Here is a 201914-nt window from a genome sequence, read left to right as displayed (position 1 = left end):
CCATGTATTGGTGGGATGGTGAATATCTCCAGACAGTATCCCTGTGACTACTGCAGGAGATCACCACAAGCATAAGACCTGAGTCTCTCTATCATTGAAATGATGTAGCATTGAATAGTTAAATATAATGCACTTCAGACTTAACTCTTTTTTAATGACAAAAATCTCTGGTGAATCTGCTTAAAGACAATCAGAAATATCCAGTGAATAAATAGTGTTTTATAGGAACATTTCTAAAACCTATTTGCACACATCTGCCATCTTGCTTTTTGTGCCATTATGGCATCTAAATATTCATAAAAAATGGTGACAGAAAAGTTAGACTTCACACACAACAGAATAGGAGCCCCAAATACCACAGCTGGTTTCTCAGGAGGCTGTAGCCTGACAGATGTGCTGCTGGTTGGGGTCTTGCAGCCATGAGCAAGCTCTCCAACAGCCTAGTGTGGTTTTCAGCTGCAATAACTGCCTGCCTTCAAAGCTCTGCTGTGGCATTCATGTCCTAGTCATGCATGCCCTATGAGTCCACAAGGCTGGTGACCTCAAGAAAGATGAAGGATAGTAGCTGCTAGCCCTGCAGCCCCGTGCCCAGGAGAGAGGACAATTTCAAGAAGGCTATTTCCTTTCAGAAGGCTCTGAAGCTTGCCCATGTGTGTGCAGAAAGAAGCGCAAAGAACTCCCCAAACCAGGGTGAAGGCCAGGACTTGGTCAATACATGGGTGTTAGATGGTGACATGCTGCTGTTTCTTCAGGTTTTTCTTTGCATTAGGCAGTTGCTACCATGGTGCTGACTCAAGTTCCACAGTTGTGTTCTGCAGTTGCTTTAAATAGTAATCTCAAAAGCTCTAAAATTTTGTAAAGTCAGGATCAACTGAAAAACTGAAAATTCACATCACTATCAGGTTTTGTTTATGTGTGAGTAATGGGAATTTAGCTTTTTAAGCCGTCATTACAGTTGCATTAGCAGAAGGTTATGTGCAACTATTTCATCTGGCAGCACTTAGAGACTCACAAATAGAAAACATGATAGAAGAAGATGTAGTTTAGCTTGCTGAAAAGCAATGCTGTCCTTCCTCCATTCTCTTGTCCAGATTTCCAACACAACAGGAACACAATGACCACATTATTGAGGCCTTTTGGAATAAAGATGCTAAATGGGTTTCAGTCTGGCAATGCAAACACTATTTGCCTCATCTTGTTTACATTTTTATGCTGTCATACAATAAAGATCACATCTAGGTACACACAAGCACCTGCTGCCTATTTGCTTATGTGCTGGTAACAGCACTCAAGCTTGGTTTCAGCAGATTTTTCTCCCTCTGAGCAAAATAAATACTTAGAAGACTGACTGCTGCTGCTCTCTGCCAGCACATGAGTTCCTGAACCTTCACTCCACGTGGACTATGGGGCTGCTTTTCTCTGCAGAGGCCCTCCTTCTCCACCCAGATCTGCCAGGACACAGATCCTGGAGATCTCACCTCTCTCATCATGTTGCCTCCATCATACTGAGGTTTTAACCATTAAACATAACCATTTAAAATTACCAAACAGGACAGTTTTAAAATAAGGTTATGAATGCTAAATTACCAACCCCGGGAGTGCTTCTTGCCTAGAATTCCTTTTCCTGTGATCTCCACGAGGGCAGGGATGCTTGTGAGCTTGTGGCCACAGCCTGGACAGCTTTTCCTCTGCTGTCTCTTCTAGTTCAGTGTTCTTTAGTGGCAAAGTATAAATCCAGAGTCATCCATGTAGTAATTATACTGCCCATAAAGTGTAATACCACTCAGTGTTTCTTAGGAGGTATGGCACATCTTACACTTTCCACTTCCAACCCAGGGCAAAAAGATTTTCTTTGTACTGTGAAAAACACAATGGCCCCACACTGTGAGACAAGGAGAGCTGGGATATTGTTGGATATAAATATTTTAGTGATGTTCTTTGGCTCTGCTTTTGGGTGGGTTGCAGAACAGTTTTTGAGGCAGGGATTGTTGCTTGTGTTAAGGTTTGTGAAGGTTGTAGGAAGGAAACAAGGACAATACAGAGAAAAATACTCAGATGAGCTTTGCAGAGAATGAAATTACCTCTGTTTAGTTTCTGTGCAAGAAGTACAAAGGTCTGTTTCTGGCATCATTGTACAAGTAGAGGTATATGTGCTGTAAGTGTTGTATGTACATGCATGTTTTTATATATATATATATATACACACACACACACATATATATAGTTTTGAATTATTCTTCAAAGCTTTTCTCAGGGAATAAGGACTTACAAAAATCAAGCAGCTGGAAATTAAAAGAAAGGAAAGTAATCCAGGCTATCACAAATCCCAAATCTCATTTATGGCCTCCTCTAAAACAGGCCAATTGAATATGTGATCCTTGTAATAAACAGATGTACTTTATTGTACTGTCAGATTATCTCATGGGAAAGATACCAGAATCTTAAAAGTAATCATAATGTGGTTATCAGTCAGAAACTGTATTGATTTATTTTTTAAATGAAACTGTAACTGGGAAGGTACAATATTTGGTTTTAAAAGATGACAATTTTACTGACTTGTGTGGGCTGAGAATAAAAAAAAAGAAAAAAAGCCAGCTGATGGAAGTCTGCAGATCTGATTGAAGAATCAAACTGAAAATTATTCCTGCATGAGCTGAAGCATAGACAAATAGCCCAGTTTGCTATGTTTATGATGGCTGTTAGTAATCTGGGATCAGAGATGAGGCAGGGATTAATAATTTTTTATTGCTGTTTAGGGAAATTTTAGATGGAGCCATTGTGATCCTTTTCTGGTTAAATCTTCATCAGGGAGTGAGAAATTACTCTCTAGATAGTGAATAAAGAAGAAGGAACTTCTTGCAGATGGGTTGTGTGTATTGATTGGGAATTGGTACCTCTAGAGCTAATGTGTTTATGGTCCAGAGTACAGGCAGAGAATAATTCATTAGCTGTTTCTTCAGGTCACAAAGGCTGAAGTAAAATGTTTGGAAAAGAGCATGTATATCACTGAGAGAAATATGCAATTCTGCAACACACTTCAATGGAGGCCACAGAAAAATAAACAGATATGCAACTGCTGCTGGAAGAAGTGTACCAGTGGAAACTCATTTCAGAAACTTAAAGTATAGACATTTCATAGAGGATTTTTCTTTTCTGTGACAATAAGAAATGAAGGGAAAGCAGAAACTGTAGAATTAAGGACATGGAGAGCACAACAATGATTTGACTTGGGTCCAGCAGAGCAGCCTATGACTATTACTTTCCTGAGGTGTAGCGTGCCTCTAGGAGCTGCTGTCCAGCCTCATGTGCCACAAGTTGCATATCACTGTCGAGACTGTGTCCGGGTTTCTTTAAGCCCATCTTTCTCTCAAGGCTTCTCAGAATATGGATTTAATCTTTACTATCTTGAATCTACTAACTCCTGCAACTGGAGTGGTACTGCAAAACATTGATGGAAAATACTGCCTCCAACTACTCATGAAATTGCAACACACAGACCCACTAACAGCCTGTTTCACCTCTGAATTTAATTAGTTTTACTAGCTCTGATGCAAGGCAGTATCAAAATCAGTCTTCTATTATCACATAGTCTGTCTGCTTCTCTCTGCAGGACTAAACACACACCAAAAGCCATGAGCAGCCTCACTGGGATACTGAAGAAATTTTTATTTATGAACAAGCTAAAGGGCAAAAAAATAAGACAAACCCTTTCCTCTTACAATCACAGGCTGCTTCTTTTAATTAAAATAACAAACCAAAATGAAGTCATGCCTTTTAAAATGAGCTTCCCAGAAGCAAACAAGTGCACACAAGGCATAAAGGTTAATAAAAGGGGTATGCTAATGATGAACAGCAAAACTTTTGATACTTCTGGGTGCTTTGAATTATATCTTTTTTTACTCTTTCAAGTACAAAAATCTGCAGTCCAGGGAAAGAATGAAATACTGAGGCTTATTTCCATGGTGATCTTTTCAAACTTCATGTTAGAAATACAAATTCAAAAATTTGTAAAAATACCTATGCAAATAATAAGCAGGTGAGCATTAAATCAGCCACCTGCTCTGCCTCTGCATCAGGAATGGCATGGGCAGCATGTGCTCAGGGGTGTGAAGCAGGGGTACGTTGGCACCAGCACCAGCAGGTGGTGACCCCTAGAGATTTCCCCACATTTCCACACTCCATCTGCACCTGTTGGTCAGCAGATCATCCTTGATTTCAATGTTACAGGATCTAGCACTTCCTACACTAAACCACTCTGTTTTCAGCAGTGGAACATATACTGGGCTTTCAGAAGTTTTATGTATTTGTAGTAAGAGTAAACAAGGGGTGGGCCTGAAATGTTGACACACGGGCGTGCTTGCTTCCTTGATTTATGTGTCCCTGGCACCTGAAAAGCATTACAAAAGCATTGGCACAGGGAGACTGATACATAAAGAGCAACTTTCATTTGCAAAACCTCACCTTCCAAAGCAAATATCACCTTAACTAAAACAGTAATTTTTTTTTCCAAGAGAACAGTGCTGTCATAATTGCATTTGACAAGACTCACCAGTTTTACAGGTGTTATTTAGCAACACAGTGTTTGCCAACACAACAGTCTCTTTATTTCAAAGATGAAACAGCTTTGAAATGGCAAATGAAGTTTGGTGAATGTTGGCAACTACTTTGAGAGTGAATTATTACCAGGAACACTTTTTTTTTTGCTACACAATTACTCTGTTTTCTATGAGAACTCCTGCTGACCCAGCTCAGGGACAGAAGACACAGTGATACCACATCCATAAGCTAAGGCAAAGCCTCAGTGAAATATTAATACACATCTCCAGCTGTCACCTAAGTACTAACTGATTTAAAATAAACTTATTCCTTGCAGACCGAGCATTTGGCAAGCTGAACTGAGATGTTTAGATTGCTTGATTGATTTGTATTCCTGTGATAGTCTTGTATCTGTTCAGTTCTGCCTCTATTTCATGCCAGGGATAGGTATTTGGGCTCCAGAGTTTTCCTTCCGTATGTTGTGTGTACAACAGTTGGCACTGCAGTTTGGTTGGTTGCTTGGAGACAGCTGCACAGATGTACAGTGGCATAAATCACACCTGACTCTGTTGCTAAGGAAATAAGACCATCTCCTTTAGGCCTTGTAATAAGACAGGCAAACGTAATTCGTATTCAGGATATGTAAATATTGCTTTAATTTAACAAAAGTGAAAAGGAAACTACATAATGCACATCTGTAACAGCTTTTGTGGTGAGCAAATACTGCATTTTCTTTCTTCTGGAGGTGATTAGTGGCAGCACAGGATTAGAACACATTGTGTGATGAAAAAGAATAGGCACAATCTGGATTTGGGGCATAAAAACTCCATAAACTTTTTTGAGGGCTTTTGAATTTGCAGAGCAGTGTGCCTGCTGCCCATCCATCCAGCTTCAAAGAAAATGACAAGGAATTTTCTATTCTAATAAAAGCTTTACTGTAGGAATGAAAATTTAACTTGAGAAACTACGTTTTCCTTCAGGAACACCACCAAAGAAATTAATTTGTAAAGCTAGTGAAAAATCACGGGTGTGTATTTCAGTTGTCTGGGACAAAATGCTCTTTAGGTAAGGGTTAGCTGAGAAACTGCATTTGCAGAACAATGAAGAAACATGTTTCTATCTCTCTCAGTTTTCCCTCAGGCTTCTTTCCTGAGAGGAAACTGGGAAGCAGCATGAGCATGAAAGCTGGTTGGATGGACCTGTTGCTCCTGCTGGTCTGTCAGAACAGCAGGAAGGAGTATGGCAACCTCAAATCTGAATTATAGTCTCCCCTTGGTGAAAGCAGTGTGCAAATAGCTCTCTTTCTATAAGCAATGCCACAATATGCAGCGCTTGGTACTTTGCTCTTTTTCAAACATGACAAACTATCTTATCTTCTATCCTTTGCAAACCCCGTGTAAATCCCTAACCAACAAAATTCTTCACTATAGGGAAACAAATCCTTGGAAATTTTACTCCTGAGAGGTATTAAGAAGTTTAGAGGTACCTAAACATGTAGTCTGTTACCAGCATGGCCACTGATTTGCAGATCTCATAATTATTTCTCTGTGTTCCATTTATTTATTTTGATTTATACAAGCAATAGAGGAAGAACCTATCCCTGTCCCTAAGCATTCTTCGTAACTTTTGTTCCAAGCTTTATCAGACAAAGCACAAGCAACAATATTTATTCCTTCTTATGAATCTTTTAAAGACCTTGGATTAAATGTCCACTATTATTCTCCTGATAAGTATTGCCTTCAAGATTCAGGGAACAGATCTGGGCTTTGGAGGCTTCACTAGGATATCTTTCTTTAAGGGAAAGAAAAAATGTCAAACAAAACATTTTCTTTCCCCAGTAATTCCTTTCGTCTGACGCTGGGCAAAGTTAAATGGCATGAAGGGGTAGTCCTGGTGATGGTTACTGGAGGATCAGGTGGGTCATGGGTCCTGCAGCTTTCCTCACCATGGGAGGCTTGGGAGTTGTGAGAGCCACTGAGGTGAAGCGTAGAAACACCAGAGTGAAAGCTTGCCCAGGATTTCACATGCACATGTAACCACTCAAATACTTGCACACTAATTATTCCTTCAGGCTACCAGTTTGTACTGCATTAGAGAGTAGAGGGCCCTGTTAGCAAGTTGCTGTGAGCAACATCTGAGCTAGATGAAGAATTTAATACTGTAGTAAAGAAAGGGAATTGAAGGGAGAGTGAAATATGGAAATAGTGAGGATCATTGCAGTACACAGTGTTGCCAAAGCATCTCTCCAGCCATTGCAAGGTGTTTACCAGGTGCTGTATAGTAGCTGGATGATGAGAAGAATGTAAAAGAAATTACAGTTCTCTCTCTCTTATCACTCACTGACACAGCCAGTTTTAGTAGAGAGATTAATTGCCTTTTCATGCTTATATTTCTAAATATTTTATTCATGTATGTACAAGAAATGCCAGAATTTCCATTGGTACCTAGTGAGACTTCTTTTTGGTTTTTTTTACCCCCAAGGATTGGGTGCACAGTAAAAGGAAATTCAAATTATACCAATGTACTTTCATGAGGACATTTCCCCACCTCCCCCCACACCCACACCCCCACCCTCCCCAAAGGTATTATTCCACGGTTGGCAAATTGCTTATCCACTACTGGCACACATAGGGCTTCTGAAATACTTTGCTCTTATGTTTTTTTCCTAATTATCCTTCTTAATTGTCTTAGAGCACCTCTCCATGCATCAGAAAGAAGGTGGCATTTCAAACTGCTCTCAGCTGAATTTCTCTAACTCACTGCAAGTTGCTTAAACGACTTCTCCCAAGAAAAGAATTTCCAGAATATTTCTAGAACATAATGAGTACACTGGAGAACAGTGGTGGTGGTGACTGATAGATACTTTTCTCTCAGTGTTGAAATTCCTCCAGCATGAGCTATGAATCATGTTTCAGCTGGACTTCCAACGTCAAGTGAGCATGCATGAAGTACCTTTCTCAAAATGGCTTTGTTCTTCCTGGAGGCAGCAGGATTTCGAAGTACTTAATTTTACTTCTGGGATGCTTTTAATTTGGAAGAATAATGATATCTGTCTCAACACAGGTCAAGAAAATGTTCATCCGAGAGCCCAAGTTTTTTGCCAGGGAAGAAGAATGGTGCAGAAGGTCAGTGCATACTTCTGACTTTCATTTGCAATATGAGAAGTAGGTCCTGCTTTTCCTCCTCCTTCCACAATGCTCTGGCTGTTTAGCCAACAGCATTAAGTGCAAATTTCTTGCAACATTCCAGGGAAAGCCAAAACAGCACTTGAGAAGGTTGGCTCCCTTATGTTTGGCATTGAGCCTCCTATTGACTTCAAAGGTGTGAGGATTTTACCCACTGTGTCTCCTCAGTCTGTGTGTATGATTTGAGCTGTTTATCATCTAGAGTATTCTCAAACCTCTTGCTGTCTCTTCCCTTCCAGTAGTGGAAAACTGTTCCAAAAATTAAATGCTAAAAATGGGACCAAGTCTTGCTGTTTTTTCACTTCACATGGCTAGTGAAACAACACATCAACATCCCTGATTTTCAGATGGCATATGTGTAAAGCAACAGCAAAGACACATTGTTGGTCTATCCTTACAGTGTAGCTGCTGTTGAATATGCCATATTATTTCCACACAGAGATTTCCAACAAAATACTTATTTCCTAAATCAGTGTACATTTGCTTCCATTCATAAATATGTATTGACTGGTTTTGATGTGCTTACATATGGACATTTGCATATATCCTGTTGATTTACATAGAACTGGATCTCACCATATTTCAGAAAGAAACTTGTTAAAAGGCTACTTTAAAATCTTCAGATTTAGCTTAGCACTTAAAATTACCCTAATTAAGCCTACACAAACACTTTGCTATGATCTGCTGCTGTGCTCTGCTCAGAAAGATCTTTTCATCTGTCTGGACAGAGATGAAACCAAAGACTTTTTTTTAACCTCTTCAGCTTCTTCCTCCTCTCCAAATCTGTCTGGGCCTCCACCATTCCACAATGCCTTTACTGGCACTGGGGACTGCCCTGCCAGCAGCTATCAACACAACCCAGCTATGCCCTGGCTCTCCATACCCAGGCTCTATGTCAGCCCTAGCACCCAAAGTGCTTTCTCTGCACTGCAGGCCACTGAAAACAACATTCCTGGCACCATCCTACCAGCCACCTCCCAAGGCTGCTTTGGATTCATCCTCAGGTGTGTGGGCTTCACAAAATTGTAAATACCACAAGGAAAAGAGTATTTCAGTGAAGTTAGAATACATAGAATATACATAGAATAAACCAGGTTGGAAGAGACCTTCAAGATCACCACGTCCAACCCATCAACCAATCCAACACCACCTAAACAACTATCCCACGGCACCAAGCACCCCATCAAGTCTCCTCCTGAAAACCTCCAGTGATGGCAACTCCACCACCTCCCCGGGCAGCCCATTCCAATGGGCAATCACTCTTTCTGTATAGAACTTTTTCCTAACATCTAGCCTGAACCTCCCCTGGTGCAGCCTGAGACTGTGTCCTCTTGTTCTGGTACTGGCTGCCTGGGAGAAGAGACCAACATCCGTCTGTCTACAACCTCCCTTCAGGTAGTTGTAGAGAGTAATAAGGTCACCCCTGAGTCTCCTCTTCTCCAGGCTAAGCAACCCCAGCTCCCTCAGCCTCTCCTCGTAGGGCTTGTGTTCCAAACCCCTCACCAACTTTGTTGCTCTTCTCTGGACTCGTTCCAGCAAGTCAACCTCCTTCCTAAACTGAGGGGCCCAGAACTGGACACAGTACTCGAGGTGCGGCCTAACCAGTGCAGTGTACAGGGGCAGAATGACCTGCCTGTGTGCAGTTTTGCATTTTGTTGGCCGTGGAAGCTGCCACTGACCTCCACAGGGTCTTCAGACAACACAAGGAAGAACAGATGCTGCACAATCACGCTCTAACCTACTCAGTCCCTGTGAAAATACATTGAAAGCAGCTGGTTTGCAGAAAGGACATGGGCTATTTACAACTGAACAGGACTGCTTTTTCCTATTGCCCCCAAAAAATCATCTTGAGAGTATCTGAGAAGAAAAAAAAAAAATAATGGAAAGATCAGGCATATACTAAGATAAAGTGATGGTATGCTGAGTTCAGGGTGGGGGTCAAAGAAAAGAGCTGCCCAGCTGTTATGGGAGGCACTGGGGCTTTGTTTTGATGTTTAAGTGGCACTTAGGATTTACAAGTGACACTTTAAATTTAGACTCCACACTCGATGAGACATCTTTCCCCCCTAAAGAAAAATCAACCAACCAAAAAAAGTTGATCTCTAGTCCTTGCAGTAGGTGTTAAGGGGCTAAGGCATGAGCAGCCATGCTTCCACCCCCAGTGACGGTCCCGTTCATGAAAGTATGAGTGCTGTCTTTCTCTCAGGCTATTCATCCCAAATGTCCCCATTATTCCCATTGCTGTCCTGCTGGGATCTGTCTTCCCTTTGCCCTATTTAATTGATGGCAAAAAGGAATGTTTGATTTTAATTTGCCCAACATATATTTTTCATCAGGGCTACGGATGTCAGGAAAAAACAATCAGATTTTAGTGTCACAAAATTACCTCTGGGAGTCATCTATTTCAACCCTCCTACTCAAGCAGATTCACCTGGAGCAAGGTTACACAGAGATGCATCTGGGTGGGTTTTGAGCATCTCCAGAGAAAGAGACTCCATAACCTCTCTTCACAGCCTGTTCTGGGCACCCTCAATTTTATATATTTTTTAAAATTATGCTGAGATGGAATTCCCTGTGTTCTAATTTGTGCTTGTTGCCACTTGCCCTATCACTGGTCACCACTGAAAGGAGACTAGCCCCTTGGCTCTTCACACTTGCCCCTTAAATATTGATAAGCTTCGAGAAGATCCCCTCTTGGTCCTCTTCTCCTGGCCAAATAGCCCCAGGTCTCTCATAAGAGAGATGTTCCACACACCTCACAATCTCTGTAGCACTCTGTTGGACTCTCTCCAGCAATTCCTTGTCCTTCCTGAACTGAGGAGCCCATAACTGGACACAATGCTCCAGATGTGGCTTCATTAAATCAGAGGAAAGAGGGAGGAGAACCTTCCTCAGCCTTGCTGGTCATGTTTACTCCAGGATACCATTTGCCTTCTTAGCCACAAGAGCACACTGTTTGCTCATGGTAAACTTGTCCACCTGCACTTCCAGGTCCTTCCATGCAGAGCTGTTTTCCAGCAGATCAACCCCAAACCTGTACTGGTGCATGGGGTTATTCCTCCCCAGGTACACGACTATACTTGCCCTCGTTGAACCCCTTTGCCCAACTCTTCAGCCTGTTCAGGTCTCACTGATGGCAGCACAGCCTTCTGGAGTGTCATCACCCCTCCCAGTTTTGTATCAACAGCAAACTTGCTGGAGGTACATGCTGTTCCCTCAAGCAGGTCACTGACGAAGATGTTGAACAAGGTTGGACCCAGTTTTTACACCTGGGGAAAGGTGAAGCTCAAGAAAAAGAAACAAGACTTTAAGTGCTTGATTCCAAAGAGCAGGTTTTGAAACTCTGCTGCACTACTCCCATACATAGGTGCTTCAGTGGAACAAGGTCTTACTCTGATTTCCAAGCTATTGCATCCAGGCAAAAAAAGATTTTAAAATGGGTAAGATAGGAAAATACTGTTAAGCTGTGAGAAGCACTGTATTAAAGATGCAATCTGCATGAGCTGCTGGAAGCATGCCACACTTGCAGCATGTTGGACTCTTCTACCTGGTCAAGAGCAGTGGCAGGAGTCTGTTCCAAACCAGACTGAACCTTTGGCCCTTTGACTTTGCACACAGGCAGAAGTTCCTGATAGCCTTTTAAACCCTGTTCCTTGCCAAGAGAATTTGGCAGGTATTTTACAGCCTAGTGTATAAAATACGTAACTTTATATTGCAAAAATAATGACTTTTAATATTAAGGGGGTTGTATGTTTATTAGGAGGTCCTCATATCTCTAATTTGCTCAGTGTTATATGGACCTTTACACTTTCAAACTTAATTATCTCTATAACCCAGAGCTGGACTGCATTAAATGAAATTGTTTTTAACAGCTTCACTTTCTCTTAGGAAGTTGCAAAGCACAGCACCTGGGCCCCAAAGCTGTGGGCAGAAAATTCTTTCAGAAAACTGGCTGGTGTTTGATTTCCAAGCTCTAGCTAACAGTATTTACAGCCTTTTGAAATGTTTCTGTGCTGTCAGGCAATTAAGGTCTTAGGTGCACAATTTAGTTTGCCAGCTAAGTCAGGGTGGAGGAGAGAGAAGCAGAGCCAGCTCCACAGAAAGAGGATGCAGCTGGATAGCAGAGGGATAGATGTTCTCTGAAGGAAAGGTGAGATGAGCTCCTCTACCTCATTGCCCCAGAGGATGGAAGTTCAGGGGAAGAGATAAGCTTGAGACGTTGGTGTTTAACATCCTGATACGGTTACTTTTGGATATCAATTTTCTTCATGCCCTTAGAGGATTCTTCTCCTCTCTTTGTTCCTATGCACTTTTCCCATTGTCATTCTATTTCTCTCTGGTGGGAAGAGAAAATAACCCTGGTTTCAGGGTGAGAAGTTTTATACTGTTGCACTGGACTACCTGTGAGCAATACTGTGTAGCATTCCATGATATCACAAGGTGGAGTGGAGTACGCCGTGGAAATGCTGACTTCCCACAGTTAGTTGTCATGTGTTTCTCTGCTGACCTCTTCCTCTACAGAAGCCAGAGTCACCACGCCTTTCTTTAGGGTTGAGATGTCCTGCATCTTGTACTTACCCGACCTCCAAATGCCAAGCTGGAACAATTTCACTGCTCACACCGATCATGGGGGGTGTGTAATTAAAAAGGAACATTACTTCTCATGCCCCCAGCAGACAATGACTGCAGCCTGAAAACTGCAGCCTGTGAAATGCGGCTAGCATACTGATTCAGTGTGCTAAAATCTCATTAGTCCTGCTGACTATTTTCAACACCTTTTGGGAGTGCTTCATTACCATGCAAACAGCAAGAGCCTGTTGGGAAAACCTTATTCAGGAGGCAGAAACATATCATTCATGAAACATGACTCAAATTGCCTAGAGTGGAACTGACCGCTGTTAACTCTCTGCAGCTCCTGTTGGAAAGTCTGTGTCATCCATCATCCAGTCTGTGTAAAAAGAGAAAGAGCCTTTCATTTCCAGTGGCTGTGCATATTAGCATGGTGGATGCATCAACTATTAACCAACCACTAGTTTTCCATTCAGGGTATCCAAATACCACTGAATTCAGTGGAGTATTTTCATTACCTTCACTGATTTTGGACTATTCTCCAACATGCACCAAAAAGAAAACAACACCACAAAAGCTTACATTAATTGCTTAAGCTGTATTCATACATGCATTTGCTTTCAGTGAAGAAATGCAAAGGACAGAATGGTGCATATGTGCTCCTCAGTCATAGCCAAGATAAGATGGTACTGGGTGGTTGGACTTGATGATCTCAAAGGTCTTTTCCAACCTGGTTCTATTCTATTCTATTCTATTCTATTCTATTCTATTCTATTCTATTCTATTCTATTCTATCAACTGCAAGATATTCTTAATATCTGGATGGTAAAGAAACATTTGTAAAATCTGATTCCCTTTTTATAGCACTTAATTTACCATACTTTAACAAATTAAAAAGTACTTTATTACTTATTTAGAAGTGCCATTTGTCTCTTCTCCCTCAACTGCTAAGTACCCTTCCTGGAAGGTCTGAACTGCATCTTAAACCACTGACACACACAAAATGGTTGCATCTTCTGTTTCTTGTGGTCCACTGTAAAACCAGTAAGGATAATCCACTTCTTATTGCCTCATCCATATTGTTCCACCTTCTTTCACTGATTTTTCTGTGCATGGGTTTTCTTTTCTTAACACTATGTGATAACATAATAAATATTGTCAGCAAATACATATATACTTTTTTCTTGACTTGATTATGTCCTGCATTATCAGTTTTTAACCCTGCCTGGATCTATGCTAGCTACAGCCCCAGGGGTTGGAACTCTTCATCCATACAATCTGAATTCTTCTGGAGTTTGTTATCTATTATCATATTGCTTTCTAGTGAAGATTGTAGTCAGACTAAATTTTCTGTTCGAGGGCAAAATTTCTATTCATATGAAGGGCTGTTTTCTGACAAAACTAAGTAATGTATGGGACTACCTGACTGTTTGAAAACTTCTTTCTTTGCTGCTGGAAATGTAATAAGTTAGCAGAGGAGAGGTTGGTTTGGGGCTTTCATTTTTTTATTTTAATTTTTTTTTTTTTTAACAAAAGGTAGATATTTTCATACGGACAAAGTCTTTTGTGACCATGTTAACAGTAGATTGGGTGGCTACCTGGATTATGATCAGCACTAGAACTTGGTTTTGTATTATCTGTGGTAACTAGCTCATTTAGCTTTTACATAGAATACATAGAATACATAGAATAAACCAGGTTGGAAGAGACCTTCAAGATCATTGCATCCAACCCATTAACCAATCCAACACCACCTAAACAACTAACCCATGGCACCAAGCATCCCATCAAGTCTCCTCCTGAACACATTCAATGATGGTGACTACACCACCTCCCCAGGCAGCCCTTTCCAATGGGCAATCACTCTGTATAGAACTTCTTCCTAACATCCAACCTAAAACCTCCCCTGGCGCAGCCTGAGACTGTGTCCTCTTGTTCTGGTACTGCTTGCCTGGGAGAAGAGACCAACATCCGTCTGTCTACAACCTCCCTTCAGGTAGTTGTAGAGAGTAATAAGGTCACCCCTGAGTCTTCTATTCTCCAGGCTATGCAACCCCAGCTCCCTCAGTCTCTCCTCGTAGGGCTTATGTTCCAAACCCCTCACCAACTTTGTTGCTCTTCTCTGGACTCGTTCCAGCAAGTCAACCTCCTTCCTAAACTGAGGAACCCAGAAGTGGACACAGGACTCGAGGTGTGGCCTAACCAGTGCAGTGTACAGGGGCAGAATCACCTCCTTGCTCCTGCTGGCCACACTGTTCCTGATGCAGGCCAGGATGCCATTGGCCCTCTTGGCTGCCTGGGCACACTGCAGGCTCATGTTCAGCCTACCATCGACCAGCACTCCCAGGTCCCTCTCTGCCTGGCTGCTCTCCAGCCACTCTGACCCCAGCCTGTAGCTCTGCATGGGGTTGCTGTGGCCAATGTGCAGAACCCGGCACTTGGATGTGTTCAATCTCATGCTGTTGGACTCTGCCCATCTGCCCAGCCTGTCGAGGTCCCTCTGCAGAGCCTCTCTACCCTCCAGCAGATCAACTCCTGCCCCCAGCTTACTACCCAGTTTACTACTACTACCACTACTTGCCCCCCAGTTTACTACTTTGAGAATGTGCTGAGACTCAAGTGCTGGAATCAAGCTTTCTTACCAAACTAAACACAGGGTCTTCAAGTCACAGAGACAATTTTTTGTAAAAAGAATGTTTATGAGCTTTGACAGAAAACTTTTAAACACTGTTGTGTCTGTTTAGGAGTAAAAATAAAGCAAAATAAATACATAGATATATATATATAGATATAAATATAAAATACACATAAATACATATGCATATAAATCAAAACAAATAACAATAAAAAGCAACCCCTCTCACACTTTTGCTTGTACCAAAGTTGTGTACTTTGCTGTGGTTTTATAGTACTAGCTAGAATATAAGGCTTTTCCTGTTCTGCTATAGCTACTCTCCATAATGCCAGTAGAGTCTCTGCAGGAGTGCCGACAAAATCAAACTCACTTGTTCTTAGCCAGGTAACAAAGTAGCCAGTGATGTGTTTTTAGCAAGTATCAGAGTCACGCAGGGTGACTCTGCAAGGCAAAGGTAGAGAAGAAACAAAATTAAACAGCGTCTCTTCCACAAAATTGAGAAACTCTCTTCAGAAAGGAGTAGTTCCAGTGAAACTCATTTCCACCTGACCACTAGATACAAATATTATCATTCATCTTTTAGTGGCTTTATCTCAAGTTTCGAGACTTTGGTCAAACTGTCTTGCCATTTACTTTTTGTTTGGTTTTGTTGGGGTTTTTTTGGGGCCGTGGGGGATTGTTGGTTTTGGGTTTTTTGTGGCTTGGTTTTGGGTTTGGTTTGTTTGTTTGATGTTTGTTTTTGCATTAAGACACAGATACTCCCTTAGGCCTTCCGTACATGACTGCAATTTCTCTGCTTTGGTTATAAAGTATATTATGTCTTTATATTAACCCATCAAGTTCACAGTCTCTGTAGTTCACAGTAACAGAGAGCAGCAATAAAATTAACATCCTGATGATAGTCAGCTGTCTAGAGCAAATACAGCTCCTTCTCTGATTCAGTATCAGTCCAAAGCAAGGATGTGCAGATCTTCTTAGGAGACAACAACAAATCAGAGTGAAGAATAAACCACACTTCCTTTTGGTTGAAAATCAGAAAAGAGGAAAAGACTACTTACCCTATTTCTACAAGTCATTCCCCACCACCCCTCCTCCCCACCCCCCTGAATTTCTGTAAGTTATTTTGACAGGATGAATACTACTAAATACATTGCTTAATGAATGCAACAATGCATTGCTTAAATAGATTGCTTAAATGAATGACAACAAAAATGCTTGTTTCATCTTAAATTCACTCATATGGTCATTTAAAAAAACGATCTCTTCTCATTCAGTCAATCTACTTACTTTGACTCTAGGGTTTTACGTGTTTGTCTTACAGATTAAAATGACTGCTTACACCTGTTAGCCATGAAGAACAATGAAGCTGAGAATAACGTGAGTCCACTTCATACTCAGGTAACAAGCAGTTAATTGGGAACTCAGGTGAAGATGACTGGAAGGGCTTTGCTGCCCAGATGTGACTGATAGCATCATTTGAATCCATCAAAGCAGCCAGGATTTGTTCTGGGAAAAACAAACAAACAAACAAACATACAAAAACATAACAACAACAACCCCACAACCAACCACAACAAAAAACCACCAACATCTTTTAATAGAAATGGACATCAAGAAGGAGGAAGAAAACAACCTCACAAGTAAAGTGCACTGAAAAACTTCAAATATTTAAACTATGGTAATTCTTCTGTTCAAAGGTTCATTTTGAATTATTTAACAGGTTTAGAGTAGCATGTAAATAAATGAGACATAATAGGAAAATTACAGAGATACAATGCCCCATTAAGCCATTTTTCTTTTATCTTTCAGAGCAGAATGTACTTTATGTAATTTAGAGAAAAAGATCCTGATACTCCTTTGTTATTCATACAATTAAAATAGATGCCAAGGGCATATGAAAAGGCAAAGTATCTGACTGTTAAAATGACAAAGTATAATAGTGAATATTTACCATTAAAATGCTAATTTTCACGAGAATAAAAACAGCAGAAAGCCTTTTTTAACAAAGAAATTAATTGTGAGTTTTGAAATTACATTCCTACTGGCTAAATTACTCTGTTTTTCTGTTCCACAGAAGCAGAGGAGTCACTATTCATCCACCCTGTTATAGCTGCAGACTGGAGAGAATACAATATCTGATGAACAGATAGTACAATTTCAATTTTCCTTCTCTTCATGGCATCTTCAGTGAGCTCAGCATAGCTGTGAATAAAAGAGCAAAGATGATATTTTTCAGTATCTTGGCACTGCCTTTCATTTTCCATTGTGATTGGTCTCTCTTAAGCTTTTAATGTATTTGATTCCTGGAATCCACTTTCTTTGACAGTTCAGAATTGTTATGTGCAGAAGATCTCAGTAATTTGACCAAAAATCTGATTTGGGGTTTTTCACTCTTTTGAAATCAGAAGTTTGTATGGATGCTCTCGTTTTGGTTTACAGGCTCTTCATTAAACTCTTCTCAAGCAGATACACAGTTTCAAAGCACTGAAAAGCTCCAAACCCCCACTTTTTTCCTTTTAAGTCAAAGCTGCCACATACAGTGCTCTTTGAATGTCTGTAGAAATGTTTCCTACTTTCTGCCCTCTCCCATCCCATTTCCCTCCAAATTACCTAAACCTTGGTTCCCACAATTTCAGAGATACCTAGTGTCACATTTTATGCCTACTATTTTGGCAGTTATCACTCGTTAGAAACAGAAGCAAAACTCTTCAAACGTGATTAGCGTGAAACGTGTTAGAGAAGACTGGATTTTACAAAGCAGAGTATCCATGGTTTGAAAATCCAGACTATGAAAAATCTAACCTGTTTTTGAGCATTAAAAAGAAGACACAAAAGCTCTAATTATGGCAAAAGCCAACCGGGGAGGGACATTTACAATTCTCCAGTAAAGCAGAAAGCATTACTAAGAGACCTGACACAACATCATCCAGTTTAGGCATTATTTTACATAATAACATATTTTAAAATGCAAAAGGTTTTGCAGGTATTTGTTTTATTTTGAGCTACACCCAAGGCCTTAGAGCTTGGATGAGAACAACAGTATTAACTTGTTTAACCTTTCTAAAAGCTGTACACTTCAGTTTTATCTCAGAGAAAAGAGAACACATAAGTACAGTAGGTAAAAATTCAGCAGCAGTTTTCCAGGAAACCTGTGCAATCCAGTAATAACTTTACCACTTAAACTATTTGATCCTATCATGTTGATAAAAACATTCATTAAGCCTTTCCAGGGTGCTCTTTAGAAATCTTGGTTATATTTTTTATTATAATTTCTTTCCATCCTTTGAAGATGATCTACAGTAACATCTTCCATGTTTTGGTCATTAGTGGGTTTTATGCCTTTGTATTCAAAATGTGGATTCATCTTTCGTCTTTATTTCTTTTTCTCTCTTTCCTGCCCTTTCCCCCCCGCCCCCCCCCCCCCCCATGTTTACTAACATCAGTGACTTTGGGAGTGACAGATTCTCACCCTAATGGCAGGAAATAAAGCCGCAAAACTTAAATCTGTGTCAGTGACTTCTAACTCAGTCCCCTTTTCAAGTACTACTCCCAGAGATCAACCATCTGTTCACATTTCCCCAGTTGAATCCCACCTTAAGAACTACCTCTGTTGCAAAAAGTGAATCAGCAAAATGTCCTTTATTTAAATATCTCAGAAATATTCACTCATTTGCCAAGAAATTTTTCTGTTATGTTTTGGCTCAAGGAAGAGTTTTATTTCAAACTCACTCTGGAAATCTGGGACAGAAAAGAGGTTACTATTAATTGTTCCTTGCATTCTTACTTCCAGGTCCAGCTGTTACAGAAAAGGTTGAGTGAGAACACAAACTACTGGGCCACAGCTCACCCTCCCAGGAGCTCAAAGTGAACTGATAACTGATCTTGGCTCGGGCATGGTTCTCTCCAGGCACTACTTTTGACAGCTCTACCAGGTGAATTTCCACATGCTTATCAACAACTTCGATAGAAAACAAATGCTCACTCTGAAGCTGAAAGATTAGGCTTGTAGCAGCACTTCAAGATGGCTCACTGAGCTTTAGCACATTCATTCATTCATTGATCTGGAGGCAGTAACATTAATATTTTGCTAATGCCAACATTAAAGATGTTTCTATAAAGACAGGTTGAGAATGAAAGGTAATACTTTGGATCATCTTTAAAGGACAATTAAAAAATTACTGCCAAAGAAATTACTGGTCTCCAAGGGGTGTTCAAGTAATGAACTGCCCCCTTTCCCCCCCTCCTTTTTTTTTGTTTTTATTTCACATAACCCATTGCAAAAGGAAACATTTGTACCAGAGGCAGACATGCCAGCCTCTGAAGTCAGCCGCAAATGTCCCAAGCGAGAAGGGGTTCAACAAGCTATCAGCCAAAGTCTTGGCAAAGTCTCAGGGGTAGGTAAGGAAGCAAAAATCCAGCCAGTGTTCCTGAACGCCGTCCCAGGGCCTCCCCGACCATGGTCCAGCTCTCAGATGGGCTCTGCTGCCTCCGCTCGGTTTGAGGGCCGGCAATGGGGCTAAGTCGACAGGCTGGAGAGGCACATGCTGTGTACGAGGGGCCAGTGGAGATGTGCTTCCCTCTCGAGGCCTGAGCTGTAACCCTTCTCCAAAACCCCCGGGCAGTGATGCCGTTCAGCCCCACCAGTACACGCCGCTGGGTGACGACACCCCCGCCGGCGGCAGCCCCGAAGGATTTTATAGGACCCAGTGATGCACCCCACGGACGCGGCCAAGAGCAGCGCCCAAGCTCGGCGGGGCGGGGGAAGCCGGCCGAGGGCAGCACCCGGGCTCGGCGGGGCGTGGGGAGGCGGTAACGGGCGGGCGGGGCTGGGCCGTGCTGGGCCGGGGCCGGGCCGGCTGGAGCGAGCGGCAGCGGCGGGAGCGAGCGAGCGAGCGAGCGCTGGGGCACGGCGGCGGTAGTGGCGGCATGGCTTCGTCGCAAGGGAAGAACGAGGTGCGGTTCGCCGACTGGATGGCAGCTTTGCCCAGCAGCATCCACCGCACCCCGCTCACCAACCTGGCCATCCCAGGTATGTGCTCCCATCTGCGCTCCCAGCGTGCTGGGGTGCGCCGGAGAGGAGAGCGGAGATTTTAGCGCGGTTCGCTTCTCCACGCTGCTGAGGAGGCGGCGAGCCCCGAGCTGTGCTGCCCCGGCTCTCCAGACACCTCATCGTGCTCCCGGGCGCTGCGTCACATGTGAACGAGCGGGGCAGATGCTTGGAGAGGTGCCCGCAGGAGGCTTTTGCGGCCCCAAACTGTAACGAACTTAAATGAGACAGGTTGTTAGAATGCGCAGGCTGGATCTGTTATGTGCGTGGAAGAGTTACGTGTGTCTGTAGTGCTTCACTGGACCTCACGTACGACCAACATGTCATGGATTGCCTGTTAGCTCGTAAACTTGGGTCGCGAGGTGGAGTCTGAGGTGGGGGGGAGCCAGGGAACGATGCAGGGCTGTCGTAGGGCCAGACAGACTGCACCACGGTGCGACTGCATTTCTTGTCGCTTTCAGAAATCATTCGATCTCAATGGTAATGTAAGTAAGATGAGAAATGGCACATCATGGTGGCCTGTGAACTCTTATACGCTCCCTGCCCCTTTTTTTTTTTTTTTTTTTTTTTACGTATTAATTGTAACAGTAGACATGGACAAAATACATGTCGGAAGCTAAAACAGCACAGCAACCAGATGATTCGTGCTTTGAGGGAGTACCTCGTGTTGCCAGACGTCTTCACCAGCATCCCATCCGCGCTTCAGATATCTAACAGGAATGAGATTTGAGAAATGCTCTGTAATGTCTCCTAAGCTCCTTACGAGCATGTTCACTTCTTCAGAGTTTTTGTAGCTTGTGTAAGAGCAATTTTTATAGCACTAGTCAAAAGATACTTTTAAGACAATGTACTTGCGACAGCTATGTGCTAGGATGTGTTTTCTGTAGTTTCATTTAAACAGAGGTGTGCTCTTTTAAAATCGTGTGCCTCTTAGTTTCTTCCAGTTTACACAAGCTTTGTCTGGTATTTTACTTGCTCTGCCTTTTTTTTTTCCCGCTATTGGCTGAATATATTCTGTATAAAACTATCCTTCTGAGGCATAGGAATTTAGCATCTGTAACGGTGATGCCAAATTATTTTAGTACTGTAAAAGCTTTTTGTGTTGCTAACTTTACATCAACTGACAAGCTGTGGAATGTTCTCGGAAAATGCAGGCTAGGGTGAGAAATTAGTCTGTTTGCAATTAGTTGGGCCTTTACCGTTAAATACATCGTTTCAGAGACTTTTGTGTGGTTTTGAGGGGATCACGATCAACCTCACTTGCTTCTAGATGCAAGACATTGCCTTTGATATCAATTACCTTTAACTGGCTTCCTTGACTGAGGCGTCTTGAGGCTGTTACTGCTGCATCAGTCTCACCTCTCAAAAAGCTCACTTTTTCAGAGCTTCTTTGTGAAATATATGAGTTTTTCACAGTGGACATTTTTCATAGCTTTAAGAGTAATAATACAAGCTTTCACACTTAGTTAACATATTAAAATTAAAAGAAAACCAAATCCCATAAGGACCTACAGTGGGTTGTAAGTGAAGGTTAATCCCCACACAGCATTAAGCAGTGGGCAAATTTTGCATCCTCCGGGTGCATGGACAGACCCTTTACATTGCAGAAGAGTTTTGTTCATGCAGTAGCCATGAACACAGTCTCTTTTTTTTTTTTCCTTTCCTTTTTTTTTTTTTCTTTGAAATTAGCAGCAAAACTTCTGTGACTTGAGTAATACAGTGCTAAGACCTTTAAAGTTTGCCCTTCTGTCATTGTAAATTGACACAAACTTACAAAATGTGAGTTTTGGTAATGAAAGCCTTATGGAAAGGGATGTGGGGCAATATATTTCATATAAATTTGTCAGTTAGGGAGCCTGGTACACCAGCTGTGTCTATCAGTGCAGTTTAAACATTATCTTTTAATAGTAGATTTATTATTATATCAAACATACAATGTGGTAATTACAATAGTAGTACAAAGGCAAACACAGGACTGCTTTCATCCTTTAAGAAGAAATAACCTTTTAGATGTTCATAATGTTTGTTTGGAAGTGTCATCCCAATATGACCATAGCAAAAAATTAATGTTGTGCTTGCGCAATAGCTGCCAACATAAAACTGCTGTTGAAGTAGTTAAAAAGGGGAATGTTTAGATTCCAGAACATGCTGTTTCGAACCTTCTTAGTTTTAACTTATGAATTTTTAACTGTTTTAGAATCTAAGATTTCATTGGTGATGTAGTCATGGAGTTACTGCTATTATTTTATTGCTTTCTTCTTACTGCTATTATTTACATTGCTTTCTGCCTTTCCCTTCCCCCCTCTTACCAAGAGAAGCTAACAGTACCTTTTAATTTTTGTTCCAGCAGGACGTAGACTTCCCTTGCACAGTAAGGATACTGGTCTTAACCTTAATTCAGCAGGATAAAAATTGTTTCCAGAGGCAGAGTAGCAGTCCCATGCTAATGTTGAAGAAAACAATTAGCTTGTGACAGTGGATTCCCCCACACTGGGCAGTTTTAAAATACAGCTTGACAAGGTGCTGGGCAATGTCATTTAAACTACGCTATCACCTAGAAAAGTTGGACAGTATGATCCTTGAGGTCCCTTCCAACTTGTCATTTGGTGATATTAGAACGAGTTTTCCCAATGAATGCATTATCACTTAACCAACACAGAAGATGTTTCACTACTCAGGGGGTAAAATGTTTTCATTTTATTAAAAGTCATCGGTACACTGCTCATTGTTTAAAAGGAGTGCTTGAAACTGAGATGATGCACTGTGTTGTTTTTGCATAGACATGCATGTAATATTTTAAGTGTTGCAAAGGGAAGTGCAAGGGCTGTGGTATGATTTTACCTAATACTGTTGAAAGGATGATATTTTCATATCATGTTGTAAAACATGGTGGATCACGCATATTTTAGAGGTTTTTTAATTGGACAGTTGTGAAGCTTATGCAGGCACAAATTTACACTATTTATCACCACTTATTTTGTTGGTATTGCAGTAAATATATTTACTGATTTCATTCTCTGTGGTTCAAGACCGGGAATCCAGTAGGTGAGGGACAGGTCTCTAATCAAACCTGTGCCAGCACTGTCAATTAGAAACTTCTCTATTTGTATTTCTTCCAAAGAGGAGGATAGAGCGTTACACCATGATGTTTTTTCTTCTATTGTGCTATGTCTGTGTTCTGTTGCACTGCAATGGCAGGTTTTCCTCACGTGAAGGATGCCCGTAGCAAATAACAGTACATACTATTTGAAAATGAAGTAATCTCTTAGTTTCTAGAAAATTTCATTCATATTTAGTATTCTCTTGCTATGACAATTAGAACAATGAAATGATACATTCTTAGTGTATATCCCAGCCTTCTTAGTATTTTCAGTCTCCTAATGTTTGTAAGCTGCCTCTTACATTAAAAGATGTCTTTGCCTAAACTTGCAACAGTCTGGCTAAGAAAAATGTGGAGGATTGTGGATTGCTTTTATTGCTGTTGTTGTTAGGATGGACGTCTTTTGGTAGTGGTAAAGTGTAGGGTTTTTTCCCCATGCCTGTGCATCTTTGACCAGAATAAGTATTTATTTTTTTTTAGATAGTGAACATTTAGAGACCCAAAATCTTTGTGGCCCCAAGTTGCAGCTAAAAAGTGGGGTGTAGAGAGCCCATGTGTTTTGCTGTGTTGATGCCACCGCTTTCATCTGGGTTGAGGAATGTGCTATGTGCAATACAGTTAAATAGACATCAGTAGGCAGCATTTCCTTATGAATTGACCCACTTACTGGTCAATTATCTTTCTGTTGGCAGTCTGTAAATATGTATTTTGTTTTATATCAGTCTGAGTTTTTGTACAAATAGTGTGTAATACATGTTCTTTGCTCCCTGAAGGTAATATTCCAAGCCTATGAGAAGTTTGTAAGAACAATTTCAGATAGAAAAATGTGTTTTCCTCCCCAAATAACTAATTGCTCCACCAAAATCCTTGCTAGCTTGAATCTGCCATATGAGTAGTCCTGATCTGTGCTAGGGACACGTCTGTCCTTCATATAGTGTAAATGAAATATTCTGAATGAATGTAAGACCCCGAATAACCCTTGGATACTTAATTCTGAGAGTTGTAACTCTTCCAGCTTTTGTTTCATATAATTCTCTGCTTTCTTTGAGCAGATGAAACCATTGGCCTCACGATGTTCTCTTGTCACTGAATGTTCCACTGGGTGCAACACAATTCTCAGAGAAAGTTATTTTTCACAGTGTACCATCTTGGCAGCTGTGTATGCTTAATGTAGTTAGCTGCTTAAGAGGAATACACAGGGCCTGACTGGCTTCTCTTGCCAGTCTTTTTTTTTTTTCCCCCCCTTGGTATTTTGACCTGTAAAGTTTGTTGCCCATCATACAGAAAGCAATTGCTAGACACAGCAGAGCTAAAGTTGGCTCGTTTTAAATAAGAAGCTGTTTGCAGGTGGAGTATTTTACGCTATCTATCTTTTGGAAGAGGCTCTGAAACTTGAATTTTGTATTTTGACTTTTGTATTTCGCAGTATCACCATGGTTTGAAAAGAAAGAGCATGACCTCATAGAAAATCAGTGTACAAAAAGGGAGGATGTGTGCTAGTGTCAAAGATTTATTAAGAGAAGGGAAAAGCATGCATGTTACTGTAGTTGGAGTGTTTTAAATGGAGACGTGTTGTAACAGCTTTGTTTCAGATGCTTTAGTATTACTATCTTCTGTTTTAATACCTTGTGAATCTTCAAGTCACTACTTCCAGGGCAGACACTACTCATTCTTAGCCGCACAGGGACATTATTTCATCTTAAAAATGGCTCGGAACAGTTCCGTGTTGTTTACATAGATACATAACAGTTTCAGTCTTTTAAGTGTTATGGGATATTCTGTAATCTTGAGCTTGAATAACCTGTGCATTGAATGTTCTTCAAGTGAAGAGGGATTGTCTGCATGAAGTTTTAATTTTTGGACCTGTTTCGTCCTTTTCTGTCTACTAGCGGTCAACAGAGCACCTCTGCTTCAGCTGTTACTGTCTGATTCTGTACAAAAGTAGCTCCACCTAGAACCATAAGCTAATGATGCAAGTAAACTTATAATGCAGGTTACTTACTAGTTTTTTGGCATATACATAGAGCATCTGGAAGATACTCACCAGGCAGAGTATCTGGTGCACCATGTACTCTTATTTCAGTGCCCTGCTGCCTGAAATAAGTACCTACATGTTTTATTTTCTGCTCAGAAACAAAGGTCTCTTCTCCCAGGCAGCCAGGACCAGAACAAGAGGACACAGTCTCAGGCTGCGCCAGGGGAGGTTCAGGTTGGATGTTAGGAAAAAGTTCTATACAGAGAGAGTGATTGCCCATTGGAATGGGCTGCCTGGGGAGGTGGTGGAGTCGCCATCATTGGAGGTTTTCAGGAGAAGACTTGATGGGGTGCTTGGTGCCATGGGTTAGTTGCTTGGGCGGTGTTGGATTGGTTGATGGGTTGGACACGATGATCTTGCAGGTCTCTTCCAACCTGGTTTATTCTATGTATTCTATGTATCTGTGTAACTGACCTTACTAACTTTTATAGGATGATTCTTTTCTTCCTTATTGATGGTGGCCTTTTGACATCATTTTTATCCACAAAATGCCTCTTCTCTGATCCTGCACATGCTAATGTGTCATTTCCAACCGTTCCAGAAATATTTGTCTGTTAGTTTCCTGTGACATTCGCCATTAATTTCCCCTGCTGTGATATGTTATTCTATTATGCATGAAATGATGCTGTTTGGTTTTCTCACACTGTCATGAAAATAAAACAGCTCAAGCCCTTCAGTTGCTTCTGCCACAAGAAATAATTTGAAACTGGTTTTGCTTGGTTTCCAAACAGGAACTATTTATTTAATCCAGCAATTGCTGTCCATGCTGTCTCCTGAGGCTTAGTTCTGGTAGTGCTGTCTTCTTCTCTGACTTGACTTGCATTGTGCCACCACGGCAGGTATGGCAGAGGAAACAGCTTTATTGCCATCTGGAATTATTCCTCCCTTTTCAACTCACTGAATTTCTGTTTCATTTCATCTCTTGGCTGAAAATACCTCAACTGTTTTGTACATCCAAACTCCCTTTGCCTTCTGATGATTTTTAACTGTGTGCTTTGTGTTTGTGTTGGGCTCTGTAACTTTCTGCAGTTCTTATTATAGTGCGGCTTGTACTATACTACTCACACAAAATGATACTTGTTCTGAATATGCTTGGACACACTCAAATGTGCAAGTAGTTAAAAATGCTGGTGCAAAGTGTGGAGACTGCGCTTCAGGCCCTCCCCTCTTAGAGGGCCATGTAGTTGCTCTTGCTGCTCTGCACGTAGATATTAATTAACATTTTAGCAACTTCATTTGAAAATGATTGTATATCTTTTAGAAATAGTTTTCAGGTTGTTGTTAAGAGATGAATCCACTTGTATTCTATCCTGTCCGTAGTGATTAGAGAAGCTGGGTATGGTGGGACTTATCTCTATGCCAATTTAATATTTAATACCATGATTGTAGGCCCAACACCAGATGCTCAAACAGCCTGTCTAATACAGCATGTCCAGCTGCATTCAAAGGAAGCAGTTAGGTGCACAAATGTGGTTTACTTACATGCAACATACACTAACTCCTTAAGACTGATGGAGACAAATATCCTAAACTGCACAACAGCTCTAAAGCTCTAAAATACGATTATGATTACAGGCATAAAATCTCCTGGGCAGTAAATCAGATGTAACTGAGATCTAGCCAATACTGTGACTCTTACCCAAACTCCATCCCTTTTTAGGGGGAGCAAGGAGGGCAGACTCTGGCACTGAAATTCTTGTCCCTGCTGTAAATAGAAAAAAGGGGCAATATTTGTTGCCTCCTTTCTACTGTTACATAGAATGCAGAGGGTGGGACTGTAGTCAAGCCATTGTTCCTTTATCATTTCCAGGAGCAGGTTAGCCATTTTGCTTGTGATAAGTAGACAAATGAGCCTTTGGGCTCACTCAGTATAAGAACAGGTCTCCAATGATTCCACATTATTTTCCCAGTGATGGGACAGCATAGATCACCCAATCTCCACCCAGTCCATGTGCCTTTCTCAGTCACTGTGTGTTTCTAAGTAATAGTATTTTTGTGCTTTTCCACTGTTTTGTGCTTTAAACACAGATTTAGTAAAAAGGTTTGTGGTTAATATTTCTTCTCTTCAAAGGGCAACCATTTCCAGGGAGAATACCTTCCATGTCCATTTTATCCTTTCTTCATAGTAGGCACAGGTTATAGGTACTTAATTTGTGTGCTTATACAGTCCTTAGAGTAGAACTCATAGGACACTACAAAGAATATAATGTGCAAGAAAGATGATTAAAAGTGTGAAAACTTTTGCAAAATCGAATGCCTTTTTTATTTATTTGTTTGACCTACTGTAGCATACCTTGGTTTAATCACACCTTTTCTTTTGAGCAGCTGTATGGTATCAGCTAGTATCTGTACAGAAAGTTGGAAGTGTTGTAGTAGATCAATGTAAGCAAATGGCACGGAACACTTCTTTTCCTTTTTCAAGTAACCTGCCAGAAATGGGAATCACTAATGATGTCAGAGATGCCCATCTACAGAAAGGAGGATCTGAGGCACTGCAAGCCTGTCAGTCTGACCTTGGCAGCAGTGAAGGTTATGGAGCAAGATCATCCTGAGTATCTTCACATATACAGGGCAGCCAGGTGATCAGGCCCAGACAGCATGGATTTATGAAAGGCAGATTCTGCTTGACTAACCTGTTCTCCTTATATGACAAGGTGACCCACTTAGTGGATGAGGGAAAGGCTGTCGGTGTTTGTCTTCCTGGACTAGAGTCAAACCTTTCACACCATTTCCCATGACATTCCCTTGGAGAAACTGGCTGCTCATGGCTTGGCTGGCTGGGTGGATGATTTGGTGGGTAAAAAAAACATGGCTGGATGGCTGGGCCCAAGGAATGATGGTCAGTGGAGTTCAATCCAGTTGGCAGCTGTCCACAAGTGGTGTTCCTCAGAGCTTGGTATGGGGGCCAGTTTTGTTCAATATCTTTATCAGTGATGCCGGGGGATTGAGTGCACGCTCAGCAAGTCTGCAGATGACAGATGGGTGGAAGTGTTGATCTGATTAAGGATTTATATTGGATATTAGAAGAAAGTTCTTCACTGAAGGGGTTATCAAGCACTGGAATGTGCTTCCCAGAGGCAGTTGAATTGCCATCCCTGAAGATGTTTAAAAGATGCATTTATGTGGTGCTAAGGGACATGGTTTAGCACCAGACTTGGTCGAGTCAGATAATGTTTTGAGTAGATGATCTTAAAAGTCTTCTCCAAACAAAATCATTCTGTGATTCTACGATTCTATGACAGCGGCTGGAAGGCTGCCTAGTGAAAAAGGATCTGGGATTATTGGTGGACAGGTGGTTGAATATGAGTCAGCAGTGCACCTAGGTAGCCAAGAAGATGGACAGTATCCTGGCTTGTACCAGAAACAGTTTGGCCAAGGAAAGGCCTAGGAAAGTGGTCATGCCGCTGCACTCAGCACTGGTGGTGTTGCACCTTGAATACTGTTCAGTTTTGGGGCCCTCACTATGTGAAGGGCATTGAGCTGCTGAAGCATGTCTAAAGAAGGGTAATAAAGCTGGTGACTGATCTTAGAGCAGAAATCTTCTGAGGAGTGGCTGAGGAAACTGGTGTTGTTTAGTCCTGAGAAAAGGAAGTTCAGCTACCTGAAAAGAGGTTGTAGTGAGTTGGGTATTGGTCTCTTTTCCCAAGCAACAAGTAAGTAGGATGAGAGGAAACAGCCTGAAGTTGCTCCAGGGGAAGTTTAAGTCGGATACCTGGAAAATTTTCACCAAAAGGGTTGTCAAGCATTGGAATATGTGCTGCCTTGGGAAGTGGTTGAGTCACCATGCCTGGAAGTGTTTAAAAGAAACATAGATGTGGTGCTTAGAGATATGGTTTGGTGGTGAGCTTGGCAGTGTAATGTTAGTGATTAGACTCAGTGCTCTTAAAGGTCTTTTTCCAACCTAAATGATTTTATCATTCTGTATTTTATTTTAATATAATTATGCTTCTGATAGAAACCTGTACCAGTGCTGCATATTTTTGCACAACTAGCTACATGAAGTCATATTTCAGGTTCTTATGATAAGGCTTCCATTTCCTTACTGGATATTAATAAGTAGCAAAGAAATAACTTGTGCTGTGAAGTGGTTGGTTAATCTAAAGTTCTGAAATTTTTTTTTTCCCTACCATTGGCAACATGGAAGAACAGCTAAACATCAACAAAAAATAAATTGCCGTTTATTATACTAGTAGTAACCCTTAAATTCTCATATGTCTAAAATACTTAAGGCAAAGCTGAAAATCTTTTTTCCCTTGTGGATTAATGCCTGATAGATGGAGACTAAATGCTGAAGTTGCTGAATGCTGCCAGCTCCTTTAGAAGCTGAGAGTTCTCAGTTTTCTATCATCTCAGGTCCAAGTATCCAAAGAGCATCTTCACTGTGTGATGTTCCTACTGTGGTAAAAATTGTAACTACTGAAAGGCTGTTTTTCCTGAGGTGAAATGAAATACATCGTTTCCTGTGTTTGGAAGTATAGAGTTGGTCTTTTTTTCCTGCCTATCTTTAAACCATCCCAAAGTTTTCACCATGATCTAATTAAAAACAAATAATTAGAATGATTTTCTTGTGATTTCCCACCTTTTAAAGGCTCTCTGCTCACAAAAAATGAAGTTTAATCTTTGCTTCATCTTGACCTGGCTAGCTTGCATACCTCATGCATAAATACTTCTTCTTAATGTTTCAACTATGAAATAAAATATTTCAGAATAGCTAGAAAAAGAGAAAGGGAAGGAAGGAAAAAATAGATGGTGTTAATTGTGGTTCCAGACGTCAGTTTTCTCTCTGTGTGTCAGACTGTTTCAGACGATTGTAGATTTATGATGTACTTCTATGAAGGCAAAGGCCTGTCCACACATTTGATTGGGTAATAAGTTTTGCCTTTGATTAAAAAAAAAAAAAAGGCACTAATCTGACCTGGCCTATAAATAAATTCTGTAGGTTCAGTGTTTTTTACACAAGAAAACACACTGATGAATGGTATTCTTTTTTTTTGCTTTACCATGTTGTGCTATCAGTCACAATGTATTCGTGTTTTGGTAAAGATATATATGTGTGTGTGTATATGTACAAATGTTATTAAACATTTGATATGTATTTATACTTCGGCAGCTGTGCAACTTGGGTTTTAAGTACAAAGGGGGACTAAACCAGGACATCAGTGAGGGAAGGAAAAATGAAGAGTGTATGAAGTACCTGTAGTGCCAGGCAATCAGACTTAGGTTCTCAAAATGTATTAGTTTGTTGTTTTTCTAAATCCTCTTGTTAAAACTTGTATTCTTCAAAAAATACATGCTTCAAGCTACTGAAGATGATCACACCAAAGTGAAATTATATTGACACATCTTCTGAAACGGTGATTAGAATTTCTGAGGTTCAGGTTGGATGTTAGGAAAAAGTTCTATGCAGAGAGAGTGATTGCCCATTGGAATGGGCTGCCTGGGGAGGTGGTGGAATCGCCGTCATTGGACGTTTTCAGGACAAGACTTGATGAGGTGCTTGGTGCCATGGGTTAGTTGTTTAGGTGGTGTTGGATTGGTTTATGGGTTGGATGCGATGATCTTGAAGGTCTCTTCCAACCTGGTTTATTCTATGTATTCAGAAATCTCTGCCATGATTTTTTTATTTGTAGATTAGGGCTGCTAATCTCAAGAAGACTACTGAACCTGAGACTGACTATGTTCTTAGGAGGACAGCTGGATTCGAAAGTGGACTAGAAACTCTAGGTTGTGGAACATTTCACTGACCTCTCGGCAGTGCTCTGGGAGAGAAGCTCTTTGTTTCACACTGCAAAGCTCACACAAGCTTTTGGTGAAGTGCTCCTTTCTGGCCATGTGAATACTGCCTGTAGGTTAGTTTGTCAGAAGAGATGTTTCAGTAGTAGCGGTCATCTTCCTTCTTTCATTTGAAGCCCTTAAATTTTCAAGACTGTTCCAAACGTGTAGATAATGTTCACAAATAAGTTTAGGAAGGACATCAAGACACTTGGAGATGTCCAGAGAAGGGCAACAAGGCTGGTGAGAGGCCTTGAGCACAAGCCCTATGAGGGGAGGCCAAGGGAGCTGGGATTGCTTAGCCTGGAGGAGAGGAGGCTCAGGGGAAACCTCATTGCTCTCTACAACTACCTGAAGGGTGGCTGTAGCCAAGAAGGGGTTTGTCTCTTCTCTCTAGTGACTAGCACCAGAATAAGAGGACACAGTCTCAAGCTGCACCAGGGGAAGTTTAGGCTCGAGGTGAGGAGAAAGCTCTTCAGTGAGAGAGTCGTTCACCATTGGAATGGGCTGCCCAGGGAGGTGGTGGAGTCACTGTCCCTGGAGGTGTTCAAGAGGGGATTGGACGTGGCACTTGGTGCCATGGTTTAATAGTCATGAGGTCTGTGGTGACAGGTTGGACTTGATGATCTTTGAGGTCTCTTCCAACCTTGGTGATACTGTGAAATACTGTCTCAGAAGCCATACAGGCTGGGGAGGACATGCTACTTGTGTATCGTGTGCAGATGCATGTTCCCATCATGTGATACAAGAATGTCTTTTGAATTGGCTCCCTCAGACTTGAAATGTCTGCTTTGATATCTTAAAACTGGCTTATCTGTATATGGCAGATCAGAGGATCACATTGAAGCTACTGTAGATAGCATCTGTTAGTTGCATTTTCCATTGTTGGAAAGCAAGGAGGACTACCTTGGTGCTTTGTATTGCACTGCAGTATTTGTGAATTAGGTTAAGGGAGGGTGGTTCTATTTCTCCTACTCTGATTTGATTCCTGAATCGCTGGCATTGGTGTTGTTTGAATTGAGTTTTCTTCCACCAGTCAAGTCTGCCTTCTGCCTGTGACCGTGACATGAAGGAGGAGGATGTTGACTGGAAGTTCCCCTGAAGGCAAATATTTAACTTGGACGTTGAATAGTGGATGCTGTGTTTTGTCTGCATTCATCTCCATATTCTCACTGCACTAACAAAAGTTTATTTAGGGGGTTCCATCTTTGGATCCCCAAACCTCTTCATAGTAGGTGCACACTAGAATTAGTTTTTCTTACTGTCTTTGTGTAATGGACACACGAGTCAGCAATGCACGTTTTTGGTCAACAGACTGCATGCTTAAATTTACAACTCTGGAAGTGTGAGTCCAAGTCTGGAATTTTCTGGTTTGATCAGTGTACTTTTTTTTTTAAATGTTGTTTGTTTGTTTTAAAATGCTTTAACTTTTCTTCCAGTTCATCTAGTTCTCTCACCATCTTCAGGGTGCAGGCTTTTCCAGTGGCGTGGATATACTTGGTTTTGATGAACTTTAATCTTCATTAAGCATTGCTTCTCATGTGAAATTGACAGTATTAGAGGTTGCCTCAAAGAATCCTTCCTGGGATTGGGATGGGGACCATATGTATTTTGACCTGGTCATGCTGCAAGGCTTATATAGTAGTGCAGGGTCTTGCTGCAAGAGGAAGCTGGACTCATGCCATTAGACATTGTTATTTAGTTCATGTGCCTAGTGAGTGTTTTGAGAAACACAAATTGACAATAAATAAGGGAAAATCAAACCAGCTTCAGTAATTTTTGGATGTAGCTGTCTTAAAGAGGAAGCAAGCCAAGGAACACTGTGAAAGAACATAACAGTGTATGCATACATGAATGCTGCTGCTTCTAGTGTGCAAGAGGCAGGAATCCCTTTAGAAATCATAGTATGGAATATGGAGAAATGGGGATTTCTGAGATCAGTTTTAATGAACTGTCTCTTCTGGCTGTAAATTCTGTGATTATTGAACTGATAAAACCAGGTACTGCCATGTCTGGGAGTTCGGGATGATGCAGTGGTGGTACGGCAGAGAAATTGCTTTTATGACATTATGTATTTGTCCTTGATTCATTCTCCATCTCTGGAGGGATCAGAACATGTGACTGAAGGTTTGCCTGGCTGGGCCACCTTATGATTTCAGTTCCTAGCTGTTTGTTAGTGTACTTTTGCCACCACAAAATTCTTAAAGCTTCCTTTGTGGCTGCATCCTTTACAAACCCAGAAATAATCTCTGCTATTTAGCAGGGGAGCCCTGTCAATATATATACAAATAAACATAATGAGAATTACACTGAGACAGGGTTACATGTGTGGGAGATGGAAGGGTGGAGATCTAAAGCCAGGGAAAGAAGTGCTATGCTGAAGAAGATCAAAGGTGCATTTAATTTAATGCCCTGATTCTAGCACCTTCTCTGGTACTTCTCTGTTGTTTTCTCTGGCCTGTATCAGTGAAAGGGCTTAAGGATGAGGTGACCATAAAGCAGTACTCTGTACTCCTCTGGTATGTGGATTTATTCAGCAAAAGGTTGCATCCATATTGTTACGTTGTATAATCCCTGAGAATGCTTTTCCACAGAGTTTCAAGGGAGAGCTGAATTCCTTGGTCTGTAAAGGAGGCTGAAGTAGGGTCTTACCCTATTCTTCTTGGCCGCTGGAGATTTGGTGGCTTGTTCAGCTGTGGGAAGAGGGCATAAGAGGGTTTCTGACTCTAGGCCAGTGATAGGAGAATGTGATGAAAAGTTTGGGTCATGGCTTCTGGGACTGCTTAGGTTTTTGACAGCAGAGGCTGCACTAGGGGCAACAGGTGTAGCCTGCATGCCTCCTTCTCAGCTAAGCTGGGACATTTGTCTCATTTGTGGTCTCTTTGGGTTTGTGAATATCACCCCATATTGTAGAGAACTAGGGGCATGGCTGAAGGACATCCTCTTCATTCTCTCAATGCTTAGTAGTTTCTGGCTATTTGAAATCCATATAAATCAACATTTCTCTGCTCTGGAGGAAATACACATCTTTCTAAAGTCCATGAATTATGCCAGCCGCTCTAGAGGAACTAAAGGTGTGTGGTGGCCTCTTTCCAGCCCTGCCTGCTTCTCAAGTAAGACTTCAGGCATCAATAAACCATCAGTGTAATTTTCAGAACAGATTTTTATCTTTCTTTGGCATTGCTTTCCCAGATGTGCCAAGAGAGATAAAGTTTCTTAATCTATAAAGCACCTTTCTAGACCATGAATTGGCCTGAATTTTATCAGAGAGAGAGGAGGTAATGGGCTTTTTGTTGTGATTTTGAAGTTTCAACAGTAGATGTTTTTGTATTCAGAAGTGCCAAAAAACAAATTTAGTGCCTGAAAGCAACTTTCCAAGACAAGAGAGAGATAATGCCTTTCCCTTTTGAAATTTCCATTGTCTACAACAGCATGCCATTCCTGAAATACAGACTCCAAGAAGCTAAATGCAGTCCCTTTTACGTCACGCTTTCCTTCAGGTGTCAGAGAGGTTGTGGAGTCTCTCTGGAGACTTTCAAAATCCACCTGGGTGCACTCCTGTATAGTCTACCCTAGGTAATCCTGCTTTGGCAGGGGGATCGGGCTAGATGATCTATAGGAGTCCCTTCCAACTGCTAACATTCTATGATTCTATGATTAATTTCAACTCTGTTTTAAGTGAAAGATACAGGCCAGAAATACTTTGTTAGATAATACATAAAGCTAATTGAAATATGGAGAAGTATTCTTCTAACATGGAAGTCAGGGGAGGGCCATGAATGTGATCAGGGGGTTGGACCACCTCTGCTACGAGGACAGGCTGAGGGAGCTGGGGTTGTTCAGCCTGTAGAAGAGGAAGCTCCAGGGAGACCTAATAGCCTTCCAGTACCTGAAGGAAGCCTACAGGAAGGATGGGGAGAGACTGTACAAAGGTCCTATGTTGACAGGACAAGGGGCAATGGCTTCAAACTAAAGAACAGCAGATTTAGATTGGATATCAGGAAGAAGCTCTTCATTGTGAAGGTGGTGGAATACTGGAACAGATTGTCCAGGGAGGTAATTGAGGCCCCTTCCCTGGAGATACAGAAGGGAAGGCTCGAGGACACCCTGGGCATCCTGGTCTAGTTGGGGATGTCCCTGCTGACTGCAGGAAGGTCAGACTAGATGACCTTTGGAGGTCCCTGGACTGTTCTATGATTCTAGTTTAAAAGTAAGTGCAATTAGGCTTTCAATCATGTCTCTCTGTCTTAGATGATAATTTTTGAGCACTATTTAAAGGGAGGAGGCAAAGTAATGTGTTTTCAAAGCGCCCACAAACTTAGAGATAAACCAGGAGAAATCCAGGAGGGAGAGAAGGAAACGTTGTACCTGAAGTAAGTTTTTTCTGTGAGTTCAACCCAGTTCCCAGTTAAGTTTGGGACAGTTTATTGAATAATTGAATTCACCACCTGCCAGGAGAAAATTTGACATTAGTTTGAGTTGGCCTGGTTTTGCACTGCCCTGTATCATTCTGTAATAGCAAATCTGTATAAAATGTCACTAATCAGAACAGTAATGTATTTTTACTTTGTGCACTATGTAGTGTGGAACTGAGTCTGTCTTGGTTAGCTCTTGATGAGTAAATGGCTCTGAGCAACTGAAGAAAGGAATGCTAATTAGATGATGAGTTTAAATATGGCCCTCTAAAATAACCGGTGCAACTAATTTGTCAGAAAGCTGAGTACCAGATTATGCTGCTTCCAGTCTTTAAGTGAACCATTATTAAATAGCTACATGAAAAGAAAAAACATCTCTCAGAAATGAAAAAAAAAAAAATAAAATCCAAGCTTTACAATTCAGCCTTGTAAAAAAAAAGTCCATTGTCTTTGATTATGACCTAAATATTAATTAGGGAACAACTAGAGAAAAGCAGGATTTGGGATTTTGCCTGTTGTATTTCAGTGTCCACTGACAGACACACTGTGATGACTCATAGTGCTAGATCACTTTAATGCCCTTAGTTTATTGCTGCAGTCAGTTAAGGAGGGTGCATAAGTGGAGTGTGTAATCTTATATTTTTATTTTTCTTTCAGTGTGCTACTGAAATGCCACTAAGTAGTGTTTTGGTCTGTGTTACAATGATACTGGAACCAGCTGGCCTTTCACAGGCTTGGCCTTTTTTGTTTTAAAACTAAGAAAATACATGAGGCTTTCAAATTTGTTTACTTTTACTTATGGTAGTATGTTTTAATTTAGGGAGCAGTATTTCAAAACCGAGTTAGCTTATTTTCAAAGTCATAACATACCTTGTAAGATGTTTGTATAATGGAAATCTGGAGAACACCTGGGACCTGTAAAGGTTGTAATTCCTGTTTTTCGTCTGCCAGCTCAAATGTATTGATCTGTTCTTGTAATTATTGTGGAACTGAGATGCACCTAGAAACCAAAAAGTATTCTTGGGGGGAAAAAAAAAGGTTTGAAAATGTCCATAGCGTATCAGTCTGTTTTCTGAAGGCCTGTAGCACCAAGGCTCTTCATAACACTTTTGCACAGCTTCTTGCAAAAGACTGATCCTCCTGCTTTGATCTGTTGTGGTGGTTTGAAAGGAAAGGCTCTGCTTTCCCTCCCCCACTGAGAAAGAGACCACGGCTAAACCCAGTCAGAGAAATGAGAGTATATTTTACAAGGAAACAGATTATATGTAACACAACAAAAACAGGTATTTTACAATATATATACAGGAATATACAGCAAATGAACTCAACCAGAAACCAGACCCCCCACAGAGGGGGCTTCCCCCTGTGCCCCCCTTCACCCCCTACCTCCCTTCTCCCCCAAAGAGGTAGAAGAAGAGATGAGGATGGTTAGCAGGACAGGGAAAGAAGCGGACAGGCCTGTTACAGGGAGTGAGTTAGTTCTTATCTCTTGGCAAGAAGCCCAGAAGCAGATCCAGCCGAAAGGGACAGCGAAGGAAGGAAGACTGAGAGAAAGTTCCCAGCTCCCCTGTGTCCAATCTCACCTCCCACCTCCTTGGCCAATGAAATTCGTTTAGACTACCAAAATATTTTATAAACATTTAGCCAGTGTGCCCAGTGTGCACAGCGTCAAACGGTCACATCTGTGATCTTGGTTGGATTATCACGGCGTATTACTAACCGTAGGGTAGTTTAAAACACACCAAAACAGCCTAAGGTGCAAGAGGAGAACAGAAGAGCAGCTGTCAGAAACACTGTGTGGTTCTGTATATTGCATTAGAGGTATGAATTTATGGACTGCATGCTGAGAAGAGCAGTAGAATTGGAGACCCTTGAGACACTAGAGTGCAAGTGGCTGGACTAGGTGACTTTAGCGGTCCAGCAGAATTGTGCAGCAGATGCATCTCTCTATCAGTGTGGAACCACTGGTGACTTGGTATGGCTGATCAAGAACAGCTTCTGACTTACAGCTTTTGCTAATGCTTCCAGAGAGAGATGTGAGATCAGGTTCATTAAAGTGGACTTAAAGCCAAAGACATGTATGTAAAGCTTGTCTGAAAGAAGTGCTCCAAGCATGGAAAATGTGTACATCATTTAAACACCTGCATAGCCTCTGTACTAAACACTGACTGTAAAAGATTTATATTCTGTATTATGACAAAATGCTTTCCACATTCCATGGACCAGAAAACTAAATGGCTTACCTAAAATGGGGGAAACTGAGGCAAGAGTAGGAAATAAACCCAGGTTTTGTAGATCTTAATGTAGTTACTCATGCATTTTTCCTAGTAGTAGTGTAATTTAGAATTGTTGTATTCTGCTCTCACAGTTGTCCTGGGATAGAAGTGATTTTCTTTCTAGTAGCTGGTAGGATGCTGTGGTTTTGATTTAGTATGAGAACAATGTTGATAACACACTGATATTGCAGTTGTTGCTAAGTAGTGGTTATCCTAAGTATGGGCTCTTCAGTTTCCCGTGCTCTGCCAGCATGGGAGGTGCACAAGAAGCTGGGAGGCAGCATGGTTGGGATAGCTAACCCAAACTAGCCAAAGGGATGTTCTATACTATAGAATGTCATGATTAGTATATGAACTCAATGAAGATGGTTGGCAGGAGATGAAATCTTGGTTTCCTAGGATTTTATTTCTCCTCTTTCTGTTACATTCCTTTTCGCTACTACTACTATTATGATGATATTTTATTTCAATTATTAAACTCAACACACAAGTTTTACTTAGTTTTTTCCCCCCCAATTCACCTCCCTGTACCACTGGGGGAGACTGAAGAGAGGAGTGAGGGAGCAGCTGCATGATGCTTACTTAAATTAGGATATGGAACTGCTGAGGGCCTAAAATGATGTTTGCCAGTAGGCCTGAACCTGCTGTTAGATTCTTCTCGCTGCTCTCTGTGGCAGTGAATTCATGCTGACTTCAGAGAAGTAAGCTTCAAGTAATTTATTTCAAGTAATTTATTTTGAGGATAATATGATAAATTGCTTTGGCAAAATCACAGGTTAAAATTTGTTTATTGTTGTCCTGTTGTATATAGTATTTACTAAAACCAAGAAAATAAAATCTTGGTAGTAGTGTTTGCATGCAACGAATATGAGTAGCTTTCAGGTGGAGACAGCACTGAATTGGTCAAACTGGATTCTGAGCAGGGTGCTTTTTCACTGCTGCTGGGTTTGGCTTCTGTTTCATATTTTCCATTAATAATCTCAATGAGACCACGCTCATTATGGAAATATGTGAGTAGTAACAATTGAAAGAAGCACACGAGGAAGACCATATTGCAGCACAGTGAAATGAGCATTGTTTGGATAATAATGAACTCATAGACTGAGGCTGAACTGTAGGATTATTCAAAATGCAGTTGTGTTTTCAGAAGAGGAATCTAAAATGTGGTATTTCAGGAAAAGACCTGGAGGAGTAGCAGTGGCTGAGATTTTGACAGATGAGGTAGCTGGGGAGAAATCATCACTGCAGTTTTCAGCCACATGCGGAGAAGCACAAGGTGTAGCATGAAGTGGTAGTGTCACTTGGCCACAAATGAAGGATGTTACTCATCGTTACTGAGATAGTGTATCAATGTGAGGAGTACTGAGGCACCAGGGTAAAACTCTGAAAGTGGGGCTGAGATCAGTAAGAGGTGACAACAAGGGGAGAATGTATCAGCAGCGGAAATCTTTACTGCATGATTCAAAGAAATGAGTTATGATTCCTGTGAGCTCCTTTAAACATGAACTAGAAGAGTGCCTCACTGTAAAACAAAATTAGCATGCCTGACCTCAGAAACCTGCTCTTCCAATCCTTCAATTAGAATAGAATACATAGAATAAACCAGGTTGGAAGAGACCTTCAAGATCATCGCATCCAACCCATCAACCAATCCAACACCACCCAAACAACTAACCCACAGCACCAAGCACCCCATCAAGTCTTCTCCTGAAAACCTCCAGTGATGGCGACTCCACCACCTCCACAGGCAGCCCATTCCAATGGGCAATCACTCTTTCTGTATAGAACTTTTTCCTAACATCCAGCCTGAACCTCCCCTGGCGCAGCCTGAGACTGTGTCCTCTTGTTCTGGTACTGGCTGCCTGGGAGAAGAGACCAACATCCGTCTGTCTACAACCCCCCTTCAGGTAGTTGTAGAGAGTAATAAGGTCACCCCTGAGTCTCCTCTTCTCCAGGCTAAGCAACCCCAGCTCCCTCAGCCTCTCCTCGTAGGGCTTATGTTCCAAACCCCTCACCAACTTTGTTGCTCTTCTCTGGACTCGTTCCAGCAAGTCAACATCCTTCCTAAACTGAGGGGCCCACAACTGGACACAGTACTCGAGGTGCGGCCTAACCAGTGCAGTGTACAGGGGCAGAATGACCTCCCTGCTCCTGCTGGCCACACTGTTCCTGATGCAGGCCAGGATGCCATTGGCCCTCCTGGCTGCCTGGGCACAGTGCAGGCTCATGTTCAGTCTACTGCCAACCAGCACCCCCAGGTCCCTCTCAGCCTGACTGCTCTCCAGCCACTCTGACCCCAGCCTGTAGCTCTGCATGGGGTTGCTGTGGCCAATGTGCAGAACCCGGCACTTGGATGTGTTAAATCTCATGCCGTTGGACTCTGCCCATCTGCCCAGCCTGTCAAGGTCCCTCTGCAGAGCCTCTCCACCCTCCAGCAGATCAACTCCTGCCCCCAGCTTGGTGTCATCAGCAAATTTACTGATGATGGACTCAATGTCCTCGTCCAGATCATCAATAAAGATGTTAAAGAGCATGGGGCCCAGTACTGATCCTTGGGGCACACCACTAGTGACTGGCTGCCAGCTGGATGTGGCACCATTCATTACCACTCTCTGGGCTCGGCCCTCCAGCCAGTTCCTAACCCATCGCAGTGTGCTCCCATCCAAGCCATGGGCTGACAGCTTGGCCAGGAGTTTGCTGTGGGGGACGGTGTCAAAGGCCTTGCTGAGGTCCAGGTGGACTACATCCACAGCCTGCCCCACATCCACCAGGCGAGTCACCTGATCATAGAAGGAGATCAGGTTGGTCAGGCAGGACCTGCCCTTCCTAAACCCATGCTGGCTGGTCCTGATCCCTTGGCCATCCTGTAAGTGTTGTGTGATTGCACTCAGGATGACCTGCTCCATAATCTTTCCTGGCACTGAGGTCAGGCTGACAGGCCTGTAATTCCCTGGCTCATCCAACCGGCCCTTCTTGTGGATGGGTACCACGTTGGCCAGCTTCCAGTCATCTGGGATCTCTCCAGTGAGCCAGGACTGATGAAAAATCATGGAGAGCATTCAGGAAATCCAAATTGAAATCTGTGGTGTGGTTTTTTGTTGGTTTTTTTTGTGTGTGTGTGTTTTGGTTTGGTTTGGTTTTGGGGTGGTGGTTGTTGTTGTTTTGTTTGTTTGTTTGTTTTCCGACCAGTCTCAAGTGTAGGAATGACAAATTACAATAGCTCATGTGAAAACTTGAGGGCTCCTGCAGGAACAAAGTTATGCAGTCTTGTTGAAGATTGGCACATCTTCACCATCACCTATAGCTGTCTTGAAATCTCTCTCTTCTTCAGCAGCTTTAGCCATTCAGCTTCTGGGGGAGGTTATGCTGCAGGTGAATAATGTTAGATAGGTTCCACCAAGCGCCGGTCATTAGCTGTGCAGGGGACTTTGTGCTGCAGGTTGGCAGTACATCAGTGATGGTTTACTCATGAAGAAACCTGTGAAATTCTTGTAGAAACTTCTTCAGAGATAAAAAATGTTCATCCATGCCTCACTAATTTCTTTTGAGTTGAGATCAACTTCTGGTAAAATATATCTAGAAGTAGTTTAGAGAGGAGCAATTAAGATGCTTTTATAGTTCTTCCTCAGGGACAAGTTTGGAGGGATACTGTAAACTCAGAGTTTACTGCTGGTGCAGACTGTGGGTGAGTTACTGGAATGATAGAATCACAGGGTTTGGGTTGGAAAGGATATTAAAAATCATTTAGTTCAAGCACCTCTGCCATGGGCAGGCACACCTCTACTGGACCAAGTTGCTCAAGGCCTCATCCAGCCTGGCTTTGAGCACATCCAAGGCTGGAGTCTGAACAACTCTGGGCAGCCTGTTCCTTCCTCAGCAACTTCATGGGGCAGAAATTCTTCCTAATCTCTAATCTTAATCTGTTTTCTTCCACTTTGAAGCCATTACCTGTTGTTCTGTCACTACATGCCTTTGTTAAAAGTCCCTTTCCAGCTATCCTGTAGGCCCCCTTCAAATACTGGGGACTGCGATAAGATCTCCTCAGAGCCTTTTCTCTTTCAGGATGAATAACCATACTGCCTGCTGCTGGTCACCTCCTCATTTTTCATGCCCCTTAGCAGAGTTTCCAGGAGGATCTGCTCTGTGATCTTGCTGTGTACAGAGGTGAGACTGACTAGCTAGTAGTTCCCTGGGTCTTCCTTTTTTCCCTTTTTGTGAATGGGGGTTGTGTTTCGTCTTTTCCAGTCAGTGAGAACTTCACCAGATTGCCATTCAAATATGATGAAAAGTGGCTCAACAAATTCATCTGCTGGCTTTCTCAGGACTCACAGATGGAATTGCTACTTCATAAAAATTGCTGCTGCTAATACCTTGATAAATTTGGTTTTGTCATGAAATGTAAAAGGTCTGGAAGAGTGAATTTTCCTGCATGCCTCGTCCTGCTTTCTGAGCTTTTCTCTGTGAGTGGCATCTCTACTTCTGTCAAAATGAAGTGCTTCTTTGCAGTGAAGTTTTGTAGCTCTGTCAGATAAAGTCCTAAGAACTGTGACCATGGAGCCCCTTTCTGTGTGGTTGTGTGTGTCAGAACCAAACCAATTAAGTGCAGCCTGATGGTTTGGCAGAAATCGCTCCTCATCAAGAAGCAAAATTTGAATTCTTGTACCAGTGAGGTGGTTTTTTTATGAACAAGCCCAATGGTAGGCCTACTTCTACCTTAAGAAACAACCATAGCTGGGCCTTTCCTAGTCATGGATGTAATTCTGGTGACAATTCACACCTTAATACTTTGCTGGAATTAAAACACGTTCTGTCTTAAAAGAAAATCGAAAGCAGGGAGGATATAATTAAATATATTAATTAAATGCAATATTACTCTCCAAGGTACAGTAATACTTTTAAGATTGGCTGTCCCAGGGCAGTTCTCTGACACCCATGCTGCCTGTAGCATACTTTCCATCAGTCTTGAACTGGGCAGGCTGAACCATTATTTTTAGCTACTGCCCACATTGTTCTTACTGCTCTGCCAGTATTTTGGCTTTAACCTCATGGATGAACCTCTACAATATCCAGGCAGAGTGAAAATCTGATCTCTTTGTGTGATTCTGGAGTAGAATTTGTGTCCTGTGTTGAAGAAATACCTCTGATGAAGGTAAGCCAGAGTTTTGGTAATGTGGAAAAAATAACTAGTGACTCCTTTCTGAAGCTTAGAAAGAATTCCTATTAGTTTTACTTTACACAGTTTCTGAATGTGTGTGTTTAAAATGCTGAAATGCCTAGCAGGAGGCCTGGTCTCTTCCAACCTTGGTGATTCTGTGATTCTGTGAAATTACCCTCTTGTCCTTTAGACAGTGATGCTCATTTTCTGAGCTGTTGCTAAACCTGCAGAGTGGAACGAAAAACTAAGCCAAACCCTGCACAGCTATCATGGTATATGTTCCTCCGTTCATACAGGTTGAAGAGCCTTTTCATACTTAATACAGTCATCTTTTTACTCTCATGAAGATGTTCTGACTTTCAGAGAGTATTTGAGGTTCAGGTATTACTGAATGGCAGTATTACTCTGTATAGAAGTGTGGTTTTGGCTGTGCTGTGCTCCATATACAAAATTCTCTAGTTGTCTAAGAAGGTGTTGCTGCGTATGTTGGAACAGGATTTCAAAGCCACAGGAAAAGCAAATGGTGAGGACTTGCTTACCTGAGCTAAAGGAAACAGATTGGAAGCTGCTGGTATCAGGAGAAGCAGATGAAATCTTTGTTGCTTCTGTGCATTTTAGTCTCAGTATCCTTGGGGGTTGGTTGAAGATTGTGTCCCATAAATTATTCCATGAGCTGCCCTTTTAAAGCTTTTAATGACACATTTTATTCTGACACTAGAAATTATGAAATCCTGAGGAGATAATTTGCTACCATGAGGAGGGTTGATGTTAGAGGCCTTGAGAGATTCATATTTTTGGTGGAACAGGCTCTTTCTGCAGGATATGAAAATGTTTTTGAGTCTGAGTAAAGAATATGAGCAATGTTTTTACAAGATGGCTCTCCAGTAGGAACATAACTATCATGGTATGCTCTGAGGGTAGTCAAGAAGTGAAATCTGAATGTCAGTTTTACTCTGTATATATTGAACTCAGAATTAGATGTGTGTTTCTGTCAATGAGACTGCTGGCACAATGGATAGATCGAGAAGTGAGGTCTGATAGTGTGAGATTAGAGTTCTTTCCAGAAAAAAACTACTCCATGTCAGCATGAGGTTTTGGGGATCTCTGTAGAATGTATTGAATTAAATTATTATGTGGCTTGAATCAATTTTTTTCTGTGCTATGCAGCAGTCAAGCAGAGATAACCATTACCTGTCGTGGTTTTAGAGGTCTGTAAGGAAACTGATCACCCAAGACTGACATTGGCAGGTTTTGAGTGTGTTCCGTATTATCAGGAAAGGAACTTGGAAATTAACAGATGCCTTTCCTCATTATCAGGTGACAAAAGCTTATGAAAAAGGATCACTTAAGAACAAAGGGGTCCAGGATGATTGGACCTACTTCAAACATGAACTCTTGAAGGCACAGGTACAGGCTGTGCCCACGTGCTGAAAGATGAGCCAACAGGGAAGGCAACCAGCCTGGATGGGCAAGGAGCTCATGAAGGAATTAAGGGGAAAAAAGAGGGTGTATCACCTTTGGAAAGGGAGGGAGGCAACTTGTGATACATTTAAGGATGTTGTTAGATCATGTAGGAGGAAAATTAGAGAGGCAAAAGCCCAGTTAGAACTTAAGCTGGCACTGGTGAGACCACACCTTGAGCACTGTGTCCAGTTCTAGGCTGTTCAATTTAAGAAGGACATTGAGAACTTGGACATGTCCAATGACACTGGTGAGAGGACTCAAGCACAAGCCCTGTGAGGAGAGGCTGAGTGAGCTGGGGTTGTTTACGCTGGAGAAGAGGCTCAGGGGAGACCTTACTGCTCTCTACAACTACCTGAAAGAAGGTTGTAGACGGGATTGGTCTCTTCTCTCAGGCAACCAGCAGCAGATCAAGAGGACATAGTGTGAAGCTGTGCCAGGGGAGGTTTAGGCTTGAGGTGAGGAGAAAGTTCTTCACAGAAGGAGTAATTGGCCATTGGAATGTGCTGGTCAGAGAGGTGGTGGAGTCACCGTACCTGACAGTGGATGTGGCCCTTGAAGCCATGGTTTAGTTGTCAAGAATGTTAGGTATTAGGTAATAGGTTGGACTTGATGATCTCTGAGGTCTTTTCCAATCTGGTTGATTCTATGATACTTTATTTTGGATGTAAAAATAGACATTTTTGTATTCAAAAATAACAAGTTTTACTCAGACAAGAAGATGACCTTTAAAAGTCTTCTTCAACCCCAAACATTCTATGCTTCTGTACCAAGTCATGAGCCCATTAAAATGTTTAATTCAGTAATGGCAAGATATGTTGCAACTAAAGGATTTGTTTCTGAACAAGATGTTGTGTTTACAGGACCATACATAAATAGTTATACTGTCTCCTCATTGCCCTGCACTCCAGTAGTGACTGTATGCAGAGCTGTAGAGTAGAGCAAGAACACAGGCATGCAGATCTGCTTTCTTTGTATACTCTTAGAATTTCCAGCCAGTAGAATGACATGAAGTTTGATTTTGTTTCACTGCAATACTTGTGCATCTTTTAAATCTTTGGATGTAGAGATGTGTAAGTTTTCAATACCATAAAAAATATTCAGCACATTCTACTCAGAAAATCTCTAAGGTCAAAGTACCTTTTTATTCTGTGAGTTTTCCCCCCTTTTTTGAGAGTTTTCTAACTTTTGCCTGGGTAATTTTGCAAGTAGGACACTTCTTGTAAAGGATTAATATTCAGCGAGCTGAATGCCCCTGTACAAAATGCTGTAATTCACCCAAACTACACATACTAAGCTCCTGTTCTAAAGCTGGTTTTAGAAATGCACAAAACTCTTGTTGAAAGTTTCCCTTTCTGTATTGTTTCTTTGGTGAGTGTAGGCTTGTATCAGAAGTAAGACTTGCAGGATGGAAACTCTTGGTAAAAAGCCAGGATGAACTGAAAATACTTGAGAACCAAGTAGTTTTCTGCTTTCAGAGTTTTAAATACACCTCTCTTGTAAAGCTAGCTGTTGCAGGCTGGTTTTGTTGAACAGTCAGTATCAAGTTCTAATATGATTTAGGGGTGAATCTGTGGATATTGTCTGTTAGTTCTCTTGGGTGTTTCTGTTCTGTAAACAAAACATGCAAGATTGGTTTAATCTAAAATAATACCTTGCAGGCATTCTTGAGCAATAGCGTGTCTAGGCTTCAAGTGATAGATGACCACATGTGAAAAATCATCTCTTAGTGATTTAATGAACAGAAAGCAGTTTATGAAATTGACAGCATGTCTTGTTAGTTTAGGCCTAACAAAAGTAATCCTGGAAAGAGTGGTTGTATCTCTGCTTTGCAGAGGATTCTGAAGTCTCTATCAGAAACCATGCCATTTTCACTGTTAATATAAAATAAAATATAAAAAAATTTAAAAAAAATTAAAGCCTGCAAGAGGCAGAGGCTACTCCTGACAGGGTTATGAAGGAATATTTCACTACAGTGGCAATTTTGCTGTCTACTTCAGGAGGAATTTTACCTGGATGACTAAATGACTGGGTTACTTGTACTTGCCCTGAAGCACTCAGTCTTTTTTCTTTTTATCTCCTAGGAGATAAAGTTTGCGGTTTAGGATCCAGAAAATGGCAGTGATAGCTGAAAATACTCGCTTAGACAACATGCAGAGAATAGAATAGAATAGAATAGACCAGGCTGGAAGAGACCTTCAAGATCACCTTTGATGGGGTGCTTGGTGCCATGGGTTAGTTGTTTAAGTGGGTTGGACTGGCTGATGGGTTGGACGCGATGATCTTGAAGGTCTTTTCCAACCTGGTTTATTCTATGTATTCTATGTATCATCATGTCCAACCTATTATCCAAACCACCTAATCAACTAAACCATGCAACCCAGCAGCCTATCAAGTCTCTTCCTGAACACCTCCAGTGAGGGTGACTCTACCACCTCCCCGGGCAGCCCATTCCAATGGGCAATCACTGTGTAGAACTGCTTCCTAATCTCCAGCCTAAACCTCCCCTGGCACAGCTTGAGACTGTGTCCTCTTGTTCTGGTGCTGGTTGCCTGGGAGAAGAGACCTACCTCTGCCTGTCTACAACCTCCCTTCAGGTAGTTATAGAGAGCAATAAGGTCTCCCCTGAGCATGCTCTTCTCCAGGCTAAGCAACCACAGCTCCCTCAGTCTCTCCACATAGGGCTTGTGCTCCAAACCCCTCACCAACTTTATTGCCCTTCTCTGGACACATTCCAGCAAGACAACATCCTTCTTAAACTGAGGGGCCCAGAAGTGGACACAGTACTCGAGGTGCGGCCTAACCAGTGCAGTGTACAGGGGCAGAATGACCTCCCTGCTCCTGCTGGCCACACTGTTCCTGATGCAGGCCAGGATGCCATTGGCCCTCCTGGCTGCCTGGGCACACTGCAGGCTCATGTTCAGCCTACCGTCAACCAGTGCCCCCAGGTCCCTCTCTGCCTGGCTGCTCTCCAGCCACTCTGACCCCAGCCTGTAGCTCTGCATGGGGTTGTTGTGGCCAATGTGCAGAACCCGGCACTTGGATGTGTTCAATCTCATGCCGTTGGATTCTTCTCATCTGTCCAGCCTGTCGAGGTCCCTCTGCAGAGCCTCTCAACCCTCCAGCAGATCAACTCCTGCCCCCAGCTTGGTGTCATCTGCAAATTTACTGATGATGGACTCGATGCCCTCATCCAGATCATCAATAAAGATGTTAAAGAGCATGGGGCCCAGCACTGATCCCTGGGGCACACCACTGGTGACTGGCTGCCAGCTGGATGTGGCACCATTCACCACCACTCTCTGGGCTCGGCCCTCCAGCCAGTTCCTAACCCAGTGCAGTGTGCTCCCATCCAAGCCATGGGCTGATACAGTATTGCTCTCCAGACTGAACAAGCGGCAACAATTGTGGCACAGTTAATCAAGGGTGTTTAATAATGGCTACAACAATTATAACTTTTTTTTTTTAAATTAATTTCTTCCTTCATAGTCATTAGACTTACTTAATTGACTTATAGAGGAGATAGTGCAGTACCATTGACTTGTAGAATTTTTGCTTTCCTTATTCTTCATGTCTTTTTGACACGATGTAACTTTTCATCTTCAGTATTTTTTAATCAAACCATTCTTTTCCAGTACTGGAATTAGTTATTTTGGTTTTAATTTTCATCTTTTCCTTTTGACAAAAAAAAGTGTTTGGCGGGGTTTTTCCTCTGGATCAGAGTAAGATCTCAATAATGAATATTTTAGAATTAATTAATAAACACAGACTGTCTTGGGGTAGCTTGGGGTAGACAGAGCAGGGTGTTGCAATGAAAAACATGTAGTTTTCACTAAGACTTGTATTCAGTTTTTCTCATTAGGGTGTAATCCTTCCAGTGTCCGAGTTTCTTTAGAGCATTGTTCTTCTCAAGATGTTCTATAAAGACTCAGATTCTGAAAACTTACTCCTCAAAACATGGAAGTCAGAATAGTAATAGAGTACAATGTGGCTGTGGTTCTTGTTCTGTAGGTTAAAAACATTGGGGTTGTTGTAAATTGAAATCACTTCGTGAATGCAGTGACCCAATAAACTTCCATGAACACTCACATGACTTTTCTTATGAGTAGCAAATATGTGTATAACACTAATCTGAGGGAATTTACTTACCACTAGTCATAGGAGAATAAAATGATGAATCTGATTCATAAATAAGCTGCAAAATGCAGACGGTATTATTAGCCCCAGCCAAATTCACTGTTTCAAAGCAAACTGAATGTGATCCCCTCAACCTGTGTAGATAGGTTTACACTGAGGGTGCTGAGACACTGGAACTGATTGCCCAGGGAGGTTGTGTATGCCCCCTCCCTGGAGATGTTCAAGGCCGGGCTGGATGAGGGCTTGAGCGACCTGATCTAGTGGGACATGCAAGGAGGATTGGAACTAGGTGATCTTGAAGGTCTTGCCCAACCTATACAATTCTTCTATGAATCTCTGTGTTTGGAATGTGTGTAAGGACTAGAAGCATGAACAGTTGAGCTACAAGATAATGAAAAAAAACCCAAACCCACCTATAAGCCACATAAAGGCAGTGAGCCTTTTACACAGGTGATCAGCAGAAGTTAATGAAAATGTGTGAAAATACTTTCTTAATTCCATGTTTACAATACAGGTGATGAACTCCCAAGATGCAAATGGGACACATGGGTCCCATGGGACTGGATAGGATCCATCCTAGGGTGCTGAGAGAGCTGGCAGATGAGCTGGCCAAGCTGCTCTCCATCATTTTTCACCAGTCTTGGCTCACTGGAGAGGTCCCAGATGACTGGAAGCTGGCCAACGTGATGCCCATCCACAAGAAGGGCCAGAAGGAGGAACCAGGGAATTCCAGACCTGTCAGCCTGACCTCAGTGCCAGGCAAGATGACCTCATCTTGAGGGCAATCACAGCGCACCTGCAGGATGGCCAAGGGATCAGGCCCAGCCAGCATGGATTTAGGAAGGGCAGGTCCTGCCTGACCAACCTGATCTCCTTCTATGACCAGGTGACCCGACTGGTGGATGTGGGGCAGGCTGTGGATGTAGTCTACCTGGATCTCAGCAAGGCCTTTGACACTGTCCCCCACAGCAAACTCCTGGCCAAGCTGTCAGCCCATGGCTTGGATGGGAGCACACTGCAATGGGTTAGGAACTGGCTGGAGGGCTGAGCCCAGAGAGTGGTGGTGAATGGTGCCATATCGAGCTGGCAGCCAGTCACTAGTGGTGTGCCCCAGGGATCAGTGCTGGGCTCCATCCTGTTTAATACCTTTATTGATGATCTGGACGAGGGCATTGAGTCCATCATCAGTAAATTTGCTGACGACACCAAGCTGGGGGCAGGAGTTGATCTGCTGGAGGGTAGAGAGGCTCTGCAGAGGGACCTCGACAGGCTGGGCAGATGGGCAGAGTCCAACGGCATGAGATTGAACACATCCAAGTGCTGGGTTCTGCACATTGGCCACAACAACCCCATGCAGAGCTACAGGCTGGGGTCAGAGTGGCTGGAGAGCAGTCAGGCAGAAAGGGACCTGGGGGCACTGGTTGGCAGTAGGCTGAACATGAGACAGTTGTGTACCCAAGCAGCCAAGAAGGCCAATGGCATCCTGGCCTGCATCAGGAACAGTGTGGCCAGCAGGAGCAGGGAAGTCATTGTGCACCTGGACTCAGCACTGGTTAGGCCACACCTTGAGTCTAGTTCTGGGCCCCTCAGTTTAGGAAAAATGTTGAGTTGCTGGAATGTGTCCAGAAAAGGGCAATAAAGCTGGTGAGGGGTTTGGAGCACAAGCCTTATGAGGCTCGGCTGAGGGAGCTGGGGTTGCTTAGCCTGGAGAAGAGGAGGCTCAGGGGAGACCTTATTGCTGTCTAGAACTCCCTGAAGAGAGGTTGTAGCCAGGTGTGGGTTGTTCTCTTCTCCCAGGCAACCTGCAGCAGAACAAGAGGACACAGTCTCAAGCTGTGCCAGGGGAGGTTTAGGCTGGATGTTAGGAAGCAGTTCTTCATAGAAAGAGTGATTTGCCATTGGAATGGGTTGTCCAGGGAGGTAGTGGAGTCACCCTCACTGGAGGTGTTCAGGAAGAGAATGTATGGGGTCCTTGGTGCCATGATTTAGTTGATAAGATAGTGTTGGATGATACATTGGACTTGATTATCTCAAAGGTTTCTTCCAACCTGGTTTATTCTATTCTATTCTATTTGAAAAAATAACTGTATGTATTTTTCAAGCTTTCAGGTGCTTAATGTAATGTTGAATGCAAATTTTTGTGTGGTATTTAACATACTTAACATTTGTACATATGCCAGTTTGGGATTTCTGCTGTCACTTGCCTGGGTAATACATATATGAGTTTGCTTTCATGGGAACTGGTTAAAGTTTAAAATTGGATTTTCAAATGCATCTGCAAGGGAATTCTCACTTGAACATATAAATCATCTTGTGATCATGATGATTACATTAAGAACTGAGAAGTGTCTCAACAAAGATGAGATCATCCTGAGCTACCCACCTGATGTGTCATCTGTACCCAGGGGCTGTGGTGGACAATGGACGGCAAAGAGGGGCAGAGGCCACTTGACTCCAATTCCTGCAGGCACGAATCCCCCTGGAATGTGATGAGGGTGTGGGCCAGGTAGAACTTCAATGAATGATCCAGGAGCAGAATAAAATCCTTGAGCTATGCCAGCTTAGTCAGAGCAGGGTGGACTTTACCTGGGACATTCCAGGCTGGAGGCAGCAGCCCAGGAATGTCTCTCCCCCCTACCCCAAAGGACCATGGGCTGGCAATTACCTCTCCCTCCCTCTTTCTCCATTCTCTCTCCCCCTTTTCTTTCTTTGTTTTGTTTGCTTCATTCTCTCTCTTTAATAAATAGTCTTATCATCTAGTTTGTGTCAAAAGAACTGTGTCTCCTTCCTGCCTTCGGGATTGAGACACCTGGAATTGCCCTTTGGAATGGGCTGCCTGAGGAGGTGGTGGGGTCGCCGTCTCTGGGGGTGTTCAGGGCGAGGCTTGACAGGATGCTTGGTTGCATGGTTTAGTTGATTGGGTGGTGTTGGATGATAGGTTGGACATGATGATCTCGAAGGTCTCTTCCAACCTGGTTTATTCTATTCTATGTCCCTTAATTTTGAATTCATGAAACTATACTCTGGACAAATCAGAATTAGGTCAGTGCTGGGAGTTTTACATGTGTTGGCCTAAGCTGTGGACTATTTGAACCTTAAATAAATCCACGTGGGCTCCCCTGAGGACAGCAAGTGGGGTTTTTTTGTGTGTGTTTTCAAGTTATTTCGAAATTTGCCCCATTTTAAGTTGCACAGCGTCCAGGGCATCTAATGCCTTAGTATGCTGAAGTTCTACACGGGAGAATTTTGGTAAAATCCTTAATTATTTTCAAAAAACAACCTCCAAACCAAAAAAATGCCAAGGTAAAGGACCACATTTGCTATTGCACTGGTGCTGGGCTTTTTTCATGGGTGAGGGCAGAGGTCTCAAGAACTAAAAAAACTATTCTGGACCATTTCCTGATTGTTTTTAAGTCTATGTGTTTGAAGACAAACCGAAAACTTTTCCTCCTCAGGAAACCAGATTACTCCTTCAAAACATGAAGAACTAGATTTCACATGAAGTAATTAATTAGTTAGTAGATAAAGTAATTTGAATGTGCACTAATAATTTCATTGACTCCAGTGTATGTATGTGTGTTCATACATGCAAACCTATGTTTTTTTTGTCTGTTCATTCAGGTGACAGTTCCCTGCTGAGGGTTCATGATGGATGAGGTTAGAACTTCACAAGCTGCACAAAATACATGGGACAAATCAAGTGACAGATAAACAAGATAGAAAAGGAGAACTTGTGTAGAAAGTTCTTATGTCTGTGTAGGCAACCCTCAAAAACTGAACAGCTGGTTTTCACAGTAAACGTTGCCACTATCCTCTGCAGTTCTGTTCTCTGTGTGAGAACTACAGCAGGTGGTATGGAAGCAGTGAAGCAGCAATACTTGTTTAGCTCTGACAGGAACTTGTGTGGGAACTCACAGAGGAGATACACAAGTTGTGTCTGCTCAGTCAGATGCTTTGTAGTAATGGTTGCTATACTGTTTGACAAAGAGTGTGTTTGCCATGTCAAATTATTTCCCCCAACAGCTGTTCATGATCTCTCTGGTTTGTCTGGAAAAAGATGATGGAAGTACTCCTCTCTGTGTGTGAGAGCTGCAGCCCACCTTCCCATTGCAGGTGACTATTAGGCACTTGTAGCACCCCTGTGCTGCTTTGATCTTGCATATTTGAAACATTGCACTTAAGCTTAGAAACCCAGAACAGCACAGGTCATTACATTGGAATGGGCTGCCTGGGGAGGTGGTGGAGTCGCCATCACTGGAGGTTTTCAGGAGGAGACTTGATAGGGTGCTTGGTGCCGTGGGTTAGTTGTTTGGGTGGTGTTTGATTGGTTGATGGGTTGGAAGCGGTGATCTTGAAGGTCTCTTCCAACCTGGTTTATTCTATGTATTCTATGTATTCTATGTAGGTCAAGTGCCGTCTTTGTGCCTTGAAGCCTTCTCAGTAGCTCAAGCATGCCTTTGGCAAAGCTCTGTATGTGGACATTGGTATAGAGTGGGCTTCTTCAGGACTCTGACCGTTAACAAAAGCTTCTCTTGAGCACGTCTATTTCACCTGTAGATTAAAACATGGGTGATACGAAGTAAAACAAATGCCTATATACAAAACCTCCTCCATATTTCCTTGTCTCTGCTGCAAATCTGCACTATATAGAAGGTCGTTACGACTGTTTCTATTTCTGTCCATTTGCACAGGTTTTTCATCTGGTCTTGTGTATTTCCTGCTGATAAAAATGACCTGCTCTATTGCATTCTCTCTCCCTTTCTTTTATTTAAAGGTTTTCCATTTTCCATTGATGAGCTGTGATTTTCAATATCTTTTTGCTCCCAGCCCTGTCTCCATCCACAGCAGCTGAATGTTTGGTACAGTGATTAGGAATCATTAGCAGGATAGTCATCTTCTGCCAGGAGTCGTCATTGCCAAGGATCAGTAATTTCTTTCTCTGGACAGACACAGAGCTATTTCACCTTCCTTCTTAAGAAAAGAGATTTGGAGTAAAGGTTAAAAGCAATTCAGAGAGCTGCTACAGTGAGATGGGAGTTTGTAGAAAGATGCAGTCAGATTGCCCCTGTTTAGCTGGTGCTGCAATTTGTTTCCAGTTCTAATGTTTTTCTGCTGGGTTTAAAGTGCTTCGGAAGTGGTGATGGATGTGGAGAGATCAGTCACCTCTCCAGGGAAAATGGCATAAAGAAAATGTGCCTGATCAGAAATCACAAATAATATATATGAACCACATTTTCAAGCTGAAATGGAAGCTGTCTCTTAACTGTATGTTATCACCAGTTGGACTGAAGGACGAGTTTCACTCTGATGCTGCTTTTGAAAGAAAGGTTTTACATCTGTAGAATGAAGAAAATAGACAGGGGACCCTTGCTTGCTAGGATTCATTAGAGGTAAGAAAGTCTTTCAAAGTGTGGAATACAGATGTAGAGTTGGAGGGTTTAGGTGAACTCCATGTCCTTCTACTTTTTTTCATTTAGATACTTGTCAGTCTTCCCAGCTTTGCTGTGATTGTTCTGTAGGACACTGCTAGATGCATGCTAAGGATGTTCTTTCCTGAATGGAACCTAATAGGGCTTTGAAATATTGATGAATAAAAGGTTAATTTTTAATTCTGCATCCATCTGAACTAACAGAAATTCAATGTGCTTTTGTAGGAGACTTTCTGCTATTATATGGTCTAGTGTGTCTGCACATTCAGTAAGCACAGAGCTTCAGGACTTTACTTTCCCAGAGGCCAAGGTGTTAGGCTTAATTAATGGAAATGATTTGGTGTGCTTCTAATTATAGTTATGGGCCCAAGTTCTGCTTTTGCATATTCTTTGACTGTTGTCACGTGCCACTTCCATGAACTAATCCAACCATAATGTATTCAAGAGCCCATGAAATGGATCATATATTAAGAAATCAATATTGATCCCATCTGAACAATGATATTTTGTAAGCACAGATATAAAACTTAGAGGTGTGTATTTATGTCTTCCTTCTTTGTGGTGGGTCACTGACTTGCTATGGTGTCCATCTTGAATGCCTTCATTTGTGCTTGTGTCTTGGAAGACCCGAACCGTCTAAAGTCATGGACCTCTTACTCCTCTCCTCATTTGTATTCTGCTTTTCTGATGGTTTCACTGAGTTAGAATTAATGAATTTCTGTTATGTCTTTATGTGGAAATACAGAAGGATAATCACAAACTCTGATTTTCATTAGTGGGGCAGAGTTTAGGACTAAGTAGAATGGAAAAGAAATACTAATCCATGGTTCTCGTAAGTGGTACTGTCTGAGGCAAAACCCAACACGGTGCTCAGATTGCATTGCCTGTTTGAGCACAGATTGCATAAGCAATGGCCATTCAGTAGGTGTGGCTGTAAAGTGAAGCAGATAATGGTAAATCATCAAAATACCTGCTTCAGTAGGTGTTATCAAAAGATTCTTTCTGTTTGTGTATTTGCCATTGCAGTATTTATGTAAGACCATCTCTTGCATCATGAGTTTAGCTACTCCACTGCAAGGCAAGATAAAACGTGGACTGTTTAACTTTTAACTCTTGCCTCCTTAATGTTTTGTTGTGTTGTGTGTTTTTTTTTGTCCCGGCAAAACCGGGGAGATGATTGCTGATGTATGCATGGTAATAAAGCTTGTCAGAGCCAGCCAGAACTCTTCTGAATTCGCATTTAATTTATTCACAGCACAGCATGCAGCAGAGCTGATGGCTCCAAGTTAATGTGCTGCACTTGAATGAGATAACAGTTTGCCTCCCAGGTTTTAAGGTTTATGGTAGTTTTATTTGTCAACCTAGCCAAAGCCAGAGTGATAAGGAATCACAGCTCTACACTGAAATATTTTATTTACTTAGGTGATGCTTTTGCCAGAAGAGAAATAGGTGAGGTAATTAAATAGTGCTGCATTTATTTTAGAGCAGAAGTGTGGTTTGGAGCTTGCAGTTAACCATATGTCCTTGTCAGTGTACTGGCTCGTGGGTCTTTCCTAGTCAAAAACATTCTATTCACAATTTTTCTGTACTTGTGGAATTAAATTTCCAGCTGTCTTTGAAAATCAATCCCTTCTTATTTCCTTTAGAGGTATGTATTACTGGGGAGGAGGTGCAGGGAAAGAAATGCAGGAACTTAGTACTATCAAATGCAGACATTTCACTATGACAGAGATGCAGTCTGCCATTAAGCAACAGATTATGTGGCTTCACTCGCATTTTGAAATGCAGTTCATACCAACTGAGTCTTTGCATTACAACTTAGTCTTTTAACAGCAGCAGTTCCTCCTCCTTAACCAATTACCAACTCCATAATGAAAAGAAGATGAACCCTAGTCAAGAAAAGTGAGGTTAGGATGCATCACTAATGAGACCATTTCCCTTTCAAGATGGAACATGTGGGGGTTGAAAGGCACCTAAGAGCATTACCCCTGCCAATGTCTGTCAAGTGCTAGCCCTCGCAGGTTTGTTGTCCAAGCCAGGTCCCCCCAGGGGTGGGCAGAGAGGAACACTGTGTGTAGACACAGTATCCCTTATAGCAATCTTGCACTCTGAACTGCTTGAGTCAATATAAGTGTCCTCTGAGAGGTTTGCATTGATTTCTCGGAAGCCAGTTAAAATACTTTTAAAGTCTCACTTATGCCACTGTGGTGGATGTAGCAGTGGCACCTTAACACTTGGACTTGGTCTTTCTCTAATCTAAACAATTCTATGCAGAAACATTGCTTCTGTACACAAAAGAGTGATTGGAAAAGAGTCTTTGAGATGGAACTAAGATCTTTTATGTGTGTTAACCTTTAATGTCTAAAACTTGCTGGAGTGAAGGTCAGACTGACCTTTCACTTCACCGTAGTACCTTGCATTATGTTTTCTGCAGACTAAAAGCCTGCTAACTGTGCAGCCTTTTGCAGCAGGAATGCAGCCATTTTAAGAAACCACACAGTTTTCTGTCAGTTTTATGCACCTATTTTTGTGACACAAACATTTTTCTGAGTACAAATGCATAAATAATCATTAGAACATAATAGATTTATGGGGAAATGTCATAACAGGCTTCAGTTGAAATGTACCTGGTGTTTGTTACAGTCTCGTCTTGTTTCATTGCTGCTCACAGAAGGTTGAGGAGGCAGAGGGATGGAAAGTGAGTGTATAGGAAGGGATGTGCCACTGAGCATAACTGGGTTTGGGAACAGAGACAACCAAATTTGTGCCCACTGAGAGGCTTCAGAAAAAGACATATAGGGGCTATATTTAGAAACGTTAAACTATGTTTGGCAATTGAGTCAGGTAATGTAATCCACAGAAGGCACAGGACTGAACTGAGCTACTATGCTTTCTTTCAACCAAATTTAAAAATAATAAATATAAAAAATGGATTTCTCCTGCTGTACAGGCTGAAAGAAGCATGTAGGTAAAATGTCAGCACATTTGCTATGCGTAGTTTTTTTTATTTACAGACATGCTTCCTTTCCCTTGGGCCATGACTTGCCTGTTAATGTATGAGCCTTCTCTGGATGCCAGTAGCACAGCAAAAGGAAATGCCCTGTACATGTGCAGGGAGAGGTTGTGGACATGACTGGTGGGGAAGGGGCTTCGCCATTGAGAAAGTGCTACTTCTATACTGAGATAATTCACATGGCGTCCGGGGTCTCGTTCTCATCTTAAGGATGAAGCCTTAGATATTAGACCATTTTGAGATTAATAGTTATTTACTTGGTGGAGAAAAAGGTAAATTACAGCCATGGATTGCCATGTTCCATCTCCTGTATCAGTAAGAGTGGGCAGCTGAGTTGGTTACCTGTTGATCAGGAGTTAGTGGAATTGTCTGAGTTAAGAAATGTAGGCTTCACAAAAATATTAAAAACGCAAACAGTTTAGGTTCGTATTAGCCTCTTGCTGTTCAGGAAAGCCTTTTTAAGGACTTTACTCTGGATTTGTGTCAAGGATGTACAATCTGACATCGTTGTCTACAGATCATGGAAGGAGGGGCTGGCTACTCGGGAGGAGTATAAGACATGTCAGAGGATGGAGGGAGACAGCTAGGAAAGCTAAGGCCTCCTTGGAATTCAACCTTGCAAGGGGTTCAAGCACAACAGAAAGTGCTTCTTCAAATACATTGGAAGAAAAACTAACACTAGAGGCAGTGTAGGCTCACTGATGGATGAGGTGGGCACCTGAGTGAGAGAGGATACAAAGAAGGCAGAGTTACTGAATGCCTTCTTTGTCTCCATCTGTACTGCTGGAGCCTGCCCTCAGGAGCGTCAGACCCCTGAGAGAGAGGAAGACATGACAAAGGAGGAGTTTTCCTTGATTGATGAGGACTGGGTTGACGAGGTCTGTTAGGGAATAGTTAAGTCATCTGGACATCCGTAAATCCATGGATCCTGATGGCATGCACCTGTGGGTACTCAGGAAGCTGGCAAAGGTCATTGCCAGACCAGTCTCCACCATGTTTGGTAAGTGATGTCAAACAGGAGAGGTGCCTGGGGACTTGAGGAAGGCAAATGTCACTCCAGTCTTCAAAAAGGGTAAGAAAGAGGACCCAGGTAACTACAGACCACTCAGCCTCACTTCCATCCCCAGAAAGGTAATGAAACAACTTATCCTTGGGGTTGTCCTTAGGCATATCAAGGACAAGAGGTTCATTAGGAGCAGTCAGTATGATTTTACCAAGGGGTTAGTCATGTTTGACCAACCTGATAGCCTTTCATAAACAGGTGGATAGATGATGGTAGAGCAGTGGATGTGTTTTAGGTTGATTTTGGTAAAGCATTAGACACTGTCTTCCACAGCATCCTTGCAGCTAAGCAGTGTGGTCTGGATGATTAGGTGGTTGAAGGAGAGAAGTCAGAGAGTAGTGGTCAATGGGACGGAGTCTAGTTGGAGGTCTGTATCTAGTGGAGTCCCTCAGGGATAAGTACTGGGAGCAGTGCTGCTCAGCATATTCATAAACAACCTAGATGAGGGCTCTTTCAGCCCATAACATTCTGTGATTCTGTTGTCATTTTTCATTATGCTTCCATAGGGTTTCTAGGTCAATTTGTTGCTGGTGGTAGGTAGGTAGGAGCAGGGGTCATTGATAGGGCTTTAAACAAGGTGAGAAGGGGGTTGGGAATTCAGTGTTGCTAGGGAAAGAATTAGGGCAAATAGTAAACCATCTGCCCTGAACTTTAGGAGGGCTAAATTTGTCCTATTCAAAGATCTACTTACAACTGTCCTGTGGGTTAGGGCTCTAGATCGTAAGGGGTCCAAGAGAGCTGGTTAATATTTGAACACCACCTCCTCCAAGCTCAAGAGAAATGTATACCCTTGAAAAAAAAAACTAGTGGAGGAGATAGGAAACCCACACGGATAAGCAAGGAGCTGCTAGAAAAACTGAAATGGAAGAGGGAAGTATACAGTAACTGAACAAAGGGTCTGGGCAGTTGGGAGGGTTATAGAAATACTATCAAAGCATGTTGAGATGCAACAAAGGTGACCAAAGCTCTCTTGGAACTAAACCTGGCTAGGAAAGTGAAAGATAAGAAGGGCTTCTTTAAATATATCAGTAGCAAAAGGAAGAATAGGGAAAAAGTGGGTCCATTGTTCAGTGTGGCGGGAGACACGGTGACAGATGGTACAGAGATGGCAGAATTTCTGAATGACTCCTTTGCCTTAGTCTTTACTGCTAAGACCAGCCCTCAGGAATCTCAGACCCTGGATGTCCATTTATACTCCAAATTCAGTATCTTTCAATATTGTGGTAGTTTCCTTACAGCTACAATAGTCCCAGGCATATAGAAAAGATGGTATCTTCTGAGGACTGGCAGCTATAATTGGAAAAAGTTGGGTAAACCTTCATATACAGAAACCTTTCTCCAGGCCTGAGATGCAAGCAGCAGACTTCAAGTACAAAAATACAACCTGACATTAATGCTAGTGACATCTAAGAATAAACACAGTCTGTGTAGCTCATTCTGTGAAACATGACTGTATATTACATGGAGTCTAGCCTGGGTTGTGCTGAGTGTATCCCAAAGGATACTTTCCCTTGGGCATTCAAGGACTGACCATCTGGGCACTGTTCTCATGTTGTGGGGAGAGAGATATGAACATGGTTTGTGCAATTTTAATTTGTCCAACACAAAGTATTATGTGGGGATATTCTGGTTTTCCCCATAGGATGTCCTGTAGGTTACAGAGAGGGCTCAGGTAGGGTTTCTGGTAGTTCTTTCTGGAGTCTGTATGGCAACATACCTTCCGCTCTACACCGCTTGTGTAGAGCAGATATAGAGAACAGTGAATCTCCCCATGGGTATTGTAGGCATCCTTGATTTTTGTCCTTGTCCACACAAGGGTCTCTATTCATAACAGCAAACACAGACTGCTTGCCCCTGGTTTCAGAGCCCATCTTGCCTCTGCCCAGTGGGTGTGTGCTGGGAGCTGTGGATGATTGGTTCTTGCCTGTAGCAGTGGCCCTTTCTCTTGAATATGAGTCAGCATTTCCCACAGCACCATAACATTTTCTCTTATACTTTTTTACTTTCTTGTGTCTCTGTCAGGGAGAAACACTCTTTCATAATGAAAGTCGTATTTCAGTTTTGTCCTAAAATTGATGCAAAAAAATGAAGCACTTAACAAACAGTTGAACTCTGACCTTTTTCATGTTGTTAGTTACTTTCTTCATGTTGTTTTCAGCTTTCCTCTTGATTTTTGTTTCTACTTCATATATTTCTTTTTATTCTTATATAGTTAGATCCTTGCAGAGATGCAGACAGTGATGTGTCTTTGCAGAAGTTTCTCTTACTTGTAAATTGAGTGAGGCAGCTGTGCTCCTTCATGAGGACTTTGTCACACTATTCCAAGACACTTTTCATTGTTGTAATTCTACCTCAGTGAGACAAAAAAGAAATGGAGATGTTGTTGAATATGAGGAAATGCATTTATAAATATTTGTGTTTTCACTGTGTAAAAAAAATGAAAGCAAAATGAGCATTTTTGGTGTTCAATTAAAGATATCGCAGGCCTGCATTTTGCAGACTTCTTGCACTCTCAACTGTTTTCACCCTCCCTCCCACAACACAAACTCCTTATCATCATAGAATCATACAATGGCTTGAATTTGGAGGGATCCTCATGCTCACCTAGTTGTAGGCCCCCTGTCATGGGCAGGGACACCTTGCACTAGATCACGTTGCTCAAAGGCTCACCCAGCCTGGTCTTAAGCACTTCCAGGGATGATGTGTCCACAACCTTCCTGGACAGCCTGTTCCAGTGTCTCACCTACCTCACTGTAAACTTATCTACATAGGTTGAGGGGGTCAGGTAGCTTAGTTCAGTTTACTTTGAAACAGTGAATTTGTAAGGAACTAATAATGTTGTCTGCACCCTCTGTAGGCTTTTTTTTTTTTTTTTTGCCCAGCTAATAGTTTCAAGGAGCTCTCTATTCATCCATGCAGGCCTCCTGGCATTCTTGCCCACCTTTCTCTTTGCTGGGATGCATTGCTCTTGGGCTCAGAAGAGGTGATCCTTGAATACTAACCAGCCAGGACCTAAGCAGGTCCTGGAAGAATTGTAATCATCTCTCCTGGAGTCTGGGCTAGAGATGATGATGAATTCAACCATTTCATAACCACTGCAGCCAAAGTTTCCCTTGAGCTTCACATTACTCACTAGTCCTTCCTCATTCCTGAGAAAAAAGTTCAGCATAGCACCCTCTTCCCTGGTTCCCCTACCTCTTGGAGAAGAAAATTATTATCAGTTAATTCCAGGAACCTCCTAGACTGCTGATGCCTTGTTTGTATTGTTCCTCAAAAAAATATTGGGGTGGTTGAAGTCTTCCATGCAGATCAGGGTTTGTGAACATGAAGCTGTTCCTATCTGTCTACAGAGGGCCTCATCCACTTGGTCATCCTGATCAGGTGGTCTGTAGCAGACCCCCACTATAACATCATCTGCCCCTGCCCTTCCCTTTGACTCCAACCCATAAGCTCGCAGACACTTCCTCATCCTTTCCCAGGTAGAGTTCCATGAACTCCCATCTGGTCATTGATGTAGAGGGCAACACTCGCTCCTCTTCTCCCCTGCCTGCCTTTCCTGTATTTGTCTTCCTTTAGGTCTCCTGTATTTAAAGAGCATCTTTTATCTATGATACACCAGTTTTCTTCATGAGGATACATTTTCTTCATTTAATCTCAGATCCCTTAATCATACTGCTTCTTCTGGACTGTGTGGCATAACTGTCTGGAGTAACTGAGGAGCTTCAGGTCTTGCTGATGTTCTCTTCAATGTAGATGGACAGTAAGTTCTTTTAAGGTATGACTTTCAGCCTCTCAAGACCTTAACTTTCTCATTGGTAACATAGGCATAATATTCCTTCCTTTTAAAGACACATTCATTAATAGTGGATTTGTGTTTGCTGGGATTCATCTCACCTAAATTTGTCTGCCGGGACTGACTTGTTTGTCTCTTTGAAAGAGCGTATCAAAAGAATCATCTCTACTTGTGAATTATCTTAATTTATGTTCGATACATATAACTGGACAAGTTAAGTACACACTAGAGGTCCCTCTATCTAATCCCTGCAGTAATTTAGAAGAGCAGGGACCTTACCAACGTCTGGAAATAACTGAGGAATGGGTGACAAGATGAAGGTGCCAGTCTGTGGTTCCCAGTGATAGGACAAGGAATAATGAGTACAAGCTAGAACACAGGAGGTCAAACCTCAGCGTATGACGCTTCTTTACCAAGAGGGTGATAGAGCACTGGAACAGACTGCCCAGAGAGATTGTGGAGCCTTCTTCTCTGGAGACTTTTGAAACCTGTGTGGTTGTGTTCCTGTGTGGCCCATTCTAAGTGATCCTGCTTTGACAAGGGGGTTAGACTCAGAAGTCCAACCCGTAACACTCTGTGATCGTGTAATTTAGGTGAGAAGCTTAATGTTAAACAACTACAATAGTGCAGACTGGTTGAGGTGATAAACATGGACCATAGGTATTCATCTGTGTGATGAAATTAAATGCCTAATGCATTGCTGCTCCTGCAAACAACACATGTTCAGCTGGGTGCAGTTTTAATGCTATAATTTTTCCCACAATTTTTTAACAACATCACCCATACTGAGATTCTTGAACTCTCTATTTCTGGATATCACTATGCATTTGCAGGAGTGAAAACATACAAGTATTTCTTTCCTTTGGCTTGGTTTCAAATAGGGTGACATCACTGTTATCAAACTGCTTGTATTTATACTTTAATTCAGTAAACAGCGATTACTAAGGTTCCTTTTCCAGCCAGAATGTCAATGAGAATTGCATACTCCACAGAGTACTGTACAAATCAACATCACTGATGTAGTAATTATTCTAAGCATCTTTCTTTTATGATACTCAAAAGAAAAAGGATGACTTGTTGCTGAGTTTTCAGACTCTTAATTCTCTCCCTAGATATATGTGCTCTGCTGACATCTCTTTCCCCTCCAGATGTGTATTGTTTCCCTGCTGCTTATACCCAGATGGGGGAGCATCCTGTCTTAGTTATTGAGCTGCCACAATAGTGGGCAGGAAGGATCCAAAGAGTCTTTGTGTCTGTGAACAGGTGATTTGAATATTTAGAGGATCTAGCAAATAGACAAACAAAAGGTCACATACCAGCAAAACTGTTTACTGGTGGCAGGAGGGTGGGGACTGCTGTTCTGCTTCCTCCTACACTGAGGGGCAGATTCTGCCTCCAGTGCAGCTGTTCTTTCTGTGCAGGATGTATAAGCTTTTGGGTAACGTGCTTGTGTGCAACCACCAAATAGTTCATGCAGCAGACAGGGATGAACTCCAGCACAAATGGGTTTCTATGCATCTCCTATTCCTCTTTACTGACCATTTATATGTGGAATCAGTATACAAATCTGTGCTTGGTACCTGCATTCACACTTGCTATCCTTGAACACTTCTTTTACTGACCAAAATGTAAATGCCCTTGCATGCCTCTTTGTTGTTGCCTGATTGGTGATCTTCAAAGGAGGTTCACTTGTGGACAAAGGAAACAGCGTTTCATGTGGATTTGTACCTCTGCATGGAGAGAGAAATGTTAAGAGAAATAAGGCCTTTTGTCTTTTGCTTGGGGATCAAATTCTGGCTTTTTTTTTTTTTAAATATATATATATATAAATTTTTTTTAATCTTTGGGCAGATAAGCATCTGGAGTGAAAAGTGCTTGAAGTGCACTGCAGCAAATAAGTAAGTTGTTGTATTGCAAGTATGTGCTCTGACAAAAAACAAAGCTTTCGTTGTCAAGATTTTGTGCCGATTGTTCCTTTAGCTTTCATTCACCTGCACCAGGCCAGGTTTGCATTTTATTCTCAATACTTAAGGGAAATTTCAGTTCACATAGGAAATTCATAAAACTCTGAACTTGATAACAAGGCTGCATTAAACCTGCCTGGGACAATGTTCAAAAAAACAGCTGTGGGTGTTGAAGGACTGTTAAGTAATAAGCCCTGAACTTCAGTAACAACAACAGCTACATCACTATTCTGACACATAGAAATCTTTAATTTTTCAGTAGTAATGGTACCACAAGTTGTAGTTAAGTACTGCTGGGCTTAAAACTGTCTGACTCACTTGGAAGAGTCTAGTTGTCACTGACTCCCAGCAATAGGCTCTTGTGGGTCAGTTTCAAAGATCTTTGGAAACCAAAAGGTAGACACCTATGTTTGGCGAGATTTTCAAAAGAACCAAAGAAAATTAGTTTCTCTGCCCTGCTGAAATCTATTTAAAAGAAAACCAAGAACTACTCCCCATAACAAAGGATATTATTTATCCCTTATTTTCTTTTCTTTATTGTGTTCAGCGAAGAGAGATTTTGATACTTTTAGCTGTCGGTTTGCAAACGACTTTCAAAACCCCACAGTACTTAATTGAAATACAAGTATGTTATAACTTGTGTTGTGAAAAGAGGTCTTCCTTGTTGCATTAGCAAATTCTGTAAGATGAAAGCAGCTGTATGCTGATAAAGATGCAAACCTGCTTTGTAATATCACAGATTTTCTAGACAGTGATTATACTGTGTGAATTAGAGCTAATTAAAGTATGTCAGAAACATAATGTACAAAATGGCTGATTGCCTGTTGTGGGAACAGGTTTAGGAGCTTCCTGCAAGTTTTAATTTTTGATGAATATGTTAAGATTGCAAAACATGCCCTCAGATAAGAGGTGTTTATTCTGTGTTTATTTGTCAGTGCTGTTGCTAGTAACAGAAGATTATGGACTAAGTGTTTGTGGTAGGTGAGAAGTAATTTGCCATACATTCATTTTGATAATTTGTTTTTATCATATTAAACTTTTTCACTGTATGCAGGGGTGAATGTTTTGTGGTTGTGAGCACAGCACAAACCATACTGCTGCAAGAAGGGCCTCTTGTGTTTTTTGTGGGATCAGTCCTATTGGTGATGATGCTAGCAGGGTAGAAAGGGAGTGTGCTGTCCTCCTTGTGGCACCATCTGGATCACTCTGCAACTGCCATTGTGACTGTATTCTGCTCACCGAAATGGCAACAGTGCTGTGGGGCTGCCTGGCTGCCCATGTCGTACAGGTTTGCAGGGTGGAGGGAAGCAGTGCAGCAGCAAGGTGGCTCTTGTGGTAGGGAGGGACTTCCTTATGGTCCACTACAGGCATTAACAAAAATATTGTTAAGTGACTTGAGTGTCTACTTGCACCAGGTACTGCCTCAACTGAACATTCAGCAATTCCTAGTTCCTACATGGTGTTTTTGATATTATTTTTTTAACTGAGATTTTTAATGGAATATAAAAAAGTATTATACAATAAAATGTACTAATATCTTCCATTTTGCAGAAATGACAAATGAGAGATGAAGTGATTCCCACCAAAGCTAAATGCTGAATTTGTCTTCACACCAGCCTCTGGGTCAGCTGTGTGTCAAAGGGATAGAGTGTCCTGGGGAACTTGGGCTCCAGATGCTTAGTGGCTTCAGTGATGTCCTAGCCGGGGAGCAGTTCTGCATTCAACAGAGAGGTTTAGGTGATGAAAAAAGCTTATTAAACAAAGTTAAATATGAAGATCTAGATCTCTATCCAACTCAATCCACTATTAGATAAGTGGCTTGCAGGATTGTTTTTCACCCCACTACAGCTGTTTCTAAAAGTATTTCTTCATTATTATTTTTTCAGAAGATCTTAATTACTCAAGATCTGTAAAATTTCTGAATTAATATGTGTCTCTCTAACTGGAAGAAAGGCAGGGAGTTAAAGAAAAAGACAGTGTCTGATAAAGATTTAACTTTCACAGTGTTCTTGAAAAATGCCAATAATAGCAGTATGGAACAGCTTCCATTCTATTTATCTGTGGTATGGGACTGTTGAACCCAGTTGCTTTCTGCCAGTTTCATTTAGAATTATTTAATGGTTGAAAACAAAGGGTCTCTTTCCACACAAGCCATTCACATTCTCTCAGAACTGGGTCAAAATTGAGTTGTCTTGAGCCAAGTCCTTTCAAATGTCTTAAAAATAATTCAGGATGCATAGAGCTAGAGTGGAGGGGAAGCACATGTTAAGGCAGTTTGGTCTGTGGTGTTCCTGCCTGAGTAACAAGGACTATCTCTACTCAAAAGGAAAAGATGACATAGCAGTTACTAGAGAATTCAAAGGAAGTATGAAAGGATTTGTGCTGGCATCATTACTGCACAGTGTCAGCTTTACCAGTGTCAACAGCTTTACCAGGATCACCATCTGTGGGATTATTTTGGTTAACAATAACTTAGAAGCTGAGGAAGTATCTCAGTAAAGCCAAAATAAAGGCTGGAGTGGACTACGGTCATGTCATGGTAGGACCAAACAGTCCCAGCACAAACCCAGAGAGACACTAAGGTGTCTAGACATGGTCCCCCTCTCTCCCCTCCTTCCTGCAGAAAGCCACAGTAATGTGGGAAAAGGAACAGAGGGGACAGGACCATGCGTGTCTGGTAAACAACCCTGTATCTATGGTGAGGGCGTGTGTTCTGGCCACAGCCTGGTAGAACCTGTTCTTATTGGGTAGCTATGTGCTGGTTTCAGTGCCCTATTGGTCCAGTTGATCTTGGGCAAGATTTATATAGAGGCTGCTTTCTAGTTGCCTGTGCCTTGCTCTTGCCTTGCTCAAGCGTTGCAAATCCATGTGTGCTTGAACCTGCTTGGACCTTCTCTGGCTTGAAACTGCCTCGAGTTGCATAGCCTCAAGTTGCCCGGTCCAGCACCTGGGATAAAGCCACGAGCATACACACCACAAGCCATGAGGTTAGGAGTCAGAGCCAAGACTGCTTCCCCTTGCAACCAGGATTTTGCTGTGCCTCAGTTTCCCCAGGACAAAGCAAGCGCCTGTCGCAATAACGACATTAACAGCCTGCCGTCTGCTGAAGCCAGACCAGCCATCTATGACCGCGTGGCATTCCTGCTGGCAACCCATGCCTGGTGCATGAGAGTGCCCCAAAGCCTCTAATACACAGCAGCAGCACTCCCTACCTGGGTACAACTAGTTGTGGGTAATTAATTCATAGAATACATAGAATACATAGAATAAACCAGGTTGGAAGAGACCTTCAAGATCATCGCGTCCAACCCATCAACCAATCCAACACCACCTAAACAACTAACCCATGGCACCAAGCACCCCATCAAGTCTTCTCCTGAAAACCTCCAGTGATGGCGACTCCACCACCTCCCCAGCCAGCCCATTCCAATGGGCAATCACTCTTTCTGTATAGAACTTTTTTCTAACATCCAGCCTGAACCTCCCCTGGCGCAGCCTGAGACTGTGTCCTCTTGTTCTGGTACTGCTTGCCTGGGAGAAGAGACCAACATCCGTCTGTCCACAACCTCCCTTCAGGTAGTTGTAGAGAGTAATAAGGTCACCCCTGAGTGATTGCCTCTTTGGCATAACAGTTCTTGTCGAGTCTCCCTCCACTGTGGTCAAGTGCCATTTCAGTCCCGGGGTGTTCTCTTTCTGTTATACTCCTCCCAGTTTGCATAAAATAGTTAAATTGTAAACTGCACATTCCCGTTGTAAATATATTCTAACTGTACATGGAACCTTTTGATATGTTTTGGCAATTTTCATATGAATAGAATGTTACTAATATTTTGATTAATATTGCTGTATCATTTATAAATAACAGAAATATCATATCCCTTTCGACAAATGGTTGCCGTGATGCTCAGAGAAAAATCACGGTTTTGGGGGGACGCATTCAAGACTGAAAACATGTAATGTTCTGACGCTTTGAAAGGTTCTTAAAATACATTTACTAAGTTATCTTTTGAACCAGGGGGATGAAAGTAGCTGAAATGAGTTACAGGGAGGATGAGGGTAGCATCCAATTATGTGTTAGGAAATGACTATGAAATTGTGTATTTGTGTAATGTTAGTATGAAGCAGATAGACTAATTATTATTTTTAAAGACATGAGCATATCCAGTGTAAATCAGATGTATCCTGACCCTGGAGAAAGTGCAGATCAACTGATGGTTCATTCGGTTAATCAATAGTACTGCCTGTGTTTTCTCATTGACTTCTTAATGCTAAATGGGAAACACTAACAGCCAGATCTGCAGCAGTCTAAATTGGCCTAATGGGTCATTAGAGCTACACTGATAAATACCAAATGGGAATCTAATATGGACTGTAGATTGGGAATTTAGGAAATGGAATACTGCTGTTTTATAACTTGTTTCATTCATTTCTTATAGTCCTCAGTATTATAATGCAGCTACTACACAAGCAACTTATTTGATTGTTGTATTGAATCAAGCAAGGATTCTGAGAAGAAGAAACAATTCAAGAAGAGCTGGACTGAAACTGGATTGCTATACAATATGTTTGATGGGACTCTAAGTTGATTAATCATCTGGGGCTTTACATTGCCTGTTCAGTGATGCTAACGAGGAGCAGATAAAAGGCAGGTGTTGTCAGTTTGAATCCTTTCTTCTCTGTGTGTCTTCACTTGTCACTGTTCTGTTTGCAAAACAAAATTACTGATTCCTCTGTGTTCCTCAAGCAGAGACGATGTGCACCATGTGATGTGGCTGATAGACATATCTTGGCAATCCTACTTAAGGCTCTTCTAACAGTAGCATTTGCAACACTTACCTGTACTGCAGTGTGCTGGGCTTTTCTTTGGATCTACTAGCTAAAATAGCATCCACCTGAGTCCCATCTGCTGCCTGTTAGTTAAGACTGAGACCTTTCCTTAAGGTTTTGCTGTTTTGCTGTGTTTTCTGTTCTTTTTTGATAACTTTTGGTCTTTGAGGTCCAAAATGAAACATGTCCCACGTGTGGATAGAAAGATATTCAGAGTTAGAATTAAAAGCATAAAAACTTTGAAGGGGTTGCTATTAAAGCTATTTTAGGGTTTAACTTTATTTTGAAGTCAGGCTGTACACCTGTGGGGAAAAAGGGGTGGCAGATTTTCTCATATGTCTCTCTAAAGGTCTCTTAAACCTCTGCCTGTGTCAGAAAGGGGTGATGTCTTAAAGTTCTGGACTTCTTGTGGGAAAAAAAAGTGTTTTGTTGAAGATGACTTAATGTTTTTAATTTATCTCTCAGGCCCTGAAGGAAAATACTTTATTTCCCTCTAGCGAATATGAAGTCAAACATTACAGTGTCTTTGCTTATAACTGAGTAGACCTTGTGTGAGAGAGACTTCCTCTAAAGCACCTCATCTTGGGAGACATGTCTTCCATTCAGAGCAGTGGCTAAGGGAGTTACTTTCTTTATAGCCATTCAAATGTGCCAGGTAATACCCAAAAGTAGAACAATGTCTAATGTGAAGATTTGAGAAAACTAAAGGACAGGAAAGGTAGAGAGCAGGGGAAATGGTCAAAATATGACACTTCCTTCCTCTTCCTCCTCTTTCTTTTCAGTATTTTACATCATTTTCTCATGTCTTAGCCTTGATGTGGTCAGTCAGCTGAGTTTATTTACTCAAGGTGATCTTTTAAGAGGGTTTATATGTGAAAACTTTGTGAACTGACTCAGAGAAAAGTATTTTCCCCACCTGCTTTGCCAGCTGTCTTGTAGAAGAATCGGATGAACTGCTCAGATTTGCCCCAACTTTTCAAGCTTAGTGACTGAGAAAATGAAAAGGTATCTAGCCTGGATTTCTTGCATAGTAATAGAAAACTCTAACAATATGGTCCCTAAGACACCTCATCCTGGAATGATGATAAACTGACTGTCAGTGCACTCATTACAGTGCAAGACGCATCCTTATTCTGTGCATCACAGGTGTCCTTGCAGCAGAATTTGTTGCTTGTACAAATAATTGAAAACTCTTGCCTTTTAAAGTTCTTGTGGGTATCCATTTCAGGTGGCAGTGGATTTCTTTTATCCACATCTTAAAAGTAATACAAAACCAGTTTTAAGGAATCATTCATCTGCTGCTTTGCCATGTAATCTCATTTTATCCAGCCACACCTCATGGCTTTCCTTTTGTTTTGGTTTTTTTTTTTTGCTGTAAAATAATGGATAAATGTGCAGAACCTGCACATGCTATGCGACTAATTTCTCTCAGCTGCAAGTTCACAAGAACTGTGCAGTGGTGGTTGATTTGGTTTTGGTTGATTGTCATTGATTGGTTTGGGATTTGATTTTATTAAACAAAAACCAAACAAATGAACAACAACAAAACCCCCCAACAAAACAAACAAACAAACAAATGTATTATAATGAAGTAAGATCTATGCTGAGGCTAATAGACCTGCATCAGTACAGCCCGAGTTAGGAAAGGTTACACTTTGTCTACCAGAGTTAAAAACAAACAAACAAACAAACAAACAAAAAAACAATGAAAAAAGTGTAGATCAAAGAAGAGGGGAGAAGCAAGAAGGGGGGGAGATGTAAAATCAAGTATCCAAAAACATTCTGTGTTGCTGAAAAGATGCAGTAAGTGGCAAGACACAATATCTGTGCAATCAGAAGCAATTATTTCAAGGGAAATTCCTTGCATTAACAAGAGCATTAAAGGACATTTTCTTTTAAAAGAAATCAAATGAAGAAAAACACAAGACACAACGGTTGTCTGATTTGATCCTATTTTACAGTATGAATGCTGACTTACTTGTGTGTATGGCTATACGTAATAAATAGTACTAATGTATGGATGGAGAAGAAACAATATGAACAAATCAGCACCCTGCTCTCTATTCAACAAGCTTTCTCAGTTGCATGCTGCCCTTCAAGGTTGCCCTCTGTGTCCACAGCCGCATTAGAATTATGAACAAGAATTATGATCCAAAGCCACTCGCTGTGTGTGTGCTGCCAGTGATCACCCCAGATTCTCAGTAGTCCCAAAGCTATTGGCTCACAGTTCAAGTGCTGATGATTGCCCCAGGAAATATGACTTGGATGCTGATGACAGGCTGAGTTGGTGCAGGAAGAAACTATTCCTGGCACATTAATTTTATGCTTAGAATCAGGTAGACCTCTTGCTGTTTTTCCTACCTGAGATGTTCACATTCTTCTCTATTAGTCTGTGAATTAAAAGGAAAAACAGCTGATAGGGTACTTCTGAGACCAGAATTTAACTAAAATGTCAGACCCGACAGAGATCTCTGATGCATTTGAACGTGCGGCAGCAATCTTGCTGAGCAAAAAGGAAAACATTGCAGAGTAAATTTATTTGCAGTATTCCCAAAAAGAGAAAAAGTGTGAAGCACTTGTCATTTGTGGCATGTTGGTGACAGACAGTAGCTACAGCTCTGTCTCAAAATATTTTATTTTCAAGATATTAGATAGCTAATTCTTCAGATAGTAATTGTCCATAGAATACAAGGTTGTATGTGATGCTTATTAATGTGATACATTCTATACAACCTTCATATGTGCAGTGAAATTCATAAATGAGAAGGCCATGGCAGTCTGCCCATCATTAGTGCTTTACTTGCATTGTGCAAGCTATAGTGTTCTGTCCCATCTGCTGCTGATGTTGTAACTTTTGATGATCTCTAATAATGTGGGTTTGGTCAATTTTTATGTAAAGATTATTTTTTTTAAAATGGTAGTTACTCTTGCCATGTCAAAAAGAAAAGCTGATTTACTAATTTTTGTAAGTTTGAGTTGGACTTCTTTCTCCATAAATCCTTCTGAGTTTTAGCCTGATAACTGAAGGGAGCCTTCTCCCTCCCCGCCCCCCCCCTCCCCCAGCCTTCCTCCCTCCTTTCCCTCCCCTTCCCCTCCTCATGCTTACAGTTTCCCTTGACTGAACAAATAAAGCTAACTTTTTGGTGGCTTATTGTAGGGCACAGTTCAAAAGTTTCAAGGCTTTTGCACCTTCTAAATTTTTCAGTGCAGTGTGCAAAAACATAACAGTGGTCTTTTTGCATTTGATATATACACAGGCCATATTACTGTCTTCCTTCTCTACCTTTTCTCATGTGTACATGACCTGGGGAAAGGACCCCACAACTTGCACAGAGGTATGAAGAGGTATGTTTATTATGACGTGCATGCTGTTTGTGGGGTGAAATCACCTATCTCACATAAAATTCACCTGCACAAGCTGGTTTTTAAGATGCAGAGGTATATGTATACCTCTTCGTGACGGTAGGAGTCGTTAATGAAAACTGTTTTCAGGACCCCATTAACACAGGTGTCCTCCCCTTCTCCAAAATGTAATCAGACTTGACCAGGGACTCCCAAATCAGGACCCCTCCTTCAAGAAACAGGTCCTCCCATGCCATCCCTCTTATCAGAGATTCTGTCTGCCTGGCCCTTATCAGTTGTTCTCCTGCCTGGCTTTGTGAAGCTGCCCTGAGGGTGGGGGAGGATCTTTTCACCTAAGGACAGGATCCTTGTATGCTTAACACAGTATCGAAGTATCACAATATCACTAAGGTTGGAAGAGACCTCAAAGATCATCGAGTCCCACCTGTGACCACAGACCTCATGACTAGACCATGGCACCAAGTGCCACGTCCCTACATTTACTTTCTCCCTTGAAAACATACAATTGCTTTTCCCTTCATCATACAGCCAAGAGGTTTAGATGACCTTTGGAAAAAATTAGTTAGGGAAGCATGTCAGCTGATGGAGTCCTCAACACAATCACTTCCATTTTTACGTTTATGATGTGAAAATGTTGCCCACACTCTTTGAATTTAGATGTCTGCAGGAAATCTGGTGGCTTGACTTGTGCATAGCAGAGCAGCTGGGTGTGGCTCTAGGGGCCAAGGAAACGAGGACAGGTTGTGAGAGCTGTTGTTCAGAGCTTGCCCTGCTGCTGCGGCATTGGGTTTAGTCTCCACTGAATTGATTGAAGGTGAGAATCGGAGTGCTTTGCTCTGCATTGTGGCCTGATCTTGCAGCCCTTTAATCTTATATTTCTTTCAGTAAAGACTGACTTGTTGTAAACCTGCATTTGATGAAAGTAAAAATTCACTTAATGGTGAGCTTTTAGAGTATAGTAATCTGGTCTCTTGGAAAGCCACCACTATTGGCATGCTGCAGCACCATGCTCTTTTCTGTGTGCTGTCTGCATGAACTCTGCAAGGAAATGTGTCTGGAGGTGGTTTGACTGTGAAGAGGTAGGAGGCTCTCTATGCTTCTCAGTGTCTCAGAAAGCATTATAGCACCTCCTCCTACACAAATAATTATGGGACAGTAAGGTAGCTAATATATGAGAGGGGAAATATGCTCTCAGGAGGGCAGCATGTGCAAATTTTCTACTACAGTTTCCTTAGCAGAATATGCCTTAGGACACCCTAGTTGTGAACACACAGTTTGGAGAAGTAGAAGTATCAGTACAGCTTGGATAGTTTTCATATTACTTTAGTTCTCAATGGAGTTTTGAGAATTTGAAAAGTGGAACTAACTGATGTATTGTTCAAAGCACTGGTCTTTGCATTTGCAAGTGGGAACTGTCAGATTGAATGTGACTACTTTTATGTACAATAAACATATTAGTACGAGTTGAATAATGGATAACCTAAACAGATTTTTAGCCAAGCTTCCTTTTGTACTTTGATAATTGCCAGTCATCTTAGGCCTTAAACCCCAGCTTCCAATCTGTTAGGTTTCAGGAGTTCCGTATAGGAAAGAAGCAGTGCTGATATGAGATACTGATTTTCACTTGGTCTAGTGACTAGAAACACTTCTCCAGTGCGGGCACTGCCATAGTGCACAAACTATCTTAGAAAACTATTTAAGCATGGTAGCAGCTTCTGCCTGAGTCAAGAACAGCTTGTCACAGCCATGGAGATTACTGGTAGTATTTTAGGCTCCACTTGGTAACTGTAGCCATGTTCAAAAGCACAAAACAAAATGATCCTCAGGAATGTTTCACAGGTGATATGGAGATGCCAGAGGAACACCATAAGCAGCTACTTAAAATCTTTTCTCATGCCTTAAAATTTTATTTATATGAAGGACAAAACCATCGTCCTTCCAGATCTGAAAGATGGTCATTACATACAGGATGCTATCTCCAAACTGCTGAGGAACTACCAGTTCTTCTTTCTACCTAGCTAGGAAACCATTGCAGGCAGTCTTTTTGAACAGGCTGAAATTATTTATAGTAATCTGTGAAAATATTTTTCTTTCTTTCACTTGCTTCTCTTTGGACTCAGGAGAAGGTGGTACTAGACCAGATGACTTTCAGAGGTGTCTTCCAAACTCAACTATTCTGTGATTCTATGAAGGATAAACTTTCTGTTCTGTATTACACTGATCAAAAAGCACTTGCTTTGTGCTGGTTCTGAATGTTTTGTACTTTGTCATGTGCATCTTTAGGATGTGTCCATTGTTCCAATAGTTGGTGCACATGTTCTAGTTATGCTTTGACATTCAGTGTGAGTTAAGATATTCCAGCTGGTAAGTTTTGGCTGAGAAATGCAGAATTCCGTCTACGGTGGAAGTGGTAATAGAAACCATGTCTCACAGAGGTTGATGAAATATGCCATTGAAGAGGTTTTTAATACAAAGTAGTTGTTCTCAGCCTTGCAAGCAAACCATGTTAAAAAGTTTGCACAGGGATAATGGTGCACCTGTCTGGTTTCTCATATTGTCTCTTCGACACGCACTGTGCCTGCAACAGTAGTCCTGATATGGCAACACTGGGCAGACTCCTGATGCACAGTCGTTAGGCATGTGAATGAGGTCTGAGTTATGGTTATGTGCAGTTACAGAATGCAGAATTAACCATGTTGGAAAAGACCTTTGAGATCATCAAGCCCAACCTATCACCCAACACCATCTAATCAACTAAACCATGGCACTAAGCACCTTATCCAGTTTCTTTTTAAACGCTTCCAGTGATGGTGACTCCACCACACCCCTGGGCAATGCATTCCAATGGTCAGTCACTTTCTCGGAAGAATGTGGTGGGTTTAGGCTATGCCTTTAAAATTTAGCTGCAAATTTAGAACAGAAAAATAGAAAAATATGAATAAATTGCTATTGGGTGTAAAAAGGAAAACAAAAGATTATTCTGAACAAATTCATTGGGTAAATATCTGGGATAAGAGCAGCTGTATCAACAATTTTTCCCATTCCTTTTCTCTTCTCTTCTGATCTCAGCTGTTTTGCTTTGCTCAGGAGAGATAATGTGCTTTTTGATGGCCTTGGATAAGTCTAGCCCACTGGTTTTCTCTCTCCACTCCTCTCTCTCGTGGGACAAGGGGTTTTGGGGCGACAGTGGAATGGCTTCCCTGGTCTTTTTGACCAGGTTTGTTTTTTTTCATGCTGTCTGCTAATTGTAAATATCTGTATAATATTGTAAATATTGTATATTTTGTACATATTCATTGCATTCAATTGAAGAGTGTGGTTTTTGCTTGTAAATACTGCTACATTTGCTTCTAAGTGAATGCTGGAGGGAAACTTCAACCCACCACAAATTTCATCCTAACATCCAGCCTAAACCTTCCCTGGCGCAGCTTGAGACTGTGTCCTCTGGTTCTGTCACAGGTTGTCTGGGAGAAAAGACCAACCCCCACCTGGCTACAACCTCCCTTCAGAGAGTTGTAGACAGCAGTAAGGTCTCCCCGGAGCCTCCTCTTCTCCAGGCTAAGCAACCCCACCTCCCTCAGCCTCTCCTCATAGGGCTTGTGCTCCAAACCCCTCACCAGCTTGGTTGCCCTTCTCTGGACACATTCCAGCAACTCAACATCTTTCCTAAACTGAGGGGCCCAGAACTGCGCACAGGACTCAAGGTGTGGCCTAACCAGTGCTGAGGACAGGGGCAGAATGACCTCCCTGCTCCTGCTGGCCACACTATTTCTGATGCAGTCTAGGATGCCATTGGCCTTCTTGGCCACCTGGGCACATTGCAGGCTCATGTTCAGCCTGCCATCAACCAGGACCCCCAGATCTGTTTCTGCCTGGCGGGTCTCCAGCCACTCTGACCCCAGCCTGTAGCACTGCATGGGGTTATTGTGGCCAATATGTAGAACCTGGCACTTTGATGTGTTAAATCTCATGCCGTTGGACTCTGCCCCTCTGTCCAGCTTGTCAAGTTCCCTCTCAGAGCCCTTCTACCCTCTAACAGATCAACACCTGCCCCCAGCTTGTTGTCATCTGCAAACTTACTGATGATGGACTCAATCCCCTCATCCAGATCATCAATAAAGATATTTCTGATTGCTGGTGCAGGACTCAGTTGGTGACAAAGGGGAAATGTACCTTTATCTGCTGCAAGAGGGATGATGGGGGAGATGGAGACTACCAGTAGGAAAGGAAGCTGATGTTTTCTTTGCTTTTCCAACATTATCATCAAGACCTTCAACGTAGAAGGGGATACAAGAGGAGGAAGAGAAGAATTTGTTGGAGATGACAGGAAGTGCACTGAGGACGTGGCCAGAATGCAGAATGGATAGGAGAAGACTTGATGGGGTGCTTGGTGCCATGGGTTAGTTGTTTGGGTGGTGTTGGATTGGTTGATGGGTTGGACGCGATGATCTTGAAGGTCTCTTCCCACCTGGTTTATTCTATGTATTCTATGTCTGCAGCATCTAAATTCTTGCCAAGTTAATAGTAGTGTAACAAATACTGCTTTAACATCTTCATTTGCTGTCACTTCTGTCATCTTTTTTTGCTTACCTTCTCAAACATGAAAAGAATACATTCTCTCTTTTATCACTGCCTGCCTGGTTTTGCTCCCTGGTATTTGACGACATCAATTTATCTGCTGTGGATGTAACTCCACAGCAATTTGGAATTCTATTCTTCTCAAAGAAGCTAAAGCAAAGTGGGGCTCTTTCCTGAAGACATCAGTGCACATAATTAAAATCCTTCAAACAGTTAAATGTGCTTAGAATAAGGTTCTGGATTTGTACTTTAATGGTAATACTCAACTGAAAAGCAAGGTTAATTTGTCCCTGTAGCTAGAAAGCATTAAAATGCTTACTTAATAGGCTTAAATTGTTTACTTTGGAACAATTAACTGTCTGGGTATAAGTTGTTTGTGCTGTATGACCTGGAAAATTATTTGATTTTAAATTATTTGTGTTCATGTTACTTCACAGGCATTTCAAGTTTGCATAATGTGCTTAATTTTAAAATGTTTTGATTTTGGCTTGCCTTTTTTTGAATAGAAGGTTCAGTGAAACAGCTCTCTTTTCATTGCTTGAGAGGGGGTGGTTGAGTGTGATTTCCGTCATGTATGAGCTAGCTCACATCTATGCAATTCATGCTTCTAAAATATTTTTTCTTGCTTTCTGGTCAGATAATTAACTTGAATAACCCCCAAATATTCATACACATTAAAAGATATTCCTCTCTTGTAAAGAAAAGGCCAACTTTTTGTTTATAATGAAAATCCCATTTTCCATACTGTGCCCAAGTTACAGCCTGAATTGGCTGACCAGGACACTGGGAAGAGCACCTGCTGCTCTGATTTTCCATTAAGGTTTCCTAAGCATTCAGAAAGACAAAACGTAGACATAATTATGCTGGTGCTACAGAAAACCTTGCCTGAAAAGCTTAACTGATTGATGGGTAGTTCAGAAATCCCACGTGCCTGTTCGATGTTGTGATGGGGGAATGAGACTGTGGATAAGCTTTCTTGTCAGGTACCTGCACCTTCAGCTGACTTGGTGGTTTAACTAGTTGTGACCATAAGGTTTGGGTGAGTGACACCTGGGAGGTGGCCAGCTCAGTCTCTGCAGGGTTCTTAGTCCAGACAGATACAGAACAAAAAAAAAAGGTTTTGGAGCTTGCAGGGAGAAAGCTCCCTGCTATCTGTGCAGAAGGGCAGTTTTGGGCTTCTCAGTTCCTCTTCACCAGATCTAAGTTGACTTCCATGTGACAGCCTGTGTATCTTTTAACTGGATTACCTGGAAATAGCAGCATGTACTTGGAGAACCAAGTTGTTTCTCATAAGATTTTGTCAGTTTATAAACGTAGAAGGATTTTTTTTCTGGGTAGCAGAGCATTGTCTGTACACATGAAATCATAACATGATGAAATACATAGCTAATGTGATTATGTATACAAGAATGGGTCATACATGTATTCTTGTTCTGAGCCTGACCTTTTCATTATCTGTATTTCTGCACTATCTGAGATTGTGTCTGCCTCTCTTCCAATGCCTGAAGGTTATGTAATGTGGCTAACCCCTGTGATCTTCAGTTGGTTTCATGGGCATGTATCTGGTGATGACCATTGGAGGAACAGCTAATGAGCAAGGCAGCTCTGTGGTGAAGCCAAGTCACTCCATGATCTATAATCTCTGTTTTTCCACCCAGTTTTTGTTTTACTCTCCTGGGTAATCTTTTTATCAAAAGAAGCTTGTATCACCCAATCAGTTCAAATGCTAAAGGTAATTGGGCTGTGAGGTCTGAACTATGTTGCTCTTAGTAGCACCTTTTGACTTTCTGAGATGTTCTGTGGCTTTGACGGTGACAACAGCACTTGGCCACCTGAAAGAGAATATCACAGTATCATAGTGTATTAGAAGTTGGAAGGGACATCAAGGTCATTAGGTCCAACCCCCCTGCCAAAGCAGGATCACTTAGGGTAGTCTGCACAAGAATGCATCCATGTGGTTCTTAAAAGTCTCCAGAGAAGGAGACTCCAAAACCTCCCTGGGTTCCAGTGCTCTGTCACACTCGCTGTAAAGATGTTTCTCCTCATGTGGGGGGGAATATTCTATGTTCAACTTCGAACATGTTGCTTCTTGCCTTATTACTGTGCACCACTGAGAAGAACTTCACCCCATCCACTTGACACCCCTCAGATATTTATACGCATTGATGAGATCCCATCTCAGTTTTCTCAAGACTAAACAGCCCCAGGGATCTCAGTCTCTCTTCATAGGGCAGATGCTCAAGTCCCCTAATCATCCTCATGGCTCTCTGATTCTCTCTACCACTTATCTCTCTTTCTTGAACTGGGGAGCCCAAAACTGGATGCACTATTCCAGGTGTGGTCTCACCAGGGCAGAGTAGAGGGGGAGAAGAACTTCCCTAGACCTACTGGACACAAGGTTCTTGATGCACCCCAGGGTCCCATTGGCTCTGTTGGCCACAAGGGCACATTGTTGTCCCATAGAGAACTTGTTGTCCACCAGCGCTCCAAGGTCTTTCTCCATGGAGCTGCTTTCCAGCAGGGCACCCCCTAACCTGTACTGGTGTATGGTGTTTTTCCTTGCCAGGTGCAAGGTGTTATGGAACATAATACTGTGATGCACCAGCTCAAGTGTTCATCTCTGATCTTGAAGTGCAGCTAGATAAAGATTAATCTGGGGTTAGTTTTTCCTTGGTTAGTTCATTTTTTTCAGACCAAACAAGATAATGAGAACAGACCAAATAACACTGCAAAAAATTTACAGTGATGTCCTGTGTACTATAGGTCATGGAATTTGTTCTAGCAGTTCTCCACAACATCCAAGAAATATGTTGTATTCTGCTGTCAGGCACCTTGGAGCCCTCATTGACAAAGGTGTTTTCAAAATAGGCTGCATTGCATGTGGCATTTCAGCAACAGTCACCAAGGGTTGCATCTTCTAAATATAGCAAGACCACAGCAGGTAAAGCTTTTAATGACACCCAAGGCAATAAAAGGCTGTTTGATAACTCCCAGCATGGAGACAAGGGGAGCTTGAGATCTATTGGACAAGGGGAAGGGTAAAAGACCTATAAAAAAACTGTGAAACTTTTCTTCTATCTCTTTGTGGCTTTTCTGTGACTTGTGGCTCTTCAGGATGTGATTGCTGATGTCACAAATGTGTTGAACAACGTTGTTCCGTTTAGTACCTGTGTTCTAGGTGTCGTTTTCAGGGTTATTGTTATAAGGACTGGCCACAGCTGACTGTGAGGCAAGAGGAGGGCAAAGAAAAGTTCAGCTCTGCTTACCTGCTTTATGAATGATAGTTAAAGCTTAGTCACCAAGAACAGTAGCATCACTGTGCTTCTGTGTAAATCTCTGTGGGACTGGAGAAGTGATTCTGTACTGAAGCACTTTCCCCAAGGAATTTTTCTGTAGCACTGAGCCAAATTAATTTTTAAATAGGGGATTAAGCTCTCCAGGGAAGCCATAGATATGTCCATAGCTGAGCTGCAGTGGGTTATATATTCCCAATTGCCTTATTATAGGAATTCAGTAAAGAAAACAGGAGGCTGTTCTCCCCAGTAAAATTACTAGCAACTGTTTTCTCTCAGTCTGGCTGATACTGCACATTTTACTCTTGAATATCTAAATAATGTTTGGCTGCATCTAAGTTCATGAAAGTTTAATACCTTGGTGGTTGAAACTGGCTACTTTTGGGTTTTGGATCTTTGCTAGGGCAGACATTCTCAGAGTCTCTTGATAATTGCTTCTAAGGTTGAGAGACAAGAAATGAATCTTTCTTATCTTGGGAGAGCAGGGAATAAACAGACACTGAATAATTTATGTTGGAAAGGAGCTCCAGAAATCATCTGGTCTGTCCTCTGCTCAAAGAAGAGCTAACTTCAAGTTAGATGAGGTTGTTGAGGCAAATATTAAGAATTGGGGATACAGTGTCCAGGCCTGCTGTACTTCTTCAGTGCTTAACTGTTGTGAGGAAGTTGGTTTTTCTTGATGTCCAAGTGAACAAGTGTTTTTCTGAAGGACTATTTGCTAACCAGTTGGTCTCCAGCTGTGCTACAGAAAGGGGTTGTCAGTCCTGGGTCCATCTTGCCTTTGAACTTCTTAAGATTCCTGTCATCCAGCTTCTCTGCTGTGTTGAAATTTCTCTGACCAACTTTCCCCTCCAGGTCATTAATCTCTTCCTCCTACTTGACTTCACCTGCAAACTTGCTGAGGGGGTTCCCTGTCACAATGTCAGTGTCACTGATACAGATGTTAAACAGAATTGGCTTGTAATCATATGTGAATTAGACTTTGAACCTTCAGCCACAACCTTTTGAGCCTGATGGTCCAGGCAGTTTTTCACATACCTTGCACTGCACTTGTCCAGTTGATATCTTCCCAGTTAGACTCAAGCATATTAAGGGAGACTGTTGAAAGCCTTGCTGAAGTAAAAGGAAAATTTTGGTTTTGTCAAAGCCAGTCATTGCACCTAGAAGGCAATTAGGTTGGTCAGTCAAGGTTTATTCTTGCTAAATCCATGAGTGGTGGGTTGAAGTTTCCCATTCACATTAACTAAGCACAACTGACTCAACTGGAACCAAATGAGATGTATTTACAAGCAAAAACTACACTCTACAATGGAATGCAATGAATATGTACAAAATATACAGTATTTACAATATTATACAGATATTTACAATTAGAAAACAACAGAGGAAACCCCCTGTATCCCCTTTGGGTTCCCCAGAGGGCAGGAAAGCTGCTCCACTGCCCCCCACTCCCCCAACTGCCTCTCCCCCCGTCTTGTAACAGAATAGAAGAGGAGTTGAGGATAAGGAATGTTAGCTTGTAGAAGCAGTGTTGGTGTTCTTATATTTTCTCAAGGCCAGCCACAAGCAGTTATTGTCTCCCTAGCAGAAGAGGCAGACCAGAGATGAAGAAATGGAATGGGAATGGAAGTGAAATGTGAAGAACTCTTAGGATACATCTGCGTCCATCCCACACATTTTGTGCAAGGAATTTGTTTAGAATAATCTTTTGCTTTCCTTTTAACACCCAATAGTGAATTATTTCTATTTTCCCACTTTTCTGCTCGAAATCTGCAGCTAATTTTAAAGGCATAGCCTAAAACTGCCACACCATGGTAGCTGTTCCTAGTAACCTTTTCACTGTTCACACAGTGGAAATGGTTTCCGTGAAGACTTGCTCTGTGGTCTTCCCTGCAATTGAAGTTAATCTGACAGGCTGTTGTTTCCTGGGTTGTCCTGCATTTATATTTTGAAGATGAGTGTAACTTTTGCCTTCTCTGGTCAGTATGATCTCTCAAAGATGAGAGAGGGCAGCCTTACAGTGATCTTGGCCTGTGCCTTCTGCATGTTCAGCTGAGTCTTGTCTTGTCTACTTACATGTGTCTGTATGTGTCTCTGTTGCTGTTCCCATTGCTTGCAGATTTTCTGTCCCTTGCAGGAACTCCATCTAAGGTGTGCCCTTCCTAATTCCCTGTATTCCTTCTCTGTTCCTCCAGGGAGTCTGTCCCTGCTTATACCCTCAGTACACTACTTTTTAAGTTTGAGCTCACTTAGGAGTAATGTATTTAGCTAAACTTGCCTCCATCTTGCCTTCTTGTTTTATTGTACACTGTAGAGAGGTTGTCTTTCATGTTCAACCATTTCTCCTGAGTTTCTTGGTATTTATGCTAATTCTCCCATGGGCTACCAGTTACCAATTTTCTGAATATGCTAAGACTGCTGCTCTGGAACCCAGGATCTTTGTTCTGCTATTTGCCTCTTTTGTGTTCCACAGTATTTTAAAATCCGTTTTCACCCCATAGTCACACTGGCTAAGGCTGGCATCATCCCTTCTTGTCCCTAGCCACTTCTTCTGTAATTCATATCATGTCCATCAGTGTGCCTTCTCTGCTTCAAAGAGTGCCTTGCAGAAAGAGAGTCTTTGATGCTTTCTAGATTGCCTGTGCCCTGCTGTTATGCTCTTCCAGCAAATGTCTCAAAATTCTTCATGAAACAAAACCTGTAATTCATAGAATCATAGAATGGTCCAGGCCAGAAGGGACCTCCAAAGGTCATGTAGTCCAGCCTTCCTGCAGCCAGCAGGGACATCCTCAACTAGACCAGGCTGCTCAGGGGCTCCTCGAGCCTTACCTTGAATAGCTCCAGGGAAGGGGCCTCAACCACCTCCCCAGGCAACCCATTCCAGTGTTCCACCACCCTCATAGTAAAGAACTTGTTCCTAACATCTAATCTAAATCTGCTCTTCCCCAGATTAAAGCCATTATCCTTCATCCTATCACTGCAGGCCCCTGCAAACAAACTCTGCCCATCCTTCTTGTAGGCCCCCTTCAGGCACTAGATGGCTGCTATCAAGTCTCCCCAGAGCCTCCTCTTCTCCAGGCTGAACAACCCCAGCTCCCTCAGCCTGTCCGTGCAGCAGGGGTGGTCCAACACCCTGATCGTTCTCATGGCCCTCTTCTGGACCTGCTCCATCATGTCCATGTCCTTCCTATACTGAGGGCTCCAGACCTGCACACAGTACTCCAGGTGAGGTCTTACCAGAGCAGAGTGACACAATCACTTCTCTGGATCTGCTGGCAACTCATCTCTTGATTCAGCTCAGGATGGGATTTGCCTTCTGTGCTGCAAGCACACATTGTCTGCTCATGTCCAGCTTCTCATCCATCAGCACCCCAAGTCTTTTCCCTCAGGCTGCTTTCTGTCACCTCATCCCCCAGTCTGTAGTGATAGGATTATTCTGGCCCAGGTGCAGAACCCTGCATTTGCTCTTATTGAACCTCATGAGGTTTACCTGGGCCCACCTCTCCAGCCTGTCCAGGTCCCTCTGTATGACATCCTGTATCTGTGGTGTATTGACAGCACCAGTCAGCTTGGTGTCATCTGCAAACTTGCTGATGGTGCTCTCAATCCCACCTAGGTCGTTGATAAAAGTATTAAACAGCACAGGGCCCAGTCTGAACCCCTGGGGACATCACTTGTCACTGCTCTCCATCCAGACTTCAAGCCATTGAGCATAATCCTCTGGGTGCAACCATCCAGCCAATTCCTTATCCACTGAACAGTCCACCCATCAAACCCATATCCCTCCAATTTGGCAAGCAGGATGTTTTGGGGGACAGTGTCAAAAACCTTGCAGAAGTCCAGATAGATCACATCCATAGTGTCCTGAATCATCTCCCTGTCCTCCATGTGCCTCAGCATGTGAGGCTTCTTCCAGTTTAAAGTGGCTTTTTGGTCTTTCTTTTCTTGACTGGGCAATCTATAGCAGATGCAGACCACGTTCACCACAAGGGTTTACTGCCTGTGATCCTGATACATGAATCTTCATTCTCAAGTCCATGGATCAATGATGTATTGTTGAAATAGTAGGAAAACAGTGTGCAATACTTTAAAAAGTATACTTTAAAATACTTTACAAAGACAGTTAGTAAACTAGTAGAAAAATACTCCTCTTAAGTACATATGAAATACCAGCTTACTCCTCCTCCCTGTGCGACTTGGGACAGGTCATTTCCCCTCTCTTTGTTTCCCCATGCCTCAGACTGTGAAGTCTCTGTGGTAGAGACTGTCCCATACATCAAGTCAGTGTGTTCCTTGTCCTGCTATAATAGAGATAGTTGATGTGCAAACACTACTACCTTCCAAAAACTGCATTCACTGTATCACAGTGTAACTAAGGTTGGAAGGACCTCGAGGATCATCGAGTCCAACCTGTCTCCACAGACCTCATGACTAGACCATGGCACCAAGTGCCACGTCCAATCTCCCCTTGAACACCTCCAGGGACGGTGATTCCACCACCTCCCTGGGAAGCCCATTCCAATGATGAATGACTCGCTCAGTGAAGAACTTTCTCCTCACTTTGAGTCTAAACCTCCCCTGGCACAGCTTGAGACTGTGTCCTCTTGTTCTGGTGCAGGTTGCCTGGAAGAAGAGACCAACCCCTTCCTGGCTACAACCACCTTTCAGGTAGTTGTAGAGGGCAATGAGGTCATCCCTGAGCCTCCTCTTCATTATTGTTCAGGTACTTCTGAAGGTACCTGACATTGTGTCTTCATGGGAGCTGAGATTTTGTGGTACAAACCTGCCAGTCCAGTTCCTAGTGGTGAAGTAGGACAGGATTATCACCATGCAGGAAAACAAAGCTGGAAGGAAGCATGACTGCTAAAAACAAGTGTCTGTTCATACAGGATTCTTTCATTACTAGGAACATAGTGATTTGGGGCATGACATGGAAATGATCATGCTCTAATCTGCTCTGCCAAGTGTAAACATTTTTAATTTGCCTGAGTGACATGAGTAAGCTGGTTAGGATAGCAGGCCAGGATGTAGATACATGCATGATGAAAATAAAATATTTAAGCACTTTGTTGAAATGACTTGTTTATTTTCTCTGTTTTGCACTCCCAGTATAGTAAAAAATTCCCTACTGACAAATAGTTCACCTGTGAGAATTGTGCTGCCTTAACGCAACTTAATTACTTTAAGTACTTTCTTGGCATTGTGGTGCATATGTGCCATAGTGGTCAAGTATAGCTATCTTGTCTGCAGCTTCAGGTTGCCAGTGGACATAGATCAGACAGTAAAGGACAAATGTGTTGATTAATACTGTTCTGAGCCTACAGCTACAACTTTGACCATGGCAGTCAGGTGAAGTCCCTGGAGACTAAAAGAAGAGAAACATTACACCAGTTTTTGAAAAAGGTGGAAAAGAGGACACTAGAAATTACTGACCTGTCAGCCTCAACTTTGTGTCTGGGAAGATCATGGAACAAATCTTCCTAGAATAGAATAGGAATAGGAATAGGAATAGGAATAGGAATAGGAATAGGAATAGGAATAGGAATAGGAATAGGAATAGAATAGAATTAACCGGGTTGGAAAAAACCTTTGAGATCATCAAGTCCAACCTATCATCCAACACTATCTGATCAACTAAATCATGGCACCAAGTGCCTCATCCAGTCTCTTCCTAAACACCTGCAGTGATGGTGACTCCACCACCTCCCTGGGCAGCCCATTCCAATGGGCAATCACTCTTTCTATGAAGAACTTCTTCCTAGCATCCACCCTAAACCTTGCTTGGTGCAGCTTGAGATTGTGTCCTCTTGTTCTGGTGCTGGCTGCCCAGGAGAAGAGACCAGTCCCCACCTGGCTACAATCTCCCTTCAGGTAGTTGTAGAGAGCAATAAGGTCTCATCTGAGCCTGTTCTCCAGGCTAAGCAACCCCAGCTCCCTCAGCCTCAGCTTCACAGGGCTTGTGTTCCAAACCCCTCCCCAGCATTGTTGCCCTTCCCTGGACTCGTTCCCGCAACTCAACAGCCTTCCTAAACTGAGGGGTCCAGAACTGGACACAGGACTCAAGGTGTGGCCTCACCAGTGCTGAGCCCAGAGTCAGAATGACCTCCCTGCTCCTGCTGGCCACACTGTTACTGATACAGGCCAGGATGCCATTGGCTTTCTTGGCCACCTGGGCACACAGCTGGCTCATGTTCAGCCTACTATCAACCAGTACCCCCAGGTCCCTTTCTGCCTGACTGCTCTCCAGCCACTCTGACCCCAGCCTGTAGCACTGCATGGGGTTGTTGTGGCCAATGTGCAGAACCCAGCACTTAGATGTGTTAAATCTCATGCCATTGGACTCTGCCCATCTCTCCAGCCTGGCAAGGTCCCTCTGCAGAGCTCTCCTACCCTCTAACAGATCAACTCCTGCCTCCAGCTTGGTGTCATCTGCAAACTTACTGATGATGGACTCAATGCCCTCGTCCAGATCAGCAGTAAAGATATTGAACACGATGGGGCCCAGCACTGATCCCTGGGGCACACCACTAGTGACTGGCCGCCAGCTGGATGTGGCACCATTCACCACCACTCTCTGGGCCAGGCCCTCCAGCCAGTTCCTAACCCAGCTCAGAGTGCTGCTGTCCAAGCCATGGGCTGACAACTTGGCCAGGAGTTTGCTGTGGGGGACGGTATGAAAGGCCTTGCTGAAGCACGTTGAGGAGAGGGAGGTGATTCAAGGCAGCATATCTTCACCAAGGGCAATTCCTGCCTGACCAACCTAGTGGCTTTCTACAACATAGTGACTACATCAATGGACAGGGGAAAACCAACAGATGTCATCTACCTGGACCTTTTAAAAGCCTTTGACACAGTCCCCTGCAACATCTTTCTCTCTAAGATGGAGAGATTTGATAGGGATTTGATAGGTTGAATCTTCAGTGGATAAGGAACTTGTTAGATGATTGTATACAAAGGATAGGTTGATGTCCAGATGGAGATAGGTGACAAGTGGTGTGTCCCTCAAGGGTCTGTATTGGTACCAGTGCTGTTCAACATCTTCATCAAAGATACAGACAGTGAAACTGAGTGTACCCTCAACATGTTTTTTGATGATGTGGTTGCTAAGTCTGAAGGTTGGGATGTCATCCAGAAGCACCTGGAGAGGCTGTACAAGTGGGCTGAGGAGAATCCCATGATATTGAATAAAGCAAATTACAAGCTATCCTGTATCAAGGCTAGGGCAATCCTGGATATCAATACAGGCTGGGGGATGATGAAATTGAGAACGGCCCTGTAGAAGAGGACTTGTGGGTACTGGTGGATGAGAAGATAGACATGAGCCAGCAATACATGAACCAGCAATGCACACTTGCACCCTAGAAGGCCAGTCATTGCTCCTGGGCTGCATCAAAAGAAGCGTGGCCAGCTAGTTGAGAGAGGTGATTCTGCCACTCTCTTCTCTTACGGTGAAACATCACTTGGAGTAGTGTGTCCAGCTATGTGATCCCCAGCACAAGAGGGACGTAGATGAGCTGGAGTGGGTCCAGTGGAGGGCCACACAGATGATCACAGAATCACAAAATTAACCATGTTGGAAAAGACCTTTGAGATCAAGTCCAACTTATCACCCAACACCATCTAATCAACTAAACCATGGCACTAAGCTCCTTACAGGGCTTGTGCTCCAGATCCCTCACCAGCCTTGTTGCCCTTCTCTGGACACATTTGAGCAACTCAACATCTCTCTTAAATTGAGGGGCCCAGAACTGGACACAATACTCAAGGTGTGGCCTAACCAGTGCTGAGTATAAGGGAAGAAGTACTTCCCTGGTCCTGCTGGCCACAATATTCCTAATGCAGGCCAGGATGCCATTGGCCATCTTGGCCACCTGGGCACACTGCTAGCTTTTGTTCAGCTGGCTGTTGACCAGTACTAAATCTGAGGCCTCTCCTATGAAGACAGGTTGAAAGAATTGGGACTGTTCAGCTTGGAGAAAAGGAGGCTTCAGAGAGATTTTATAACTATATTTTAGTATCTGAAAGGGACCTACAGGAAGGCTGAGGAAGGACTGTTTAGAAGGGCATGTAGTGATAAAATGAAGGACAATGATTTTAAAATAGAGCGGGATAGATTTAGGTTGGACATAAGGAGGAAGTTCTTTGTAATGAACATGGTAAAACACTGGAACTGGTTGCCCAGGGATGTGGTTGAGGCCCCATCCCTGGGGATGTTCAAGATCAGACCTGATGTGGCCTTGGGCAGCCTGATCTAGTTGGAGGTGTCCCTGCTGACTGCATGGGTGTTACACAAGGTGACCTTTCAAGGTTCCTTCCAACCTAATGTAATCTGTGAATCTCACATAAAATCTTGCTGCAATAAAAGGGACTTGGACAAAGCAAGAGTTTCAAGAACCTGCCCTTGCTAATACCAGTAGCTATGCCTTGTTCTAAGCAAGACTGAATTTACTTTGATTTCTAGATTACTGCAAATTACATTGAACACAACATTTAATGTTCTCATTGATTTTCCCTGTAATACTGTTGAAACACAAGTCACTGCTCTAATAATTTATTTTACCATTAAAATTCTGTATGCAGATCTGGCCTCCTGGGATATCGATGTGTAACCAGATACTCCATGATCTAATCAGGTTCTGCTAAGAATATGCTATTGCTTCGACATATAGCAGTAGAAAGCTTCCTCAAAATGGGGAATTTATCTAAAGTAAAATGCAATTAAAAGAGACAAATGTGAAAAGCAAGGCATACAAAATTTTAAGATTAAACAAAGCTAAATCTAAGACAGAGTCTAAGATGATGTCATGACTCCATTTATTGTTAAGAAGAAAATGTTATAGCTGTCATTTCAGTTACTAGGGTTTGTTCCACTTCAGTTAAAATAGCATTGCCATCAGAAATGGCTGACTTGCAGGATTTCATTGATGTCATACTTACTTGCCACAGAATGGATGCTTTGGAAAGCAGATTTGAAAAGCCCCTACAAAACCATAAGTAGCTGGCAAGACTTGTGCTCTGAACTAATTTTGGTGCTAGGATATAGATCTCTCAGGGTCTAGTGCTACAGTCTGTTTCAGAAACACAAGTACTGCTGACCTTGAAGGAGTTTTGCAGCCACTGTGACCTACACTGGAGAGCAGACATGCTTGCTGTCGTGATTCTGACCAGAAGCATCCCCTCTGGCAGGAACAGTGTGGCTCTGTTTGCATTAGTGTGGTATTTCTGCATAAAGTGCCAGATTTCAACACCAGGTAGTCAGAAGGCTGGTGGTAGACAGGAGTGATAAGCATATTCTACTGTCAGCATCTCTCTTCCCTAAAACAAGTCCCTGACAAACCAATGTGTTTGCAGATGTCCTTAGTTCCACCAGGTACCTCCATGTGAGTGTCTAAATGCTGAGCAAAGCAAGTTGCTGATTTTTTGGTTTGTGATTGTTTGGGTTTTTTAGAGGCATACCAAAGCATCTTCTGTATTTCTGCTCAACTTTGTTACGTTATGAGAAATGACAAATTCTGTACATGGGCATGTCAAGTATTGTGCCTCATTCTTGTCAAGAGCATGCAACAGAATTTCTGTTTTACCCGTGGAATGCAATTGCATCCTTGGCTCCTGTGAGGTGCTGGTGTGGGGTGCTGCTGCCAGATAAATGTCATCTGTTGAGAAAAAAGTCAGGGGGGAATTCCACTGGTGAATGTTGGTTGAGGTCAGAAGATCATGTTTATTAAGAAAGAATCGTTACTGAGTTTTCAGTATATGAATATAATATTGATTGTTTCTCTACATTGTGTTTTTAGGGTCTCATGACTCATTTAGCTTCTACATCGATGAAGCCTCTCCAGTTGGGCCTGAACAACCAGAGACGGTGCAGAATTTTGTGTCTGTTTTTGGAACTGTGGCTAAAAAGCTGATGAGGAAATGGTTAGCTACACAGACCATGAACTTCACCAGCCAGCTTGGGGCAGGTATACGGTATTTTGATCTCAGAATTTCCACCAAGCCCAGAGACCCGGACAACGAACTCTACTTTGCTCATGGTTTATTCAGTGCCAAAGTTAAGGAGGGTCTGGAAGAGATCAATGCATTTCTTGCTGACCACCCAAAAGAAGTGGTCTTCTTGGACTTCAATCATTTCTATGGGATGCAGAAATATCATCATGAAAAGCTTGTTCAAATGCTCAAAGATACATATGGCAACAAAATGTGTCCTGCTATATTTGCCCATGAAGTAAGTCTCCAGTACCTATGGGAAAAGGAACACCAAGTGCTGGTGTTCTACCATAGTCCAGTGGCTCTTGAGGTACCATTTCTTTGGCCAGGCCAGATGATGCCAGCCCCCTGGGCAAACACAACAGATCCAGAAAAGCTGATTCAATTCCTCCAGGCATCAATCACTGAAAGAAGAAAGAAGGGCTCTTTTTTCATCTCTCAAGTAGTGCTGACACCAAAGGCTAGTACGGTGGTGAAAGGGGTTGCTAGTGGTCTCAGAGAAACAATCACGGAAAGGTAAGTTTCTGGTGAGTAAGTTGTACTGACTGTTCTGAACATGTGTGTTGGCAATGCTGCTTTTCTAGTCCTCATTGAAACACCAGCAGTTGTGTTTCTTCCATGCTTCTGTGGGTAATCCCAAAATATTTGAAAATAAACACATTGAAGGAGAAGCTTTTGTATCTTGAAAGAAAATCTTGTCACTACAGCCTACTAAGATCTTAGGGGATTTGCTTACACTTTTTCTGAATGCAGGTGGGGTTTGTTTTGTTTTGGTTTTCAAATGTGATTTCTTACCATGAGCACTGAATGCCTTGCATTGGATTTCTTTATTGGGTGTTGACAAATGCATCTGAATGATTGAGATCATTTTTTACTTATGCATTGGGCTTCAGGTACTGGGTAAATAATTGTTTCTACTTGGGCTCATCAGCAAAGCCTGATGCTGCAGAATTTGTATTTTTAACTACTTTTACACACCTTAACAATTCATGATTTTTCTTTATGCATACCATTATACATTATATTATAGATACTGGGATACCATTAGACCGAATTTGCCTCCTAACAGGCCTTTGTTTATCATATGGGAAAGAGTTAATTGTGAAGGTTCTGTACACTGACTACTGTGTTGACAGGCCATTAGTTGTTATGCTACAAAAAAGCTATCTGTGCAAGATATGCATTATTTATACCATTCTGACTTTGAAAAATCGCAGCGGGTTTTCAGCTTAAAGGTGTATATGTGTGACTGTGTTCCTGACAACTTGGTAGGAAACACAGAATGTAATGCCAAGACACAAGAAGCAAATTTTTTTTTTCTTTGATCCCATAAAAAAAATTGGAAGTGCTGAAGAGTGTAAATAATTAGTAATGAAGGGCAGTGGCCTGCTAATGTTCTCCTCTCTGCATGGGTGTACCTGTGCCAGGAACGTCTACTGGGAACAGCGGCCCTTTTCACAAGGTGAATGACAGTGCCAGTAACACTACAACCTGCAAAGAAACTGCTTCAGTTTTGAGAAACATTGAGCCATTTTTATGGCAGCCTTCCCAAGCAATTCTTAATTGAAAGGGAAAACAACACAAAAACAAAAACAGGGAAAAAAAATTACTAGCTATGGTAAAACAGTGACACAGAAGGTTTTGTAAGCAGTATACTATGGCTCAAGAGTACTGTGCAACTGTACTTGCAGCTGTTGGTATATCCTCTAGATACATTTCTGTAGGCTCCATTGGAGTCTGAAGAGAACACCAGCCCTATGAGGAGAGGCTGAGGGAGCTGGGGTTCCTTAGCCTGGAGAAGAGAATGCTCACGGGAGACCTTACTGCCATCTGCAGCTACCTGAAGGGAGGTTGTAGCCAGGTGTGGGTTGGTCTCTTCTCCTGGGCAACCACCAATGTTAGGAAGAAGTTCTTCACAGAAAGAGTGATTGGCCATTGGAATGTGCTGCCCAGGGAGGTGGTGCAGTCACCATCACTGGAGGTGTTTGGGAAGAGACTGGATGGGGCACTTAGTACCATGGTTTAGGTGATTAGATGGTGTTGGGTAATGGGTTGGACTCAATGATCTTAAACATCTTCTCCAGCCTTTTTAATTCCTATTCTGTTCTATTAATTCCTAAGCTGTTCTATTAATTCCTATGCTGTTCTATTCATGTGCTACACACTTAACCATCTGGACCCCAGGAAATGCCTAGGTTTGCAGATTCACAGGTAGTTATCCCTTTTTCTGGTTTGGGGCATGTTTGGGGCTTGTTCTTCAGGACACATGCATTAATCTACATAGAGACTACTCTGGAAGTATCAAATATAGTGAGAACTACTCCTCATTGCCCATTGGAATGGGCTGCCTGGGGAGGTGGTGGAGTCACCATCATTGGAGGTGTTCAGGAGGAGACTTGATGGGGTGCTTGGTGCCATTGTTTAGTTGTTTAGGTGGTGTTGGATTGGTTGATGGGTTGGACGCGATGATCTTGAAGGTCTCTTCCAACCTGGTTTATTTTATGTATTCTATGATGGTGCTGTTACAGAACATAAATAGATAAGCAATTAAAGGATGCAGCACAATTGGTAGAATATACAGAATTATTTTCAATCTTGCTTCATTAATGTTTCAGTAACTAAAAGTATGTAATCCATACTAAAGGAGACAAGGAATCTGTTCCTGCTGTGCTGTATTTGTTGCTTTGAACCACATCATTATTATTTGTTAAAAAAAAAAATTGTACTGTCCTTTTCAGAATAAATGCACAGATCAAATCCTATTATTGCATCCAGGTAGATTGATGCATACATCCTATACTGGTGCCTGCTTATTAATAAATGCTTAGCAAAGAGGTTTTCTCTTAGGAAGCAGTGTCTTGGTTTTGGCAGCAGTTTTGTGACTATTCTCAGGTGGTGTTTTTCCCTCACATTGAATTTTGGAAGACATGACTACAAATCTGGAATAAGTTTGGATTTTTCAAATAATTCTTGTGTGGGTGTTTTTCCCCTAAATTAAATACTACATTTAAGAAATGTTCCTATAAAACCTGTAGTTGTGTCTTCCTCCATCTGTACAGTGGCCATTTTCGTTTACATAGTGACTTAATTCTGAAAACTGAGCAAAGTTTAGATCCTTTCAGGTACAATAAAACATAACAGGAGGATTATTTTTGATTTGAGGAGCAGTGGCTACCTTACAGAGAGAACCTTGTCATCTGCCAGACCAGGAAAAATGCAAGCAGACGTGGCAGCAATCCATACTCCTTTCTGCTGCTTTGTGGTCATGTTGTGAAAGAGCACCATGAAATATTCCTCCATAGCCAAGATGATTGGTTTAATATTTTTTCATTGCAGCTGCTTGTCGTGGTTGAGATCCACATGTTGAAACTGAAGCACAGCAGTGTCCTAACAAAGTACATTTCGGAAGTGATGTTCATAGATTTGGAGAGTGGTCTAGGTTGGAAAGGACCATAAAGCTCATTTAGATCCAGCCTCCCTGCCTCATAGAACATGGCCTTGAACATCTCAGAGTCAGGGGCATCTATGACCTCCATGGGAAACTTGTTCCAGTGCCTCACCACCATCACTGTAAAGATATTTTTTCCTAATCCTAATATCTAAATCCACCCTTCTCAGCCTTGGGGTTTGTAGCACAAGCCCTATGAGGAGAGGCTGAGGGAGCTGGGGTTGCTTAGCCTGGAGAAGAGGAGGTTCAGAGGAGACCTTCTTGCTGTCTACAACTACCTGAAGGGAGATTGTATCCAGGTGGGGGTTGGTCTCTTCTCCCAGGCAGCCAGCACCAGAACAAGAGGACACAGTCTCAAGCTGCGCCAGGGGAGGTTTAGGCTGGATGTTAGGAAGAAGTTCTTCACAGGAAGAGTGATTGGCCATTGGAATGGGCTGCCCAGGAAGGTGGTGGAGTCACCATCACTGGAGGTGTTTGAGACTGGATGAGGCCCTTGATGCCATGGTTTAGTTTATTAGATGGTGTTGGATGATGGGTTGGACTTGATGATCTGAAGGTCTTTTCCCACCTGGTTAATTCTCTTCTCTCCTCTCCTCTCCTCTCCTCTCCTCTCCTCTCCTCTCCTCTCCTCTCCTCTCCTCTCCTCTCCTCTCCTCTCCTCTCCTCTCCTCTCCTCTCTTCTCCTCTCCTCTCCTCTCCTCTCCTCTCCTCTCCTCTCCTCTTCCTCCTCCTCTTCCTCCTCCTCTTCCTCCTCCTCTTCCTCCTCCTCTTCCTCCTCCTCTTCCTCCTCCTCTTCCTCCTCCTCTTCCTCCTCCTCTTCCATTCTATTCCTATGCTATTCTATCGCTGTACACCCTTGAAAAAGACCCTTCCCAGCTTTCTTGTAGGATCCCTTCAGGTACTCGAAGGCTGCTATGAGGTCTCCCTGGAGCCTTATTTTCTCCAGGCTGAGCAGTCCCAGCTCTTGCACCCTGTCTCCATAGGGAGGTGCTCCAGCCCTCTGATCCTTTTTGTGGCTCTTCTCTGGTCCTGTTCCAGCAGCTCCATATCCTTCTTATGCTGGGGCACCAGAACTGATGTTATTTCTCAACCTGTTCCCCACAGCACGTAATACTGAATTTAGTAGAAGATGTACCAGGATGATTTTTTTACTGGTACTGCTTGCTCACAGACTTTGCTGTCATCACAGGTAATGCTCTGTGGGACAATAATTTGAAAGGAGAAATTATTAAGTTATCAAGCTTTCTATCCTGCACAAATACAAGAGGGAAAAGCCATTTTTCATAAGCTCTTCCAAGGACAAGAGCTCAGTCTTAAAAAACTGTTTAGCTTTCGTCTGTGTTATTTGAACGAGGAGAGTCACTCACATGCACATAATGTTTGTTGGATTTCATTTAAAAAAGACTAACAAAATGCTTTCAGGCTCAAAATTCTGTCATCTGCAGTTTAGATGCCAGGAAATACTTTTTGATTGGCAAACAGTATGTATCAAATTATTTGTGTTCCTTCTGCTTATTGGATTAACTTCATAGTGAAGCAGCTGCCTTTATTGCATCTGAAAGGCAATTGTGAAACAATCTTTTAATGAGTATAGAACTGTTCTTCATATTAATCTAGTTTGTTTTCTGATTTGCTGTGAAAATACTGGTTTTTTTCTGACACTCTGGGCAATCATGATGGTCTGTTGTCTCTGAGGTTGAATAATATAGAAGGAAAAAAACAGATCTCTCTTAGAGGATGCAGAAATCCTGTGGTAATTTTAAAGCTTTTGAGAAGTAGAATATAACCATGTATCCAGACAACTGACACCTGATTTCCAAATTAATCTCTAAGGATAATGTTCCCTGTAGCTAACATGTGACTAAATCCTTGCCTACCATGCTAAATCTTCACCCTTAGCAACCAAATCAAATTAAAAAACAAAATCCTGCACATGAGAATGAACCTTTGAAGTGGAGACAAAGCAGCCACACCACTAACAAAAGCAATGGTAAGTAGGCCACAGAAGCTGTCTGGAGAAAAACTGTGTCTGGGTGCAGGGTCAGATTTATCTAGTAAATAGGTGGATATTATATGAAAAAATAATCTCTGAAGTTGCAAGAAATGGGATCTTCTTGTGCAGATAGAGAGGGTGCATTTCTTTTCCAAGTTGCTTCTCAGCCAGCTGAATTTTTGAGAGTTTCTTTCTTATGGAAGAGTGGGGTTTGGTGATATTTTGATCTGTTCTTGATATTGAGTGATGCCACTATGAAACTATTTTGTTTGAAAATGAAAATCAACAACAGAAACAGCAACTGTGGCAACTATAATTTGCTATTGTCCGGGCATCCATCCTGCTTCTAACCTTGATGTCTTTCTCTGTTACGGGCTGCAGGAGAGCAGCTCTGATGACCTGCTTTGGGTTTAGCACTCAACACCACCACAGAAGCATAGATGGTGTGACAGCTCATTAACTGCTGAGAGGCAAGGGTAGACTTAGTCCCTCACTGGTGTGTAAGGTACAATCACAGAATAGCTTTGCTTGGAAGCGAGCTCAGAGATCATCTACTCCAACCTCCCCTTTTAAAAAGTCCTTCTTAATCCTTCCTGCAGATTTCCTTCAGGTATTGGAAGGCAGCTATAAGGTCTTGCCAGAGTCTTCTCTTCTCCAGGCTGAACACCCCCAACTCCTTCAGCCTATCCTTGCTGTGTTTGATTTTGGAGGAGACTGTCTTGTCTTCCCCCCCACCCCCCCCACCCCTTTTTTTCTTTGTTTGTTCTTCTTTGTTTCGTGTTTGTGGTGGGGTTTTTTGTGGTGGTGGGTTTTTTTTCATTTTTTTGTTTGGGTTTTTGGGGAGGAGCAGGGGGTGGGGCGGGGGGTGTCAGTTTTGGACCTGAAAAGACAGAAACTATCATTCTGGTATTATTACTGGGAAATTCAAATGTACTCTGGGTGATCCTGCCAAAACCTTAGTATTTCTGCTCCTCATCAAGCTATCTTTAACTACTAATCTTCACAGAAGAGGCATTCTCCATGTTTGTCCACAGAGTAGCAGAGGGACATCTTGGTTGTCATGTCAACAGGTTTGCATACTAAAATCCAAAATGGGCTGTGCATGTTCAGGCTGATTTTACTAGCAAGCATTTTAGTGTCATTTCATCATCTGAGCACGAGTCTGCATAGGGATTTTAGTACAGGTTCCTTTGGGAATTGCTGGGTGGTTGTATTTGATGTCTTTGGTCATGAATCTGGAACAGTATTAAAATGTGATAAAGCACACACCTTTAATAACTTTGTTAGGGGAAAGTATCTATGTACATATCAGTGGCCTGTGGGATTTAGTTCAGAAAGGAAGTTAGCATGAGACAGCGATGCGCTCAGGTGGCCAAAAAGGCCAACAGCATCTTGGCCTGGATCGGGAATGGTGTGGCCAGCAGGAGTAGGGAGGTGATCATTCCCCTGTACTTGACACAGGTGAGGCTGAATCTTGACTACTGTGTTCAGTTTTAGGCACCACAGTATAAAAGAGACATTGACAGGCTGGAGCATGTCCAGGAAAGGGCAGCAAAGCTGGTGAAGTCTTACATGGAAGAGCTCAGGGAGCTGGGATTGTTTAATCTGGAAAACAGGAGGCTCTCTGAAACTACCTGAAAGGAGGTTGTACTTGTGTGGATGTTAGTCTCTTCTTCCTAGTACCAAGTGATAGAACAAGAGTAAACAGCCTCAAGTTGCTCCAGGGAAGGTTTAGTTTGGATAGTGGGATTTTTTTATATTTTTTTTTAACTGAAAAAGTGGTCAGGAATTAGAACAAGCTGCCCATAGAGGTGGTGGAATCACCATCCCTGAAGATGTTCAGAATGTGTAGCTGTGGCACTTTGGGGCATGGTTTAGTGGGCATGGTGGTGGTGGGTTGACTTTCGGACTTGATCTCAGAGGCTTTTTCTGGCCTTAATGATTCTCTAATTCCTTGATAATCACCAGGTCTGTGACCATCAGCATAACTGGCAGCTTAGCTTTGTGGTGTTGCCCTGCTTTTAACTTTTACCATGTTATGCACCACAACACCTGCTTGTGATTACAGTATGTGCTGTGTTAAGATGTTTCTTGTGATCTGATCACAGACTGAGCACAGTCTGACCCTGCACATACGGAAAACAGCAAGTGCTTTTCATCACAAAGAGGAAATGTTCATTCCCTGAGCACCACTGCTGTAAGCTGTCACTAACGTCTACTTCTCTCAAAGATGTCATGCTTCAGTCTGCACAGCTGCTTTAGTGAAACTGCAAATGGCTTATTAAGTTAATAAGATTTTCTTTGATCTTTCTGACATTAGTTAGATCACTAAGAATGCTGTACAGCTGATGCTATAAAGTCCTGGCTGCAGGGGAAAAGCATTTGTTGGCGCTGAACCTGGGTCTCCCTAGATGCTTTTACTTCATTGTGAAGGCAATGGCTCCTTGCTGGGTTGGTTCCTTTTATCTTCATTTATAAGGTACAAAATGAGCACAGAGATTTACACACATGAGTGTTTCCATAGTTTTTTCACAAGGTAACTTTCAAGCTGGTAATGACTCACTGTAATACAAAGACATTTAATACAAACTCAAGGAAATATCAACCCAGCAGGTATGACAACATCCATTATCTATGTTGTATTAGCACTTGCATGCTGCAAGCTATTCCCTTCCAGACTAAGTAGATCTACAGGCACAAGCTTGTAAGTTTCTAAGGAGAGAACTGAGTAGTTCTAGCATAACTAACATGCAGTCACTATATGTTTAGAATTTTGAATTGTTAGTCTCATGTAACTGCTCTGTGGTCCTGGGGTGGTGGGATTTTGGATAGAAATTGTCCAAAATTCCTATCAGCTCTTAAAAGTCCGTTGCATGTGCTGCATCATTCCTGTTTGATTTGGGCAATTCTCAGCATTCTGCGGAGCCTTAAGAGAGTTTTCAGTTGTAATCTAGAAGGAAAGCATCCACAATTTCTGTAGAGAAGCCACCTGCATATCCTCAATTTCTGCACTGGCTGTCTCTGCTTGGATGGTAGGATAAGAAAGCTTTAGCTACAGAAGGCCCCTGGGATTCATTGTCAGAAGGTACACCATGCCTGCAATTCATTTTATTAAATGCTTCCCTGTGCTTACAAACAGGTAGCCTTTGTGGACTGGCATGCAGGCTATAGCAAGAGTAGTGTTGCATGAAGCACACAGAGGAAGCAGTAAGGGATCTTGGCAATCTGCTGCCACATTTGTACAGAAGAAACTGCTGGAACAGAGGGAGTGGAAAAGGACTTAAAATTAGAGAGAACAGCCAGACTACAGGTCTTGATGATGTAACATCTTCTGTATGAGGCAGAACATAGGTTATAAAAATGCCTGCATTTTTCCTCTATTGAAACAGAAGTGATAAACTTTATTAGCTGGCAATCCAGTAGTGTCTGTGGGATGCATTGCACTTCATAGAATCATAGAATGGTTTGGGTTGAAGGAGTTTAAGGATCATCTAGTTCCAACCTCCCTGCCATGGGCAGGGACACCCTCCACTGGACCAGATTGCTCAAGGCCACATCCAACCTGACCCTGAACATCTCCATGGTGGGGGCATCCATGGCCTCCCTGGGAAACCTGTTCCAGTGCCTTACCATCCTTACAATATATTTCTAAGTTCCAAGAAATAATTTATAAGAAAGAAAATCTAAGAAAAAAACCCTTAAGAAATAATTTCAGTACATTCAGTACATTTCCTATCATTCTATCACAGCAAGCCCTTGTAAAAAGTCCCCTCCCATCTTTCTTGTAGGCATCCTTCAGGTACTGCAAGACTGTTATAAGGTTTCCCCAGAACATTCTCTTCTCCAGGCTGAGCAGCTCCAATGCTGGCAGCACTTCTTTGTTACAGAGCCACTGTCATTGTGAAAGATGCTGGGCTTGTACAATATAAAGCTTGTGGTCACAAGAGATGAGGAAAAGGCTGAGGTACTTAATAACTTCTTTACCTCAGTCTTCACTGCAAGGGCCTCTAGCCACACTCCTGGTGTTATGGAAAACAATGCCAGGGACAGGGAGGAAGAACTGCCCATCGTAAGTGAAGATCAGGTTTGTGATCACCTGAAGAACCTGAAAGTTTTCCAGTCCATGGGACCCAACGGGATACACCCATGGGTACTGAGAGAACTGGCAGATGAGGTTGCTAAACCCCTCTCTATTATATTCCAAAAGTCATGGCACTCTGGGCAAGTCCCAACAGACTGGAAAAGGGGAAACATTACTCCCATTTTCAAAAAGGGTAAGAAGGAGGAACCAGGGAACTACAGGCCAGGCAGTCTCACCTCTGTGCCCAGAAAGATCATGGAACAGATCCTCCTGGAGGCACTACTGACTCAGAAGAATACTGAAGAGGTGATTTGGAACAGTCAGCATGGCTTTGCCAAGGGCAAGTCCTGCCTGACCAACTTGGTGGCCTTCTATGAACAGGTGACAACATTAATAGATGAGGGGTGAGCAACTGATGTTGTTTACCTGGACCTGAGCAAAGCCTTCGACACTGTCCCGCACCACATCCTGGTCTCCAAACTGGTGACACATGGGTTGGATGGGTGGACCACTAGATGGGTAAAGAACTGGCTTGATGGCCGCACCCAAAGAGTGGCTGTCAATGGGTCCATGTCCCAGTGGAGGCCAGGGACAAGCGGAGTCCCTCAGGGATCAGTCCTGGGACCAGGCTTGTTCAACATCTTTGTGGGTGCCATGGACAGTGGCATTGAGTGCACCCTCAGCAAGTTTGCTGATGACACCAAGCTGTGTGGTGCAGCAGACATGCTGGAGGGAAGGGATGGCATCCAGAGGGACCTGGACAGGCTGGAGAGGTGGGCACAAGCCAACCTCATGAGGTTCAACAAGACCAAGTGCAGGGTCCTGCATCTGGGTTGAGGCAATCCCAGGCACAAGTACAGGCTGGGTAGTGACTGGCTGGAAAGCAGCCCTGAGGAGAGAGACTTGGGGGTGCTGGTGGACGAGAAGCTCAACATGAGCTCTCAATGTGCACTTGCAGCCCAGAAAGCCAATCAGATCCTGGGCTGCATCAAGAGAAGTGTGGCCAGCAGGTCAAGGGAGGTGATTCTCCCCCTCTACTCAGCTCTGGTGAGACCCCACCTGGAGTACTGCATCCAGTTCTGGAGCCCCTATTACAAGAGGGATATGGATGTGCTGGAACATGTCCAGAGAAGGGCCACGAGGATGATCAGAGGGCTGGAGCATCTCTCCTGTGAGGACAGACCGAAAGAGTTGGGGCTGTTCAGTCTGGAGAAGAGAAGGCTCTGAGGTGACCTAATTGTGGTCTTGCAGTATCTGAAGGGGGCCTACAAGAAGGCTGGGGAGGGACTTCTCAGGATCTCAGGTAGTGATAGGACTAGGGGGAATGGAATGAAGCTGCAGGTGGGGAGATTCAGGCTGGACGTGAGGAGGAAGTTCTTCACCATGAGAGTGGTGAAGCCCTGGAATGGGTTGTCCAGGGAGGTGGTTGAGGCCCCATCCCTGGAGGTGTTTAAGCCCAGGCTGGACGAGGCTCTGGCCAGCCTGATCTAGTGTGGGGTGTCCCTGCCCATGGCAGGGGGGTTGGAACTAGATGATCCCTGTGGTCCCTTCCAACCCTGACTGATACTATGATACTATGATGATACTACGATACTTGCTTTAATATCTTCTGTTCTTAAAGTTAGGAAATATTTAACCTCATTCTACTGACCTTTTCTCTACAACTTTCCTCCTGTTTCATAATTCTGTTTTCTTCCAGGATTGAGTTTTTGGAGGGAGGAACTACGATACAAAGTTCATGCAGTCAGAGATTATAAGATTTTGTATGGTAATAACATTGTCTGTATTGTCCTAGGCCATACAGCTGCTTCAACAGAAGACAACCTGTTACAGTGTAATGTCTGTATTTAGCTCAGACCCTAATAAAAATAATAAAAGAAATGTCTTTAACACACTGAATGATCATACAGTGGAATTTGACCTTTGGGAAGATTTTAGTATTGTAGCTGCTGATCTGAGAGTTTTTAGTAACTAAGCAACTGTCATCCAGAATGTATTACATCACAGAGGAAGGAAGGAGACTGAGTGGTTTCAGTGGTGTAGGAGCTACAGTAATATGCACTTTCCCACTGAATTTTTGTTTTGTTTTGTCTTCTGAGCTACAGTACAAAGGAGAAACCAACAAGATCTCCCTTTCATTCTGCAGTGAGGACTCCAATCCTTGCTACCCTTCCTTGCTGTCTCAACTGCGCCATTCATTGGCTGTGCAGGGCTTGTGACCACCTTTCACCATCTCTCCTCACACACACACTCTTTTTACTTAGTTTTCATTCCTTCCTCTAGGCTGTTGCAAGCAGTCAGCACAGCAGGGCTGCTTCTACTTCAGCTGCATGTGTGATGATGATTAGGATTTGGACACTAAAGATGCAATTTTTAACTCTGAAACCAGAGTATGACTAGGTTTGACACTGTAAGGAATCAAGAAATGATGTTTAGAATAGAATAGAATAGAATAGAATAGAATAGAATAGAATAGAATAGAATAGAATAGAATAGAACAGAATTAACCAGTTTGGAAGAGACCTTTGAGATCATTGAGTCCAACCTATCATCCAACACCATCTAATCAACTAAACCATGGCAACAAGTGCCCCATCCAGTCTCTTCCTAAACACCTCCCGTGATGGTGACTCCACCACCTCCCCAGGCAGCCCATTCCAATGGGCAATCACTCTTTCTATGAAGAGCTTCTTCATAACATCCAGCCTAAACCTCCCTTGGCACAGCTTGAGACTGTGTCCTCTTGTCCTGGTGCTGGCTGCCTGAGAGAAGAGACCAATCCACACCTGTCTACAACCTCCCTTCAGGTAGTTGTGGATGGCAATAAGGTCTCCCCTGAGCCTCCTCTTTTCCAGTCTAAGCAACCCCAGCTCCCTCAATCTCTCCTCACAGGGCTTGTGCTCCAAACCCCTCACCAGCTTTGTTGCCCTTCTCTGGACACGTTCCAGCAAGTCAGCATCCTTCCTAAACTGAGGGGCCCAGAACTGGACACAGTACTCGAGATGCAGCCTAACCAGTGCTGAGTCCAGAGGCAGAATCACTTCCCTGCTCCTGCTGGCTGCACTATTCCTGATGCAGGCCAGGATGCCATTGGCCTTCTTGGCCACCTGGGCACACTGTTTCGTACCCAGAGATGCTGTTTCAGGCTGTCACAGAATGCTAGGCAGCTGATCTTGAAGGTACCTCCTGGAAGGTCATTACGTACTGTGTGCTGTCCAAGACCGGTCCATCTGTTAAGGATCCTTCTGCAAAAAGTATTGGACAGCACTCAGGTAAGAGGGGTAAGGTCACCCCTGTGCACTGGTCACTTCTGCAGCACTGGAAGGGAGAGCTGTGCTCTCACCCTGCTCTTACACCAGGCACATTAAATTCTTCTGAGCCTGTTGTTAATCTCAGCTCAAAGAGCACTTGCCTGATAATGATTTATCTCATCTAATGGCTTGTGCTGCTGGCTTCCTCTCTCTGTCAGACAGTGTTTCAGTGCTATTACTGTCTGGCTGTGCTAGAACAGAAGAGATGTAAATCCAACTGAATGGTTTTGTTTTGGTAGAAAGCTCCCTCCTTTGATGTGCAGTCTGAGGAACATTTGTGGAAGCAGTAATCCACATGGTGAACATCTGGGGTGTTTTTCCTTCTAGCCTATTTCTTATAAGAGTATAGGAGAGCTGTTGTTTGAAAAATACTTTCCAGCTCAGGCAGGATTTTTATTTATTCTCTAGTAACTGGAAATAATGCACTAGATGAACTGATCACAAAGCTCAGTGACTGCAGGTTCCTCTAGGTAACCTCTGAGGCTTTTGTCCTGCTTATAGCCAGCATTGACCATACTGGCTGTGCAGCTCTTCTTGTGTACATTTCTTCTGAGATGCAAACTCACATCTGCTTTTTTGGGGGATATTTTTTTTTAATAACTGGCATGTATTTTTCTCCAGGCCTATACTTGTGAACACTTGTCATTTCTTACATAACCTGTCCACTGATACACATCATCCCAGTGCACTGGGTCTCACTGTGGCTGTGACAGAGGCTGTTCTGTCTAACAGTTCTCCCCCTGAGTCAGCACTCAGTAAAGGTGCACAAGGACTCTCTGACTAGCACTTTAATATAAAGCAGCAGCTCAGCTTTGAGTCCAGCCACCATCAGCATCTTGTGTGAGCGGTCTGTAGGAGAAAGGGGACAGCAGCAGCTGTATGGTGAATGTGCAGCTCAGTCACTATCCCACAGAGAAGCGTGAGCTGCAGCAAAGACTCTCACATCTCACATTCAGTACATGACTGTGACAAGTTGGTGTTTTCTTGTTAGGGAGCAGAGTAGTGTGGCACTACTATGTCTTGGTGAAGGAAGATGGAGGGGATAGATCTCCAGGCAAGGACTGGAGGAGCAAAGTCCATCCCACTGTCAGAGAATCACAGAATGATAGGGGTAGGGAGGGACCAACCCCTCTGCCAAAACAAGTTCACTTAGGGCAGGCCACACAGGAATTCATCCAGACAGGCCTTAAAGGTCTCCAGGGAAGGAGACTTCACAGTGTGGGCAGGCTGTTCCAGTGCTCTGTCACCCCCACAGTAAAGAAATTTTTCCTTCTGTTGAGGCAGAACTTCCTGTGTTCAAGTTTGTATCCATTGCTCTCTGTCCTATCACTGGGCATCAGTGAAAAGAGACTGGCCCCATCATCTTGACCCCCATGCTTAAGGTGTTTGTAAACATTGATCAGATCCCCTCTCAGGCTTCTCTTCTCCAGGCTGCACAGGTTCAGGATCCCCTGAGGAACATACAAAAGGATATGGGACCTGATGAGATACATGAATCAACCTGCCAACCTCCCTTCTGTACTTGAGAAGATCATGGAACAGATCCTCCTAGATGGAGGCACATGGAGGATTGGGAGTCAATTGGAATATAGTCAGCCTGGTTTTACCAAGGGCAAGTCCTGCCTGACCAACCTATTCACATTCTCCAATGGAGTAATTACATCACTGGACAAGGCAAGAGCTACAGATGTCATCTAACTGGGCTTCTGTAAGGCCTTTGATATGATCCCCACAACATTCTGCTGTCTAAGCTGGATAGAGATGGATTTGATGGGTGGACTGATTGGTGGGTAAGGGCTGTAGCAATAGGGCAGGGGGTAGCGGTTTTAAACTAAAAGAAGGTAGATTCAGACTAGATATGAGTAAGACATTTTTTATATTGAGGGTAGTTGAAACACTGGGCTAGGTGGGCCAGAGAGGTGGTAGATGCTCCAGCCCTGGAAGCATTCAAGGTCGTCTTGGATGGAACTCTGAACAACCTAGCTGAAGTTGTCCCCCCTGCTGACTGCAGGCAAGTTGGACTAGATGATCTTTAAAGGTCACTTCCCACCCAAAATAATTCTATTACTTCTTTGTTATGATATATCTCAACAAATTATCTATTCTGGCTTCACTCCAGGAGGATTTTAGTTTATCACTGATATATCCTTTCCAGTCCCTTGTTATATTTTTATAAGCTATAAGATGCACTTTTTAGTCTACCTTTTCCCCAGTGGTCTGTGATGTGGTTTATTTAATTTGTGGCATAGCAGCCCTACTTCATCAGTGTGGGATTCTCACTAAATAAAATATGAGATCAATTCAGAAGTTACTGGTATTGCTGGAAATATGAGACTTCTCACAATGCCTGCTTATTTTTAGTTCTGATTGGAACCAGTAAGAGCTCTCCAAATCATCAAAACATATTTGGTTTTAAAGCTAACTTGAGATCACATCAGTGGTGTTTCTGTTAATATTTTATTTCCTGTTTTTTAAGAGTTTGGTCTACAGTTATTAGTTTTGTATGGGTGTGGCAGCAAATACATATTTGTGTAAATTGTTTTAACAGCAATGAAAAAAAACAACATTTGCTCTTTTTGCAGCTTCTTATTGAAAACTGCAGGTACCTCAAGGCTGACTCTCTTTTACAGGAATGCATCTTCCAGTGTTTTTGTCCAGTCTGTTTCAGCAAAATAGTTTATGTCAAAACATTTCAGCTTTGTACTTCTATTAATTGCATTTGTCTTCAGGTTTATGTTATGGCTTTAATTGCAGTATTTAATGCTGTTTCTGTATTCACAGCTTTTCAATTTTGTGTTCAGAAATAGGGCTTGTACTGAATTGATGGGAAAGGCCAACATTTTAATTTACTTTGTAATTCAAAACAAAGACATGCTTTGAAATGCTGACATTTGTTGCAGAACAACAGTTCTTGGTTTCAGAGCAGATCTATTTAATTAAAATAATAATAATTGATGAATACTACTGGCCACACAAAATAGAAGTAGTATTATCCATAGTAATTCACTTGGTGTGCATGGTAATAATCTCTTGCAGAGAGACATAGTTCTTCAGGGAGACGTGGTTGTCCAAGTAATACTGTGGCACATCTCCAGGACTCTTACTTTTTTGTAGTAAAAATAGGTCAGAGCTTGGTTTTAATTTTTCTCTAAGTCCAACCTCGTTATTTTAGCCAAAAGTGAACCCAAACTGCCCTCCTTAAAATTTAAAGTTGTTCATATTCAAAGGGGACAACATGATGGTAGGTGTGGTCTAGGGTTAGTGATGTGAGACTACACAACATAGAAAGACTAGACTAGACTAGACTAGACTAGACTAGACTAGAATTGAATTGAATTGAATTGAATTGAATTGAATTGAATTGAATTGAATTGAATTGAATTGAATAGACCAGGTTGGAAGAGACCTTCAAGATCATAGTGTCCAACCTATCATCCAACACCACCTAATCAACTAAACCATGCAACCACGTGCCCTATCAAGTCTCCTCCTGAACACCTCCAGTGATGGTGACCACCACCTCACTCAGATTTATGGTTGAATTCTGCTGTCAGTCATGTTATGTTTCCATTGATTGCATCATCTGGGTGTTTCAAGACTCTTGGCTATAAATTTGAGTAAAAAGAAAAGATCATCATAGAATCATAGTATCAGTCAGGGTTGGAAGGGACCATAAGGATCATCTAGTTCCAACCCCCCTGCCATGGGCAGGGACACCCCACACTAGATCAGGCTGGCCAGAGCCTCATCCAGCCTGGGCTTAAACACCTCCAGGGACTGCGCCCCAACCACCTTCCTGGACAACCCATTCCAGGGCTTCACCACTCTCATGGTGAAGAACTTCCTCCTCACATCCAGCCTGAATCTCCCCACCTCCAGCTTCATTCCATTCCCCCTAGTCCTATCACTACCTGATAGCCTGAGAAGTCCCTCCCCAGCCTTCTTGTAGGCCCCCTTCAGATACTGGAAGGCCACAATTAGCTCACCTCAGAGCCTTCTCTTCTCCAGACTGAACAGCCCCAAAGATGGCTATTAGCATTTGATTACAAAATCTGCTAGTAATGAATGTTAAAAAGGGTGGCTCAGAGATCATCAGAAATATCTACCAGAGTGAAACAAACAGGTTGCATTGGATTCCCCTGCGCAGTGCAGTAAGTAAACTGCAGTACTGTTCCCGTAATGCTAGGCCATTGTGAGATAGTTAAAGTGTGTTGATCCTGCTTGTCTTCATGTTATGTTCTGCTGTGTTTGTTATGGAGCTTGGAAGACAGTTTTTCATCCAGTACTTGAATTGTCAGGATTCATCTTGAAACCTTCTTTGTTATTTCCAATAACACAGGGAAAGGTCTTTTTGTAAAAGCTGTAAGAATTTAATACATTCCAGCAGAAGAGAGTGATCAATTGTCCTGAACTTGGATAGGATAGGCTTAATTATTACAAGAAGTGGGGAGGGGCCACACCCAGACTAGCTACCTGAGGCCTTCCAGTGAGGTATTTGCACCTTATTGACATCTCTGCTCATATATAATGTGCAAGGTGGTCTGGGCCAGGGAGGCAGTTTTGTGAACAGGAGTTCAGGGCAAGCACTGTGCTTTTATCGCTTGGTTTTTTGTGCTACGTAATCATTATTGTTAATTCTTCTCTCTTCATGTTCTTCTGTTAGACTCTCCTTAACTCACTGGGTTTTGCCTTTTTCTTGCAATTGTCCTTCCCATCCCATGGGGAGCAGAGGTATGGGGGGGTGGGGCTGGGGGCAGGGCAGGGCACTGAGTGAGCAATGCCATAAGCATCAGTTGCCGTCTGGGCCTAAACCATGACATCTATCTAATCTACGTAGCAGAATTGCTGAAGCGCCGGTGTGAGCATTACACATATTAAAGCAGACTTGTGAAAACAGTGCTTTAGAATGGAGAGTAGCAAACAAGCCCCTTATCCCAAAAGGGCAGAGAAAGAGTCTCAGCCATGACATGCTTTCAGGAGAAAGCAAGACTTGCTTAACTTGAAAGAAAGTGATCATTGAAGATGCAAAGGTTAATTAATAGTAGGATAAATGTTGAGACAGTTTTGCCAAAACTTTTTGTAACTAAGTCTATGGAAATTTTACAGGTAAATTTTGTGATTTAAGTAATGCAGTTGTTAAAGTGCTAAGTAGGATATTATCAATAGAAATGGAATTTGGGAATCAGAAATGGAGCTGGGCATAATTGGAAGTACCAAGCTGAAGAGAAGGTAATGATAGCATTCCTCAAAGTGTATGGTTGTCTTTAGTTTTTCCATGAAAGACCTTGGATTCAGTTGTAGGAGACTGCTAGTGGAGTTTGCTGACAACACAAAGTAAGAGACTATAATCATAACAGAGGATAGCATAGGGGTAACATACAACAAGAACTGGGTGCCTTTGGTCTTTAGAAATGGAGCTGAAATTCAGTGGTATAAAGTGCACGGTCATAACAATGGGAGCATGTTCTAGTAAGGTAGGGAAGCCAGGACTGACAGATGCTGGAGTGTCATCCATGGTTGGCTTAAGCTGAGCCCTCAGTGGAAGCATCTGGGGAAAAGAGCAGAAACCTCTTGAAATGCACTGGGGCCTTTCCAGCATGCACAGAAGGGTGGTGGTATCACTACCCAAGGTGCAGGTAGGATAACCTTTTGGATGCCCTGTGCAAGTCTGATCACTGATGTTCTGGGGAAGAATGAAAACTGGTGCAGATTCAGAGGACTACTAACTAGGATAATCAGAGGATGAATTGCTGACGATATCGAAAGAGCTAGTCTTGTTTATTATAGCACCATGAAGCCTGAGAGGCAGTGTGATTAATGTCTATAAATATCACAAGGGAATAAATACCACAGAGGGAAAAGAACAGTTTAGGCTAAAGGCCAGTGTTCTCACAAGAGCAGCAGTTACACATTGACTAAATAAATTTAGGCTGGAAGTGAGAGGAGGGCTCCCTGCCATCGGAATAGTAAAGTTATCCAACAATCATAGAGCTGGAAAAGCAGGAGGAAGAAAGCTGACTGCTTTAATATGGGCTTTCTCAACTCTAACTTTTGAAAGAGAAACAGATATCACTCGCAGATTACTCCCAGGACCCCTTCAGTAGGAGAATGCTAAGGCTGCTAACCACCTTTTCAAAGGCAACTGTGCACTGTCTTATCTATGCCACTTGCTTTGTCACTGGGATTGGAAAGACAGGACTTCATGGTGCAGTGCTTGGAGCACAGCCCTATGAGGAGAGGCTGAGGGAGCTGGAGTTGCTTAGCCTGGAGAAGAGGAGGCTCAGGGGAGACCTTATTGCCATCCACAACTACCTGAAGGGAGGTTATAGCCAGGTGGGGGGTCTTCTCCCGGGCAACCAGCACCAGAACAAGAGGACACAGTCTCAAGCTGCACCAGGGGAGGTTTAGGCTAGATGTTAGGAAGTTCTTCATAGAAAGAGTGATTGGCCATTGGAATGGGCTGCCCAGGGAGGTGGTGGAGTCACCATCACTGGAGGTGTTTGGGAAGAGACGAGATGGGGCGCATGGTGCCACGATTTAGTTGACTAGATAGTGTTGGATGATAGGTTGGATTCAATGATCTCAAAGGTCTCTTCCAACCTGGTCTATCCTATCCTATCCTATCCTATCCTATCCTATCCTATCCTATCCTATCCTATCCTATCCTATCCTATCCTATCCTATCCTATTCTCCTGCTAGGTGCTTATGGGAGCCCCAGGAGCAGTCTGGTCTCAAGGTTTGTGGGATGCCATTGCCAGGTATTGGGCAAGCAGGTGCTGTTGCAGTATTCATTAATGGCCCCACTGATTATTGAGGACTCAGAGAAGTCTTTACTCAGGAGACACATCCTCCTGACATGAGACCACCTTGGCAGGAACGTAGCCTAGTAAGCATGTCTCTTGCAGCTGTAGCTAGAGCAATTATTTCCCACTGTGAAAGACCATTGACTGAGTACTGGTCCTGAGTACTGGTTTTGGCATAATTATAACTGGTATAATACAGGGTTTATCAGATGAATGCTTTGGACTAGTTAATACTGGATTGTGAGGAAAGCAAGTGTAAGGAACAAGAAATAGCTCAGGGAAGGTTGTTCCTGGTAAATGATCCACAGCAATGCCCAGGATACTGTTTAGGAGGATATTGCCTCTGGGATCCATCTGATTAACCAAGCTGGTTTAGCTGTGCAAGACCAGAGCTAGAAGCTAGAAAATACATAAAGGATAATAAGCAACATTGTCTCCCTCTCTGGTAAGATGAAGCAGAAGTGGCAGGGTAGTGGTTGTGTCACAAACCTAAACCCACGTAGCTTGTGGTCTGGGTGCTGGGCTAGGGTGCTGATGGCAAAACTATGGGTGGCAATGACTGCAGAGTAGTAAGAATCACAGAATCAAAGAATGTTTTGGTTTGAAAGTGACCTTTAAAAGTTATGCAGTCTGACCTCCCTGCAGTGAGCAGGGCTATCTCTAGCTAGATCAGGCTGCTTGGAGCCCCAGTGAACCTGACCTTGATGGTTCCCAGGATGAAGCATCTACCACCAAACTGGGTGACTTGGTTTAGTGTTTCACCATCTTTGTAGTAAAAAACTTCTTTCTTAGTTTAAATCTGCCCCCCTTTAGTTTTAAATTGTTCCCCTTTTTTCCTGTCACTACAGGCCAAACTGAAAAATCTGTCCCCATCTGTAAATATTGAAAGGTCACAATACAGTCACAGGGATCACAGGATGCCAGGGGCTGGAAGTGACCTCTGGAGATCATCAAGTCCAACCCCTCCTTCTTGGCCACAAGGGCACACTGCTGACCCACAGATAACTTGTTGTTCTCCAGCACTCCCAGGTCCTTCTCCACAGAGCTGCTCTCTAGTAGATCACCTCCTAACCTGTACTGAACACATAGAATACATAGAATACATAGAATAAACCAGGTTGGAAGAGACCTTCAAGATCACCGCATCCAACCCATCAACCAATCCAACACCACCCAAACAACTAACCCACGGCACCAAGCACCCCATCAAGTCTCCTCCTGAAAACGTCCAGTGATGGTGACTCCACCACCTCCCCAGGCAGCCCATTCCAATGGGCAATCACTCTTTCTGTATAGAACTTTTTCCTAACATCTAGCCTGAACCTCCCCTGGCGCAGCCTGAGACTGTGTCCTCTTGTTCTGGTACTGGCTGCCTGGGAGAAGAGACCAACATCCGTCTGTCTACAACCTCCCTTCAGGTAGTTGTAGAGAGCAATAAGGTCACCCCTGAGTCTCCTCTTCTCCAGGCTAAGCAACCCCAGCTCCCTCAGCCTCTTCTCGTAGGGCTTATGTTCCAAACCCCTCACCAACTTTGTTGCCCTTCTCTGGACTTGTTCCAGCAAGTCAACATCCTTCCTAAACTGAGGGGCCCAGAACTGGACACAGTACTCGAGGTGCGGCCTAACCAGTGCAGTGTACAGGGGCAGAATGACCTCCCTGCTCCTGCTGGCCACACTGTTCCTGATGCAGGCCAGGATGCCATTGGCCCTCTTAGCTGCCTGGGCACACTGCAGGCTCATGTTCAGTCTACCATCAACCAGCACCCCCAGGTCCCTCTCTGCCTGGCTGCTCTCCAGCCACTCTGACCCCAGCCTGTAGCTCTGCATGGGGTTGTTGTGGCCAATGTGCAGAACCTGGCACTTGGATGTGTTCAATCTCATGCCGTTGGACTCTGCCCATCTGCCCAGCCTGTCGAGGTCCCTCTGCAGAGCCTCTCTACCCTCCAGCAGATCAACTCCTGCCCCCAGCTTGGTGTCATCTGCAAATTTACTGATGATGGACTCGATGCCCTCATCCAGATCATCAATAAAGATGTTAAAGAGCATGGGGCCCAGTACTGATCCCTGGGGCACACCACTAGTGACTGGCTGCCAGCTGGATGTGGCACCATTCACCACCACTCTCTGGGCTCGGCCCTCCAGCCAGTTCCTAACCCATTGCAGTGTGCTCCCATCCAAGCCATGGGCTGACAGCTTGGCCAGGAGTTTGCTATGGGGAACGGTGTCAAAGGCCTTGCTGAGGTCCAGGTAGACTACATCCACAGGCCTCCCCACACCCACCAGGCGGGTTACCTGATCATAGAAGGAGATCAGGTTGGTCAGGCAGGACCTGCCCTTCCTAAACCCATGCTGGCTGGGCCTGATCCCTTGGCCATCCTCTAAGTGTTGTGTGATTGCACTCAGGATGACCTGTTCCATAATCTTTCCTGGCACTGAGGTCAGGCTGACAGGCCTGTAATTCCCTGGCTCATTGAACTGGCCCTTCTTGTGGATGGGTACCACGTTGGCCAGCTTCCAGTCATCTGGGATCTCTCCAGTGAGCCAGGACTGATGAAAAATCATGGAGAGTGGCTTGGCCAGCTCATCTGCCAGCTCTCTCAGCACCCTAGGATGGATCCCATCTGGTCCCATGGACTTGTGGGGGTCTAAGCTGCTGAGGAGAGCTCCTATCACTTGCTCTTGGAACACAGGGAAACTATGCAACTCCCTAGCTCCTTCTGCCAGCTCTGCAGGCCAGCTGTCTGGTAGACGTTCTTTCCCTCTAGTAAAAACTGAGGTAAAGAAGGTGTTAAGTACCTCTGCCTTTTCCTCATCCTGTGATACAACATTTCCCTCCATGTCAACCAAGGAGTGGAGGTTGTCCCTGCCCTTCCTCTTGCTATTAATATATTTATAGAAGGACTTTTTGTTGTCCTTCACATCAGAGGCCAGTTTGAGTTCCAAATGTGCTTTTGCCTCTCTAATTTTCCTTCTACATGCCCTAGCAACCTCCTTAAACATCCCATGGGTGGCCTCCCCTTTCTTCCAAAGATGATATACCCTCTTTTTTTCCCTTAGTTCTGTTAAAAGTTCATTACACAGCCAGGCTGGCCGTCTGCCCCGGCGGCTCCTCTTCCGGCACACTGGCACAGCCTGTTCCTGAGCCTTCATCAGTTCTTTCTTGAAGTAGGTCCAGCCCTCCTGGACCCCTTTATTTTTAAGGGCTTTCTCCCAAGGAACCCTCTGAATTATTTCCTTGAGCAACCTGAAGTCCACCCTCCGGCAGTCCAGAGTGGAGGTCTTCTTGCTGGCCCTCTTAGTTTGACCAAATACCGAAAATTCTATTATTTCATGGTCACTGGCCCCTAAACAGCCTCCGACCACCACATCACCCACCAGCCCTTCCCTGCTGGTGAAGAGGAGGTCAAGCATAGCCTTGCCCCTGGTAGGCTCACGCAGTACCTGGGATAAGAAGCTGTCCTCCATGCAGTCTAAGAACCTCCTAGACTGTCTCCTCTCTGCTGTGTTGAGATCCCAGCAGATGTCAGGCAGGTTGAAGTCGCCCATAAGGACAAGGTCAGGAGATCTTGAGACAGCCTTAAGCTGTCTATAGAATGCTTCGTCGACATCATCCTCCTGGTTGGGTGGTCTATAACAGACTCCAACCAGGATGTCTGCCCTACTGGTCTTCCCTCTAATTCTTGCCCACAAGCATTCAACCTGATTGTCCCTATCTCTAGCTCAATGGCATCTAGTGCCTCCCTGATGTACAGGGCCACCCCTCCATCCCTTCTTCCTTGTCTATCTCTCCTGAAGAGCCTGTAGCCATCAATTGCAGCACTCCAGTCATGTGAGCTATCCCACCACGTCTCTGTGATACTGCTGCAGTTTAGTATTCCTTCCCAGGTGCAGAACTCAGTGCTTATTCTTGTTCAATCTCGTTAGGTTCCTCTGTGCCCAGCTCTCCAGTCTGTCCATGTCTTGCTGAATGGCTGCACAGCCTTCAAGTGTATCAGCCAAGCCTCCCAGTTTGGTATCGTCATCAAACTTGGTGTGCAGATGCTCTGTCTGTCCCCCCATCAATGTCTTTGATGAAGATGTTGAATAAGACTGGACCCAGGACTGATCCCTAGGGGACTCCACTAGTTACAGCTCTCAGCTGGACTTGGCGCCACTGAGCACCACTTTTTGTGGTGCTCTATTGTGTAACCAGTTCCTAATCCATCTGTCTGGTCAGATTCTATCCCATGCATCCTGATCTTGCTCACAAAGATGCTGCAGGAGACAGTGTCAAAAGCCTTACTAAGGTCAAGGTAGACTACATCCACTGGTCTCCCTGCATCTACCCATTCTGTTACATCATCAGAGAAGGCTATCAGATCAGTCAAGCATGATTTCCCTTTGGTAAATCCATGCTGACTACTCATGATAACCTTCTTCTCTTCCAATTGCCTAGAGATGACCTCCAGAAGGAGCTGCTCCATCATTTTTCCAGGAATGGAGGTGAGGCTGACTGGTCTGTAGTTTCCTGGAAACATTCTTGCCCTTTTTGAAGACTGGAGTGACATTGGCTTTCCTCCAGTCCTCAGCACCCCTCCTGTCTGCCAGGATTTTGCAAAAATGATGGTGAGTGGTGGAGCAACAACAACAAAATGCAGGTGCTTGAGTTGCATGAAATTAGTAATTTCACTTGTTAAGTACTCTAACTTCCTATATTTTGCAGTAGTGAAACTGAAGTAACAAGAATTAACATTTCTGTGACTGTCTTATTGAATAAGGTGAATGTAAACAACGCAAGGAATGTTTTGGATGCTCTTCAAAGTGGGGAGTGTGTGTCTGTGGGTAGCACAAATTCCCTATTTCACTTCAAGAATCAGAAATGCATTTTTCTACTCAGACAAAAACCAGCGTCCCACAAGTGTATTAGAGATACATCCAGCATCCAGCATCTCAGTCACAGCGCTGGTCAATTAACAATTTTAGGTACAGGATCACAGGTCTCTCCAGACCCTTCTTGCCTCCAAGTTGAACAGCCATTAACACTCTTAACCTTTCTTTACAGAAGAGGTACTCTATCTCTCAGACCATTTTTATGGCTTTAAGGATACTTGTTGCTGTGTGTCTATTTAATTTTTTGTTTATTGATGATCTGGACGAGGGCATTGAGTCCATCATCAGTAAATTTGCTGACAACACCAAGCTGGGGGCAGGACTTGATCTGCTGGAGGGTAGAGAGGATCTGCAGAGGGACCTCGACAGGCTGGGCAGTTGGGCAGAGGCCAAGGGCAGGAGATTGAACACATCGAAGTGCCGGGTTCTGCACAATGGCCACAACAACCCCATGCAGAGCTACAGGCTGGGGTCAGAGTGGCTGGAGAGCAGTCAGGCAGAGAGGGACCTGGGGGTGCTGGTCGATGGTAGACTGAACATGAGCCTGCAGTGTGCCCAGGCAGCTAAGAGGGCCAATGGCATCCTGGCCTGCATCAAGAACAGTGTGGCCAGCAGGAGCAGGGAGGTCATTCTGCCCCTGGACTCAGCACTGGTTAGGCCACACCTCGAGTACTGTGTCCAGTTCTGGGCCCCTCAGTTTAGGAAGGATGTTGACTTGCTGGAACGAGTCCGGAGAAGAGCAACAAAGTTGGTGAGGGGCTTGGAACATAAGCCCTATGAGGAGAAGCTGAGGGAGCTGGGGTTGCTTAGCCTGGAGAAGAGGAGACTCAGGGGTGACCTTATTACTCTCTACAACTACCTGAAGGGAGGTTGTAGACAGATGGATGTTGGTCTCTTCTCCCAGGTGACCAGTACCAGAACAAGAGGACACAGCCTCAGGCTGCGCCAGGGGAGGTTTAGGTTGGATGTTAGGAAGAAGTTCTATACAGAGAGAGTGATTGCACATTGGAATGGGCTGCCTGGGGAGGTGGTGGAGTCGCCGTCATTGGAGGTTTTCAGGAGGAGACTTGATGGGGTGCTTGGTGCCGTGGGTTAGTTGTTTAGGTGGTGTTGGATTGGTTGATGGGCTGGACGTGATGATCTTGAAGGTCTCTTCCAACCTGGTTTATTCTATGTATTCTATGTATTAATACACACCTTGCAAGGGAAGTTCTTAAAACTAGTTTTGCACATGAAGGCTTGGTGGAGAAAGAGGTGGGGGAAATTAGGTTCACACAAAAAGGCATTTACTAGTATAATCAAAGGAAACCACAGTGGGAAGCAGAAGAAGTGGTACTTCAGATTGAGAGAGGTGCAGCAGCAAGGAAGTTTTATGCTAAACAGAAATTTTCTGGAGAAACAGATTTGTTATCGCTGTTGATACTATTTGTGAAATTGGGTCAGTCCTGATGACTAACTGTATTTGAGGAAAGCATGTAGATAAACATTTCATCTTGGTATTTTGCAACAAACTTTTAGAAACATTGAAGTGTTTTGACAGTTTCAAAAGAAATTTGTTTTTACATGACAGCTAATTTAACATTATGTAAATTTTAAAGAGATGAAAAAGAAAAGCATGTTTAATTTGCTACATTAAACATTAATGTTCATTTGATTTTTTTTAATTAATTGAAAAACACTCTCTTATATGATTTTTTTTCACCTACTCTCACATTTCCTGATTTGGTTTACTTATCATTCAAATCAGAGCTGTAATTATCCCATATTTCTCTCACTTGGGTGTGCAGCCTGAAGCTCTTGGTATATTTTCTGCTGAATCTTGCTTTCCACAGAACGGGAGTGATGAAGAGTTACTGTGTCTCTGTAACTTTTTTTCAAAGGCAATTACTTTTGTTAAAATTTTCTATTTATCCTTTATTAAGTAGATTGCATCATTGTGGTGTATGACTGCTGTTTCACAAGTGAAGCAGATTTCCGCCTTCTCTGAACAACTAGAAAGAGTTACATTTCTGCAAACGTTGTAAGACCCATCTCTTGCCTGCAGCTTTCTGTGATGTGAGATGGTTATTTTCCTTGCATTTTCAACCTTATATTCAATATAAATTTCCTACAGTATGTCTGTCTGAATAATGTATTGTGGTGTGTACTGAGCAAGGTACTATGGCAACATATGGCAACAGCTGTGTGCGGTGTTGTGTACTTTGGTTGTCTGTTCTCTTCCACTGTATACTGACTTTGTATCCTCACTGGGTGGAACAAAAAAAAAAACAAACAAATAAACAAAAAGCAACAACCAAATAGAACTGTTTAGAGATGTTTATCTCAAAGAAAATGGAAATTGCTTTGCTCTGTGTTCAGTAGCAAAGGATTCAAAAATAAGTGAGATTTTCTTTAATTTTGAAGTATCTGCAGGAAGAAAACATTCATTTTGCAGGCTATGCTATTAGGCTAAAAAAACACTAAACCATCTTTTACCTATTTAATTAAGCAATTTAGATTTATCTTAGTATCTGTTTCAGTGGAAATTGTGCTTGAAATTCCATTACAGCAGAGTGATAGTGCTAGCAGCCAGAAGTTTCTTAAACTGCCTTCCTCCTAGCTGCTCTGCTTTCCCGGATAGTGACACAAACCTTTTTAGTAACCTTTCCAGTTATTCAAGTGAGATTTTTTTTTTCAGAACCACTCTTTTAATTTCTCTGTGTTTCAAGGTTCTGGGCAGTGCTAACTGCTGGTAAAAGCCACTTGCTGTTGTTTCCTCTGGCAGACTGTTTCATTGTTCTCTGTGTTCCATTTTGGAATATTTCACAGAATCACAGAATACAGCTGATTGGAAGAGACCTCAAAGATCACCCAGTCCAACTCTCTACCCAGCACTGGAGGGGCAACACAAAACCATGACCCTAAGCACCAGGTCCACACACTGCTTGAACACCCTGGATGCTCTCCACTGACCTTGGCAGACCATTCCAATGTTTGATAACCCTTTCAGTGAAGAAATATTTTCTAATATCCAGCCTGAACCTTCCCTGATGCAGCTTGTAACCATTTCCTCTAGTTCTGTCACCATGTGAGTTTTGTAATGAGGGGCTGAACTATCAGCAGCAAGTCAAACTGATGAGTGGAGTAGATGGACAGCTCCACACCAGGAGTCCCTACCAAGTTCCTCAGCAGGAGAGCTTTTTCAAAAGGTCCTGTGATATAACTTTCAGAGAAAATGAAAGCTTGGCAGAGTCTGTTGGAGGAAACCTTGGCTATAGTCTAGTACTGGCTACAACATACACTTGTGACAAAGCAGTTCCTTCCCTGCAGTCAGCTCTTACACCTAATTCGAATGGTTTAATGCAGTGGTTCAAATGTAATAAGAGTATGTAGTGAAGGAGTATGAATAAATCATAATTATTTTTGTAAAAACTAGAAGATGGGGAGAAAAAAGCCCCAAACCTATAGCTATTCTCTTCATTGGTGACCAGCGTTTTCTTAAATAAAGCAATGTTTTTGCTGTTTCACAGGTAGTGGATTAAGTTCAATTCCTATTTCCATATGCAGTGGTTTGGCTCTATCTGGGGGTGAAACACCCACCAAAGCTGTTCTATCACTCCGCTTCTTAGATGGACAGGGGAGAGGGGAAAATATAACTAAAGGCCCACAGTAAGATATAAGCAATTTTAATAATGCAAAGCAAAAGCAAAGGCCATGTGTGGAAGCAAAAGCAACAGAGGCGTTATTCTCTATTTCCCATCATCAGGTGGTGGTTGGTGACTTTTGGGAAGCAGGGTTCTACATGTAGCAGTTGCTCCAGAGGACAGATGCCATCAACAAAACGTCCCCCCACTTCCTTTAGCTTGTATGCCTGAGCTGGAATACCCCTTTGGCCAGTTTGGGTCAGCTGGCCCAGCTGCAGCTCCTCCCAAGATCTTTCACACTCCTTAGTGTACTCTCGGGGTGGGAAAATGTTGGAAAAGCACAGCTCTGGTGCTTAGTTCAGTAGTAGCCAAAGCAATGGTGTGTTATCAGTACCCAGCTCCAGCACTGCAGAACAGAGCATTTCTTGAATAGTCAAATTTATGTGTGGAACTCAGCCCAGGACTGACTGCTTTAAGCAAGTCAACTATATAATCTTTAGTCACTTGTGTAAATGGGTGTTCAGACTTGTTTGGGCCGCATAAGTTTGAGAAGAATGGCATCTGTGCAGAGACATCTGTGCAGCCTTCCAGTCTCTGTATTCCTCTCCACTTTTATAGTTTAAGATTTGCACCACTCTTACAAAAATATGAGATGTTTCTTCTTTTGTGTGTGTGACCTCCAAAGAGATGACTGATTATCATAGATAGCATGGGTTTGAAGAGACCTTAAAAATCATATAGTTGCACCATCCTTGCCATATGCAGGGACACCTTCTACTAGGTCAGGCTGCTCAAAGCCCCATCCAACCTGGCTTGAACACTTCAGGGAGAAGGCACCTGCAGGTTCTCTGGGCAGCTTCTTTGAGTGTCTCACCATCTGCACAGTAAATAATTTCTTTCTGATACCTAAATTAAATCTGCTCTCTTTCAGTTTGAAACAATTAACTCTTCACCCTATCACTATACTCCCTGTAAAGAGTCCCTCCCTGTCTTTCCTGGTAGGCTCCCTTTCAGCACCGGCAGGCCACTGTAAGGTCTCCCTGGGGTCTTGCTCTTCTCCAGGCTGACAAACCCCAGATCTCTCAGTCTGTGCTGATAAGGAAGGTGCTCTGGCCCCTGACCATCTTTGTGGCCCTTCTCTTGAGCACATTCAAGTCTTTCTTATGCTGAGGACGTTAGACCTTAATACTGTACTCCAGGTAGGGTCTTGTGAGAGCATATGGGTAGCCATTCAAACCTTCAGCTCTGGCATTGCCCACTTCATTTCCCCACTACATTGTCCAAGACAGTAGCCAAAAATACTAGAGTCACTTCATTAATGAGGTATTTTATACTGCAGGGTTTACTGAGCCTTTCCCAGCTGCCTGCATTCCTAGCACTATTAGTTAATATCCCAGGTCAAATAGCTAAAATCAGCACAATAGTATGAAATAGGATATTGAACTTTATTCACCTCTAGAGCCATCATTTGCTACTATTAAATATCCCATTGTTTTTTTGTACAAGCATAGAGGTGCTTCAGTATATTCAGCTGAAATGTTCCATGAAGGAAAGACAGAAAAGGCCCTTTTGAGCTTGTTTCTGCTTTCCCTTAAAAGTGAAACCCAGAAAGCCAAAAACCGTTCAATAAGAGAACAAAGACATCTGGTCCCTGGTGACTGCAAAGTACAGTACTATGATCAATTATGTTAAAATATTCATCTGACCCCAGTACAGTAGTCTGTATCATCTGATTAAATGCATTTTCAAACTGTGTAAGGCAATTGGAGATGACTGAATTCTAGATAAGCATTTCAGAAGAATAAATTCTTAGATGTTAATGTAGATATTTCTAGCATGACAGCTCATGAAATGTTCATTCAGAAATATCCATTATTCAAGAATATTAATAACCAGATTTCACCTAGTGTTGCCCAAATTTTCTGATTCTTGTCAGTCTGATCAATTGGTAGTCCCAATTTTGTGGCCACACTGCTGCTACCTAGAGAGCATCTGATGGGTTGGAAGTCCCTTTACAGTCCATTCATGATGAGCTCACATAAAACTCTTTGTTTCAGTGCATTTGTTCCTTGGCTGTGCCAGTTCAGCAGATTGGGAGGTCCTGTTATAAGTAAAATCTAATCAATTAACTGGTCCATGCTGGACAGAAAAGGCAAAAATGGCTGATTTTCTTTTAGTAATCCAGGCCATTTCCATGTGCTGGTTTTTTATTTAGTTCCTACAGGTCTATTTGTACAACTGAGAGAACAGTAAATTTTGATCATGAAGCAGAAACAAAAGTGCTGACATGTAAAAAAAAGAGGATACGAAGCAGTTTTGCCACAGAATGGTGTGCTGTAGAATGGTGCTTAAGATTTGTGTTCTGCAGGAAAGGTTATTTACTGGCAAACAATAAATCTTTAGAGGGAGCAGAGTGAGGACGTGGTGAACAGCACACTTTAACACCATTATTTTTGGAGTCTTCTATTTGTGGGTACCCCAGCTGAAGCTAATGAGGATGTATAAGTATACAGAGAGACAGATGTTCTGAATACAGAGGAAAGTTGTGACATCTCCACCATGGGGGTGCTTCTGAGTAGCGATTATACTGAACATTTACCAGGGGCAGTTTGTATCATTGATCTTTGTGTAGTTGACCCTGGCCAAGGTGGACTGGATGAACTTGTCAAGGTTCTTCCCGGTCATGATTTGTGTGATGCAGTGACACACAAGACATGCATTGCTTCCAACTGGAGAGGTGAATTCTCAGCATCCTTGAAAAGCCAAAGTCAGAAAGCCAAAGGCACAAAGGGGGAAGCTTCAAGTGTATAGGAATTTACATTTAGGCTGATGTGAGTACATCCCTCTGGAAGGAACTGCTGGTTTTTTGAACAGTAACACCTATGTGGAAAAGGCTGCAGGGAGGCAGGATGTGCGCTTTTCTGGAGAGGTTATAAAGCGCCACATATCAGTTTGCCCTGAGTAAAGTAACCTTCTTATGTTCTCACTGGTGTTACTGGTAATGGGCACTCAATGCTAGGTGTTGTCCCACTCTGTGAATGAGACCAGTTTCTCATTCTGGGATAGCTTGTATTGGCTCTCTACACTCCAAAAGAGAACCTGTTCTCTGCCTTTAGTGATCAAACTCTCTTTAAGTGGTGAACAAGCCTTTTGTTTCATGTTTATGAATTGCTCTTTGTCCTACTCTCCCTTGAAGGTGCTGCCTAGAGAAATGCCTGTTTTGCCATTGGAGGCCCTGTCTTCTGTCAAGTTCTCAGGCTTTGATGACTTAGGCATTAAAAAACAAACAAACAAACAAACAAACAAACAACAATCAATCAAACAAACAAAAAAAACCCCAAAGAGCAATAACAAACCACCCCACTCTCTGGACTAAAAGAGCTTAAGAGCAAATTTTTTTAATGCTTTTTAATGCAGTTAGCTAGGTCATATTTTCTATCTGAAAGCTTGCAATGGGATGCAGTTTTGCTGCATGAAGTGAAGCTATTTGAATGTTTGTTTATTTTAAACAAAATTCAAAATAGTTGAAGTCTGCTTGAGATCTTGGATAGTGTTGGGGTTTTTTTAATAAAAAGGCCTTGAAAATTCAATAGCCTTGGAAAAGGAGTTGTGTGTGTTTTGTAGTTTAGGGCAGTGTTTTTCAGCTGGGTTCTTCAGTGCATCAGAAAATGGTTTCTGATAGTAGTGAAATACTTTAATAAAATATCTATCAAAACTGAGACCATGTTTTACTTACTTGTAAATTAAAATCACTGTAGCAATGCCATATGAGAAAGTACATGCCTTCTCAACAGAAAAAGGAAGGCTAGAAATGGTGATGCAGGGTGTGTTTGCATGGATGACCTAACTGACTTGGTGAGGTACCTCCTAGAGAAAAGCTTTGGTCTCAGAGGAAGTATAGCCACATTAAATATCTCTGCATGGCACTGTGTTCTCAATGTAAGTGTGTCTCTACTGCCCAGATCTCCCCTCTACTCCTTCTTGTGAAGACTTTCTGGCAGGTTCAACAGCCTCTGTGGGAAGCTGCTGGGCAATGTGGGTGGTAGAGTGCATCTACTCTCTGGTGCTGAGGTGCAGTAGCTGGGGCCTTCCCCCAGGGTCCCTCCACATTCCAGTAACATCACTATCGACCTCCTGCTCTCTTGCCTTCCTGAGCATGTGGTACTGCAGTTTGGTACCTCCTAGTTCACATTCAGTGCAAATCAATGATATGGATGAGGGGATTGAATGCACCCTCAGTAAGTTTGCAGACACCAGCAAGCTGGACAGGAGCATTGATCTGCTAAAGGGTAGGAAATCTTTACAGAGGGACCTGGACAAGCTGGATTGATAGGCCAAGGCAAATTGTTAGAGGTTCAACAAGGCCAAGTTCTTGGGTCCAGCACTTCGGTCACAGCAGCTCCATGCTATGCTACAGGCTTGGGAAAAAGTGGCTGGAAAACTGCCCAGCAAAAAAGGACCTGGAGTATGGGTGGACAGCCAGCTCAATATGAGCCAGCAGGGTGCTCAGGTGGTCAAGAAAGCCAACAGCATATTGACTTGTATCAGGAACAGTGTGGCCAGCAGGACTAGAGAGGTGATCATCCCCCTGTACTCAGCACTGGTGAGACAGTGAGTTGAGTACTGTGTTTAGCTTTGGGCCCCTCACCACAAGAAAGACACTGAGGTGCTGGAGCATGTGCACAGAAGGGCAGTGAAGCTGGTGAAAGGTCTAAGAGAACAAGTCCTGTGAGAAGCAGCTGAAGGAACTGGGGTTAATTAATCTGGAAGAGAAGGCTGAGGGAGCAGACCTTACTGATCTTTACAAGGTCATAGTGTTATAGTGAGGTATGTGTTGGTCTCTTCTCCCAAGTAGTAAGTGACAGGACAAGAGGAAATGGCTTCAACTTGCACCAGGAGAAGGTTAGGTTGGACATTAGGAAACATTTTTTTCCCTGAGAGGGTTGTCAAGCACTGATACAGGCTGCCCAGGTGAGTGATGGAATCATTATCCCTGGAGGTATTTAAAAGATGTGTAGACATGGTGCTTGGGGACATGATTTAATAGCCAACTTGGTAGTGTCAGATTAATGGTTAGATTCAATGGTCTTAAAGGTCTTTTCTAGCTGAAATCCTTCCTCTCCTTCTGAATGTGGAAAAAGGAGTTGACTTCAGATACCGGTTTGTGGGCCAGCGCTCCACTGGCCTGGAAGCATCGGATGTGGTTGATGGAGCACCATTAAAATTAAAACCGTGCCCCAGGTGGAGACTCCTCTCTTTCTCTGCATTGGTTTTGCTGATGAGCACACCTTCTCCCTGGTCCTAGTATAAGGCATGCAGCCCCATTCTGAGTGTGGCTTTTGCAACCCTTAGAAATTAGAAAGAATCCCTCTGAAGAACTGAAATGGTGTCCACAAAGGCTGGACTTCACAGCTGATAGATGCACACAACTTCAGTAAGTTTAAGGGCTGACAGTATTCTGCAACTGTCAGCTTTTCCAGATGCCTGGATTTTAGATGGTAGCATATCAACATGGGATCTCGTATGCCCCTCAAAACATTTCCTCATGGTGCTGACACTTCACAACACATCCCTGAGGTCAGTAGGATTCCTGACTGACTCATCCAGCTTTTACTGCATCACTTACAGTGCAGGCAAGGGAACTTGAGGGTGACTTCAAGAGAGCTAGAGCCTGTCCTACATGCAGTTTCAGTAGTGGCATTGGTGTAATTTTGCCCAATACAACAAGTTTTTATTAGGAAAACTCATTATACTTATCCAGTGAAGCTCTGGATGTAGTTACAATATGACAGCACTACTGTAATTAGTGGGATAACAGCAGAGGGTACTGACCTTGAGGGAGTATCTGCAAGTGTGGCCTGTACTTACATGGCTGGCCTGTCCTAAGCCCTTGCAGGGCTGGAATCTGAACCATTGATGCCAGTATCAGTAGACTCTTCAACACAGACATCAACTGCCTCAATAAGAGGGTCAGGCCCTACCTAACACAGAGGCAGTGACACTGTCAATGTTTACGATCTGGGAGGCTTGCATATGCTCACACACAGAATCATTTCTTGCTAACATAGCAAGAATATCTGTGAAGACCACGATGTTGGGTTTCTGTGAGTACAGGCACACAGGTGGCTGCCACACAGCATGGTTTGTGTTTCTCTGACTAAAACCCTCAATGAGAACAATTACTTGTTTGAAGCATGCAGAGACTGGAAATTACAAGGAAGGGGGAACAAGGTTTGTGCTGCTATCACAAAGACACCCTGAGGAATGTTAAAGCAGACTTATTTTAGTGATTACTGTGAGCATGTGAGATATTTGTACTGAAACTGAAGAATCTGTGATTTCTTGCAGTCACTGATGTAATCACTTTCAGTATGGCACTGTGGGAGAAAGATTATCTGTACAGGGTTTTTTCCTATCATAAACAGTTGCATGGCCTAGATCAGATCCTTAAGGTCAGTGGAATCTTTTGTTCAGGTTTGGTTTTGTTGTTTCGTTTTGTTTTCCACAGGAATGTGTTCTTTGGCCTTGCTATGCAAATAAGCTTTAGGTTGGATAATCTGACTCAGCCTTCGACTTATCTTTGAATGTTGTGTAGTCTTCTGAACAAAAGGTTTCTGTGATTTTATCTAACAATTTGCTTATGTGTCCTTGTGTGAAGTATCAGTAAAATATGAATAACCCATTTAACTAATCTCTTGCATGCGAAGATACAGTAGTTTTCAGCTGCTCTTAGCTGCATTTTATCACCTTGGTGGTCCATGCTGTTCTGCTGAGCTCTCTTCTGATTCTGGTTGCTCATGATCTTTTCAAACTTTCCAGTCATTGCTGGAGATGTAACACCTGACCTGTACAGTTCCAAGGAGCACAACTTTTCAAGATTAATAAGTGTAAATTTAAAGATGCTGCCTGGATGCTTACCTAGCAGAGTGCTTATGTTCATTTTTATGAGCTGGTGTGCATACACATATGCTTCAGTCATATTGAATCAATTAGTGAAACAAAACATGCTTCTGGTCTTAAATGTGGATCTTATGGTTGATTTAAGTACATTTTATTCTGAAACAAAACCTTAGTGTTGTGCATTCTTCTGTAAAATCATAGAGGGGGCTAATTAGAAATGCTTGGGTGTTTTTCTCTACTGCATTGTGTTTTAAAACGACTGATTCCACTGGTTACTGACAAGTAAAACCTGTGTTTCTTAATGGTTGTTTTCTTTAGACTGTGTTCCTAAAGGTCATAGGAGCAGATGTAGGTTCAGCAATTTCAGCTTGATTTAAATTTCTGTCAGCCCAGCATTTTACATGTACTGTGCCTCTTTGAAGGAGGCTGTACAATGTGCTTGCTAAGGTGAAATCACAAATTTATAGATTTTAGGATAGAGTAAAAACCTACTGTTCATCTAAACTGACTGCAACCCTGTGCAGTTCATTTTATTTAACTGAGCAGCTTGAGGTTGACCAGGAGTGTATTTTTGGAATGACATCCAAGCATGATTGGAAGACTCCCAAGTGTTGCAGAGTTTGTCACAGCTGTTAGTTTGTTCAAACAGCCAATTACCCTTTCTCTGAAAACTCTGAGTTTTATTATTTATTTTTTTTTTAACTCTGTTAACTTCTGACTTCTGGAAACTGGATGTTGCTGCTTGACTTTTTCAGCATGACTGGAGGGCCCTTTATTTTCCCATAGAGAAAAAAATTCTTTACACACACAAAAACAGTAAGGCAGACATTTTTTGCACCCCAGTATTCCCATGCTAAGCTTCTGCCATAATAAAGATATCACAGAAAAGAGTCTGTATAACTGTTGTACTTTTTATATTGATTACTAAGCACTGCTTTATGATTAAATATATTTAATGGCTAGGATATTAATACTGAAAAAATAGAAGGTATTCAGTATATGCTTTACACATACTGTAGGAAGCAGTGTCCCCCAAGATAATTTTTTCAGTATTTCCTTGAACATTTCAACCACACTTTGCAAATGACTTCAGTTCTGTGGGTTTGTTTGGCATTTTTTATTGTTTGTTTGTGGTGGTTTTGTGAACAATTCCATGGAATCATATGGCCAGATGAAATCAAAAAGGTATCCGGTCCATGCCTTTGACCCTACGCAAGATCAATAATTACTGTGAGTTTGTATGCTCCTTTTTTCTACTGAGAAGTTCAAAAGCAATCAACATATTATTTCCATAGAAAGTTGAAACCATAAAAAGTTCAGTTGAAACCTGAAGTGTGGTTGTAGACAGGAGGGGGTTGGTCTCTTCTCCCAGGCAACCAGCACCAGAACAAGGGGACACAGTCTCAAGCTGTGCCAGGGGAGGTTTAGACTCGAAGTGAGGAAAAAGTTCTTCACTGAGTGAGTTGTTCGTCATTGGAATGTGCTGCCCAGGGAGGTGATGGAGTCGCCGTCCCTGGAGGTGTTCAAGGGGAGATTGGACGTGGCACTTGGTGCCATGGTCTAGTTATGGGGTCTGTTGGGACAGGTTGGACTTTGATGATCCTTGGGGTCTCTTCCAACCTCAGTTATACTGTGATACTGTGGTACTGTGATAAAGAAAGGTTTTCAAAAAGCTTGAAGAGTAACCTGTGCCCTTTCTTACATGGTTTCCTTAGAAACTAAATAAGTTCCATGGGAGTCATTGTTAATAAATCTTATTTCAATGTATTTGTCTTGCTGCTTTAAGAGTAATTGTTTTTCCTGTTTTCTCCTTAGGGCTCTTCCTGCAATGATGCAGTGGGTCCGAACTCAGAAACCAGGGGAAAGTGGTGTGAATATCATCACTGCAGATTTTGTAGAACTTGGTGACTTTATCAGCACAGTCATAAAGCTCAACTACATCCTGGATGAAGGTGAAGATGACACTACTTGATAGTATTACGTGTGTCGTTGCATTATTTAGAATTGGGGAGGAAAAAAAGATAACAAAAAAAGATTGCATTTTAAATTAATTATCTTGTAAAACACTAATCTTCCTATAACACACAGAAGTGTTTAGGGCTTTAGTGGGTGGATGTAGGGGAAATGTTTTAATCAATTATGATAATTTTTTTACATTTGTGTTTCATGTGACGAGCGAAACTAAATGTGTTTACAGTGTTTGATTAAAGGCCATTTACTTGTTTTCCATGAGGTACCAAATGTGATTCATATTTCTTCTATGGTTCTGAACAGTGCCAAGAAATTTGCTGCTTTTGGACAGTGGGATATGTATTGCCCTCTGCCTGCCCACACACAGCAGAATTCCTGATGGTGTGAGCGTTACATGGGGAAACTGAAAGCAGTGTATCTGGCCTGAAAATTTGGTGCCACTACACTTCATCTTCTATGTACTTTAACTGATGGTGTTTTATCAGTGAGCTACAGGTTTAAATGCCTTTGTGAAGTAAATCAAAATCATGTCTCCTCCAACACATACATAACCAGTGAACAGTAAACATGGTGTTTACGTAGCTTGCACAGAGCAATCCTGCTTGCTTTTCATTCTCAAAGTGAGTTTTTCTGATGTCTCTGCAGGTCAGGTAGATACTGGCCTAACTCTGTACTAGGAGCTGTCAGTTCATATTTTCTCTCATTCTAGCAGGCGCAAAGTTGGGCCAGTTTAGAGCACCATATCCTCACAGGATTAATCTTACATAACACCTTGGTCCAATGTCAACTTAATTTAATAGGTACCCTTCCTGAGTTTAGCATGAATTGGGCACAACAATCACTAAATTGTGTGTACTGTAAGGTGGGCAGGATTTTGTCCCGTAGTGGAAACCAGCTTTATGCAGGTCTAAAATGGCACTTACGAAAAACAGGTGCAGCCTAAACGTCTCTTTAAGGCAGCTACGAACACAGTACTTCTCTGATGATTGCAAAGAAAATCAGTACCAATTTCATCAGTGAAAAATTGCTGTATTCGAGTGTAGTAGTTGATTTATTGGCTAATAAACGTTTGTGGGATATAATACTGCATAACAGAAGGTTGGAAGTATACTTAATGGCATTGTTCTAGCAGCAGAATTGCTGGTCATTGTACTTTTAATGAAACATACATAAAACTCAAATATATGGAAGACAGTGATTTATAAAATGGGAGCACTGCCACTGTATGACACCTAACTGGATACAATGCAGTCACTCATCTCTTCTGGACACTCAATGTACAGGCACACAACTTCAAAAGGCAAAACGTTTCATTTGTGCAAAACAACAAATGCTACCATGTCTTACAAGGAAAATGCTCTTTGAAATATTACAGGGCTTTAGGGGATAAGACTTAAGGTCAAGTTTTTGTTGATATTACTGGAACTTTTGTTTGAGTGAGAAAAGCTGATGGCATCATATGGTCCACTGCTGTTTTCTGTCAGGTGATAGATAAGGACTACCGTCTACCATCAAAGTTTAGAAAAATTAGAATGTCTTCTCAAACAGGTGGGTTATGGGAGGGTTATAGGGGTTTTGCTGATTTCTTTGGTTGGTTGGTTGGTTGGTTGGTTGGGTTTTTTATTTGGTTTGGAGTTTTGTGTGTCTAGTTTTCTCTTTTAGTTGAGGAAGAATAAAATGAACACTTGCTGCTATTTTGTAGTGAGAGGGTGCCTTGGAAAAAATGTGTGTGTGTGTGTGTAGTATGAAGAAACACTTAAGTGTATGTATAATATAATGACTCATTTAAATGTATGCATATGACACAAAGACATCCATGCATGCTTTCATAATGATATTCAGGTTTCTATACAGGAGTTTGATAAATTTGGTTGGAAAAAACTCTGTGGCTGGTAAGAAGTTATGATGCCTCCTTCAGTAGTATTTTCTGTTAGGACTGTGAGACTCATCCCCACTGAAATCTGTCATCTAAACCAGTTAGGTTTTTTACGAGTTAAAACTTTACCCGAACTGCCACCAAACATTACCACAAAACTCTACCAAGAGTCACAGCCCATCTTTGCACTGAACAAGATGTAGGATTCTAGCGCTTTCACCCACCACTAAGCAAGATATCGAGTGTTTGTTGCATTTTGTTTCCAGTTTCTACAGGCTCTCCAAGCAAAATTCATTAACAGACACAAAATGCAACATGAACATGGTGGTTTTTCAACCTGTTCTGTGTGGGTCTAGCACACAGAAACACAAAAATGTTTGAGTATTTTTTGATGACATGGTGTGAAACGATCTTGTAATTTTTCCATTTAGCAGATTTTGTTTCCTTTCAGGCCCTTCCTATCATCCTGTAGGTACTGTCAGGAGAGTTAACCCGTCCTTTTAAGCTGTCCTTGCATCTGGTTGAAATTCTCTTGAATCTGAGAGCATCAATAACACCAGGTTCCTCCTGGGACCCTCTGCTCAAATACATAACACACATGCCAAGCTTCTTGCTTTACATAGAGGTGTAGTCAAAGCAAATGTTTTGCTGTATAAGAAAAGTGTGTGTGGTGTGTGTGCCTGCATATAATAATAAATACAGAACTATTGAGCTTGTTAGCATTGTTATGAGATGTTTGCTTAGCATCAGTTCTATTCTAATTGTCACTTGGGTGCTGGAAAATAAAAGCAAAGCAAAAAAACACAAACAACAAAATACAAAACCAAATCCTCTGTCAAGTAGGATAATAGACAAATCATATAGTTTCTCCATTAATGGGGGGAAAATTCTCAGTAAAAACATTAAATTTTGGTCAGAAAAAGTACGGTTTTGTTCAGCTGTCAATCTCCTTTCTGTTGGAGAAGCACAGCACTTTGTGTTAGGGATCGGTACACAAACTTGCCTTAATTACTGAAAAAAGGAAGTGTGCATGGGGACATACTGTCCATGCTTTCACCTGTGAGGCCCCAGACTAAATCCTAATAGGGATGTTCTCCCTGTCGGTATTGTTTGGGAGATCTTGTCAGAAAAGAACAAGCCAGAAGGGACTATGCAGCATAACTGGACCATTTAAGAACTCTGTTTTTCCACCCACATGCAGCTAAAACTCTACTTGATTTCAAACAGAAACATGCTTTGTGGGGTTGGGTGACATGAGTTGTTCTGACCTGATTGTTTTGGGAGGTTTCTACACACATACTATGAGGAATCTGAATGGGAAATTCAATGACTGTAATCAGCCCATCAGAGGAAAAATACCTATCTACACTATTGATCTTCATAAGTAATGTGTTTGCTAAAACTGTCATGTCATTCTCCATCAAAACATTTTTTCTTCTTCCTGTGCTTGTTTTCTCCCTATGTTCACAGTATACACATCAAGTAGTTTTATTCCCTGATGCTGTCACATGATTATTTGCGCCTTTCTTTCCAGTCATACTAAAAAAAATTGCAACTGCACTGCACAATATGTGCAGAGCCTGAGCTGATATAAACCTCCCTGGCTCTATTTTTCAGTGTACACAAGCTGAGTTGTCTTTGTTTGGTACTGATCCATCCTGCAGGGATTTGCACCAAATAGCAGCTAGGCCCAGGGTCTGATCCCTGCCTTTTGTGGAGAAGGGTAGGGTCAGAATCAGACTGCAGGAGCTTAGTTTTAAAATAAATGTGTTATGTGGGGGTTTTTTTTTGTTGTTGTTTTTAGCTACTGGTTACTTTACTGGTTTTGCAGATCCTGTTATTCAAGCCATTCTTTTAAACATACACGTGTGTGGATATACTTCAGTGTGTGTGCACTTAATGTGCATGAGAGGAAATCTATGATGCTGTATGCTGGGCTCAGTCTTTCTGTCACACTGATACGCATAGAATTTCTACTAAGTTCAGTAGTAGTTACTAAACCTTAACCCTGGGATAAGAGAGAGCAGATGATAGTCACTGTGTAGTAAGTATGCACTGTGTTGCAAAGCAAATTTAAAGTTCTGGAGCTTAACTCCACAATACCAAAAAAAAAAAAAAAAAAAAGATGTGGAGTGCCCTGAAAACACCATTCCAGTGCTGTTTATCTTTAATATTGTACATGGAGCACTAGGTATTAGCAACTGAGTAGGCTCTTTGGGGATATCAACAGTTCAGGTAACACCATTTTAAACTTGTAAACTTCTTTTCAGTGAGGTAAAAAGCTAATAGTGTATATGATATATTTGCCATATCTCAGTGGTTAGCTTCTGTGTTACATGCAGTCAGCGTTATTCTGAATTGTGTATGTTTACTCATGATGAGGTTAAAATATGCTGTATAGTATGTGCAATGTATTGATTACCAGTACGTTGGAGTTCTGTGATATTAATTCTTACTGTGCTGCTGTTTTGTAAGTGTATGTGTGTATGGGAGTACAATATCTGAGGATGTAATCCTAAAGGAAAAGGGCAGTTATGTAACCTGCCGTACATATTCACATAATATCATTTAAAGCCTGTAATTACCAGTTTGATTTTAAACGTTGCTGAGGATTGTCCATAGGACTGGCTGACTCACTTTGCAGCGTGAGGAGTTTGTTGGAGTGGCTGAAGTTACTTGGAGCTCACATACATATTGGTAAATAACAAATAATGTGCTGAATAGAATCAGCTACCTTGATTACAGAAGATGGCAAAGACATGGTTTCCAGTGTGGTACAGATCAAATCACTTCTGTGCACACACAGATACTGCTCATGCCAGTGGGAATTTTGATCATGTAATTGAATGATGTAAATTTCATCATCTGGGACACAATGTGATATGAGGGTGTTGACACCCTGGCTTTGGGGAAGTGCCCGGATGCTATGCAATACTGCTTATGTCCTGTGGTGGAATGTATCTGTGAATTCACAGGAAGAGCTTCAAAATCTGCTCCAGTCTAGGCTGTTAAAAATCCATATCTAAAAGTGATAAATGTCAGAGGCTGAATAGCTTGGCCTGGCCTGCCCATGTGCAGCACTCTGCTTTCAGGATATGTGGCAGCTTTAATTAAAAAAGGTGTAGTAATTGCCCAGTGAGTGGCTGGACCTAGGGCTCCTCTTGGAAATCTCTACATTACTCACAGGTATGACCCACTCTACCATTCCCACAGCCAGGTCTTTTTTCCCTTCACAGTTTCTGTCTGAGATGCCTTTGCCTGAAGATACTGAACACAGAGAGGATACATGTCTTGCTAGTCAAAGAGGAATAGGTAGAGCTTGCCTGCCATTTGGTATATTTTGTGTGAGGTCAGCTTCAGTAAAACTCACTTGAACAGTGACTGGAGAAGGGCAGAAGTCTGATTCCAGACCCTCTTCAGTTTTCCTTATACATAGAATACATAGAATACATAGAATAAACCAGGTTGGAAGAGACCTTCAAGATCATCGCGTCCAACCCATCAACCAATCCAACACCACCCAAACAACTAACCCACGGCACCAAGCACCCCATCAAGTCTCCTCCTGAAAACCTCCAGTGATGGTGACTCCACCACCTCCCCAGGCAGCCCATTCCAATGTGCAATCACTCTTTCTGTATAGAACTTTTTCCTAACATCTAGCCTGAACCTCCCCTGGCGCAGCCTGAGACTGTAGTTAAAATGCACCATCTTCCTATTCTTCTTCTTTGCCTCTGCTGACTGCTTCTTACCTCAGCTTCCTCATACATATCCCTTTAATTGCCAGCTATGGGCAATACTGTTCAAAGTGAGTGTCAACAGGTTTGTTGTCCTCAGCACACTGTAGCAACCCAGGTTCTTATAAGAAGTTAAGTACAGGGCAAAAAAATGGCAGTGTTCTGTATCAGATGTCCTGGGGTGGTTTGTCTCCACACTCCAATGATGTACACATGTCCTCTTAGGTCAGCTACACACCTTTCGCCAAATTAAGAACAGATTGAATTATATACCACTAATTATCTCCTAAGAGTGAGGTACTCCTAGACTTCTTTTTATGCAGTGAGATGACCTGTACTAGCCTCTTCCCTGAGCTCTGGGTCCTACAAAAGTCCATTTGATAGGGAGAGATTCCTTGAGTAACCAAAATCAGTTTTGCTGTGAAGCTGGAATCCTTAAAGCAGAGTCCTGGGTTTATGTGCAATTATTATTACTGAAAATACATAAAAATAGGAAGAAAATCTGGGCTTGCCAGGACTGTTGTTAAATTTTGCCTCAGTCATCAGTAGCTTTAGAATTGTGCTGGTGATGATTGGGATGTTATTGCCACACTGTTCAGAGTCTCTGTACAAAAGCCTTATTATTCCCAATGAGCTTTAATGCATTTGAATTACTTTCCTCTGCTTTGCTGAGAGGACAGTTGCATTACACTAAGGACATGGAGCTCTGTGTGTTGTGCCCACAAAGTTTCACAAAGCTGCACCTTCTCTTTTTAGGATCTCCTCAGTGGTACTTTAATATATGTTGTGTAAAAAATGCCTACAGTTCTCTATAACAAATGTGAATTTTTATGACAAGAATGTGTATTTAATGTAAAAAAAAAAAAAGTAATATAAAATCCAGTTTCTTTGTATTCAGTGAAACATCTAATAAAGCTCTCATACCTGTATTCTTGGTTCATAGCTTTATTGCTGCATTCAAGAATTTGCCTGTAGAAGGCTTCTTAAACACAGCTTTGCAGTGTGGGGTGGCGTCAGATGCTAGGGTGTGCTAGGGGCATACATAAACAGCCCCATGAGGGCATTGCAGTGAGAGTACCATTTCCACCTGGTTATTCTGCAATCTTTGAATGCCACAGGGTGCTGTGATGTGTTTGTGCTGCCAGAGGCTGCCTCTTCTCATGGCAGAGCTTTCCAGCCCAAATTTAACTCAAGCACCAGGGCATATGACCCAGCGCTGTAGCCTGCATGAGCCCATGCTGCTGCTCTTGCCATTGCCTTCTTGTAAGAAGGACAGATGTGGAAAGCAGAGACGAGACTTTTCAAATGTTTGTCTGTCCTATTGCTCTCCTGGACCCTCTTAGCATTGCAGCCTATACTTTTACATTGGCATGATGAGGAATACCCAGCATTGATGAAAACTCAGCTTGCCTACAGGTCCTGTTGGAGCAGACAAGCCACTGCCATAAGCCTCGCTCCAGGACATGTCAGCCAGCAGGTGAGTTCCCTCCATTGTCTCCCTGGTGTCTCCTGTGGGGCTCAAGATCCTATCCCTTAAACCAAGATGCAAGCAAGTCACCACCAAGAGCGTTCTGCACACAGGAGCATAGCAAATAAAGCTGGAATTTGCAGCATCCTGTGAATGGAAAGTGTGGCATGTTAGAAATTGAGGGCTTTCTGCACTGGAACAGCTTGGAGATTAAGTTTGTATTACTTCCTCTTCCTAGTGAGGCTGGAAATGTTTCCCACAACAGACCTCTTTTGCTTGCCTCTCTGCTGAGTTACAGGGAAACCCACCCCAAGGGCTCTGCTTCCTCACTTTTCATACCTCTCAGTTGGCCCAGCTTGATGCCAAGGAGCCAGATGCAGGCTTCCAGAGCTGCAGAAGATGCCATGGAAAACGAGGAACAACAAGGAGGCTCTCTGGCAGTGCCTCCCTGAAGAAACCCATGAATTCAATTTGCCTGATGATTAAAATGTTTCCTGTCCTCTTTCTAGGCCACAGGTACTGTCTTACTAACATGAGTGGGGGGGGGGGTTTGTTGTTTTCCCCCCCACCCCAAAAAAAAAAAACTCCAGTGAAAGAACCAGCCAGCTGTATCATGCTGTTGAAATAGCTACTTTATTCCAAATACAGGTTGCCTCTGTCCTAATTGTTAATATAGTAGTCTCATGATATGAGGCAGGGAGTAAGTAAATGGTTCTGATTCCAGAAAGTAAGTTTACATTAAATCAGTAAATTTGAGATGGTGAGAGGGTGAGGGGGTGGGATTACTCTTTTATGATTTCAGTTTGATAAGAGAGTCAATTGAAATGCATCTATTCTCTCAAAAGGTCAATTTTAAATAGGTTTTATGGAAATAAGCATTTTATGGGCATAGGCACAGTGTTGGTGATCAACAAACCCCTCACCAGCTTTGTTGCCCTTCTCTGGACACGTTCCAGCAAGTCAACATCCTTCCTAAACTGAGGGGCCCGGAACTGGACACAGGACTCAAGGTATGGCCTAACCAGTGCTGAGTCCAGGGGCAGAATGACCTCCATGCTCCTGCTGACCACACTATTCCTGATACAAGCCAGGATGCCATTTGCCTTCTTGGCCACCTGGGCACATGGCTGGCTCATGTTCAGCCTACTATCAACCAGTACCCCCAGGTCCCTTTCTGCCTGGACACTCTCCAGCCACTCTGACCCCAGCCTGTAGCACTGCATGGGGTTGTTGTGGCCAGTGTGCAGAACCCAGCACTTAGATGTGTTAAATCTCATGCTATTGGACTCTGCCCATCTCTCCAGCCTGGCAAGGTCTCTCTGCAGAGCTCTTCTACCCTCCAACAGATGAACACCTGCCCCCAGCATGGTGTCATCTGCAAACTTACTGATGATGGACTCAATCCCCTCATCCAGATCATCAGTAAAGATATTGAACAGGATGGGGCCCAGCACTGATCCCTGGGGCACACCACTAGTGACTGGCTGCCAGCTGGATGTGGCACCATTCACCACCACTCTCTGGGCTCGGCCCTCCAGACAGTTACTAACCCAGAGCAGAGTGCTGCTGTCCAAGCCACAGGCTGAGAGCTTGGCCAGGAGTTTGCTATGGGGAACAGTGTCAAAGGCCTTGCTGAAGTCCAAGTAGACTACATCCACAGCCTTGCCCACATCCACCAGGCAGTCACCTGTTCACAGATGGAGATCAGGTTGATCAGGCAGACCTGCCTTTCAGGCTGGGCCTGATCCCTTGGCCATCCTGTAGGTGCTGTGTGATTGCACTTCAGATGACCTGTTCCATAATCTTGCCTGGCACTGAGGTCAGGCTGAAAGGTCTGGAATTCCCTGGTTCCTCCTTCCAGCCCTTCTTGTGGATGGGAATCATGTTGGCCAGGTTCCAGTCATCTGGGACCTCTCCAGTGTGCCAGGACTGTTGAAAAATAATGGAGAGCAGCTTGGCCAGCTCATCTGCCAGCTCTCAGCACTGTAGGATGGATCCCATCTAGTCCCATGGAGTTGTGGGGATCCAAGTGCCTAAGGAGGTCTCTAACTACTTCCTCCTGATTCTATCTGCCAGCTCAGGAGGCCAGTTGTCTGCAAGACAACCTATCCTGCTGTTAAAGTTTGAGACAAAGAAGGTGTTAAGTACCTCTGCCTTTTCCTCCTCTTTAGTTACAATATTCCCCTCCATGTCCACTAAGGAGTGGAGGTTGTCCTTGCCCCTCCTCTTCCTATTAATATGTTTGTAAGAGGATTTTTTGTTGTCCTTCACAGCAGTGGCCAATCTAAGCTCTAAATGGGCTTTTGCCTCTCTGTCTTTTTTCCTGCATGACCTAGCAACATCCTGAAACATTCCATGGGTAACCTCTCCTTCCTTACAAAGATGATACACCCTCTTTTTTTTCCCTTAATTCACTCAGAAGCTCATTGCCCATCCAGGCTGGCCGTCTGCCCCGGCGGCTCACCTTCCAGCACATTGGCACAGCCAGTTCCTGCCCCTTCAAGAGTTCTTTCTTGAAGTATGCCCAGCCCTCCTGGACCCCTTTGTTTTTAAGGGCTGTTTCCCAAGGTACCTTCTGAGTTAGTTCCTTGAGTAACCTGAAGTCCGCCCTCCGGAAGTCCAGAGTGAAGGTTTTGTTGCTGCCCCTCTTAGCTTGACTGCATATTGAAAACTCAATTATCTCATCGTCACTGGACCCCAGACAGCCTCCAACCACCACATCTCCCACCAGCCCTTCTCTGTTTGCAAAAAGAAGGTCAAGCAAAGCCTTATCCCTGGTAGGCTCACACAGCAGCTGGGATAAGCAGCTGTCCCCCATACACTCTTAGAACCTTCTAGACTGCCTCCTCTCTGCTGTGTTAAGTTCCCAGCAGATATCAGGCAGGTTAAAGTCACCCATAAGAACAAGGGCTGGTGATCTTGAGACAGCCACTAGCTGATTATAAAATAATTCATGAACTTCTTCCTCCTGGTTGGGTGGTCTATAACAGACTCCAAGCAGGATGTCAGCCTTGTTGGCCTTCCCTCTAATTCTCACCCATAGGCACTCAACCTGATCATCCTTAATCTCTAGTTCCATGGCATCTAGAGCCTGTCTGATGTACAGGGCCACCCCTCCACCCCTTCTCCCTCACCTGTCTCTCCTGAAGAGCCTGTAGCCATCAATTACAGTGCTTCAGTCATGTGAGTCATCCCACCACATTTCTGTGATGCCAACTACATCATAACTTTCCTTCTGTACCAAGGCTTCCAGCTCCTCTTGTTTGTTACCCATACTGTGTGCATTAGTGTACATGCACTTCAACTGGGCTGCTTTCTGGGCACAGAGGTGAGACTGCCTGGCCTGTAGTTCCCTGGTTCTTCCTTCTTACCCTTTTTGAAAAGGGAGTAGTGTTTCCCCTTTTCCAGTCTGTTGGGACTTCCCCAGACTGCCACGACTTTTGGAATATAATAGAGAGGGGTTTAGCAACCTCATCTGCCAGTTCTCTCAGTACCTGTGGGTGTATCCTGCTGGGTCCCATGGACTTGAACACTTTCAGGTTCTTCATGTTGTTTCTTAATCTTTTGTGAGGAACCAGTGAAAGGTATGTCCTACAAAATAATTTTGAACTTTTTTTAAAGCTGTCTCTTGAAGATGATTAAAGCAAGTAACATATATAAAATTAAAATTGTGGCCTATGGAAAAACAAAAAGACAAAGTTGTAGAGGTAGCTAAGTACGCTGCATGCCCAGGAAAATCTATATCAACAGATTTCAATTACCCCTAAAATATATAGAAATTCATTTACTAAATGAAATTTAGTAAATTTTGAACTAGAGTTAAGGATTTGAGCAGGATTATTTTTTTCTAACTATCAAATTATCAAATACATATATATATAGATATAGTTATATTTATTACTGTTATAGCTGTATAGCTATAATTATTACTGTTACTGTTTTAGGACAAAAAAAAAATCCCCCAAAATGCACATGTACTTGCTCATACATGAGTGGAAAAGAAAAATCTTACAGGCTTCTAAGCCAATTTGTTTCATATAGAATACATAGAATACATAGAATAGAATACATAGAATAAACCAGGTTGGAAGAGACCTTCAAGATCATCGCGTCCAACCCATCAACCAATCCAACACCGCCCAAGCAACTAACCCACAGCACCAAGTACCCCGTCAAGTCTTCTCCTAAAAACCTCCAGTGATGGCGACTCCACCACCTCCCCAGGCAGCCCATTCCAATGTGCAATCACTCTTTCTGTATAGAACTTTTTTCTAACATCCAGCCTGAATCTCCCCTGGCGCAGCCTGAGACTGTGTCCTCTTGTTCTGGTACTGCTTGCCTGGGAGAAGAGACCAACATCCGTCTGTCTACAACCTCCCTTCAGGTAGTTGTAGAGAGTAATAAGGTCACCCCTGAGTCTCCTCTTCTCCAGGCTAAGCAACCCCAGCTCCCTCAGCCTCTCCTCGTAGGGCTTATGTTCCAAACCCCTCACCAACTTTGTTATTGAATACATAGAATAAACCAGGTTGGAAGAGACCTTCAAGATCATCGCGTCCAACCCATCAACCAATCCAACACCACCTAAACAACTAACCCATGGCACCAAGCACCCCATCAAGTCTTCTCCTATCCATTCTGCATTCTGGCCACGTCCTCAGTGCACTTCCTGTCATCTCCAACAAATTCTTCTCTTCCTCCTCTTGTATCCCCTTCTACGTTGAAGGTCTTGGTGATAATGTTGGAAAAGCAAAGAAAACATCAGCTTCCTTTCCTACTGGTAGTCTCCATCTGCCTGAGACTGTGTCCTCTTGTTCTGGTACTGGCTGCGTGGGAGAAGAGACCAACATCCGTCTGTCTACAACCTCCCTTCAGGTAGTTGTAGAGAGCAATAAGGTCTCCCCTGAGCATGCTCTTCTCCAGGCTAAGCAACCCCAGCTCCCTCAGCCTCTCCTCGTAGGGCTTGTGTTCCAAACCACTCACCAACTTCCTTGCCCTTCTCTGGACTCGTTCCTAAACTGAGGGGCCCAGAACTGGACACAGGACTCAAGGTGCGGCCTAACCAGTGCAGTGTACAGGGGCACAATGACCTCCCTGCTCCTGCTGGCCACACTGTTCTTGATGCAGGCCAGGATGCCATTGGCCCTCCTGGCTTCCTGGGCACACTGCAGGCTCATGTTCAGTCTACCATCGACCAGCACCCCCAGATCCCTCTCTGCCTGGCTGTTCTCCAGCCACTCTGACCCCAGCCTGTAGCTCTGCATGGGGTTGTTGTGGCCAATGTGCAGAACCTGGCACTTGGATGTGTTCAATCTCATGCCGTTGGACTCTGCCCATCTCTCCAGCCTATTGAGGTCCCTCTGCAGAGCCTCTCTACCCTCCAGCAGATCAACTCTTGCCCCCAGCTTGGTGTCGTCAGCAAATTTACTGATGATGGACTCAATGCCATCATCCAGATCATCAATAAAGATGTTAAAGAGCATGGGGCCCAGTACTGATCCCTGGGGCACACCACTGGTGACTGGCTGCCAGCTGGATGTGGCACCATTCACCACCACTCTCTGGGCTCGGCCCTCCAGCCAGTTCCTAACCCATTGCTGTGTGCTCCCATCCAAGCCATGGGCTGACAGCTTGGCCAGGAGTAAAGAGAGAAAAAATTACTGATTACTGCTACAGAGATCCCACATGCCAAGGAAGTCAATAGCTTTAAGAAAGTTTATTCCTTGGTGCTTAGAACTGGGGACCTCACGCATTTTACCTTTTCACGTTTGTCCATTTTTCAGTGTGAACAAAGCAAATGTAAACTGTAATTTGGATCATTATCAATCAACAAAGCTTTCACTTCTCCTTTAAAATGGAGGAAGTGATATCAATCTTCATACAGTTATAAATGGCTAGCAAACATGCCAAGAAATTAGGGCAGCTGGAACAAAATCTTCAACTCTTGGGAGAGAAGGACAATGTAAGTTGTGCTGCTGGGGAGGAGAGCAGTGGAGGTGGCACAAACTACCAAAGGACCTGATTGACTGGAAGGAACCCAAAACAGGCTGAATTTCACAGGTTGACTCTGAATAGGATCTCCTAGGGGGCTGTGGAGTGGCAAAGGAAATGTATTTTCAGAAGGGTCAATGAGAAAGTGGGAAATTGCAAGAACAGGGAGGCTTTGTTCAGCGCTGAGGGTAATTACTGCCTCAGGAGGCATCACATGGGAAGGAACTGGGTTTACTGATTCATATAATACAACAGTGAGCCTCCAGGTGCTTTGTTTCTGTGGGAGACACAGATGTCAATACCATGTCTGGATGATCACACAAATTCAGCCCAACCATTGTGGCCTGAGTGACATTTCTGAGCTCCTTCACCTCTGAGTAAGTGTATTCAAGATAGATGGAGCCAGGTAAATAAATTTAAAAATGCATTAAGACTGAACAATGACCTGTGGGCAGACAGGAGTTCACAGGGCTTCAGGAGAGCCATTACTCTCTCACAGCATTCAAAGGAAGAGAGCTTTAAAAAAAATTCCTGTGCTTGATTTACATGATGCATGGAGGTGCTCACTCATTAATGCTACATGATCTATCCAGATACATTCACAGGTGAGGAAGCATCGTCCTCATTAGCAAAACTACTGTCTGACCACATCATGTCCACTCCCTGAGCAGCTGTCACATTTCTGACACCCACAAACAATGAAACTTAAAGCTTGTACAGTTTTCAAAGAAGTACTGGAGAGCTTGAACTGGTGTCATGTTGGTATGCCAGTGTCATGTCCCACTTGAGCCATGAAGTAGGAGGGAAAAGGGAGGGCCCAGATTCAGTGATTTGGGTCAAAATACAGAGACTTACACCATAGTACCACACAAACCTAAACTCAATTGTTAACTGCTTGTCTAAAGTTACATGTGTGTATATATATGATCTAAGAAAAAGGGGGGAAAGAAAGAATAAGTAAAGATCTAGATCACCACCCAGGATTCCAATGGCATCTTTCCTGGGCCATTCCTTGGACTTTTAGTCTTGGCTGTACACTTGTCAGTGTGTTCAAGTCCTTTTTATTCCCTGCCAAAATGGGTGCTGCTTCTTGCCTTCATGATGTATCCCCTAATTTGCATGGGAAACACTGGATGGTGATGCCTATCAGTATGTATAGGCACCAAAGTGAAAGGGCAGCATTAAGAGTTTCCACCAATGGAGTTAGGGGTCACAGAAACCCTGCATTTTATTTCCTTGTGCACAGCATGCAGTGAACTTCTTTATCTCAGTGAAACATACACAGATTTGGCAAGGGGCAACGCCATCCATCTTCCCTGATGTGTTCCAAACCCTTCTATGCAGGCATAGTCTGTTCCTTTTCTTAACCACAAAGTATGTGCTTGTCCCAGTGTCCTAACTGAAAGGCTACTGTCTCACACAATGATTGGAGACTGGCAAATCTAGCGCCCCTGTACAAGAAGGTCTGAAAAGAAGACCCAGAGAACTGCAGACTTGTCAGTCTGAACTCCATGCCAGGGAAAGTCATGAGGCTGCCATATTGAGTGTCATTATGCAGCACGTAGAGGGCAACCAGATGATCAGACCCAGTCAGCATAGGTTCATGAAGGGCAGGTCCTGCATGATGAACCTGATCTCTGTTTATGACAAGGAGACCCACTTAGTGGATGAGGGAAAGGCTGTGGGTATTGATATCTGGACTTTAGTAACACATACAACACTGTCTCCCACAGCATCCTCCTGGAGAAACTGGCTGCTGGGTGGCTAGGCCCAGAGAGTGGTGGTGAATGAAGTTTAATGCAGTTGCACCTCATCACTAGTGGTGTTCCCCAGGGCTCAGTTTTGAGGCAAGTCTTAATTACTATCTTTATCAATGATCTAGATGAGGAAAAGGACTGCACCCTCAGTGAACTGGCAAGAGTGCTGATCTACTTGAGGGTAGGAAGGCTCTGCAGATGGATTTGGATAGGCTGGATTTGTGAGCTGAGAACAGCTGTATGAGGTTCAATGAGGCCGAGTGCTTGGTCCTGTATTTGGGTCACACCAACCCCAAGCAAATCTACAGGATTGAGGCAGAAAGGCTGGAAAGCTGCCTGTCAGAAAAGGACCTGCAGGTGCTGGTTGGCAGCCAGCTGAACATGAGCCAGCAATGTGCTCAGGTGGTCAAGAAGGCCAACAGCATCCTGGCCTACATCAACAATAGTGTGAGCAGCAGGAGTAGGGAAGTGATCGTGCCACTGTTGTTGGCACTGGTGAGGCAGCACCTCAAATACTGTGTTCAGTCTGGGGACCCTTATTACAAAAACAACATGGAGCTGCTGGGTTGGACCTAGAGAAGGGCAGTGAAGCTGGTAAAGGATCTAGAGAACAAGTTTTAAAAGGAACAGCTGTGGGAACTGGATTGTTAAGTCTGGAGAAGAGAAGGCTCAGGGGAGACCTTATTGTTCTCTTCAATTACCCAAAAGGAGGTTGTAGTGAGGTGGGACACATTGATGTGTCCCTAGTATTGAGGGATAGAATGAGAGTAAACAGCCTCAAGTTGCTCCAGGGTAGATTTAGGTTGGGTATTACCACATGGATGAGGCAGCCAGAATACAGTACAAAAGCCTATTGTTAGCCAATTGTCTAAGTCCTCTGGCTTTGTTTTTCTGGTAATTCAGGGAAAATAAAAAAGGCAAACTCCATCTCTCATCTTGCATTGAAATGCAGGAGAATGGTGTATTTTGTTGCTAGGTGATACTTGAACAAATAATTTATTCCTGAGCTTCCAAGCCCTGCCTGCCCCAGTGTACATCAATCTTGTAGACAAGGTGCTGCAGGTGAGAACACTGATGCCAGCCAGTGTCCAGTGCTTTCATCTTTCTCTAGTGGTCCAATTGACCAGAGTCATTAAGGGTCTTGCAAAAGGTTTCTGGGGATTGGTTTCTTCACCACTTATCTCTCTGCAGTAATGGCAATATTTGCCCATGTTCATTAAAACGCTTAGCCCAAAATCTGAGCAAACTCCTTTTTTTGCTGTATCATCTATCTGCTATCCCATAAAGCTCACCACTGCTTTTCCTCTAATTATGTTGCTAAAAAATAGAGATCATGAGAAGTTGTCGGCAAAAAAGTATACTGGGTGTACTTCTAAATGCTCAAGCCTTGCAGCTCATACAGTGACACTGCAAGCTCCCAAAATGGATAATGTATTTTAATAATCCCATTGGCATTGTCTTGTTTTAAGAATAAGTATCTAGTTTTATATTTGAACTGAAATTAAATTCAGTGAACAAAGACTGTGACTATCTGCAGCCTCTTCTCTGGGCTATTAAGAAATGTGTATTTGTCATCTGTCCACTGTTCAATCCTCTAGTGACTGTCAGCATCAGCACTGAAATAAATTGTAAATTATGGAGGAAATTAAATTAATTTGACTTGGTGGCCAGAAAAAGCAAAGCACAGCAGGGATCATGAGAAAAGAAATAGAAAAGAAAAAACAAACAAACAACAACAAAAACCCCAACAACCAAAAAACCCCCAGAGAACATTACTAAGTGTACATTAAGTATATATTATATTAAGTAGCATCTGCATCTGGAGTGCTGCAGTTTGCTTAGCCAATCCTAAGGTGCATGTGACAGATAAGTAAAAAAACCCAACAAACTCAGAGAAGGGTGGCAAGAATGATCAAAGTTGTGGCTAACTTCCACCTCAGGACACTTCAGATGGGAGAAGAGGCTGGTACAGAAAGGCTATGATGGCTGTGAAACCATAAGTGGCACAGAAAAGATGGACTGAACCTGGTAGCCCACAAGCAGGAGTTGATTCAATATCAGTTGATTCTTGCTGTGAGAGTATTCAGGGCAAACAAAAAGAGAAGGTTACTGAATACACAGACAGTGGATGCATCTCCAGGAGCTGCGAATAGATGTATGCTGGGTTTCACAGGACTTCACAGGATGTTAGGGATTGGAAGGGACCTCTGGAGATTGTAGTCCAACCCCCTGCCAGAGCAGGACCATAGCATCTAGCATAGTCCACACAAGAACACATCCACATAGGTTTTGAAATTCTTCAGAGAAGAGGACTCCACAACCTCTCTGGGGAGCCTGTTCCAGTGCTCCATGGCCCTTAGAGTAAAGAAGTTTTCCTCATGTTGCAGTGGAACTTCCTGTGAGGTAGTTTACATCCTTTGCCCCTTGTCTTATCAGAGGGCACATGTGAGAAGAGGCTGTCCTTTCCTTCTTGACACCCAGCCCTCACATATTTATATACATTTATTAGATACCCTCTCAGTTGTCTTCTCTCCAGACTCGACAGCCCCAGGTCTCTCAGCTTTTCCTCATAGGGCACATGCTTCAGTCCCTTAATCATCCTTGCAGCCCTCCATTGGACTCTCTCAAGTAGATCCCTATCCTTCTTGAACTGGGGCGCTCAGAACTGGATGCAGTATTCTAGGTGGGGCCTCACCAGGCAGAGTGGAGGGGGAGGAGGATCTCCCTATATCTGCTGGGCACACTCTTCTTAATGCACCCCAGGATACCATTGGCCTTCTTGGCCACAAGGGCATGTTGCTGACCTATGGATAATTTGTTGTCTCCACCAGGACTCCCAAGTCCTTCTCCACAGGGCTGCTCTCTAGCAGCTCACCTCCTAACCTGTACTGGTGCAGTTTAGTATTCCTTCCCAGGTGCAGGACTCTGGGTGGGTGCTTAGGAGCTGTTGTTTCATAACAGAAATTATTACTTTTTATAGTAAATGAAGTGTAATCTTTCAAATCCAGTAGCACTTTTATAGTGATGAGTAGGAAAAAAGTTAATTCATATTACATAGAATCATAGAATTGTTAAGGCTGGAAGCATGATCTAGTTCCAATCCCCCTGCCATGGGCAAGGACACCTCACACTAGAACAGGTTGCTCAGAGCCACATCCAGCCTGGCCTTAAAAGCTTTCTGGGCAACATGGATGTGAAGGTAAACTGCTTGGATAGATCACCTTTGAGCACCCCACAGATTAGTTATCACAGAGTCACAGAAAAATTCAGGTTCATCTATTTCTAAATGTAGTAATTCCTAATACTCTCAGGTAGACAGGATTATCTGCTGACAACAGTATTGTGCAGGAAAAAGATCCATCCATGCCTTCATTCCCCTATTTGATGTACTGATTTTTGTAAGGCGCTCTGGCTGTCCGCCCAAACCACACTTGTGCAGCAGTGTTTTTACAGGCCAATGGTTTGCACGTATCATTTACAGCAGGGTGGAGAGCTGGAAGTACTTTATTAGCTGTAGTCACAGCTTGTCACAGGGCCTAGTATCCAACTTACCTGTTTCCAGTCCAGTCTAACAGGCTGTTGTGTCTTCATGCTTTGTGTTCAATGAAACCAAGACCACAGTAGCCTTTTCCAGATGAAAAGACAGCTTCTAGATTGAATGCTTTGGGATGATTAACTATGTGGTTATACAAACATGTGATCATACACACAGTTAATAATGCACTTGTATAAAACAGCAGTGCTCCAATTAGACTTTTTAGAGACGAGTTTGTCATCTGCTTGAATTACTGCAGTCCTAAAGTTCTGCTACAGTCAGATCAGATGCTTTTTCATGAAAGGATTATCACTCCATACATTTGCTTGTGCAGACAATCAACTCAAGCAATATGTGTTCTCCTCACTATAATAGGTAAACGTGCAAGCCAAACTGGGCTGAACCTTTTTGTACATGTGCACACTCAGTCATTGTACAACAGGGAATGGAGGGGGAACTTGTTTCAAAAAGATGCTTGCAGAATCTAGCAACACCACCATAAGCACTGACTACATAGTCCAAACACTAGGATAGTAGTCTGCATGTAGTAAAATCAAAGTCGAAACTGAGGGAATGGTTGGGGAAATGAGCTGACTCCCCTTTGAAATGCGGGCAAACCTGGTGTATCTCAAGGCTAGTCAAAATTAATGGGGGCTCATGTCACACATTGTCAGCTAGTGCTGGAAGTACACTTGTTTTCACAGTGAGGACTAAGGCTTCTTGCATTCGCAGTGGAAGAGGCGCATGGACCACCCATCCAGCCATAACACAGTACTTCAGATACAAGGAATTTTAGCTTTGCATTCTTCTGGAACAGTTTATTAAAAGCTGGTGCCCTGGGCTACCCCACTTTCAGGTCAGTGTCACCCTTCTTTTTCATTCCCTCCCAGCCTAAAATTGTGCTTGTGAAACCTAAATACACTGAAATTTGATATGATTTGTAGGATCTGTGTTGTGTCCATCTGTGATAATTCCTTTCACAAGGTTGCTTAAGGACCAAATCAAATGAAAATGGTCTGTTGGAAAATAATGAATGTACAGTGCAGGCACCTGCAGGGACAATATACCTTAGAACCACCAAACAAATATTCAGAGTTAAATCACAATGAATGTTTTACAGGAGCTTAGCAACCTATAAAACCCTACATTAAGAAACCAAACACATGTAATGTGTGATACACTTGTTTTGTCCTGAGGTGCACCACTATTGCTGTGCAAGTGCTCAGTGTATTATTTCCAGTGCCAACCACTGATAAGAATGGCATTACTTGTTTTGTAAGTCTCTCCTGCTTGATTCAGCAGTGCTGTGTTCTTAAAATTACATTGTCCTGAATTATAAAACACAGTAATTCTTACTACAACACTGATGCATACACTCTCAGTGTAGGAAGGATGCTGACTTGCTGGAACGAGTCCAGAGAAGAGCAACAAAGTTGGTGAGGGGTTTGGAACACAAGCCCTATGAGGAGAGGCTGAGGGAGCTGGGGTTGCTTAGCCTGGAGAGGAGGAGACTCAGGGGTGACCTTATTACTTTCTACAACTACCTGAAGGGAGGTTGTAGACAGACGGATGTTGGTCTCTTCTCCCATGCAGCCAGTACCAGAACAAGAGGACACAGTCTCAGGCTGCGCCAGGGGAGGTTCAGGTTGGATGTTAGGAAAAAGTGCTATACAGAGAGAGTGATTGCCCATTGGAATGGGCTGCCTGGGGAGGTGGTGGAGTCGCCATCACTGGAGGTTTTCAGGAGAAGACTTGATACATAGAATACATAGAATAAACCAGGTTGGAAGAGACCTTCAAGATCACCACGTCCAACCCATCAACCAATCCAACACCACCCAAACAACTAACCCACGGCACCAAGCACCCCATCAAGTCTCCTCCTGAAAACCTCCAGTGATGGTGACTCCACCACCTCCCCAGGCAGCCCATTCCAATGTGCAATCACTCTTTCTGTATAGAACTTTTTCCTAACATCTAGCCTGAACCTCCCCTGGTGCAGCCTGAGACCGTGTCCTCTTGTTCTGGTACTGGATGCCTGGGAGAAGAGACCAACATGATGGGGTGCTTGGTGCCATGGGTTAGTTGTTTAGGTGGTGTTGGATTGGTTGATGGGTTGGACGCGATGATCTTGAAGGTCTCTTCCAACCTGGTTTATTCTATGTATGTATGTTAGTGTGGTAGGTAGAGAGAGGGCTTAGCTCTCCCTCCTCCACAGAGTAAGAAACCACAGCTAACTCAGTCGAAGAGCAAAAGCTATATATTTACAAGCATATATGGAAAGCAGGTTATATATAACACAATATGTACAGGTATTTACAATATATACACAGAAATACACAGCAAAGACAAATAACACAACAAAAATCCCTCCCTCAGGGAGGGATCCCCTCTTTGGAACCCCCTCTCTCCCCCCCTTACCTCCCTTTTTCCCCAAAAAGGGGTTAGAGAGAGAGAAAGGCAAGTTACTAAGGAAAAGAGTTGTTAGCAAGCTTCAAAAGCCCATGCAGGATTAGTGTTTGCTTATCTGAAGGCCAAGTCCAGCAGTTCGCAGAAGAAGCAGGCAGGGAGAACAGGCTGAAACACCCAACTCCCCCAACTCCCAAACCCAACTGAACTGAGGAAAAAATTTTCCAACCGCTTCACAATCTAAAGCTGAATTTTTGTTTATCAACCAATGAAATTCGTTTAGAATATCAGAATGTTTTGGTTCTAGTACCAAAAACATTAGCCAGTGTGTTCCAGCAGTGTTTGTTCTTAAAGGCACAGCCTCAAACGACCACAGTCCACCCCTTTCTAAACAATTTCATTGGCTGTTCGTACTGTCCATCCAATCCAGAACAATATTTACAGTTCGTAAGTTAAGTTCATCGTCCATTCCGGCTATACTCAGATGTAGATGATTCAGAAGTCCAAGAAAATCCAAAATCAAGAAAATGGAAAACAGTTTGTCTCTCCGCAGACGAAGCGAAGAAAAAGGGAAACAGGGACTCAGGGACTCTCAGTTGACTCAGGGCTCTCAGGGTTCTCAGGGTTCGTGCACCGTAGATTCCTCAGGGACTCTTTCCTTTGGACGCGCTGTAGCTGTACAACATTCTGAAATTAAACTCTCTCAGCTAAAGTTAAATCTCTTTGTGGAATACACTGAATTTCACCATTCTCTTGCATTACCCAATAAGTGTGACCCGGACCTTCTGCTGAAACCACCCCTCGGACAGGTTTAGCCTCTCCTGAGGGCGAAAATACCCAAACAGTTTTACCTAACAGATTCTTTTCCCTAACAACAGGAACTCTATCACCTTCTACTTTCTGTAGCAGATCAGAATGTGCAGGTCCAGCTCGGTTCACTGAACCTCTACTGTTCACCAGCCAGGTTGCTTGTGCTAAATGTTTCTCCCAGTTTTTCAAAGATCCACCTCCCATGGCTTTGAGAGTGGTCTTCAACAAACCGTTGTAGCGTTCAATCTTCCCTGCAGCTGGTGCATAGTAAGGAATATGGAAAATCCACTCAATACCGTGCTCTTTTGCCCAGCTCTTTACAAGGTTGTTCTTGAAGTGAGTTCCGTTGTCTGACTCAATCCTCTCTGGAGTTCCGTGTCTCCACAGGATCTGTCTCTCCAGACCGAGAATGGTGTTGCGTGCAGTTGCATGTGGGACTGCGTAAGTTTCCAGCCATCCAGTGTTTGCCTCTACCATAGTAAGCACGTACTGCTTACCAGAACGAGAACGTGGTAGAGTGATGTAGTCAATCTGCCAAGCTTCACCATACCTGTATTTGGACCATCTGTCACCATACCACAAGGGCTTAATTCTCTTTGCCTGCTTAATAGCAGCACAAATGTCACAGTCATGGATGACTTGTGTGATGGCATCCATGGAAATGTCTATGGATCTGTCACGAGCCCATTGGTATGTTGCATCTCTGCCTTGATGTCCTGACGAATCGTGAGCCCACCGAGCTAAGAATATCTCACCTCGGTGTTTCCAGTCGAGATCAAGTTCAGAGTCCTTGTCTACTTGAGAAACTCTTGCAGCTAGATCTGCCTGATGGTTGTGCTGCTGTTCCTCAGTAGCTTTGCTCTTGGGAATGTGAGCATCAATGTGTCTCACTTTCACTGGAATTCTCTCGATTCGATCAGCAATGTCTTGCCACAGTTCAGCTGCCCAGATGGGTTTTCCTTTCCTCTGCCAGCCATTCTTTTTCCAGTTCTTTAGCCAACCCCATAGAGCATTGGCTACCATCCATGAGTCGGTGTAGAGATAAAGCTTTGGCCATCTCTCACGTTCAGCCACGTCGAGAGCTAGCTGGACAGCTTTTACCTCTGCAAACTGACTGGATTCTCCTTCTCCATCCTTCGCCTCTGCAACTCGGCGTGTTGGACTCCACACGGCAGACTTCCACCTTCGCTTGTTCCCGACGAGACAACAGGAACCGTCTGTGAACAAAGCATATTTCTTTTCATCATCAGAAAGGTCATTGTAAGGAGGAGCTTCCTCAGCACGAGTTACTCTCTCCTCTGGAGGTTTAGCACAGTTGGTATCTTCAGGCCAACTTGAGATCACCTCCACCAGACCAGGTCTTTCAAGATTTCCCATTCGAGCTCTCTGTGTTATCAGGGCCATCCACTTAGACCAGGTGGAATCTGTGGCATGATGTGGTGTGGAACCTTTGCCTTTGAACATCCAATTCAAAACTGGCAATCTGGGAGCTAAGAGAAGTTGTGACTCAGTTCCAATTACTTCAGAAGCTGCTTTCACTCCTTCATAGGCAGCTAGAATCTCTTTCTCTGTTGGAGTGTAATTAGCCTCTGAACCTCTGTAACCTCGACTCCAGAAACCAAGAGGTCGTCCACGTGTCTCACCTGGAGCTTTTTGCCACAAGCACCAGGCTGGACCATTGTCACCTGCAGCCGTGTACAAAATGTTCTTAATGTCTGGACCATCTCGCACAGGTCCCAGACCCACTGCTTGGACTACTTCTTGCTTTATCTGGTCAAAGGCTGCTTGTTGTTCAGGTCCCCAGTGGAAACTGTTCCTCTTTCGAGTCACATCATACAGAGGTTTCACAATCTGACTGTATCCAGGAATGTGTAGTCTCCAAAATCCCACTATCCCCAAGAAACGTAGAGTTTCTTGCTTGTTCGTGGGATTTGCCATGGTAGAGACTCTATTTACCACATCCACTGGAATGTGTCGGCGTCCATCCTGCCACTGCACTCCCAGAAACTGGATCTCTGTGGTAGGACCTTTCACTTTGTCTCTCTTGATGGCAAAACCTGCATTCAGGAGAATGTCCATGATTTTGTTACCTTTCTCGAAGACTTCCTCAGCAGTTTTACCCCAGACGATGATATCATCGATGAACTGGATGTGTTCTGGAGCACCACCTTCCTCCAGAGCATCATGGATTACTGCATGACAGATGCTGGAGCTGTGGATCCAGCCCATTGGCAGTCTGTTGAAAGTGTACTGGATTCCTCTCCAGGTGAAAGCAAACTGAGGCCTGCATTCCTCTGCTATGGGAATAGAGAAGAAGGCATTAGCAATGTCTATGGTAGCATACCATTTGGCCTCTTTGGATTCCAGCTCATACTGGAGTTCCATCATGTCTGGTACTGCTGCACTCATAGGCGGAGTTACTTCATTCAGGGCTCGGTAGTCCACTGTCAGACGCCAGTCTCCATTCGGCTTTCGCACAGGCCACACTGGGCTGTTGAAAGGTGAATGAGTTTTGCTGATGACTTTCTGACTCTCCAACTGACGAATCAGATTCTGAATGGGCAACAAAGAGTCACGGTTGGTTCTGTATTGTCTGTGATGCACAGTCCGAGAAGCAACCGGCAACTTAATGTCCTGAATCTTGTGTTGTCCCACAACTGCAGATTCATCAGAAAGCTCAGGTCTAGCAGACAGCTTCAGTTTTTGTCCATCAATTTCTACAGAAGCTACTCCAAAAGCCCATTTGTAACCTTTAGGGTCTTTGAAACGCCCTTCTCTCAGAAAATCAATTCCCAAAATACAAGGTGCATCAGGTCCGGTCACAACTGTATGCTTTTTCCATTGTTTACCAGTTAAGCTTATATTAACCTCCACTTTACTTAACTCTTGAGATCCACCAGTGACTCCCAGAATAGTTATGGACTCTGATCCCTGATAATTTGATGGCAATATGGTGCACTGAGCTCCTGTGTCAACCAAGGCCCTGTACTTCTGAAAGTGTGAAGTGCCAGGCCACTGGATGTACACATCCCAATAGATTCTGTTATCTGTATTACCCCTCTCCTCCCCCTGGCGGGAGGCAGGGCACCCCTAGTTATGTGGAACATGTCCACAGGTGCAACGAGCACACTGTGCAGTGTTAGAACTGGAGCCACTGTTGGAGCTATTAGAGTTGTCCTGGGGAACTGTAGAAGTAACAGCTACCCTTCTGGTATTGCTACCTCGGGTTCTGCCACTTTGCAGTTCTCTCAGTCTCCTGAAAAGATTAGAAGTTGGTTGACCATCCCACCTGTTCATGTTCTCACCAAACTGATCACGCAGGGTAATCCAAATAGTCCTACGTGACTGCCTTGGTGGTCTGTTTTGGTTTGATCTGTTTTGGAATGACCTCCTTGGAGGATGTCTATTCCTCACAGATGAAACCTGTACCCACCTGGAGGAAGAATTGGAATCATCTCTTTGTGCCAATTGGGAGATGGTGTTTTTAAATTCATCCTTCAGCTCTTTCATGCAATTCTCCAGTTTTCCAGACAGAGTTTCAATGGCTGAAACCAAAGAAACACGTGTCATGCTATCATCCAATTGTCTCAATTGATCAGTGAATTGGCCAACCGTAAGAGGAGCTCCACCATAATTTCTTGCTACAATTCTGCTTGCCAGAATGTTTGCATAATTGGAAGGAGCAAGCTTGATGAGCTTTTTAGTAAGACCATTTCCTACAGGAACATCATCAGGATTCAGAGATTCATGTTCACCATAGAGTACCTCTCTAACAGCAAATTCTCTCAGACGCTTGATTCCCTCATCTATGGTAGTCCAGGGCTTAGGATTCCATGGAAGATCATCTCGGGAAGGGTATCTCATGAGAACCGCCATTAGAAGGCGTATCCACAGATTAACCTTACCGAGAGCCTTGCCTAGATGTCTATCTATTCCATTATCCTTTGAGAGAGTTCCTAGCTGGGCTGCTGACTTGTCTCCAACCATTAGAGCTGGAGCACCTGTATCATAGCATCTACCAAGCCAAGCGAGAACTGGCTCCTTATCTGCTCTGAGATAGTCTTTTCTTACATTTCTAAGCTCCTCACGTGGTGAAGAGCAGTCGGTTATGTCATCTTGTTCTTGCTCCTCTGCCTCCTGTTCCTCAACTTGTGGTCCCAACAACCTCTCACGGATCCCTTTAAGCTGAGAAGCACCACCACTAGCTGCTGTCCTACCAAGAGATGCATCTCGATCCTCTGATGATCTCAATAACTCAGCTATATTTTTAAGACAAATTTTTTCTTCCTCCCCAGCAGAAGAACCCTGCTGTGCATCCCCGTCAGCTCCTGAATCAGCTTTAGTCTTACCCTTCCTTGTTGTTAAAACTGCTACTTGCTTTACTGGAGCTGTGTTTGGGTTTCCAGCTGCCTTATTATCAGAAGCTGATAAGCTTTGAGACAGATTAGTTGCTTTGGAGGACGCTTCCGCTCCTGCCATGGAAGAAGGAGGAAATGACTTTGCCTCGTTAACGGTGGCTGCCTGGGACACAGGAGCCGCCATGTTTGGGGCTACTGTAGCCCCTGGCTGCTTGCCAGAATCATCACCATTGCTATTCAGAGCTGCCTTGCCGATTGACTTTTTAGCTTTATCTTTAACTGACACAGATTCTCCATTATCATCCTCACTGGATGTTCCTGAAACAGAGCTAGGGTGGCGTTTTCGTCTCTTAACCCTCCGTTTTATAACAAAACATGCCTTGGACACTTTTTTCTCCCGGTACAGTGCTACCAACAAATACACATTAATTATCATCATCAGCAGGACTACACACATCAAGAAAATCAGCTTTGGATCCCAGCCATCACTTAAAATTACCCTTTCACCGAGCGGAATCTTAAACTCTTTTATCTCAATAGGGAGTGTGCTAGATGTAACATTCCTGTACTTTTTAACATAAAAGAATTCCAGGCACTGATCATACAGAAGCCGAATCTTGTACTTAAACCACAAATATAATTTTTGCATTATATATTTACCTATCTTATCGATAATCATACCCAGGCAATACTTGTAGATCAATACACCAAAGACCGAGAAGAACAGACGCTCAAAAAGCCAAAACACCTTCATGTTTGCTCGTTCGACTTAAGCAAGCAATAAATCAAACTAATTTGTCAGCAAGCCCCGAGTTGGGCAGCCAATAAATGTGGTAGGTAGAGAGAGGGCTTAGCTCTCCCTCCTCCACAGAGTAAGAAACCACAGCTAACTCAGTCGAAGAGCAAAAGCTATATATTTACAAGCATATATGGAAAGCAGGTTATATATAACACAATATATACAGGTATTTACAATATATACACAGAAATACACAGCAAAGACAAATAACACAACAAAAATCCCTCCCTCAGGGAGGGATCCCCTCTTTGGAACCCCCTCTCTCCCCCCCTTACCTCCCTTTTTCCCCAAAAAAGGGGTTAGAGAGAGAGAAAGGCAAGTTACTAAGGAAAAGAGTTGTTAGCAAGCTTCAAAAGCCCATGCAGGATTAGTGTTTGCTTATCTGAAGGCCAAGTCCAGCAGTTCGCAGAAGAAGCAGGCAGGGAGAACAGGCTGAAACACCCAACTCCCCCAACTCCCAAACCCAACTGAACTGAGGAAAAAATTTTCCAACCGCTTCACAATCTAAAGCTGAATTTTTGTTTATCAACCAATGAAATTCGTTTAGAATATCAGAATGTTTTGGTTCTAGTACCAAAAACATTAGCCAGTGTGTTCCAGCAGTGTTTGTTCTTAAAGGCACAGCCTCAAACGACCACAGTTAGCCTTGGACTTAGCCCTGAATCCTAAGACAGTAAATGGCAGTGCTTGCCCTTACAAGGGTGATGATGCAGCTGCAAATCACTCATCTGAATGCGGATAACAAAGTTCTGCTGCAGCTTAATTAATAAAGGACTTGAAAACTATCAGTTATTTCTCATGGTTGTAAATTCTCAAGTGAATAGTGCAATTAGGCTTCAAGTGATATTTGAAAACTTATACTTCAGTAGCACTATTCAATGTGCTCACCTCTTTCATAAGAAAACTGAAGCTGAGTTAATGTGGTGATAACAACATTATTTGTTTTAAGTATCCTTTTCAAAACCAACTAATATTCCTTCATGGGCTTCACCATACAGAGCATGGTCCTCTTATCTGTCATGTTCTTCTCTAAACTTCCAGGTCTTCTCAATGCACTAATGATGACTGATTACATAGAATACATAGAATACATAGAATAAACCAGGTTGGAAGAGACCTTCAAGATCATCGCATCCAACCCATCACCAATCCAACACCGCCCAAGCAACTAACCCATAGCACCAAGCACCCTGTCAAGTCTTCTCCTAAAAACCTCCAGTGATGGCGACTCCACCACCTCCCCAGGCAGCCCATTCCAATGGGCAATCACTCTTTCTGTATAGAACTTTTTTCTAACATCCAGCCTGAACCTCCCCTGGCGCAGCCTGAGACTGTGTCCTCTTGTTCTGGTACTGCTTGCCTGGGAGAAGAGACCAACATCTGTCTGTCTACAACCTCCCTTCAGATAGTTGTAGAGAGTAATAAGGTCACCCCTGAGTCTCCTCTTCTCCAGGCTAAGCAACCCCAGCTCCCTCAGCCTCTCCTCGTAGGGCTTATGTTCCAAACCCCTCACCAACTTTGTTGCTCTTCTCTGGACTCGTTCCAGCAAGTCAACATCCTTCCTAAACTGAGGGGCCCAGAACTGGACACAGTACTCGAGGTGCGGCCTAACCAGTGCAGTGTACAGGGGCAGAATGACCTCCCTGCTAATGTGGCTTACCTTAAAATAAGATGGTGTCTGAAAGAGGAGTTGATGAAGTTATGCTGATGCTATCTCCCTTAATATAAGAGTATATTGAGATAACTGGTTCCAGGAGAATCTTATCAAGGATGAAAGGTCAAACTAAACACTGGGGATGCATCCTTGAAGATTAACCTTGTTAGGTACAGTCAGCAAGGTCCTCCAGACTGCTGCCTTGATATTGAACCTCATTATAATATCATTATAATGTGAAAACCCACACCTCCTAGATGGGGAAGCCCCCTACCCAAATAGGTCAAATAGGCCCCTTCCCATCTGAGTATGCACAGTGAATTTAAGGGTAGCTGTATCTTTAAGAGGAAGCAAGAAGGAAACCAACCAATGTCTAGTGAGCAGATGTTGACATGAGGCATAGCTAGTACATTTTGTTGTATAAATATCTATAACAAATTTCAACCAACATGCTAGCTTTGTAAAATTATCACTTAGCAGCCCGCTCTGTGCAGACCTGGAATAAAACAAATATCTTTACTCTGTGTGTCAACTGGCTTTTGCACAATGGGTGAAAAAATCCAGATTTGGGACATAACTAATACCTCCTCTGCATAGCCGTCTATTATGCTCATTGGATTTCTCTGGCATTTCATCTCACCTGACTTGCTTTGGCATTTCATCTCACCTGACTTGCTTTTCATATTATTCTTTAAATGACAAAACCTCCAAACACTCTGATCACAAAACAGTCTCAAAATGAAGAGTCCTTTCCCATTCTTCCCAATGCTCTGCTTATGACCTTGCTTTTAAGGTTGACCTTTTCTAATCTTTGTCTGAAGGCATAACTTGCTTATTCCCAGAGATGAAGCTGACCAAGGTGGTAGCATTGTCATTGCAATGTGCTGTTTCTACACAGCTTAAAAATTTCAGGTCACTGACTATTTTCTTCCTGCTTCAGAGCAGAATTAACACTACAGTATCAGCTGGACATTAATGACTGAAACTGCCTTTAATGAAACAGGAGGTATTTTGCATTCTCTTCTTGGCTGAGGTGAATAGCAGGAAAAAAAGAAGTCAAGTCTCTGATATATGTTGCTTAATTTGTTCTTGCATGTTCCTTTGGGCTAAATTACTGCAGTGACACAGTCAGTGTTCTTCACAAGGCCCACTGTCATTAGCAGTCCCAAAAAAGGTCACATTTTTTGAGTATCTTTACAGGGCAAAGGTGGTGTTACCCAACTGTTCATTAACATACTTTTGGTTCGGCAACTGCAACATGCTGACGCTGCACTAAGTGTTCAGCCCATTCCAGGTTCTTTCACCAAGACTGATTTCAAATTTCAAAATGGAAATCATATACCCAAAACTGTGATCTTGGCCTATCCCTTTCATAGTCATCAGAAAGCCTACGTGCCCCTTTGGTTAGTTATGAAGCAGCTTGTGATGCCTCAGCAGAGATGGATACAGTGGCAGTCAGGAGCAGCCTGTGGAGGAGAAACCATAACCACAGCCTAGATTACTGCTAAACCTCTATGATAACAGGGTGACTGAGTGGATGTTGGGAGGGAGGGAGGGAGGGAGGGATGGATGGAGACAACAAGACCAGTGGAGGACAATGGCATCAGGTCATTGCCATATTGTCAACTGGATAAGCATGGTCAAGTGTCAAGTGGGAACATATAAAGAAGGTGAGAACTAAGTACTGGGAATAGGAGGATTTAGTGGAGAAACTGTGAGTGGGAAAACAGGCTTCAAAATGTCTGAAGATAGAAATGTTGACACACGTGGGGCTTAAGTATGGTGCATTAATCGCAAGACCTCCTTCCCATGGAGTTAAATCCCAGAGGGCAGTGTGGGCTTGAATCTTCACCATCTTCCTCCATCAGCAGCTTCCTTGTATTCTGCATCCTTACAGCTCACGAGTGCAGAATAACTCCACATAATGGAACATTCCCCCCACTCTGGACAGTGCTGTCCTCTCCCTGAAGCATGGATTCATGCAGCTGGCAGAGAGCAGAGAGGGGACACCAGGCTGCATTGGGCTGTGCTGCAGTGCCTGTGGATTTAGAGGTGAACAAATCTTTCTTTTCTTTTTTCTTTTTTTTTTTTAGTAGGTGAATAAATCCCTGAGTCTAACAATAGGTGAAAAAAAAGGGCAAGAAAAGTAAGCGACTCTCTACAATGCATAGAAAAGATGGCATGGATCTGGGTGCTGTAATTTCCAGTTCTTAACCTTGTGTTTGTTTGTACAGTCTACACCTCCCTCTGCTGCCCCATCTTGAATTTCATTAATATACTTGTTTTGAGGGGAACAGAAGCAAGACCTTAGGCTGACATTATCAAGAATAGTTGTGGTAGTCAGACACTCACTGCTGGTCTCTAGAGCTTGTTTTTCATTTATAAAAGCCACTGGAAAGCTAAGATCTCAGATACTTGTAGAAGGTAGCTTACAGAATTTGAAGTTCTTTTATTTGCCTCCTGCTTCCAAAGAAGGAGGACCCTGGCAGAGTCCTCAGTTGACAGTTGTCAAATAAAAAAAAAAGTTAAACTAAGAGTTGTGTGACAGGTAGACTTATAACAACAAAATCACTATGACAACAAAATCACTATGACCTATTGAATACACCTCCTGAGTGCTTCAAAATGAGTAAATACAGATACAGATGAAATACATAAACTCAGAAATTGCTCACTGAGGACTTACTGACACCTTGGGCAGGGGAAGAGGAACAGCCTCTAACTGCATGGACATCCACAGCAGGGACAGAGGAAAGAAACAGTTTTCTGTCTTTATCAGTCTGTATGAGTTTCCAGCCATGTCTGTAACAGACTGCCTACGAGTGTAAGTAGATCTTGCAGACATAATGGAGATCTGGCTTTCTTTTCCGGGACATGCATGGATTTATAGTGTAACTCAGGAGATTAAGGCTTCCAGGTGTGGCCAAGCTGGGACCCGGATCCACCCAGGGGTCTCACCATACCCTGCGGAGGAGCTCAGTGGGAAGGGTAGGAAGAGGGATGTCTGGCAGAATGACTGCCTGAGCCGTATGACATAGCATACCATTTTGCTCCCTGCATCATACAGCTGTCATGCATGCAATGATCCTTGGGCAGACACACACATTACATTTGCAAAGGCAGCTGTGCTCTGCATGCAGGTCACATGCAGGTAAATGCAGGAGGCAAGTTTGGCATGCAACTCTCCTTCAGACACAAAGCATAAAGCATGAGAATTAGACCCACAGCTGAAAACATATCCATTAGTATGCAAAGGAGTTTCAGCATCATCAAAGTCCCCTGTGTTTTGTCTTGTTATAAATGGATCATGAATAAAACATTCTGACTCACTGAGGAGAACACAGCTCCCACAATTGCAGGTGAACCATGTAAAGATGGCATAGCAACACCACCAACTCTATCTCAATTGTAGGACATGGGGAGTGGCAGAGAAACTGTCACGTCAGTTCCATTATCAGAGCTGTGTCAGGAGCACATCTTCCTGCCATGGAGGCATGTGTGCACCTGTAAAGCATCAGTAAGCTGTGCCAGGGGAGGTTTAGGCTGGATGTTAGGAAGAAGTTTTTCACAGAAAGAATGATTTGCCATTGGAATGTGCTGCCCAGGGAGGTGGTGGAGTCACCACCACTGGAAGTGTTTAAGAAGAGATTGGATGAGGCACTTGGTGCCATGGTTTAGTTGATGAGATGGTGTTGGGTGACAGGTTGGACTCAATGATCTTGAACATCTTTTCCAACCTGGTTAATTCTCTTCTCTTTCTATTCTATTCTATTCTATTCTATTCTATTCTATTCTATTCTATTCTATTCTATTCTATCCTATCCTATCCTATCCTATCCTATCCTATCCTATCCTATCCTATTCATGCAAGCAGTATCAGCCCAAGCATGGTGGAGTTGAGTCTAGTGAAGGCCTCTTCCTGTCATAAATGAGATTACATTCATTTCTCTTGTGGAGTGTGTTATTCCTCAGAGTAATGAATTTCCTCTGCATATAAACATGGCTTTCATTAGGTTTCTACTAAATAAAAACAACCAACCAAAAAAAATTAAAATTTATAAGCAGACTTTTAACTCCATAAATGCAGATGTGTTTTCATTGGCTAACTATAGAAGGAAGCAAACAGCTTCTTCACTGAAGTCTGAAGATTGCAGAAGATAAAGCAAATGCCACAGACCTGGATTGTCCACTTAGGGAACAACGGTAGTTGGACATTCTGACTATTCACGGATTCATTTCTCAGGAGGGAAAATGGACTCTCAGCTCAAATGTAGACAGACAAACAGCCTCAGGCTTTCTGCTTAATGTGTAATGTGTGTGATAGTAAGAGTTTTAAAGCGTATATTAGGATTAGCCGCACAGCTAAGAGCTTGAAAATTGGTTTAGTTTTTTGTTGTTATTGTTTTGTCTTTGTTGAGTTGGGTTGAGGTTTTTTTATCCTTATCAGAGGTCTCTCTCATTTGCAGTATAAAGAACAGCAGCATTTGCAAATAGACTCATAACATTTTCATGCCCCATTTGTTCTGGGCCCCTCAGTTTAGGAAAGATGTTGAGTTGCTGGAATGTGTCCAGAGAAGGGCAACAAAGCTGGTGAGGGGTTTGGAGCACAGGCCCCATGAGGAGTGCCTGAAGGAGCTGGGGTTGTTTACCCTGGAGAAGAGGAGGCTCAGGGGAGACCTTATTGCTGTCTACAACCACCTGAAGGGAGGTTGTAGACAGGTGGGGGTTGGTCTCTTCTCCCAGGCAACTACCAACAGAACCAGAGGACACAGTCTCAAGCTGTGCCAGGGGAAGTTTAGGCTGGATGTTAGGAAGAAATCCTTCCCAGAATGAGAGACTGGCCATTGGAATGGACTGCCCAGGTAGGTGGCAGAGTCACCATCACTGGAGGTGTTTAAGAAGAGACTGGATGAGGCACTTGGTGCTATTGTTTAGTTGATTAGAAGATGTTGGATGATAGGTTGGACTCAGTGATCTCAAAGATCTTTTCCAACATGGTTAATTCTGTAATTAGATAAGTCTACAACCACAGCTCCTTGTTCTGTACTTGGGATGCTGGACTGGGAGTTTAAGTCCATACCAAAACTTGGGTGGAGTGCTGAGAGCATGCCATTCTAATGCAAATCCTCCAATGACTTTTGGATTTCACCAGTAAGTTTTGTCCAGCATTACCTCAGCTCAGAATGCATATATGCTTATATTTATTTATGTTTATAGAACCGTAAGAGAGGACATACTTTGAGACAAAATTCCTTTCAGGATTTGTGGAAATCTGTGGTAGATTACAACAGTCATCATGCCCACAGCAAAGGTGTTACTATCCATCAGGAACTGTGCTGTAACCTACATTCTCTAAAGCCTCTCTGTAAAGGTTTAAGCTGCACCAGGGGAGGTTTAGGCTGGATGTTAGAAAGTTCTTCACAGAAAGAGAGATTGGCCATTGGAATGGGCTGCCTGGGGAGGTGGTGGAGTCATCATAACTGGACGTGTTTGAGAAGAGACTGGATGGGGCACATGGTGCCATGGTTTAGTTGATGAGATGGTGTTGGGTGATAGGTTGGACTCTATGACCTCAAAGGTTTTTTCCAACCTGGTTAATTCTATTCTAATGCACTATTCTAATTCTAATGGGACACCAATAACAGAAGATAGAGGTGCTGTTTGGTCCCAGGGAAGGGAAAGCAAAGCAGCATTTCCAGATTTGCCCTTTTTCTGGGAATAAGTTGTGTTGGGTTTCCTATACAAAGAAAAACCTGCTGCTCGCTCCTCTGCTTTTGCTGTGGATGACCTGTAAAACAAGCACACAAATACACATGCACACATCTGTCATTCCAGCTGTGGCTCTAATTATAAACATCTAACCACATACTTGTTCAAGTTACCTTCTAAATCTGTCTTGATTGGTAGTGTGTCATTTTTCTTGGAAGCAGCCTGTTTCAGGTCACAGAGTGTAATTAAAGGCAATTAATGCAATTACTCACAACTGTGCTACTGACAATGCTCCAGATGCCATTACTGCACTGTGCTTCCTGCTGTTGGCTCTCCCTGGCTGTGCCTTTATGTTCTCTTAGTCTGGTCATTGTGGTTAAACTAGGGGGCTGGAAATGGGAGAAAAGTACAGTTTATTGTTCCTAACTCCCCTCATACTGAAGATTTCAAATGTGCTAAGCAGACATCAAACCCATTTGTCTATTATCTTTTCTATTCACTGACTGAAGGAAAGTAAAAAGATTGCCATGGAAAATTATTATAGTTGAAATGTTATAAAGCACTTCCATATATATATATATATATATATATACACATACATAAAATATACTTTGCAGCACTCAGTTCTACAATTAAACACGTACTAAATATGTCAGTTTCCACTAATTAATTTTATAGTTGTGGAATAACAATTCAAAGGGATTATAAGTTTAGGCACTAAACCCTAGAAGACCTCAATTAGCTGTAAACTTCAAACTTTCTCTTTGGAATCCAGACCTGCCTTTCCCTTTTGTTTCAGTCCATGCCAAGTAATTTACAGTTCAAGAAGGGCTAATGGAGCTATAAAGGAAGCACAGATGCCTTTCACATTTCCTTTGTTGGGCTGTGGTATGAAAATAGCCACTGCTTCCAGAGGAGGCCCAGTGCATAATTACAGAAGTGCCTCAAGACTCCTGTTTATCTACAGAACAGGTACAGCATAAATCATCTTCTGCTACAAGCAGGGCTGTCTTAACCAGCTGAAACCTACCTGAGTTCACTTTCTGTCCATTGGGTTTATTTTTGTAAAGTGAGCATTGACCTACTGGCATTGTTAAATTTGTTAAGTCTCTAAAGAAGGATTGATACCTCTAAGCTAGGTTTAAAAATATGTCTTGGGTAGACAGTGGCATATCTTTGGATCACCTTGTGAACCTGCCAGTCACTCCAAGCACTTTAAAGTTCAACATTTCCCACTTGCACTAGCATGAAACAAAATGCCAGCTGAACTGAATGTTTGTTACTGAGTTCATTAGCACCAAGTCATGGTTGCCTCATGTTTTTTCTGAAATGCAAGTCCTGCTGCAGCTGTTGATTCAAGGGCTGCTGCTGCTGCAAGGATGGGGGCATGAGTGGCCTAGGCAAGCCAAAAGCTTAATCTGAAAAGCTTCATCTGAGCTCATTTCACTGATCTCACAGGTAGAGATGCAGGAGACAGCGATCCATGTTCTGGGAAAGATGCAGCAAGATTCATCCACTACATGCTTTGGAGCAGGTGAACTTGGCAAATGCCAGCAGCTTCATGGCAAGCAGGTGAGTTAGTGCATATAGGGGAATTTCAGAACATGCCTCTAAATGAGTAGAGGTAAGCTAGCGTGCATATGCACCTTGAAGTTCACTTCCCAGTTATCTGAAGCTGAGTTTTCTGCCTCTGGAATCTTGCAGGGCAAACAGTTCTGTGAGATACATGTGGGCTCTGTGCAAAGCTCACACTGACCTTCAGCTTTTTAGCAGGCAGCACTGCCCTGCAATTAAAGGTCAGAAAAGCTACTTTGTGTGTGTGTGTACCAACCAGCTAGGGGAAAAGCTTTCCAGAATAACGGTTTTCATGAGCCTTGTTGCTAAGCATTTGCACTTCAGCTGAGAAGAACCATGGTTTGACTTTTAGGTCTGCTCAGAAATATCAGTGATCGAAGCGTGGCAGAGTTGCAGCAGACACCTGAGGATCCTTCACATCTCAGGTCCCTTTTCATGTACTCTTGTCCCCCCACAGATTTCAGCATTGCTTGGAAGGCATTTTGGAGAGACAGCCTTTAGGTGGGTGGTGCAACGATAAAGGAAGGTCAAAAGCTGGGTCTCTGAGTTATGATATTTAGGATCATTGTTCTGACACTAAAGGGGCAGCAGTGTCTTCCTGCATATAGCATTATTTCTGTACTGCATTGTACAGCCTATACAATGCCCAGCAATCCTGAAGAGTTTCACCCTCTGTGTGGTTTCTCTATCCAGCTCTATGGAGCATGTCAAGCATAACTCAAGTATTTATCTACTGTTCAATTCTGTCTGAGCTGCCCCACGTCTGCGTCCATCTCCATTGCCCGTGAACCTGATCTCCTTCTATGATCAGGTGACCCGACTGGTGGATGTGGGGCAGGCTGTGGATGTAGTCTACCTGGACCTCAGCAAGGCCTTTGACACCGTTCCCCATAGCAAACTCCTGGCCAAACTGTCAGCCCATGGCTTGGATGGGAGCACACTGCGATGGGTTAGGAACTGGCTGGAGGGCCGAGCCCAGAGAGTGGTGGTGAATGGTGCCACATCCAGCTGGCAGCCAGTCACCAGTGGTGTGCCCCAGGGATCAGTACTGGGCCCCATGCTCTTTAACATCTTTATTGATGATCTGGACGAGGGCATCGAGTCCATCATCAGTAAATTTGCTGACGACACCAAGCTGGGGGCAGGAGTTGATCTGCTGGAGGGTAGAGAGGCTCTGCAGAGGGATCTTGACAGGCTGGGCAGATGGGCAGAGTCCAACGGCATGAGATTGAACACATCCAAGTGCCGGGTTCTGCACATTGGCCACAGCAACCCCATGCAGAGCTACAGGCTGGGGTCAGAGTGGCTGGAGAGCAGTCAGGCTGAGAGGGACCTGGGGGTGCTGGTTGATGGTAGACTGAACATGAGCCTGCAGTGTACCCAGGCAGCTAAGAGGGCCAATGGCATTCTGGCCTGCATCAGGAACAGTGTGGCCAGCAGGAGCAGGGAGGTCATTCTGCCCCTGTACACTGCACTGGTTAGGCCGCACCTCGAGTCCTGTGTCCAGTTCTGGGCCCCTCAGTTTAGGAAGGAGGTTGACTTGCTGGAGCGTGTCCAGAGAAAAGCAACAAAGTTGGTGAGGGGTTTGGAACATAAGCCCTACGAGGAGAGGCTGAGGGAGCTGGGGTTGCTTAGCCTGGAGAAGAGGAGACTCAGGGGTGACCTTATTACTCTCTACAACTACCTGAAGGGAGGTTGTAGACAGACGGATGTTGGTCTCTTCTCCCAGGCAAGCAGTACCAGAACAAGAGGACACAGTCTCAGGCTGCGCCAGGGGAGGTTCAGGCTGGATGTTAGAAAAAAGTTCTATACAGAAAGAGTGATTGCCCATTGGAATGGGCTGCCTGGGGAGGTGGTGGAGTCACCATCACTGGAGGTTTTTAGGAGAAGACTTGACGGGGTGCTTGGTGCCGTGGGTTAGTTGTTTGGGCGGTGTTGGATTGGTTGATGGGTTGGACGCGATGATCTTGAAGGTCTCTTCCAACCTGGTTTATTCTATGTACGTATTCTATTCTATGTATGTATGAATATACAGTGCCCAGGTGGACTGAGTCCCTGTGTAGGGGTCAGCATCTCTGGCTGGCCCAGAAGCACCATGGCACAGCATCCATTTTCTGTACATGGTCAGAAATGTCACCTGAAATGTCATTGCAATGAGAAGTGAACAGGAGTTTTCCTACTGAATCAGTTGTACCTTCACTTTATATTTAGAGCACATTCACTGCAGTGATATGACTATTGGAAAGAACAAGATATGAAATAACATGCCACAAGGGAAAGGAAAAGAGCCTTAATCCAACTGGAAATGGGCTACCATAGCAGACTAGATGAATGCAGATTAGTTTCCATACAATAACCATAAGGGGTTTTGTAAGAGTGCTCTGTGTGCCATCATCCACCACATAGTGTTTACAGAGTTATCCATTTTGCTTCTGGTGAAAGCTACAGCATGTGCTTATTTGCATGGAGAATTCCTTGCAGTCAAGTCTCCAGCCATGGAGGAGAACATCTATGAGTGGTGGCTATAGGCCAGTTTCCAGATAAACCTCTTCTGATTTGCAGCACTTAGTGCATGACATGCAAGAGCTGCTTTCCAAATGGATAGCACTGCCATGAGTACACATTCTCTTTGCTGGGGGAAATAAAGAGTAGGAGGACCTGCAACTGGGGTGGCTCTGGAATCACTGAATGAGTGCTACTTACATCTCCTAGTGATAGAAGCAGGAGATAAAATGTGACATTTTACATCAATTATTAGTTTATTAAATACTTTGGTCTGTATCCACAAAGCCATTTAGGAATCGAGGTTGTACTGACTTGAGCCTTGCCTTCATTTTAACATCCTGAGGCGGCTCCGTTATGTCCCCACAGAACCTGGCTGATGGGATGGACAGCTAAAACTGGGATGAGAGCTACAGCTCCACCTGCCTCTGAGTAACAGCCAAACATCACCAGGAACCTGTCATCCTGATTTTCCCTGAGAGAAAAACAAGATGTTTTTCCTCTTGGCTCTGAAATGTACTTCAGATTCAACCTCTCTTGTGGAGAAAGAATCCTTTGATGCCTGGTGTTTGCTGCCTTCTTTTTTTTTCCTTCTTTTTTTTTCTTTTCTTTTCTTTTTTTTCCTCTTAATATGGTGATAAGGTTACCAATCATACAGAAACTCAGAAAAAAATATCCATGACTTGCAGAGATGAATCAGCAGAGCTCTTGTTTGGTATCAATTTACAGCCCTGGCCCGCCCTGAGTCATCTACTTCCTCGGTGGGCAGTCTTCAAAAATTGTAATTTAAAATATTTATTGTGTCATTGTTAAATATGTTCTGTATTTTATATTTGTAGTTTGATTTCAGCACATAAAAACTCTAAAAAACTGTTGGTGCTCTCTAGTGGTGAAGTTTGCTTGCAAAAAAAAAAATAAACAACTAAAAGAATTTTACTGACAATTGTGCAACCTCATGTCTTAATTGCTTTAAATTTAAGCCCTTCAATCAGCCTCTTTGGGGATATAAAGTTCATCTCACATTTGAGTGGGAGTGCAAGACTGTGCTTTCATACAGCATAGGACCTGTAGAATGTGAAAAAAAAGCACACTGCGGCACAGAAACTATTTTCTCCTTCACAGGCTTTGTTTCTGTCCTTAACATTAATGTGCTACATAACCTTTCCTAAGTAAGACAAGATAAGCCGCTGTCTTTTCATTTCTTATTCTGTATCAGACAGAAAGGCAGGTACCAACTCAGTCAGGAGGAGACAAACAGTATACATATACACAGGAGCATGGAGAATATTTTTGTTCTCTCACCCTAGAGCCTGTTTCCAGCAGCAGGTGGTGCAGTTCCCAGTAGGGTGGTGTTTCCCTATGCTGGGGTCTGTGGCTGTCTTCCCATAAATGTGGAAAATGGACTTTGATGAATGCCAAACTAGCATCAACCCATGCCTCTCATGGGCTGGACTTCACTAACCTGAGAAATAGCTAAGAGAGGATGAAAACCCACAGCTGTGAGTTTACTTTTCCCTGCAAAATAGCTGTATGAATCCAAGTGACACAGCTCCCTATTCCACAGAGACCCAAGCATAACTGTGTTGTCTCTGAGCAACAGCAGTTAAACAAAAAAAATAGTTTCTTTTGCCCTCATACACTTCTGGATGCTGTACAGAAAACAATCTGAGCTGAACAAGTCTTGCAGGCTGGATTTGCATTAATAAATCCTCGTTTTGTCAATCTCCTCCAGCATGAATTCCTGAAGGATTCTGTGTTTTATGTCTACATGGGAAAATGAAAGAACAAAAGGAGAAGCTGGTGCAATCTATATATCCAGATCAGATATCTTTTAAATACAGGTATGTAATACATCTATTCGAACCTTTTAAATAACAACACTTTGTAACGCTCAAGCCCATCACAGTAGTGTCAGCTCAGGTTTGCTTATCTGAAAGTTTGCTGAGGCTGTATTGCAGGAAAGGGAGTGCCACAGCATTGCGTATGCATCTGCCTCAGGGAAACTGCCACTAATCCCAATCCAGTAAAGAACAAGGCTGACTGCAATGATTTAGATTCTGCTGAAAAAGGGAAATTGTCCTAAGATTTTAAAAGGCTCTGAAAAAAACAGTGGAGTAGGAGGATTGTCTCTGCGTAGAAGCAGGGAGTCTGACCAGGGAACTGGGGTACTGGAATGTGACCAGTAGTTGGGAATGCAACCAGTTTCCTTCACTTGTTCCCTCTGGTGTGGTTTCTAGGTGCCAGTTTAATCAAACAAGGTGATTACCAGATGCTTTGATTGATAATTATCAAACATTTCTGAGAGTAAATACTGTTGCTTATCAGGGATCCTTACCGGTTCACATAGTTCCTTTTGAAGATTTTTCTATCAGGCAGGATCTTATCTTCCTACCTTTCGCATTTTTAGCCCCATGTTATCTCTTTTGGGAGGTTGATACCTATATTCAAAGCGGCTGGAAGCAAATCAAAATCAGTTTGTGAAACTTGTAAACAAAACTCTCAGTTTCAGAGATTCACCTTATGTATGTCCTTTATTAGACCTTCCCTCCTGATGCATGAAAGCCCAGTATAGCTCCTACATGTGCAAAATGCATTTCTGGTGGCCAGGAACATAGACTTTTCCCCAGGTACTTTGTCTGATTTGGGTCAGCTTTGGAGAATTGGTTCTCTGGGAGTTTCCAAAGCCCATAGGCAAGAAATACACACACTGACTCCCTCAGAACAGATGGGAAATAGTTGCCCTAGGTAAATACCGAGGAAATCAGCTGTGGCACAAGCCATTATCTCCTGAATTCTGGATGTGCTCACAAGATGGTACTGCCATCAGCACCGAGTGCTCAGCTATGAGGTAGAAATTCCTCACAGCTCAGTTGTCTCTCCTGTTTGTTAATGCTATCACTCACTTAATGTAGAACAACTACACAAAGATCCACTTTACATCATTACTTGCTTGGTGATGTTTCAGAGAGTCTCAATTTCATAGAATCATAGAATCAATAAGGTTGGAAAAGACCTCAAAGATCATCAAGTCCAACCAGTCACTGAAGACCTCATGACTACTAAACCATGGCACCAAGTGCCACGTCCAATCCCCTCTTCAACACCTCCAAGGATGGTGACTCCACCAACTCCCTGGGCAGCCCATTCCAATGGCTAACTACTCAATTTCCATCCTTATTTGCTGCCTCAGACCTCAACATCCATCTCTCACTTTGGTGATCCAGTGCCTATGGGTACCAAGAGAGGGCTAATTTGCTCAGTAATTTAAACAGTGACTGGAAGTAATTAAGGAGGTAATAGCAAACAAGATGACCATCAATAGATAATCAGTGTAGGACAAAATGGTAGTGTCACCTCACGTAGAATGACAGCCATGGTGCAGCCATGCTCTGTGAGAGAAAAAAAATTGCAAGGCAATATAAAAATATGTACATATTTTTCAAGTGAAAAATTCTACTTTTTTTCTTCAGGGTGAGGGAAAAGGAAGAACACCTCTTGTTAAAAAGGTCAGTCATCATAAACACAAGTTTTCATATTTAAAACAAAGTAGAGGGAAATTGGTATTTTCTGTCAAAATTGTTGAAAAGTTGATTTCCCTTTAAGTTTTGACAAACATTTCAACTGATCTCTTACAAAAATAATGTTTTGCTGGTCACTAATGATGCCATTTCATTAGGACTTGTGGAGTGTTAACCAGGAAACAAAACTGTTAAATGAATGACTCGTTTCATATGCTTTAGATGCAAATTCCTCAACATATAAGCAGCTTGAATAGCAGCTAATTAATGATAGCTTTTAATTATTCTCAAAAATGTGATAAGCTAAGGCCATGTTTACCTGCCTAATGCAAGGCATGGTCAATCATCCCAGCTTCATGCATCTTCCTGCAGCTATGTACCTGAATCACTAGCTAGTACCAGGTGCTTTCTGACCCCCTTCTCCATAAATGTTGCCGAAGTGTCTGCTACAGGCTCCTTGCTGTGTTTCAGCTTATGCAGTGGAGGGCATGTGACCTTTCTCAGACAGGCCAGCTCAGATTCTCTGATGCTGCTTCCTCCTTCCTTGATGGTGGTTTGGCAAGTGGGATGACTTTCCATCCACTCTGCACAGGGAGGTGAGGTTGCTGAGTGCAGACCAAATGCCTGTCTGCAGTGTTGGCTCCCTGTCTTCTCATTCACTGGCAAAGGGTGTTACAACATGGCAACTGGGATTTAGTTTCCCTAGAATTTTGGATTTCTGCTGTGTGGTAGATAAAAAATCACAGCCTGGTGATGGACAGAGAAAATAAGATATTTTATGGTTCACTTTTCTTATTGCCATAGGATATGCCAAAGTAGCTCAGTACTGAAGCCACAGGCGGGCTTCCATGCTTCAGAGTGACTTCATTTTTATTTCTTTCACTATCCCTTCACATGGGGGAATGGGGGGGGGGCGGTATATAGGGTGATAAAAGTTTAAAAAGGAGGAAATACACTTCACTGAATTACTGAATTAAATGCAAAGTATACTTTCCTCCCAGCTCAACCTGATATTAAATTTTAATCTGCTACGTAGGGATTAAAGATTTATCTTGTATTTTGTTTTCAGGAAGATTTTCACAGGGGGAAAAAACCACCAAAACCAAACAACCCCCACACACACACTTGTCCAGTGAATAGTATCAGTTTATGTTCTTAAATGTCTAGATTTTGTTGGAGAGCAGACAGCTGAAGTCATGTCTGCAAGATCTGTGGGATGTAATGAGTGCAGTTGAGTAGACTCTTTCTATTCATCATGCAAAGAATTGGAAGTAGGTCTACAGATGTGAATTTTTTGGTACAGAATTAATGTTTTTTCCCCAGTCTCTGTACCTTAGGGGATCTGAAAAATTCCATGGGATGTCACTTAAACCGAAGAGCTGTTTGTCTTCTGCTTTGCTTACCTCCCAGAAAATGTGGTCTTAGCCACCTTCCCTCTGCTCTTTCCTCTTTGCAGTTCTACAGCTTCTCCCTTGAGAAGAGCTTTGGAGTGAGAATATAGACTGCTCCCAGGGAGGGGTTAGAGGCTGACTTGGAAGAATAATATGTCTGAGTAGTAGAAATTAGATATAGTCTGAAATAGATAATCATGACCTTGTGAAACCCAGCTAGAAAAGTTGCAATATCAGACAGAATACTCATTGAAATTCTTTGCTCCCTTTGAGATAATATTTCCCCACTGTTTGAAAAATTATCTTCTAGAAACATATTTCAGCAAAGCTGAAGGGATGTTATGATTGTTTTTCTGGGTAAGTATTTCTTGTAGGAATAATTAAATTGAAGGCATGGATATGTGCGTAGACAGAAGTCATAGTGTAAAATGGTGTGTGCTTGTACACTGAGCTCTCTGGCTGCTCCCAGTCTGATTCCAGTGACTGCGCTTCGGTCTTTGGGTAATATTGCACTACTGCTTGAGGCCAGGGACTCGGTAAGGCACAACATCATATGGGTGTGAGGTTCTGCAGGACTGCACTCCAGAGGAAGAGCATCTTTTGGTGCTAATGCTTTTCCATGTGAAAATATGTTCTAGAAGGTATCCTTGTTTGCATGAGCCATCACTTGACATATTGTTAAATAAATTTCTACTAAGTACTTGCATCTCTAAGCAGGCTTGTTTGATTTCTCATGCTTTTTAAAAGCCTCAGCAAGTTTGCTGATGATATAAAAACTGGGGTGGTAGCTGACACCCCATCAGGCTGTGCAGCCATCCAGTGAGATCTGGACAGCCTAGAGAACTGGATGCAGGCAAACCACAGGAAGTATAATGAGGACAAGTGCAGGGTCCTGCATCTGGGGAGGAATAACAGCAGGCACCAGATGTACAGGTTAGGGGCTGTCCTGCTGAAAAGCAGCTCTACAGAGAAAGATTTTGGAGTGCTGGTGGACAGCAAGTTCTCCATGGGACAACAATGTGCCGTTGTGGCCAAGAGAGCCAATGATATCCTGGAGTGTATCAAGAAAAATGTGTCCATCAGGTCTAGGGAGGCTCTTCTCCCTCTCTGCTCTGGTGTGACCACACCTGGAACACTGCATCCAGTTTTGGGCTCCCCAGTTCAAGAAAGACAGAGAAATGCTGGAGAGAATCCAATGGGGAGCCACAAGGATGATTAGGGGTCTTGAGCATCTCCCCTATGAAGAGAGACTGAGATCCCTGGGGCTGTTTAGTCTTGGGAAGAGAAGACTGAGAGGAGATCTCATCAATGTGTATAAATACCTGAGACGTGGGTGTCAAGTGGAGGGGGCCAAGCTCTTTTTGGCGGTCCACAGTAATAAGACAAGAAACAATGTGTTCAAGCTTGAACATAGAAGATTTCACCTCAACATGAGGAGAAACTTCTTTACAGTGAGGGTGATGGAGCCCTGGAACAGGCTGCCCAGGAAGGTTGTGGAGTCTCCTTCTCTGGAGACTTTCAAAACCCACCTGGATGCATTCCTGTACAGACTACCCTAAGTGATCCTGCTTTGGCAGAGGAGTTGGACCCTATGATCTCTTGAGGTCTCTTCCAACCTCTAATATGCTATGATACTGTGATATTGTGATTATTTTTGCTTTGCACATCAATACCCATGTTGTCAGGGCAGAGATTCTCAGAGGCTCTTGTCTGCTGGCTACACTTCTCAAGGGTCTCTGTGTCCCTGGAGCTCACCACAGAAGGCAAAAAGCAAAAGAAAAAAATAAAAAAGTATGAAAGCTTCAAATGCATTTGGATTGTTGTTCTGAGAGGCCCCCTTTTACAGAAAGATTGCAGAAGCAGACAGGTATTTTGACCTGTCCTGGACACTGTCATGTGCCTTTCTAGTGAAAGAAAAAAATAGTTATGAGCATGTGCCATCTGACTAGATTCTTACTCTTCCGCTTTCAAATCGCTGTGTCAGGCAGCACAAGAATACCTGTGGTGCACTAAGCCATTAGGGCCTCATACATGGTTGGTTTAATCCCTCTCAGCTCCAGTAAAAAGAGCTGTACCTCCACAGTTCTCCAGAACACGTCTTTCCAGGGGTGCTGATGGACCATCCATTTTGTTCTGGCCATATCTGGCACCACACCAGATCTGCTTTCATTAATAGATAACCAAATCAAACAAAACCTGAAACCTTTCATGTAAGAGACTACAGCAAACCAAACCAAGTTCACACAAATCTGCAAGGCTGACTGACTTTGCAGCTAACAGTCCTACAGTAAGTTAATAAGGAAGCTTTCTTTTTGTTTGCTTTAAAGAGCACAGATTGCAAGGACATATGGGGAGGAGTTTTATGGCGGTTTGTTTTTGATGCAATACTGAATTAATCTCTCATGTACCTATATATCACCTTATTGTTTGTATGTTTCTGATCTATTGAATGGAGTTTTGTTCAAAGACAAGAACATAAAGAGTTCATCTATGTACAGTACAGTGAAGGAATGAGGAAAGCAATTGTTCTGTAGGACTTTATTTCTTTTCTAAGCCAGCTCTGTTGGTGAAAGGAGACAGGAACTCAGGTGAGAAAAATGATGTAATATGCTCTCTCTTGGTTCATTGTCACAACTGCTGATTTATCTCCCTTTGTTTTGTTTTGTGATTTTGTTTTATTATTATTTTGAGTTTGATTATACTTAAATTTCTCTGAAAAGCTCATTAATTGATTAACTGTTGTGTAGAAAGTACTCTAACTTCTCACCAAACAGCTGCGTGGAGAGTTACTGCCTTTCTTTACTAAAGGAAAAGCAAAGTTTTGAATTAGCACAGTTTATTTTTCTAAACAAGGCATAAAAAAATCGTAACAGCACATATAGATGAAAATATAAAATAGAAAAGAGGTGCATATTTTAGTTCAGATTTTCAAAATTAGATAGATTCTTATGGAGTAGTATTTTAAAATACCTATTTTGCTTTTAGAACTTCCTATTGGGTTTTGAGGCTTCTTTGAGGCAAAACAAAATTATAATGTCTACTCTAACAGCCCATCAAATTTAGGATTGATTCAGTTTCTTGATGGGTGGAAAAAATCTTTTGCTTTTTTCAATGAATAGATAGCTTTTCTGGAAAATGGTTTGTTTTTTTTCAAGTTTACTAAGCATTACAATTTTCTGATGACTGCCTATAACCTTCTGCCTAATCGAATAAAGTTGGGTCACTAGAGTGAGAAATACAGCTAGCTGATCTGTCTTCAGGTCGTCTTTGAACAGTGATGATTTGCAGTATTATACAAGCTATTCAAAACTTGAAACAAGGAAAAGCTGAAGGAAATATTCACAGCAGCAAAACACTTATGCAAAGAGGATTTATAGCCACGTGAAAATTAATTGGTTACAGGGTAATCTATGGGGCTGCTTGTTCATCAGTTCCTGCTTGTTGTTTTACATGAACTAGAGGAAGGGATGTCTCATGCTTTTAGTCTTCCTAGAAAATATTTTTGAGAATACTTCTAAGAAATGAAAAGCAACAGCAGGTCTTTATTTGTCATTCATAAATATTTATAAGCAACTTCTTAGACACAAATAATATGCAGTACTCCCAATAAGTGGCCAAAAAAAGCCATTGTGACTTCTCACCCTGAAATATTAACTGAATTATTGGTAAGTGTGCATCATGCACCATTACCCTTTTCCAGATACACAGCTCAGCAATTTTGTGTTATGTAGTGAACTTATAGAATGTGCATAAGAAAAAAATGTCTCTCTCAGTATATACACAACTGTAAGTGATCGTTTCTTGAGCTTTTTAACCTGTCCATGTGCTGTAGATGGACACCTTCGCTATGGACAAGACCATATTAATGCACCTAATCCTTGTATGCCTGGCAACTGGGAGCACCCACGGGTGCTACTGTGAGCATTACCCCTGGGGGCCATGGTCTGCCTGTTCTGCAACCTGCAATTATGGCATACAAACCAGGCACAGGTAGGGCCAAATGATCTCACTACTTCTATGTTTCTATTCATTCCCTAAGAAAATGCTACTTCTGAGGTGGGGCACTTGTGTCTGAAAGTTCAATGTCCATAATATAGTGAGAAAAACTGTCATATCCAAGTGTTTATCAGATGAATAGATTATATTTTAATTGAACATTTTGAAATTACAAATGTAACTGCATGGAGCATCAGAGTGTCTCCAAACAAAGCTGTATCTGCCAACACATTTAGTGAGGAGGGAAAGGCCAGGTCCTGTGACAGCCTTGTCAGCAGTGTTTATTGAGCACTGTGTACATGCAGGACCAGTGCTCAGTGTCCCACTCCAGGAGATCTGCTGAGTGCAGAGAAATGTTATAGGAGGGGTGAGCTCCAGCATGGCAAGCCTACCGAAAGTTCCTCCCTGCATAATTAATTTTAAGACCATACTAAAATTCAATAAGTATTCAGCATTACCAAATTAGATGCAATTAATTGGCATACTCTAAAGTTGTAAGAAATACCCTCTTTTTATCCTGGCTCCTTCCAGTAGCTACTCTCTGGGACATTGAAGTGACATGGATCAAAAATAATTGCTCTGTAAACTTAAGACATTTTGATTCATCTTTTAATCAGCATTCTACACCTACTTACTTGGTCTATTTTTTTTTTTCCCTTGGGCTCAAATAATTTCTTTATCAGCCTTCACCCACAGTTAAAATGCATCTCTGATCTGTCTGTGATTCCTCCCTATAATAACTTGTTAATTTTTTGTAGGCAGATAAGAATGGATGAATATTATAACCAAAACTTCTGTGACCAGCTGTGCACAAAGCAGGAATCCCGTGCATGTAACCAGCAAACATGTCCTATCCACTGTCGCCTTGGGGACTTTGGCCCTTGGTCAGAATGCGATCCATGCATTAATAAACAAGTAGGTAGAAATTTTACTACATGGGTTAAAAGCAATAAATCATGCTTAAGAGAATTTTTGTTTCAGACATTTAACTTCACAGCAGTTTATCTGTAAAAGAGCAGTTTAAGTTAACATGGGAAATTCGTTATGAATTACGACAGTAGAAGGTGGAGACAAGAAGTTAAAACAAGCAGATCAAAACAGAAAGGTGATTTAGTAGAGTAAATCCACTTATGAGAACTTGCTTCAAAAGTTCTGTAATCACAATGATGATTATTCTACATAAAGGATAAATGAAGCTGTAGAGTTTGCATGTCTGTTTAAGCAGGAGACAGTCTTTAGATTATCCATAGCATTCTATATGTTCTGAGCAAGAAATATAGAAGCAAATACTCTGTTAAAAAGCGTTAACCATCCATCAAATCCTAACCACCACTGGCTGGAAGTATTCAGGCTATATCTTAAATTGGATAGTTGGGATCAATTTGAGATTGCTGTAAGAATCAAAGCATCATCTTCCCAACTTTTACAGGCTAAATCAAAATGAGGTGGACGTGCTTAACCTCTGTGGGAAAAAGCCCCAGGATGATGCATTTCCCTCTTGATCCCTCTTGACTGATGTTAGACATAAAGGTCAGACAACAGAGAGGGAAGAGGTGAAAAGTCAGGTTCAAGTAGACTTGGCTTAAAGATGCCAAGTCCTGGTAAATGTGAGGTTGAACAAGGCAGAGGGCAGCAGGGTGCAGATTGTTTGTAGTAGTTATGTTGCTGGTGGATCTGAGCTTCGAGGCTGACCATGATAGCAGCTCTGAGTTTCTTTGCAGACAGATGACAGCTCTCTGAATGTCCTGCTCAGCTTCTGACACCTATGTCTGAAACAGATCTTGAAAAATGAGCAAATTATTATGTCTCTACAAACATACATAACTTTTGATACCTGTGCAGGAGAAGGAGGACATGAAGAATCTGTTCTAGGTATGAGATGTGAATCATCCTGTGATGTTCCCTTTCTGCAACTGTGGTGCACAGTATGAGAGCAGAGCAGGGAGAAACAGTGAGAGAGTAAGAGCTAAGCAGAAAAGCTTTCAGAGCTGAAAGGGGATATTGCTCTCAGTTGAACTGATGTTTTTTTGGTCATCAGTATCTCCTTAAATGGGTGAGTTTCTTTCTTACATATCTTTACGTAGATGTGTTGTTCATTTTTATTAACATATATTGATGAAACATACTTGCTTCTTCAAGCATGAAGATGCTTTTGTGGACTGTTTTTCCCTCCAAGTTATAAAGATCCTTTCTTGAGGCTTGTATAAATGTAAACAGCCACCAGAATAAGGATTAATGACTTCCAAGGCAAGTGTGAAGACTAGTGTAAGCAAGTTCCCAGTGAGGAGGCGGGATGAAGAGGTGGAAGCTCACATAAATAACGTAGTGAGTATTATGGATTTCAAATAGTATAAAAGGAAGCACTATTTTGAACTCAAAATCTTTCAGATGGTCTGGTATTTCTCCTCACACTCTCACTTCGTAACTACTCAGTTACTAACTTTTACTACACATCATTCTGCATTGTTTGACTCCAGGTTGTGTCTCTAGAGAGTGAGGTAACAGAAGTCTGCAAGCAAATATGCTTTTCCAAACAGGAAAAATCTACAGAGGAGGAACTGTTCAGTCATTTGCATGCCAACACATCTAACCAGCAGTCCCTTGAAGTGGAGCGGAGAACATATCTGAAGTAATTTGTCTAGCAGCCTCCAGCTTTGTTATTCTTCCTGGAGAGTACTGAATAGAACGAAAACCCACCAAACTCCAGATTTTGTTCCCAGTTCCTCTTTAGTAACAGAAACTTTCAAGAAAACCACTTTTATCCTCCCCAGTCATCCTGTGCTTGTCAGACAAGAGGCCTCATGTGTTGGGAGGCAAGCCAGCTGTTTTGGGAGTGGGGATATGTACTACTGTCAAGGTATTTCTATTTCAATAGAGAAGATAAAGAAAATGAAAAATCTCTGTAAACCACTCCACCCACCATTTCCTATCACATCTTTAAAAGTCAAGATACAGGGATTGAGCTTTATTCCTGCAGTGATATAGCCCAGGTTGTGAAGTGTTCAATTTTATATGCTCCTTCCGGTCTATTGAGACCCTTGGATTGCTGTTCCCTACCTGCCTTATGTGGGCTAAAGGTGCAGTAGGGATAAAGGTGCAGTAGGAATTAAGGACAAAAATAACCAATTATTTCTTTCAGGGTTCTGCTGTTTATAAAGATTGGGCAGGACTGAGGCATGTGGCTCTGCCTCAGGGAGCACTTAGCTACAAAAACTGTTGACATAAACAACACTTCTTCTGTTTCCTATGCCTGCCAGTTTCGTGTCCGGACACTCCTGCAACCATCCCAGTTTGGGGGTCAGGCCTGTACTGAGCCACTGGTGGATTCCCGCCCATGCTTCCCAACGAAGACCTGCAACATAGTGGACATTGATTGCAAGAATAAATTCAAATGCAGAAGTGGTAATGGAAATCTTCTCTGCATTACTAGAGAGCTGTAAGACTAGACACTGACATTAAAAAAAAAGGTCCAAATGATGCAGTTCTTGTATATTGCAAGCACAAATTCCAGGGGAAAGAAGTATGAAGTAAAGACTGATTACAAGATCACAGGATCACAGGATGTTTGGAGCTGGAAGAGACCTCCAGACAGGCTATGGGGAACCTGTTCCAGTGCTCTATGACCCTCACAGAACTAGATGTAGTACTCTAGGTGAGGTCTCACTAGGGCAGAGTAGAGGGGGAGGAGAACCTCCCTCAATCAGCTGGACACACTCATCTTAATGCACCCCAGGATCCCATTGGCCTCTTGGCCACAAGGGCACATTGCTGTCCCAGGGATAACTTGGTGTCCACCAGCACTCCCAGGTCTTTCTCCACAGGGCTGCTCTCCAGCAGATCACCTCCTAACCTGTACTGCTGCAGTTTAGTATTCCTTCCCAGGTGCAGGACTCTGCACTTCTCCTTGTTGAACCTCATTAGGCTCCTCCATGCCCAGCTCTCCAGTCTGTCCAAGTCTTGCTGCATGTCTGCCAGGGTTTTGCAAAAATGATGGGGAGTGGTAGAGCGACATCAACCAACTCTTTCCCCATGGACTCATGAATGTTCAGTTTATGTAACTGGCCCCTGATGCAGTCTTCCTTGGCTAGTGGAGAGTCTTCCCTCCTCCAGTATTCTTCTTCATTCTGGGTCTGGAATTCATGGAGGAGTTCAGTCTCAGGAGTAAAGACTGAAGCAAAGAAGGCATTCAGCAGCTCTGCCTTCTCTGCATCCTCAGTTGTCAGGTCTGCCTCCTCCTGCAGCAGTGGGCCCACACCTCTCTTCTTTCTTTTCCTACTGACGTATTTGAAGAAGCCCTTCTTGTTCTCTTTTACTTCCTTTGCCAGTTTTAGTTCTAAGAAGGCTTTGGCCTTTGTTGCCTTCCTACATGCCCTAGCAACTACTCCATAGCTCTCCCAAGTGACAAGTCCCTTACATGAGCTGTAAATTTCTTTCTTGCATGAGATTTCCTTCACAAGCTCTTTGCTCATCCATGAAAGTCTCCTGGCTCATCTGCCCTATTTTTCACTCAGGTGAACATACATATCTTGGGCCTGGAGGAAGTGGCATTTAAAAATTGACTGACTTTCTTGGGCTCCTTTACCCCCCAGAGTCTTAGCCCATGGGATTCCTGCAAGTATATCTCTGAGGATTATAAAGTTTGCCCTGTGGAAGTCCAGGGATGTACTCTTACTGACCTGCCTTTACCCTGTATAATACTAAACTTCACCATGTCTTGATCACTGTCATCAAGGCTTTTCCTGACCTTAACATCCCCAACCAGTCCTTCTCTATTAGTTAATACAAGGTTCAGCAGTGTGCCTCTCCTAGTTGGCTCCTCCACTACCTGCATCAAGAAGTTATCATTGACACACTGCAAGAGCCTTTTGGACTGGCTGTGCCTGGCTGTGTGGGTTTGCCTGCACATGTCAGGGTGATTGAAGTCATCCAAGAATACCAAGGAGTCTGTAGTAGAGGCTGCCTTCAGTTGACTGTAGAAGGCTTCATCAGCATCTTCTGGTGGTCTATAATAGACCACCACAACAATTTCACCTATGTTTCCACATCCCTTAATTCTTACCCACAAGCTTTCCACCTGTTCTACCTTCCCCCACAGGTAGCACCCAACACATCCACGTTCCACCTCCACCTTGCCTTGTTGATCTTTCCTGAACAGTACATACTCATCCATGACAGCACTCCAGTTGTGGGAGCTCTCCCACCATGTTTCATTGATTCCAATTATATCACAGTCATGAAACCTAACACAGACCTCCAACTCCTGCTGCTTATTCCCCATACTCTGTGCATTGGTCTATAAGCATTTGAGAGAGAGACTTAATCCATTAGTTTTCACTCCTGCTGTCTGACCACTCCTGGCCACCTCCATGGCCACCAACCTACCAGTGAGCCCTGCATGTGCTGATGTTTCCTTGTTGGCTGTTACTATGACATGAGCCCCTGGCTCATTTCTCTGGTACTTAGACTGTGTTGCTGTGTCCCCAGCATGCTTAAGGCCCTTAATAGTTCCCCATCCCTCCCACCCTGGTGTGTTGTCCCTCAGCCGATCACATGAAGGCCTGGTAATATCATTAACCTCCTTCTTTTTTGCAACTGCTTGATCATTCCCAGGTTCTTCTGTGAGTTCTAACTCCTCAAAAGCTCTTGCATCTTCCTCAACACCTGGCTCATTATGCCCTAGCTCCCCTGAAGTACCAGTGGAGCTGGCACACCGCCTCTCAAGCATTCCAGGCCTGTTCTCGCCAAGCCTGTTTTTACCCCTTCTTCCCCTTGAATCTAGTTTAAGGCTTGATTAATGAGCCCAGCCAACCCCTGTGGTGCAAAACTTGTCCCCCGTTGTGGGAGATGCACCCCATCTGCTGCCAGCAGACCTGGCATCATGTGACCCATAATCGTAAAACAAAAAGTCCTGTTCGAGGCACCAGGCTCAAAGCCAAGAATTGATCTGGTGAGTCCTCCTCAGTCTTTCTGGGTTGGTCCCTGCAACTGGGAGGATAGAAGAGAACACTACCTGTGCTCCCACTCCTTTGACCAGTTGACCCAAGGCCCTGTAGTCTCTTTTGATAGCCCTCAGCTTCCATTTTTCACGGTTGTCATTACCTATCTGGAAGGTCAATAATGGGTAATAATCTGTGGGCTGTACCAGGCTAGGAAGCCTTCTTCCCACATCCTTAACCCAAGCCCTAGGGAGACAGCAGACTTCCCTTTGAAGTGGGTCAGGTCTGCATATTGGACCTTCTGTTCCCATCAGAAGGGAGTCACTTTTTTTTTTTTGGTAGAAGATATTTGTATGCTAGGCTTGGTCTTCCTTAATCTTGGGAACACTTCCAAGACAGAGGATTCATCATTCTCATTGTCTGGCTGCACTTGCAGGACACTATACCTGTTCTGCAAGGGCACCTGGGGGGCTAGGGTAATTACTGAAGCAACACTCCTGCCATGCTGGGCAAGAACCTGTTGCCAGTCCCCGCTCTTGTGGGGGAGGTGGGACATGAGCAAAGGAGGAGTTTGTTTACTGCCTTGACCACTAACTTGCCTCCACTCCCTCCTTCTCCTTGGGTGGGATTAAGGATTTCCTATGTATTAGTAGCAGTTTATTAGTAGTGGTTTCTTCTCTAACTAAAAGTGCAGCCCCTAGCCTGGGATGTCAATGTCACTACTATAGCTAGACAATGGTATTTCTTTGCACAAATTTTGCATGTACAAACACATCTGTAGAGTTTTTCTGAACATGAACTGATACAATTCTCATTAAATTTGTGGGTATTTATTGTTTGCTTTAATTTAAACATATCTGGTAAGACTCAAAATAACTTCACCCACATATCCTTTTGCTAAACCTTAAATTAAGCCTTTGCAGCTTTAAAATAAAGCAAAACTGTCAGAACTGAAACAACTGTTTCTTGTTGGAATAATCTAGGAATTATATTGCCTCACTGTTAATTCCTAGGGCAACCTCACACCTTTACTAGGGGAAAAGACAGACTGCCCTTTTCTGCATTCAGACATCACAAATAATTGCTTCAAATTCCTTGCTGCTGCTGTTTCTCTCATGCAGGTCGCTGCATTGCAAGAAAATTGGAATGTAATGGAGAAAATGATTGTGGGGATAACTCTGATGAAAGAAATTGCGGCAGGATAAAGACTGTGTGTAACAGAAAGTATGAGGTCATCCCAGGTGTGCAGTTAATCGGCAGTGGGTAAGCCAACTTTGCTTATTTTTCATTGACTTGAGATTGTTGTCTCATTAATTTACATAAATAAGATAATCCCCAATTAGCATGTGAGACTGTCCTCTTAAGAAAAAAATCTCCCAAATCCAACCTAAGAAGACATTGTAAAAATGCATGCAACCCATCAGGCTGGGACTTTGCCACTGCATCTGCCAGTCATGCTCTGCACTGATGGTGAAGAGCTGTCAGGAAGTACTGCTGCCTGAATGAGTCCTCGTTCCTCAGAGCAACCAGAGCATCAAGTACTGGTAACTTCCATCTCAGTTCTGTCAAGTTGCTTGGAAATTTTGAGCATATTCCTCTATGGCTGTTTTTTATTCTGTGATACGTTTCATGCAATACCAACCATCATGTCATTCAGGACATTGATTTAAGCAGTGTAAAACCTAACCATGGAATACCTGGCCCAGGCAGTCTTGCATTTTTAATTGAATTTTGAACTCAGCCCACTCTGATAACTCATGGTAGAAAGGGAGATCTGCTTGTTCATTTTCCTTGGACATTTTTGCATGTTCTCTGCTTAAAAGTAGGGGATCTACCTAATGTATTCTATGTATTCTATATTCACAAATATCAAAGGGGTGGGTGTCAGGAAGATGGGGACAGACTCTTCTCAGTGGTCCCCAGTAACAGGACAAAAATTAATGGGCATAAATGTGAACACAGGAAGTTCTATCTAAATGTAAGAAAGAACTTCTTTACTTTGAAATTGGCAGAGCACAGGAACAGGCTGCCCAGAGAGGTGGTGGAGTCTCCATCTCTGGAGACTTTCAAGGCCTGCCTGGATGTATTCCTATGTGATCTGCTTTAGTTGATCCTGCACTTGTAGGGAGGTTAGACTTGATCTTCAGAAGTCCCTTCAACCCCCTGCCATTCTGTGGTTCTGTGATTTTCTCATGCTGATATTGTGATTATCTGAAGGACAGATAATGCCAATTATGATGGAAGGTAAGATACAGGATTGCTAATGCAGTATTTGTCAGGTGAATCCATTGTAAATAAAAAGTTCTTGTAGAGAAAATTCTCTCAGAGCAGTAACATAATGCAGATGCTCGTACTGTTTCATTCAAATCAGCAAAATCTTCAGTGCAGCTGTATACTATTAACTGTTTCAAGTCTATGTCTTTCAGGGATTGTTTAGTATCTGGAAATATTTTTGTTGTTGTTAGATTCAACATTGTGGCAGGAGAGAGCAGAGGGGAAGTTCTTGGCAACTCATTCAACGGAGGACAATGTGCAACAGTGAAGCGCAATGAAACAAGGAAATCATACCGTGTTCCTGCAAACCTGGAGGCTGTCAGCTTTCAGGTATTCTCAAGCAGCAACTCCTTGCTGAAAAACTGTTTCCACAGTCACAGCACAAGTTCCATGCTCAAGTCCTAGGCTGTAATGTGTGTTTTAGAACGAGATTTCAGGTGGTGTGTGGAAATGTGCAATATTGAGCACTCAGGTGGCTCTACGCATGCCTTTCAGAATTGTTTTTAGTCACTACATCATAGAAAGCACTGGGTTGGATGGACCTCTAGAAGTGAAGTCATCTTGTTCAACCCCCTTGCAGTTAGCAGGGGCATCTCAAATGAAATCAGGCTGCTAAGAGCCCCATCACACCCTGGCTTTGTATGCCTCCGCCACCTCCCTGGGCAGCCTCTTCCAGTGTTTCACCATGCTCATGGAAAAAAAACTTCATAGTAAACTTCTTCCTAAATCTACCCTTCTCTGGTTTCAAAACACTGCCCGTGGTCTTGTTGCTACTTGCCTTTGTAATCAGTTCCTCCCAGCTCTTTTGTACGACCCCTTCAGGTACTGGAAGGCTGCTCTGGGCTTCTCTCCTGATTCCATATGGCTGTGTCTTTGTCTTTGCTCTGACTTGGTACCAAAGGTCTTATTCCTAACTCTGACATAATCTGGCTGGAGGGTCATTCAAGTCCAAAACTCATTTCAGAATCACTGCCTTAGGGCACAGCCCCATTCTGAGCCATTTCAACCCCTCAATCCTACCTGTTTGCTGCTCAGACCCTCCAAAGAACAGTAAAGAGAGTAGGAAGACCCTGAGTCTGAGGCAGGAGAACAAGAAAACACACAGACTGGGAAGGAGACTTGAAAAACAGGCCAGTGACAAAATGATCCTAGCTTGTATCTATTTAAAAATCTGTCAATCAATAATTTTTTTCAGACCTTTTTAGGCACTCATGGTTTAATGGCTATAGTGGTGTTAGTTGATGGTTGGACTCTATGACCTTAGAGGTTTATTCCAACTGAAACCATTATGTGATTTTTATCCCCCAGGGTTTTAGCAGCCCCATTAATTAATCAGATCTAGAGAAGGGTCAAAAATCAGCGTCTTTCAAACACCCACAGGGATTTACCTGAGACTGAGAGAGTTGTTCGCCATTAGAATGGGCTGCCCAGGGAGGTGGTGGAGTCACCATCCCTGGAGGTGTTCAAGAGGTCATTAGATGTGGTACTTGGTGCCATGGTTTAGTCATGGGGTCTGTGGTGACAGGTTGGACTTGATGATCTTTGAGGTCACTTGCAACCTTGGTGATTCTGTGATTTGAGAAATGAGTAATTTCTGAACTGATGCTGCATTTGTCTTGGTGCTTTGTACAACAGCACCACTGAGGTTTACCAAATTCAGCAGGCCAGTTTGCTCCCAGTTATTTTCCACCTACCCTTAGTTCATCATGCAGTATGAGTGCTAACATTGCAAATATAGTCTCAGACTCCTTTCTAGAAACTTGTTCGTTCTTCTAGCTGGGAATTAAGAGGAAAAGACAGAAAACATCATCTCTTTGTCTTGTACGATATAAAAGTGATAGGACTGGAACTTAGTCATAATGTGGCCTCAACATGAATGTCTGAGAGTCTTTGAAAGTTCTGTTGAAACACCTGTTGCAAATTATTCCTAGGCTTTGGGACACAGAGGTGGGGAATTTTAGAAGAATCTCTTATGTACTGTAGTGGTTTAACCCCAGCTGACAAACATGCACCACACAGCTGCTTGCTCACTCACCCCACAGTGGCATGGGGGAGGGAACTGGAAGGGTAAGAAAAACTTGTGAGTTGAGACAAAGGCAATATAATAAGTAAAACAGAAGAAACATCCATAAATTAAGCAAGATAAGGAGTTAATTCTCTACTTCCCATCAGCCAGCAGATGTTTGGTCATCATGCATAATGACTATTTTGGAAGAAAAAAGGCCATCACTTCCAATGCCCCCGCTTCCTTCTTCTTCTCCTCAATTATATACATTGAGAATGATGTCATATGGAATGAAATATCCTTTTGGTCAGTCAGAAGTTTTGTCCGTGTCCCAGCTTCTTGTGCACTCCCAGCCTTCTCCCTGGTGGGGTGAGAAGCAGAAAAATACTTGACACCATGTAAGCACTGCTCAGAAGTAACTAAAATATCCCTGACTTTTTAACATGGTTTTCAGTACAGTTCCAAAATACAGCCCCATATTAGCTACTAAGAAAATTAACTCTATCCCAGCACATATGATTTTTTTTGTTCTTGTATAAATGCTTTATTGGTAAGTCTGCTTTTTATCTTGTATTCATTCCTCCTATTAACCTTCATCAGCTACTCTTTTTCTTTTTAGCTTACTGCCTTGACTCAGATAATCTCACATGATTCTTCAATAAATAAATAAATAAACAAACAAATAGAATCAAGAATTTATTGCTTTATAGATTTATGTTTCTGATTATTTTTTGGGTAAATGTGGTTTGGTTTACTGAATTTCCAGGTAATAGATGAAGAGGATGATGTAACATCAGATTTCTACAACGATTTAACTCCCCTGAGTGATAGTGCTCATGGAAGTAGTTCATCTACTCACGCTGGTCAAAGATCCTCTGGTATCCCATTTTTATTCTCAAAAAAGACAAGGGTTAAAGTCACATCATCCTCCTCCTTCAGGAAGGCCATTGAAGCTTCATATGAAAAGGTAATTGTATGCTGCCTCCAGTTTCTTCCTTTCACTCTACTTCACAGAATCACAGGATCAGCCAGGTTGGAAGAGACCCCCAAGATCATCAAGTCCAATGAATTACCCAACCCTATCTAATCAACTAGACCATGGCATTAAGTGCCTCAACCAGCCTTTTCTTAAATACCCCCAGCGACATTGACCCCACCACCTCCCTGGGCAGCCCATTCCAATAGGCAATCACTCTTTCTGGGAAGAACTTTTTTCTAAGATCAAACCTGAACTTGCCCCTACAAAGCTTAAGACTCTGTCCTCTTGTTCTGTTGCTGGTTGTTGAGGAGAAGAGACCAACCCCCACCCGGCTACAACCTCCCTTCAGTTAGTTGTAGATAGCGATAAGGTCTCCCCTGAGCCTCCTCTTCTCCAGGGTAAACACCCCCAGCTCCCTCAGCCTCTCCTCACAGGGTTTGTGCTCTAGACCCCTCACCAGCTTTGCTGTCCTTCACTGGACATGTCCAAGCAACTCAACATCTTTCCTGAACATCATCAACATCTTTCTTCTGTCTGCTTATTTCTGAATTCGGCAGTCAAATGCTTCTTTCCTTATCAAGGCATTGTTTAGCATTATGGTTAAAAAATCTGTAAACACTAGAATTACATGGTAAAAAGTTCCTCTTCTGATACTTCTGATATCATGGTTGTAACATACCTCCCACAATAACGCAAAATGTTTTTCTGGGTTTAGTACAGAAAACACTTTTTAAAATGCATGTGTTTGACATAGATTTTGGACTATCAAATTGTGTAAACCACTCCTTTCCCTGGCCTAGTTATAGGTTAAGAAAGCAGAACACCATGTAGCAACAGTAGCATATTATTCTAAAAAGAAATCAAGTGCATTTAAGAATGTTATACCTATACATGTACTGTGAATTACTCTACATTAGGTTGTTGGGGTTTTTTTTAATTTGGTAAATAAGTTGCATTTTAAAGTCTCATGGATATTAAAATGCACTTGGTTTTAGAGATGATCTCATAAATTACATAAAAGCATAAAATTCTACACCTTTAATGTGGATGAATACTGTGATAGAAGATTATGTACTTATGTAGTTTAATTGCAGTAAAGGATGAGCTATGGGCTGCATTTCTGCATGAAAGAGGCTATAGGACGCACAGAAACCACGGCCTGTTGAGACCCAGAAGATACAATACAATCAAAATTGAACTTTTACCAAAAAATATCAGTCTTGAATTAAGATTTCCTGTGCTGGAAGTTTGTAGGGCTTGCATCTGGATCCTGATTTCTCCTTCTTATCTTACCAGGCTGAGGTGGGGTGGGGGCAGCTGTGTGAGCAACCACATGGGGCTCAGCTTTGCCTTGGCTTAAATCCACAACACCTTACATTATTTTCCAATGTGCAAATGAGAACACTGAAATGAGCAGTACTGTGCAGACCTGAGAGCTGAAGTCCAGCTTGCACATTGTGTAGCCCTGTCCTAAGTGTGAGAACTCCCTGTTTACATGCATCCTTGTGCTTTCTACTCCAAGAGACCTTGGAGGCAGAATTGGAAAACAGTCAAGCTACCAGCAGCAAAACTGAGCACAATTCGTATATAAATCCATGACAAATTGTTTCATAATTAATCTTTCCTATCTACCACTTGGTCATTTGTTCCGATTTCTTGCCCTTTCTTGCCTTTCCTTTTTGCTCTTGATCCCTTTGTTTCGGTCTTGTGCCATCAGTCACTTTATAAATCTTATAATTCCCTTCTTTTAGTTCCTTTCTATTTAGTTAAATGCTCACACAAACACCCTCTAGCGGGGGGAGGAAATTAGCCATTTTTCTAAATGTAAAACATAGTTCCTTTCTTGTTTCTCTCTCATTTACAACGTGACACTTGCACTCCATGAGACCTTTATCCCTGTACTTTAGTTAAGTTTTAGCAGACTGATTAATTGTGAAACTTAATAAAAGTGAGTTAACATTCAAAATACTTACTAACCAGAGTAATTGAAAACCACCCATGTATGATTATAAGCTGAAGCTTTTCCCCTGAAACTTCTGGTTGTCTCATCAATTTCTGATGTATTTGTTATGGCAAACTGTTATCCTTTTTGGTTTTGTTTGGTAGATGCTCAGGGAGTCCTAATTTTTGTTGAAATGCTTTATGTTCCCACAATGTAAATGACAATGCATTGTCTTCAAGAATCTCACAGTTCTTGGAAAAACCAAGGCTAATTGTTTTCATGGTTAAAGTAGCATGGCACACAGGATTAATTAGTTCTTGCAATGTATTTCAGGATGTAATGTTTGCTCATCTACTTTCTGCAATTAACTACCCATGAAGCTGCTAAGACTCCCTTTTTCTTATTTCTAGAATTCCAACTTTATTAGAGTCCATAAAGTAATTTCTGTTGCAAACTTCACCATGAAACAGTCAGATCTGCAGCTCTCAGATGCCTTTCTAAAAGCACTTAACCACCTGCCCTTGGAGTACAACTATGCTTCATACAGCAGAATATTTGACGACTTTGGCACTCACTTCTATACCTCTGGGAAGATGGGTGGTTCCTATGACATTCTTTACCAGTACAACTCTGAGGAACTGAAGAATTCAGGTATCTTTAATGAGAAAATATAATAATCTGTTTACCACCTTATCTTACCATTGCTTTCAGGTCTTATACCACAAAGTTCTTCAACAGCAAAAAAGTCCTTTAGGCTTGTGACCCAATTAGTGGTAGGTGAGGCCCAGGGATACCTGCAATAGCTAACGTCCATGTGAAAACCCTGGGGTGCGGTGGTTACACCATTATGGTGATGAAGCTGCTGTCCTGTGGTATTTCTAGGCCTGACGGTGGAAGAGTCAACGAAGTGTGTCCGAACAGAAACAGAAAGGCGTGTGCTCTTCTGGAAGAAAAAGAAAGTCAGTACCAGATGTACTACAAACAGGATGACTGTGAAACACGAAGGTGATGACAGTGAGAACAGGGCCCATGGCCTCTTACTTGATTTGAGGGATACCATTCCCCTCAGCTAGGTGCCACAGGTGACTTGCCAGATGTGTTAAACTACAGGTGCTCTTACATCACTGTTAGAGTAGCCAGTGTTTCAGTGTTTGTCTCTGAAGCAAACACTTGAATACTCCTATTGCTTGCAAAAGAAATTACAATGTATGAGCACTCTGCTCTGGAGAATCATCATTGGGAATTTGGTGGCACTGGCTCTTCCAGTAACTCATGGATATGACAAAACTTCCCTATGACCCTTGATTCAGGGCCAGGAATGCTGAACTAAGAAATGGGCACAACTAGAAACATGGGATTCTGGCAGAGTCCCTGATCCTCTTTCAGATCTGTGCAGGGTTCCTTGAGAGAGTTAGGCAGCAATAACATACTCTACTTATTCTCCCATCTCCCTCATGCCAAGTAGACATCTACATCCATGAGTTCCCTGGTAATGCCAGAAATGTAACTCAGGAACTGCAGAAATCTGATGCATTTTCTGCAAGAATGGCAAGAGTCACATTCTGCATCACTAAAACCAGGGAATTCATCACCTCCACCATGCTATTTTCATTTTATGATCAGTTTCTGTTACTCCAGTGTTTAGAGCTGGCACTAAGGATCCTGCCTTGAAGGAGGAGTCTGCTGTATCTCCTGCATTTTCCAGGAGTGTCTTGTTAAAACCCCTTTTTCAGGTTCCATTTTGGAGTCAGCCGAAAGGTCAGTCTCCCTGGTAAAAGGTGGAAGGTCAGAGTATGCAGCAGCTCTGGCCTGGGAGAAAAAGGGGGCTTTTCCAGGACACACTGTCTACACAAACTGGCTGGAGTCAACAAAGGACAATCCTGTGGTGATTGACTTTGAGGTAAGAAAAGAATAAGGAAAATAAAGTACTCAGAAGTGAACAGCTCTTCGGAGAGTTCTGCAGCTGTTTTGTTTTTCAAATGGGACGATGCTCTTTGATAGGAGTACTTAAATTTATGGGCATAACATAAACTTACAAATTATTTGTTAGAACTACTTCTTGTGTATGTCAGTTTATAAGCCATGCTAGGCTTGCATCATCCATGGACAGTACGAGTAAAGGTAGGAATGCAAATTAATTACTCCAGCAGCAGCAGGAGATCATGAATGGGGAGCAGTTACTTTGCAGAAAAGCAGCGCGTGGTGCTAGGAGCACTCTTCTCCTGGCTCTCTTTCATTTGTCAGGCATATATCATAAGGTATGGCACCTAGATAAACAGAAACAAAGCATCAGTCCCTTGGCACCTCTGTCCTGCTATTTTAATGCATTTTGCCAGCATTGTTGTGAGTGCACTGAGCTGCCTTCCTCCCCGGCTGGCACAGCAACCACTTTGCAGCAGCAGCACAGTCTGCCTGAGCACAGCATGTGGTCATCGCTCATTGCAACTGCAGAGATCCTGAAGCAGTGTAGAGATGTCTCACATGGCAGGGACTGAATGTAAGCAAACCCAACTATGTATATGGTGTCCTGAAATTTCAGATATGGTATCTCACTTTATTGAGCTTTCCACTGGCTCACAGAGCCCTAAATTAAGGAAAATAAAAACTGTACAAACAGGATAATAGAGATATACAGAACTGTCATGGTCCTTTAAAGCATCCATAGCTTCCAACATGTCTGACTCCTGTGCAGTACATCTGCATACGTAAAGGCTCTGGTGACTTTAAAGTCCTGCATGGATTGAGATTCAGCAGGACTGTGCTATGTCTAGGTAACTGCTCACTGAACGGCTGTCTACCAGGTGTCGCCCATTATGGATCTGGTGAAGAATATTCCATGTGCTGTAACCAAACGTCGTAACCTGGGGAGAGCCCTGAGGGAATATGTGAGCAGGTTTGACCCTTGCCACTGTGCCCCATGCCCCAACAATGGCAGGCCTGTGCTTTCTGGGACGGAGTGCCTCTGCTTGTGCCAGGCTGGCACCTATGGCAAAAACTGCGAGATACGAGCTCCAGGTTACCAATCAGGTATTTGAGGTGATACTTTCAAAATTATCCTCCCAGTATGTGTTTGTCAAAGATGAATCTGACACAGCCTTTCTGTACTAAATCCATAACACTTCTGACCACATAGTCATGGTCAGAACGTGTGAGAATGAAGATAGGATTAAAAATAAAGAATCAAACTAAATAGGCACAGCTTAAAAGAAATTTTGAGATATGGTAAAAGATACCTTAGCTACATAATTAATGTAAGAGGAAGTGAGCTGTTCAGCAATAAGGGTGAAGCTGAGATAAAAAATAATTGATGTAAAAATTAAGAAATCCATTCCTTAGTTTTCCATATAGAATATTATGCTTAAGACTAAATGGCTGATGAAGATGAAAATTGTTGATTACAATGTGGAAGGAAAACACAGTTGTCTTAGGGAGAGGGAACATAATCATAATTCTTAAGAAATTAAAGGACAATTTCCTGAAGACAGTTTTGGGTTTTTTAAAATGAAATTTGTACTAGTGTCATAACTAAGGGAAACAGAAGACACTTACAGTGCTATATTTACTGTTAATTATATTTGTATTCCAGAACCAAAAAGTGTCACTTAGGCAGCTGTAACTCTCATTATCTGATTCTGATAGATTTGGAAAGAAATAAATAATTGTAGATATGCTGCTAGAGGTGAATGTGGAAAGTATATTGCATGCAGAAAACAACAGCTGTGCAAAGAAAAGATTTTATACATGCTTTATGGTAGCACAGACAAAATACTCTAGGGCTTAAGAAAAGACAAAGTTTAGTTTACCTTGCATGGGATGGAGATTTGGGGTTTAGACATGGTGTTAGAGCTTAGATTTATTTAAAAGCTTATTAAATACTGATCTATTTAAAGGATTGTCAGCACTGTAAAAACTCAAACATCTATGTGTGCAATAGAAGCCGAAAATAAGCTGTTTCTGGGTTTGAATGTTACTTGCAATCAAAACTAGAAAGCAAGATTTATTGTAGGTCTTTGTGAAGCTGTTGTAATTTGGCTGACCATCTCTTAGGAAAACTTCAAATTCTAGATACCATCTACTCCCTTAACAGTAATAAATTTAAGTAATCTGAAAATGGCTACTATGAATTCACCACCATCCCTCTAATATGTGTCCTTCATAGACATGCATGGTACAGATCTACCTGAACATCTTGATGGAGTTTCTTTTATTTCTTGTAGTTGCTATAGATGGCCGCTGGGGTTGCTGGTCTGAATGGAGTTCGTGTGATGCTTCCTTCAAAACAAGGAGGACTCGGGAGTGTAATAACCCTTCCCCCATGAACGGTGGGAAACCCTGTGAAGGTGAACAGGAAGAAGTGGAGGGCTGTTATGTCTCTCTGTTCACAGACAGGTACAAAGGTGGTAGATCAAAAGATTGGCATTGTCATGGGGCAGAGTTAAGGAACCCTCTGAATGTCTTTGTGACTACCAAGGAGCAATAATCAGACAGGTCTCCTGTCTGAACTTCTGTGTGAAAAGAGAAATGTCTGAAATTAATTTATTAATTGTCTATTCCTGATGAATCTCATACTAAGCTATACCTGTAAATATCTTTTTCTTCTTTGCATGACTTCTTGTCCAAAGACATGGAGAATTCATCTGCTTCTGTTCATGAGAGTTAAGAGTTTTCAATTCTTTTTTAGTATCATGTCCTCCTCTCTTAGAAGCTTAGGTCTTAGAAAGAATTCCACTGAAACTACAAAGCTTTTATTATTCTTGCCTCTAACTTGTCTGATATATCAGTTTTGCATGGTTTTAATTTAAAAACCCAATTCCAACTACAAACTGTCTCTCTTTCTTGCTTCTTAAAGAGCAAGTGTTTGTACAGATTCAGGTTTTTTGCTGGAACCAAGACATGAGCAGGATCATTCATCATTCCTGCTGGAATGACTACAGTTTCTGGAGTGAATTGGAGAGGGCTAAAAGCAATGGGCTCCACAGCCATCTCAGACACCACAACCATACAACTCCACATTTGAGGGACCAGCCTCCTTTAACCATTGCTAGGTGGCAATAAACAAGTTTTGACTATGCTGTCTTAAATACAAAGAAATCACATGGACAACTTAGAGGCTTTTTTTCTTACTCTGTAAAAATATTTATTGAGTTATGTCAACAGAAATTGTAGCCCTACATCTATCAATTTTCAGTGGTTCCACAATCTTCCCTCATATCAACACCTGCAACTTTTGAACAAAAATGTTGAATACAGGCTTTTTACCATAGGGGATAGATAGCACACACAGCATTCCTAGCCAAGACTCCTGATACTCTGCCGTTGTTATTTGGTGATGTCACAGCTTAAAATACATCCTTACCAGCAAATTTTCATTTTTAAGTGGTGCTGCTTGTATAAATGATGATGAAGCCAGAAGAGAAGAGGATGTCTTGATTGATGAACCTGAGTCTGGATGCTCCAGGCCTGATCCACCAGAAAATGGCTTTATCAGGGTGAGCAATTAAAACAAGCAATACAGAAGTGTAGTAGCTGCAGAGCTGGCAAGTTTCATAGCTGCTTTGCTATGTGTGCCTGATACTCAGGCTAGCTACTGTGCTGCTAAGGATCTTGCTGTGCATGTCGCATTGCTGTGTGACTCCACCAAAGTCCACCAGAAACTGAATCAAAGGCAAGGTAAAATCCATTTCAACCAATGGTCCTTGAATACCTTTTTTGTAACCATGACATCAGTTAGCTGGACAAACATACAGGTGAGTGGATGACTCAAATTTCAGAGTATCAAAAACATGCATTCAATGCAACCTATCACCAGGCTTTTATCATTGCTGATCTTGACAATGTCCAGATATATTACTATATATTTTTGAAGGGCTTTCTGTTTGATTGGTGTTTTGTTTTGTTTTTTAGAATGAAAAGAGGCAATATGCTGTGGGGGAAGAAGCTGAAATTGTCTGTATGAGTGGTTATGTCCTCAGTGGCCATCAATTCCTTCGGTGTCTGCCAGATCAAACTTGGACACAACAACATGTTGAATGTCAAAGTAAGAAAATTCTGTGATTCTGTGAAATAGCCATGGTTTAGTCATGAGGTCTGCGGTGACCGGTTGGATTTGATGATCTTTGAGGTCTCTTCCAACCTTGGTGATTCTGTGATTCTGTGAAAAAGATGTATAACGGATTTTAATACAGGCTTTAACAAAAGAATATCTATTGGCATCTGAAAAGATAGAATTTAAAGAAGATATTTCATGTAGAGATAGTAAAAACCTACTGAGTCACCACATCACTCCTCTTTCAACTCAAGGTTGTTATTATTATGTGTTTTGTAAGGGTATTGTAGTTTTCAAAGCTTTAGAAAACCCTCAGATGGATGCTGTGAGGGCCTTCTCCCAGTTTTAAATACCTTTAACATCAGGACTCATCTTTTGTTTCCAGATTTATACAGATATCTTTAAGGTGATGACAGTTGTGATGAAGAGAAGTATTCCTAGAGGAATTTTTCTACCCTTTTTTATATTAGATGGATGTGTGTCTCTGACCACATCAGTTTCTTGAAGTACTTACTATCCAATTAAGAATCAAAACTGACTTGGCTTTTCTAACAGGAAAGATTCCAACAGTTTTCTGGAATGCACTGTGATTTCATTGATTCAATGTTTTTATTAAACCAAACCAAACCAAACCAAACCAAAACATTCACCTGGATATACTTAGGAGCTTTTGATTGCCATTCATTTTACTTGTTTTATTAATAGCTTAATATACAAAAGAAAATTAAAAATATGCTGTTAATGCCATTTTTTGCCATTTTTAAACTGTAAAATCAACTTATTCATACCAGCACACATTGCAGTGCACTGAAAATTTTTGGACTTGTGTTAAATATCACAGTATCACAGTATCACCAAGGTTCGAAGAGACTCAAAGATCATTGAGTCCAACCTGTCACCACCGACATCATGACTAGACCATGGCACCAAGTGCCATGTCCAATCCCCTCTTGAACACCTCCAGGGATGGTGACTCCACCACCTCCCTGGGCAGCACATTCCAATGACGAATGACTCTCTCAATGAAGAACTTTCTTCTCACCTCGAGCCTAAACTTCCCCTGGTGCAGCTTGAGACTGTGTCCTCTTGTTCTGGTGCTGGGTGCTAGAGAGAAGAGACCAACCCCTTCCTGGCTACAACCACCTTTCAGGTAGTTGTAGAGAGCAATGAGGTCACCCCTGAGCCTCCTCTTCTCCAGGCTAAACAATCCCAGCTCCCTCAGCCTCTCCTCATAAGGCTTGTGCTCATGGCCTCTCACCAGCCTTGTTGCCCTTCTCTGGACACAGAGTATTAGTTTTGAAGGTCACTCAAATGTTCCGTATTACACAGTGTCTTTATGGCTCTTCAGATGAAGCAGCATGACTTGATGATAATAACCACACACAATAAAAACAAGAACTATACTTAATTTTTCTTTGTTATAGCTTCAATGTGCCTCAGGCTGCCAACATCCAACAGTGTTACAATTTCCCCATTCAAGCAACAGTACAACATTGGTGAAAAGGTTGAGCTGAGCTGCCAAGCTGGGTTTATAGTGTCCGGTCAAACACAGTATACCTGTGGGAAAGACCTGTCCTGGATGCCTCCTATTTTGAGAACTATTACATGTGAAAAAGGTTAGTATGCCTGTAGATACTTCACTGTTTCTATACTGCCAGTATTAACAACACAGTCTACTTTAGCTGGCTAGAACTAGGAGACAGATGACTGATTTTAAGACATGTTAGCAACTGTTTATTGATTTTGTGGTTACCTTGTGCCTACCATAGTGACATAATTTCAGCCCCCAAATTCTGCATTATGCTCAGAATTTTTGGGTGCAATGTACTGCACATTTTTATTATGCAATTGAGATACTGAAACTGTTTTCTTAAAAACAAAACAAACTTTACCTATGTGAACAAGGCTTTATGAAAACAAAGTAGGAGAATGTGTTCTGTTGACACTTCAGCTTCTGTTCTTGTACTGGATTTTCCAGCATTTTTTTTTCAAAGACTGGTGCCTTCCAGTGGCACAGCTTTTGAAGAGAAAAATATGACATAAACAGAACTAAATCCATTTTAAGTTTTACAGCAGGAGCCTAAGCTATTTCTGTTTGCTGTGTTGCTAGTTACAATAACGCTATCTCTTCCATTGTAGATGTGCAAACTCAAATCAGAGGCATTTGCAATCCAGGACAAAAACAGGTCGGATCTCACTGCATTTGCATGTCTCCAGAAGAAGATTGTGGGTAAGTAACATACTTTAATCACATTGCAGGAGGGGGGTGGGGTGGTGGAAATTACAACAAATGACAACAGCAATTCCTTGCTACTCTCTGCTAAGATACTAGCCAGCTATGCCTCTGTATACAAATTAAAGCCTGGTTTATACCCCATGGAATAAAGGAACAATGACATTGATCAAATGGCACCCCATGGTGCATCCTTTTAATCTACATTACCATCTACTAAAGGAGATCCCAACTCTTTTCTTTATTCCTTCAATTTCTGTATATTTTCTGTCATCACTTTGCTAGGAGGTCATGCTCCTTGTGCTTGAGCTTCACTCTTTTCAGATGAACATGCTGCAAAGTGCACTGTTTCAATCTCCAGGCCATATAAAAATGCTTAAGACTTGAATTTACTGTCTCTTTACATAACAGCTTGCACAGACCATCAAAATTTCTGGTCATCCTGGAGAGGTTTTGTTGGATAAATGCATAAGCTTGACTCACAAACATACACAAGGGAAGCTTCATCTCTTTGGGAAGTAACTAAGTACCACAAAACTATGCTGCTTGGAATGTATGCACTGGTTGAGGACCAAGAGCAATGCAGAAAGAATCTACACACAGCATGGCTAGATGTGCCTGCTATTTGGCCCAAATTAACTTTGCCTCAAAGGCAAACTTCCTCACACACAGCTGTATTGTTAGAAAAGCTACCCCAGGGCCTGTGGAAATTTCACATGCTTTTAAGGAGGTTACAGCACCTTCTGCTTTCTTACATAATCACATGTCCTTTGTCTTCCATCTGTTGGAGAGGACCAAAGCTTCCTCATCTTACAGCACTATGCTGTATTTGATCCAGGTTCTGCAGTAGCTGGGATAACCTTAGGTATTTAGACAGGTATTCAAGCAGGCCACAGCTTTGCTATGTTTCACCCAGTGTTGGTGGATGAATTTGTTCCATGGCCTGCTAAAGTGATTTTTCTTTTTTCTCTTGGGGCAGCCACTACTCAGAAGACATCTGTGTGCTACATGGTGTTTCTGGACAGATTGTGACCAAGCCTAGCTGTCAGTATTCAGCTGAAATGTGCCTTGGAGACCAGCCATTTCATTTCTTGCACACTGGCCCATGCCATGGTGATTCCAACCTAGACTGGGCTATGGAAAGGGCAAAGTTCTCTACAAACAGCTTGAAGAAAATGCCCTGCGGCTATGACACTTGCTATGACTGGGAGGAGTGTCCAGGTATGACTTCGGAGCAGTGGGATTTATCCAGCCCTTATAGATCTAAAAATAAAAGGTTATTTCTTCGCTGCTCCAAGAATGGGATCTACAGGCATTGTGGTCCATCCAAATAATTTACAGTGAGAGGAATGTGGAAGAGTGGTAGCTCCTGCATTCCTGCCACAAAGTGTTACACTTATAGGTGTGCCCTTTCCCTTAGGTACATGTGGTGTGGTGTGGTGTTGCCACTTCCCATTTGTAAGGCAGAAAAGGAACTTGGGAGTTCAAGGGAACTTTTTCAGGAGAATTAACATTTGATTCTTTAATCATAAAAAATGTAGTCAGCAAGTTACTGTGAGGCTACTATCACCACCAGTTTGTACTTCAGGAGTTAATTTGGGCCACACTCTCTATAGCATATAATTAAATTATGAAATTAAATCATTATACTACTTAAAAAGCAAGACTGGGGCCATCAGGCTTAATGGGATTTTAATGCTAGAATTTGCAAATACCCATATGTGAAAACTGTGTTTACTAAGAATTTTAATGAACTGGCTAAGCTGATGAAATCCCTAAGAGGATTATTTTATGAGCACTGTTGTGCAATTTGGCTATTTACTGTGTAACTTCCTGATAAGAGCAGTGGGTTTTCCTGTAAATGTCTGAGGTGTTGGCTGGCTCAGTACATATCAAGTGCTTGCCAGGAAAGGCTGAGCAGCAGCCATGCTCATTCCTTCAGCTGCTTCCAGAGACAAATATGATTCTTATCACACCTTATTTACTTATGATAAATAAAGCAGCAGCATTGTGCAACAATTCTAAAACCCTCTTTTGAAGACATAAGATTTCTGCATCACAGAATTTGAAGTAGGTGGCTGTAAAATTATTGTATGAGATGTTGCTCCTTGTGGGGCTGAAGCAGAGGGCACAATTATTTGTGCTTCTTGAGGGACATGCTGCAGAGGAGCACCTTGGACTCCTGGGAAGATGGTCATACTTAAAAAAAAAAAAATTGGCTTATTTTTCCAAGAGCCCCTAAGAAGCCTAGATCTGCTTCCACTGTGAACTGGCTTACAGCTGGATCCTTTGCCAGCTCCTCCTTATTTTTCTCTCAGAAGCCTGCAAAGGAGTCCTGCTCTGAGGAAAAATGAGATAGAGAGGAGGAAAATACAAGAAATAAAATCAGCTTTCATTGTGGTGCCCAAGAGGTTTAAATTGGAATGTCCCCTCACTGTCTCCACAAAAATCTTCTTTCTCACCAGTGATGCACAAACATTAAAGAAATGGAAGTGTTGGTTTTCCTAAGAATGAGTTGTTGGTATCAATACAGAAACAGGGGATGCTGCAGTACCATTAGAAAGCCCTATGAGGAGAGGCTGAGGGAGCTGGAGTTGCTTAGCCTAGAGAAGAGGATGCTCAGGGGAGACTTTATTGCTCTCTACAACTACCTGAAGGGAGGTTGTAGACAGGTGGGAGCTGGTCTCTTCTCCCAGGCAAATACCAACAGAACAAGAGGACACAGTCTCAAGCTGCACCAGGGGAGGTTTTGGCTGGATGTTAGGAAGAAGTTCTTCATAGAAAGAGTGATTGCCCATTGAAATGGGCTGCCCAGGGAGGTGGTGGAGTCACCATCACTGGAGGTGGTTAGGAAGAGACTGGATGGGGTGCTTGGCGCCATGGTTTAGTTGATTAGATAGTGTTGGATGATAGGTTGGACTCAATGATCTCAAAGGTCTTTTCCAACCTGGTTTATTCTATTCTATTCTATTCTATTCTATTCTATTCTATTCTATTCTATTCTATTCTATTCTATTCTATTCTATTCTATTCTATTCCATTCCATTCCATTCTATTCCATTCTATTCTATTCTATTCTAAATGGAGTAGACCACACATTTTCCATATGTTTTAAGAAAGGGGAGGCAGAAACTTAGTTTCATGCCTAGGGAATTTCTGGGAAGGAGTATAAAGGGTCAGAATCTGATTACATGAGAAATGGGTAATGAAATAACTGGTGAAATTGAGCTTTACCACAAGCCTGTAGCAGGTAGCTTAGCATTCATGGAGGGAGCTTTAATGAAATAGGAGCTGATATAATATGGACCTTAAGATTCCCTTTCACAGCAACGTTGTGTGCAAGGGTAACTGGCAACAGAAAGTCAGCATTATATCTTTTTGTTCAGAAGAAAGGTCAGGGAAAGCCAGTGGATAAAAATAGTTAGTGACTTGATTTCTACTTTTGTGTGGACCACTGATATAAAACCTGATATTTGAAGATGCCTTTGTCTCTGTTCCTAATTCTCTACCATCTAGTGTATGTACTATAGGCTTTGGTTAAGTCATGAACCTCCAATAATGCTTTTCTTCATTGGAATTTGTAATGTTGTCAAACTATAGAATGTTTTCAGTCATAACATCTGCATCTAAAATTCCAACATGTTCATTTCCAGAGACACAGACCCGGTGTCACTGCCTGATGCCTTACCAGTGCCGCAAAGAAGAGAGCCTCTCTTACTGCATTCAGATAGCGTCGACAGGGAGAAGGAGGACAGTCAGTCACTGTGTGCTGGCAGCCATGAAGTGTGCTGGTATCAGACTGGAGGTGCTGGAGCAGGAGAGCTGCCTGGCATAACCTGTCAGCTCTCCTGGCAGCCACCACGATCACTCTATCATGCACAGGCTGGGCCATTCTGGGAAGAACTTGGCTGGTAGATCAAAACCAAAGTATGAAAAAGAAAAAAGCCAGACAAAGCAGAAAAACAGCCAACCAACCATCCAAAAAACCCCAAAAAACCCCAAAAGAAAAACAAAGAAATAAAAGGAAAAGAAAAACCCAAACCAAAACGAAAAACACCACTCCAAACAAAAGTAGAGAGCACCACAGAGGTTTTTGGAAGGAGAGTGGCAGTGGAGCTTCTCTGGTCTAAAATGACCTCAGCTGTGAGACATAGCGACTGTTTTCACTGGTGGCGATTCTGCACACTGATGTTCAGAAGGAGGGATGGGAGTGTATGGGAATGGAGAGCATTGCCTCTGGTCTCCCTTGGTACTGGATGTCTCATCCATTCTGTCCTAGGCCATTTGTTGCCTTTTCCCTGTGCTTGTGACTGCTGTGCATGTCTCCCTATTCTATCACCCAGGCAGGCAGGCTCAGCACTGCATACTCCCTCTGTCACCTAAGAAGATCATGAAGGAGGCTACCTGCATAGTCACTCATAGTACAAATTCAGGATGTAACATAAAATACTGGAAGTCACAAATATGCAATGGTTAAGTGAAGTCTTCAAAATCACATGATTTTCCATCACAGTAACTGCAGTGCTTGCTTTCTTGGTTTGTTTGCTTGTTTAGAGCCTTGAACACTTTTGGGGAATTTTTGTGGTAACTCTTGAGGTGTATTAAACACACATTTGCACTTAAGTATGAAAGCAAATGTTAACAAACAGCACATTGTGCAGGGTCCTACTGCAACACAAAGTTACTTCTACCTGAAAAGGTGTGTCACAAACACATTTCCTTATACATGCACCAGCACTAATCCTGAGATCAGATGCACAGGACATCTCAGCCTGGCTCCTGAGCACTCCCATTCCAGGATGGCTAGAAGACAATGACAAAGCTGCTTCTTATCTCATTACCAAGGCAAAGTTCATTCCCTTATAATAAATGACAGGAAAAGGATAACTTTTCTCCCCCCAGACATTTTTACCCCTTCTTGTAGTTGGGCCTACTTGCCCTCTGTGCCAAATCAGTCACAAATCAGTCACAAATCACAACTACTGAGCAGTTAAATTTAGGTTTTTCCCCTTTGAGACTCAGAATTTTACAAAACTGAGGATTAGAAACATGCTTTTCAAAAAGGGGAAAGGTTAAAGTTGCCTTTTTTTTTTTCACTAGCAGTCAGTGGAACAATAAAAATTAGGAGAAAGGCATGAGAAGTGTCCATTGGTGAACAGCTTGCTGTACAGCCTGATGTTTCACACCTTGTCAGGGACTGGGAAAAGTCACTTGGAATTGGGAGCAGGATGGGTGTGAAATGGTTATTTTCCCTCCAAGGAGATACCAGGCTCTTGTATTTGAGATGTTGCCAAGCTCCTTAAATCAGCAGTTAGTCTCAAGCGGATGAATCTCAAGGAAAAGAAGCAATTAATCCTGTTGCTAAATTCAACAAAACATTATGTCTTCTTGCTTAAAATGTGTAGTAAAAATTATAATAAAGACAGTGAGGTGGGTTTGCCTGTGTTGTTCTATAGCTCTTTCCTCCAACTGACATTGTATACTAATATGCTGGTGATGATCTAAAAAAGGCCTGAATTTTTTTTTGTTCCCAGATAATTTTTTTTTTGCTGTCCCTATTTCTTCTTGCTGGTTGCATTCTGTGGGGGAACAATGACTGTGTAAGCCTTCTGCACCTTTAACAAGCAATGAAGAATTCCTTCTCCTGACCCTCTGACTAGCTTTTCATTACAGGACTCTTAATTCCAGCATGACCATCTAGCAATGTTTCTGATAAGATAAACTTTTCCCCTGACATTTCTCACTAGGATAAGCTGTCAGATTAAGCTGTTTCCTGGCAAACCGAGGGCAACTGAGAGCTTCCTGGCTGCGCCCATTTCTCCAGCACTTTTGGTCTCAATAGTGGTTGCATGCAGTGTGAGTGCTCACATTAGAACTTGTGTTGCTCTCTCTTGCTGATTGGCATAATTCGTGTATTTTCTGCTTTACAGTTGAGCATTATGACACAGAATGCAGACGTCATCCACCACTCATTGCTGTGGTGATTCAGCCATAAACTGAATCCAGAGGAAGTCTTCAGCTTGCTGACATTAGTGGAAGTACTGCTATTGGCTTTAGGAGGGCCAGGACTGTACTCCCAAGGACTCGGGCTTCTGCTGTGCTCTGTCACAGGAGTCCCCAACCCCCACATCAAAGACTGCAGATTTTTTATGTTTTCTGCAACATCTTTCTTTTTCTTGGACAAGCTCTCCTTTTCTACTGTGAAAACTTAGGTAATCACAGAGCTTTCTTGTTCACTGGTGGCAGGAATAACATCCTTCCTTTGTCATTTTAAGTTTCAAGTAATGCTTTTAGCTTAATGGATCTTTACTTTGGGTCATAAATTAGAGTTGGTGAAGATGAAGCAAGCCTGAATTGAATCTGTCAAGGTAACCGGGGTCACAGAGACCTAACTGATTCTCCAAGGACAGCTTTCTCAGTAGTGCATTTTCTTTAGTGCACAGGAAGATCTCATCTGCTTGATAAGATCAGAGAGGAGGTATTGTCTAAAATGAATATAATGAGCCTTCCCACTGACCCAAAGTGCCATACAACATCTCAGCATATCTATTTTTCCTCTGGGACAGGTATATGTGACGTGTATGTGGAATACACTTACCACAGTCAGACAGCTGAAGCACAGTCCAAAGCTGTACAATTAGCAGCTGCTATTGTGGGCTTTTGTATGAATAGTTATTGAAGTTGTAACCTAGAATGCAAAATTTGACCAATTCTAGAAGATAACTGAATGCACATACTGTCTGTTACAATGTTAAACCTTGTGCAGCTTCAGAAAGGGGCAGCCC

At 42.8% G+C, this 201914-nt stretch overlaps 2 protein-coding genes across 2 annotated transcripts; both read left to right on the top strand.

Moving 5' to 3' along the window:
• Nucleotides 1-19774: 19774 nt before the first annotated feature.
• On the top strand, nucleotides 19775-126665 carry PLCXD3 (phosphatidylinositol specific phospholipase C X domain containing 3). The gene is made up of 3 exons (XM_009899865.2): nucleotides 19775-19954; nucleotides 89441-90149; nucleotides 126477-126665. Exons 1-3 carry the CDS (start codon nucleotides 19852-19854, stop codon nucleotides 126631-126633), a joined length of 969 nt encoding a protein of 322 aa, XP_009898167.2. The 5' UTR covers nucleotides 19775-19851; the 3' UTR covers nucleotides 126634-126665.
• Nucleotides 126666-172081: 45416 nt separating this feature from the next.
• Nucleotides 172082-198984, top strand: C6 (complement C6). Its single transcript, XM_009899868.2, has 18 exons — nucleotides 172082-172306; nucleotides 173551-173708; nucleotides 174473-174629; nucleotides 176972-177116; nucleotides 180772-180913; nucleotides 182116-182254; nucleotides 184696-184896; nucleotides 187261-187501; nucleotides 187733-187855; nucleotides 188584-188750; nucleotides 189652-189877; nucleotides 191068-191239; nucleotides 192228-192339; nucleotides 192755-192887; nucleotides 194321-194512; nucleotides 195036-195126; nucleotides 196109-196350; nucleotides 198783-198984. Exons 2-18 carry the CDS (start codon nucleotides 173551-173553, stop codon nucleotides 198962-198964), a joined length of 2823 nt encoding a protein of 940 aa, XP_009898170.2. The 5' UTR covers nucleotides 172082-172306; the 3' UTR covers nucleotides 198965-198984.
• Nucleotides 198985-201914: the final 2930 nt, after the last annotated feature.

This window comes from Dryobates pubescens, chromosome Z (genome assembly GCF_014839835.1).
Source record: "Dryobates pubescens isolate bDryPub1 chromosome Z, bDryPub1.pri, whole genome shotgun sequence".
Classification (NCBI taxonomy): domain Eukaryota; kingdom Metazoa; phylum Chordata; class Aves; order Piciformes; family Picidae; genus Dryobates; species Dryobates pubescens.
The sequence above is the reverse complement of the archived record's forward strand: the minus strand, read 5'-3'. Positions and strand labels throughout refer to the sequence as shown.

Bases quoted from the DNA above. Each gene is read 5' to 3' on its own strand.
- PLCXD3 (XM_009899865.2), top strand. From the start codon at position 19,852: ATGGCTTCGTCGCAAGGGAAGAACGAGGTGCGGTTCGCCGACTGGATG. The intron at 19,955-89,440 runs GTATGTGCTCCC...TTGTGTTTTTAG, and splicing joins CACCAACCTGGCCATCCCAG to GGTCTCATGACTCATTTAGC. The intron at 90,150-126,476 runs GTAAGTTTCTGG...TTTTCTCCTTAG, and splicing joins AGAGAAACAATCACGGAAAG to GGCTCTTCCTGCAATGATGC.
- C6 (XM_009899868.2), top strand. From the start codon at position 173,551: ATGGACACCTTCGCTATGGACAAGACCATATTAATGCACCTAATCCTT. The intron at 173,709-174,472 runs GTAGGGCCAAAT...AATTTTTTGTAG, and splicing joins GGCATACAAACCAGGCACAG to GCAGATAAGAATGGATGAAT. The intron at 187,502-187,732 runs GTATCTTTAATG...TGGTATTTCTAG, and splicing joins TGAGGAACTGAAGAATTCAG to GCCTGACGGTGGAAGAGTCA.